At 47.0% G+C, this 274,431-nt stretch overlaps 4 protein-coding genes and 3 long non-coding RNA genes across 14 annotated transcripts; 3 read left to right on the top strand and 4 right to left on the bottom strand.

The window, feature by feature from the left end:
• Positions 1–27,701: 27,701 nt before the first annotated feature.
• LOC140846391 (uncharacterized) lies at positions 27,702–57,449 on the top strand. Its single transcript, XM_073222409.1, is given in 8 exon segments — positions 27,702–28,085; positions 28,259–28,453; positions 44,052–44,331; positions 48,126–48,288; positions 50,459–50,611; positions 53,964–54,031; positions 54,315–54,459; positions 57,331–57,449. Coding segments are annotated over 8 exon segments (1,449 nt in total). The 3' UTR covers positions 57,392–57,449.
• Positions 57,450–75,239: 17,790 nt separating this feature from the next.
• LOC140846614 (uncharacterized) lies at positions 75,240–77,258 on the bottom strand. The gene is made up of 3 exons (XR_012125915.1): positions 76,715–77,258; positions 76,332–76,390; positions 75,240–75,709 (listed from the first exon to the last, which is right to left on the bottom strand). It is a non-coding gene; the product is annotated as an uncharacterized lncRNA (long non-coding RNA).
• Positions 77,259–96,322: 19,064 nt separating this feature from the next.
• LOC140846596 (uncharacterized) lies at positions 96,323–107,472 on the top strand. Its single transcript, XR_012125837.1, has 3 exons — positions 96,323–96,398; positions 96,871–97,005; positions 107,225–107,472. It is a non-coding gene; the product is annotated as an uncharacterized lncRNA (long non-coding RNA).
• Positions 107,473–115,010: 7,538 nt separating this feature from the next.
• On the top strand, positions 115,011–164,777 carry LOC108384392 (uncharacterized). Of its 3 annotated transcripts, XR_012125836.1 has the most exons (5): positions 115,011–115,323; positions 116,780–116,871; positions 145,210–145,281; positions 153,942–154,091; positions 161,308–164,777. It is a non-coding gene; the product is annotated as an uncharacterized lncRNA (long non-coding RNA). The 3 variants fall into 3 exon arrangements; XR_012125835.1 differs by lacking the exons at positions 145,210–145,281; positions 161,308–164,777 and adding an exon at positions 155,205–155,323 and having other exon boundaries at positions 115,038–115,323; XR_012125833.1 differs by lacking the exon at positions 145,210–145,281 and having other exon boundaries at positions 115,041–115,323.
• OAS2 (2'-5'-oligoadenylate synthetase 2) lies at positions 120,885–139,270 on the bottom strand. Of its 3 annotated transcripts, none has more exons than XM_073223559.1 (11): positions 139,112–139,270; positions 137,160–137,430; positions 134,450–134,628; positions 133,259–133,494; positions 132,613–132,754; positions 129,843–130,016; positions 127,394–127,676; positions 126,040–126,227; positions 124,724–124,962; positions 123,350–123,503; positions 120,885–122,227 (listed from the first exon to the last, which is right to left on the bottom strand). In XM_073223559.1, exons 2-11 carry the CDS (start codon positions 137,242–137,244, stop codon positions 122,138–122,140), a joined length of 1,770 nt encoding a protein of 589 aa, XP_073079660.1. In that variant the 5' UTR covers positions 137,245–137,430; positions 139,112–139,270; the 3' UTR covers positions 120,885–122,137. The 3 variants fall into 3 exon arrangements, with proteins under 3 accessions (XP_073079660.1, XP_017496839.3, XP_017496841.3); XM_017641350.3 differs by having other exon boundaries at positions 138,984–139,238; XM_017641352.3 differs by having other exon boundaries at positions 120,885–123,503; positions 138,984–139,237.
• On the bottom strand, positions 146,099–155,705 carry OAS1 (2'-5'-oligoadenylate synthetase 1). The gene is given in 7 exon segments (XM_037006105.2): positions 146,099–146,538; positions 147,667–147,820; positions 148,617–148,849; positions 151,657–151,841; positions 153,795–153,849; positions 153,851–154,084; positions 155,308–155,705. Coding segments are annotated over 7 exon segments (1,071 nt in total). The 5' UTR covers positions 155,488–155,705; the 3' UTR covers positions 146,099–146,508.
• On the bottom strand, positions 159,321–250,189 carry RPH3A (rabphilin 3A). Of its 4 annotated transcripts, XM_073223562.1 has the most exons (22): positions 249,724–250,189; positions 249,471–249,591; positions 246,129–246,266; positions 216,611–216,699; positions 204,147–204,293; positions 190,662–190,791; positions 189,341–189,427; positions 188,600–188,765; positions 186,159–186,197; positions 185,907–186,059; positions 182,756–182,842; positions 181,033–181,095; positions 179,754–179,987; positions 178,467–178,546; positions 175,883–175,957; positions 174,194–174,303; positions 170,362–170,488; positions 168,214–168,270; positions 167,351–167,505; positions 164,813–164,894; positions 162,183–162,279; positions 159,321–161,366 (listed from the first exon to the last, which is right to left on the bottom strand). In XM_073223562.1, the coding sequence occupies exons 4-22, from the start codon at positions 216,679–216,681 to the stop codon at positions 161,236–161,238; spliced, it is 2,091 nt and encodes a 696-aa protein (XP_073079663.1). In that variant the 5' UTR covers positions 216,682–216,699; positions 246,129–246,266; positions 249,471–249,591; positions 249,724–250,189; the 3' UTR covers positions 159,321–161,235. The 4 variants fall into 4 exon arrangements, with proteins under 4 accessions (XP_073079663.1, XP_073079662.1, XP_073079661.1 ...); XM_073223561.1 differs by lacking the exon at positions 246,129–246,266 and having other exon boundaries at positions 249,724–250,188; XM_073223560.1 differs by lacking the exons at positions 246,129–246,266; positions 249,471–249,591; positions 249,724–250,189 and adding an exon at positions 219,857–220,041.
• Between the last annotated feature and the right edge of the window lie 24,242 nt (positions 250,190–274,431).

Here is a 274,431-nt window from a genome sequence, read left to right as displayed (position 1 = left end):
ACACTGTACATAAAATACCCTAAAGAATCTAATCCAAAACTACCAGAATATCTGAATTCAGCAGTTGCAGAATACAAAATTAGTACACAGAAATCTGTTGGATTCCTATACACTAATGATAAACTAGCAGAAAGAGAAAATCAGGAAAACAATCCCATTCACAGCTGCATCAAAAATAATCAAATGCCTAGGAATATATCTAACCAAGGAAGTGAAAAGACCTATACCCTGAAAACTACAAGACACTCTTAAGAGAAATTAAAGAGGACACTAATAAGTGGAAATTCATCCCATGCTCTTGGCTAGGAAGAATTAATATTGTCAAAATGGCCATCCTGCCTAAAGCAATATACAGATTCAATGTAATCCCTATCAAAGTACTGACAGCATTCTTCAACAAACTGGAACAAATAGTTCTAAAATTCATATGGAATCACAAAAGACCCCGCATAGCCAAATCAATCCTGAGAAGGAAGAATAAAGCAGGGGGAGGGGGAATCTCACTTCCCAACTTCAAGCTCTACTACAAAGCCACAGTAATCAAGACAATTTGGTACTGGCACAAGAACAGACCTACAGACCAGTGTAACAAAATAGAGTGCCCACAAATAAACCCAAGCATATATGGTCAATTAATATACAATAAAGGAGCCGTGGATATTCAATGGGGAAATGACAGCCTCTTCAATAACTGGTGTTGGCAAAACTGGACAGCTACATGTAAGAGAATGAAACTGGATTATTATGTGACCCCATACACAAAAGGAAACTTGAAATGGACCAAAGACCTGAATGTAAGTCATGAAACCATAAATCTCTTAGAAGAGAACATAGGCAAAAAATCTCCTGAATATAAACATGAGCAACTTCTTCCCGAGGTGATCTCCTCCAGCAAGGGAAAGAAAAGCAAAAATGAACACATGGGACTACATCAAACTAAAAAGCTTATGTACAACAAAGGACACCCTAAAGTGTCCTTTAACAGAACAAAAGGCATCCTACAGTATGGGAGAATATATTTGTAAATGACATATCCAACAAGGGGTTAACATCCAAAATATATAAAGAATTCACACGTCTCAACACCCAAAAACCAAATAACCAGATTAAAAAAGGGGCAGAGGATATGAAGAGACAATTCTCCAAAGAAGAATTTCAGACAGGGACACATGAAAAGATGCTTCACATCACTAATCATCAGGGAAATGCAAATTAAAACCACAATGAGATATCACCTCATGCCAGTAAGGATGGCCAGCATCGAAAAGGCTTAGAACAACAAATGCTGGCGAGGACGTGGAGAAAGGGGAACCCTCCTATGCTGCTGGTGGGACTGTAAGCTAGTTCAGCCATTGTGGAAAGCAATATGGAGGTTCCTCAAAAAGCTCAAAATAGAAATACCATTTGACCCAGGAATCCCACTTCTAAGAATTTACTCAAAGAATATAACTTCTCAGATTCAAAAAGGTTCAAGGGTAATTCCTTTACTGTCTAGCAGTCTAATTTAACTCACTTCATGTGCTATTACAAACACACCCTAAATGTTCTTTTTCTTCCCTCCTTTTTATTCCTCCTCCATTCTTTATATGTTCAGTATCATATTCTCTACTCTTTGTCTATCCCTTGATTGACTTTGGGGGTAGTTGATTTGATTTGCATCTGCTTAGTAATTAATTGTTCTCCTTGCTGTGGTTTTACTTCCCCTGGTGACATCTATTTAGCCTTAGGAATACTTCCATCTGTAGCAGTCCCTCCAAAATGCACCATAGAGGTGGTTTGTGGGACGTGAATTCTCTCAGCTTTTGCTTATCTGAAAATTGTTTAATCCCTTCTTCAAATTGAATGATAACCTTACCGGGTAGAGTATTCTCGGTTCAAGGCTATTCTGCTTCATTGCATTAAATATATCATGCCACTCCCTTCTGGCCTGTAAGCTTTCTGTTGAGAAGTCTGATGATAGCCTGATGGGTTTTCCTTTGTATGTGATCTTTTATCTCTCTCTCTAGCTGCTTTTAAAAGTCTGTCTTTATCCTTCATCTTTGCCATTTTAATTATTATATGTCTTGATGTTGTCTTCCTTGGGTCCCTTGTTTCGGGAGATCTGTGCACCTGCATGGCTTGAGAGACTATCTCCTTCCCTAGATTGGGGAAGTTTTCGGCAATTACCTCCTCAATAACACTTTCTATCCCTTTTTCTGTCTCTCCTTCTTCTGGTAACCCTATAATGTGAATATTGTTCCGTTTGGATTGGTCACACAGTTCTATCAATATTCTTTCATTCTTAGAGACCCTTTTTTCTCTCTGTGCCGCAGCTTCTTTGTTCTCGTCTTCTGTAATTTCTATTTCATTTACCATCTCTTCTACTACATCTAATCTGCTTTTAAATCCCTCCATTGGATATATCATTTCAGATATGGAATTTCTTAATGATTGAATCTCCATCTTAAATTTGTCCCTGAGTTCTTGTATATTTTTCTGTACTCCATGAACATGTTTATGATTTTTGTTTTGAACTCTCTTTCAGAAAGTTTGGTGAGCTCAGTTTTATTTGGTCCTTTTTCTGGGGTTTGTGAGATTTTGGTCTGAATCAGGTTCCTTTAACATTTCATAATATTCTATGAGGTGCCCTCTAGTCCCCAGAAACTCCAGTCTCTGGAGCTGCTCAGCCCCTCGAGTGAGGTTGGGGGTCATAGGGGAGCAGTGCTGGTGTGTGGGGGAGGAAAGATCTGTTTAGTGATTCCCATTTCTGGTGCCTGTCTCCAGTGTCAGAGCCGGTGGGCTGAGCACACAGGAGTAAGGCTCTGTGCTTTGCATCTCTAGCTCTTGTAGGCGGGGCGTACCTCTGGCTGGCCTGATGCCTGCACAGTGACTGCTGGTTTGCCAGCAGGTGCCATCACGCCAGGAGGAAGGCGCAGCAGGCTGCGTGTCACACTAGGGGAGCCTCAGAGCTGAGTAGGCAGCCAGGGTGATGGGGCACCTGTAGCTCCTCAAAGTTCCCGCTGGGCAGAGTGCACCCAGACAACCTTGTCTACCTATCCCTTCCCCCATGTAGCAAGGTCTGTGCAAACCCCATCCCTTCAGCAACCCTATCGCTGCTCGGAAGCCTCTCAAGTCACCTGCCTTTCCTTTTTCCTGGAGTATGCAGATGTGGATCCCCATCCTCCACAAATGGCCAGAATCTCAGTCTCTCAGGCACTCTGCCTGTCCCAGCTCCCCAATCCCACCAACCTCCAGAGCACCACACAATGTAGGTTTGTGCTCCAAAGCAGAGCTCCAGGGCTGGGTGTTCAGCAGTCATAGGCTTCCACCCCCTCCCCGCTCCAATTCTCTTTCTCCCACCATTGAGCTGGGGTGCATGAAGGGCTTGGGTCCCCCCAGATCAATGCTTTCATACGTTACCCTGTTTTGTGAGGTCTGCTCTGTTCGTGAGGTCTATATGCAGTCTGGTGCAGCCTTTTCTCCTGTTGCTGTTTTAGGGCCTGTTGTATTAACTATATTTACAGTAACTGTGGTACTGGAATATGGATAGCTATGGAGATCAACTGAATAAAGTTAAGTCTGTCCAGAAATAAACCCATGTATCTCTGACCAACTGTTCTTCAAGAGGCTGCCATGACCTTTCAGGGAGAAAACAGCAATCTCTCATAATGTGGAATCTCTCCACAACTATCTCCACAAATGGTTCTGGGACAACTGGATATCCACACACAATTAAAGTTGGGCCTTTACCTTATATCATATACATAGATTAACTCAGAATGGATTAGAAATCTAAATAGAAAAGCTGTAACTGTAAAACCCTTAGAAGAAAATATAAGGGCAAATAGTCATGACCTTGCATTTGCATGTGGTTTCTTAGATATGACATCAAAAGCACAAGCAATAAAAGAAAAAGTATATCAATCGGACTTCATAGAATGTGAAAACTTTTATGCACTATCCCAATAGGTCCCTATCAAGAAAGAGAAAAGACAACCCACAGAATAGGAGAAAATAATTGCAAATCATACATGTGGTAAGAATCTAGTATCCAGAATACATAAAGAATTCAAACAATTCACCAAAAAGAGACAATCCAATTTAAAAATGAGCAAAGGACTTGAACAGAACTTCTCCAAAGAAGTTATACAAATGGCGTACAAACATATGAAATAATGTTTAACATCTTTAGTCATTAAGGAAAGGAAAATCAAACCCACAATGAGATACCTCTTCACACCCACTAGGATGACTATAATGAAAAAGAAAAAGGAAAAAAAGTTTTGGCAGGAATGTAGAGAAGGTGGTATCTTCATACATTGCTGAAAGGAAGGCAAAATGGTGCAGTCACTACAGAAAATAATTTGGAGGTTCCTCAAAACATTAAACATAGAATTACCATATGATCTACGTCTTAGTCCATTCAGGCTGCTATAACAAAGTGCCATAGACTGGATGGCTTATAAACAACGGAATTTTATTCCTCACAGTTCTAGAGGCTGGGAAGTCCTCTTTCTGATCACGACAACTATCCTCTTTCTGTGTCCTCCTGGTGGAAGAGGCGAGAGAGCTGCCTGGGCCTCTTTTATAAGGACACTGATCCTATTCATGGAGGCTCCATCCTCCTGACCTAATCACCTCCTCCAAATACCATCACTCCCTCCCCCAAGTACCATTACATTGGGGATTAGATGTCAACATATGAATTTTGGGGGAACATAAGCAGTCAATCTATATAACACCAAGCAATTACATTCCTAGGCATATACCCAAGTTAAATAAAAATATATGTCCATACAAAACTTGTGTACAGTGTTCATATGTTGATAGGATCACTGTTTGCAACAGCCAAAAGATGGAAATAATCCAAATGTCCATCAACAGATGAACAGAAAAACAAAATGTGGTGTATCCATACAGTGGGATATTATTCAGCCATGAGAAGAAGTGAAGTACTGATACACGCCACATGGATGACTCTCAGAAATATTATGCTCTTTCAAAGAAGCCAGACACAAAAGTTACATTTGTGTAACTCCATTTCCATGAAATGTCCAGAAGAGGCAAATCCACAGAGACAGAAAGCATATTAGTTGTTGCGAGGGGCTGGGGGATGGAGAAATGTGTGGTGAGAATTTAATGGGTACAGGGTTTCCTTTTGATGAAAGAAATGTTCTAGAACTAAATAGTGGTGATGGTTTCACAACACTGTGAATGCATTAAATGCCACTGAATTGTCCACTTTAAAATGTTTAAAATGGCAAATGTTATGTGAATGTTACAACAATAAAAAAAAAGGGCCTGCTGATAGATAGAATGGGGGATGAAAGTGTAAGAGAGAAATCAAGACTTAGTTTTTTAGGGTGTTTTGAACTGGAGGGGCCTTAACCGCTCACTATGTTTCGGTTTCCACTGCATCCTTTCTCTTCCTTGACTAGGCATGCTCATTCCTACCCCAGGGGCTTTGCACCTGCTCTTTCATGTGCCTGAAATGATCTCCCAACTCCAAATTCATTCTTCAATGCTTACTCCTCCACCGTGCGCCAGACTTGGCAAGCATTTCTCATTCACACAGGGCCCTATGCTGAGCTTTCTTGGTAGAGGGCACTGAAGGGACAGTGTGGCAGAAAGAGGCTTTTCTCACTGGTTCTGGCTGCTGCACCTTTGCTTAGCGGGGCAGGTATGAGGGGTATCCTGGGTGGTGTGGGTCAGATGGTGAAATTCTCAGACGGTGAAGATTTGGGGACCCAGCAAAAGTTTCCTGCTCTGGCCTCATGGGGAGTCAAACTCATCCCAAGCTGATTTTGGGTGATGGCGCGCCTAGCGGTGAGTGGTCCAACTGCAGCGGACAGAGCCAAGCGCCCAGTTCAGAAACCTAAGCAAGCCCTGGGCCCATGCATGCCCACTGTCCTGTTGCTATATACCGAACACCATTGAGTCGTTCATCATGGAAGAAAAGCTCCAGATTTTCCAGGAAGGACGAGTATAGGTCAACTTCCCAGGCAGGTAAAAGAAAAACCTGTGCTTAAAAAAATGGCTCTTCAGAGTGTGGCGTAGGAACCGCTGCTACCTTACAGGTGCTGCTGTCAAAGGGGAGAACCACTGGGTCAGTTTCTTGGGCCCGGAGGTCAGAATCATGGCTGTCACTCACTTACTGGGTGAGCTTGGACAAAGCCCTGTCTAGGCTTGGCTTTCTTCTCTTCGACATAAAAATCCTAGAGTGGTTGGGGCAGGGGCAGTAAGATGACGTAAGCAAAGCCTAGAGCACTTAGCAGAGTGGCTGGCACATGGATGCTCCTCAGTATAGGTTATGATATATGGTTCTGCTTTTGCTATCGAGCAACCATTTTGCATTCTCTGGGCCCTAAGGGGTCTCATCTCTGTGGAGAGACTCGGGTGGTGGGATTGTGGTTGAGACTTCCCTTCCCCTTATTTCCCAGACCTGGCTAATCAGATGCTCCTTCTCTGGAATGGGAACCTCAAAGAGACAGAGCTCTTACCTGAGTGGCAGGGCCCTAACCACACTGTCTCTGCCAGGTGACTATTCCCAAGAGTCTCTCTTTCTAGCTTTCTGGAGCTGCCTTGCCTTCACCCCATTTATGAGTTCTCTGGGGTCCCTTGGAATCTGGGAGTGCCCATTACCCATCCAGTTTATTCCCTTTTGCCTAAGTTAATCAAAGATGGCTTCTGTGGCTATGGCCAAAGACCTCTGCCACTATCAAATGGAACAGAGGGGACACTGGATCTACTGCTGCAGGGAGAGGGCACATTCTGAGCTGTCCTGTCCTTCTGAAAGGAGGACTGAATAGTAGGGGGCCCTTGGGGACAGGATGCTAATCGTTAAGGTGGACTTCAAGGACTTGCAAGGCCTTGCCTCAGCACTGTCCTGCTTGCTCATGCCACTTTCAGGCCCGCTGGCCTCCTGGCTGTTTGTCCTACTCAGCGGGCACATTCTCACCTGAGGGCCTTTGCACTTGCCATTCCCATTGCGTGGAATGATCTTCCTCCAGAAATCCCCACAGCCTACACTTTTCCCTCTTTGCTCAAACGTCACTTCCTCAGTGGGGCCTCCTCAACCCCATCCTACTTCAAAACACAAACCCCACCTGTCTGGGCCTTCACTTTCTCCTTGGCCAACTTAATTTTTCTAAACAAACTTCCAACATACTATGTCATCCGATTATTTATTTTGTTGTCTACTTCCTAAGCCCCCTGAGGGCAGGCTTTTTGTCCATCTTGTGCACTTCAGTCTTCCCAGGAGAGTAAGCTGGCACTTGGTAGGTGCTCAATAAATATTTGTAAACATGAGGTGCATTCTGGGTGTGTTATAGAAAATACTGGAAAACCTGGACTGGATGACTGACGGAAGAACCAAGTGGCACTCAGAGGTCTTGGAGTGTTGAGGTTTTCTTTTACACCGGCGGGCTCAGAGGAGCCCAGAGAAGGAGGGGAGAGAGCTGGGGTGGGGGTGCTCTGCTGACTTTGCCAGCTGGAGGAAAAAAGGGGTTTACTGACCTTGAGAGCTGTGTTGAATATTTTCCTTATCAGATGGATGCAGCCAGGAACTTGGTGGAATAAGCGTTGGTCCCCAAGAGCCCATTTCCTGCTGAGTCCTGGAGATTCTGGCTGACAGGTGCCCTTTCTGTGGGCACTTCCAGTGACCTGCATGGTGGGTAGGGAGCCCCTGAAGGCCTAGCCGCTCCTGGATTGACAGCCAGGATATCTTGGAGGACTCTCAGTAGTAATGACAATGATGATGAAGATGGCAATAGCAGCAGCAGCAACGAGTCTTTGTTTAGTCCTTTACATTCAATATCCACTTAAGTTGATGTCATTTCAATGAAATTATGCTATCACACCCATTTTAAAGATGAGAAAAATGAGGTTCTGAGAGTGTCAGTGATGCCGGGATTCTTGATCACGGAGTCGAAGAATGAACTTCGCAAACAGTCGAGGAAGGAGAGCAAGGCAGAGGCTTTTGTTTAGAGAGGAAGTGAAAAGACAGAGCTCCTGGCTCAAGCCAGGAGGGGACAAGGAGTCCTCATATAGCAGCCCTGAGAGGTGGTGTATCATTCCCATTTCATGGATGAGGAAACCAAGGCCTGGGTCACCCAGCTTCTGGCAGGGTAGGAGTTTGACCTGGGCCTAGTGGCTCCCAAACTTCTGTTTTGCTCACTTCACCAGAGTGCCTTCCTTTATATGGAGCCAGCCTTGTGCCAGGTCCTCTGAGGCCCTCTGCCTGTATTTTCCATAATTTTTATGACAGGCTTGCACACTGGGCTATGTTATTCCTATCCTGGGCCGAGAGGAGGTGAACACTGCATGGTGTGGAGAGGTACAGGGGAGTAGTGAGGTGATTTGGAATGTGGCAGGGTTCAAGTTGGACAGTAAGAGGGAACCTGGGTGGGGTGGGTAGGGGGCAGGTGTGAGAAGGGAAGACAAAGCAGGCCTTGGAACCCCTGGAGTCCCCTCCTGGCTTTGCAGATCGGCCGGTATTTCCTTGCCTGACTCCTTCTGGTAATTAATCCTCCTTTTATGCTGTTTAAATATTTGCAAGTGGAGGACGGGAGGGCAGGGCTGGTTTCTGAATGGTTGTAGGGTGGGGCCGCAGGTGGGCTAGGGCAGGTGAATAGAGCTGAAGGGATCTTAGCAATTGTCCATTCATCTAATGCTCTTGAACATCCACCGTGGGCCAGCAGTGAACTGGACAGTCACTGTCATCTCAAGAGTTGGTGCCACTTGTAGAATCCCAATTATGTGCCAGATGCTGTCTCCATGGTCTCATTCAAGCCTCCCATTAATCCCCAGTGTGGCAGGGGTGCTGTTACCATCTACCCCATTTCACGGATGGGAAAACTTGTCCAGCATCATGCAGACAGTGAGAGGCCAAGGATTCAACTGCAAGTTACATTCCAGGCTCTTAACTTCTCTCAATGGCCACCTGACATCCTGTCCTTAGAGCTGATAAGCTGGGTGAAAGGAGTGAGCCTCCTGTCATTAGAGGAATGTGAGAAGATGCTGGAGGATGCCTTAGAATGGATGCTGGAGAGGGATAAAAGCCTCCTGACCAGACTGACCTGCACGGTCTCTAAGCCCTGAAAGGCCCTGTGGGATGTGGTTGGCGGAGTCACCTCTGGGCAGCCCAGGTCCCCTGACTCCTAGCTCAGTGCTGCTTTTGATCCTTAAGTGGGTGACACTGAGGAATCCCTTAGAGGTTTCTTGGCACCTCGGGATTTCAGGAGGGCTGGGGCTGGAGGCAGAGCTGTAGGTTAGACTGTCAGACACCTGGTTCAAGTCCTGGATGGCCTTGGAGCAGATAGGATAAACTCTCTGAGCCTCAGTTTGACCTTCTTTAAAATGGGGCTAGTAATGCTCTTGCAAGGATTAAATAAGGTATTTTATTTACCAAGTGTACCAAGCATCTGGCACATAGTAGGTGCTGAGTAAGCATTCTCTCTTGCTCTAAACTGGGCAATAACAAAAGCATTTTTGTTTCAAGTGACCTCCAGCTTCTGCTGTAAGACAAAGTATTTGTTAGGACAAAGGCCCCAGGTCTGAATGCTGCGACCTCTGCATGACCTTGGTGGGTTATCTAATCTCTGTGTGCCTCAGTTTTACCATCTGTACAATGGGAATAATTTGATGACCTACCTCCTTAGAGTCGTCGTGCTTACAAACAGTACCCAGAGTACAGCAAGGGCTCAAAAAAATGAGCAGTGACTTCAGCATCCTTAAACTCTGCACTAGCCCAGCCCACCTTTTCACAGATAACAGCCCCTTTAATCCTCACCACAGGACATGAGGGGCTGTGATGGGACAGGAATACAGGTCTGCGTGGCCCCAAAACTGCACCAGCCACTGCCTCGTGCTCCCTAAGTAGGGCATGATTCCTGGTCTGGAGCCTAGATAATCACACAGACTGCGAGGAGAAAGGATGCCACACTGCCACGGTCCCCAGACCACCGTGAAGTTCCTCAAATCTGTTGGCCTTCAAAGTGGACCAAATCAAAGCCTGTGTCTGGGAACCAGAGCGGGGCGAAGGTGGCTGAGCTGAATTTCAGAGGCCTTCTGGGGCTGCCTGGCTGTCTGTCCCTGCCCACAGGCATGGTCAGACCCTGGGAAGGGCCCCGCTCACAGGAGTGGGCAACAGCCTCTTTCAGGCCGTGCCCTCTTCTGCAAGGCTCTCGGTGACCTTTGGGGGAAGCTCCCACCCTGTAGGCTTTTTAATTTAAGCTTCTGGCCTTGGGCTGTCAGCTTGCTATTAAATTCTGGGGAAGTGGTCTAGCCCCCAACTGGGACCCAGCGGGGAGCGCAGGAGTGGGGGCTCACTTGTTGGGGTTGTGCTCTCCATCTGAGAACCACACCCCTGGTGCTGCATCCCCACCTCCACCTCCCCCCTGCTCCAGATTATCTCCAGGCCTGGAACCCTGGAGCCCAGCAGCTCTGGGCTCCACTCTGCAGCCGGCTTCCCCAGCTGTGTGACCTCAGGAGAGGGGTTACCCTTTCTGAGCTCCAGGACGCAAAGCTATAAACAAACCACCTTCTGTACTCTGCAGAGTTTGGACTTGAGACAATGTGTGTGTGCCATCAGGGGAAGAAACAGGTGGCTCTCCTAAACTGAGTATATGAAGGTGAGTGTATTAAAGGGGCTATTGAGCAAGGCGGTGGGAAGATGTGAGGAGACCGCAGGGAAGGATGCAGCACCCCATGGTTATTCATAGCAGGGAACCATTACCTCCCCAGCCTGAAGGGATGGCAGGGACAGGTTAGCAGAAGGGGCTAGCTATAGATGGGAGGGTCCCTGGCCAGGCCCTGTGACTGCTAAGTTTCTTCCTATAACAGCTCCTTGTCTCCTCCCCTCCCTTCCCATCCCACTCTCCCCCTCAAATCCTCCACTGCAATCTAAGCCTGCATGAGAATCACTTGGAGGGCTTGATGAACAGATGAACAGCCCAGAGTTTCTGATTCAGCAGGTCTGGGCGAGGCCTGAGAATTTGTACTTCTAACTGGTTTCCTTCTGGTGCTGGTGCTCCTGGAACACGCGTGGAGCAGCCCAGCAGAGCCACTTTCCGGGCACCTCTCTTAGCTCTAACTCCTTCGCTCATTGGACTGACCTCTTCCAGGGCAGCACTGTCTGACTCCGTCTCTGTGCTCAGCATCCGAGGGCCAATTACAGGGGCCCCCTGCCTCTGCTCCACTGAACTCACCAGCCTTTGCAGCCTTTGCGACTTGCCCCTGTGGTCTACTACCCAGACAAGTCTCTGCTGCAGCGTGGCCATCTCTGACTAGAGGTCAGCATGCAGGAGGTTTACTGGGGCGTGTTGTCAGCGTCAACACCCCAGGATGCAAAGTGAAGCAAGCAGGGCAGAGGGAGGAGCTGGGCCTACTCACTGTGTGACCTTGGGCTGGTTCCTTAATCTCCCTGATCTTCAGTCTCACCATGTGAGAAATAGATACAAAAATAGACCCTATCCTCACAGGGCTGTGAGGAGGATATAATGAGTTAATAATACAGGGAAACCTAGAATTCATTCATTTTGTTCGGCTGGCACAGAAGAAGGGCTCAGTCAGAGACATGATGATGGCAGTGATGCTGCTGGGGACAGGTGATCTGCTCTGGCTGCCATAACAAGGAACCACACACTCGGCAGCATAAACAACAGAAATTTAGTTTCTCACAGTTCTAGAGGCTGGAAGCCCAAGATCAAGGTGTCGGCAGGGCTGGTTCCTTCTGAGGGCCAGGAGCGCTAGCTCTCTTCTGGTCTCCTCCTGGGCTTGCAGATGGTCCTCTTCTACCTGAGTCTGCACATGGGCTTCCCTCAGTGACTGTCGGCTCACGTTTCCTTTTAGGGGACACTGGTCATATCACATGAGGGCCCACCCTAATGACCCCATTGGCACTTAATTGCCTCTGTGAAGTTATCTCCAAAGAGATCACATTCTAAGGTCCTAGGGGTTAAGATTTGAATGTATAGATGTGGGGTGGGGGAGACAATTCAGCCCATAGCAGTGAGGGAGGTGACAGGCTGCAGGACTGGAAAGAAGGGAGACAAGGGAAAGCAATGGAATGAATGAGGCCACGGCATCCTAGAGGGTGGGAGGCAGGCAGCTATTTGAAGTTAGAGGGATAAACTGAGACCCCAAGGGGTGGTGTATCCTGAGGGCACCTGCCAGTGGGTAGCAGAGCCAGAACCGAAAGCTGAGGGACTTCTCATGTGTCCTGAGGAAACTAACAGCTTCCTTTTGTGGATGGAGCATATGGGGCCTGGCCGTCCCTGCGCCCGCCACAGAGGGAGGTCTCTGGCTGTCAGCAAGGCCCCCATGTCAACCCCTCGTGGGGGGGCAACAGGCAGATGGCCGCCTCTGGGAAACAGGAGGATGCTGGCAGGAGGGCTCTGCCCTGCTCAGGAAGGGCTGGCCGCTGGAAGGAGCCGGGCCTGCCCTGTGCACGCAGTGCTCAGCGCACCAGCGCTTGCCCAGAGAGCTGTCCCAGACTGAGATGTCGGGGCAGGCAGTCTGGGCCGCGACTCCCTGTGAGGAAGGAGCAGTTCCCTCGGCCAGAGCTGCCAAGCAGACCCGCCTGCTGGCATCAGCCCTGCTGGAGCAGACTTGGTGAGTTAGAAAACCACTCCTGTGTGTTTCTCCGTCTCTCACACACTCACTGCACGATACTTCTGACACCAGAGGTGTGGGTTTTCTACACACCAAGTCGTTCTGTGACACCAGCTGGGTGTCCTACAATTTAACTCAGTGTTGACACTGTCTACCTGGAGGTAGCATCAGATCCCACAGGTTAAGGACCTAGTCCCACAAGACTGCCCTCCACTTCAGATGCCAATTGCAATCCCAGGTTGTCACCTACACTTCTGATGACAGGTTATATATAGGTTTCCTGCAACCCCCTTCTTGGGTTCGATAATATGCTAGAATGGCTCACAGAATGCAGGGAGACACTTAGGTTTATCAGTTCATTATAAAAGGATATGATAAAGCATACAGGTGAACATGCAGATGGAAGAGATGGGTAGGACAAGGGGCGTGGTGCTTCCGTGCCCTCTCCAAGTGTGCGCCCCTCCCAGCACGTCTGCAGTCAGCAACCTGGAACTCTCCAAACTCCATCCTTTTGGGGTTTTTATGGAGGCTTCATCATGTAGGCATGCTGTATCATCAGTTCAATCTCCAGCTCCTCACCTCTTCCTTGAAGTCATGGAAAGGGGTCCATCTGACTGTCCCTAGCTTCCAGTCATGGCTTGGTGTTTCTGGAGACCAGCCCCTATCCTTAAAATGCTATCTAGGAGCCCACGGTGAGTTTCCTCATGAGAACAAAAGATACTCCTATCACCCAGGAACTTACAAGGAAATTAGGAGCTCTGTCAGGAACCCAGTACAGAAACCAATATGTGTGTTTTCTATTATTTCTCAGTAAGCGAACTACTGCCCAAGGGCTAAATCTGACCCTCCACTTGTTTTTGTAAATAAAGCTTTATTGTAACAGCCACACACTTACATATTGCACATGGCTGTTCTTGTGCATTACAGGGGTGGAGTGGAATAGTTGAGACAGAGACTAAATGGCCAGTAAAGCCAACAATACTATCTAGACCTTTACAGAAAAATTTTGCAGACCCCTACCCTTGTACTTTGGAGTCTGAAGTCCTGTGTGCCAGGGCTGCCCCTGGAACTTCCTCTGTTCTGACTTGGAGAAATGTCTTAGTCCACTGGGGTGGCTGTAACAAAACTATCATAGACTGAGTGGCTTAAACAAACATCTAACAAACATTTATTTCTCACAGTTCTGGAGGCTGGGAGGTCCAAGATCAAGATGTTGGCAGGTTGAGTGTCTCCTAGGAACCTACTTCCTGGTTCATAGATGGCCATCCTCTCCCTGTGTCCTGTGTGGCAGAAGGGGACTCTCTGGTCTCCTTAATAAGGACACTAATCCCATTGATGATGGCTCCACCCTCATGACCTAATTTTCTCCCAAAGGCCCCACCTCCTCATACCCTGACATTGTATATTAGGATTTCAACATTTGAATTTGTGTGGGAACTTAAATATTCAGTCCATTGCAAGGGTTGTCCCTCCTGAGTCTCAGTTTCCTCCTCTGTAAATGGGGAGAGTTGATTTCTGTGTGTGGTGTAAAGTATGAGTGCAGCTTCATTCATTTGCATGTGAATATCCAGTTTTCCCAGCACCATTTGTGAAGGGATGCCTTTCCATTTATTTCTGTTGTTTTAAATTTCTCTCAGCAATATATTGAGTTTTCAGTATACCATTCTTTCACTTGGTTGGTTATGTTTATGCCTAAGTGTTTTCAATATACAAGTCTTTCACCTCCTTGGTCAAGTTTATTCTGAAGTGTTTTATTCTTTTTGATGCTATTGTAAATGAAATTTTTTAAAATTTCCTTTTTGGATTATTCATTTTTAGTGTTTATACAACTGATTTTTCTGTGTTGATTTTGTGTTTTGCCATTTTGCTGAGTTTGTTTATTAGTACTAAGTTTTTTTATGGAGCCCTTAGGGTTTTCTATAGATAAGATCATGTCATCTGTGTACAGATACTTTTACTTATTCCTTTCTGATTTGTTTTTCTTTTTATTTCCTTTTCTTGCCTAATTTATCTAATCCTTTATCTAACTAGAACTTCAAGTGCTATGTTAAATGAAAGAGTGGACATCTTTATTTTGTTCCTGATCTGAGAAGAAAAGCTTTCAGTCTTTCACTGTTGAATAAGATGGTAACTTGGGGTATTTCATATAATGATTTTTATTAGGGAGGTAATTTCCTTCTGTTTTTAATTTGGTGAGTGTTTTTATGATGAAAAGATGTTGAATTTTGTCATTATTTTTCTGCCTCAACTAAAATGATTATGTGGTGTTACTTTCTTCATTATGTTAATGTGGTATATTACATGGGTTGATTTTTTTAAAATAGGTTATCTTTTTATTATTAAGTTATAGAAATTCTTTATATATTCTAGATACAAATCCCTTATCAGATACATGATTTTCAAAAATTTTCTCTCTTCTCTGCATTGTTTTGACTTTCTTGATGGTGTCCTTTTTTTTTGCTCTTCCCCTTAATTTTTTTTTTTTAAATTTTGGTATCATTAATCTACAATTACATGAAAGACTTTATGTTTACTAGGCTCCCCCCTTCACCAAATTCCCCACACATACCCCTTCACAGTCAGTGTCCATCAGCTGCTACCATTGCCCATACTTTATCTTATTCTTGGACTACCAGAGCATTTTCTAATTTGTTTCTACCTTTATTCTCAACCTTCTTTAACCAGTGCAATGCTCCACCTTATAAGTTCCTGTCTAGAACTTTACTTTGAACATACTAACTTCTTACAAAAGCTCTACAAGATTTTGGTGGAGTCCCCAATTTTGTCTGGAATTCAGAAACTTCCAATATGACTGTAAGAGTTGCACTTACTAATGCAACTTCCATGTTTTGCAAATATCACCATCCTTGAAGCTCACCTTGTTCATTTCTACCCTAAGCTTGTCTTACAGTCATAGAATCTCAGAGGTGGAGAGTCTCTCTATGCTCTATGAACATCAGTTGTTCCACTTTAGGTTCTTGACCTTAGGGAATCTAGAGGTGACTCTTTGGGGATTAAAGCAAAACTATAAATGAGAAGAGGGAAGTGAGAGGAAGAGAGGGATCTAAGTGCAAAAATCTAAGGTCTGGTTCATGTGACAAAAGAAGAATGTGGTCCTTAGGATTTTGAGAGCAGGGCACTGGTATAAAATGAAGGCTACTGGGGAGCTGGGCTGTGGGAGAAGGCAGGGTGGAGGGAGTATGGGGTAGGTTCCAGGCAGAGAGTCTTCTAGCCAGAAGAAAGCCCACATGGGAAAATGCCTCCACCAACACAGGGTTAAAAAAAAAGTCGAGTGAGTAAGAGGGAAAAGGGATGGAAGAAAGGAGGGTGGCAGCTGCCCAAGTCTGCCATTCATCTAATGTTTTTGTTAACTAGGTCTGTTAGCATAATTCTGTTCCAGTAGAGCTTGCATGTAGGGTATGATTACAATCTGGTTTACTGTGGCAAAAAGTCCAATTATTTTATCCATTAAACCAAGAGGGATTATTTGTAACAATAATAATCTGGGTACTGCAGTTTATAATAAGCCAAGATCCATTTCTGTGCAGCTGCCACCCAACGGTTTTGGCTCTAACCCTTGGGACAGAATATGCCTGATCCCTTTTCATCTGTCAACCATTCAAATATTTGAAAACAATTATCATAGAGTGTCTGAGTCATTTCTTTTTCAGAGTAAACATTATCAGCTTGTTAACCTTTTCTCATAGAATATAATTAGAAATATCTTGCTGCTGAATTCACTCCAGCTATTTTACCAGGGCAGGGATTACTGCTTTCCTTGTGACAGATAATAATGCATCTAAAATTTCAGCCTAAAGTCACATTACTAATTTTAGTAAAGCACTCTATATGTGAAAATTAAACATAATCGCAATGAAAACTCCTCACTTGCGCTGCTTCTGGCCAATTTCTTCTCTATTCTGTTTCCATTCCTTTATTGGAAGACATTACTGAAGACTTCTCATTAATTAAATACATCTTTACTAATGATGAACCATTGTGGACTTGGCAGTGGGAATGGGAAAGGTTTATCCCTGCTGGTATCCTCTCCCATTGCTGTGTCCCAGGGGAGCTAGAGATGGCAGGATCCTGGGCCAGGATGAAGGGTGAAGTAAGCAAAATGTCTAGGGTGCAAAAATAAGGAGTTAGCCACTCTCGATTTGTGCAAGTACAGCACAAATAGTGTAGTTCAGCGCAGAGCTCCTACCCGGTCTCTGCTCCAGTTTACTGCTTTGGATAATTTGAGAACATAGATCCCGTAGGTGGGTTCAGGTGTTGATATTTTAACTGTTAAACAAATTTTTGAGTTAGTGCTTGTATATTCTGCACAACCAACCACAGAAGTATATACACTGGGCAAAATGATAGTCATTCTGTAGTATACAGTCAGGGTGAGAGGGTTCAGAATACAAGATCTCCCCATGACAGTAAGGAGGTAGAGAAGAAGCATACAAATCGGACTTTACCCCCAGTTTAGAGGCATTTATACTCAGGGGTTTCCTTTGGGCTGTGGAGCCTTATGTAATTGTCAAAGTTTTCTTTAAAATTGTACCCTGGATCCGGACTCTCCCATTGTGCAGAAACGTAGCTCAAAACATTAAATGACTTCCCAATGACCAGCAGCAAAAGAAAAGCCCTAGTAGGAAATTTGGAGAAAATAAAGAACTTTGTGATTATATAACTAAGCCTCTGACATAAAAGGAAGCTAAATCCAAAAAGGAATGGCTCTTAACAAGAGCAGTAAAACCCTTTCCAGGAACACAAAAAGGAGGAGAGCACAGACAAGGGTGGGTCGGATCCGCACGGCCTCCCTCAGGTTAGGGTGTCCCATCCAGCTCAAACCGTATCTATTTGAGGAACTCCCTATTTTAGCCTTCTCAGTGAAGTGGGACCAGGAAGATACATGAAACAAGGTTCCTAATTTAGGACTCACTCAAGTACCCATTCAATTAGGAAGAGATACTCTAAATTTTATAATACATATATAAATGCAAAACTGTCAGGAGAATTCTTACCTCTGGGGGAGAGAGCTGGGAGACATCAAAGAGGGGGGGCGCCCTTTGCAGCTTTGTTTTCAGAATTTCATTGTATACTTTCCATTTTAAATGCTATTCTTCCTGGTCATGAAAAGTTCAAAGACCACAGAATGACAAAATATAAGGAGAAAATCTATTCCATGCTTCGGGCCCCAGAGGAAACCACTGTTAACAGGTTGGTATATATCCACCCAACACTTCTGTGCTTTAAAAATGTATTATTACATATGCGTTCATCTGGGTTCTCCAATAGGAGATATAAATGTAAATTTATAAAGATATAATAAATATACATACAGAGAGAGAGAGAGAAATTGGTTTTATAAGGAATTAGTTCACATAATTACAAGCTCCAAGATCTGCAGTTGACAAGCGGAGACCTAAGGAGAGCTGATGGTGTAAGGTCCAGTCCCAAAGCTGGCAGGCTGGAGACCTAAGGAGAGATGATGTTTCAGCTTGAGCCCACAGGCAAGAAAAGACTGGTGTCCCAGCTCAAAGCCATCAGAAAGAGCAGTTTCCTCTTACTCAGCCTTTTTGTTTTAATTCAGGTCTTCAGCTGATTGGATGGGGCCCACTCTCCTGCAGGGGGGGAGGGTAATCTGTTTTACTCAGTCCACTAATTCAAATGCAAACACCCTCACAGACATACCCACAGTAATGTTTGACCAAATAACCTAGACACCCATGACCCAGTCAAGATGATGCATAAAACCATAGCATATATTTATATTATATAATAAATAGGCTTGTAGTGTTCGATCTGGCCTATAACCTGTTGCATTATGGCATTGATGTTAAGAGCTTGAGCTTCAGAGCTTGGGTTTGTTTGAGTTGTGACCTTGGTCTAAGCCATTAGATGGCTCTGAACTTGTTTCCTTATTTATAATACTGATCTTATAACGTGATATAATTTACAGAGTTGTGATGAGAATTTGATATAATGTTGCAACTAAATTGCCTAGTGGAGACTGAGACTTCCAAATGCTAGATGAAAAAACCAATCCTAATACATCATGGGTAACTTTGTATGTTAGTAACTGTGGCTCACTTTACTTTTTGATAAATGCATAGTGTTCTGTTAAAAGGGTGAATTGTATTTGACTCCTACTGATGGATATTTAGGTTATTTCTAATTGTCTAATGTTCTAAACAAAAAAAAAAGATAATCTTGCCAGCTTATTTACAGAAATTCATAAAATTAGAATGGCTGGATTAAAAATATATTACATATCTTTAATTTTTATTAATGTTGCCACATTGGTGTCCAGAAGTACTATACCAATTTATCCCTGCCACTCCCCTTCCCCACCCCCACATTTGGGAGCATGTCACTTGCCCATACCCTTTCCAAAACTAAGTATTATTAATTATTTAAATGGTCGCCCGTGTAATAGTCAAAAGAAGTCTCATGTGTTTTAATTTCCATTGCTTTTATAAATTGTAAGCTTGAGCAGTTTCACATACTTATTTCTCATCAGTCTTTCTTCTTTTGTGAATTAACTCTTCACATCTAAAACTCCTTTTCTAATGAATGCTAACATATTGTTTTCTTCTTGATATTAAGGCTTTTTATCATCCCTAATAATATAAAATCTAAAACTTATATGCCACTTAGTATATACCAGGTGCTGTTCTAAATGCTTTGTATGTACCAATTACTTTATTCCTCAGAAACATCCTCTGAAGGTGGTACTATTAGATTCCCATTTAAAGATGAAGAAACTGAGGCACATGAAAGTTAAATAACTTGCCCAAGATCTTGCAGCTATTAAGTGGACAGTTGTAGGCATTTTGGTTCTCGAGTCCATGCTCTAACCACTCTCTCTCCTGCCTTCCAACTCTTTGTCATGCATTTCTTTTCCCACTTTGTATTCATCTTTAAACTTTGTTTATGGTGTTTTTCTTCCATATAGAAATTTTACATTTTTATGTAGTCAAATTTATCCTTCTTTCTTTTTATGATTTCTTGCTGATCTTCCTTCTTAAATGATGAATAGAAGTTTCCCAGGCAAATGAGAGCCTCATCTTCCATCTTAAAACGGAAAGATAATCAGTGCAAAAGATGCATAACGGAGTGAAAGAACCGGGAATGTTCCGGAAAAAGTGAGAGCAGGTGCATGAATTCTGGGAGACTAATGAGAGAAGGTCATATGGACCTAGACCATCAAGAACCTTGTAAGTGTGGATTTTACCATGAGGGCAGTGCAAGCAGGAGACACTTAACTTACATTTTTAATATTAATAAAGGTAAAACATACTCATGTTAGAATGGTATAAAACAAAATAAAATAAATGTTTTCCATTTGCAACTCCCCATATACCCAGCATATTCCCAAGAGGTAAGCTTTTTATGTGTGTTTCAGGTTTTGGTTCTTGGTATTATCACCATAATTCTAAAGGATATACTTATAATTCTGTTTTTTTATTTAGAAGTTTTGACAACACTGGTTGACTTCAGGTTATGAAAAAAGAGTTTGGCTCATACATACTATTTTCCACCTCTTCTCCCATTGCCCTCTCCTCCTAAATACATATTAAGTATACCATATATTTATATATATATATATAGTTCATTTATATTAATTAAAATATATAAAACTCCTACTTATCTGCCATCAATTTTTAAAAAGTAACTTAGAATTCTGCATTAGGTAAGATGAGAAAAATTACCATCCCTGTTCTTTATCTCTCAGCACTTTATTTGCCTCTGATGGCTATGTCCTTAGTTTGATGTTGCTCAGAGTGATAGTATTTCCATTCTGTTCTGTGCAGTAAGTATTCCACACTTTTTCGAACACCATAGAAGAAATAAGTGGTATTATAATATTATGGTTAAATAAATATTATATTTACTGTGATCCAGGTTGTATAGTTAAAATCCTACATTAGAAATTTAGCAATACTATATTGCTAAATCAGTGCTGACCCAGAGAATATTCCAACTGTCAAGGTCAAATGGATTTTCTTGTGCTAAACTCTAACAGCTACTCAAAACCATGTCATATTTAATTTGCTTCGTATTTGGATCATACAGCTCCCCCCACCCCTAAGTATATCTAATTGCATTTATTTTTTTCTATTAAGAGAAGAAATATATACCTTTCTCATGTTAATAGATCTTCCAGCTTTGTTGTTAGTTGTTGAATGGAAATAATTTTCTTCCTGAACATATTCTTCAGACTTCCTTTTCTAATTTTAATGTGTTGCTTTCTAGGCTTGTTCCCCAACTGTCATCCTGTGATTTCCTTTCATTGTACTCATAGGTTAGTTTCATTGGTTCTTGAATCCATAGCTTCCTCTCCCTTAGATCCCATTCTAATTTTGCAGGGCTATATCAGCAAGTTAAAAATGGAAAATAATGAAAAGTACATGAAAGAACATGTTTTTAATTCATGCATTTCTTAAAGGACTCAATTTTGTATGCTTGATTGAGTTCGACTTGACATAGAATTTGGATTTCATAATCACTTCCTCCTCAGTTCTCTGTAGGCGCTGTTGCATTCTCCTCTGACATCCACTTTGTTGTTGAGATTTCTGACTCATTTGCATCCTTCATTATCCTTGATGTTCTGAAATTCAATGGGATGCATCTAGATGTGCATTTTTATGTATTCATCATACTCAGCTCTTGGAGGCATCTTTCCATCTAAAATCCAAAGGAGTCCTTTAGATCTGGGAAATAATTTTCTATTGTTTCTTTAACTATATGTGTTCCATATTCTCTGTTCTATCCCTCTGGAACTATTGTCAGCTAAACACTAGACTTCCAGGACTAATCATGACTTTTAATTTTTCTCATATTTTTCATTCACTTGCCTTTGTTCTCTTCTAGTCTTTTTTTCTTCATATTCGGTTTTTTCTTTTTGTTCAGACAGCTTTATTGAAACATAATTGACAAGTAATAAACTGCATATATTTTAAGTGTATGATTCGGTAAGTTTTGACACATGTATACACCCATGAAACTACTGCCACAATCAAGATAAGGGACATATACAGCCCCACCAAAAGCTTCCTTTTGCCCCTTTGTGATCTCTCCCTCCTGCTCCTCCCCAGACTACCTTCCCCTTTGACTCCAGGCAGGCACTCATTTAATTTCTGTCTCTATAGATTATGTCATTTGCATATGTTAGACTTTTAAATAAACGGAACTATGTAGCATATATACTTTTTCCTCTGATTTCTTTCACTTAGCAAAATTATTTTGAGATTCATCCACAATGTTATGTGTATCAACAGTTCATTTCTTTTCATTGTTAAGTAGTATTCCATTATATGAATATACCACGATTTGTTTATCTATTCAGCTATTGATGAACATTTCAGTTCTTTCAGTTTTTGGGTAAACAAAGTTGCTATGAATACTCGTGAACAAGTCTCTGCATGGACGTATGCCTTATTTTTTCCTATGTAAGTACCTAGGAGAGGAATGACTAGATTGTGTAAGTGTGTGTTGAAACTTTTATGAAACTGCCAACCTTTTTTCCAAAGTCCAGGTACCATTTCCCTCCCTTCTAATGAATGTTTTGTTTCAACAATCAATATTTTAAAATTTCAGTAAGTCTTCCTTGTTCTTGGATTTCTCACTGCCTTTTTATTCTTCCAACAGCAGCCTTTGTTTAGTGGCTCGTAATATTTTTTTTGAAACTCTCTGAGTTTCTTTTGGAATCACTGATTCAGGTGTTTACTTTGGTCCTTTCAGATGTCTAGAGATCCTTACTTGTTATTCATTTTTTAAAACTAAATGATCAGGTTGAATAATATAGATAGCTAGTGAATCAAAATATTGAGAGTTTTATTTTGGGGGTACCAAAACTGGGAGCCTTACCTCTTGCTAGACAGATGTCTAATTTCTTTAGAGTTCTCTGATTTCATACTAGGTACAAATTCCACCTCTGAAGTTAAATTGGATGAATATTTAGTACTCTTGGAATAAATTCGAGTATGTTTTGGTTCAGGGAGGCATCTGAGTGGAGAAGATAAAAGACAGGGCTTCTCATCTGGAAAAGTACATCTTTTCCTCATATAAATTGATGACAATAAGATGTAGTAGACAGAAAGTGGTAGAAGTAGCAGGTACCCTAATAGATATATCTATTATTTTTATATCATCTTTTCTATTGAAAATTAAACAAAATATTTGTGCATATTGTTTTAGGAAAGCAATTGGATTACTTAAAGAATTACTAGCAAGTATTTTTAAAATGAGATTTTGCATTTTTTAAAATTCAACGAGCATGGTCATGAAATGAAAACTTTACCACAGCAATTGAAACATTGTTTTTATAGTCTCACAATTCACTTTCAAACATTAGCACATCACATAAAGAAACTGTACTCTTACAAATCAACATCCTATAATTGATCAACGCAACCAATCTTTTTGAATCTTCAAAAGATATTACATAAGTCCTTTAATAAATTGTTCTACCTTAAAATAAAAAACACGCATAAACTTTTTTTAAGTCAGAGCATGGCATGTTATACCATGTTAAACTCTGAAACATTTCTCTTTAATTCATAACAGTATATAGTTACACAAAGAGGAATTCTATATTGGGAAAAAGTACTTGGGAAGATGAGGAGAAATACTATTCTACATCAAGAATTCTTTAGGTTTTTTTAAAGAGTTCTTTTAAGGTTCTCTTTATCATGATAATCAATGGCTGTTTTATCCATGCAGATGTACACATAAAAGTTTAAGAACTACTTATATAAAAGATCCAAGACCCCTAAGCCTAATACCATTTATTTATTCATTTAACAAAAATTTACTGAATATCTACTTTAATACAAAGAATTATATTTGATATTCTTAGATTTGATGAATGTAAGCAATAAAAGCTCTCAGTGACCTTCTCTGAATCAGACTCACACATATATAGTTATATAAACCAAGGAGATTTGAATGACTTATTGCAGCAGAAATGATTTTATTATCTAATTCAAATAATGTATTTTCTTAAGTGTACAATCCAATTTCCTTCCTACCTATTTATGTTCTTAAGGCTTTCTAAAATTTCTTCTGCTTTTAACATAGCAGGTAGCTGTGTTCACTGGTGTATGACAAATTTGTATTTAAAAGGTTTGTGCCATACTTTTTGACCTCTGAGTGACAACTGTTATATAACTGTCACTAGTCATTATCATGGGAACATCCAGCTATGAAAAAAGGTTTTAAATATGCTCAGGTACTCCTACTAGAACAAAATAATATACTTCTTTGTTGTGAATAAGGTTTAGCTACTGTAGCTTGTAACCTACTAAGCATGTACTTGTTGAACATTTTGTGATAGATCAGTTTGTATGTTTAGAAGGTCATTTACTCCTCTGCACTGACAGGCCAGGATCATACTTTGTAGTTGTCACAACCAACCACAGTATCCTGCTCTGTGAATTTAGCCAATAGCAATAACTTCCTTGATCAATAGGAAATCATAACAGAGATTATGCAGGAGCACATCCTATTTAGGGGTAAAGGAAGAGAACTGTAGGTAGTCCTTCAGTCTGCATGAAAGACTTGGAAAATATAATGGAAGGAAAGTGTAGGGTGATAATTAGTGTCTGTGCTATCTGCTCTCTTCTTTCTTTTCTTTGGTAGAGTGCAGGCTATCTCTAAAGCTTTAGGCAAGAAGCAAAACTACCATTTGAATTAAATGAATAAAAACAATTCTAGAATGCTCCATGTTTAGTTTTTCTCCTAGCTATTACTGTGCTGCCTATAGTGGGGTAGGTGACAAGTCCTGAGGAAAATAATTGCTGGAGGAAATGGAAGAGAAAAAAAAAGAATTATTGTGATTTCTCTTAAAATTATTTTTTTCTTTCCATCTCAATCTTTAACTTCACTCAGTGTGATGGATACATTTCTCACTGTACCAGCTCATCAGGTGTATGATCCACACAGGGGAAATGACTACTCTAAGGCTGTACTGCCCAATACAGTAGACACTAGCCACGTGCAGCTAGTGGCCCACTCTATTACACAGCACAAATACAGAAAGTTTTCATCATCATAGACAACTCATCTGAACAGCTCTGCTCTGAGGAAACCTCAGGGAAATGTACTGAGGGAGAGTACCCTTGTAGTCATCACTTAAATTTTCTCTGTCCAAGAATCCCCTTCTGGAACCTATCTTCCCCCCTCTCCAGTTCATCCATATAGGTCCCATGAGGGCTGCTATATTCTTCCATTATGGCCACAGAGGTTTTGTCAGAGATATGCACCTGACAGAAGCTGGGCCAATTTCAGTACATGGCCTCCTGACTGGTCTGGGCCGAGGTATCTTATTTAAGTAGAGCCGATGACACCTATCTTTTTTAGAATTTATGAACTTGGGACCCAGAAAGTTGGCAGAATCTGCAAGCTGTAAAGCCTATAATTTTTCTGGGTTCATGTTGCCTACCAAAGAGATCAAGTTAGCCTGTGTAAGCAAACAAAATGAAGCGAACATGCAGAGAGGTAGAGTCAGAAAATGTAGTGATAGAGTTCAAGTTCCCAAGTCTAGCTGATATTGATGGCAGCTTTATTTCTATACTTTCGTCTTTATAAATAATTTTCCGTTTTCCGTAAGCTAGCTAGTCCAAGTTGAGTTGCTCTCATTGGCAGAGTTACCAGAATAAATAACTAATATCATAACTGTTATCATGACAATTAGGATTCATAAAAGAAATGCAACATTAATGGTTTTTAACTAGATTTTTCATTAAATTCTTGTATCCAGCTGTATCTTCTCAGAAACTGCAACTAACAAAGCTTACAGTTTAAAAATGTCTCTCTCACAAAATGACTCAAATCTCTTGATAACATAATCTAACACCTAGTAAATTTTCCAAAATGTAATTTTTTAGTTTGTGTACTTGTTACATTTCCATTTTTATATATGCAACTATATATTGCATGGTAGCCTTTTTTCCATTCTTTTAGTGACTTTGGTCTCTTTCAATTGAAGAATTTAAATGAAATAAAGGAAGGTTCCAACTTTGAAAATCATTTATTTCTTAAAAGTACATTGGGAACTTTTGTAACTTGAAACATACTTTTCTATCAGGGTAGTATCGCTACTGATGGTGGTCGCTTATCTTGGTTGACACATAAAACTACTTAACTAATGTAGGTGAAATTACTTCTCAACTTTCCCTTAGAGTTGGTCTTTCAACATGATTCACCTTCATTGCTTTCTTTGTCCACTGATGTTTCAGCCACACCACTGGATAAGCAAGCTTTGTGGCTTTCCTGGAAGTCAACTATCATTTTAAATAATTCTATGAAATATTGAGTTGAATCTTAAAATACCAAAAACACACTTCCATTTCTGCATCACAAGAGAGGGAATCACTCTGATTGATTTTTCTTTTTTCATCTCAGCCCCTATCTCTACAACACATGATGGGTAAATTAGTTAATTGCTTAAACTATATGTTTAGAAACTACTTGGCAAATAATTACTTGATAAAGGAGAATGAAGAATTACAAACAAAGCAGTTCTTCAACATCTTCTCCTAGTGCATGAAGATGTGTAGACTAAGGGAGGTTCAGATGTATAATGTCAAGAGTAGAAACAATTTGAGTCATTAGGTAAGATGTGTAATAAAATGTAAAACATTTAAATTATAGATAATTGACACTCCCCAAAATTAAAAGTATCAAACACATAGCATACTTTAGAAATAGAGATATGTAAGAAGCTAAATCTTAATTCCAACTGGCCGCTAAGCAATCTCAGCAGCTATATGAAATGTTGGAAGGTTAAGGAAACCATGGGATATTATCCAAATTTGTTGCATAGAAATTTTCGAACTAATATTTGGAAAATACCATTTTTTGTTTGTTTTTAATTCAATGTTGATAGGGAGAATTCTGCATTCTCATGTGGGGGAAAATATGATCAGTATGGAGCAGGCTTGGCCTAAGTTTCCAGAAATGACAAATTTGGCGGTCAAGTTCACCAAGCATACACAAATTGATTTTCTGAGCAAACCGGTGATATTAACTTGGGTTGTGGAAGCTCACATAACTTGGTCATATATATAGCAACTTGTGTCATTGGTGATGAAATGATTGTAAAGGTTTTCTGGTTTTCAATATGAAATTCTTAGAAAGCTTGAACAATTGGATTACTCAAGCCAGCCAGAAACCATAAACCCTGAACAGTGGTTTCAAGTTAAAATCAATGCCTTGGAGTTGAAGACTGTTGAAGGGAGGTTGCCTGGAAAAAAATGTCTTTGGAAGTATACGTATTTTGCTGGAATGTCATAGATATCTATGTTAAACAAACACATAAACACACACACGCTTACACAGAGCTCTCCTAAAAGATAGACATTAGTATTTTCTGGGTAGAAAAGTATTTTCTTGTAGCCAGATTTGAGCACAGTGCCAGGTTTAATATTCACTTCAGTAATGGAAATGTTAACGAATGAATGTCTACTGCACCTCAACTGTGACTGAGGGAGAGATTATATAAAAGCAATGAAAGGGCTTCTGCTCTAGATTTACTGACCATCCTCACTTACATAAGTGCAAAATATTTTCTCTGTTTGTCAGTTCCCAGTATAGCTACTTTGCCCGAAGAGTTAGCATGTCCTCCACGAGGAAAAGTCACTAACTCCCTATTTCTCAATGTTTATTTTACTAAATATTTAAAACTCCAACTAAAGTTGAGAGTTGGGTAAATGGTTGAGTGGTCCGAGTGCTTCATGGAAAAATTAAGGGACCAAGTGTTGCTGCGTTCAAGGTTGCCGGTGACCATAATGCTCATAGGTCTGCAAATGTTGAAAAGCTGCATGTGACATGCTCCTCAGGCCCTCTGTCAAAACGTCTGTTTGATCTCTGCTTTTGTGTGGCCTGAAATGTGTGTTCACAATGTGTACACAAACGCCAATTCGTATTTCCAAGGGGCTATCCAAGCTCAGGGTGGTGGCAAGCCTTAACAGGAGCGAAGCTAAAGGGGGAAGTGCTCGTGTATTTGTGAGGGAGGGAGAGACAGAGAAAGAGAGAGAGGAGCTTCTGTCCTCAGGATCCCTTTCTCCTGTTTGCTCTTTGCCAGCTAGCTGTCTCTCCTCCCCACAGCGGAGATGGGAGGCGAGAGCTTGGCTGATTCAGGCAAGGCAAAGCAAACAGAACAGACCTTCCGATTACCGAATGTGACAAGTCACGCGGTGCGCATCCCTAAGCCAGTTGTCAAAGGAGGAGACCTGTCCGTGGTCCTGACCACATCCGTCCCCACGCCCCTCCTTCCCCGAGCTCGGAAGCGGCAGGCTCCCGAGGAGCGGACGGCTCCGCGGTGGTCCTGGCCCCCGGCAGCCCCAGAGGGTCGGCGCCGCCCGCACAGGGCCGGTGCATCGGCGGTCCCGGCCGCACCTGTTCGGAATCCCGGCGCGGGGCGCGGAGGGGGCGGTGGGGCGGGTGGGGACGTTGCGGCATCACGTGCCGGCAGCGGCAGCGGCGGCGGCGGCTCGGTAAGGTTCCACTCCTCCGCGGCCCGCAGGCGCGGCGCTCGGGCCCCGCCTCCGCCCCGCCCCGGTTCGCCCATCCGCGCAGCCTAGCGTCGGCGGGCCGGCCCCGCCCCCTGGCCGCAGGCCCCGCCGCGTCCTGCGCCCGCCGCCCTCGCCTTCCAATTGGTGCGGTCCAGGGCGAGCACATCGTGGCGAATGAAGTTAAGTGGAGGCCGGCGGTGTCCGCGAGGAGGGGAACGCCCATGCGGCGGGCGCTCGCGGGCGCCCGGGAGGCCACGACCCGCCTAGGGCGCTCCCCGAGGGCGGGGGCCGGGCTGGGGCGGTGCTGGGGTGCGTGCCGCGTCTCGGAGGCGTGTGGGCGGAGCGGCAGTGTAGGTCGGCTGGCTCGCGCGCGCTCGCTCCTCCCGGCCCGGAGCCAGTCGGCTTCAGCCCGGGGCCCGGCGCGGGGAGCACCTGCTCCCACTGGCATCTGTGTTAAAGTGGATTTTTTTTCCTTCCTCTGGTGGACTCTGTTTCAGCATCCTCAGTACTGTCCTCCAGCCCCACTCCAGCAGCTCTGTTGAAACCACCATGATTGGTCTACGAAATGAAAGCTATTTCCTGGCCTGGGGTTTTTACTACCACTTTACAAATGACTTTGGTCACTTTTATTTTCCCTCCAGATATTAAGTAACAAACCCAAAGTTTACAAAGATAATAGAGATGATGCTGACTTTAAACTTGAAGTCTGGCTAAATTCAGAAACCATGTTCTTTCCACAGCACTGTGCTTTCAATTAGGCACCAAAATTGGTATCATTCCTCGAATGACTTATTTAGGGACAAAACTAAAAGGTATCTAGAGATTAGTGACTGTGGTGTAAATGGGTTAAGTTGGTTGTTGGGGGGAGTATTGGCAGCATCAATGGGAAATATTTTAAGTTTCATGCTTATTATGGACATTACAGGTGTCTGCTCAAGAATTAGCTGTAACAGAGTCTATCAGGTAAAATACTCATTAATTTGAAGGCTATGACTGCTTTAATGCATGTGTTTTGGGGACAAATCTTTAGATAAGATGGAATTTAAAATATTTCTAAAGTAGCTTTGTGTTATTTGAGAAAAAGCCAATAGAACCTATAAATTGTAGTGATTTAGACTAATGGTCAAAATAAACACGGTAGAAAAATAAAGTAAATTTTAAAACTCACTCCTAGATCCATTTTAAAGGAACGAAATCTTTGGGTTTAATTCCATTTTTGTGTACTTGGGCCTGTGTTGATGGGAATACAATATCACTACATACTTCATCCTATAGATATGTGGGAAAGAACTTAAGAAAATTCAGTTCCCAAGCACAGTCTCAATTATGTGTGCATTCATACACAAACACATGTGCACACACTCACACCACATGTGTGTGCCCACACACATCCATTTCCTCTGACACCCCGTACTTAATGCCAGTTGTAGAGGATTTTGCCAGTTTACGTTATGCACCTACGTGGGTTTGCCTCAGGGAAAAGATGAGAACTTTGACTAAGCTTGTCATTTTCTCATTTCTGTGTTGCTGGGATGATTGTTTCAATAGCAATGCTGGTATTATCTCCAAGAATAGTTTTGAGAAATTGGCTTACCTAAATTATCTTTAAGGGTTAGAAAACAATTTCATAATTTTCCTTCTTTTTAAAACAATTTTAAAAAATCAATTTGTACTTTTTCACTCTATTGTAAACCAGGTGTTTTAATTATTTTATCTGACAGTTAACTATCAACCCTGAGCAACTACAATTCAACCTTTAGTATCTGTTTATTTATCTGTAATGACCTAGACCACTTTATTTCTGAGTTCTAGTCTCTTCTTATATTCTGTCATTCTTATATGGTTCTCAAGTCTTCATTATTGTTATGTCTTTGAATTATGTTTATACAAGAGTTCATTTTGAGGATGATTATTCATTTTAGTTGAATCTCTTTCTAAAGTGATTGACTGATTACTTTAAGCAATCGTTCCCCCAACTTGGTTCAGCCACAGTATAGAGGTTCTTTAAAAAATTAAAAATAGAACTACTATATGATCCAGTAAGGGTCCTGGGTATGTATCCAAAGGAAATGAAGACAGTTTGTCAAAGATGTATCTGCAGTCCTACGCATATTGTAGCATTATTCACAATAGCCAAGAAAAGGAAGCAACTTAAGGGTCCATCTGCAGATGAATGCATGAAGATGTGCTTTATATAAATAATGGAATATTATTCAGCCATGAGAAAGGAGATCCTGCCTTTGTGACACTGTGGATGGACCTTGAGGGCATTATGCTACGTGGATACATCAAACAGAGACACATATGTATGCCCTCATTGATACATGGAGTCTAAAAAAGCTGAACTCATAAAAACAGAATGGAATAGTGGTTATCAAGGTCTAGGGGTGGGGGAATTGGGGAAATATTGTTTAAGAGTAAAACCTTGCAAACATTGATAAATAAGTCCTGGAGGTCTAAAATAGAGGCCTAGTAATTATAGACAACAATACTGTATTACAAACTTACAAGTTGCTAAGAGACTAGATCTTAATAGTTCCCACCACAAAAAGGAAATGATAATTATGAGGGGTGATAGAGGTGTTAGCTAACACTATGGAAGTAATGATATTGCAGTGTAAAACATATTGAGTCAGCATGTTTTATATCTTGAACTTACACTATGTCAATTATATCTCAAAAATAAATAAGTAAATAATCATTCCCCTATATATTTGATATACATATTTGATACATACCACCATGTTTACACACTTTAAATATCTTACAATTTTATATGTCAATTTTACCTCAATAAAGCTGAAATAAAAACAACTAATCATTCCCCTTTTGCATTATAATCTGAAAATGGATGAGCTTTTAGGAGTACTACCATATCTAAGTCAAGGTTTACCTGCAGTGACTGGCCTTTTGCTTACAAATTTGATATTTCTTCTGGAGACTTCTGATGTACTTTTAGAGATTGAAAAAAAAAGCATAAAGTTTGTATAAAGTTCATGTATCTTTGACTGAAAAAGTATTTAAGCCTTTTGACTCCCGAATGTACACATTACAACATGTATATATTTAACATATAGAATGCATATTTTCTCCCTTACACACTTCCTGGACTCAGGAAGGATTGGGGACAAAAGGAATATTAATTTCATTGTCCAATAATATAATAATGTTTATTGAACGTTTTGTATTTTGTGCTTTAAAAAGGAAGTTTTTTTCTTAATTTCACTTTATTGTGTGGCATTTATTTATCCCTAAGACATCTTTGCATTTCAGTAATAATAATGATTGCTTTTATTTCTACCTGTACATCAGTGAAATCTCACATGGTTAAGATTTTTGGAACAAGTATCAAGAACAGCTGAGTACAACCTTACTTGCTTTTTCTAGCTGTGTGATTTTTTTGCATACTTTGGCAAATTTGATGAATATCAATTGACTGTAATTTTAAATAATAGTTATTGTTTGACTTAGCTTTTATTTCTGAGGTCCTTTCATTTGTTATAAATAAATTGAATAGTTTTGAAAGTGGGAATTAGCTCTCATTGTCATTTTACAGTTTTTTGAGAAAAGTTGTACAATATAGTTTTATTGTTACAGTTATTAGTGAGCTTCGTGAGAACTATGCAGTTATATTTAAGTTAAGAAGTATGGAATAAAACTGAAACAATTGATATTAAATATGGGGGAAAGTCTAGTTTTAATTACAGATTTAAAAAGCATAGCTTTGTTAGATGAATTAAGTACATAACTCCCAATTAAAAAATAAGAATTACCTTCTAAAGGATAGGCCTTCATGACCACCTAAGACACATCTCTAAATACCCTATGAAAACATCAGTGATAGTGTCAATATATGTTAGAGTTATGTTATTGTTATTACATGTTTCTTTTAATTTTCTTGAAAATCGTTTCTTCCTGTAATTTGGTAAATATTGTTCTTCTAGCCTCTGACTAGTGTCTTCTCAGTTTTAAAAATATGTAGTACAGTGTATAGTTCATTCTGGCCCTTTAACAAGTGATCTGCGGTTGCTCATTGGTAATATTCCTATTGTAAGGTCTCACTGCATTTACACTGAGGTTTGCTGAATAATAATTCTTTTGTAATCATAGCTTTAAGTTAGGTGTTTCTTCTTGCTAAGTCTATCCTCCTGATAACCACTAGTGTTGATAATGAAAAGATATTAGTTTGTAGTGTTGACAATAATCAAAATATGGCATTGTTACAACCAAGTGGTAATGTAGCTCTAACCTACTTTAGTGATAAAAATACTGTTTTCTAGTTTTTTAACTTGCTTCTCAGATGACCTCCTTTTTTTAGTGGACATCCTGGGTTTTATTTCTCATGGTAGTGCTCTAAGATATTTCTGTTCCTTATATCTTCACTGTTCATAATCTTCTATAATGAGCTAAGGTGATTATTTAATTTTTTTTTAAATTTTGCTTATCAGCTGATTTTCTGTTTTGGTATCATTAATCTACAGTTACATGAAAGACATTATGTTTACAAGGCTCCCCCCTTCACCAAGTCCCCCCCACATACCCCTTCACAGTCACTGTCCATCAGCATAGTAAAATCACTACTTGTCTTCTCTGTGTTGCACAACCCTCCCCGTGCACCCCCACACTATACATGCTAATCATAATGCCCTCTTTCTTTTTCCCTGCCCTTATGCCTCCCTTCCCACCCATCCTCCTCAGTCCCTTTCCCTTTGGTAACTGTTAGTCCATTCTTGGTTTCTGTGATTCTGCTGCTGTTTTCTTCCTTCAGTTTTCCTTTTTTCTTATACTCCACATATGAGTGAAATCATTTGGTACTTGTCTTTCTCCGCCTGGCTTATTTCACTGAGCATAATACCCTCTAGCTCCATCCATGTTGTTGCAAATGGTAGGATCTATTTTTTTCTTATGGCTGAGTAATATTCCATTGTGTATATGTACCACATCTTCTTTATCCATTCATCTACTGATGGACATTTAGGTTGCTTCCATATCTTGGAATTGTTGTAAATAGTGCAGCGATAAACATAGGGGTGCATCTGTCTTTTTCAAACTGGAGTGCTGCATTCTTAGGGTAAATTCCTAGAAGTGGAATTCCTGGGTCAAATGGTATTTCTAATTTGAGCATTCTGAGGAATCTCCATACTGCTTTCCACAATGGTTGAACTAATTTACATTCCCACCAGCAGTGTAGGAGGGTTCCCCTTTCTCCACAACCTCGCCAACATTTGTTGTTGTTTGTCTTTTGGATGGTGGCCATCCTTACTGGTGTGAGATGATATCTCATTGTGGTTTTAATTTGCATTTCTCTGATCAGAAGCAATGTGGAGCATCTTTTCATGTATCTGTTGGCCATCTGAATTTCTTCTTTAGAGAACTGTCTAATCAGCTCTTCTGCCCATTTTTTAATTGGATTATTTGCTTTTTGTTTCTTGAGGTGTGTGAGCTCTTTATATATTTTGGATGTCAACCCTTTATCGGATCTGTCATGTACAAATATATTCTCCCATACTGTAGGATACCTTTTTGTTCTATTCATGGTGTCCTCTGCTGTACGGAAGCTTTTCAGCCTGATATAGTCCCATTTGTTCATTTTTGCTTTTGTTTCCTTTGCCCGGGGAGATATGTTCAAGAAGAGGTCACTCTTTTTGTTTACGTCTAAGAGATTTTTGCCTATGTTTTTTTCTAAGAGTTTTATGGTTTCATGACTTACATTCAAGTCTTTGATCCATTTCGAATTTACTTTTGTGTATGGGGTTAGACAGTGATCCAATTTTATTCTCTTACATGTAGCTGTCCAGTTTTGCCAGCACCATCTGTTGAAGAGACGGTCATTTCCCCATTGTATGTCCATGGCCCCTCTATCAAATATTAGTTGACCATATATGTTTGGGTTAATGTTTGGAGTCTCTATTCTGTTCCACTGGTCTGTGGCTCTGTTCTTGTGCCAGTACCAAAATGTCTTGATTACTGTGGCTTTGTAGTAGAGCTTGAAGTTGGGGAGTGAGATTCCCCCCCACTTTATTCTTCCTTCTCAGGATTGCTTTGGCTATTTGGGGTCTTTGGTTTTTCCATATGAATTTTTGAACTATTTGTTCCAGTTCATTGAAGAATGCGGTTGGTAGTTTGATTGGGATTGCATCGAATCTGTATATTGCTTTGGACAGGATGGTCATTTTGACGATATTAATTCTTCCTAGCCAGGAGCATGGGATGTGTTTCCATTTGTTAATGACCTCTTTACTTTCTCTTAAGAGTGTCTTATAGTTTTCAGGGTATAGGTCTTTCACTTCCTTGGTTAGGTTTATTCCTAGGTATTTTATTCTTTTTGATGCTATTGTGAATGGAATTGTTTTCCTGATTTCTCTTTCTATTAGTTTATTGTTAGTGTATAGGAAAGCCACAGATTTCTGTGTGTTAATTTTGTATCCTGCAACTTTGCTGAATTCCGATATTAGCTCTAGTAGTTTCAGAGTGGAGTCTTTAGGGTTTTTTATGTACAATATCATGTCATCTGCAAATAGTGACAGTTTAACTTCTTCTTTACCAATCTGGATTCCTTGTATTTCTTTGTGTTGTCTGATTGCCGTGGCTAGGACCTCCAGTACTATGTTGAATAACAGTGGGGAGAGTGGGCATCCCTGTCTTGTTCCCGATCTCAGAGGAAAAGCTTTCAGCCTCTCGCTGTTCAGTATGATGTTGGCTGTGGGTTTATCATATATGGCCTTTATTATGTTGAGGTACTTGCCCTCTATACCCTTTTTGTTGAGAGTTTTTATCATGAATGGATGTTGAATTTTGTTGAATGCTTTTTCAGCATCTATGGAGATGATCATGCGGTTTTTGTCTTTCTTTTTGTTGATGTGGTGGATGATGTTGATGGATTTTCGAATGTTGTACCATCCTTGCATCCTTGGGGTGAATCCCACTTGGTCATGGTGTATGATCCTTTTGATGTATTTTTGAATTCGGTTTGCTAACATTTTGCTGAGTCTTTCTCAGCAAAGTCTTTCTTTGCATCTACGTTCATCAGGGATATTGGTCTGTAGTCTTTTTTGGTGGGTTCTTTGCCTGGTTTTGGTATTAGGGTGATGTTGGCTTCATAGAATGAGTTTGGGAGTATTCCCTCCTCTTCTATTTTTTGGAAAACTTTAAGGAGAATGGGTATTATGTCTTCTCTGTCTGATAAAATTCCGAGGTAAATCCATCTGGCCCGGGGATTTTGTTCTTGGGTAGTGTTTTGATTACCGCTTCAATTTCATTGCTGGTAATTGGTCTGTTTAGATTTTCTGTTTCTTTGTGGGTCAGTCTTGGAAGGTTGTATTTTTCCAGGAATTTGTCCATTTCTCCTAGGTTTTCCAGCTTGTTAGCATATAGGTTTTCATAGTATTCTCCAATAATTCCTTGTATTTCTGTGGGGTCCGTCATGATTTTTCCTTTCTTGTTTCTGATTCTGTTGATGTGTGTTGACTTTCTTTTTTCTCTTAATAAGTCTGGCTAGAGGCTTATCTATTTTCTTTATTTTCTCAAAGAACCAGTTCTTGGTTTCATTGATTTTTTTCTATTGTTTTATTCTCAATTTTATTTATTTCTTCTTTGATCTTTATTATGTCCCTCCGTCTGCTGACCTTAGGCCTCATTTGTTCTTCTTTTTCCAGTTTCAGTAATTGTGACATTAGACTATTCATTTGGGATTGTTCTTCCTTCTTTAAATATGCCTGGATTGCTATATACTTTCCTCTTAAGACTGCTTTTGCTGCGTCCCACAGTAGTTGGGGCTTTGTGTTGTTGTCATTTGTTTCTATGTATTGCTGGATCTCCATTTTAATTTGGTCGTTGATCAATTGACTTTTTAGGAGCATGTTGTTAAATTAAGCCTCCATGTGTTTGTGAGCCTTTTTGCTTTCTTTGTACAATTTATTTCTAGTTTTATACCTTTGTGGTCTGAAAAGTTGGTTGGTAGGATTTCAATCTTTTGGAATTTACTGAGGCTCTTTTTGTGGCCTATTCTGGAGAATGTTCCATGTGCACTTGAGAAGAATGTGTATCCTGTTGCTTTCGGATGTAGAGTTCTATAGATGTCTATTAGGTCCATCTGTTCTAGTGTGTTGTTCAGTGCCTCTGTGTCCTTACTTATTTTCTGTCTGGTGGATCTGTCCTTTGGAGTGAGTGTGTGTTGAAGTCTCCCAAAATGAATGCATTGCATTCTGTTTCCTCCTTTAATTCTGTTTGTATTTGTTTCACATATGTTGGTGCTCCTGTATTGGGTGCATATATATTTATAATGGTTATATCCTCTTGTTGTACTGAGCCCTTTATCATTATGTAATGTCCTTCTTTATCTCTTGTTACTTTCTTTGTTTTGAAGTCTATTTTGTCTGATACTAGTATTGCAACACCTGCTTTTTTCTCGCTGTTGTTTGCACGAAATAACTTTTTCCATCCCTTGACTTTTAATCTGTGCATGTCTTTGGGTTTGAGGTGAGTCTCTTGTAAGCAGCATATAGATGGGTCTTGCTTTTTTATCCATTCTATTACTCTGTGTCTTTTGATTGGTGCATTCAGTCCATTTACATTTAGGGTGATTATTGAAAAATATGTACTTATTGCCATTGCAGGCTTTAAGTTTGTGGTTACCAAAGGTTCAAGGTTAGCTTCTTTACTGTCTTACTGTCTAACTGAACTCACTTATTGATGAACACACTATCTGATTATTCTTTATTTCTCTCTCTTCTTATTCCTCCTCCTCCATTCTTCATATGTTGGGTGTTTTGTTCTGTGCTCTTTTAAGGAGTGTTCCCATCTAGAGCAGTCCCTCTAAGATACCCTGTAGAGGTGGTTTGTGGGAGGCAAATTCCCTCAACTTCTGCTTGTCTGGGAATTTTTAAATCCCTCCTTCATATTTAAGTGATAATCGTGCTGGATACAGTATTCTTGGTTCAAGGCCCTTCTGTTTCATTGCATTAAATATATCATGCCATTCTCTTCTGGCCTGTAAGGTTTCTGTTGAGAAGTCTGATGATAGCCTGATGGGTTTTCCTTTGTAGGTGACCTTTTTTTACTCTCCGGCTGCCTTTAATACTCTGTCCTTGTCTTTAATCTTTGCCATTTTAATTATTATGTGTCTTGGTGTTGCCCTCCTTGGGTCCCTTGTCATGGGAGTTCTGTGTGTTTCTGTGGTCTGAGAGGCCATTTCCTCCCCTAGTTTGGGGAAGTTCTCAGCAATTATTTCTTCAAAAACACTTTCTATCCCTTTTTCTCTCTCTTCTTCTTCTGGTACTCCTATGATGCAAATATTATTCCTTTTGGATTGGTCACACAGTTCTCTTAATATTCTTTCATTCCTGGAGATCCTTTTATCTCTCTCTGCATCAGCTTCTCTGCGTTCCTGTTCTCCATTTTCTAGTCCATTAATGGTCTTTTGCATCTCATCCATTCTGCTTTGAAGTCCTTCCAGAGATTGTTTTATTTCTGCATTCTCCTTCCTTAGTTCTTGCATATTTCTCTGCAAGTCCATCAGCATGGTTATGACTTTTGTTTAGAATTCTTTTTCAGGAAGATTGGTTAAATCTACCCCCTCCCTCCCCCAGATTCCTTCTCAAGAGAGAATGTCGAAGGTGTCTGGGTTAGCCTGGTCTGGATCAAATTTTTTTGCCTTTGCATGTTGGTAGATGAAGTGGTATGCTGTTTACTTGTCTGTCAGCTGGGAGAGCCAAGACCTTTTCCACTTGCTCCTGGCCTTTCTTTACTGGGACAACAGTGACCCCTAAGGGCTTGTGTTGTGCAATTGCACGTAGACTGGGTCTGCTTCTTGCCCAGCCACTATGGAGGAAGCTCCCTTGCTGTGGGTTTCTCCAGCCTCAGGCTGCTGCTCTTGTATGGCGGGATGCTGGAGTGGGAACAGACGGTGGGGGCTGTTTATCGCTGTGAGGGGTCTCAGAGCTGCTGCCCAGGGGTTTAGGGTGTCTAGAGATCCCCAGGATTTCCAGCTGCTGGGCTAAGTGTCCCGGAACGATTCCGTTCCGCTGTGGGGTCCCTGTCCCTTTAAGACTTTCAAAAATCAGTTGCTTTTCTTTGTCCCAGGGGCGCCGGCCACAGGGACCTGCTCACAGGTCTTACTGTCCTGTTTTCCTAGTATCCAACACCCCACGCCTGGGTGCAGATGGCTAGGGCTGGCTATTTAGCAGTCCTGCGCTCCCTCTCCCTCCCTGCTCTGACTCCTCTCCTCCTGCTGGGAGCTGGGGTGAGGGGCGCTTGGGTCCCGCCGGGCCAGGGCTTGTATCTTACCCTCTTGGCGAGGCGCTGGGTTCTTGCAGGTGTGGATGTGGTCTGGCTGTTGTCCTGTATCTTCTGGTCTCTACTTTAGGGATAGTTGTATTTGTTGTATTTTCAAAAATATATATGTTTTTGCAGGGAGACTCTCACTGTCCTACTCACGCTGCCATCTTGGCTCTGCCTACGTGGGTTGATTTTTATCTGTTGAGCCATCCTTGCATGTTAGCAATAAATCCCACTTGGTCATGGTTACAGTCCTTTTGCTATGCTGCTGAATTCTGCTTGCTCGTGTTTTGTTGACATTTTTGCATCAGTATTCCTTGGAGGTATTGGTCTGTATAGTTTTTGTGTAGTGTTTTTTCTGGCTTTGATTTCAAGGTGATGTTGGCCTCATAAAATGAGTTTGAAAGTATTCCCTTCTGTTCAATTTTTTTCTTTTAAGAGTTTGAGAAGGGTTGGTTAATTCTTAGGTGTTTGACAGAATTCTCCAGTGAAGCCATCTGTCTGGTCTTGAGCTTTTCTTGTTGGGGACATTTTAAATTACTGATTCAGTCCCCTTGCTACTTCTAAGTCTGTTCAGATTTTGGTAGATTGCATGTTTTAGGAATTTATTTTATTTAGGATATCCAATTTATTGGCTTGCAGCTGTTTATAGTATTCTCCTAAGAGCCTTTTTATTTCTATAGCATATGTTGGATTGTCTCCTACAGTTCTGATTTTAGTTAGGGTATTTCTTAGTCTAGCTGAAAATTTGTCAATTTTTCTAACTTTTTTTGGAGAACAACTCTTGGTTTTGTTGACTTTTTTCTATTGTATTTGTTTTGTTTATCTCTGCTCTGATGTTTCCTTCTTTCTGCTAGCTTTGGTTTGTTCTTAGTTTAAAAAGTTCCTTAAGGTTATAAAGTCAGATTGTTGATTTGAGATCTTTCTTCTTTTAGCATAAGCATTTCTAGCTGCATGTTTCCCTCTTAGCACTGTTTTTGTTACATCCCACTGTTTTTACTATGTTGTGTTTTCATTTTCCTCAAGATATTTGCTAATTTTTCCTGTTATTTCTTCTTTGACCCATAGGTTGATTGTTCAGAGAGTGTGTTAATTTCCACTATGCTGTTGATTTCTAGTTTTACTCCATTGTGATCAGAAAAGAAACTTTGTATGAATTTGGTCTTTTAAAATGTTATTGAGACTTGTTTTGTTTCCTAACATATGCTCTATCCTGAAGAATGTTCTGTGTACACTTGAGAGACATGTGTATTCCCCTGGTGTTGGGTGGAGGATTCTATGCAGTGTCTTGGGCCCAGGAGGTCTGTAATGCTGTAGTCCTCTGTTTCCTTGTTGATCTTCTGTCTGGTTGTTCTGTTGACTTAGCCTTTAACAAGATCCTTCTGGCCACGTTAAGATGAGCCTCTAGGAGGCAAATGCAGGGAGACAAGTGAGAGGTTACAGTGTCAATCCAAAACAGATGCGGCTCAGACCAGGGTCACTTGGACCAGAGAGGTACTGTTGGGGGCATGTCGGTTTGGAGATGCAGGGAAATCAGAGTACAAGGTGAGGAAGGAATGCATTAAAGTGAGAGTGTTAGGGAATGACAGCATAGAATAGTAAAGGAAGGTCATGAACAGCTGCTCAGCATAGGGCACCACCCCTGCTAACTCCTCAAGCCAGTGTTACCCGGCATCCATTGTCTGCTTGGATCTGCATGGTGTGAGAACTGAGTCCCTACCACCCCAGAGTTTGGGGAGCTGCAGAGCACTGGATGGAGTGAGATCATGTTCTGCAAACTTCCTACAGGTAAAGAAAGAAGACTTTCAGGCAGGCTACTGAAGAGCATGACTGTAAGCTGCAGTTCCCAGTCACCTAGGCGAAGGTCTTTTGCATGCCCAGATCTGAGCTCTCAGTAGCACCTCCCTAGTTGGGACAGAGAGAGTGAAGGTTTGAGCTGAAATCTGCAGGATTATAATGAAAAAGCAAAGTAACAAAGACACCTTCACTGGAAAAGTGCAGAGACAAGATGTTGAGGTTGAACAGTGAGAAGTTTACCTAAAGCAAAAAGGAGCTCACTGGATAAGCGGTGTGTGTGGGCTGCCCCAGAGAAGAGGCGCTCCTAAAAGGTTGGTAAAAAGTTAAAGGTACGCACTTCGACAGTGCAGGCGACCTCAGAGAGAGGAACGCCCTGTAAGGTTGAGGGTTCCCTCTTTTAAGGATTTTTCAGGAATGTGACAAAGGGCTGTGGTTGCAGACTTGGTAAGTGGTCCCAGAGTGTTAAAATGAACTTAACACAAGAAATTTACTGCTCTGATTTCTCACTGAAATATGGAAGCCTTGGTCTGGGAATTTTCAAACAAGACTGCCTGCCCTGCCCCTGAGGTGGGCTGAGTTATTGTCTGTTAGCTAAAGAGTATGTTAAGTATCTTACTTCTTACCTTCCTGGGTATTAAAAGGCAATCTTATCTTTAAGATGGAATCTTTCTTGCTTTTACTATGTTGTTTATGGCTGGGCTTGCTTGCCATATATTGCCCAGGTTGTAAATTACTTGATTAGGGGCTGGAGGAGAAAAAAACAGCATATAGGTTAAGTTAAAGAAGAAGCTGGGGTTTTTAGGAGGCTAAAGTAAATCTTAAAATGGCATGATCGAAGTGACACGATAAAGACACAGCTATGCCTAGGAACCCTCCTTTATCTGGGGAATATTCAGACATTCCAGGCCTAGGTACTCCTGGCTTTTTGAGCTTTAACTGATTAATTCATTAACTCTGTGAGTCTTTCCTGGGTTTTTTATTTTTTTGGTTAACTTTTTGAGTGTCTTTTAGTGGGCTTTCCTGGCCTTATTCTCTTTCCACCCCCTCACATCTATTTTCCTGCCCAGCAGTATTGGTGAAGGGGATGAGAAATGGACTTAGTGTATTTTGACGGCAGACCCAGTGTACTTTGCTCACTCTTTACAAGTTGGTATTTACTACGTAAAGGAGTTTTTCCAAAGTCCTACAGCTCGTAAGTGGCTGAGCTAGGATTTGAACCAAGGCCTGTCTGGCCCCAAATTCTTAGCTCTTAGTTAACCACTGTGCTGCTCTGAAAACTCTCCTGACCAGGGTGTCTGGAAACCCATTCCCCCCACCGCCCACTGCCTCCCTGATAGTTCACTATCACCCACTACTTAGCCTGAACTCATGCCCCACTGCCCCTCTTTTCCCCAGCAACATCCAGGTCTGGGTGCTTGGCAGCCTCCTCCTGTCAGGTGCTCTGACACTGGATTATAAACCAGCATCACTGTGTCCTACCTCAGGGGAGCAAAGAGGAGGGAGGCAGGTGCCTAGGAAGGGGGAGGTGTGGACAAACACTCTGAGACCGTGTGGGCCTAATGGTATGTCACAGAGGAGCTCAGCCCCTGGAGTTCGACAGACCTGAGTCTAAGCTTTGACTCTGCTGCCTACCAGCTGTGTGACTCTGGACAGGTTATACCACCTCTCTGTGCCTCTCTGTCTGCTCCCTTTGCAAATAGGGGTGGTAATGCTGCTGCTCTGTTTGCCCATGATTATGGTGGCAAAACATTTTTTTAGCTAGAGTATTCTACCAAAGCAGAAGTTGATTATGATCCTTCAAGCCATTCATTCCTGAAGCAGAACGTTATTGAGCACCTCGGATGTGCCCAAACCATCACTGCAAAGCAGGGAGACACAGTGCTTATTACCCTCATGCGGTCCACAGCCCAGCAGGGAGGACAGTGTGTGTGATGAATTCAGTATAAATCTGATGGGTGTTATAAAAGCTGCTGTTGTGTAAACCCAAGCAAGGGAATTTAACTTCCAGAGCAGGTGATGGTTCAGCCAGGACCAGAATACTGAGGTTTTAGGCAGACTCATGCATGCATGCAGCTAACACTTATTGCAGGCATAGTGTGCCAGACTCTGTGCTCAGTACATGGTTTGCTTTAACTTGTTTGGTTCACTTTGAGGCAGATGCTATTCCTATACACCTTTTATTCAATGAGAGAGTTAAGGTTCAGAGAGGAGATGTAACTTGCCTGAGAAAACACAGCTAGTAGCTAGAAGAGCCACCGTATGGCAGCTGGAGGCAGGCTGGAAAAAACCATATGTGGGTAAAATTATAATATTCCAGAATCTCTCACCTGGCTTTAGTGCATCTCCATATCAACAGGTGTTCCTCAGGGGTGGAGAAAAGTAGTTCATCTCCATATCAATGGGTAATTACCTGGGTGACTGAAGGCTTATTTGAAGGTTGGAGGGAGGTCTCGCTGGCTTCTGCCAGAGCAGAGAAGAGACAGCCCTAGGCTGCAGTTTGTAAGCAATAAATGGGTTTTAAACTTTACTTCTCCGTTTGACTGATTTCGGTTTTAGAGGTATTTTGCCCCAGGATTTGCTCTCCCCAGAGTTACACTGTAATAGCTGGAAGTCCAGCTGTGCTTCTCAGCTGTATGGCCTTGGGTGGGCCAGGTTGCCTTCCTGAACCTCAGTTTCCAATTCCATAAATGTGGTCAATTCCATGGACTTGACTAGGTAGTTTTCAGACTTAGAAATGCTGTCAAAGTCCAGGTTGGAGATTGCTGAGCTCAGAGGTCAGCTGTTGTTCACAGGAAGGGTGCTGAGTTGGGTGTGTGGGGCATGGGTGGTGTGCCAGCTCCGGGGTGGGCAGTGCCATGTGGTTTTCCAGAGAATGTGGCCAGGGATGCTCTGAGTTGAGTCTTCCTCTCTGGGAGGCAAGCAGAAGAGAATGGGAGAGGGACATCAAGAGCCTGAGACTGTCCTCGGGTGGGGGCATTGATATGCTGGCCTGGCTGAGTCCGCAGGGGCCACACGGCACCAAGGAAGGGAGCAGAGGCCCACTGAGAGGGGTGGGCTCAGGACTGTGCCCCATCGTCCCATCACAGACCCGGTGTTGTAGACCTGGGACCTGCCTCTGAGTTGATCTCTTCTGGCCTCCTCACTTCAAGGTGGGGAAAGTGAGGCCCTAGAGAGGAGAAACTCTGTGAAAAGCTCTGCAGTGACTCTGGGTGGAGTGGGGCCCAGAATCTAGCAAAGCAGCAGGGTGTTCAGGTCCCCAGAGGTTCAGCCATGAGCAGAGGCACGGCTGCCCTTTCAGCGTTGTGTCCCTGTGCCTGGCACATCAGAGTTGCTCAAGAAAGCAGAAGTGCACGCCCAGCCTGGGGACCCACACTCAGGCTGGGACTTTGTCTGCTCTGGGCCAGCTCTACTTCCTGGAGCAAGTTGCTTCACTCACTGAGCCTCTGTTTGCCAAAATAAGATCACAAGCCCAGCTGGTAGGTGTCTGAGCAGAGATGTGAACTCAGATCCACCAGATTCCAGTGCTGATTCATCTCTCTACATGTTCCTGATTGTTTTATATGTCTGTTTCATGCATTCATTCATTTAGGAAATATTAATTGAGCCCCTACTGTGCACCAGGCAGTATTCTAGTACCCATGGATAAAGCAGTGGACAAGGAAAACAAGGTCCTGCCCACTGCGGACTTATGTTCTGGAAGAGGAAAACAGACAGGAGCAGATAAACAGATGGGATGGGACTAATGTAAATACACTCAAGGAACTATAATAGGGGGTGGACAGAGCAGAGGGAGAGGGCTGCCTTAGGTATGTGTCAGGGCAGGAGCTGACATTTCGTGTGACACCTGAGAAGACACCTGCCATGCAAAAAGCCTGAAAAGTGAATCCTTTAAAATGTGAAGCGTGGTACCGTCACAGGCCTCGGGCTTCCAGAAGACGCTGCGAGGAGGGTGTGGAAGGAGAGCAGTTACCCAAATCTCGCCAGCAGCCCGAGAAGGCTGTGAAGGGGGACGCAGGTCTTTGGGACGTCTGCACCCTGGTCGTGTTTCCCTGTCCCTCTCCCGCTGTCTTTGCCTTCCAGGTGAAGCAGATCATGGAGGAGGCTGTCACGTGGAAGTTTGTCCACGAAGACAGCAGCCACATCATCTCCTTCTGTGGTGAGTCTGTGGCCCGTGGCTGTGAAAAGTGGCTTCTCTCTCTGTGGGCTGCCTTGGGGAAGTGGCATCTTTTTTTAAAAAATTAAGGTATCATTGATACACAATGTTATGAAGGTTTCACTTGAGCAGCATTGTGGTTTCAACATTCGCCCGTATTATCAGGTCCTCCTCCCCACCCCACTGCAGTCACTCTCCACCAGCGTAGTAAGATGCTATAGAGTCACTACGTGTGGGAAGTGGCATTTTTGAACAAGGGTGCTTATGTCATTTTTTTGCTTTGTAACTCCAAAGTTATTTTCAGATTCCAAGGGGACTCCCTTAGGGAATTTGAAAATATAGAAAAGTCATGAGAAGTAATTAGGAACGACATCTGCCCCCATGAAGAGGTAACCATGCTTAACTCTGGAGGGACTGCCTTCCCTTCCGTGGCCTCAGTTCACACTGACCACATCCACTTGGTCATTGGTCTTGCATCCAAGAAATGGGCTCCATGTCCTCTCTTTACTCTACCTATGGCTGCCCAGGTAAAGGAAGAGGATGGATAGGGCCTTTAAAAAATACATGGAATTAAGAGCCACTGACACATCCTGAGGAATCATGTCCAGCTCGCTCAGCAAAGGAGGCAGGCCTGGGCTCCGAGTGTGACTCGGGCTTCTCTCCTTGCAGTAGCTTTGCTCACGAGGTCCCAGAAATGACCATGCTGCCAGGTTCATACTGTACTTTGACAAGGGCTAGAGACGTGTGTTTTGTGTGTCCCCGAAGTCAGGATCCAGCATCTAAGTTTCTTTCTCCTTGAAATACTTAATTTCATCACTGGAGTGTCTGATCATGGAGGCCATGCTGTAATTCCCCCCTCGTGTCTTGACCTCACGGAGAGGCCGGAGCGAGGAGACCTGGCAAGGCAGTGAGCTTCGGTCCAGATGGCTGGGGGCACCGTCCATGGTCCTGCAACATGCTGAGCACACATTGTGACCTGGGAGCCCCCTGACATCAGTTCAGCCTCTTTGCAGTCAGGCAGACTGGGGTCAAATCCCAGCTGTGCCACTTTTTATTGAGTGACTTTGGCAAGATTTTATTTTTTTTAAGTGAGATATATGATACATGTATTTAAAAAACTTTTTATATATACTTAAGCATTTAAAAGATTTAAAATATTTTATGTATTTATAAATGTGTATATTTAAATAAACACATATGCACATATACACATACAGGCAGACCTCATTTTATTGAGACATGCTTTATTGCACTTCACAGAGTCTGTGTTTTTAAAGAATTGTTTTGTGGTAATGCTGCATTGAGCAAGTGTCAGCACCATTTTTCCGACAGCATCTGCTCTCTTTGTGTCTCTGTGTCACATTTCACTAATTCTCACAATATGTGAGACCTTTTCGTTGTTATACTTGTTATGATGATCTGTGATCAGTGATTAAGACTTGACTCACTGAAAGCTCAGATGATGGTTAGCATTTTTTAGCAACAAAATATTTTTAAATTAAGGTGTGTACACTGCTTTTTAAGGTACAATGTTATTGTACCCTTAAAAGACTGCAGTATAACCCAAACAAACTTTTACATGCCCTGGGACACCAAAACCTTCACTGGACTCACCTTATTGCAATATTCACTTTACTGTGGTGGTCTGGAACTGAACTTGCAGTATCTCCAAGGTCTGCCTATCTATATACATTTGCACACACATATGCAGACACTTCAATGTGAGTATGAGAATATATGCCCAATTTTTTTCTACTGGACATTTTTATTTGCAAATAAAATGATATGCATGTCTCCTCCAGGACTTGCTAACATACCTCCCAATTAAAGACTTAGAGGTGTACGAAGTGATAAAAATCATAATAATTCTCTAACTCCGATCAAAGTCTTTCGGCAAGAGAAATTTGATGGCACTAAATGAGGCCTGAAGGCTCTCCCTGAGGTTTCTTTAATCCCTTGTTCCTTCTTAGCCATTGTCAGAAAGAACTGGGCGATGTCTACAAAGCCTGGAGAGATAATTAACCTCTTACAGTATGAACAGATGAAAAGTACTGTATGTGTAAGCAAGAACGAGGATCTTTGAGAGAGCTGCACCCAGAATAATTTAAATCCACAGGCAGGTTAGGCAGCATGTGAACATTCATTCAAAGCCAAGTAGTCGCTAACAAAAGCAGTACCCCAAAACCTCTCAATATTCCTCTTTACACATATCATAACCTTGGCCAGGCTCTTAACCCTTGAAGTGCTGCTGTGCTCTTTTATGGAATGACCATAACTAATATACTCAGTTCTGGGGTTTTGTCCTAGGTTTTTAGGTAAGGTAAACCTTAACACTAGTCTGACACCCAGCAGGTTTCCAATGAGTAATAGCTCTTGTTACATACAGTTAACTCTTGAGCAACATGGATTTGAACTGCATGGGTCCACTTATACCTGGATGTTTTTTCAATAAATATATTGGAAACATTTTTGGAGATTTGCAGCAAGTTGAAAAAACATTTTCTTCTCTGTAGCTTGCTTTATCATAAGAATACATTATATAATACATAAACAAAATATGTGTTTACCAATTGTTAATGTTACAAGTAAGGCTTCCAGTGAACAGGAGGCTGTTAGTAGTAACGGTTTTTGGGGAGCCATAAGTTATACATGGATTTTTGACTACAGGGGGTGGGGGCAGTGCTCCTAACGCCCACATTCTTCAAGGGTCAGCTGTACTCAATTTTCCCATAAACATTGATTAGGCTCCTTTTACATACCAGAGTGAGCTCCCAGTCTGGTGTGTAAGCCGGGTAAGATACAGGTAACATTCTTAACAGAGGGCTGCCCAGAGTACCGGAAATAAGATAGGGGCTATCGGAGTGGCCCACATAGAGTCTTCTTCCCAGAGGGGAACTCTGAAGGCCAGAGAGGAAGAGTGTTTTGCCTGTGGTCACACAGCAAGTTAGTCGTAGAGCCTAGGCTACAACCTGGGCATCCTGATTGGAGGATGGCTAGGCAGGGCCTCTAGGGAAAACACAGAAATGGGAAGATTATTACTGAGTTCTCTCTTCAAATGTCCTTTATGGAAGCACAGTGTAGTTAGCACACCCTGGGCTCCGCTAACCTGGATTTGGAGCCCGGCTTCACCGCTTATTTGCCAGGCAGCCCTGGGCAATTCAGTTCACCTCTGAGAGCCTCAGTTTCCACATCTGAAAAAGGGGCATGGCTTTCCTTTCTTCCCTGGCTGTGGCAGAGATTGAATGAGACCCATAGTGCTAGCTGGCACTGGAATTACAATAGTAATGACAACGATGTGGTTCCTTACCCGGGCAAAGCTCAACAGAGCTGGGATCCAGTCGCCTCTCCCTGGTGGACGGGAGGAGTAGCTAACGTTAGTAAAGCACTCACTGTGTGGCAGGCTCTGTGCAAAGTGCTTTCCATGCTTTTTTCCTACCTCATCCTAACAGAAACCTTGTGAGATCAATGTTCTTACCACCCCTATTTTACAGTCAGGAAACTGAGGCATAGGGAGGGGCAGAAGTTGCCCACAGTTGCACAGCTGGTTAGCGGCTGGCAGAGGATGTGCACAGAGATGTTCTGTCCTCGGGCGGTGAGCTGGGTTAACCACTAAGCTCTCTTGCTGTCTTTTGAGGGGGTGGAAGGTAGAGAGGCATACATGCTTTTCCCTAGGATGCTGTCACCCGTTTTGTGATTGTGGGGCCCCCAGATCCTCAAGGCAGCCCTGTGTGACTGAGCTGGGCTGGGTGCTGGAAGCACAGGCAGAGCAGAACCTGCTGACCACTGTGTCTGTGCAGCGGCTGTGGAGGCCTGTATCCTACAAGGGCTGCGGCGGCGGGTGGCAGGTTTCCTGTGCAGCAACAAGGTTGCAGCTCTCTTCATGAAAGTGGGTAAGAGCTTCCCGCCTGCTGAGGAGTTGAGCCGCAAAGTCCAGGACCTGGAGCATCTGATCGAGAGCACGTGAGTGTGGAGTTCGGGGTGTGGGTGGGGGCACTCCCTACCCCAGAGGACAGCCCATGCCTTCCCTGAGCTTGCAGAAGCCTGTGCCTCCTCGTGTGCCCCCCTTTGTCCTTTCTCCTCCTCAAAACTGCCAGACTCTTTCCTACCCCAGGGCCTTTGCACATGCTGCACCTACCACCAGGTTCACACCCTTCATCTTCCATGGCTGGTTCCTTGGTGTCATTCAGTCCTTTGCCTAGCTAAGGGTAAATTCTAACCCTCACCCCATTTCTCTTCCGTATCGCTGTTTATATTCTCCCATGTTTTTAGCACCATCTGTAATTCATATTTTTGTTTACTGTTTATGTAATTATGCATATCTTTGTTTACTGTTTATTTGATTCTAATCTGTCTCCCTGATGACTCTAAATGCTATGAGGACTGGCAGCTATGTCTGTGTTACTCTCCATTATGTCCCCTCCATCTGGGACAGTGCCCAGCACGTGGTAAATGGCCAAGAAACAACTGTTGAATGAATAAGTGCCTACTGGGAGCCAAGCCCTGTTCTAAATGCAGGACAAATCAAAGTTTAATGAAATCAATATGGTTTCCGATTGCATGGGCCAGTAGCTCACATTGAGGCAACCACTGGAGGGGAGACGTAGCTTCACTTACTTTTCTTTGTGACTGATTTTACGTATCGGGGGGCAGCTCCTGGCCTGAGTGTGTGTGTACAGGAGTGTTTCCACTGGAGCCACCCCTGGAGTCCCAACTACACGGCCAAATCCCAGACCTGGAGCTTGGTAAGGGATGGCAGATAGGTTCCAATTCCAGTTTATTCTAGTGGCTGCCCCGGGGACTGTGTCGTGAAAAATTTTAGAGCTGATTTGGCTTCAAATGATTAGAATTCATGGGAAAGAGTGCATGGATTGATTAGCTATGTTTGTTATGGGCAGGAGAATGGAGAGAGAGGCATGCATGCCATGTGTTTGCTGTCTCTGCGTGGGAGATCACTCCACTTCACAGGATGAGAAATGGCCCTTTCTTTGCCCTGCAGGCCTTGATGGCCTAGGGCTGCTGGCCAGAACTGCACGATAGGCTGGCCTCTGGGTTTGGCATTGCAAACTCCCATTTGGAATCTGACCCCTCAGCCACCTGGTCTTCTGGTACCTTCCAATCCTTATGCTAAATTCCCAGGTGTTTGCTGATAGCTTCTTAAAGGGCTGGAATTCCATGGCCCTTCCATAATATTGGGAGTTCCTAATGCACGAGCTAGAGGTGCCCATGCCAGGTGGTAAAAGAGAGCCACTCATTCATTCATGCAATCAGTCATTCAGGAACATACTTATGAGCCCCTTGTATATGCCATACACTGTGCTGGGCCCTGGAGATACAGACATGAAAAAGGCCAATGCTTGCCACATGGTAGATTCTGAAGTATTTTATTTAAAAAGGTAGTGAATTGCTTAGTTGTGCCCTCAAGGTCACATTGGGGAGGGGAAGACAGAAAAGGGATGAGGAAGTTACAGAGGAGGCTGAGGGAGCACAGGGGACGGCCCTCCCCAGCTCTGAGTGGCCCAGGAGGGCTTCCTGAAGGGAGGGACGCCCACACAGACCTGAAGAGTGAGGAGGGGCCAGCCTGAGAGTGGGCTGGGGAGGGAAATAGGGAAGGAGGAGCTCCTGGCAAGTGCTCAGGTGGGCGCCTGGCAGCCTCGGGGACCTGCAGATGTCTCTAGCTGCATCGTGGGGGGTCCAGGGAGGAGAGGAAGGGACGGCTGCAGAGGAGAACCGCGGCAAGGTCATGGCGCACTCTGCTTGTCATGTGGAAAAGCTTGCTCCTCGAGGGCAGTGGGGAGCCCCTGAAGGAGATAATCCAAGACTCTTCTTGGCCAGCACTCCTCTCCAGCAGAGAGAGAGAGAGAGAGAGAGAGAGAAATATGGAGAGAAATGTCAGTATGAGAAGCTGAGTTGCTCATCAACAGTGTATGGAAGTGTCTTTAGCCACATCTTCACATCCACTGGGTATTACTATTTTTCAACTCTTTACTCAGAGCAATATGGGCTTTCACTGTTGTCTCAGTTGCCATTCCTTCATTTTGTTGAGAAATTGAACATTTTCCCATTTGCATAGTGGTCCTGTTGGATCTCCTCTATAGTGAGTATCTATTCTCCTCCTTGACTGGTCTTGAAGGTGAAACCAGATCCAGGGCCTCCAGGAGAATGTGCGGAAGGTGCCGAAGCTGCCCAGTCTGTCCCCACTTGCCATCAAGCACCTTTGGATCCGTACTGCCCTGTTTGAGAAGGTTCTGGACAAAATTGTGCATTACCTTGTGGAGAACAGCAGGTGAGTGGGACAGGCCAGACACCTATCTGGGCGTGCTCTACCTCCACCTGCTGACCCTCACGGGAATTACACCCTCTCACTCAAAGCCACTTGATTATGAAGTGATGAAATACAGGCCTTCTGGATGTTTGACTCTGACCTAGCTTAGCTTAGATTCTTGGGAAGATTTGGGTGTTTAATAGCAACACAGGGTCTTCATATTTGCGTTGGGATATCAGGATCTTGTAATCTTAGGGACCTTCCTTCTCCTGTGAATTAAGCCCACAGTCTATTTACCAACTATGGCCCTAAAGGAATCACTTAGTTTCTCTATGCCTCTGTTTCTTTTGGTAAATGGGATAGGGATTGCTGCCACTTTGGAGAAGAGTCAAGAAGGGGCATTAGTGAGAATAGCATTATGGAAATGAATAGTGATTTTTACATTTTCTCCCCCAGCTCAGATTAACCTGGTGTAAAGGTTTTATGAATCTTCTTGGCAACCATTTATCTATGCATGCATAAATTCATCCAATAAATACTTAATGAGTATCTACTATGTGATAGGCAGTAACATATGTTGGGGATACATTGGTCTTACCTGTCAGGTTAAAGAACTTGCATGTTATACCAAGAGCAGTGGGGCGCCATTGACAAATCCACTATCTGAGACTCCTCATGGCTAGCCCTCCCTTCCAGCCTGAGAGAGAAATATCAGAATCTCCCCATCTTTTGGTATATGAAAGTACCTATTTAACAACATCTTCACACACACTGGGGTTTATTGTCATCTTTTTTCTTTCCCATTTGCTAGGAAAATATGTATGAAAGTACAGAACAGAGAAACCGGGAGGTTCACCATTGGTATAATACAGTTAATTAAGTGACAGGCTTTATTTGGATTTCACCAATTTATATATATAATTTTTTTCTATATGGTTCTATGAAAATTTTAATACATGTATTGTTTCATAGGACCAACACCACATTCAGGATTTAGAACTGTTCCAAAGGAACCCATCACCCTGAAAAAACTCCGTGGCACTACCCTTTAGAGTCACATCTTCCTCCCAACCCTTCCTGCTATTTTAAAGTGAGCCTTTCTAAAGTTTGTGATCATGTTACTGTTGATTTTAGGAACGGATGCTGAATGGCAAAATGGAAAGTGTCTTGAAGTAGTATCTTCAGATCTGACTGCAGAATGTGGGGACTTGATGTTAAGCATATCTAGGTGATGTCAGTTCTGCTTCAGCCAATATTCTGGTTGATAGAAGATGGCCTTGGAGTAAAATGGCAATGATGTGGCCACTACTTGTAAGAATTGCCTCGTGTCAGAGTCTGCTGTTGCTCTACACGCAGGTCAGCATTCAATTCTCCCAACAATCTGGTCAGGTGAGTTCTCGCACTCTCTTCATTTTACAACTGAGGACACCAAAGCTCAGAGAGGGTAATCACCCAGCAACACACAGCGAGGGAAGAGGTTGCAGAACTGGGCTCCCACTCAGTCCCTCTGACTCTAGATCCTGTGTTCTTCACTCCCTATTGTAGGATGGGAAGAGCCAAGCTGGCTGGGTATAGCTTGCATCTACCTGCTGTGTGGTCTGCAGCAGTCTCTGACCCTCTCTGGGCCTGAGATCCCTTAGCATCAGAACTAAGTAATTTCCAACCCAAAATTCTGTTAGTATCTAGACTGTACAAGTTTTCAAAGAATTAGAAACTACACAACTCCAACAAAGGAGAACCAAAATCACCCAGCAGAAACATTGTATTCATGGGATCACATGTTGTGTGAAGAGTCAGAAGCTGGGGGGCATTTCTGAGCATGTCAGGCCAGTGTCATCCACATTAGGTATCTGGACAGGAAGGCCTGTTAATGCAGCCTTTGGGGAGACCCCACAGCTAAAAATTAACATTTTATTGGCTCAGTAACTTTAGAAGAGCAGACATGAGACAGGGACTGTGGGCTTAGAGTAGGGTGAGGGCCTCTGGGGGCTGCGGCCTAAAGACGGTTAATCCCAGTCAACAATGTAACAATGTGCAGAGAAACTCCTACCAAAACTCTGTTAAACATTAAGCAAAGTCAGAGTCACATTAGTTCTCTAGGGTAAAAATATCAAACTAGGAATATAGGCATTCTTCAGTGAAATTAGTTAAAACTAAAAAGCCAGGAGTAACTTGGCCTGGAATGTTTGAATATCCCCCAGGTAAGAGAATACCTCTGCACCGCCCATGTCTTCTTTGTATCAATTGAATCATGCCTCTGTGGGATTTGCTTTGGCGGCTGAGGGGCCCAGTTTATTTTGTTTTTACTCTACCCAGGTGTTGCTTTTCCTCCTCCATCCCTAATCAAGTGAGTAGCAATCAGGGCAATTGATTTGGCAAGCAAGCTCAGTCATAAACAAGGTAGTAAAAACAGGAAGGATTCCATCTTAAGGATAAGATTGCATTTTAAAACCCAATTGGTTATGTGGGGGGAATTTGGTGATGGTTAGAGTCTAGTAAACATAGTGTTCCTCATGTAATTGTAGATTAATGATACCAAAATAAAAAGAAATAAAAATAAAAAACCCAATTGGTTAAAAATAAATTTCTTAACATACTCTTTAACAAGCAGGCAATAACTCAGCCCACCTTGGGAGCAAGACAGACAGTCTTGACTGACATGCTCCCAGACCAAGAAGCTGCTATCCTGGGAGGAAATCAGAGCAGTAAATTTCTTGTAAACAACCGGAGGACTAATAAGAAACTGAATGTCTCTTCAAAGATAAACCTTTTGGTTCCACTTAACAGGTCTGCTTCCCTAGCAGCCCTTTGTCTCTCAACCAGGCGTAAATCCCCTAGACAACACGCCCCCCCCCCCCAACCGGTCTCATCCCCTCCAGGCACCAGGAGCTCTGTCCTCTCACTTTATTGCTGCATAAAAGCCTCTGCCTTGCTCTCCCACCTTGAGTGTTTGCAAAGTTCATTCTTTGACTCCACAAACAAGAACCCAGGCATCAATCTGAGCCTCTAAGTGACTTCCTGTCTGAAATGGAAGGTGCCTGTAGAAGCAGATGGTTAGTAGGGCCTCAGCAGCCTTCGAATTATTATTTCTGGTGCCCTCACTAAGGCTTGATCATAGGCCTGTATGAAGCACGTATGTGCCAAGCGCTGTGCTGTGCACCTTACATCTGCTCTCCCTCCCAATCCTTCCCATAGGCCTATGGGATAAATGTTTGTTATCCCTATTTACAGGTGGGGCAGCTGAGGCTCCCAGAGTTAACTGGGAGGCAGGCAGGGGATTGAGCCCTCTCTCTTCTTAACCACCACGCCACTGTCTATTGTGCGCCCTCTGTGGATCTTGATCCAAACCTACGTGTCCTTTCCTCTCTTGCAGTAAATACTATGAGAAGGAAGCGCTCCTGGTGGACCCTGTGGATGGCCCCATCCTTGCGTCTTTGCTGGGTAAATGGTTTGGTGCTCTGAGCTTCACCTGGATCTCTGTTCTTGGCTCTGGGGGTGGGGGCACCTCCTAAGGGCCATTCTCACCTCCGTCTAGCCTCCTGCATCACACCTCAGCGGTTCCCTGTCTCTTGCTCCCAGGATCTATGCTCGTCTCTCCTTAGTGGGATCCTGGAGCACCTTAGCTGGCAGGGGGCAGGGTTAGTGAAATAGGTGCCCCGTCTGGAGGTAGACGGGAGGCGGAATTGCTGTGGCCCTGGATTCCCAGCCCCCGTGTGCTCCGCAGTGGGGCCCTGCGCCCTGGAGTACACCAAGATGAAGACTGTGGATCACTTCTGGACCGACCCCTCGGCCGACGAGCTTGTCCAGAGGCACCGCATTCACAGCTCGCACCTGCGGCAGGACTCGCCACCAAGCGTCCGGCCCTCTGTGTGAGTGGGGTGAACGGTGGGCTCTTGGGGGGGCCTAAGTTCCAGACTTGCTGTGGAGGGGAAGAAGGGTGGGGGCCTTTAAGGTCGCTCCGGGCCTTGCCCTCCTCCTCCCTTCACACGGCCAGATACAGAAGAGGCATTCGAGTGGCAGCATGGATGACCAGCTGTCTCTCTCTGCCCGTGACTATGTCGAGTCCCTGCACCGGAACTCCAGGGCCACCCTGCTCTATGGCAAGAACAACCTGCTGGTCCTGCCGGTGAGAGTTCATCCTGGGCCCACCTTCCCCCGGGGGTCTGGCTCCAGGTTATGGAGGAGGGATTCCCTCTGGCTCCAGGTTGTCCATCCATCCTTCTACCCACTCACCCATCTATTATTCATTCATCTACTGACATCTCCATCTCTCCACCATATGACAGTATTTCCTTCTACCCATCCATCCATCCACATTTCCAGCCAATCAGCCAGCAATTCTCTTCCAGTCTCTACACCCAACCACTCCTCCATCTATGTATTCACCCATCATTCCTTTGTCCATCTGCCTCTATTTATATCCATCCATCCATCCATTTGTGTATTTTCCAGTCCCATCTTTACCTGTCCACCCAGTCTTCTATCCATTCATTCTTTCTTGCTATCACTTACTCATCTAGCAAACATTTATTCTGAACCTGCTAGATGCTAGATGCTTATAATATTAAGGTAAAAATCTCCACAGCTGATATTTATGGAGAGCTTCCTGTGCATCCAGCACCATGCTAAGTGCTTCTAACTGTGTTAACTCATTGAAACCTCACAATCAACATTTGTGGCAAATAGTAATATAGATGGTAACACTGAGGCTCATGCAGGGACAGTAAGGGGCAGAGTTATGATTTGAATCCGGGATGGCCAGAGTCTGTGCCATTCACCAGTCACCCTCTATGCCCCAGCATTGAGCCAGGCCCCTGGCGGGGGTGGTGAGTGGGGCACATGAAACCCCTCTCCTCATGTGATGCCTCCTTGGCCGTCTCCTCCCTGAGACCATTTGGATCAGGGTGGGGTTTGGGCTCAGCTGGGAGGAAGCAGAGGGCGGACTGTCGGCCACCCCAGCTCTGCAGTCACAGCTGTGACCGCCGGGTGACCCTGAGCAAGTTGCTTTTCCCGCTGAGCCTTAGGACCCACATCACAGTGGGCACCAGACTGTGTCCTTAGACCTGAGACGCTGTAAATGAAGATGCTCCATTTTTAAACATAGCATCAGGAAATTAAACATTATATGCAATGTTTTCTCAATGCCTGGAAATTTTATTTTACACTTTTTGAAGGGGCTTTTTGAGACCATTTGGATATATATTTTTAAATTCTGCATTACTCTTACATGCACACACAAAGGAAAATATAATTGAAATACATTAGTGAAGACAGTCCTAAAACGACACGTCAGGGTCCAATTTTCTGTATCACTTTCTGACTGAGAGTCATTGCTCTCTTTGTTTTTCCACCAAATATCATTTTCCATTCCATCAGAAGAAAGGGTCAAGAAATTACAGCCTGTGAGCCAAATGTAGCCCTCTACCTGCTTTTCTAAGTAGTAGTTTTATTGGAACACACCCCTGCCTGTTTGTTCACGCATCATGTATGGCTGCTTCCGTGCTGTGATGGCAGAGCTGAGTGGCAGCCAGTGAGCCTGTGTGGCGCGTGAAACCAAAAGTGCTCCCTGTCTGACCCTTCACAGAAGAAGTTTGCTGACCTCCGATCAGGAGCATAGGAGGTGCAGCATTTCCTCCAAGCATGTGCTCTTCATCGTTGCTTTGCAGGAAAATCTGGAGTAGTGGCCCCCCTGCAGTGGTGACTGATGGGTCAGACATCACCGTGCACTCCGTTGCTCTATTCCCAGCCTCGCTCCCTGCACAACAACTTTTCGATTCAAAGCTGAAGCACAGTCTCGTTTTTTGAAGACATTTAATATGGCACCTGCCCTCCACATGTGATATTTATAAAACTTAAAGTAACAACAATCTGAACAGCTCTGACAGAGTTTGCATGAGGTCAGGCAATGACATACGTCACAATTGTGAGATGCCACTGAGCATAAGTGCATCTCTGTTTCAGGTACATTAAAATGTGGAAAGTAAACGTGCCTCTTGGAATCGCTGAGATGCTGCCACATATCTGTTTACACATCATGTATGGCTGAGATACTGCACCTGCCTCATGGGGCTGCAGGCACGTGTGGCTCAACTGGGGCATGGGTGTGAAGCCGGGCCAAGCCTGGTACATAGGAGCTGCTCAGTGTTAGTTGTCTGTGTCCACACACTGAGGTGAATTTGGTGCAGAGGCTGCCTCCTCTGTGTGTGAGGCTTGGACACAACCCCCTCCGGCCTGCCCCACTTGGGATAAAACAGCAGTGAGAAGCTCTGCAGGCACGTTGGGAAGTCAGAGGGTCAGGCTGCTGGGTCGGGGGTGAGGCATAGGCATTTGGGGAGGGGGCTACTGGGTAATGTCTTAGGATGAGCTCAGCTGCTATTTCTTTCTCCCTTACAACAAGCCATAACGATGCCAGTTAAATGCTTTCTGTTAAGGAAAGGATTGTAAAGAACTGTCCAGCTCTGCCCGTGCAGCAGGGCATCTGGAGGTGCGGGTGTGAAAGCATTGGGGGTGGGCAGCATTCGTAGCTGGACCTATAGAACCCAACCTGGGTGGTTGGCTGCAAATGGCTTTGCCTAGCACGGCCCCCTGGAAGGCCTTGGGTTGTCCAAATGCACGCGGCCTTGGAAGGAAAGCCCCAGCCTTTTGGCTCCAGGTGTGCGTCCACGAGTCAGCTGGATGAGGGTCCATGCCCGTGGTGACTCCAGCACTATGACCAGGCCTGGGTCCTCCTCTCTCTGCAGAGGGATGACATGGAGGCTGTGCCAGGATACCTGTCCCTGCACCAGACAGCTGATGTCATGACCTTGAAGTGGACTCCCAACCAGCTGATGAATGGGTCTGTGGGGCACCTGGACTATGAGAAGAGGTAGGTCACCATGTCCCTCCTCTCCCCTTGGCACAAGGAAGTGTGTACCACCCACTTGGCCCAGCCTCCCTGCGTCTGTGTCCTCATGAGTAACTCAGTGCCCCAGGAGCCTCCGGGAACTAACCAGAAGAATCTTGAGGTATGCGAATTAGGCAGAGCCCTGGTCAAAACACCACCCAGGGAAAGAAGTCTTAACCAAAGTCTTGAAAGCCTACGAATGGCAAATATTCTCCCATCTGCTGCCACCTTTCCCATCATTCAGTAAAAAGGGAGGCAGGAGGGACTGGTTGGTGGGCGTCTTGTTCAGGGCTTGGGTCCTGGGATATCCTGGGATTTGTAAGAACCAGCAAAGGCTTTGGAGGCACGCTTCAGGGAAACACAGGGGTCGGGGATTCCCTGCTGCCCTCGCTGTGTTCTAGCACAATCAGAGAAGGCCTCAGGAAGAGCAGAGGGAAGCCACCGCGCAGGTGTGGCCAGCTTGGTCATTTCAGCTGGAGGAGTCGTGGCAGCTCGTGGGGGGCAGAGGCAATGGTTTTGCTGCTCTCAGTCCACAGCTAAACCAATTTTTCTTCTACATTTTCTTGATTTCTTAAAAAGTTTTGATTGTGTAGAACTTGTAACATAAAAACATTCAGAACGTTGGTACCCATTTCCCATCCCTAACAGCCATCCACCTACCCTTTATTCCTAGGTAATTATTCTGCAGCAGCACGGGGCATGATAGGATTTCATCTGTGAATATAGATGTGTGGACGTACATGTATGTACATCAAATAAGGGCCCTTTCCAAGGAGCATAACCAGAGCACCGTATTGTGTTCTGTTTAATGGTGTACTTCAGTGTGGGTAACACCAGGCCGTCGTGTGGGTATTGCCACTCTCTAAGCTGGTCATTTTCTGTGCAGAGCTTGTCGTCTGTCCTCAGACGGGGTCAGCGCGAGGTGGAGCTGGGGCACATAATTCGGCCCCAGCCAGACTCCAGAGTTTCTGATCAAGAAACCCTCATGGAGGGGCAGTGAGGTGCCCAGGAGATGCTCTTGGCCAGGAAGCTTATCTCAGCTTATTCATCCTAAACCTTGGTGTTGGGCACCCCCTGGCCTCCTAGCGGAGTCTGGGTCAGACAGAGCCCTGAGTCTCCTTTGGAGCGTTTATGAAACTGTAGTCTCGCGATAAACCTGTACTTACTTGTGTACCGAGTGCCTTGCTCTCCGCGCCTCAGTTCCATACAGGCAAGGAGACTGTCTTGCCCATGTCTTCTCTTCAGCACCTGCCCCAGATCATAGCACATAGTAAGAGCTCAGACAGTCTTTGTGAAACAAAGCAGGGTAATCAGGGGACCTGGATTCATTCATTCATTACCCGAGTAGCTACGGTGTGCTAGGTGCTGTGCTAGTTACAAGAGCAATAGCGATGCATGAAAGGAGAGACAGTCATTACCTTCTTAGAGCTCACACTGTATTCACACTCACTGGAAGAGACAGGAGAGGAGCAGACGGATAAACGGGTGTGTGGGGCCAGGTCCTTGCTCGGACCTCACTCCCTGGGGGACCTGGGTGGGGTACGCCACTCTCCCTCTCCGGGCCTCAATTTCCCCTTCTGTCAAGTGAGGGGGATAGACATGATCTCCTCAGAACTCAAGGGCTCCCAAAGGGTTTGTGGGGGCTCCCTAAACACTGATGAGCCTTCCGCTAAGCACCAAAGCCTGAGGACCTGTTTGTTGGTTGGACTTAAGCCCCGGGTTATGTGTGTGGGGAACTTCTGGTGCTAATGTTTTGGGAGATGCATTGGGCAAAATGATTGCCAAGCTCCCCACCTCCAGCCCAAATCACTAGGGACTCTGTGCTTGGGCGTTGTCTTTTCTGCTAAGGGGAACAGAGGTGACCAACAGCTTCAGAGGCCACCCCAGTCAGTCCACCACCACACTTGTGCCAAGGCCAGGCTCCCCTTGGGCTACTTTTTGAGAACTGTAGCTCAGGCACTTCCCTACTGTTTGGACTATTTGTGAAAAGGGACATCACAGGCACTTCAATATTTACTTCCAGCTGAATCTGAATTTCCACAGTTACTGCCGATGGGGCTGGGGACTTGTGCAGACCTGGACTCTGAACCCCTATGCAGCCTTGTTACCCTCACCTGGAACCCGGGGCTCAGTGGAAGGGGAACAACCAGGGGTCAGAAATATAGGGGTTAGCATGTGGGAAAGGGGTACAGCATCTCTCTGGGGACCAAAGGACAATGAAGATAAGGGGTGTAGTTCTTGTCTGAGGAGGTTCCAGACCTCGTTTTTCCCAGCATGCCCTCCTCCTTTTACCACCAGGGCCGTAAATCCTAAAGATAATTTCGGCCAGTGAAAAGAGTTGTGCAGAGAATACAGCTGAACAGTGAGACGGGATGCTCTCGTTTGGTGTTCCGGAAAAGCCCCTTTGAAGAAATGACGTTGGAAGAGAGAACTGAAGGGGGAGGGGAAAGTATCCCCTCATTCTGGGGCCCCAGAAGCATCAAGGGCAAAGGGTCTGGGGCAGGAAGTTGCTGGGAGGAGGAGAGTGGTGGCGAGTAGGAAGTTTGTGTGGCTGAAACATGATGAATACAGGGGAGAAGGGCAGATGAGAGCACAAGCCATTTTAGATTTTTAGGAAGACTTCGACTCTCCAAGCCTCAGTTTCCCCATCTGTGAAACAGAATGATGATACCACCTTCCTCCAGTAATGGGAAGACAAGATAATACACAGGAAGCTTTTAAGGCGGCACGTGGCACGGGGCGGAAGTAAGTGGGGTGGGTGATCTTGTTGATATTCCCGGGCCACGGGCCTCTCGGCTTTTGGTCCCTACGTGGGAGATGCATCACCTGCGTGGGTGTGCGCTCCTCAGAGCAGACCCAGACACAGCGATTCGAGTGTGAGTAGTGTGGGAGGTGGTCCCAGCTGCGCAGTGTGTTCCTAAGCAGGTTTCCTTGGTGGGCAACAGGGGCTCAGCCCCACTGGGGACCTCTGGGGTCTGTGTTGAACATGCACCTGTGTACATCAGTTAGGATGTACTTCAGTACATTTGCAAGAATCTTTGTTGCCCTATGTGGGAAAAGGAGCTTGGCAATTTTTTTGGATCCATTATTCAGCATCAGGCCCCCCGGGTGGGGAGCTGGGGTATTTATGCACTGGTGCCTCTGGATCACTGGCTGGGGACTGCTGCCGGGGTGTTGACTCCCGGCTACTTCTGGCCCATCTTGTACCCAGGTCCCGAGGGTGGGGGAAAGCCCTTGGGCAGAGATGGTGGTGCTTTGGGAAACTTTCGGAACATACAGGATTTTGGATGGGGCACTGAAAGTACCCACTGCCCTGGGATTTTGTGTCTTGTCCAAGACCTACCTCAAGATGTCTCCTCTGTGGGACGCCTTCCCCACTTGCCCTCTGGCAGCATCTGGTCCTCCTTCCGCTGGCCTCCCACAGGTACACCTCCCAGCCTAGAGCTTCAGGGCTCGATGCTGTAGTTCTCCTTGGTCTGGATCGGGCCCATGCCCTGTTCACTTCTGTGAGCACAGGGCTGCGAGAGATGGAGGAGCAGGCCAGGGGCCAGTGGCTGTAGTTCTGGGGCTGAGTGCTGGGGAGGCTGTGCATTCAGGCCCCCTTCCCCAGCTCCTAGACCCATGCTTCTCACCCCAGGATGGTCCCCGTCATCCCTCTAGGAGTTCTTCAAGGATACCCACGCCTGGGCTCCACCTGCAGAAATCCTGATTTAATCCAGCACTGCACCTCACTTTAAATATGGATCCAGTCCTTCTGGCTTTGAATGGTGGAGGCCTCTGTAATTCGTTTCCTGTGGCTGCTGGCACAGATTGCCACAAACCTGCTGGCTTAAAAACAGCAAGATTTTATTCTCTCGCGTCCGGGAGGTCAGAAGTCTGAAAGCCATTGCACTGAGCGGAAACCAAAGTGTTGGCTACTTCCAGAGGTTCTAGGGCCGAACCCACTCCCTTGCCTTCTCCGGCTTCTAAAAGCTGCTGCAGTCCAAAGTCCCTTCCTGCATCTTGAAAGCTAACAGCTTTGTATCTCAGTGTCTCTCTGCTGAGTTGTCGTACATTTTTTCCTATAAGCATATCTTTCTCTGCTTCTCTCTTAGGACACATGTAATTACATTTAGCTCCCACCTGGATAATCCATCATATCCTCCCATCTCAAGATCTTTAATTTACCTCTGCCAAGAGCCTTTTTCCATGTGTGGTAAGAAGGATCCTGCTTTCAGGAATTATGGTCTGGATATTTTGGGGAGCCATTATTCAGCAACATGCTCTTGGTCCTGAGAATAGGTCTTCTGATCCCCTAGCCTCTGCAGGCATTTCCCGACAGCTTATCTTACAGTCTTCGCAAGGCTGAGTTCATTGTTTCTGTTTTACAAATGGGGAAACTGAGGCATGGGCAGGAGGGTGATTTTTGGAAGCTGAGCCTGGATGTGAGCCTGACCTTGCAGGCTCTGGTTTCCAGTGATGTTTACCTTCTCTCTACTTGCCCTGGGGAGGAGGGTGATGTGCGGCTCGTAGAGGTGGGCAGCTCTTGCTGCCCTGCCCAGCTCCATCTGCAGGTCAGGGGACTGTGAGACTCCTGTCCTGGCCCCAGCCCTGAAACCGGAAGTGTGCTTGTTATTTTTAGGGCTTCTCTGTTCCAACCCTCCTCAGTGGGAAGGATTTCCATTTCTGCTCCTTAGGATCCTTTAGGAATAATGTCACTTCAAAGTAGTTCTTCAAAAATAGGCTTGGGGGGATTTACTGCATCTGAGAATTGCAGCTGGGCATCAGGCCTGAGGATAGGGAAGGAAAGAGAAAAGACCAGAGCCAGGTACTGTATGGGACCTTCCATGTCCATCTGGGCTCAGCATCTTTATCCCTGTTTCACAGGTGAGGAAACTGAGGCTTGAAGGGGAGAACTGACTTATGTAAGATCATGCAGCTAGCACTTGGGGCCACTATTTGAACCCAGGTCTCTCTGACTTCTTGCACTTTGAGCTGGTGTTGAATTAGGAGGCCCAGCACGCTCACTGCTTCTGCGTGGTGGGAGTTTTGTATTGATCTTTTTTGGAGGCCTTTTTGTTCTGATTTCCCCTGGCTTCGTGGTGGTGGTGGTGATGGGGGGTGGACCACATTCTTCTTCCCACCCTCGTGCTCAGTCCTTGAGCAAGCCCTGTCATCTGTATCTAAGCTCCATTGTCTCTCCATCTCCACTGTCACTCATCAGGTTAAGGTCACCCCTGTCCATCACCTGGGAGGTAGAAGCCCCTCACTGGCTCCTGGCCTCCATTCTTGCCCTTTGCAAGCTATGCTGTGAGCTTCCGGACCAGTCACAGCCTGCTAAAGTCCTGCAGTGACTGCCTGTCCCCACCCGGCAGCGTCCCCATGCTCTTCCTGCAGAGGCTCTGCCTGGCTCAGCTCCCACTACCCCACCAGATTCCCTTTTCTCCCCTAGCCTTGCCTCCCATGCCTTCTTCCTGGAATGCTCTTTCTCCAGCTGTTTCCATGGTAGGCTCCTCTTCATTCAGGTTTCAGCTCACATGTCACCTCCTCAGAGTTCCCCCCATCACTGCCAGCCTAGAGTTGCTCCCCCGACCCCTGCCTCTCATCACATTACCCTGGTTTGCTGCTTTCATAGATCTGGATGACTCTGAACTCGTCCTCTTTCATTTACTTAAAGCTCTGCCTTCCGAGCAAAGAACTCATCAGTTTGCTTTGTGGCTGTATCCCCAGTGCTTAGAGCAGTGCTTGCACACAGTGGGTGCTTAATTTATGCACATTTGTTGAGTGAATGGTCCTGGTGTGGAGGTCCAGGTTCAAGTGTGGACCTTGTCCCAGCTTCCTGGATGTCCCTGGGCAACTCACATCCTCTCTTGTACCTCAGTCTTTTTGCTGGTGTAACGAGGTGGCTTGGGATACTTGGTTTTTAAGATGGAAGATTCTGGGCTTCCAGGCTCAGGAATTCGGGGCTGGTCAGGGCTCTGCGCGGACACACTGACCCAAGGCAGGAGTGTGGGAGGAGGGCTGACCCTGAGCCACAGGAAGGGAGGTGTCTCCGGGTGGGGAAGAAACTATTTGGGATAGGTTCCCAAGGCTTAGCAAGAGTTCAGGAGCCTCCTCCCCACGCCCCCCACGAGAAAACACTCCCCCTTGTCTTAGCTGCAGTGCTGGTGCCGGCAGGGTGCGCTGGGTGAACTTCCATCCACCAGGGACCTCGGCCAACTGGGCTTGTGTTACTTTCGAGATTTGAACAAGAAAAGGTCTGTCCTTGTAAAAACACGGCTTTAGAAACCTCGTTGGGGTTTTGGGATCTGAGCAGAAGATGGCCAGGAGCTTTTCTCACTCTCTGTTAAACATTCAACTTTTTTTGCTTGATAAAATATTATAAGGGCCACATAGCAGGAAGAAGAAATATCATCCAGAAGCCCGTCACCACTGGACAAGTGCTGTGAAATTTTTGTTGGGATGTATTTGTTTTACATATAGATGGAAATTTTGTTTTACTACTTTTTTTCTTAAAACCCTGTATGTATACAGCTTTGCAGCTTCCTTTTTTTTCTCCTTACTTAACATCACGCCATTAGCTAATTTTCTCTGATCACCAGTGTTTGTAAACTTCATTGGGACAAGTGCCAAAGAATAGAAAGAATACTGTAGTCTGTTTTACCAATCCCCAGTCATTGGACATTTAGATTGTCTCCTGTTTCTTAGTCCATCTCTCCAGGCTCATCACCTGTTGCCCTCTGGCCTTGAGGTGCTGTGTACTTTTGGTTCCTCCCAGGGATCTCCTGCCCCAGGACTTTTACACATGCTGTTCCCAGTGTCTCTCCCTGTGTTGACTATCCTGATGTGCTGCTTTTAGTCTGAACACATTTGTATTGAAATCTTTCTTGGGTTTCTCTGAGTTCTGCCTGGCTCCCCCTACCCCTCACTGATGGCTGCCTGAGGGCAGGGATATTACCTGCCTGCCTCAGTTGCTGTCTGGAAGGGTCAGGAGGGGACTGTTAGTTTCATTCCTGAGTGATGAAAATGGAGCCTCCGCTTCCTTTGTGTTTCAACTCCTGAGTGTTGGGTAAATAAGTTATAGATGGGGGTAGGGAATACACTTTTTAAATTAAGTGCAAGGTGATAGCTCATTGGGGTTTTAATGTGTAATTTCCTGATAATTAGCAATGTGGAGTATCTCTTCATGTGCCTGTTGGCCATCTGAATGTCTTCTTTGGAGAAGTGTCTCTTCATATTCTCCTGTTGAGGCATGTGAATTCTTTATATATTTTGGATGTTAACCCATTGTCAGATATGTCATTTACAAATATATTTTTCCATACTGTAGGATGCCTTTTTGTGCTGCTGATGGTGTCCTTTGCTGTACAGAAGCTTTTTAGCTTGATGTAGTCCTGTGTGTTCATTTTTGCTTTTGTTTCCCTTGCCCGAGGAGGTGCATTCAGGAAAAAGTTGCTCATGTTTATATTCAGGACATTTTTACCTATGTTTTCTTCTAAGAGTTTTATGGTTTCATGACTTACATTAAGGTGGGAATGCATTTTTATTTTAGACCCCAAAGCATGAGGCAAAGATGAAAATGACCCTTGCAGACACATCATCCCATCCAGTTCCTCTGTTGACAGACTGCACACACACAGAGCCACAGAACGATGGCGGTTACCACAGAGATCCACAGATGTCTTGATAATAGTAAGAGATGCCCTTTATGGAACATTTAGTATGGGCCTACATTGTGCTGGTGCTTTTCATGCATTTGCTCATTTAATCCTCAAGACCACCCCCTGAGATATGCTAATATTATCCCTGTACTACAGATAAGGAAACTAAGGCTCAGAGAGATATTGTAATTTGCCCAGGATCGCACAATATACAAAGCCAGGCAGGATGGTTCCAGGGTCCATGCCCTTAACTGCAGGTCTGCCCTGCAACCCCCACGCCCCACATCTCTCCGTGCACACAGACACCTTACAGACCCACAGCCGTCCAGCCTGCTGGGAAGCCCCCACAGTTGGTCCCCTCTCCCTCCCACTTCCTGGACCTCACAGTTACATGGCCACCTCATTCTGTGCCCCTCCTTCACCAGTGCCAGTGTGCACAGCTCCACAGCCACCCTGCATGCCACTTGCCACCTTCACAGGTGGAGCTGACCGGCGAACCTTCATACCATTGACCATCCCACTGGCCTTGCCCCCAGGCATCCCACACACAACCTGGCTTCCCCAAATACGCATGCAGATCTCATACACCTGGAAACCTGTTCCTTACATCCGAGCATACTGTGTGCACACATGCACATGTGCATGCTGGAGGTGTGCACAAGCCAGCAGCAGCCCTGGGTCATGATAGTGGAGTTATAAGACTTGAGTTATAAAACTGTTGCCCCCCACCCAGTCCCAGTGCTCACAGGCTATGTCTGGAGTCACCAGGCACGGTGCAGCAGGTGCAGGGTGACGTCATGGCCCTGTGTGCCCCAGCCATGGACTCCTGCGTTATTCTGGATGTCAGGTCTTCCCTCCTCATCTGTGAGAAGGGCCCAGGGCTCGGTGGGTGTGCCTGCCCCTGTGCTAAGGGAAGCTGAGGCTCAGAACACACAGGCAGAGTCACAAGCCAGGACCACAGGCCTTCCCTTGCCATCTGCCGTGCTGCCTTGCTGCAGGGCTGGTCCAGGCAGCCCCTGTCACATATGCTGGCCTTGGGGACCCAGTCCTCCATATTTTTTTAATTGCCCCTCTCTTCATTCCTTCCAGTGCTGGGGAGTGTGGTTCAGCCTTTTGGCCTCTGGTATTTGACAGGATGAGTGACCTTGGACAAGGCAGTTAATCTCCTTAAGCTGGTTTCCTCCTTTCTCAAGTGGGGGAAAAAAAATAATACCTATAGTTTTAGGGCACCTGACAGGAGTCAAGGCGCTGATCTCTGTCCAGAGTTTGAGAGCTGGGGAAGCGCGTGGCAGCCTCTGTGGTTGGGGCTGTTATTTGCACCGGTGGGTGCTGTCGGGACCCAGGTTTGCCTCAGCCACTTGCACCTGCCCCCTCTCCTCCCGCTCCCTGCTTGGCCTGCCACGGAACGTCCGTGTTTTCCGATGTGGGTCTGGCAGACCCCTCCTCCTCTATAGAGCCGGCTGGGATGTGATTCATGCCTCTTGGGCTGAGTGACTGGCCTCACCCACACTAATCTCTGGAGAGGTTTTCTCTGGGGCTTAGGGATGTTGCCATCTGGGGTGAGGGTTGGGGCTGGACCTTGGACCTTGAAGCAGCTGAGAGTGGACCCTAAGGAGCTGGGTTCTTTAATGATGCCTGTGTGTGGCTCTGCCAGGGGACAGGAGACTTCACTTGCAAGGTTTCTGTTGTAGCTGCAGGCTCTGGGCTTTTAGTAGGGATCAGGGTCTCAGATTGAAGTACGTACCTACTGTGTGCTGCTACAAAGTCTTGTCTTCGTGATTACTGCCTTGGTTAAGCATTGTATGTCTCCTCTGTGATGCTCGAGTTGGCGCATCTTGCTCACAGCTGCATCCTGGCTCCAAGTAAGAGTGCCTGGCACATAGTAGGAGAGCAGTAAAAATGGCATCAATATGGAGCTAGAGGGTATTATGCTCAGTGAAATAAGCCAGGTGGACAAAGACAAGTATCAAATGATTTCACTCATCTGAGAAGCATAAGAACAAAGAAAAAAACTGAAGGAACAAAACAGCAGCAGACTCACAGAACTCGAGAATGGACTAACAGTTACGAAAGGGAAAGGGACTGGGGAGGACGGGTGGGAAGGGGAGGGATAAGGGGAAAAAAAGGGGCATTACGATTAGCAGACATAATGTAGGGGGCCATGGGGAGGGCTGTACAGCACAGAGAAGACAAGTAGTGATCCTACAGCATCTTAGTATGCTGATGCACAGTGACTGTAATGGGGTATGTTGGGGGGACTTGATGATGGGGGGAGTCTAGTAACCGTAATGTTGCTCATGTAATTGTAGATTAATGATACAAAAAAAATGGCATCAATAGATAAACAGTGCCAAGTGCTTTTACATGTATGTTCTTAGCAAATCTTTCAGCTACTTTTGTAAGTAGGTGGGATTATCAACCCATTTGACTGGGGAGGAAATGAGGCTAAGGAAGGTAAGAAACTTGCTCAAGCTCATAAGGCCGGATTTGAACTCAAGCGTGTGCAGTGAATCGCTACCTGAAGCTCTCTTTCCAGTTCAGATGCTCGCCTGCCAGGAGCTGATCTCCAAGTGGCCCACACTGCCTCCCCCTCTCCTGACCCTGAAGCCAGCAGTTCTCACCTGGATGCGCAGGATGGAGGATGCTGATGGGCGAGATGCCCGCCCCGAGCACAGGGGCCTCAGTGAGGCTCCTGGCAGGCAGGCAGTAACTCCACCCTTTCTCACTCCAGAAAGCAGATCAGAATGCAAGGAAGGCAGGGAGAAGGTGATTCTGTGAGAGCCCCAGATGCACTTTTACAGTGTGCTTAGAGCCTTACAAGATTGTCCCATCTCCAGACGCAACCATGCCACTTTCTTCTACTCTCTTCTAGCCACGCTACAGAAACTTGTGTTCTTTCAATGCCCTGAGCTCTTCTCTGACTCATGGTCTTCTCTTGGCTGGCTCCCTCTGATCCTTTTGGCCATGAGCTGAAATGTCACCTCCTCCAGGAAGCCTTCCTTGATCACCCAAACCATGTGGCCAATGACAGACCCTGTTCATTTCACTTAACCTTGTCACATGCTGCCACTTTTGTCCTGGTGCACTGGCTTATCCATTCCCTGTCTTTGCCTTCCTGACTCTAAGCTTTCTAAACAGGGACCTTGACTTTTGAGTTCATTGGCACTACCCCATCACTACATGGGGTCAAGCCATAGTGAGCCAATACATCTTTTGAGTAAATTTGGTGAAGAGTAACTTTCAAAACGTCAGCCAGTGGCAACGTTGGAACCTCACATAGTCTTGGTAGTCAGTGGGTAGCGGCCCCATTTCACAATATTTCTCCCCATTGTGTCACCACACCCTAGGGGAAAATGGGTGTTCTGAACAGGCCCATCTCTTGTGACTCAGTGATTCTAGGAAAGAGGGGTGTGTTAGGTTGGGCTTCCCCGAAGAAGAGGCAGAGCCTGAATCAGGGGTGCAAGGGCAGCCGGCTTATTTGGGTGGTGGTCGCCATTAGGGTGTGTAATGAGAGGCAGCCTCCGAGAGCACCGGGGCCCAAGTGCCGGGGCCCTTGGGGTGGCTGCAGAGCATGCGTCTGTATCCTCACACCTGCTGAGAGGATTTGGGTGGGGACTACATCTGCTGCTTCAGTGCAGGCTCTTCTGGGGTGGCTGACATGCCCAAGGTGGGGAGCGCTGGCCAGGGCGTGGCTGGGTCCAGCAAGCAGAGGGCGACTGGCAAAGGTGGACCAGAGCGCATGCTCTGAGGCTGCGGTGAGGGACAGGCTCCCTGTTCCCACCTCTGCCTGAAGTCTGGAGCTTTTTGCAAAGTTGCCACTTTCAATAAAAGGATCTCTGAATCCAGAGAGGTCACTTTCTTGGGTTCGCCTTCTGAGGAGGAATTTTATAGTAAGTAGAGCTCCAGTATACTGAGCACCTACTGTATACACTTTTCATGCCTCTCTGCCTCCTTGTGTTGAGTGAGATGCTGGTCAAAGCCTGGCCCTGCTCTTCCCTGCACATGTGCAGAAGCCCAGTGAATGGTCTGATCTGCAGGCTTCCCCCTTAACCCGGTCTCTAAATCATTAATAATAATGTTGATGAGGACAGTAACTGACACGTGGCAGCCACAGACATTGTGCTGAGCACTTCACATATGTGATCTCGTCTAATTGTCACGTGAACACATGGAGTATATTATCCTTGGTTCCATTTTATTGATGAGGAAGGCAAGGCCCAGAGAGGTGGAGTGACTCACCGAAGGTTACACAGCTTGTAGAGGTCAAGGTGGGATCGAACACCCAACTGGCTGACTCTGGAAGTCCACTCTCTGAAGGGTCAGAGAGAGGGACGCAAACAGGGCAAGGAGACCTGGGGCTCCTGGTCGTCAGTCTTGTGTGCTAGCCCCAAACACCATGTCCTCGGAGGTCATAATAGCTGGTGATTACACAGTACAAATGTAGGGTCTGGGAGAACTGAGCAGGTGGTGGTCTCCAAATTTAGGAGATTGTATAGTGTTTTCTATAACCTGGCCAGTGAAGTTGCCTTCAGGGAGGGGCTCACAGTGATGCAGCAGGGAACTGCTTTTGATGGGGTCCTTCTGTGTATCTTTTAGAGATTACAGTAAAGGACACCAGGAGCGGAGGGTGCAGCCACCCCAGCGCGCAGGCACACACCTTGTGGATACCACCTCCCCTTGCACCTGGGCTCCTGGCATGTCCTGGGTTCATCGCTGGCGTCGTTCATTTTAGACTTACATCCGGGAGTCAGAGCCTCCTCCTGGACTCCAGGCAGGTAGGTAGTCCAGAGCCTTGGTTTCTGTCCGAGGTAGGGTTCCTGAGAAGCTTAGATATGTGTGCTGGGGAAGAGATAGGGATGCACTCGCAGGAGTCGGGGATAGAGGCCTGCAGAAGGTGGCAGAGCAGGCGATGTGGTCTCAGCTGTGTTAGCTTTAGTGTGATTCCCCAGCGGTCTCTGGAGCTGCAGAGCAAGTCTTACCTTGAGGCAAGGGTAAGCAACCTTTTGTGTCCCTTATAAGTCAGTCATTGGCAATGGATGCCCTGGTTTGTGGGGGTTTCCAGGGAGAGTTGGGGATCTTGGGTCAGCCTGTTGGAAGACAGCTATCCTGGAAAAGGATGTGCCCAGGAACTGTGAGCAGACCTCTCTGGTAGTAGGTGGGGCCAGGGTTCAGACCAGGAGAGGGGATCTGGTTGTGGGGGAGGGTGCAACAGTGTCTACTGAAGATTATATGCTGGATTTGTCTCTAATTGGCTGTGTGACATTAGGTAAGCCACTTACCCTCTCTGGGTCCCAATTTTACCTTCTGGGCACCAAGGGGGTTGTACAGAATCACTACTGACCCTATCCCATTCTTATGTACCCTCAAATGACTCATTTTCTCATTCAAACATCCATTTGTTTTAGCAGTTTTTTATTATGTACCTACTATGTGCCAGGTACCTTGCTAGGCTCTGACTCTACAACAGGGAACACAACAGAAAGGGTCTCGGCGCTCTGGGAGCAAGGCAGACAAGTAAACAGGTTTAAAACAGTAGGGTAAATATCACAAAGAAGCAGAGAGTTATGGGAAACAGAGCCTATGTGGTGTGGGGATGGCAATCTAGGAAGGCTTTCTGAAGGAGGAGGCATCTAATCAGGGAGCTGTTGCTGCATTAGTGCATGTGAGTATCCACATCACTCAGAAAAAGAGAAGGTGATTGGCAAATCCCTGCAGGTCTCCTTCCCATCTGAAGGTGGGATTCTTAGAGTTTCCAACTCCTCTCATGTCAGAGCAAAATGAAGTCTCCAGAATGGGTAAGTTGGGAGCCAGGAGAAAAGCGAGAGGATTTGGCCAGAGATGACGTTCTGGGGGTGGCTAGGGGCAGATTGTGCAGGGCTATGGTGAGGGGTGTGGCTTTATTTCAGGAGTACCCGGATGCCACTGGGAATTTTAGGTTTGTTTTCTTAAGCATAACTTATGTACAGTGAAGTATACAAACCTTACATATAAACTGAATACATGGTTACATGTGTACACAGCATGTAAATGCCACCCATATCAGTTTATAGAACATTCCTAGGTCTCCTGAAAGGTTTCCTGGACCTCTCCTAATCACTAATCCCCAAAGGTCATTGCTTCAGCCACTGCAGGGTAGTTTGCCCATCTCTTGAACTTCATGTAAATACCGTAGTATGATGCTTATTTTGCCATAATGCCTGTGATATTTGAGCATGTTTTTGTGTGTCACGGTAGTCTGGTGGTTTTCCTTTGCTGTTTTTTATCCTATCCTATGAACATGCCACAATTTATTTATCCAGTCTACTACTGCTGGACAGTTAGGTGGCTTCCAGGCTATTATGCTTTAAGCTGCTATGAGCACCTGTGTACAGGCCTTTTGTGCACCTGAGCACTCGTTTCTGTTGGGTACACATCCTGCAGTAGAATTGCTGGGTCGTGGGTTAGGTGTAGATCGGCTTTAGTAGGTTCTGCCAAACAGTTTCACAAAGTATGTCGACTGAACACCAGTTCCACATCTACATCCTTGTTAGCACTTGGTAATGTCAGTCTCTGTAATGTTGGCCATTATGGTAGTTGTGGAGTAGTATCTCACTGTGATTTTAATTTGTGTTTTCCGGATGACCAATGAAGTTCAGCATCTTTTCATGTGTTTATTGATGATGTAGAGATTTTTTTCTGTGTGTGTGTGTGTGTATGGTGCCTATTGAAATCTTTTGTCTTTAAAAGCAAATTAACCAGATTTCAGATTGTCTTTTTCTAATTAATTTGGAGTTCTTTATATATTCTGGATAGAGTCCCTTGTGAAGGTTGTATATATATATAAAATTATTTCATATGTTACAAATTTTATTTATAAATGTAATGTAGGTAAAATACTACAATTTATATATATATATATTTTTTTTATTCCAGTCTGTGCCTTTCCTTTTCACTATCTTACAGTGTCATCTGATGAACAGGAGTTTTACTTAAGGGCATTTATCCCGTATTTTCTTCTAGAAGCTTTATTTCTACCTCACTGAGACATTTTTTGTTCCGTAAAATGGGGATAAAATCTCACCTGCCTCTGAGGTTGCTGAATGAAATGAATTTTTGTCTGTGAAGTGTTTTACATTCCATAAATAGAAACCACTTTGTTGTTATTCTTACTATGTAAAATTTAGGATGAAATGTTTAGATTGGCCTTTTGGAAAGGTCATGCCTGTTTCAGTGTGGGGGAGGCCAGGGAGGACACTGGTGGGGTCCTCCAGGCCTAGAGGGTGGTGGTCTGGTCTGGGGGGAGGAGGACGGCCCCAGGGAGTAGATGGAGAGAAGTGCGTGATGTGGAGAGATGCCAGTAGGATGTGGAGAGAGATGCAAGTTGCAGATTGAATAGGATTGGATGCCGCGTGTGATCTTGTAGAATTCTTCAGAGCACTTCCTGTTTTCAAAAATACTAACTCATGAATCCCTGGACGAGACCATCTTGCCAGGCCTTTCTAGCCTTTTTCCTAATCCAGGCAGGCTTGAATGGCTGTTTTCAGATGATGCTTGCCTCAAGGTCCGTTTGGCCGCTAACACCGGATTCCTATAGCTGAGAGACCCTGTCTTTATAGAGTCCTTGGGCCAAAGCAATTTCTACATCATATAAATAAGTGTACATTTGTATATGCCATATAAATATATGTCATAAATATGCAGTAAATATAAGTATATAACACATATAATACAAATACCTATAATACATATAGTAATTATATGATTATGTCGTGAATCAGGAGCTCCAAGTGCTAGTTGTAGCTCTGACTGTCTTGTGTCCTTCCTCTGGGTTAGGAAAAATCCCCCCCACTGGCCCATGTGCACGTGGGATCACCTCTTTCCCATTGTCCTGCCTTAAAATCCAAGCAGAACTGTCTCATTTCTGCACTCAGAATTTGTCATGGAGGTGCTGCGGTTTAATTATCCAGGAAGGAAACCAGTTAGGAGTTTCTTCCCATCACCCCAAGGGAGTGCTTCTGTTTGGTTGTCACCTTGACCTGAGGGGCGGGGCTGCCGCTGGTTATTAATAACTGCTGAGCAGGGGCAGAGATGCCCAGCACCCACAAGGGCTTCTGGTTGGGCTCCCCCAGCAGCAAGCCCTCAGGGAAGGATTGAGCATGCGTGGTTCTTTGGGGAGGTGACCCCAGGAAGCACTGTTGGGCGAGTGTGGAGGTGAGACAGGGAAAGCAGGGAGCTAGCACTGGGTGTGTTGTCACGACAGTGCAGAATGTCTAAGTCAGACTTTTCCCCCAGGGAGGGAGGGAGCTAGGGTATTGATATACCCCTGCCCTCTGTCTTTGGTGGAGGGCTGCCCTGGGGACACTGACTGACTGATGGCCTCTGGCATGTGCTGCCTGCTAACCGAGTGTGCTTCCCCAGCTGGAAACCATCATAAGCATCTACAGTAGGCAGCCTTCTGCCCCCAGGGTGAGTGCTGAGGATGCTGGGCAGGGCACTGAAGGTGTCTCCTTGGAAAAGACTTGGATGCTATGACAGTCATATGTTCAGAAATTCAGTCTGTTTCACTTTGTGCTTTCACTTACTTAGCACCTTTTTTAAAAACTTATTTTTAAATTGAGGTACATGCAATAAAATGCACCAAGCTTAGTATACAGCTTGATGAGTTTTGACACATGTGTATACTCTCATGTAACCGTCACCCAGATGAAGATAGCAAATGTTTTGGAAGAGACTAACATCTCAAATTAAGTGTAACATATGTGATGCATTTAAAATAAGGCTCTAGAGCATGTATTTCAGCTGGCTTCGTTGCGTTTTGCAACAAGTTAAATGAAAACCTGAGAACCATGGGTTTGTACGTTTGGGAAAGGCTTCAAAATATTATTTAGCTGCCCACTGTAGTGGTTTTAAAGTTTTTTTTTCTTTTGTGGATTTATTTACTAATTAATTTATTGATTCATTTTTGCAAACGTTATTTATATACCAGGTATCTGCAGGCATTTTAAATGGGAGCTTGAGAGGAAGCCCAAGATGTTAGACATCAGAAAACAGTGACCCTGTTCTGGTTAAGAGGGATGTGGACCAAGGGTCACCTTCGTCTTTGTCATCTTTGTCCTTTTCCTTCCCTGCAGCATGGCCACTGAGGTGGGCTCAAGGATCCCAGAATAGGGCAACATTTGTGGACCATTGATTCTAATTCAGCAGCGGTTGCCCTTGGTGACTCTCCTCCCAGGGGAAGCTGTTCAGAGCAGCCTTCATTCACAGGTGGGTGGATGAGCAGGCGGGTGGATGAGCAGGCGTGCTTGGTGGGCTGACCGTGGTCACCGCAGGGGTCTGATGCTGGCCTGTCCTAGACAGTGGAGCGCCTCCCTGTGGTCCAGTGAAACTGATGGGGACTGGTGGTGGGGTAGGCAGCTGGGCTTCCAGCTGTGTGCTGTACAGCTCTTTGGTTCGTCACCCAGAAGCAGCTGACCCATGCCCGCCCCAAAGCTTGCCAGAGTCAGTGTCATTCCTCTGATGTCGTGACTGCTTAGTGTCATGAAACTCATGGTCCCCCCATTTACTCAGTATCTTAGAAGAGTGGGGAGCAGGGCCAGAAGAATATTCCTTCATTTATTTATTCACTCAACAATTACTTATTTATATATTCAACAATTACATATTTGCCAAGCCACTGTGCTAGCTGCTGGGGACAAAGAGTGCCCTCTGGGGCTTGCTGCTGAATGGGAAAGACCGATGAGACATAAAGGATCACTCAGTATTAAATATTGCTGTGTAGCGATGATGAGTCCCACCGAGTGTCTTGTGCTGCTCTGTGGACATGGAAAAGGGATCTCGTACTAGGTTGGAGGGGCACAGAGATGTCTGTGTTTCTTAAATAAGACTGTCAATTCCCTGAATGTGGGAGATTTTTCTCGTTCATCTTTGTGCACATGGCAGGTGCCCAATGAGCATGGATCAGAGGAACAAGGGAGACTTTTATTGAGCACCTACTGTGGACTCAATACTCTTTATGCTATAATACTGAAAAGCCGAAAAGACTGAGTTTTACAAGCTGGAGGAGATGCCAGCGGATGCAGTTGGAGCTCGAGAGCTTTTGTGCTGTCTGTGCACATATTGCCAGAGCTCCGGAACTGAGGCTGTTGTCCTGTGTCTCTCTAGACCTGCCGAAATTCAGCCCGCAGAGACGAGCTTCGCCTCCCTTGCTGGCTTCCGCCACGGAAGTTTATGGACAGCCTCATTTGCCATGAGACGTGATGCCATTGGCTTTCTCAGGCTGTCGCAGAGCCCCAGCCAGGGCCTGCCAGCTCTGATAAGTGCGCTGGAGTGTCCAGGGGATGGAGGGCGCCTGTGGGTTCTGCCAGGGAATTTCCTCTGTCCTTTGAATCCTGTTACTGTCCTGTGTCTCGTGTCCAGGCTACTTATGTCTCCCAGAGCAGGTTTTACAGAGGTCATGCGGGCTGCCTAAAGGTGAACAGTCCTGATTTTGGGCAGGACCCTGGGTGTGTTGGAACCCTGCCTGAGGTCATTGCAGATGGAACTCTCCTCTTCTCTGATTCTCTAGTTCTCCGTATCTGTTTCTCCGTTCTGCCTCTAACCATGTCTAGACAGTGTTCTCTGGTTTGGGGAGAAAGAATCTGTTAGCACCATTGAGCGTGTTAGGAAGAGAAAATATCAAAATCTGTCTTCCTTTCTTTCCTGCAGGCTGCTGAGTGAGTCAGAACCGGGGGCAGCAGTATGGGGACCCCGGAAGGGAAGCAGGAGGCTTGTGTTTAGCTAAAATACCTTCTACTTTTAGTTCACCTAGAGGAGGGCAGGCTGGGGGACATTTTTCAGGGAAAGGGAACACACTGGCATGGAGGGTGGGGAAGGATCAAGAACAGCAGCTTGTCTGGCACTTTTTAGACCAGAAAGGAGTACGATATAATTTTTAAAAAGGCCGAGTTGAATGGGTTGAGGACTTGAAATCAAGTGTCAGCTGTGTGATGTAGGCAAGTTGGGTGACCTCTCTGTGCTCTTCCCCTTCCTCTCCATAATGGAGACAGGGTTAATCCCTGCCTCTTGGGGTTGGAGGATTAATGAGAGGAGGCTCCCTGCCTTGAGAGAGCAGAGCTCATAGCTGGATGACCAAGGGGCTGGTGCCTGAGCCCCTGCCCAGTGGGGTCTGATAACCCTCATGCCCACTGCACAGGGCTGTGAGGAGGAGGTGTTTGATCAGCTATAGGAAGCCCTTGCTTACCTTGAGTCCTCACTCGTGGGAGGCCATCACCATTAGCCTTTGCTCTTCTTATGGAGACTCTGAAGGCAGCCAGCATAATACAGGTAGGTGTTCAACAGAAAAGAAACAAAGGACAAAAAATAACAACAGTGGGTGGAGTGAAAAGTGAAGATTTTTTAAAATGGCATCTGGAAGGGTGGGGAGGGCAAAGGTAAGGGACAGCCCATGGGGTAGGGAGCTGAAGCCCAGGTTCTGGGGCTACTAACCAAGTCTGTGGCCCCGGGGACTCCAGCGTTGGGTAGCTGTGTGAGCCGGGGCTGGTCACTTAGCCCGTCTGTGCCTGGCACCCCACACAAGATTATCGGGAGGATCAGCTGGGATGCCTGACATGGGCAGGCTCTGACCTGGGAAAGACTTGGAGTAACAGCAGTGAAGGGAACGCAGGCAGGGTGCACTCGCCGGGCCTGGGACTGGGAGCGGTGGTGTGTGTTTGGAGTCCGACATGGGTTCGAATCCTGCCTTTTTGCCTCTTGCTCTTGAGGGACTCCAGGCCACTTCCTTGGTCTCTGAGTCGGTTTCCTTATCTGTATAGCAAAGATAATCATTTTCTACCTCAGGTGCTGGCGTTGGGCTTAGCTGAGTCGGGTGAGCGCTATAGAATGTTGGCACCCTTTCCCCACCCTTGGAGCTGGAGCAAACCTCAGAAAAACTTATCTTCTGCCCTTGCCAGGAGCTCAGAGAGGCAGAGACACTCCTAGGCCTGGCCGGTGAGGGCAGTGGAGAGTTGCTGTCCAGAACCAGTCTGTCGCTGGTGACTTTGGGAAAAAACATTCTGGTGGCAACAGGCGGGAAACCCACCATGTGATCAGAGGGTTGGAACTTTCAGTTCCATCCCCTGAGCTCCAAGAAGGGGAGAGGGCTGGAGGTTGAATCGGCCATCAGTGGCCAGTGATTTAATCGGTCATACCTGCATAATGAGGACTCCTAGAAGCCTGAAAAGATGGGGTTCAGGGAGCTTCCGGGCTGCTGAACACTGGGAGACGAGGGGAGGGTGACGTTCAGAGAGCCCGGAAGCCCCGCACCCTTTCCCCCCTCACCTTGCCCTGTGCACCTCTCCTGTCTGGCGGCTGCCGAGTGATATCCCTTCATAATGAACTGGTGGTCACCTAGTAAGTGAAACATTTCCTGAGTTCTGTGTGCTGTCCTAGCAAAGTAATCAAAGCCATGGAGAGAGTCATGGGAACCTCTGACTTATAACCAGAAGTGCAGGTAATAACGTGGGTTTGCAATTGGCCTCAAGTGGAGGGCCGTTTGGTCTGTGGGATCTGATCTGCCTCCCAGTAGACAGTGTCAGCATCGAGTTAAGTTGTAGGACACTCAGCAGGTATCAGAGAATTGCTTGGGAGGGTTGGGAAAAAGCCGCACACATTGGAATTGGTGTCAGAACTGGAGGTGCAGAGGTGACTAAGATACAGCCTGCCGGCCCAGGAGCAGGGAGCTTGGCGTGGTTGCTGGGCACATCACCGCAGCTGCCATCATTCCACACATGCTTAGAGCAGCAGTTCAGGGCTAGCGTCACACACTTGGACCCAAGGGTTCAGCTAGAGAGGCATGGTTCCCTGACCTTGTAGAACTTACCATTTGGTGGGGACACAGGCCCTGCTCAAGGAATTGGAACAAAGACTGCATGTGTGTTGGGGGGCTGGTGCACAGAGCTGTGGGGGGCATGGTCTCCTCCGGGTGAGGTGCCCAGGAGAGACTCCTGAGGAAGCTAAGCACTAGAGAATGTGTAAGGAGCTGGCAGGTGATGCTCAGCCAGGGTGGGGCATGGGTGTGCCAGGCAGAGGGAACAGTGTGTGCAAAGGGCCGGGGTGGGTGTGAGGAGCATGAGTGGTCAGCATGCTGAAGGTAGGTCCCAGGAGCCAGGCCTGTGGCAAGTGGGTGGTGGAGGATGCTGTTGCCTTCACAGGAGCAACTTTGGGGGTCGGATACATAGGGAGATGGCTCCCACCGGGCTTTACCTTGACTGTGTATGTGCAGGAGATCTCGGGCAAGTCAGTGCCTCTCTGAGCCGCAGTTTCCCCATCTGTGCCATGGAGAGATGGGGTGAGGTGGTTTAGAAAGCTTTTCCCAGCTGTGCAGCTGAGAGAGATTTCCACTTGGTCACCTGCCTCCTGTGGGTGACCAGGTCCTGGAGTATTGAGGGCTGGCCACTGGCTTTGCGACTTCCTTAGTTTCTCTGTCCCTCCACATCACTGCAGACAGCCAGGCATGCGTGTAACAGAATTTGCCCTGCTTCTGGGAAGTTAACTGGCGATGTTGCTTGTTGAGAGATGCTGAGGAACCTTGAGAAGGAGGAAATCCGCAAGTTTCAGACCTGGATCAGAACAAAGCCACATCCCCTGGCCAGGTTCAGCTTCCTCATCTGCAAAGTGGACACACGCCACCTTCTTCATCTGCTTGTTGGGGCCATTTCCTGCAAAGCCTTTAGCTTACTTCTGAAACCTGGAAGCTGCCTGTTAGCTCTTCCTCTTTCCCAGGAAGCTACCGTCATATTGAGAGTGAACAGCTCCCCGTGAACTGTCGTACATGGCCGGCGGGGGGCTCTCTCTGGCTCTGCGGTCACTTAGTGGAGGTCATGCACTCACCTGTCACTCCCAGTCCAGGTCCCTCCTCACTGCTCTCAGGCTTCTGCTCAATGTCCCCTCTGCACCGTGGGCTTCCTGACCCCTCTATCTACAGCAGAATATGTTCAAATTGAGAGAGAAGCTGCAGAGATAGGAGGGAGGTTCCTGTATACCCTTCCTCCAGCTGCCCCTCATGTTGCATCTTATAACAAAAGTAATTTGTCCAAGGGAAGAAATTAACATTGGTTTAATACTATTGAACTAAGTATCAACTAACTTTATTCCAGTGACTCCCATCCAGGGACAATTTTGACTTTCAGAGGACACTACAGTGTCTGGTGACATTCTTTGATTGTCACAACTGAAGGGATTGGGAGATGCTGCTGGCATCTTGTGGGTAGAGTCCAGGGATGCTGCTCAGGACAATGCACAGGAGAGCCCCCCTGCCCCCAAACACCATCGCAAAGGATGATCCTGCCCCAAACGTCAGCACCAAGGCTGAGAAAGCCTGTGTGATTGAGATTTCACCGAATTTTCCAGTAATGTCCTTTATCTGTTCCAGGATCCGTTCTGGGATCCCACACTGTGTTTGTCATTCTCAGTTTGATCCAGAGCAGGGCCTTGCTGACCGCCGGCTGCGTGAACGGGAGCTGGGTGCACATGTCTTTTCTGTGTGCCCGCCGGTAACATCAACACTGGCTGCACATCACTTAAAAACACCTTGTAAGAAGGGGAATAAGGGGCATTACAAGTAGCACGCATAACAGATGGGGGCACAGGGAAGGCACTATAGCAGAGAGAAGACAAGTAGTGACTGTGTAGCATCTTACTAGGCTGATGGACAGTGACTGTAATGGGGTATGTGGTGGGGACTTGGTAATAGGGGGAATCTAGTAACTGCAATGTTGCCCATGTGATTTTATATTAATGATACCAAAATAAAAAAAATTATGCTACTATGAGCATTCACGAACAAAAAAAAACCATCCTGTAAAAACATGGTGTTTAATGGCTGCTTAGTGTTCACACTTATTTTGATTTATTAGCTCTTCTCTTGTGGCTGGACACTCACTGGAGTTGCTCCCAAGAGTTCACGATATGCGCAACCTAGTGAATCTTCATTCACTTTTCAGGTTATTTCTTAAGGAAGCCTCTTAGAAGTGGGGCCCAGTGTGGAAGTGGGGCCCAGTGTGGGCTGTAGCAGGTTCGTGCGTGCAAAGTTGTCATCGGGGTGGGAGGTTGGTGGCTTCCTGTTGGTGGCCTGAGTCTTACACGTAGCTGTAGTTCTGTTCTGGAGGGAGAAACCACCTGCCCCGCCACGTCAGGCGCTGTCAGTGTCAGCGTCAGGTGGGAAGTGAGGGAGGGAGATCAAGTTGCTGTTTCAGATCATTAGTCACTGTACCTGATGGCCATGCTGGTGCTGGGGCTGTTTTGAGCCACCGAATCTCCTCTGTTGCTGAGATAACCCAGTCAGATGGTCCCGAGGCTGGTGGCCTTTTGGGGGCATTGGCAGCGAGCTGGTTGCCTGCTGTTGTCAGTCACAGCAACAGGAGCGGTAGTGTTAACGGCGATCATCAGCCACCAGCACCGTCACCTTTCCTAGGGCGCGCTCACAACATCCCGGGCCTGCGCCTCTCATCGGTGTCTCATCACATCCTCATGAGAGCCCGTGGGTAGATTGCATGACTACCCCCTTTTTTGTAGTTAGGGAAACTGAGGCCTGAGAGGTTAAGCAGCTCCCTGAGTTCTCCCGGTTGGGAATTGTCAGAGTGTGTATTTGAGCCCGTGTCTCCCTGTCAGTCATTTTAGCTACCTCAGTGAGCCTGGTCTTCTGCCTTCTCAGACGGGGGAGTGGAGGCCCGTGGGGCTGGTGACCTGGCAGCCCACAGGAAAGCTCTTTCCTCAGATCAAGCTTTGCAAGGTGGAGAAGGATAGCAGGATGTTGCCCTGGGCCATGCTGGGTACTGGGGGGAGAGAGCCCTGCCTCAGGACCCCAACTCCTCCAAAAGCAAGTCCTATCAGTGCTCCGAGCCTCAGTTTCCCGATCTGTAAGTGGGGTGGTCAGCCCCACCTTCCAAGACCCAGCTGAGGACTAGCCGAGGGGCTCACGGCAGGACCTAGAGCAGGCTTGCTCTGTGTAGGAGTTCTTTTCTGGGGGTGGGGGGGCACCTCACACCCCCGGGTGCTCCTGGCCTGAAGGGCCTGGGAGGCTGACCCACTGCTGGCCACCTTCCCCTCTTCCTCACCGCCGGCTAAGGGGCTGGCAGAGTGTCCCTTCTGTCAGCTTCTTCTGGAAGCTTCTCTGTGGCACAGGGACCAAGGCCAAGGACAGTCTCCACGCTGCGGGTTGTGGGTCCCTCGTCTGCCTCTCAGCTTCCTCACCAGGGTCTGTGGTTCCACGGCTCGCTCGCCATGGAATGATGGGGAAAACTGACAGAATCTGGACCTGAGACTGCCTATTGAATAAATCCACCCACCACCTCACAGAGACCTAGGTGTCATCTACCTAGGCTACAAGCATTCTCCAGAGGCCACGTCAGCAAGCCTCAAGCCCCCCTTTTCTCTGACACCTTCCCTCAAAGAGCCTGCCAGAGCTCTGGCTGTAAAAAGCCTCCTAACCTATTAGAGACCCTCCTTCCTTTGTTCTCCTGGCCAGGACAGAGGGGGCCCTCTCAGGGTCAGCAATAAACCTGCTTGGACTGTTGAATTCGCATCCCCTCTCTTCTTTCAAAAACCGCTTTATTTTACATCTGGGTTGGTAAGCTTCATCTGCCCCCATTCAACCCCATGACCAGTTTTTTTGTGGGGGATGGAAGAATGTCCAAATGACTAAATGGGTTTGTTTGGCTTTTCTTCCTGCCACTTGGTTACTTAGCTGTACCCCCCACTCAGCTGCCATCACCTCCAGGGATAATAACTATCATGAGGCAATGGCGTATAGTCTCCTCTTTCCCTCCCAGCCCTCCATGTGTGGCCTCCCGACTCAGCTTCCCGTCAACCCCAAGAGGTGGGTATTATTATTATTTTACAGATGCGAAAACAAACTTCAAGAGGTTGAGTGCCCACCTGATGTTAAATAGCTGCTAAGGGGTCGAGCTGGGGTTTGAACTTGGGAAGTCCGACCCCGAGGCTAATGTGCTCGGTTACTGCACACAGCCTGCCTTAGAGAGACAGGCTGGCTGTCTGCTTCACCACTGAGTCCCCAGCCCCTGGCACAGGCCTGGCACCTAATGGGTGCTCCATAGGTGTGGACCTGTGGACGCCCGACTGACTCAGGGTGTCTGAGGTGTTGTGGGGATTAAATGGCTGTGAGCTTTAGTGTAGTGCCTGGCGTCCAGCTTGCACCGGCCGGCACACAATTATAGTTCCTATTGTTATTTTTATTACTAGCTCATGAGTGTTGGATCTGTGTGCTGTCTGTTTGTGCTAAGGGTCTTGCAGTGTTGGCTTTGCAATGTCTGTGGCTGAAATAACAAGAACTGGCTATTTTGGTGCTGTTTGAGTTGGGTCTGATGTTTGGGCCACAGGACAGCAAGTGTCACGAGAGATTTGCATTTGACTCGAGCCATTGATGCCTTTTTAAGTCCAGTTGTCCCAGAGAGGAGAACAGCTGGAGTCGGGCCCTGCTGACTTTTAATCTCCCCTGAGCCCCTAGTGAAGTCTGGGGCCTTGGGCGAATCGCCTAGCCTTTCAGAAAGTCAATTTTGCCATCTGTAGACCGGGAACAATGATAGCAGCTCCCTCTTGGGGTGTCCTGGGAACTCAGTGAGGCAATGCAAACAAAGCCCGGCGCTCAGGAGGTCCTGAGGAAGTGTTAGCAGTTGATGCCAGTGTAGACACCTGAATGGCCCGCAGTAGAGCTCAGCTCCACACATATGCCAGGCCCTGTCCTGAGTGCTTGGAACACATCAGTGAATAAGATAAAGATCCCTGCCTCGGGGACTAACTCTGGTGGGGGTTCAGGCAATAAACTGTGGGCATTACACATAAGAACACCGAATAGTGTGTCAAGCGGCAGGGCGTGGAAAGAAGGGAGTGAACAGGTAAGGAGGCTCAGCAGGGCTTGATGGTTGGGGCTGGAGAGGTCCCTGAGAAGGTGGTATTTGAACAGAGACTTTGGAAGAGGGGCAGGAATAGGCCAGGGGAACTTGGAGGAAGAGGCAGCTGCCAGTGCAAAGTCCCCGAGGCCCGAGTGTGCACAGGCACTTCTGTTTAACCAGAGGAGGCCAGGGCGACTGGCGGCTACAGCATGGGTGAGGGCATGTGAGCTGGTGGTGATGTCATACAGGGCCTTGAGGACCCTTGATGGACCTTGCCTTGTGCTCTGTAGGCACCTGAGCTGGGAGTGGTGTCACTTCGAGTAGGAGGGACACAGTCTGACTCCAGCTTTGAACAGATCCCTCATCCTCTGTACAGCAAAGAGCCCCTTCTGTTGTCTGGGTGGGAGACAATGGTGGGGTCAGACTGGGGGCAGCAGAGGAATTGGGGACAAGTGCATAGATTCTGGGTCTGTTCTGAAGGTCAAGCCACAGGATTTGCTCTGGCTTGGACGTGGGGTTTTGGGGCCTGATAATTCGGAGGATGGAGCTGCTGTTGACTCCGTTAGGCAAACTGCAGCTGGGAGGGTCTTGGGGGGCAGATCTGGATTTGGCTTTGGACTTGGGGAGTTGGAAATGTCAGTTAGACATGTCACCCAGCCCCTCCACAGCCTTGCTGTCCTGTCTGTACAGTGCGAAGGCTCATTCCTGCCCTGCCTGTGTGTGAAGGTTTGTTGAGGGAGATGCCTGGATGGGACTCCTGAAGCCTTCCCCTGAGGATTAAAGCCCCAAGCCTGCCTGTGAAAGTCTTCCACCCCTTAGATGTTCCTGGCACTTCTGAGCCTCCAGGAGGAAGCCACAGAGCCCTTAAAGCGTCAGCAGGCCCTGCTGACTTCCACTGTGGGCTTTATGAGAGTTCTGTGGGACCCAGGCCAGCTCCCCTTGGCACCTACAGCTTTGGACAGTTTCTGAGTGTTTTCCCACCTGGTATGGCCCCTCCCCCAAGTCAGTCCACAGGATTCTTGACATAAAATAAGAAGAGAACCTTGTGATGCTGGTGACACCCTGGGCTTGGAAGGCCACTCCTCCCTGGTCCTGGTGGGCCTCCGCCACCTGCCCATGTGACTGGGGACTTCATGCCGACAGGCCAAAAGGAACCCTGCTGTCAGAAGGAGATCTTCCAGGCAGGTGGCCCTTGCTGCCCAAAGGAGCCATTGCTGAGTTTTGGGCATTCCAGGGTTTAGAGCTATTTAGAAGGGACATGCCAATCCCATGTCTGCCAAAGGAGTGATAAGTGCAGAGCAGAAGCTCTGGAGCAGTGGGTGTGGGGGCAAAGCATTCTGGGAGCCCAGGGTCTGGGGTGTTAACAGCTGTGTGACCTTGAGGCAATTGCTTATCCTCTCGGCCTCAGTTTCTCTGTTGGTAGAATGAAGCACTGTAGAGGATTCAACTTGAGATTTTTTTTTTTTTCTGTGTGCAATCTTCTAATTCTAGGGGGTCCAGTAAAGAGTGGAACTTCGGTGTCAAGACAGACCTGGGTTCAAATCCAGCCTTCCCTGCTGTATGACCTTGAGCAAGCGGCTTAGTGTCCCTGGGCCAGTTTTTAAATCTGGGGATGAAAAGCTCCCCATTCTCAAATGGGGATTATGTCAGCATCTGATTGTGGAGACTAGGGGAACACCTGGCACCTAGTAGGCACTAAATACATGGGCGCAGTTATCTCTTTACAGCCCTTCCCAAGGGTATTTATTATCTGAACCAATTTGGTGGAAGACCTTGGCTGGCTGTCCCAGGCCGAATGATTTCTACATCGAGACGCTAGAGGGCGCTCCTGTCCTACCAGATGGCCTCCGTCGCAGTGGCCCTCTCTAAGCGAGCAGAGGGTTACACCGCTTTGATCCCCCGAGCTTGTGTAACACTCTGCAGTGAGTCAGGTGCTCTGATTAGCCCCATTTTGCAGATGGGAACACTGAAGGATGCCTGGTCCTTCACAGCAGGGAGGCGTCAGAGGTGGGTCTCCGGGGCAGGGCTCCCCTCTGCCCCCAGGGCCCCTGTAGCCTGAGTTCTAAAGCCAGGGAAGGTGGGGGAGTCATGAGAACTGTTGCTGCCAAGCTGGGTCTGGGTGGGATGAGCCAGGCCAGCCGGACCTCTGGTTATTCCAGCTGGGAAATCCAATACTGGGAGGGGGTGTAGTGTGGAGTGTAAATAATAGGGCAAGTTTTGCTGGACTGGCAGAGAAACTGCACCCGTCTTTTTTGGTAGCAAATCTGGCTTCAGACCATTAGCAATGGAGGAAGGAAAACTTCCATGCAGGCTAATGCCTGTCCTGACACCCCCTTTTGTTACCAGGGGCAAAGAGATTTTTCAGAGCTGAAAAGGGCCTTGGATTGGGGAGTTTCATTCTGAATAAACACATGGTTTCCTTGGTTGAGGCAGAATGATGAGTAAGGAGGCAGCCTGGGCCAGCAGGGGAGCCTCACTGAACTGGGAGCCAAGGATCCCGGGGTCTGGTCCTGGCTGTGTGACTTTGTGCTGGTCACTGCTCTCTCTGAACTCTGTGTTTTCATCTTGAAAATGCAGTCATTGGCTCGTCTCAAAGTTGGCTTGCAGGGCAAGTACATTGAGGGTCTGCTGTGGGCTGTGTCCTGACCTGAGTCCTAAAGCCTGAGTAGGACGAGAGGGTATTCAGGGGGCAGGCCCAGCATGGGGCCAGGCCCAGCAGTTCTGGAAGGAGTGGGAGATTTGAGGTGTCTTTGTTTGGAGCCTGAAGGACACAATGTAACTATTTCCCCAAGAGTGAAGTAATGCATGGATAAGAACAATAAGAGATTTGGTCCGTATTGTTAGTTTAAGAAAACTGTTTTCTTAAAAAAAAATGTTCTATATAGAAATTCTGAGGTAGGGAGGGACAGCTGTTGGCAGATACGTGCTGTTTAATGTATACTCAGATTTTGTATTAAACATACACTAATGTAAGCTCATGCATGTTAATGCAACATTGTTTCCTAGTTATATACAAATGTTACGTGGTGTGCGGAACGTGGTATGCGGAAATGTTTATTTACCTTTTCCTCTGTGCCTGGGGATGTATTTGCTATCAAAATACCATAGACTGAGTGATTTAAACAAGAGAAATTTATTTTACCACAGTTCTGGAGGCTAGTCGCAAAGTCCGGGATCAAGGCGTCGGCAGGGTTTGTTTCTCCTGAGGCCTCCCTCCTTGGCCTGCAGAGGGCCCTCTTCTCTTCGTGTCCTCACATGGCCTTGTCGCTGTGTGTGTGCACCATTTATCTCTGTGTGTGTCCACCTTTCCTCTTCTTATAAGGCACCGGTCAGATGGGAGTAGGTCCCACCCTAACAGTCTCATTTTAACTTAATCACCTCTTTAAAGGCCCTATCTACAAGCATTGTCTCATTTTGAGGTCCTAGGATTAGGGCTTTAACATAGAAATTTTGGGAGACACAATTCAGCCCCTAGGAGCCAGGCATCAGGCAGAGCACTTTACATTGCTTCATTTTATCCTCACAACAGTCCTGGGAGGGAGATGGTTATTACCATCCCTGTTTTACAGATGACAAAATGAAGGCTCAGAGAGGTTAAGTCACTTGTAAAAGATCACACAGCTGATCAGCAGCAGAGGTGGGATTTGATCCTATGCTGTCTTGCTCTGGAGCCCACAATATTGTAGTTTGTGTTTATAATTGGACTTTAATCCTGGGGGTGCCTGTTTTTAATCTTTAACATTCTATTTAATTTACCAAGTATTTCCTCTTTGCCTATCTGTACTCTGCCCTGTCCTTGTTTTAGGTATGATTGGAAAAGACCCAGAGCGGGAAGGGGAGGCCCATGCCAGACCCCAGAGCTGCCCCAGCTTGCTTGGGCCCCACCCATCCTGTTGGCCGCCTTCCCGCGGGCATGAGTGGGGCTGCCTGCTCCCCGCTGTGCCCCTGGCTGCCTGTGTTTGCCTAGAGCAGCCTGGGCCCAGTGAAAGCAGCCTTTGTCCTCTAGTTCATTCCTCCTGGAGGGATGATCTAAGGCCCATCTCGAGAACAAAGCGGTGACCTGCCACATGAGTTCAGGTCTGTGCCAGTAGCCCTCAGAGTCTCCCAGGCTGAGAGGGTAGCAAGCTTGGTTCTAGGGCTACAAAGTTAGGTCAGGAAGGCAGCAAAGCCCTCCTCTGTGTACTGAATGCTGATGCCGGGGCTCCAGTGTATACAGAACTTTACACTTTATAAAGTTGCCCTATGCTTTCCAGCTTAGCAGATCCTCCTAGACTGTGCAAGATACACGGGACAGGTATCAGTTGTCACAGGAATCACTCTAAAACATAGAGGTGTACACCAACCACTGTGTATTCTGCTCATAATATTTGGTGGGTCAGGATATCAGGCAAGGTTCAGCAGGGACAACAGCTCTGTGATATTTGGGGAATCAAATGGGAGCCCTGACTGGCTGGGGGCTGGAATCAGCCAGGGCCTTCTTCCCTGACCTGTCTGAGGTCTGCAGTGACTTGGAGGCCAGGCTTCTCTGGGACTGTTGGCCAGGCACCTAAATGTGGCTGTTGTGTAGCTTGGGCCCTCTCACAACATGGTGGCTCAGGGTGCCCAGAGTGAGTGCTGTGTCCAGGAAGGCAGGTGCTGCAACACCTTGTATAATGGACGCAGCCTGGGACATCACATAGCATCACTTCTGCTGTTCTCTGTTGACTGAAGCAGTCACAAGCCCCCCAGATTCAAGGGGAGGGAACATGGACCCCACCTCTCAATTGGGGGTTTCTGGGTGTGTGTTAAAGAATGTGTAGCCATGTTGCAAAACCAGCCAGAAGTAGAAGAAAATTAGGCAACATTTTATCCAGCACTTACTGTGTGCCGGGCCCTGTGCCATGGGCTTCAGGTGGGTGAACCTGTGTGGTCCTCCCCACGGCCCCAGGAGGTGGTGGACTCAAAGCCTGTTGTTTTCCTGACTGGTGTTTGGCCTGAAAGGGCAGTGGACCCAAGAGGCATCAACAGGGCTGCTGGCAGTTTGGTGTTGAGCACGCCATTCTGAAGTTGTGGCTGATTTTTATTTTTCTTCCTCCTCTAAACTTAGAATATTTTTTGAGTTCTTGAAAATTCTCACTTAAATGTCTGATTCATCTCACTCACCAGTTCTTCCCTTTGGTCTTTATTTCAAGCAGTTTCTTTCTCTCTCTGTGCTGAGTGTCCCCCACCCCCGGAACCCCCTCTCTACTCTGCAGCTCTGTGGGAGGGGTGCAGTGCAAACTTCCCAACTGCCTGCCCCTCCCAGAGCTTTTGAGGAACCATTGGGTAGGGTGCACGGTCCTGACAGAGGAACGGGGCTGTGACTCACCCCTGTGTGTGGACGGGTTTTTCAGTTCCTCCAGGGTCAGGCCTGGGGCTCATTCATCTGCCTCCCCAGGGTCTGACATACACGATGTGCCCAATGTATGTTTGGTGAACTGTACCCATAAATGTTGAAGGAAGAATGGCTGACTGTTCAGTGCACATCTGTGTCCCCAACACATACAGGCACTCAAAATGTTCATTGTTCTGAATGAACGAAGAAATGTGTGGGTGGTGAGACCGAGCGGGGACTGTTCCATGTATCTCTATCCTCGTCACATAACACAGTGCATGACACTTGGGTGTGAAGCTGAGTGAATGTGTGAATGGGTCACTAAGGTGAGCTCGTCACCACGTGGTTGTGTCTTACTTCGCATCTCTGTCCACAGTGTTTAGCAGAGGGCCCACGAAGCAGGTGCTCAATAGTGCTTACAGAACTGAGTGAGAGAAAGAGTGCACGGAAAGAATGACTGAGTCAGTGACACTTTTCACCTTCATCTCTGTAGTTCCTGTCACAAAGTCTAACACATAGTAGGTGCTCATTAAATGTCAAACTAAATGGAAGAATGAGTGAATGAGTAAATGAATGAAAAGTGAAACTTCTCGATGGTGGGAGCATGTTTATCTGTTTCCCCAGTTCCTAGAGCTGGACTTGGCACACAGTAGGTATTCAGCTAATGTATGTTGACCTGAATACAGGAATGAACGGGGCAGTGGGTGAATAACAAGCGTTTGGATGGTAGGGCCTAATACAGGGTCCGGCATACAGCAGGTGCCTAGCAGCTGCTTCCTGCGCTGCCCTGACCTTGGCTGGAGTGCCCGTCCCTGAGAGTGGATTGAGAGGGAAGGCCGGCTGCGTATCTTGCCTGCCTGTCTTGCTTTGCCCCTGCCCTGCCCGCCAGGCCTCCCTGCAGACTTTTCCTGTTCCAGTCTGCCCACGTGGGAGGAAGTCCCCAAAGGCCTGCCCGAGAGCCGCTTCCCATATTTTCCTCATTCTAGGCTGGCCTTGAGTGGGATGGAGGCGCTGTGCCAAGACCAGCACTGTCTGGCTGTGGAGCAGTACCCCCCAGGGACCCCTCTTCCTGACCATGTTAGTGAAACTATTTTAGAGCTGGTTGAGTATCTTGTGCCGACAGAGGTCTGGGAGAATGTTCTGCCCAGAGCCAGCCCCTCCAATCTCCTTGCTCTGATGCTGAACAAGCCTGTGAACCCCCTAACAGCTGAGCTGCAGGCTCAGAGCAGAGTCAGGGCTTTAGGATCTGAGAGGTCAGGGTTCAAATCTTCCTCTGTGACTTTAAGTTGAACCTCAGTTTCTCCCATCTGTAAAATGGATATAATAAACCCTTTTCCCCGAGGCTCCCATTTTCCAATCTTCGCTAAATATCCTTGGCTTTTTCAAACTCCTCTGCTGAGGCCTCCGCTCCCAGAGATAAGACTTAAGTAGATTCCCAGCAACTGTGTTTAAAGAATTGAATGTCCCAGTTGATTTTGGGAGGCAGTGTCTCAGGCTGGGTTGCCTAGAAGCAGAGCCTGAGACAAGGATCATGTGTATGTGATTCAGTGTTGGAAAGCGTGAGTCAGCCTGATCCCTGGAGTTGGTACAGAGGCTGAACAGCACACAAAATCCATCCCACCCTGGAACAGCAGAGTATCTCTTCCTCTGTGGGTCGGGTCAAGGCCGGCTGCTGGTGGGGAGGGGTTGGTGAGCTGCAGGAGCCGGCGTCCCCGAGGGGCCCCGGCCAGCACAGGCGACCTGGGCAAGGCACCATTGGCATTTACTGTGGTCAGCAAGGCTTGACGTACTGGCTCAATTCGATGAGATCCTGGGTGTCAGTTGGCTGGGGTGAAGTATCTGAGGCTCAATAAACAGTAACTTGGTAAAAAGGAAAAGGTCTTACTTAAGAAGATGGGAGTGGATATATGGGTTTAATGGTGGTGTTCATTCCTTAAGCCCACAAGGTGCTAGGCTCTCAGAGTGGGTGCAGAGGTGTGGCCCCCACATTCCTAGCCACCAAGAAGGGGTGACACCCACGTAAATGGGTACATGGGTGGTGGTGCCATACCTGCCATGTCTCCACTCACTAGAGAGGAGATTAGATCCGTTTTTATGGGGAGAAAATTTACACAGGTGATGTCCAGACATTAAAAAGAAGCAGGTTATTTATTTTTAGTTGAAAAAGTAATGTACAGACAATGTAAACATTTACAACAGTGCAAAACAGTACTCTAAAGAAAAATTAGTCTTCCTGCCACTGCCAACCATCGTGCAATCCCCTTCCACAAACCGGTGACAGTTTTCATGCATCTCCTTTCAGAAATATTCTGTGCACACGTAAGACTGTACTGTGCATATATCTGTATCTAGCCATCTGCATGTACCTTTTAGCATGACTCAGACTTGCTGTATGCATAGTGTTCTATGCCTTGATTTTTCCTTTCTCATATTGGTGAACTCTTTCCCTTGCACACAGTAGGTCAATCTCATTCTTCCTGATGGCTTTATGTTTCTCTTTGCACTGTACTTTATTGAACCAGTCCCTCTAGGTGGACCTGTAGGTTGTTGGCAGTTTTGTGGACTGCAAACAACGCTGCAGTGAACATCTTGGTGCCTTTGTGTATTGCCTCCGCAGGAGAAATGCCTACCTGTGGACTTGCAGGGACATTTGAAGGTTGAATAAGGGTTTTTTAGGGTGCCTGAGGCTTGCAGGGATTGGGGGTGGAGTGGAGAGATATTCGGGAATCAAGAACAGCATGGATAGATACAAAAGCAGGAAGCTGAGAACAGGGTGGCCTGCTCTCAAACACAAATGCAGTCTGAGCTTTCAGGACTGATGTTTAAATGCCACATACTACCAAAGTTTTACTCCAGCTTTGAGAATCCAGGGGGTGCAGGCAGCTTTTTATAAGGGGTCCTTGCAGAGGCCTCTTCCCACTCTCTGGCCTTGGATTTGCACCTGGGCATAATGAGTTCTGGAGCCATTACCTCCATCGCCTTCTCAGTGGGCAGATGGTGACTTTTCTCTTTAGTCTCGAAGTCCTTGGCCTCACCAAATGCTTTGGCTAGTTTGGCGAGACACCCACAGTGGCAGGTTCTCTTTGCATTCTCCTGCTCTCAAATTCTGCTCCCTCTTCCAACTGGAAACGCTTCTAGGCCTCCAGCCCCAGTTGGGCTCCAGGGAAGCTGTGAGGCTTAGTTAAAATGGGTTGGCCAACCCCTGTTTCCTCTAACCCCCCGTCTTTACCCCACTTTTGTTTTTGAAAAGTTGAAATCTCTGATGTCAGTCCTTTGGAACACAGGCATTCCTTTGGGAAATCCTCATACCCGGGGAGCTTTTCTGAGGCCCCTTTGGGAGAGATGGCCACGGGCTGGGTCCCTCTTCCTCTGTAAGGTAAAAGGAATTGCTAATGATGAGTGCTTGCTGTATACCAGACACTACACAGGGCACGTTTTCTGTCCTCTCATTGGATTCACAGAGCACCTTCATCAAGCAGCATCGTTATCACCGTTTTATCACAGGCTCAGAGAGAGGTGCAGTGACTTGCCCAGGGCCACACAACAAGTGGTGGATCCACGTGATCCCGTAGGTCTGTCCTCTCTCCTCTACCATGTTCCTCCCCACTGTTCCTTGCTGGGAATTCTCTGCTGGGGATGCTCTTCCAGTGGATGTCTGTCCCACTGGACCAGAGGCTCCACGAGGGCCAGGATCTTTATCTGCCAATAATTAAAAGGGCTGGACACACCCTATAGATCAACCTGACCTCTGCCCTTGGAAGTTGTTTGGCCTTTTGTTTCAGTGAAGCTTAGCTCTACTGAGTCTGGCCTTTCTCCCTCATTGCAGTTGTCTTGAATGACATCTTCTGTGCCTCCTTTAACTTTGGGGGGAATTTTGCTTTGACAAAAGTACAATGTAGAAGCCTTACAGCCATATAGATTGTTTGCCCTCTGCATATAGAGATGCTGTACTTGTCATATGTATTATACCAACATGAACTGAACCCCCAGCCTCTGAGACTGGTATAATTTTTGCACTCAAAAGTCATATGCATACTAAAGAATTAAATAGAATAACAGTCTGTCTCATCCAGATGTAGTTGAACAACATGGGTTTGAACTGCACAGGTTCACTTATACATGGATTTTTTCAATTAATACAATACACTACAGTTAGTGGATTTTCTTTTCAGAGTAGCTGAGTTCATCCCTGTAACATCACAAGTTAGGCATTAATTCTTAACTCCTCCTACAGGAGGCTGCTGGGGTGCTAGAGACAGTCTGTATGTCCAGCTGGGTGTTGGGAGCAGATGAGTTTCTATTGACAAGAAACCATAAAGCCATGGCTAAATATCTGGGGTCCCTACAGTAGGTAAAGTAAACATTACTTGAATTCCAAAGACAATTTTTTTTTACACAAAGCAAACTTCAGGCACAGGGGCACTTTCTGATTTCTACCAAATACTTTAGAAATTCTCGCACAGGGCTCCCTGACATGGGAAACCTCAATTGTTGCTTTAGAGGACTGTTCATATTGATTTTCTGAATACTGTTTGTTCATATGGGCTGGTTCACATTTACTGAAAATATCTTCATTTTTTTTCATTTCCACCACTGTAATTGGTCTAGAGCATTATTTGAGGCCCCCTGGGGTTTGGGTGCTGCCGGAAGGGTGATGGGCAGGGACAGTGCCATCAGGTTGCCGAATGAACGTTTGGTGACAGAGGGAAGGAGGGTTTGGTGAACCTCAGCAAGGGCCCTGGGGTGGGGTCTCCAGGCTGTGACTTGGGAGGGTTCCTTGAAGAGGACATGGGACTCTGTCCCCTGCCACTGTGGGGTCTAGGGAGGGGCAAAGAGTTAGTAGAGAAGGGTTTTCAGAGCCAGTGCAGCCCCTGCCTGCAGTGAGCCAGGTGTGGCCCAGTCTGCTCAAATAGGTGCTCAAGCGTCAGCAGACAGTGGGGAACGCGAGGTCATCCATTAAATCACTAAAGCACCCACCCGCCGGGTCACTGCCCTCATTACTGTTCACTGGGGTTGGTCGCTGAGGGCCAAGCTAATTCATTACAGAGGACCATGGGGTGGGGGGGAAGGCCTGGGGTCTAAGCTGCGTGGGAGCCAAGCAGGCCCCTGGTCAGACCCTCAGGAGGCGGCTGATCTGTGAAGGTAATGGGGCAGGAGGCACAGAGACTGGATCCCGGGACCACTCAAGGGACTTCCTTTAGCAGAGCATCAGGACTTCTGGGTCCGGGATTGGGCCACATGTGTGCTTGGACCGCTGGGTCTCCACAGCAGCCTTACGGCAGGAGGATTGGGGGATGGATGGAGGGTAGCCCTTGGTTCAGGAGTCCAGGGCATGATTTCCAGGATTTGGGGGTTCTCAAGGGTCTGTGTCCCCAGGGAACCAACTACTTTGCTGCCCCAGATCTGTCATCAGCGTGTGCCTCCAGAAAAGTCACTTAAAATCTCTAAACTTCAGAGCCGTGGGCCATAGAACACCAGTCCCAGCACCTGCCTCGCACACTCCCGAGGCTGACTCGGGCATCACAGGACGTGATACCAAATCCTCTCCTCGAGCTGCTAGAAAACACCCTTCCCAAGGAAAGGCTAGAAAGTGGCCTCACCCCCTACCCTGCCCCCATAGCTGTCATGTGTCCTCTGGGGCATCCATGGCGAACTTTGGTGCTTATTCTTCCAGATACTTAAGATCTGAACATTCATGTAGCCCTTATGAAGTACAAGTCCTTTTTCTTCCAGCTCTGTCTGAATTTTCCTATGTTAAGCTCTGAAACATACTTTGGTAAGTAAACCCTATTAACCTTTACTGTCACAGAGCAGGTAGCTGAGGACAGAGGCTGAGGAGCTGTGGCTTCTAGGATGATCTGATGTGGGTCACCAGCCACCAGCCCTCCGGCTCTCCCAGTTGCTGGGCAGGTCTGAGTGTCTATATTGTCTCATCTAAGTAAAGTCACATCACCCGCAGCCCACCTGTGGGTACTGTGGTGCCCCCTCCTCCAAAGCCTAGTGTGATTCAGGAGGCACCCCTAGGCCGCAGTGTGACCTGGGCACCGATGGATGCCTTCCGACGGGCTTCTCCCACATTTTTCGTCTATTTTCCAGGATCATGGCTCAGGTTCCCCAAAAGAGTGAAAACTGAAAGGAGTTCAAGCAGGATTCACAAAAAGTCATCTGTGATCAAGAAAACCTCTGGTCATCCTGAAGCTAGTGGTTCAGCAGCATGAAAAAGGAAGGTCTGAGGACCCAGGGAGAGAGCAGGGCGATGCTGTGAGCCGGCGTGGCCCCAACAGGAGGAGGAACAGTGGGAGCCCCTTTCATAACCTCCCTGTTTGTGTTTGTGTCTTTAAAGACAGCGATACGAAGAGCTACTTCAGCACCAGTTACGAGGAAGACTATTCAGGTAGGGAACTACCTCGGGCCAGAGCCAACGGCAGCGGGGTCCCACCTGCAGCTCTGGAGACTGGGGATGGGAAGCGTGGTAGCAGAAAGGCAAAGGAAACACGTGTGGAGGAGCATTTTGTTCTTGTATTTTAAATACCCAATAGCAGAGGTACTGTGCCTTTGCGTTTTGAGAGTGCTGTGCGTATAATCAGCTTTTCTTGCTTCTTAGTTAAAGACGATCTTTCCTAGGCCAGGGCTTGTTGGCTGTGCCTCTGCAGAGCACAAAAGCCTTTGGTCCTGGGGTAGCATGTGGTGGGAACAGAGCAGGAGGCTGTGGGTTTTGTGTTCCTCTGTGGTGAGGGCACCCTGGCGGGACACAGCTCTGTCACCTGCCCTTCAGCCTGCAGGCAAGTTCTCCCATGGGCGCCAGGAGGGTGGGAAGCAGACCCTCCCCCTGCACTTGCAGCACCCAGTGGGCAGCTTCCTGTCCTCTCCTCAGGTTCCTGATCAAAAGGGTGCTCCCAGGGCTGGTGGCAGAGACAACATTTCCTCTCAGTCCCCTGCACGTGCTCCTGGATCCTTGTGTAGAAGTCACGTGGGAGTACATCCTGGGGCACGTTTCTCCACCCCTGCCCCACATTCCACCTGGTGCCTGTTTCCCTGGGACAGACGCACTCACCCTGGGGCCTACATGTCTTCAGGGATGCTAGAAGGCTGTGGGAAGGGCTGCTAGGCTGCAGCACACCTGCTCTCCTGGCCCGTTGACCTGGCCTCAGGTGCCCAGGCCCAGGACAGAGCCTGGGGCAGCAGGGCAGGGGGCCACTGCTCCTCTCAGATCCCAGTGTTCTGGCCACACAGTACCGCCCTGCCCCAGACCCCGGCCATACCCCCACTCCCGTAAGCTTCCCTCAGGCCTCCAGAGGCCCCTCTCTCCGGGTCTTTCCGGGGCCCAGCACCTGTGCCTGCGCCACCACGTTGGCTATAGGACACCTGTTGTTCACACACAGACTAGGGCTATTTGGACAAGGTCCTTTACCTCCAATCTTGTGTTTCATTTTCAAAAAATATTTGGGGTTACGAGGTTTAAATGTCCATCAAGAACCTAGGGTCATTCCAGACACAAGACAGTCACTAGATATGTGGGGTCTCCCACAGGCCCAGCACACCCTACAGGCGCTCCCCATGTAGGATGAACTGGAGAAGGTGGGGTGCATCGCGGGGTTTCCTCCAGTGTGACCTCATTCTACGGCAATATGGCCTGTGGAGGCTGACAAGGAGCAAGGAAATGAGCGCCAATCAGCAGAGGTGGGGAAGGAAGGCAGCAGGGGAGGGAAGAAGGGTGGGAGGCCACTTCAGCCCCAGAGACTCAGGGCCACAGTGACGGCCTCTTGGGGGACAGAGGGACACGGGCCTTCCTTCGTTGTCCCTTATGGAATCTGAGGGCTGGGACTGGCCTGGAGATCAGAGACCTACTCCACATGGCAGGGGCGAGGCGACTGAAGCCCGGCAGGGATGCAGAGCTGGGGACGGAGCTCAGCCTGTGGTCGGGCCTCACCCTCTCGTGAGCTGTGGGGCCCGGGTTCTCGCCTCTGGCCTGACTCTGCTTTTTCCTTCCCAAGGCCTTCCTGTCAATACCACTGAACACTATTTCGAGTATGTGGAGGACTCCGAAGAACCGATCAACAATCTACATGTAATTTCTCTCTTCTCCTTTTTTAAGGCCAAATAATATCCCGTTGTAGATATATACCACATTTTCTGTATCCATTTCTCTGTCCCTGGACACTTAGATTGTCCCCATGTTTGGCGACTGTGACTAGCGCTGCAGTGTGCGTGGGAGGGCAGGGGTCATTGTGAGATGCAGATTCCAGTGCTCTTGGGTATCTACCCAAAAGTGGAATTGCCGGATCAAATGGTAGTTTTCTTAATATTCTGAGGAATCTCCCATATTGTTCCCCATAGTGGCTGGGTCTGTTTTTACTCTGTCGGGAGTTTTAAGTACACATCAAGCTGCAAGATCTTCCTGAAGTTCATTCCCAGTCAGGTGGCTCCCGGGCAACTGATGAATGGGATGGAAAGTTTGGACTACGAGTAACTTCTCACTTGTTTTACTATGGTCTTCTGACACCATAGGAATGCTCTCTCTACTGTAATGCTTTTTCCAGGATCTTGTCTCCAGAATATGAAAAAATACATTTCTGAGAGGCTTAGGAGGTGTACTAACCGCCTCCACCTCTGGAAGAGAACAACTTGCATCTGGCAAGGCAGGAGACTATCTACCAGGAACAAATCAGTTGAAGGTACTGTATAAATTCATTGGTCTAAGCGGATTCAAGAATGATTATTCTAGTTTAGTCAGCGCCTCACCCTTAAGACAAAAATGCTAAGCTGTATGTTTTTTCCATGTGTGGATAATTTACCTGGTCAATCACTAATGCTACAACCACAGAAGTAAAAAACGCATTTACAGAGTAGGAAGGCAAGGTGGAAACTCCCCACAAAGTACACACCAGGGAAGGAATTACGGCCAATACAGCTCACCCTGACCATGACCTGAAGACTGAAGAACAGACCTCCTACACCTGGGGAAGAAGGGAAGCCCACACTGAGAAGGATAAATGGGCAGAGCTGTGATCGATCGGGACCCAAGCCCTTCTCCCATCCCAGCCACCGAGCAGGGAGGACATAAGGAATCCTGAGCATCTGGCCCTGGAGATGGGCTCCGGGAACATGAGTCCATGTTGCACTGGGCTTTGGTGATTCATAGGGCTGGACACCAGGGAGAGCTGGAGCACTCCGGGAGGCAGAGACTCTTGTTCCTTCTGGGACAGGCATGCTCCATTAACGAGGAGATTCTGTAAGCAGAAAGTCACTGAGCAGATTCAAGAGTAATGACTGTAGTTGCCCAGCAGGCTTGCACCTTGGTGGGAAGGAGTAGGCAGGGCTCCCACTCAGGGCTCTGCCCGCCGCCCACTCCCAGCCGGGCCTCTTGTGGTTGGATCTGTAGTCAGTGAGACCCCAGGGGCTTGTGGACCTCTTTCCTTAAGCTGCAGGAACACTAGCCGGGCAGACCCTCCCCCAGGTAAGTAACAGTCACTGCTCATCCTCCGTGGTGGTCAGTTGAAGAGGAAGCTAATCCTCAGGGAAACTGTCATGTGGGCAGTTGGTTTGGAATGTCCTGGCTTCTGAGGCAGTTGGGAGTCTGGCAGACTCGGGGTCATTCAGGGTGGTCACCTGACCACTGGGAGGTCACAGCAAGGCAGTTGTTAGAATCAAATGCTAGGCGGGGCAGGTAATGGGGGGAGGGATGTCTGTTTGGACCCCCTCCCCATCCATCAGGAGGTGTTCATTTGGAGGAAGGGCACTGCATTTTGGGGTCAGGAATTGAAACCTGGAGTCGGGTGTTGGATCAGAATTTGAGCCATTCTCAGGCCAGGCCCCTCCTCAGGGCACCAGCTGTCCCCCCGCGGCAGCCCTGCGATAGAAGGATGTGGGGAAGGGCGCGAGGAGAGGCTTGGTCTAGGTGCCCAGGGCATGGTCTCATGTCCAAGCGTGCAGGGCTCTCTGTCCCAGGGAACCATCTGTATCTCCTCCCTCACATCCATCACCCCTCAGTATGTGATTCTGGGCAAGTGAATCTAAATTCAGTGCCCCGAAGCATAAATATGGGTCACAGCCCCTACTCTGCCCACCGCACAGAACCAAGAAATAACAGATTCTATCCCCTGTTGAAAATTGAATACTGAAGTCATCCACTATTACTGAGGGGTCTCTTTTCAATTATTTCAGTTTGCCCCTTGTATTTTGGAGCTTTCTAGTTACGAGCAAAATGTTTACTATTATCTCTTTGAAGGTTGGACAGTTTTTTCTTTTTTTTTTTATTAAGGTATCATTGATACACAATCTTATGCTCAGGTTTCACATGAGCAATACTGTGGTTACTACATTCTTCCCTATTGTCAAGTCCCCCCCACATACCCCATTGCAGTCACTGTCCATCAGCATGGTAAGATGCTATAGTCACCACTACTTGTCTTCGCTCTGCTATACTGCCTTCCCTGTGCCACCCTATATTATGTGTGCTAATAATAATACCCCTTAATTCCGTTCTCCCTCCCTTCCCATCCACCAGCCCCTTTCTTTTGGTAACTACTAGTCCATTCTTAGGTTCTGTGAGTCTGCCACTGTTTTGTTCCTTCAGATTTTGCTTTGTTCTTATACTCCACAAATGAGTGAAGTCATTTGGTACTTGTCTTTCTCCCCCTGGCTTATTTCACTGAGCATATTATCCTCCAGCTCCATCCATGTTGTTGCAAATGGTAGGATTTGTTTCTTATGGCTGAGTAGTGTTCCATTGTGTATATGTACCACATCTTCTTTATCCATTCATCTACTGATGGTCACTTAGATTGCTTCTGTATCTTGGGTATTGTAAATAGTGCTGCAGTAAACATAGGGGTGCATATGTCTTTCTGCATCTGAGATCTTGCTTCCTTTGGGTAAATTCCTAGGAGTGGAATTCCTGGGTCAAATGGTATTTCTATTTTCAGTCTACTGTCCTGTAATGCCTGTGGCTGGGGTGACACCAATATCCTCCTGACCTGACGAAAACAGGGCAGTGTCCCTCTGTGTCTGCTGTCTGGAAGAGTGTGTACAAAATTGGCACCAGGAAATGGTATATTTTCTAAATTTAATTTCTTAAGTTCTCAGGAAACCTTGATGTAAGCTGTGGTTGGTAAGCCTTGTTCTTCAAAAGCTCATCGGGTAATAACGAAAAGAACAAACTGCTGATAGGGCCATGACTCAGCTGCATTTCCAGGGAATCAGGCTCAGTGGCAAAGGCTTCTGGGTGGGTTGCCCACCGTATGGATCTCCCTACAGCACAGTCTTGACAAATCCCTGGAGATGGAGACACTGGGGACACGAGGGGGGAGAGGCCGAGGGTGGGTGTGACCACAAAGAGGCCCGCTCAGGAGTGAGGGGGCAGGTTTTAGGGACCCATCCCTACACGGAGTCCTGGGGCTGTGAGGAAAGACTGACAGCCCGAAGGTGGCCCAGGGCACAGGTGAGCCTTCTGCCCCTCAGGCCATGCCCCAGCTTCCTGCCCCTGGGGGACCTCGCTTCTGGCCTCATGGGGCCCGCCTGAGCTGACTGGCCTCTAGAAGCCAGCACCCTCTCTGAACCTCCCTCTGCCCAGCTGGGAAACAGAGACTGGATCAAACTGCCTGTCAAACACAGGGAACCCCTCCTCCACGGCCCACCTCCCCAGCAGTAACTCCGGCAGTTACAGCATGGAGGCTGAGGGCTGCCCACAGTAGATGCCCACCCTCCTCCCAGGCCTCCTCCTGCCCCCAGAGCTGCATAACGGACACAAGAGACTTCCCCCACCAGCGGCTCTGCTCTGCTTGCTGAGAGTCCCTGCACCAGTCTGTGTGGCACTGGGCACCCTTTTGCATTCACCCTGGAACAAGTAACCCTCACCATATGCACTTCAAAGATCAGAAGGCGAGCTGCAGCAGCCAGTGCCCAGCTGGGGCTTAAGGGTTGGGCCTCCCTGAGGAAGCGTGGGAGGCTCCGGGCAGCCCCAGGTCCCCCATCAGTAAAGAGGGGACTGGACCCATTCTACACCTGGGGAACACTCGGGGTGACAGGTGCCTTTGCAGGCTGAAGAGGGCCTGATGCCGCATGCTGCCACGGGGGTGCGGTCCGCCCGGCAGAGCACACCACAAGCCCCACTGGAGGACCCCTTCCACAAGGCTGTTCGGGGCTGGGCTGTTTTCTGCAGATGCTCCTTTCCCAGGAACCCTGGGAATGCAGACCTGGGGGGAGGTGGGGGAGCAGCGCCCGCGTCCAAGATCGCCGGCCCCACGTCGCCCTCCGCCGCCTCCGCCATCGCCCCCACTTCCCGCAGCACAGAGGGAGACGGAGCTCTCCCCGCGCAGGAGGCCGCGCGGGGCGGGGAGGGGGCGTTGTGGCATCTGATCCTCAGGTTCGCGTGGCAGCCCGCGTGGCCTCTGCGGCCTGCCGGGTGGTGTCTTGAGGGCCCGGTGCTGGGTGTTGTGAGAGCGCATCCCTAGCCCGGAGGGATCTGGGCCCTTCTGCCTGCAGGGCGACCGTGGCCGGCTCGGTTTCAGAGTCTGAGAGCTCCGTGTGGAGCCCACGCTAAGCATCTGACTAGCTGGATGCCTGTTCCTTTCTGGGCCTCAGTTTCCTCATCTACACCTGAGTTTGGACAGAACTTGTCATTCACAGTTGTCCCTGTCTCTACGTAGGTGCATAGGTACCCCCGCTGCCAGGGCCCCTCAGCTTCCGTAAACCGTAGACCCTGCTGAAGGAATAACAACAATTACTTAGGAAAATAGCACCACCTTTCATGTGTTCCTGTGTCCCCTGTGTTCCCACAAAGCCACAGTCTCTTCCAGGCCTGGAGAGAGGCCACCATCCCCCCTGGCCCTAGGGGCTCAGGTCTCCGGGGACACCTCCTTGTTCAGGACCCTGCCAGGCACACTCCCTGTTCCAGGCCCTTCTCCCTGCTGTGCCCTCTGCCTGGAATGCCCTTCCACCCCCACCGGGAGCTTGTGGGTCTCCCCAGCTCTGTGCCAGATGCCAGCCTGTCCCAGGTGGAGGGCTGAAAAAAGAGTGGGGGCCTGGAAATAGCACTCCTGGGAATTTACCCAAAGAATACAACTTTTCAGATTCAAAAAGACATATGCACCCCTATGTTTACCGCAGCACTATTTACAATAGCCAAGATACGGAAGCAACCTAAGCGTCCATCAGTAGATGAATGGATAAAGAAGAGGTGGTACATATATGCAATGGAATACTGTTCAGCCATAAGAAAGAAACAAATCCTACCATTTGCATCAACACGGATGGAGCTGGAGGACATTATGCTCAGTGAAATAAACCAGGCGGAGAAAGACAAGTGCCAAATGATTTCCCTCATTTGTGGAGTAAAACAATGAAGCAGAACCGAAGTAAAAATATGGCAGCCGACTCAGAGACTCTAAGAAGGGACTAGTGGTTACCAAAGGGGAGGGGTGTGGGAGGGTGGGTGGGGAGGGACGGAGAAGGGGACTGAGGGGTATTATGTTCAGTACACGTGGTGTGGGGGATCACAGGGAGAACAGAGTAGCACAGAGAAGGCACATAGTGGATCTGTGGCATCTTGTTGTACCGATGGACAGTGACTGCACTGGGGTATGGGTGGGGACTTCATAATACGGGTAAATGTAGTAACCAGATTGTTTTTTCATGTGAAACCTTCATAAGAGTATGTATCAATCATACGTTAATAAAAATTTTTTTTTAAAAAAAGAAGAAGAGTGGGGGTCCTGGGCAGATGGCTGAGGGGAGAAGACCCCAAGGAGAGGCACAGGGCTCAGGGGGTTCCTGATAGAGCCACAAGCCCTTCTGCTACACCTGAAGTCAGCCAACCCTCGCCCAGAGAAGCCCCTGTAGATAGTGGGCTTAGGGAGGCAGGTGGGGATCTGGAGGTCTGCGTTGGAACCCCTCATCCCTCCAGCCTCACTGTGACCTTGAGCAAATTCTTGCTCCAATCTGGGCCTCAGTTTCTCCATCAGGAAAATGGAAGGGCACAGTCCTGAGCACAGAGTAGGTGCTCACAGCCACTGCCTGCATCCACCCCACTTCTTCTCACTGACAGGCTGGGGTCCCTGGAGGGAAAGCCTCCTAAGCCCCCAGCCCTTCTCTGTGGCCCAACCCTGACCCCACAGGTCAGTGCCTGCTCTGGCTTCCACCAGAAGAGAGGATTTCTCAAAGACCAGGCTGGGGCTGAGGCTTGGGGCAGCCAGCACCCCTGCCCACCAGTGCTGAGGGTCTAAACAACAGACTCAGGTCAGCGTTTGGGGTGGCCCTCAACACACCCACCGGAGGGAGGCAAAGATCCATGCATGGGCCATGCAAATACTGAGCACCAACTGTGTACCAAGTTTAGTGCTGGGCATAGGGCACAGTCCTGCCCTCCCAATGTGGCTCTTTCCATCCATGTGTTTGGCTGGCATGTCCTTATGCCTGAGTGATGACACTCAGAGGACAGATGAAGAAACAGGTTCAGAAAGCTCTTCCCTGGGGCCCAGTCCACCCTGGGGTTCACACCTGCCAGGAGGCCCTTCTGGCACCCACAAGCCACCATTGTCCTCCCTGGGGAGGCCTGGCATGGGGCTATCACTGGGCGGAGCTGCCCTTGGGTGCCCCCACTGGCCACCAGCTCTGCCCAGCCCTGAGGCCTGGGTGCACCCCACAGGGCCCTGACATGGGGTCAGGCAGCCAGTGGCTGGTGCCAGGGGCCCCTCTAGGGCAGCCCACAACCTGCCTACCCCAGCAGCCTGACTGTGGCCTTTGTTTTCCTCTGGCTGCCTGCCCACCATGGGGCTGGGCAGGCAGGAGCCAGAGGCCTACCTACCCACCTGCTGCATCCTCCTTCCACCCAAGCCACACCTACTGTGTGCTGCAGGCTGGGACCGTCCTGTGGGGGAGATCACCCCATTTCTGGTTGGGAAAACTAATGCCAGGGACAGACTTCCAACAGAACCTGGGGATGGTGGTGGAAGCTTCTCGAAGACCAACCCGGTAGGTGTGGCAGGCACAGCTGTCCGCAGAGAATGTAATGGGTCTAATACTTTAGGGCCACACACCTGACACCCATCTTCATTTGTCTCAAAGTGGTGCCTTCTCTGACGGTGTGAAAAGACCCCCCACCTCTTGGCTCCTCCCTCCTTTCCAGAAGCCCTGGCAGGAGAGAGAGCCCTCATCACCCGAGGCAGACCCCCACGCCAACCATATTGCAGCCCCATGGAGCTGGTGGTCCTCTTGGTCTGTTCAGCCCCCCGGTGGAGGGGCCTGACCACGACTTGTACTCGCTCCTTAGGACCATTGCCCCCCCCCACCGCAGCCTGGGGGTCGTTCTTCCTGGCTTCTGGAAGGGAGGTTTCTATGGAGCCTGCTGGTTGGCCTGGGTTGGGGGGTTTCCCTAGGTATGGAACGGGGGCTCATCGCCCTCCCCAGAGGTTGGCAGGACACAGGAGCTGAAGCAGCTGTACCCCTGGCTGTGCCCCAGTCCTGACCTCTTGGCTCTTGAAGCTGTAAGGCAAGGACGGGAGGGGACCCGATGGTGCTCTGTCCCTGTCCCTCCACCCCAGCTTGTCCTGGGGAGCCAGTGGCCCCGGAGAGCTGGGTGGGGACTCAGAATGACTGGAACCCCAGCGTCACGTCTGCCACTGCCTGGGCAGCAGGTAGGGACCCAGAAGGGGCTCTGAACGCATCCCACCGGACCCCGACCTCACTGGGGTGGCTCCCTGGGGCAGTGACTCGGGGATGAACGGTGGGGTGAGCCAAGTCAATGGGCAAAGGGGGACGGCACTCTGGGTGGGGGGCTGCGGGGGTATTCACAGACCTGGGAGGCCCAGGAGGCCGGAACCCTGAGGAGGAGGTGGGAGGAGCTGAGGTCAGGGTGAGGGCCTTGGCGCTGTAGGCACCGAGGAGCCATGGCAGGGATCTGAGCAGGAGAGGGACATGATCCCTGTGGCCGCCGAGCTGGGCTACTGAGGGGAAGTGTCATCATAGGGGGACGGGCTGGCGGTGGGGGCGCTGAGCCGGTGGACTGGGGTCAGATTTGTGGGACAGTTGGAAGCTCGCCCACCCGGTGTGGGTGAGGAGAAGCCCCCTGTTGCCCTGGATGTGGGGCGGTGGACAGGAGCATTGGTGGTGGGGCCCTTCTCCAAGCACCGACGTCTTAGGGCCAGTGATGGGAATGAATGGGGCCCAGGCCCACGGGGACAGAGCCAGGCCAGGCCAGGAGGAGCTGAGTGCCAGGGGTGGCAGCTGAGGGGATGGAAGGAGCCCCAAGCCCAGGCTGAGGCCCCGGCCCTGGACTGAGCTCAACCACAGCAAACCTCTGTCCCCCGGGCCACCACCAGCCCCACCCCACCTACCCTGTGCTGTCCGCCCCCAGGCTGGTGCCACCCACTGAGGGTGGCCCTTCCAACCTTGGCCAGATGCCCAAAGCTCCTGACTGAGGGCCCTTGGGGCCTGTCTGTGGGATTAATGGAATTAATTCATAAATCAAGTCATATAGAAATCAAATATACAAATACATATGACTTGATTGTTTTTCCTACAACTCTTGATGTGTGATCAAAAACAGAATGATTAAAGCCAAAACAGTTCCTACAGCTCGTGACCACCCTCACATGGTTTTGGTATCCTTGCGGAGCATCATGCCCTAGGGCTAGACTCAAGGTCAGATAATGATTGTGTGTTGATCATGTGTTGAACCCCCTACTCAAAATTCTTTAGATGTTTAAGTTCATTTGCTGAATAAATATGAGGAGCACCTTTTCGGCATTTCTCTTGTGCTGCCACGCCTCGAGTCCCCTGGCTGGCCTTTCAGATCTTCAGCATTCCGTCGCATTCCCTCCAAATCTGTGGGTCAGAGGCAGGGGGGAGCCGACACCTGTCCCACCATATATCCGGGCGGCCTGTGCAAACATGGGGTGCCTCCCCAATGGGCCCCACAAGCACTGTCCAACCACCCTGGGCACCCTGGGGCAACCCCCTTCTCCGGGCCCCCCAGCACCCTTAAGCAAGAGGCAGCAGGAGTCACCCCATTATTCAGATGGGGAGACTGAGGCCTAAGGCTGTCGGGGACCTATCCCTGGTTGGCCCACCCTTCTAAGAACCTTCGTCTGCTTCCCAGTACCTTCCAGAAGTTGGGGAAGGGCATTCTGGGCTGTCAGCACCTTGCCACACTAAGGAGTTTGGGTTTTAGTCAAGGGTGTGGGGAAAACCCAGGAAGGTGGCATGGTCTCCTTCGGGTCCTGGGGGCTGGGCCTAAAACTCTCCAGGCTGGAGTGGGTGGTCAGGAAGAGGGCACAGCAGGGGCCAAGACTGGGGGGTGGCACAGGGGATCGCAGGCCATTCCCTGGCTATGTGTTGAGGGCTGCTGATAGTGGCACGGACACCAGTCCCTGCCACCCTGTCTGGAGCCGGGCCCCTGAGCCCGACTCCGTGCAACCTCACCGGCCCGCATGTGCCCACCGTCTACAGCTATTCCTCCCCTCACCTGTGAGTTTCCAGGCCTTTGCCCTGACCATGCCCTCCTCCTGGGGCCCCCTTTCTCTCATTGTACCTGGCTATCCCCTCCTCATCTTCCTATACAGCCCTCAGCTTGGGTGCTGCCTTCTCCAGGAAGCCCCTCAGCCCTCAGAGCAGGCCAGAGCCCACCACCCATCTGATAGCTCCTCTCTTCTCACCGTTTCTGGTCACCCTCTCACACGTACCAGATAAACAGCTGTCACTGTCCCCAACCTCCTGCCAGGGCAGGGACCTCGGCTTTCTCGTCAAGTTACTCCACAAGGCATGACCCATAACCATAGGCCTTGAGCCTGGCACTGAAGTCAGGGAAGGTATGGCTGGGCTCCTGGTTCTCAGGGACAGGTTTGGGGTCTGAGAGGTGGGGGTCCAGGAGAGGAAACAGCATGAGCCCCATTCCCCGCCTCTTGGCCCAGCTTGCCTACAGAACTGGGGTAAAGCCCACATCTCGGCTGTCTAACCCTAGGCAGAGTCTGCCCCTCTTATGCCTCAGTTTCCCTTTCTGAAATTCAGAGGCTGGGCTCGATCATCTTCCAGGCCCCGACAGCTGTTGACATCTTGCTTTCCTGCATATCTCACTGGTTCTGTGAGGCCATTATGATGCCTGTTTTACAGATGGAGAAACCGAGGCACAGAGGGATACACCCATTTGACCAAAGCCACATGACTGGTCAGTGGACCCAGGCAGGGTTCTGTGCTGGGACCACCACAAGGCAGGGTGTTTTTGCCTGCTTTTTAGAAAAGGTAGGCGGATGGGGGTCACCTGGGCGCTGGCTTTGTGCCTGGCACCATGGTTTACTTGTAATGTTCAGCATCTCCTGTGACCTACCTCTAGCCTGGCGAGTGGGACACTCTGACTGGCCTCATTTCTTAGAGGAGGAAACTGAGGCCCAAAAGAGTCAGCTGTACGGGTTCCCTCCTGGCTGGTGCTTGATGTGGCTCTGCTGTGTGTTTGCAAGGAAAATAAACAGGTTGTGCAAATAGGTCATCCAAGAGGCCTAGGGAGGGAGACAGGCTCTGTTCCTCCTCTCGGGGCTGAGGGCCAGTCCGGTCTGGGTTCTCAAGTGTCTAGGCTCAGCCCTGGCTCCAATTTGTCCGTGTGAAGGCGGGAGCTTCAAATAGCTGATGGGGAGTGTGTGTGAGGCAGGATCAGTGGGCAGGAGCTCCTTGGACTCAGCTAAAAGGCTGGACTTACATCTTCCACACACCTCCTTGCACTCTCTGTGGATGGAAAAGGCACAAAGCCTGGAGCTGTGAAAGGAAAAAAATCTCCGAATTTGACTACATAAAAACTACACACTTCTGAATTCTAACAGACCTACCTATGAGGTTAGATAAGATGTGACAGCTGGAGAGAAAAATATTTGCAACATTTTAACAGATGGATTTGTATCCTTCGCATAGGAAGAGCTTCTGTAAATCAATAAAAACAACCAAACAGAAAACCAGGCAGAGAAATGAACATTCAAGAAGAAATACAAATAGCAATTGGAAAGAACAGAGAAAAAGAAGCCTAAAGTCACTCGTGACAAAAGGAAGGTAAAATCTGCAAATAAGAAGCCATGTTTTGTCCTAATACTTTGCAAAACAGTAATATTGGCCACATCCTGTGATGGTAGGTGCGGGGTGCTTATTACCATAAGGGAATTCTACATGCCTCTGAACTCTACTCCAATTCCAGTCCTCCTACTAATAAATGTACTAAAAAGCATAGTGCAAGAAGGGGTGCTTATTAGGACATGGCCTGTGGCAGCGAACACTCAGAAACAACCCGCATCTAGCAAGAGGGATGTCTAAGGGGATTCTCACATGGCTTTCCAAAGAATACTGTCCTCGCCTTACAGCAAAGGGCTTTGCATGTGCATTCTGAATGAGAAAGATGTCTGAGGTGTACTGTTGAGATTAATACAAGTTGGGGATCCACGGTGCCATTTTGGGGGTAAAGTTTTTACAAAGGAAAAAATTGTGTATCAAAAAAGAGCAGGAGGAAATGCCCTATGGGTTCAGCTATTACTCGGGATGTGGGGAGGACTTTCATTTCTTATTTTATATTTAAGAGATGGGATTAGCTGAGAGGTTGAACCTTATTTTCTGTGTGTGTATATATGTATTTTGGTATTTCTTTAACTAAAAGAAAGTTTAGTTTTCCCACTCGCGGCTGAAGCTGTGTGAGCCTGCAGAGGCACGGATGGGGTGTGTTTCCACCGGGGGTCACCACACCCCTTCCGAGATAACCCTCACTGGGCATCCCAGGAGGGGCAGGCTTCCAGCGTCCCTGGGTCCCCTCAGGGAAGCTCTGGAGAGGCCCCCCAGGTGGTCCTGTGAGTGTGATGGCACAAGGGGCCCCACGGAGAGATCAGTGTGGTCACTGTCCCACTCAGAGCTTACGTTCTCAGTTCAACGGGATTGGTGGGGACACGACCCACCGGGTCAAGGCTGGGCCCCCTGGGCTCCAGGAAGGTGCTGGGTGATGGACACAGGGACAGCCCCAAGCGCTGCCTGGGAGGGACCTGGTCATGTGGGGTCACACAGCCTCCCCCCTGAAGGTCGGCCTGTTTACCCATTTCTGTCAGGGCCAGAGTGTCAAAGCCCTGCCCTGGACCTTGTAGGCTCCCTGGCGCTTGGATTCTGGGACCTGGTCTCCCTCTGCTTTCACTGCCTGGTGTGTGTGGGGGGCAGTCTAGCCCCTCATGGCTTCTAGGTTTCCTCTCCACCCCCAACCAGCCCCCAAATGCTGGCTCCCAGGTTAGCCTGGGACTGCTCTGTGCCTCACTTATAAGATCTGTAAAATGGGCCAAGAGAAGAATAAGAAATTCACTGGCCAGCCCGTTATTCCTTCCCTACCTGTGGCATGCCGTGTCAGCAATGCAGGGGCTCAGACACCCCCAGTCAGAGCTGGGATCCAGGCAGTTCCTGGAGAGGGAAGAATCTGGAGAGGAACAAACTGGTGGCCAGAAGCAACTCGGGCCTGGTGCCCTGCAGTCGCACGGGCCTTCCCTCGCTGCTCCTCGGACATGTCTCACTCCACCTCTGGGCCTCTGCAGGGCTGGCTGCTCTGTCAGGACACCCTCTTTCCCTCACTGTTGCAGAGTTCCATAACTTGCCCTTTTGCAGCACCTGATCTGCTTGCTCAGCACCCCCCACCCCAGTTCTGCTAGGGCAGCCCCTGAGCCTGGCACACAGCTGGCCCTCCATGGATGGAGAAGACGGCAGGCTCTGTGTTGCCATAAGGAAACAGGCTCAAAGGGGAGGCCTAAGGTCCACAGAGAATGGCTTGGAAGCCTGGCCAGGCAAAGGCATTTCCTGCAGCCTGGGGGGCTGCGGGGTCCTGGGGCAGCTGGTGCGGCCGCCACAGGGCCTGGGGACTTGGTGTGTGGCAGCTGGGGCTCCTAGCTGCAGGAGAAGGGAGGGCAGGGAGGGAGGGAGGGAGGGAGGGAAGCAGGGACGCGGGTGGCAAGAGATCTCTACACCAATTCTGAAGCCACATTCATGTGGTTTCTTTTTTTTTTATTCAGGTGATGCTTTTAAAGTTCAATATGTTATTTTGATCTTTTCATTAAACATGTAGTTAACAATTTTCTTATCCTTGTTATTTTTTTATTTGGAAGGTTGTCAAACTTACAGAAAAGTTGCAGGAATGACTCATTTTGAATGAACACCTGTAAACTGTTTACTCATATTGTCACGAGACAGAGTTGAATCATCCCATCGCCACCTCTCCAGGTAATTGGACTGATAATACACAATATTAGCTCTCAGGGTTTGCGCCACCCACTTGTTCATTCAATCACATGTTTATTGAACACGTACTATATTTCAGACACCGTTCTGGGGAAATGATAGTTCTGGGAATGCAAAGAGAGTCTGGCTTTCTCTCCTAAATCTAAGCATATGCATATCCTCTGACCCATATAATTCTACTCCGAAGTGTGCACCCTGGAGGAATTCTTACCCACCTACAACAGGAGTCACATTGAAGAATATTCATAGGGGCTGTTCACAGTGGCCAAAATTGGGACTTGAAATGAAATGGGTGTGGTGCACAGCGCCCTCTGGTGGCCTATTTTGGGGCCAGTGTTTGAATGTTAGGATTTCCAGGTAAGTCATTTTTATTTATTTTTATTGTAATAAAACAACACAAAATGTATCATTTTAACTGTTTGTAAGCATGCAGTTCAGTAGTGTTAAGTTGTGCAACCAATTTCTATAACCTTTTCATCTTGCAAAACTGGATCTCTGTACCCATTAAACAGCTCTCTGTTTCCTCCTCCCCCAGCCCCGGGCAAGCACCGTTCCACTTTGTCTCTACGGTTTTGACTACTGTAGGTACTTCATGTAAATGCAATTATACAGTATTTGTCTGTTTATGACTGGGCTTTTTGTCACATAGCATAATGTCCTCAAAGTTCATCTGTGTTGTTTCATATGTCACAATTTCCTTCCTCTTTTAAGGCCAAGTAATATTCCATTTGGATGCGTGCACATTTTGTTTATCCATTCACCCTCATGAACACCTAGGTTGCCTCCACCTCTTGGCTATTGTGAATAATGCTGCTATGAACATGTGCGTGCAAATACCTCTTTGAGATACTGCTTTTAATTTTTTCCGAACATACCCCAAAGTGGAATTGCTGGGTCGTATGTGCTGTTAACGGATTTGACAAATTCATATATGGAAGTCCTAATCCCCAGTGTGACTGTATTTGGAGACATGGCTTTTAGGGGATAATTAAGGTTAAATGGGGTTGTAAGGTGGGATCCTAATCTGATAGGCCTTGTGGTCTTAAAAAAAAAAGGAAGACACAGAGCTCTCTCCCTCCTTCTCTCCCCTTCTGTCTTCATGCAGACACTGAGCACACAGCAAGAAGGCGGTCATCTTCACCAGAACCGGACCACGCTGGAGCTGCTACCCTTGCCTAGGACTTCCAGCTTCTAGAGCTGTGAGCAAATACCCGTCTGTGGTGTGAACCACCCAGTCTATGGTTTTTTATCATGGCGGTCTGCGCTGACTGATGCAGTATGGTCATCTAGCTTTAACCTTTTTGCAGAATCGCCATCCTGGTTTCTCCAGCAGCCCCACCATGTTCATTCCCACCAACAGTGCACAAGATTTCTGACTTCACTGCACTTCACACATACTTTTCTGATTTCTTGATAGGAGGCATCCTATGGGTGTTCCAGGTAACTTTTATCCTGACCATTCAGTGAGGGCTTGCTGTGTGCCCAGCACCAAGCTAAGTGCGTCACGTGCTTGCCATCATTTAACCTTCATGACAGCCTGATGCGGAAAGCATTGACATTGTCCACACTTTACAGAGGAGGAACCTGGAGGGACAAGTGACTCACTTGGTGTCTCCAGCTAGTAAAATGCATCAGGGGCCCAAACTTGGGCTGGTGTGACATTACAGCCAAGGATCTTGCCAGAAACTATATTAATCTTGGTGATGATGGTGGTAATGATGACAGCTAGTGGCTGCAGAGCATTATTCCTGTGCCAGGCACTGCCTTCTGCTCCTTATATATATTTTAATCCATTTAAGCCTCATGACCTCCCTAGGAGATCTGTGCTATTATTGTCTCAGTTTACAGATAAGGAAACCAAGTCACAGAAACTCAAGCTGCTCAAGGTCATATGACCACTAACTGGCTCAGCTAGTGTCCTCTTCCGCCTTTCTATGGGTACACATAGCTTCGAGCAAATCCTTCCCACAAAAATCCAAATTACCCCAAAGTCAACATGAGGGAGGAAGTATTTGCTATGATAAAAGCATCACCATCGTAACTCTCCTGGTGTGTACGGGAGGCTGGGCAGCCTTCAAAGGACCTTCACGGCTCAGTGACATTAATCCTCTTGCCTCTTGGTAAGGAGGTACTGGTTGTGCGTGTGAGAGGGCGTGTGCCTGACCCTAGATGACTTCAGGGCTTCCAGGAGCTGGCACTCCAATCCGGGCTCCAGAGGAAAGCCCAGGGTTTGCATCAGATAAACTTAGTTTGAACCCTGGCTCTTTTCCTCTCCCTTTAAAAATATTTAATTAATTATGCCCTTATAGAGAAATTACAAAGAGTACAATGAATTCTTATACCCTGCACCCAGATCCTTCAAATGTTACCCTGTTATCATATTTGCCTTCCCCCTCTCTTTCTCTCTCTCTCTTCAATGGATTGGATGAGGCAATGTGTTTTACTCAAATTCAACTGATTTAAATGCTAATCACATTTAAAAACATCTTCCTAGAAACATTTAGACTTGAGTGGGACCAAACATCTGGGCACCATAGCCTAGCCAAGGAAATACATAAAATTAACCACCCCAGCTATTAAGGCTTTTCCATCCTTCTGCTTTTCCATTCTAGACATGTTGGTATTTCAGCCTTAGTGTTGTCACCTCGAGGTCACGAAATGGCTGCTGAAGCTCCATTGCCATGCTGAAATCACAATCTTAGGCAACAGCGTCCAGAGCAGCAGGAGAGAAAGAAGATAAAAACGTGTTTTCCATGCCTATTCTCTTTCCAGAATCCCCTAGCAGACTTACCTTTGTGTTTAATTAGCCAGAACTAGGTCGCGTGCTCACCTCTAGACCAATCACTGGTAAGGAGGGCACAAGATGCCAGGATTGGCTTAGACCAATCAATCAAGCCTCATTCCCTGGGATTGGGTGGATGGTTTGAGGAACAAGGAAAAATGGAGGTATGCCTGCTGGGTGGGCAGCGTGCAGTGCTGGTGTGTAGTTGATTCATTTAAATGCAGAGGAGTGAACAAACGAATGATTGAACCTTGGTAGAGGCAAGAGTCTCATCAGGGAAGGCCAGTGCCACGGCATTGGCTCGGATCTCCTTAGTGCGATTGGCTTTCATGGCTTGGCCAGTGCCCGTGGTGGTTAACAGGCTTCAGGGGACCCCACCTGGTCAGGCAGACAGGCAGCCAAGCTGCAGAGAAGAAAGTGGCCGCTGCCAGCTGTGCTCCTCTCTGATGCGACAGTCTGGTTCTGTCCCATGGTCTCCCCGTCTGGGCTCTGGCCAAGCCTCTGACACCTGGCTAGCCGTCTGCTGTTCATCTGGAAGCTGAGTCTGCAGGGGGAGACCCTGGAGAACACAGCAGGAGATTTCCCCAGCATGGAGAGGGTGGAAGGAGAGAGCAGGGGGAGGTGCTCTTGACCCCTGAAGCCAGAGAGAGAGGTCAAGGGTATGCTATGAAATGGACTGAAATGTTCAGTCCTCATTTACAGGGCACTTCCCAAGCCTTTTCACCTTTAGGTCTCCCCACAGGCAAGGGAGACAGACATCCTTCTCCTCGTTATATGGATGGGGCACCAGAGGCCCATAGAGTCAGAAGAGCCCCTCCTAAAGTCACGTGTCAGCTGCTAGCGCTGCTGTGTCACGTGACTGCCACCTTGGTGACTTCGGGCAGCACAGGTTTGCTTCCTTACAGGGCTGGAGATGAGAAGCCGGAAGCCAAGGCTTGGCAGGCCTGTGTTCCTTCTGGGGGTCGTGTCGCCTTGCCTTGCCCGGGTTCTAGAGGCCCCTTCCTCCATCTCCAAGTCCCTCCCTCTTCCTCTTCCTCTTCCAAAGGCCCTTGTGATGGCACTGAGCCCACTCAGTTAATCCAGGGCCATGTCCCCCCTGCAGATCCTTAGCTCAATTCCACCTGTGGAGTCCTTTCGCCATGTAAGGCCACATGTTTACAGGTTGTGGGGGCCAGGATGGGGCCATCTTTGGGGACCATGATTCAGTCTTTCGGGTTCCCAGCTGAGGGGTGACTGAGTGACCTTCCAAGCCCCTGCACGGCCCCTTTGCCTTTCTTCTCTGTTGTTTCACTGTGGTGTGGTCACTGAAGGGTCCTGTTTGTGTCTTGCACACCTTGGTGGCAGATTTCAATGGATCCTGCATTTGCCATTTTTAGGTAAGGGATAAACTTATAAGCCGGGAGTCTGGCTCTTGGAGTTGAAATCCTGGATTCAACCCTTCCTAGCTGTGTGATCTTGGACAAGTTACTTTACTACTCTGTGCCTGTTTTCTCATCTGTAAAATGGGAATGATCTAAGAATAGATACCTGTCCCATAGGAATGGAGGACAAGCATTAAGGAATTGAATGAATGTTGGGCTCTCAAAACAATGGAGGCCCAGGGTAGAATCTCACCAGCCTACCTACCTGCCTTGAGACCTTGAGCCAAGAACGTGAATTCACTGGGTCTCAGTTTCCTTATTTGTAAAGTAGGAATAATGGTATCCAACTCAGAGGGCAGTTTTGAGGGTTTTGGATAATATGGCACTTATCTCATTTCTTGGCCCCAGAGAAGAGAGTGCTCAGCCCATTTGACATCTCTACACCTGGGCCAGACCAGAGCCTGGGGGGTCTCTTCCTTCCCTCCCTCTTCGCTCAGCCTTGATACAGCAGCTGTGGTGGCCTCAGTCTCCCAGTCTTCTAAATCAAGCTGAGCAGTGAGGGATGCATTGTCCAATAACAGGGACATTTTGACTCAGAACAGCTTTGAAATAGCAGAGCCGGGCAGTGCCCCTAGAAGGCTTGCTAATGAAGTTTCTGTCTTGGCTCTGGGCCTGTTGGGGTTGTTTGCTGCAGGAGACTTGGAGGACACAGAGCCCGAGGGGAAAGAAGGACTTGGAGCCTTTAGTGACTTGCAGGAACCGTGCAAGGGCAGCTGGAAGATAGTGTGGCTCCCTGGCATCCCACTCTGTGTGCGTCCGGAGTCTCCTCCTGTGAGGTTTCAGGTGTGAGTGAGCAAGGGGATGCTTTCTGGTTAAGGCCTGGATAGTGACCTTGAGTGAGAGAACAGCACTGAGCCTCCGTTTCCCCCTCTCTGAGCTGGAGAGGAAAGCCTCCACCTCACAGGCAAGAATCAAACAAGATTGTCAAAGAAAAGCTCCACGCCAAGCACACAGGATACTTAGTGGCCGGCAGCTTCTGTTTGCTCTTTCTTGGACAGGGTGCACAGAGCTGAGCCCAGCTTGGCCTCCGATGAATGGGGTGGGGGTGTGGTACAGTGTAGTTAGCTTCTGCGGTGTTTCTCGGGAGCCCTTGAGCAGAGTTATGAGCTAGAGGTTAGCCCGAGCTGGACCTGGTTGGGTGGGAGTGTGCGCTGTGGAGGAGGACAGTGGCGTTAGGGTGGGGACAGGTGGGTGGGTTTAGTGGCTGTGGTGAAGAAGGAGGCAAGCACTGAATCCTGTGGAGTAATTTGTGGAGGTGGGAAGGATGTCAGGTATCCAACTCAGTTGGGGATTGTGGATAAAATGAAAGTTCCTGTGGCCAGGATTCTCACCTGGCCCTGGTTGGCTGGCTCACTACACACGTGTGGGCAATGCATTGTTATTGACTTTATATAAAGAGCTCCGCCCAGTGCTCTGCATGACCTGGAGGCACGGCTGCAGGGCTACAGGAGAGCAGAGCAGAGACTGAAGTGGTGGCAGCATTGAGGACAGAGACCGAGATGGCTGCATGGGTGGAGAGGCCCAGAGGTAGAGACCAGCTTGCTGCATGCAGACTCACTGTGAGTGGACGGGATTCTAGTGATTGACCTGCCATCATGGGAGTAAAGTTGGGTGTGGCCCTTTCCCCAGGGGCATTTTACTGTCATTTCTTTGGTCACATTGAATCCATAGTGAACTTGTACGGGGCTGAAAACCATTGGCAAGACAGGGGTCTTGCATTTTCATTTTGCACATAATTCTGCAAATTACGAAGTTGGTCCTGTCTACTGCTAATGGTGCTAAGGTGACTATTCATTTGAGTCCAGGGTTTCTTTAGTTTTCCATATTTTTATGATCTTAGAGAAACAAAAGATGTCTAGATGTAAAGGCATTCACCAATGCCTTTATGAAATTAGTCTGTATTCCAACATCCCTCCAGGCCTAACACTTAGATGTGGATATGTGCTCAGACTGGGCTGTTTCTGAGTGAAAGATACAATTTTATTGGAAAAAAAGAGAAGAGAACCTGATTTTGTCTGTTTGAAAAGTTAGCAATTAACTGGAACGTAATGTATGACATGTTAAGTGATTCTTATTTTAAGTGAATTAATTGAAGTATTTTTCCAGTTCCATATATATACTATTATTTTTATTGTGGTAAAGTATGTCTGACATATGATTCACTGTTTTAACTGTTTTTAAGTGCACATGGACTCTTAACTACATGCACAGTGCTGTGTGACCATCACCTCTGTTTCTAAAACTCAGCATCATCCCAGACATAAGCACTGTACCCATTCAGCAATAATTCCATTATTTCATGTGTCTGACTTCTGTGACTTAGCATGATGTTTTAAAGGTCCATCGATGATGTGGGGTGTGTCAGCGCTTCATTCTTTTTATGCTTGAATAATATTCCATGGTGTGGAGGGACCGCAGTTTGTGTCCGTTCCTCTGTTAATGGACCCTTGGGCTGTCTTCGTCTTTTGGCTAGCATGAATAATGCTGCTATGAATATTCCTATCCAAGCATCTGTCGGAGTGCCTGTTTTCAGTTCTTTTGAGTATATGTCTAGGAGTGGAATTGCTGAGTCATATGGAAATTCTGTGTATAACTTTTTGAGGAACTGCCAGACTCTTTCCACAATGGCCACACCATTTTATGGTCCCACCAGCAACATACAAGGGCTCCAGTTTCTTGATGTGAAGATTTACCTCCGGGTTCTCAGTTCTGTTCCATTGGTCTGTCTATATGTCTTTTCTTATGTAAATGCCATACTGTTTTGATTTACTGAAGCTTTATGCCCAGTTTTGAAATCAGCAAATGTGAGTCCTCCGACTTTGTTCTTTTTTTCAAAGATTGTTTGGGCTGCCCTGGGTCCCTCGAAATTCCATATGACTTTTTCCATTCCTCTAACAAATGCCATGGGGATTTTGATGGGGATTGCACTGGATTTGTGTCTCACTTCGGGTGGCATTTCCATCTTACCAATGTTAAGTCTCCTGATCGGTGAACACAGCTCCATTTATTTTTTAGGCTGTCCTGCACAAGCGTTTTAGAAGGGAATTGTTCGGAGCAAGAAAGCCTGCAGAGCTGCCAGACCTGCATTCCTCACGTCCAAATCCCAGGTAAGTGGAAAGACTTGTTCCTTAAATATGCAGTTTAGGGTGATTGCAGAAATACCACAGTGGATTACGTCGGTAGAGTCTGTGCTGTGCCCCTAGCTGTGCGGGCAATTGAATTAGAAGAAAAAGTTGTTTTAGAGCCATTAGCCAGCTTTTCCTTCTTTATTCCCAGTGAGTAGTTAATGAACTGTACGTGGAAGTAACAGATTGCTTAAAGGTGCCTTATTGTAGGGATCATGATTCAGAATGAACCTGCCCTACTCAGTCGCGGTGGCTGGACTTTCCCGCTTCCTGCTCAGGCGCATTTCATTCTATTGCCACAAGATGGGCAGCAGAGCCAGGCTGCAGAGGGCAAAGAGCGCAGGAGCGGATCAGGCAGCCGGCGGACAAGGAGGGAGGTGGGGGGCAGAGGGCACGAGAGGGAAGGATGAGGCTGGGAGCAGGGCACACGTAGCTCTCGGGGGACAGACCCCGGCGGCCCGGACAGCTGAAACTACCTGCCACGGGTGAGTGACATGCCCAGAGTGAAATTATACATGAAATTGTTAGAAAACCAGTCTTTCCCTTTAATGGTGGGAATGGAGGAAGCAGGGGAAATAGGGAGAGCCAAGAAGAAGCCGAGAACTCTCTCTCCCCCCCTTCCCTCCTCCCAGCCCTCCCCCAGCGCACAGAGGCCTGCAGATCCCAGCAAGCCTGGGAGAGGGCCCTCCTGCTGTCCCTGAGCGCAGCCTTTGGTGACCCACCGCTGACCTAGTAAGTGAATGGCTTTCCTGAGCTCTGTGTGCCATTCTAGCAAAATTTGGAATCTGAGGAGGGAGTTGTGGAACCCGCACTTTATAACCTGTTGTTTGGAAGTACTGGGGGCCTGGACTTGGACGGGCTTTGACATGGAGGTGGGGGCAGAGCCCTTAATCTTTGGGGTCCACCCTGATTCTGGGTAGGCAGTATCAGAACTGCAATGAAATGTAGGCTGCTGGAGAATCGTTGGCATGGGCCCTCAACCCTCGCTGTGGTGCTGGGAGTTCTGGGGGGCAGGAGAATTGGTTTCCCTGCCCCATGGGGGGAGCCTTCCCTGGGCTCAGATGGGAGCAGGCACGGGATGACTGCGCTCCTGGAGGGGAGGGCTGATTTCCCAGCAGGCCCAGTCCCAGAGCGGCTTACCACCACCGTCCCTTTGTGACAGGTGCTGTCAAAACAAATTACCCAAATTCAGTGGCTTAAAACAATGCAAGTTCATTATGTCACGGGGGTGTAGGTTGGACAGCCTATAGACCAGGCTGGCTTCTCTGTGCTGCGTCCCACGAGGCCAAAATCAAGGTGCTGGCCTCACTGCGTTCCTAGTGGAGGCTCTGGGGAGGTTGTTGGCAGAGCCCAGTTTCAGCCGATTAATCGCAGTACTGAGCCCTGTGTCCTCACCAGCTGTCGGGGGTTGGGAGGGGGTGGGTGTCATTCTTAAGCCTCCAGAGGTCACTCACATTCCCTGTTCATGACAAACTGCATCAAGCCAGCAGCCCAGGCCTTCTCCTGCCTCCTCTTCTGCCAAATCTCTCCAATTTCATGTGGGAAGGGCTCGTTGCTTTTAAAGGGCTCATGTGGTAACACTGGCTCCCCCTCGATAATCCAGAATCTTCTCCTCACCTCAAGACCCTCGACTTGATCACAGCAGCAAAGTCCCTTTTGTCAGGTGGCGGATTCAAAGGCTCCAGGGGTAGGACATGGACATCTTTAGGGCTATTATTTGCCTGCCCCCTCTTGCTTTTCCAGTCTCCTGGGGGTCCAGGGACATTTTTTTTCCTCCTGCTGCCAGAGCTCACAGTGGTCGCCTGCTGTCTACCTCATTCTCCCATTGTTCTGGCCATCACCATGGCCAACCTTTGGGGAAAGGTTTTCTCCTGACCTACCCTCCTGCCCCCAAATACCTGAGCCTTTCTCCTGGTGACGACTTCCAGCTCTGTCAGCCGGAGCCTCATCCCTAAGAACACGAGAATTTCTCCCTTGCAATTCCCAGCCTGGCCCTGCAATGGAGGGATAATGGCTGGGATGTGGCACCTCTTCGAGGAACTTCACCCAAGGCATGCATGCTGGGCACCACTGGTGCTCAGATGGGACCCTTTTGTTTGGGTTAGGTTACTGGAGTCCCTTGCTGACTTCTTCCCTCCAGGTCTATACCCCACCCAGGCCAGCCCACACAGCACACCCCCAGGAGAGAATTTTTGTTGCCTTTTCCTTGTTGGGGGTTCACCCCAGGCCCTGATGCCAAGAAACAGAACCAAAAAATTGTTAAAATTTTACCACTCAGATTTGGCCAAACTCAGCTGGAGATGCCTGAGGCCAGAGCAGATGAAACCCTCCAGAACGGTGTGGGCTCCAGATAATCTCGTGATCCACAAATTCTCCCTCTTCGTGGCCTCATTTGTGGTCTGCCACTCAAGCTGTTTCCAAACTCCTCCTGCACCATGGGCCGCTTGCCCCGTGCAGCCCCACTTCTAATCATTGCTTCCTTCCTTTCCTGCAAGTGGGGACCTCGTTGCCGGGGTAACCGAGAGTTGACTATGGGCCTCGAACCTTGCCCTTTAACTCTACTTAACTGGACTCTTGCTATATTCCTCTTTTGTGGATCCTTGTGTATCTTGGATTATTTCCCTTTTGTGGTTTTAAGAACACACATTCTTCCACATTTCTGTCCTTCTTTCTCTCCTTTCTTTGATGTTCTTTTCCTATGAGGTCTGTCTGGCCTACACATTTTTTCTGGAATTTGCTAACTCAACTCCCTTTTTTCTTTGGTTTGGCAAAAAACACGTAATGAATGGTGTTGTACACTTCCTACTGCCTCCCACCAGCAGACACACTACTCCTGGGTGTCTCTTTCCTACTGGTGCTTTGATTAATCTGCAAGTTTAGGAGGTGACAGTCTGCACCCCAACTACCAGAGAGTTCTCCACCAGCACTTCCTCTAATGAGTGCATCTCTGCCTGACATTTATTCGACCAGAGGTTGCAAAATGGTGATGTTTCTAATTTGTCATCCTTTCAATATATATTAAAATAGATTTTGTAAAAAATATTTTTTCATTATCTGTTGTAGCTGTTTGTCCTGAAATAGTTTGTACAAGAAGGCCGTGTTTAGTTATTTCCTATATTGCTGTTTGTTGCCAATGTTATGAAAAAAGTGTTGGTGCCCTAATTATTTCCAATGGTGATCAAGGATCACATGTTTCTTGATCAGTGTGAACTCTTTCTTATCTCTGCTCTTAAGAAACTTACTTGTCTACTGAATGCTGAGGAGACATTGACGAAACAGACCAAAATGGTTCCTTCCTGCCTTTCTGGTGCCTTGAGTTGCTCGCTTTATTCTTACTGGTCTTAGTCCTTTATGTACATACCGCTTAGCACGTGGTTGTTAAGTTGCCCTTCATTTTTATTTAAGGGATTTAGGGCTATGTGTTCTAGCTCCTCTGGGTACACCTTCCGCCCTGTGAGGATGGGGCAGCATCTTATAGTTTCTTAACTATGTGTTTAGTGCAAGTGCAGGCATCTAGAAGGCTCTGGTACCTGGTTGTAGACTCAGTAGACGTGAACTTAGAATGGTCATTCTTTCCTTCTTCAACCTCCAGTCAGAGCTATTCCTTTACCCTTGTTCTAGACAAGAGTAGTGGTGTATTCCAGCAGAACTGCATTCCAGGCAGTAGTGGTGTCCTTCGATTCGATTCAATTCAATTCAATTCAATTCAATGAATTCAATCAATTCAGTGAATTCAATTCAATTCACTTCAGTTCAGTTCAGTTCAGTTCAGTTCAGTTCAGTTCAGTTCTGACACTGCCCGGAGTTAGTGCAGATGCCACACGTGAAAGGGCCAAGTTCCAGCGAGGCTGCCTCCCCTTCAGATGCCAGCTGCAGGTGGGGACCTCAGACTACTCATACTTCTGTCTGACTTGGCTACAAGTGCAGGGGTTCCCATGACCCCCCCTTCAGGTTCAATGATTCACTAGAATGACCCACAGAATTCAGAAAAGCACTATATGTCAATCACCATTTTATTACAAAGGATACCAAGGAAGAGCCAGATGAAGAGACCCATAGAGGGCAAGGGCTGGAGGGGCCCCAAGCACAAACACTCCCATCCCCACGGAGTTAGGATATGCCCTCTTCCCAGCACATGGGTATGTTCACCAACCAGGAAGCTCCCCAAGCCCTGCAGTCCAGAGTTTTTATTGGAGTTTTATTATAAAAGCACGATTGATTAAATCATTGGCCACGTGCTTGAACTCAATCTCTAGCCCCTTTCCCCTTGAGAGGGTGGGAAATGGGGCTGAAAGTTTCACCCCTCTAATCAAGGGCTTGGCATTTCTGGCATGGCCAATTCCTCCCTTAAACTACCTAAGGGCCCAAACCTCACTGGCATAAATGCAAGGTGGTTGGAGGGGCTGCTTATGAATACAAAAGGTTTCCCTATCAGGAATTTCCAAGGGTTTTTGGAGCTGTGGGCCGTGAACTGGGGATAAAAACCAGATACATTCTTTATTATATGACTGTTGGCATATGCATCAGTAATAAAACTCAGTAGACATGTAAGTAGATATATCAGTAGACATATAAGTAGAGGTTAAAACCTTAGACATTCGAGTATCTCTGAAGCTAATGCCAGAGGATAAAACCTTTAGACTTGGCAAAAAGACATTCATGTGTGGGGGAAAAAAGGTAGGCTCAGATGGAAAAGACAACAGGCTAATATAAATACCAGGAAACAGTTATAATCCAAGAATTTGAAGGTCTAAGGAGAGGTTGGGTCACGACTGGTTTAGGAGACCTTCAGGTCTGCAGAGGCAGACGGGCTTCTGCATATGGGGAGAAACAGACAGGGTGTGGGTGGGCCAGCGGAGTGTGAGAGTGAGGCCCTGGAGTCATGTGAGCCCCGGGGCCGGTAAAGGGCTTCACTTTGGGAGTCTAGAGAGATCTCTCTTCTGCGCCTTGAAGGAAAGGGAAGGAGCTCATTGGAAAAATACTGAGTGACCACAGACATACAGAGTACATAAGGCTGCATGAGAGCAGATATTTTTGATAAGGTAGGTCACTCGGAGAGCAACAGTTCAGCAAGGAGAGACTTTTGGAAGGACTCGGTGGTCTTCATTTCAAGAGGAGCCGAAGAAGGAAGGAAGGAAGGAGTGGTGGGGATGGTCAAGAGAAGGCCATATCTGGGTCACTCTTGTGCAGTGAACTGATTCTTTAAAAGCAACTGCAAGATAACCGTTAGCGGTTTCTTCTAGCATTATTATTCCAGGGTTCTACAAATTCTGAATGAGAACATCTCTTGGGTAATAGGATACATCCCAGCTCCACAACTTCCTGGTGTCTGCACTGTCTAGAAAGAAAGAAATATGTGTGCAAGCATAAACAGTTGAAGCTAAGCAGGAGAAACTATTGGTTAAAAAGAATCAGGAGAAAAATAATGTATCTGAAAGGGTAACCATTACCAGGGACACATTTTTGGTACTTGTTGGTAATGGAGATTTTGATAACTAAAACTGAGTCTGGAGTGGGCGGGGTGTCCTCGAGAGCAGGGTCTCAGTCAGGGATGATTTTGCTCCCAGTGGGTCAGAGGCAATGCCTTGAGATATTTCTGACTGTCACTACTGGGTGGCCTCTCGTGGGAAGAGCCTTGGGACTTGGTCAAACATCCTCTAACGCAGGGTACAGCCTCCACAGCAAAGAATTATCTGGCCAGAATGTCAATAGCTGCCGAGGCTGAGAAACTGTGCTTAGAAAGAACTTGTTGGGGGAGCCAAGCCCACCTGGTGGCAGGTATTGTGATAGGAGGTGGAGGTTTGGACAGGTGTGGCAGATGTTCTTGGTTGGCCAACCTACCTCCCATCTACTCATCCTCACCTGCCTCTCTGGAGCCACTCTGAAGTTACAGGTAGCCGCCACATGACCATTCTGGGCGATGAAATGTAAGTGAATTGCTGGAGGAGGCTGCTAAGAGGAGCCCCTGGGGAGGTATCTTCCCCGTTCTCTTCTTCCTGCCTTGACCATGAACCCACCACCTGGAGGTACAATGCTGTGCGGACTAAAATCAACAACTAAAGAAGACAGAGCCAGAAAGAGCTGGGGATGACTGTGTCCCTGGGGACATTTGGCAATGTCTAGAGAAATTGGTTGTCATGCTGGGGGTGCTCCTGGCCTCTGGTGGGCCTGCCCTGCCCAGGAGAGCCCCAACTAAAGGAACTATCCACCCTGAATGTCAGTAGTGCTTCGGTGGGAGCAACGGTGGGAGAAAGCACGAGGGAGCTATTGCGTGGGTCCTGGATTGCCTGCCTTGGGATGTCTGGTAATGGAAAGAAAAAGCAGTTGTTTAAGCTGCTGAGCGGGGCTATCTGTGATTTGCAGCTGAGTGAATTCTAAATTGCTACAGTGGGAGGAGCACTTTGATTTAAGCCTGGCATGGGGCCAACTCCAGATGGCACTTCCTTTAGATTATTCTTACTGGCACTTTCCATGCTTGAACAGGTTCTCCAGTCCCATCTTTGAAGCACAGAGAGGACATCCATTCGGTAGCTTCTTTTGCTAGAAGATGCCAACACCAACGGTCCCCTCCACCCACGTCACCAGTAGGTTCGGCTGGGTCCAAGATCACAGGCCTAAATGAGGGTTAGAGGCATTAAAGAGACACTTTTTCAGACACCGGGGGTCCATTCTACCCTCAGCAATAAAGCAGTATCCTTGAAATAAGCCAGGCAGAGAAAGACAAGTACCAAACGATTTCACTCCTATGTGGACTATAAGAACAAAGCAAAAGCTGAAGGAACAAAACAGCAGCAGACTCACAGGACCCAAGAGTGGACTAACAGTTGGGGAAAGGAACTGGGGAGGGTGGGTGGGAAGGGAGGGATAAGGGGGAAAAAGGGGCATTACAATTAGCATGCATAATGTGGGGGGGTGCACGGGGAAAGCAGTACAACACAGAGAAGACAAGTAGTGATTCTATAGCATTTTACTACGCTGATGCACAGTGACTGACTAATGGGGTATGTGGTGGGAACTTGATAATAGGGGGGAATGTAGTAACCACAGTGTTGCTCATGTGAAACCTGAGCATAAGATTGTATATCTATGATACCTAATAAAAAAAAAGCAAGTGAATAGTATAAAAAAATGTTTTGTAAGCTATTTTATATATGTATATAAAATAGTTATATAATATATGTAAGAGTTATATATAACTATTGTACATATGAATGCAAAATATAAACATCTCCATTCAGACCAACTGAAATATGATATGTAATTTAACCCACTCTAATGTCAAGCAGGCCACCCCCATGGGAGGCAACCCACTTCTCCCTCTTCCTCCTCAAGCCTCCTTTCGTCTCCTCTTCTTTTGTGTCCCTTGCTTCTGCCCCCTGCTGGTGGTGCTGAGCAGGTGCACTAAGATTCCTCGCCCTCCTTGGAGGCTACACAGGCTTGGCGGGATGCAGGCCTGAGAGGGCAGAGAAAACCTGACCTGATAGAAAACCCTGTAGGATATCAGCCGTGAATGCTGGCATCGTTTCTCAGGGACACGCTTCCAACCTGCGTGTCTCGTGGGCCTGCTAATGAATCCGTGCTTTCCCTTGCGACAGAGAAAGATGAAGGCAAGTCACGGACCTGGTATCTGCGTCCTCTTCTTCTAGATGGTATTGTCTCCTGCTTCCCAAGGATGGTGGCACTGGAGGCCATGGGGGACTGCTGGGTACTGCCCACCTCCCAAAAAGGTTCCCATGAGAATAATGAATCACGACCCCAGAGAAGTGAAGCCGGGTTGTTGGAATTATGTTGGAGGGAAGCAGATGGAGAAAAGGAGGGGCTGGGTGGGAGGCACCTGGTTTTCTGGATCTGGGTCAGTAGGAAGTTCCTCATTGTCTCATCTTCCAAGTTGTAATTGACCGTCCAGAAGATGCAGAGCTGCTGGTATTTTGTGATCAATTCCAGGACCGTACGGAAACCTTCAGCGGTGTTAAAATTCGTGGTGCCACTGCCCTGCTCCCAGGCATAGATGGTGAGCAGCTCCAGGGCATACTTTGGGGGTAGATTCCCCTTCTGCTTTAATTTCTTTTCACACTGAAGGGAGAGTGGGAACATCAGACAATACTGGTTAGAGGAGGGAGGCACCACCAGCCCCCTGAGAGCTGCAGAGATGGCGCATTCCTGACTGTGAGTGCTGCAGCAGGACCACTGGCCCACGAGGTGCCATGCTGGTGGGGCTGGTTGGCTGGCGGAGGTCTGAGCAATGCATGTCTGCAGGGACTCAATCAGCAGCTTGTACGAGGCACATGCAGGTTTCTAGGAAGCCATATATGACTTCCTAGAGTTATACTATAGCCACCATTTAACAAAAATCCACCATGTGCTAATTGTGGGGCTGTTTACCTATGCCATTTCTAATCCTCTGCAACCCTATAAGCTGGCATGGATGGCTGTCTTAGATGAAGATGGAGGCTTGGGGAGTGAAGTGGCTTCTCAAGGTCACATGGTAGCACTGAGCCCTGCAGTGCTCAGGGGCTGAGTGTCAAGCCATTTCTCTGATTTTCTGGGATGGAAACCACAGGCTCAGCCTCCAGCTCAGGCTTCAGGGAGCTGGACACAGAAAGGAGACCACTTAGGAAAGAACTGGTATTGTGCCAGATGTTTGCTGCCGTGAAAATATGCAGAAACTATCCTGTGTATAAGACAGTTGATGGAAGCAAACAGATCTAGAAAATGCAGTCCCTGGTCTCACCTGTAGCCTTGACCTGCCTTCCCAGAGATGCATCTGTGTCTGTTAATTAGGGACACTGAGCAGCAGGTGAGCCATGCTGGTGATTTACAGGCATGCAAACCCCAGCTCTGTCTGTCCCTTGTAGGCAGGATAGCTTGAATTCCTGCAGACTCACCGGGTGTCAGAGCAAATGCAAAATAAACCACATGCAGCAGCTTGGATGGTAGGAGGTGCTCTATGCCTGACCCAGCCTCATGGGGTTAGTGATGGGAAACCTACAGACACTTGGGATTAAGGAGTGGGCAGATGCCCTAGAGTGACTCAGCCGCCAGCATGGGAGAACATGGGTACACAGAGTCCTTGACTTGCCAGTTTAATGGTGACAGTTAATGGTCACTGGTAACACAGTAACCAGAGGGCTGGAATAAGGCCTGTCATACCTGTCTGTACCAGTGCTTCACCAGGCGAATTAAATCCTTCAGTTTCGTGGGCCGGGAAATAACAAAGTTGCGCTGCAGCTCCGTGAAGCAGGTAGAAAATTCTCCCCCCAGGGCATCTGAGGAGCTGTACAGATCGATGAGCTCAGAATAGACACTGGGGCTGGGGGCAGTGTGGGAATTCTTGTGGCCTAGCATGGGGAGATATTTACGTTACACCTTAATATGTATAGACAGTAAGGTTTTGAAACATCTTTGACAAATAATTAATCCTGGGAGATTACTTTAAACTCTATTAGTGTGTTTGGATTGCCAGTGTCTAAGATATTGGGAGCATCTCCAGAGTAATGAGATATTTTTTTAAAATTGTATGGTCTAGATGAGTATAGGTGGTATTATTTAAGTATTATCTAGATTTGCACTGTCCCATATGGTAGCCACCAGCCAAAGTGGCTTTTTGCACTCAAATTAATAAAGGGAAATAAAATAAAAAATTCAGTCACACGACCACATTTCAAACTCTCAATAGGTAACAGAGCAGAGAAATAGAATATTCCCATGACCACAGAAAGACCTGTAATGCTGATTGGGAATTTGCTAATTATGGCAGGCTAAATCCAGCCCACTTCTCGTTTTTGTAAGTGAAGTTGTTGGAACACTGCCCTGCCTGTTAAGGTATTGTCTCTGCTGCTTTCTACAGTGACAGGGTTGAAGAGTTGTAACAGATGTCATATAGTCCTCAAAGAAGAAAGCATTTGTTATTTGCCTTTTACCAAAAAAAAACTTAGCCAACCCCCAATCTATACTGTTATTTTCTTTCTAGAGATGCTAAGAACCATTCAGAGGGAAGGTACCAGAGTCTCCTTGATTTGGATTTGGGAAATGCCTGCACTAGCCCTGGTTTCTCTTAATATACCATTATGTATCTGTCACTCATGAACTGAATTTCTAAAGGAGATTTCTGCCTAAGAGTGAAGGTGAATGCCCAGATTTCCTGTCCTTGTGTCAGAATTCTCCCCACAGTCTGCTCTTTACTTTCCTTCACTGGGGACTGAAGGCATTTTATTTGTAAGTGTGTATAGAACTCCTGTGTACCCCATTCTTTGATAAATATGGTGAATGATACCATGGGAATGTAAGATATGTATGGGTCCTGGGCATCCTCGGAATACATAAATGTGGAATGAGGATGAACATGTATGCAGGTGTAAGGCGTTGCTGCCATGATTAATGCCACCTGCTGGGGACACTGGACCCACAGCCCATTACTAAGTCACTTGGCTTCCCCTCCCACCCTCCCACCACCACTCTCGAATCTGTCTCCCTCCTCCAGATGCTAAGGCCTCGGGGGTCTTACCTAACACATTAAAGGCAGGCAGGACATCAAAGTCAATGCTTTCGTTGAGTACTTTGGATTTCAGTGAGAAGCTCAGCACCCTGGGAGCCTTCCATTTTGAAATCTCAAACTTCACTTCCAAATCCAGCTTCTGCTGACAGGCTTGCAGCTGTTTATGTATTTCTCTGATGACTCTGGATCTCTCATTTTTTTGGGAGGTGTAGCTATTCAGCCAGTCTGGGAACACGACAAGGTCGGCGTCCGAGCCGTTCTTCAGAGCTGTGCCCTTGGCGGTTGACCCTCCCTAGTGAGGTGAGGCAAGCTGAGATACAGTATTTTCTAGACCACGATCCCGACCCCCGTCAGCTGGCACGCATTGGGCTGATTAATGACATACTTCCAAGTTAGGGTCCAGTTAGGGCTGCATCCCAAGTCAAACCAACAAAATCATATGGACCCAAAGGTGGTTATCTCACGCCCCTGATGGGCTTGTTTACACACAAGTTGTTGTAACTGAGTTGTTACTGAGGTGTTAGTTACAGATTACCCACTTCTCAAGCCAAATTCTTACACATTTCTCCTAAAGAGTACTGAGCTTTGTTTGAGTCCTGGGGACCTGAAATGAATCAAAGTGGATGCAATCACGTTGGACATTCTCATCTATTCCATGATTCGTCCATTCCCTCTTGCAGTCCAGGGATCACTGGATGATAGTCTAGGTATTCATAGTTAGGTATGTCAGATTCATAGTTGGATAGCTGGGTATTCATGCTTAGGTACAGGGGTCGGCGAACTTTCTGAAAAGGGTCAGGTGGTAAACATTTTAGCCTTTGTGGGCTGTGTATGTTTCTGCCAGGTCTGCTTCTCCACGTCTTCCCTTCTTCTTGTTCCTCCCTCTTCCCCTTCTCCAACTCCGTAAAAATGTCAAAACCATTCATAGCTCGCTGGCCCTGGTTGGGCAACTCCTGCATGAGGCAGCCTATGCAGGATTCAGACTCATTCTGTTTCTTTTGGGGAGCTCTGCCTGTAGGCTGAGCTCCTTGGCTAATGGGTTTCTTTGGGGGCTAGCGGGGGGGAGCCAGCTGCCACCAGAGGACCGTCCTAATGCCACAGTGTGCTGGGCTTTGCTCTGAGCACCAACCCTCACACCTGTTGTCCTGGTTGTCCCCAGAAGGCTCATCTGATTTCTGTAGAGCAAATGTTTATTTTACCCATAGTAGTAAATGCCTGGCTACATAGGCTTGGGGCGAGGGGAGGGTGTTCTGTGTCCTATATACAGGTGCTCAGTTAATCCCCATCCCAGCCCCCTCTAGTCACACAGCTGGCCTGCTGGCCTGGCCTTCACTGGCTCCTCCCCGGCCACACACCCCTCCTCACATTCCCCGGGGGGGGGCGCCTTTCCAGTCCCCCCAGCAGACAACCCTTTCCAGCTTGCAACCAACTTCAGGAGATAAAAAGCAACCTGTTTTCCGCCAAGGGTTCTCTTCCCATTTTCTTCTTCAGTGTGTCATCATACCTTTTCTTATTTATTTACTATCATTAATGGGGGTCTTAGGAAGGAAACGGGAGGTCTGACAATTCTAACATTGACCATGAATTTGCCTTGTTTTCAGTCCAGTTAATCTCAGTGGGACTTTGCTCAACACCCATGGGATATTGGTACTGGTTCCCATACCACCTTAGTGTTGCGTGCACACACACACACACACACACACACACACACCCCTGTCCAAGTGTTTTACACACACACACACACACACACACACACACACACACACACACCCTGTCCTAGCGCACAAGTCAGCATTTTCCTCCCTGCCTCCTTGTGACCAGGGGCACACAGTGATCTGGAGGGGGGCCAACAGATGAAGGGCAGTGTGTCAGTCTCTGACATTTGAGCCGTGGACAAGAACGGCCAAAGCTGCTGGATCTCTAGCTTGGTTGGCAGGACGAATCAGGCTCTGGTCATTGAAGCAAGAAAGAGGTCACTTTGTGGTTCAGTATACACAGAGCTTAGAATCTGCAGTCATTTGAATGGTGGCTCCCGAAAGATATGTCTGCTGGGAACGTGTGAATGGGAACTTATTTGGAAAAGGGGTCCGTGTAGAGGTAACTGAGTTAGGGGTCTGTGGGTCCTAAATCCAAAGACGGTTGTTCTCAGAAGAGAAGAGAAAGGGAGGAGACACAGAGGATGGGCAGACAGAGGCAGAGGTCTGAGTGGTGCAGCCACAAGCCCAGACCCAGCCAGGACGCCAGCAGCCCTCGGAAGGGAGCGCACAACCGGAAGTTGCTAATGTACTGGCGTGGGCGGGGCCCGGGCTCCCAGCACTGAGCACCTGCGTCCTCCTCGCCCATCTCCCGCCTCCCTCCTGCTTTGCCCCAGGCCTCTGGTGGGACACAGCCTGGCAGAGCTCCCCAGCTTCTTAGCTCCCTGCCAGTAATACCCCTCAAGGGGAGGGCCAGCACTCACCTGGACAATCTTCTGAATCTTCGTAGTCGAATGTTGAAAGCAATTATGTTGAAGGAACGTACGGATGATTTTAACAGCCCTCTCGATCTGCTCTAGGAAGATTTTGTTGGGCTGGAGAAAGTCCTTGATGAACTTATCCAGAAGATGGCCAGGGGTGGTGTAGAGCGGTGCTGGCTGTGGAGGGGGACGCGCCTGCTGTGAGCAGCCGGGCCGTGTTCCCTTCTGGTCTGGGCCCTCCACCCCACCCCCCACCACTCCCTCCTGTCCTCCAGTCCTCCTGCTGGCCGTTGCCACCTTCACTTCTTGCATTCAGATCCCCAGAGCATACCTGAAAATTGTGGGAGCAGACCCCCACAAACAAAACCTCTCCCGGTTGCTCCTTGCCCCCCAAGACAGATGTGACCCTTCTCTGGCTGGGTTTATGATGGCCCCAGATCCAACCTGCTGGCTGATTTCTACTTCCAGCTATGGCAGCATCTACTATTGACCAGCGCTCTTCAGCTTCTCCAGCTTCCCTGGCCCTTATTTTCCCCTTTACTGCAGGCTGCGGATTTCGGATGATCACACTCCTTTCCCAGGTTCTATCAGCCTTTCTTAACCACACTGTGCCTGGGTGCACTGGTTTCCCAGGGCCTCTGTAGCAAATTACAACCATGGTTTGGAGACCGGAAGTCTGAAATCACGGCGGCAGCAGGGCTGTGCTCCCTATGAAGGCTCCACGGGGGAGGCTTCCTGTGCCTTCCTGCTCCCAGTGGCTCGAGCAGCCCTTGGCCTCCCAATGCTTGTGGCTCCGTCCCTCCCATCACTGCCACGTTGTCACATGGCCTTCTCCGTGTGTGTCTGTCTCCATGCGTCTTTTTAAAAGGACACCAGTTACTGCGTTCAGGGCCCGTGCTAACCCAGGATGACCAACCTCATTGTGACTAAGTGGCACCTACCAAGACCCTATGTCTAAAGAAGGTCACATTCTGAGCATCCTAGTGGACATGAGTTTGGGGACACTAGTCAATCCTCTACACCAGGGTTGTGAGGATGCTGGAGAGAGGGCTGCCTGGGATCAGCGTGGAGGTGCTGTGTGTTCAGTCAGAAAGGACAGTTCTCTGCTCTCTAATCATTTGGGACCATGGAGGGTGGGACCTGTTCCCTTCCCTGCACATGTGGTCCTGTCTGGGAAGAAACCATACTCTGATTTCTAAATGGGGTGTGACACACGCCCAGACATACAGTTCTCTACCCTTCAGGAGCAAAGCTCAGATGGTGGGGGCTGCCCATGTACCACAGGCCATGACCCCCCTCCTGAGACTCTGCTCAGCTCCCTGCCACCTGCTCAGAGGTGACCTCCCCTGCAGGCCTGTCTACAGAGGCCGTATGCTTGCTGCTGTGGTGGGTAGACAGGGACACACTCACCCCTTCAAATGCCCACATCCGAAGCCCTGGAACCTGTGAATGCATTCCCTTGTATGGAAGTGGGACTTTGCTGATGTGATCAAATTAAGGATTGGGAGATGGGGGATCATCCTGGACAGCCCGGGTGGATCCAGCGCCGTCCTAAGGGTCTTCCTGGACTCAGAACCTGCCCGCCCCACAGGCCTCTTCACTTCCAGGCCCAGGAATTTGATAGCTCATTTACAGCCTCACTGCATCCCAGGTCTTTGCTCAATCGGCCCTCAGATTTCAGTGTAATTGAAATGTATATCCCTACCTCCCGTAATCTAGATATGCATTAGTCCTGTGTCTGTGAAATGTGGAATTTGGTTAACATGTCTGGCCTCAGATGGTGCATTGGCTACACACACCCCTCCCTACCATGACCCTCAGAAAAGTCACGTCGGTCCCCATGTCTAGCCTGAGAATCTGTCCTACTCGGGCTGTGCTCTGATGAGCCCTGGGAGTAGCGCAGGCCGCGTCAGCCGACTTGCTTTCCCTCTGGCAGATGTGGAGGGAAGGCCAGTGCATCTGTCTCACAGCCAGCCCCTTGCTCCAGATTCCAGCCCCACTTGTCATTCCTGCCCAACACACCTGCTTGAATGGAGCTCAGAGCGGTCCTGGCATCTGCGGGGCTGACTGCCACCCATTTCCCTTGCACTCTGCTCCGTTTTATATGCCACCACCTCTTGCCGGCTCTCTCTCTTGCAGAAACGAATCGAATTCTCATCTGCTGGTGGCACCCCACCCCCAACCTTTCTCTTTGTTTAATTTTGCACTTCACCATCACTTTAATGGAAGGCGAGGCTTCTGATGGCATGTTATGGGTAGAATTGTGTACCCCTAAAAGATATGTTCAAGTCCCTAGCTCCAGTGAATGTGATCTTATTTGGACATAGGGTCTTTGTGCCATAATCAAGTTAAGATGAGGGCATTAGGGTAGGTCCTAATCCAATGTGACTGGTATCCTTATAAGAGGACAGAGACAGACACTCATGGAGGGAAGACATTGTGAAGACTCAGGAAAGAAGGTCATGTGACAACAGAGGCAGAGATTAGGATGACGCTGCTGCAAGCCAAGGACTGCTGGCCACCACCAGAGGCTGGAAGAGGCAAGGGGGGCTCCTCCCCCAGAGAGAGTCTTCAGAGGGAGCACAGCCCGCCAGCACCTTGATCTTGGACTTATAGCCACCAGACCTGTGAGAAAATCCCCTTGTGTTGCTTTAGGCCATCAGTGCTTGGCACTTTGTCGCGGCCATCCCAGGGAAACAGTACACAGTGTACCCTGGCTTCCAGAGGCCCACCCTGCAGCATGCCTAGAGCTATATTTGGAAAGCTCTCTCACCAGAACATTCCAGGATAGTCCGGGTGACTCATTCAGACCAGAGGAAGACAACCAGATTCGAGCTTCTTCTTTTAGCAGTTGCCAGCACATCTTATCTTTGCTCACATTATTGGTTGGGTCTGCTGGATCCAGGATTACTGGCCTATAACATCCCATTAGATTTAAAAAAAATCATTTGACCTGCTTGTGGGAGAAGAAATCAGTTTGAGGGAAAGGCCTGGACTGGGCATTTGGTAACTTGGATTCTAAGTCCTGAGGTTCCTCTCGATTGCTGAAGGGCTTTGCTGAAGACACCTAGCTACTCTGGTCCTCTGTTCTTGGCTTTACAGAGATACTCCATTCATAACATAATAAAATGATCTCCTCTTCCTGCCAACCCCTTCATCTCTCTTAGCCCCATCCTTCTATAAGGGGAATCATCTCCCAAGTGTCTGTTTAGCAGACAAAATGTCATGACCTTTGGTATGTGAAGCACACTGGCCAGGATTCCCTCTTTCAGGCAGTCCTCCCCTCGCCTCCCACCCACTGCCACTGGCATTCTTTTGGCACATCCTTGGCTGGCAAGGACAGGCTGAACCTTATTCTATGGGAGGGCAGCCTGGCTTGCAGATGAACAGGTAAAGAGGGGAGCATGGCAAGTTCATACCTCGATGATCGGAGCTGGCTCAGCAGGATGTTCCGGATGGTCACATTCTCGAAGTTGTAGTTGATGACCCAATAGACACACAGCTGCTCCTGCTGCAGGATTAGCCCCAGAACAGTCCGGATGCCTTCAACTATATCAAAGTCTTCTGTTCTGCAACCCTGTTCCCAGGCGTAGACTGTAAGCAGCTCCAGAGCATACACAGGTGGCAGAGGTGCATATTTCAGCTTTTCCTGGCACTGTAGAAGAAAGGGGCAATGGTGAACTTGGGAACCCAGGTCCTCCCATGCCAAGAGTCTGAAATCAAGAAACCAGAAGTCTATAGGAAGTCACTGCCCTTCCAGCAGTGACTAATATGATATAATGCCTAAAATTCAATGGACTGACACTATCAAGTGTTGACAAAGATGTAGAGCACCTGAAACTATAATACATTGCTGATGGGAGTGCAAGTAAGTACAACATTTGGGAAAGCTATTAGAAGTATTTGCCAAAGTTAAAAAAAATATATATATATATATATAGATAATCTAAATATTTAATATATATCTATATTTATAAAATATAAACATTTTATACATACTTTATATATTACATGCACATATATATATACAAATATGTCGTGTGTAGGTATATGCACATATACATACATGTTCATATTCATACACCTCATAAGCTAGCAGTTCTACTTGTGCATATTTACCCAAGAGAAATGAGTGCTTAAATTCACAAAAAGGCATGTAGGGGAATATCTGTAGTAACCTCATTCATAATAACCCCACTTTGGAAAAGACCCAAATGTCCTTTGACAGAATAGATAAATGCATAGTGTATTAACACAATTACAAAACAGTGAAAACCCAGGCCCCAGCACAATGACACGCACAAATCTCTCAGACATAATGTTGGGCAAAAGAAGGCAGATGATTCCACTGACAAGTTCAAAAACAAGCCAAGCTAATTTGCGGTGACAAATGTTTGATAGTGGTTTGCTTGGGGGGAGTATTAACTGGGAGGGGACTTGAGGCAGTGACTAGGGTGAAGGAATGTGTCCAGTTTTGATCTGAATGTTGCTTAAAGGGATATAAAAATGTACTGAGCTGTATACATAACATAGTTTTACTTTACTAGATGTAAATAATCTCAGTAGGAAGGAAATGGATGATAGCACTAGATAAACAATTTGAAAGTTACCTGTTCATACCAGTACTTTACCAAGAGGATCAAATCCTTCAGTTTTCTGGGGTGGTTTTTAAAAAACTTCTGCTGGAGTTCTGTGAAGCAGACGGAGAACTCACCGGGGTTAGAGTGTGTCTGATCCAAGGCTCTTTTGAGCTCTAAATAGGTCCAGGTGCTGGGCTTGTCGCTCAAGCCTGTTGTGAAACAGAATTTCCGGTATTCATGTAATCTGGTCTCAGAGAGTCAACAATGAGGGTCCAGTGTGGTTTGATAGCACACATCAATTGCTTAATGTTTAAGGGGACTGGGGTATGTAATAAAAGCTACGAGCTGGCTTCCCTTGCTAGATAATAACCTGAAGTCTAAAATGACTGTCGAGAAAATGGGATGGTGCTGACCTAAGACCAGATCAGCAGAACCAAATGGAGGGACAGGAAGCACAATCATAAATAATAAAAGGGGGAGTTCCAAATTAGTAGGGAAAGGACAGCTTCTTTAAAACATGGTGTTGGCACAGTTGGCACAGAGCTGGAAGAAAATAAAGTTTCTATATCACATGCAATATATTCTGCTATTACGGAGCCCATCCAGTGAACGTTCTATTTCAGAGAATCAAGGGTACAAGTACTCTGAGGAGGCGGGCCAGGTAAAGCAGGGCCCTGGAGGCTGGAGATGGAGGTTATGGGCAGGCACATGCTCCACAGAGCTGGACCCTGTGTGATGGGGTGAGGCAGGGCAGTGGTTCCCAAACTGGGTTGCCTAGCAGAATCCTGCTGCACAGCTAAGCTGGGACCACCCATGCCAGTGCACATGGTGGGCTTGGCAGGAGATCTGATACCTAAGTGGAGAGAGTTCAGGCCTCTGTATTTTTTTCTAAGTTTCCTGGGTGATTCTGATACCCACTGGAGTTTGAGAAACAATCCCTGATGTGAGGCAAGGAAGTAAATGCAGCAGGAGAGATGTCAACAGGTCACAGAATTTAATGAAAGGGTTTCCATTCTTGCTGGCTGAGCACCTCCGTGTACAAACTTGACACGTGGCTGGCTTGTGCTTTTCATTCACCCAGACATGCATTTACTGACCTCCTACCATGAGTGGGTGTGGTTCTGGGCACAGAGCATGAAAGGAGGTTGAGGGAAAGAGCTTCCATCCTTGTCAACGACTGTAACAGTATAGCTGACATCTGTGAGTGCTTCCTCTAGTGCAGGCACAGCTTAAGCCCGTCATGTGCAGTGGAATATGCAAGCCTCACAAAACTCTGATGTGGTCAGTGCAATCAGCTGCTAATTTACACACCAGAAAGTCTATAGAAGAGTGGTGTTTTGAATCAAAGACCGTGGGGAGAGAGCAGTGGTGGTACAGAGCTGTGGGAAGAGACGTAGAGTGGAAGGAAATTGGCCTGGAGCTGGCATGGAGAGTACACCAGATTAGTTGGGCTAATGTTTTGTAAAGAAAGTAAGTTCAGAATTCCCCAGTGGGTTACTACTTTTCTCAGGAAGCAACCATTAGTGTGTCCTTCTAGAAAGGGATGTTAGTTTAGAATGTATAGCTCTTCCACCATCTGGTGGCAGCTTCTGGATACCACGTGCAAAGAGCGTGTTTCTGGTTCTTACACTGTCCTTGCGCGATGGGGTGAACCAGCAGAGGGCACTCTGGCCTGGTCCCCAACTACCTTGCTCTGAACAAGAGGAGAGAATGTAGGATTTCCTGAGAATCCTGAGTCACACTGTGTCTCATCACCTTGACTCCAGCCCTTGTTTGAAGCAGGGACATAGATACTCTCAACCCTTATTGTCCAGAAGGCTCTGCAAGCTAGCTGTTACAAGTCTGATCTTATAGTTGACAAAAGTGGTTAAGTAATGGGACCAGGATAAGAACTCTGGGCTGCCTACCTTCCAAACTGGCAGATTTTTCTCTGAACTAGGTCACCTTTCTGTGAGTGCGAGTCATCAAGGTACGCGTGTGTCTCCACCTTAGAGGCCTCCTGGCCTGGGGCTCAGAAGACCTGGGCTCTCATTCTAGTTCTGCCCAGTAACTGGCTACGTGACCCTGAGGACATTCCTTTCCTTTCGTGTTTGTTCAATAAGGGGTTGAATTTCAGCTCTGTCATTTACATTTGTGATTATACATGTACCTGTGCTTGAGACTCATCTGTAACTATGCTGAGTCTCATCCATCCATCCAATCATCCATCCATTCACCCCACTGGTCACCCATGAAAAGTCCTTGCCTTGATATTGACCTGGTCAGAAGGCGAACTCCCCATGCTTGCACCAGCTGACCTCCCCCAGATGTTTGCCCCATCTTCTTCCTCTAACCAACATTTATTCGAGTCTAAATCCCCAAGTGGGGCCCATAGACCAGAAGCAGCATCACGGAGCTGGTGAGAAATACAAAACCCTGGGCCCCGCCCCGGATCTCCTAAATCAGAGCCTGCATTTGAACAAGGTTCCCTGGTGATCTGTGCGCACATCATAGTTGGAGAAGCTCTGCTTTAGACTCCAGGGTCCAGAACATTTTCTCTGGAGTCAGTCAGGGGAGGGTAGAAGAGTTCTAGAGGTGAGAGCAAGCCCTGGGTAGGAAGGAACCCCCACTTTGGAAAGCACCAGGGCTATCTGCCCGTCTCAGCATAGGGGACCCACATAGCTGTCTGCCACCCCTTTGGCTTTGCTCTCTCCACACGCCTCCCCAGACCTGAACGCCCCGCACCCCCAGGAGCACTCACCCAGAGCATTGAAGGCAGGCAGCACCTTGAAAGTGATGCTCTGCCTCTTTGTGGACAGCTGGATGGTGAGCGTACCACTGACCATCTGGACCTCCACCTGGGCTGCCAACTCCGTTGTGAGCTGCCAGACTCTCAGCACGTCCCGGATTTTGTGGAGGATTTCAGATGGGCTTTTTGTCTGATCCTGGAATTGCTCAAAGTCACTGGCGAAGACAACGAGGGTACCATCGGAGTTGCCCCTTAAGACCGTTTTCCTGCCATAGGAGCCACCCTGCCAACAACAGAGAAGCAGATGTGAGACCCTGGAATATTTGGGGTCACAGGGTACCTCAGGAGGCAGTAGTATTTGTCAACTCAAGCAAGAGACACAATTGTCATCATAGCCTTAAACTTGAGTGGCAGGCGTCCATTTGTCCACCCCAAAACTGAATCAGGATGTGCATAGCAGTTGTCTTCCTAATAGCCCCAAACTGGAGGTAACTCAGATGACCATCAGCAATCGAATGGACGGATATGTGTATTCGCACAATGGTACACTATACAGCAGCGAAATGCCTGCTCACGACAACGTAAGTTTCATAAGCAGGATGGGCCAAGGAAGCCACACACTGAAGCCACACAGTGCGTGATTTCATTAAACCTGTCTGGTTTACTGGAGGCTTTCTCAGTTTTAGCACGGGAAGGTCCAGGTCCCAGAAAACCCCTCAATCCTAGACAAACAGGGATGGTTGATCACCCTACATTTATGCAAATTTTAAAAACCAGCAAAACAAATCTTCTGTTAGAAGTCAGGAGAGTAGTTGAGGGTTGGGGTAGTGACTGGACAGGGGGCCTGGGGGCTCTTAGGGGCTGGAAATGTTTCAGTTCTCTATCTGGATGTAGGTTGCGCATGTATGTTTGTGGCAATCCATCAGGCTGTGTGATTAGATCCCTGCACCGTTATTTTTGTATGTTTTATTTTCATGAGAAAAAAGTTAACAATAGCAGAGGCAGGATGGCACAGTGGTTAAGGGCATGTCTTCCCATCCTTACCCGAGCTAAAATCCCAGCTCTGGTGCCAGCTGTGAAACAACTTCCCCATGCCTCAGTTTCCTCATCTGGGCCCCCACAGGGAGATCTGGAGTGCCCAGGCACCTCTGCTGCTGAGGCTAGTGCGTGTGTGTAGGGCAGCAGTCAGAGCACTGTGGCCTTGGCTGGAGACCATGAGGGTGGAGAGGGGGATCCCTAACCCCTCCTGACCCTAGGGTCCTGGCACGCTCCCAGGGCCCATTCCTCTCCAAAGGCCCAGAATCTTCAGCATCAGCCCTGGGATTTGTGCCCATAGCATGAAACATTTCTACCTGATGAGAGCCACTCCCTCTTGCTGTTGAGAAACCACAGAGCAGCCTTTGGGTGGTTTCATTAAACTCACCCAACCTCAGCATTGCTCTGCAATATGGGAAGGACAGAAACAATCGCAGTGAGTGATCACAGCTAGTTTTTGAACACTAACTATGTACCAGCCCCTGGACTAAGAACATTACATAGTTAAGCCTCATAACACTTTGAGATGGGTAGTACTCCTCTCACATTTTATGGATTCAGAGACTGAAGCACAGAGGGGTCAAACAACCTGCCTCAGGTCACACAGCAGTAAGGGGCAGAGCTGGCTTCCCAGCCTGTGCTTCTAAACCTTACACCATCTCATCATCTTGAGTGTGGCGAGGCAAAATGATGCGCCCAGGGCCTGACACACAGTAGGTGCTCAGCATTAAGTCACTCTGCCTTCCGGGAGCTGTGGAGCCTCCTGGCTCCCAGAAGTCCTGACCCCAGCCCTGTACTCACTTTAGCCACACTTATGACCAGGGGGAACTGCTCAGCTTCCTGCAGGACAGCACAGATGGTGTTCACGGTCTTGTCGATCTTGTTCTGACAATCTTCAAAGGGTCTCAGGGAGTTCTGGACAAACTCACCCAGTTTCTGAGGAGGCACTGAATACAGACGGGACTCCCAGTTGCCCATGGCTTCTGCTGGCTGCTGAGGTGACAGCTAATGGCAGGGCGGGAGGCAGAGGAGAACGCGCAGCTCTCACGTGGGGAGCCTGAAAACAAAACTCACATGCGGAGAGAGACAGGAAATCGAAACTCACAGAGCATTGCCAGCTGGCTTCCTTGGCTTGGAGTTGTGCCCAGCCCTGCAATTCTGGTCCTTAGCCTTCCAGCTGCTCCTGGGAGGGCGTGAGCTTCTCACGATTCAAGACACAGCCCTGGAGCCTGATTCTGAGGGCTTGGCACATGCTCGGTGCATATCCTTGAGCACATCGTCTGCTGCCCAGCATGGCCTTGATTTCCCCATCTGTAAGACGAAGATAAGAATAGTACCTTTCTCGTAGGGTTCACATGGGGATAAAATAATACCTGCAAAGTGCTCAGAGCAGGACCCTCATTGAGCAGGTAACATTTTACAGGGGACGCGGGTCAGCTTCCCAGGCTCTTTCCCTTTTGCCCTGTACCCAGTGGCCTGGAGCTCAGAGTCAATGAAAGCAGTGAGGAAAAAGAGACCCAGAGAGGGGATTGGCTTGCTCAGGGACACACAGCAAGGCACGGGCTGAACTGGGCTCGGATTTTAGTTCTGTCACTGGGCAAACAGGTGCTGGAATGGTCAGCAAGTGGGGGCTTCTGGTGCTCAGCTCCACAGCTCATGTGACACCTGCAGGACCTCACCCAGCATTTACTCCACCCAACGTGGCCAGAAAATAGGCCCAGGAGTGCACGGGCCAGAGGAAAGGCAGAGGTGCATTTCCTGCATCCAGAGCTGTTGGAAACAAAACTCTCAGAAGGCTCCTACCGACTGCCTCTATCTAGCATAATAAATAATACAGACGGCAAACCCCTCTAAGGTGTGGGAAGAACAGGGCCCTTCTCTGCTGTTATAATTACTGTCGTATGTCAACATGGCTGGGCCATGGTACCCAGATATTTGGTCATATGTCTATCTACATCTTTTTAGATGGGACTGACATTTAAATCGGGAAACTTGCATAAAGCAGAATAGTTCCCATAGCGTAGGTGGGCCTCATCCAATCAGTTGAAGGCCTCAATAGCAAAAAGACTGACCTCCTCTGAGGAAGAGAGAATTCCATCACCAGATGCCTTCAAACTCTACTGCACCATCAACTCCTCCCTGGCCACTAGTGTGCCAGCCTACCCTGCAGATTTTGGACTGGGTAGCCTCCAGAAGAGCATCAACCAATTCCTTAGCATGCATCTCTGCCTAGGTCTGGATTGAGGTCTGTACACCCTATGTGTTCTCTTTCTCCAAAGTATCTTGACTATTACCTGCCCCTTCAGGGTCTTCTTTGCCCTTATCTGACTTTTTCCTGCAGTACCTAGAGGCCGGCTAGGCAGGGGTCATGAGGCTCCTTTTCTAGATGAGAACATGGAGGCTCAAGAGACGTGGAAAGATTCGCCCAAGGTCACACAGCTTGTCAGTTGTTTGGCTAGGTTCCAGCTCTGCACTACCTGAGTCCAGAGTCCATGCTTCACTTATTATTTTTTAGACATTTATTTTGAGATAATTTGAAGCACTGAGAAAATTTGCAAGATGAATACAAAGAAATCCCTTATATCCTTCCTTCCGAATAGTTCACCACATCTGCCTGTGTCTCGCTATACCTATATCTTACCTGCATTGTTGCTGAGCCATTAGGAAGCATGTTGAAGGTAGTGTGAGCTTTCCCTCTTTTTTAAAAAAGACTTGTTTCTTATAGCAGTTTTAGGTTCATAGCAAAATTGAACAGGCCCAAAGATTTCCCATTTATCCCACCCCCTCACTATCAACGCCGTCCCCCCAGAGGCAGACATTTGTTACAACTGATGAACCTGCTGAGATATGTCATCACCCAGACCTCTTTATTCCTAAATACTTCCTTACTTGTCTCCTAAGAACATGGCTATCTTATTACATAAACACAGCGCAATGATCCGATTCAAAATTTTGACACTGATGAAATGCTATCATTTCTTAGAGCACATATACTATATTCTTATATTCAAATTTTACCAGTTATTCTAATGCTGTTCTTCATAGCGCCTATCCCATCTAGGACTCATCCCCCATCTAGGACCATGTTCACATTTAGTCGTCACATGCCACAGGCAGGTTCCCTGGGAAGCCACTGGAAATGGGATGGTGACCTTTGGAGGGCAAGTTCCCTGTGTCCTAACATTTATCCTTGAGGGATTTTGATGGTGCAGACTGGGAGCAGGTCTCTGGTTTCTGGCCCAGCTAGTCAGCCCTGAGGGACACCATGTTTTATGACCAGCTTCCTGACTCTTGTTGGGTCAGGCCCTCCGGGCTGCCCCCGACCCTGCTGCTCACTAGGAGAGCTGTGGTCCCGTGAGGAGTGCGCGTTGTCTTGTGACAGCTGCTGTTTCTGTGTCCACTGTCCCCAGCGCCAATAGGGAGCCTGTGACGGCGTCTCCCACGGGGCAAGGCCACCCAAGCTTCTGAGTGGGGGTGGGTCTTCTCTCTGGTCTAGTCCTTATGCCCTCAGTAAAGGTGTCTTCTCGGCTTTTCTGGCTTATACAGTGTCTCTGCCTGAGCAAACCCACTTCCCTGACCTTTGAACCCATCTTCCACACCTCCTGTGGCAACCCTTGTGTTCTGAGCACACTCATCAGAGGCTCTCACTTTTCCCATTTTCCCAGGGGCTTTCTCATAGCAAGTTCCCATTGGGGATGGGAATGGGGTCCTGAATTCCAGGAGGGGACTTCCAAATCAGTAAACTACTCGTCTCTCTTAGGCTCCTGGCCAAGCACCCTGGGTCCACTCACACACATGCCCCCTGGCCTGCACGGCCACGTGCTGGCTGGGCTTTCCACCTGTCTGGGGTACCGGCCCACCCTGCTCTAAGAATAGTCAAGCATTTAACAAGTAGTAGCTATTAGGACTAATACATGGGTACCACAGGGTGGATATACTAGGCATGAGGGTGTGGCTGTCTTCCAGGACCTCATAACCCTGGATAAACTCAGGAGAGCTATCTCCCAGGGCATCATGATCAATAATAATAAAAAATAGAAATAAGAAGAGCAAACACATACAGCCCTAGCATGTACCAGGCTCTAAGTCCATTACATGTGAAAGGGACAGAGGGGAGAGACGAAAGAAAAGAGGTTGCGAACTCAATAGTCCAAGCAGGTTTATTGCTGAACCTGAGAGGGCCCCCTCTGTCCTGGCCAGCAGAACAAAGGAAAAGGGTCTCTAACACATCAAGAGGCTTTTTATGGCCAGGGTTTTTGGCAGGCTCTTTGAGGGGGTGGGTGAGGGGTAAGGTGGGCTTGTGGCTTGCTGACGTGTCCTCTGGAGGATGCTTGTAGCCTAGGGAAGATGACGTCTCTCTGAGATGGTGGGTGGGCATATTCAAAAGGCGGTACTCAGGTCTGGATTCTATCAACATGTACTAACATATTACGGTCTTTCCAGCAACTCTATAAGAGAGATTACCATGGTTCCATTATTATCCTCATTTTATAGATGCAGACACAGGGGTATATTATTATATTAAATCACGCATGGGTATATTATGAAGGAGAATGCAAAAATCACATTAATGTTTTCAAGATAAAATGCAAGATTTTGCAGAATTCTGGCGGTGTCCCTGCTGCCAGGCACATGTCCATTTGCCTTCTCCTTTGGGGTATAAAAGGAAGAGCTGAGTAGCTCTGCTCTAGGTGGTGGCTGAAGGAAATTCTCCCCGGTGGCTTGAGTGAGGGCCAAGCATCTTGGCACCAGGACCACAGACCCAGAAGGAGCTGGTCCCGCTTGGCCCCTCTGGGTCAAATCTAGTCAAGATACTGAAGCCCAGAGAGGGCTGCCTGGGCCTCACAGCAAGCTGGTAGCAGGGCTAGAACTGGGAGCCCTGTCTTACCCCTAATGATCTTGTCCTCAGCCCTGGAATGGGGCAGGCACCCCCTCACCCAGGGCATCAGAGGCGGCATCAGGTTAACATCCAGCCAGTTTTCAAGGCTTGTGGATACCAGTCTCAGGTGTAGGACCCCAGGTGTGTCCTGCTCGGGAAACTCAAGGCTCAGACTGGGGCTGGGTTCCGCCCCCAGGATTCCAGCAGGGCCTCGTCCTGTTGAGGATCTCTGCACAGCAAGCCCCCTGCTGCTCCTCATGGCTCTTGAAGCGGTGGAGGAAGGCGACAAGTCCGTTATCACAGCCACCCCTCAGAGCTGTGCCCCCGCCAGAGGAGCCTCCCTGTGAGGAAAGGAAGAACCCAGAATTCTGCCCTCTCCGATTCCAGCACCCTCACGGGCTGGAAGGGAACGTGAGTGAGGCGAGTGGGCTGGGTGGAGGCTATGGCCACAGCTCCCAGTGCTCGAGGTCGTGCAGGAATTCAAGCCCAGGCAAGCCAGGTTTGAGTTGTCAAGGAGAGCACATTTTAATATGTAAATGTATGATTTCTAAATATTGGCAACTAACTTAAAAAAAAGGTAAAACCGCTGGTGACACCACTGCCGGGGCCCCTGTGGGGGCTCAGGGTGGCCCCCAGGGCGCCCGCGCGACCCTCGCGAGTCTGCAGGCGGCCCGGCGCGGCGTCGCAGGTGCGGTGCGTGTCCGGAGGCCCCGGGAGAGACCCAGGGGGCTCCGAGCAGCGTTCGCAGCGCCGGTCCGGGTCCGGGTCCGGCGCGGGACGTGGGCGAGGCCGCCCCCCAGCCCTCCGGCTTCCCGACCCCCCCGCAATGGGCCCCCTGGCCGCATTCAGGTTCGTTTCTCTCCCGCCACCCCGGGCTCTCAGGCCCGCTTCCCGGCCCCCTTGCCAGGTGCGCCGCTCTCCCGGGGCCTCGGCGACCCCAGCACCCCGGCTGGCCGCCCGTTGCCCCCAGCCCCGATGAACTGAGCATACCGGGACACAACGCCTCTACACTGGCGGGTCCGCGGAACACACGCAGTGGCCCCGGGTAATGTACCCTGAGCCTTTAAGAAACATGGCGCGACTTGAGTGAAAAAATAGTAGGAGCGCTAACTGATTGTCACGGAGGAGACTTACATCGACAGAGAACCACTAGCTCGCTCTCCGGCCAAGGGCTGCGTTCTAAACCCGCCAGCAGAGCGGAGCACGTGCAAACGCTTGGCCGTAACTGCTTTACTAACCTCCTCTCATTGAAGCCTCCCAGCGATGAGGCTCCTATCGTCACCCCCATTTGATAGATGAGGAAATTAAGGCACAGAGAATGAGGCTTCTTGTCCAGGGTCACTGAGCTGCAGTTTTCAGGCTGGATTCAAACCCAGTACAAGCTGTCACCGCTGCCGGCTGTTTCTGCAGGGCCAGCACTTCCTAGGTGATTTTACAATTCAGTCAAAATTCCATTGGCTAAAAACATCAAACACATCATTCTAAAGTCTGTAAGAATCGAGCCTATTTTTTTAAGAGGAGAAATGAGAGGAAAATCAGTTGAGAATGCCACCTCACACACTGTCACAAATGAAAACATTTCAAAGCTACAAGCGTTGGACTCCTTTGCGACTGGCACCAAAGGCGGCTGATGCTAAGCTGCCGAGTGGAGGCTTGAGGGTCTGTGGTAGTCCACTGCTGTTTCTGTCTTCTTGCATGTCCTCTCCCTTTTTGGCTGCTTCCCTGCTCCTCCCATACCCAGGTGACCAGAATGTGCACATGTGCTCTTTCCCAGGCCTGGCCTATGCCACAGTGCATCATCCCCTCCTCCCTGTTCACTCAAAAACTCATTAGTCTTCTGTCCCATCGGCTCAGGGATCCAGCATTTCTCTGCCTTGGAGTATATTTCAGGTAACAATCTTAAGAGCATCATGAAGTTGGCCTTAACCAAAAGGAAATGGGTGGGGTCAGGGGGTGAACTTCAGAGGTCGCGGTGGACCCAGTTTATATTTGAGTAGTGAATGCCACCTCATTGGGGGGTATTCAAGTATAGGACGAAGACTATTTTGTAGGTCAGATGTTGTAGAGGGGATTCAAGCCACATGCCTTCAGCCATAAAGCCGTGATTTTCATGCTCACCTATTAATCCATCATCTTCCTGATTCACAGATCATATTAGAAATCTTCCCTTTGAGATGAGGGACTGAACACATTCAAGATCAAACTGAAATGACAGCCACGGTATGTTGAAAGCATCGTGCAATGCAACAGATTGGAAATTGAGAAAGAGTGCCATTAAGGGAGCAGAACATTTGAGGAATTTTTAAAAGGTAGCAGCAAAGTCACGACTGGATTAGACAGTGGATTGATCATACGCATATGCCTTCAACTCTCACCTTCAACTCTAGAAATAACAGGAAAGAGATGTTTTTTTAATGCAATAATGCTGTTGGATCCCAAGTAGAGGTACCTTTGGTGAACTGGAGACCAGGAGACCCCAGAAAGAGATAGGGGATTGGATGGAGGAGGAAATTACAGCCCAGAACACAGTAAGAAGCTGATACCTATGCAAGATGGAAAGGGCTTGGAGGGGCTTCTGGGAGGGCTGTGGCCTGTGGGCATGAAGGGAAGTGTGTGTGTGTCGGGGGGTATCTGGAATCGCTCACCCAGGGCCTCAAAGGTGGCAGTGAGTGAAAATTCAGCATGAAGCTGGGCACTCCGGGGTTCCGAAACTTCACACCACACCTCCGTCTGGGACAGTCTCCTAGCTGTGTCCTAATCTCCTCCGTGAACTTCACCCGCATCAGCAAATAATCAGCATTATTTATAAAACTGAAAAATGGAAGAGTCCTAAACTACCCAACATTAAAATGTTCCACACAAATGTCAGCTCCACAAGGTGGGAATTTTTGTCTGCTTTGTTCCCTGCTGTGTTCCTAGTGCCCAGAATAGTGCTTGGCACACAGCCTGTGCTCAATAAATATTCCTAGTTGAATCAGTACACACACATTGTACGCAGGTATACTTCATGGCTATTGAAGTTAATAAACACGATGAGTGGTATATGCCATTATTTTTATTGTTATTGATAGCACATTAAACCATAATCCTCCCACTGGGAATACAGAAGAAGTCAGGGTTGCGATGCCATGCTTGCATCTAAATCTCCCCTGCTTTCTCCCAGAGATCAGTCAGAGACAGGCTGGGGTGGAGTCCGGGCTGCGAGGAGAAGCCACCTATGATAGGAGAGGGTGTGCAGAACACTGGGAAGGGGGGATCTAGGTTGGACACTAAGTCACTGCCAGCCTTGGGGCAGTCCTCTGCCCTCTCTGGATCAAGGGACCCCACCCCTGGAAATGAGGGGCTGGCTCTGGTTTCTCTGGAGCCCTTTCCCCCAGGATGCCGTGGCATTCAGAGGATGGCACAAGTCCTGTTGTTTTCCTCCTGGGGAGTAGACGCTGTCCATACTCATGATATGGAGCAGAGGTTGTCTTTGGGCTGAAAGGGTAAAGCACATGGTTACATTAGAGAGCTGATCCTCCAACCTTGGCACTGAGTGTCAGTGAGCATTTATGGTGGATACTGTGACATGCCACCTGAATTTCTCTTGAGAAAGGACAAGCAAATCCCAGTAACCAGCAGACAGACTTCAGGGTCAGCCCCTTTAGGGATGCCTTGGCTGCAGAGAGCCCCTGATTCAAGACCATGCCCCTTCCTGAGTTGCCCACCTTCAGCGGCTGGTCCATGCGGGGGAATAAAGGCCTGAGCAGCTCAGACTCCTGCAGGACAACTCCACAGGCCCCCGAAGTGCCAGGCTACCCCAAGGAAGGGTTGGGGGAGACTGTCATCTGGCTGGGAGACTGTCATCTGGCTGTAGCCCAGCCGGACTCCTCTCTGCACCCACCCCTGCTTCCTTCTCCTGCCCCCTCAAGGTGTTGGTTCAGTGGTTCCCCTTGAAATATCCTGTATACTAAACTCCATCTCAGTTTGCTGTCAGGACACCCCCCTGTGACATCATCCATCCCCTGGCATGAGGAAAGACCCCTACTCCAAGCGTGGAGAGATCCAGGTTCAGGTCCTTCTGCCCCTGCTGAGCTGTGTGACGTGCTCACATCACTCAGCTGCTCTGAGCCTCTGTCTGTCAGATGGGAAGTGGAGGAATGCAAGGCAGGCTGGTGAGCATGGAATGAGTGAGGGTGCCGGACTCTGCGGAGCCCGAATCCCGGCTCTACCGCCCCCTGGCTGAATGTCCCTGAGGAGGTGACTTCCCCTCTCTGAGCTTCCTTTCCTCATCTGTGAGTCAGGAGTAGAAAACATCTGAGCAAATATTCAGTATTACTTATTATTATTCTTGGTGGAATGAGCCATCAGAAGCTGTTGAAAGAGTTGCCTCTGGCCAAGGCAACAATAATTAAAGAGTGACTCTGGGCCAGGGAAGTGCCAATTCCAGAAACCCCCTGAATGGGGCCAAAATGACTGTACAACATGGAGGATGGCTTGGAACTACACAGATATGAGTGACCTCTGGCAAGAGGCAATTTCTTTGGGAAGAATGGCTTCCAGCTCCATGCCCCGTGCTGTGGGGTGGGGGGCAGAGGAGGACACGGAGCAGGCAGAAGGTCTCACCTGCACGTCCCAGGAGCCCACTGAAGACCCATCCCATTTCTTAAAGCAGGGATAACTCAGCCAGGCTCTGGCCTTTTGTGCCAGCCGCGGCCAGCTGTTTGGTTCTCCACCAGCCACATTTCCTGTAGGGTCAGCCGGGTTCAGAATTATAGGCCTAGAGAGTAATGTTTAGAAAGGTGAGGAATTAGGGTGTGTTTGGCGAGTCTAGAGAGAAAAACCCGCCTGGTGCAGGCTGGGATTCAGGGCAGGAGGAAGAGCCCAGGAGGGTGCTGTTCTCTGGGGTGTGTCCTGAGAGCCCCCCACCTCATGGCATGCAGTGAACACAAGGGGTAAGGGACTTGCACTGGGACCTGATGGAACTGGGTTCGAATCTCACCTTCTGGCCTGTATTAGTGGTGTGCCCATGGGCAGATGCTTGGCTTCTCTAAGCCTCAGTTTCCTCATTTATAAAATGGGGACAGAAGAACATGCCTGTCTCAAGGATATGGTATGAGGATCGAGACAAAGCGTGTGATGTGCTCAGCATAGTATGGAACATAGTAAAGGATCCATACATGTCGATTATAATGATAATACTTTTTCCTATTATGTTAGGATGTGTCTTATAGCAGCTTTTCGTCCCTGGGAGCAGCTAGTAGTGCTGTAGCTGCTATTACTTTAGTTCACATGTCAGCTGGTCCACTCATTCTGTTAAGGTGTGGACAAGCTTCTTACCTCTCTGGACCTCAGTTTACACATCTGTAAAGTGGTTAGCCTAGTGCCTACCTCCCAGGGTTGGAGATTGTTGTTCAGGTGGGATGGCAGTAGTTAGGTGCTCAACACAATGATTGACAACTGAAGATGATCAATAATCAGTGAGGAGCCCTCTCACTTCCTCCATCTCCAAGGTGCCACAGCTGTATTCAGGGGCCCGGTTATGTGGGGAGCTCACCCATGTAGGTGAAGAGTACCTGGGTTTCCCAAGCTGTGCCATCACGTAGCGTTTAATAAAAGGGTCTTCCAAGGTGTAATACTTTGTCCAGTAGATGCAAAGCTGCTGGTAGTTCAGGACTAGTTTCAACACGGTCAGAAATCCCTGTGCGGTGATGAATTCTGTGTCCATGCTTCCTTTCTCCCAAGCGTAGATTGTCAGGAGCTCCAGGGCATACTGAGGCGGCAGTGGCTTCCCAAGCTCCTTTTTACACTGAGAAGAGGAAAAACAATCAGAAAAGTGGGCTTGTCTGGCTTTTGTGTAAAACACATTTTCCACAGGCCAAATCCAGCCCACCACCTGTTTTTGTAAATAAAATTTTCTTGGAGCAAAGCCACACCCATTCATTTATGTACAGTCTGAGGCTGCTTCCAGGCTGTGAAGACAGAGTTGAATAGTTGTGACAGAGACCATGTGGGCCACAAAGACTAAAATATTCACTACCTATGCCTTCCTGGAAAAAGTTCCCTAACTCCTGGCTGAGAGCACGGGTTCTGGATTCTGACTCATGTGGGTTTGAATCCTAGCTCCACCACTGTCCAATTCTGGGAAGACTCTTAGAGCGTCATTTTCTCATCTGCCACGTGAGTGGTAAAAATAGCACCAACCTCATAAGAACACTTGAAAATTAACTGAGAGGAAGGACTTGTAGTGTTTCTAAGAGGCAGCCAAAATTTCTCTGGAGTAAACCATATAATCCAAAGCCTCAAATTATTTCACTAATAATTTTCAGATACAATGACCAGCACATAGATAACCAGGCACACAGGGAAATAAGACACCAAGAGTATGACCAGCAAAAAAATGAGAAAATAGCAATAAATCCACAAAACTTTAAATATCAAAGGATCAAATATAGACTTTAAAGTAGCTAGGAGCATTATGTTCAAAGAAATAAAAGATGAGCTTGAAGTAGCAGGGAATTAGAAGCCATAGAAAGTAACACATCATATTTGAAAGGAATAAAATAGAAATAGACAAAATAGACAAAAATGGCAGTAACTGTAATCAATAACCCAACAGCAAATTAGAGATGGTTAGGGGAAATTTAATGAATTGGAGAACGTATCAGAACAGACTATTCAGAATAAAGCATGGAGAGACAAAAAGGTGGAAAATATAGAAGAGGGTATAAAGATAAGGAGGGTATAATATACATTTAATTGGAGTTCCAAGAGTTGAGGGGAGGGAGACAGAGAGATGATATTTTAGGAGAATATTTTAGACAATATTTAGGAGAGAGAATATTTAGACAGTGTTCTCTCTCTTTAGGGAGAAACAACTCTGAGAGTTTCCAAAACTGATGAAAGATACCCATTCATAGGTTCAGGAATTCCAATAAAGAACCCAATGAACCCCAAGCAGGACAAATAAAAGGGAATCATCACTAAGCCACGTCAGATTGAAACTAAACAAAATCAAAGACAAAGAGAAAAATGGAAATGCAGCCAGAGGAATGAGACACATCACCTACAAAGGAGCCACAGAGACTGTCAACTGACTTCTCACTAGTGACACTAGACGATGGAGTGCTATGTTTGATGTACTGATAAGACCACCTGCCCAACAAAAATACCCTTTATAAATGAGGGTAAAATCAAGACTTTCTCAGAGGAACAAAAACTAATAGTTCACTGTGAGAAGACCATCACCAAAAGGACATACTTCAGGAAGAAGGAAAGTGATCCCAGACAGACAGTTAGAGATGCAGGAAAGAACTGAGAGTGATGAGAATGGTAAATATGTGGGTGGATTGAACAAACACTGGCTATGTAAAACAATCATCATGCTGTGAGGGACATGAAAATCTAGAGACTTAAAATACACAACGAAAAGTAGCATGTAAGTTAGCGGCCCATGGTGCTGGTGTGTGGTGTTAAAGTATGGTAAGGTGCCTGTGTTGTTTTAGAGGCTAGAAGGAAGAAAGAAAGGAAGGCGTGGAGGGAGGAAGGAAGGAAGGAAGGGACAATCCTTTGCTGCACAGGACTGTCTCATTGTAAAACAACCAGGGTTGTGCTTGTCAAGAACCACATTTGTTAAGTTAAAAAATGCTCAGCCTCCTTGGTCAAAATTCCTGGAACAGCAAGTCCAACAAATAAATGGTCATCTTGCTTTGCCTATAGGGTCGTTTCTAAAGTAGGCAGGTTATCCTTAATTATTTTCTTTTACTTATCCATTCATCCAAAAATATATAGAATGCTTATTGTATATTAGGCAAACTCCTGAGTCAGAAGACCCAAACCCACATTTTCGTTCTGTCCTTATTAGCACCAAGAGCCATCTGACTCTTAGTTTCTCTTTCTGTAAAATGGCTTTAATAATAATGCCTACCCTTCGTCAGCTCACAGACGTGCCATGAAAGTAAAATATAAGACATTTAAAGGTCAACAGAAATGCAAATCACATTCACAAAAGATTAAATACAATGAACCTGGTTCAAGCTAAGCACAGAGTACATGTTAGCCTATATTATGTGCCAGGCACTGTTCCTGGTTCTGGGGATAGGGCAGTGAGTGAAACGTCCACATTCCTCTTTCATGTACATTTTTAGTGGGCATACAGACCTAAACAAGGCCAGGAGGCCTCGTGGAGGAACAATGAGGAGGGCAGCATGGGCCTGGGGGAGGGGCGGGGGGCAGAGATGGGGGTGCAGAGAGGCAGGTTCAGGAGAGATCCCGTGAGTCCCCCACACCACGTGGACCAGGATGAGGGTGTGGGAGGTGGTGACACTGATGAATCAGAGATACATTCTACATGCCGGGCCAGCCTCATTTGCTGACTGGGCGGGGGAGTGAAGGGTCTAAAAGAGTCAAGAAAGACCCATGGTTTGGGCCAGGGAACCTGGAAGGGTGGGGTTACCATTCCCTGAGCTGGGACAGACCAGGACGGGGAGGTACCTTGGGTCCACTGGCACCTGTCCCAGGCCTTGCCCCTCCCACCTCCTGTCCTTCCTCCCCCCCTTCCCTTGCCCCTCCCCTCCCCACGCCTCTCTCTCCTCCGTCTGGCTGGGAGGGCCATACCTCTTGGTACCAGCGCTTGACCAGGCGGACGAGACTCTTCACCTTGGTGGGACGCTGCTTGAGGAAGGCTCGCTGCAGCTCCGTGAAGCAGGTGGAGAACTCACCTCCTCTCCCCAGGCGTTGGCTCTCTTGCATGAGCCGGACGTAGATTTGGGGGTCAGGTCTGTAGTCGCTGGTCAACTGACCTGTTTGGGAAGAATATGTAGCTGGCAGATGTCAGCTCTTCTCTGAGGTTCTTCCAGCTGCTCTGGGGAGACAGCTCCCTGGCCATGTGGGTTGCAGCCGAAGCGGCAGCAGCCTACAGCCAGGGGCCCTGCGGCCCGTCTCTGCTGCCATCACCCTGCCCACGCCATCATCACTCTCCTGGACCAAGGCAGCAGCCTCTTTGCTAGTTCCTCCACTGCCCATTCTCAACACAGCACCCAGAGAGGCCTTTCAAAATCTGAACACACCACTTCTTGCTTCCCAGGACATCTAGAGTAAAGAGTGCCCACGGAGGCCTGTGTGGTCAGCGGCAGTCTGTCTCCTGCCTCCTCTCTCGCCTTGCCTGCTGCCTCGCTGCCCTCTCCACCTACTCCCCTGGTCTTTTTTCTGTTCCTCAAATATGCTAAGCTCATCCCTGTCTCAGGGCCTTTGCACTCTCTGTTTCCTTTTCCTGGAATCCCCATATCTTCCCCTGGTTGGCTCCTTCTCATCCTAGGGCCTTAGCTCAGATGTCACCTCCTCAGAGGGCTCTCCCTTGTCACCCTGTCTAAAAAAGCCCTCTACCCCCATGATGCCCTGTTCAGCTTTTGTCTCAGCCAGTGTCATGTATCTTGTTTGTATGTTTACTGTCAGGCTCCTAGAGAAAGATTCCTTGTTTGGCTCATTTATGGCCATAGAGCAGTGCCTGGCACACAGTAGGTGCTCAGTAGATAATCTGTGCCTATGGTTTTGACTGGATGTCTCTGTCCAGTCTTGTCTCTTTTCCAATTTTTTTCCCACACTAGTTGGGGCCACATTCTAATACACAAATCTGACCATGGTAGTTTCCCTCCTGAAACCCTTTCAAGCTTCCTGTGTGTGCAGGAGAGATTCAGTACCAAGGCTACAAGTGTCTGCAGGACCAGCTCCTGGCTCCTGTCCCAGCATTTCCTCCTTGCCCTCTCCCCTCCACTCATCCTCAGCATTTCTTTTGATTTCCCAACCTACCCTGACCTCTTCTCACTTCTGGGCTTTGGCCTGTGCTGTTCCCTCTGCCTGGCATGTCCTTCCTCTCCCTCTCTTATTTTTTTGGTAACCATCATATCCCAGGACAAGGCAGGACGTGGCAACAAGGAGACATTCCCAAACGTTCTCATTTCTGGTGCTTTTGGGGTTTCAGCATTTTCTTCACAGGACCCCTGGACCCAAAGTAACCCCTAACAGTTCCATTTAAGTCCATACAACTTAATAGTAGTAGTTTCTGTGCTGTCTGACAGATGTCGCTGTTTCCCCCCAAAATTTAAAATCTGAGCTGTTTCCTGCGCCGCTGTGAACTGGTTCACAGTGTTTGTCCTGGGGTGCCCTGCTTCACAGCTGGGGAACTCACATTTTTAAACTCCTAGTATCTGCCAGCCTCTGTGTAAGTGTAATGTACATGATAATTTAATACGTAAAATGATAGTACGGCATAGGTAGTGAGGTTTTAGTTCCTAATGGGGGAATGGAGCCTCGGAGAGACGCTTCCCATCCAAATGTTCCAGCAGATTATCTATAGATATCACAACCGTCAGTGTAAGCTTGATGAGGTTTCCTCATGTTTTGGATAAATGATGAAATTATCATACTGACTTTAAGCCAGATCTATGCTGCCTCATTTTTAAAAAAATAAAATTCACATACTTTGCCACAAGTAGAATTAGCAAGCCCGGCAGGTGTTGTATAAGGAACGTCTTGCCCCCAAATTTTGCCAATATGCTGTTTAATGTCACTCCCATGGCTGATTATGACCTTACTTATCTTGCCTCAAGAGAGATGCTAATCTCCTCATTGTGAAGGGATGTCCTACTTTGGTAAGACTCTCAAACTGTGGGAAATTTGTGCTCAGAAATGTGGAGAGAGAAAGAAGCCCTGTCATAGGACGAAGGCAGGAACCCCATGTGTCTGCGAATACTCACCCAGGACATCAAAGGCAGGCAGGATGTCAAACTCCACCCCCTCCTGGATACGGGGGGGACCTGAGCATGAAGCTCAGTGCACGGGGCTTCTCCCATCGCGGATTCTGGACCTCAAACAGCACATCAAACTTTTTCTCTCGTTGACAGGCTTCCAGCTGTCTCCTAATTTCCCTGACGAACTCTCCTCGGTGCTGAAGCTGCTCCTGAAAACTTGTAGGGGGGCTGAGAAAGACGACGAGGTCGGCATCAGATCGGCCTCTGAGGGACGTGCCTTTGCCTTAGGAGCCACCCTAAAATGTGAGGAGAGTACAAATTAACATTGATTGGGAAGAGCCTCCTAAGTAAAATGACAAGAGCAATCACTAACATTCTGGGTGCTAGCCACTGTTCTGAGGGTGTGACCAGTCTTAACTCCTGTAATGTTCACAAGGACTGTATGACTTAGGTACTGTTATTATTAGTTTCCACTTTTTAGGTGGAGAAATAGATGCCCTGAGAGATTATGTAACAGCCCAATCACACAGGCGGTAGGTGGCAGAATGCAGTTCAAACCCTGGCTGCCTTGTTCTAGAGTCTGTGTTTTTTCCTTCCTGTCCTTTACTATCTTATCTGATTATATGCTGGTAGACTTAGTTTGCCCAGCCCTATAAGGTATTGGGAGTCACGGATGCGGAAATTGAGGTACAGATAGGTTAAGTGATTTGTTCAAAGTTTCACAGCCATTAGATGCTCTCTGCTTTAAAAACTAATACTATTAACCAGCTCACAGTAGTACAGAAATGATGAGTCAGTCCCCAGGCTGGCCATGAATTAACAATCATGTACTAGAGTTGTGTCTCAGTTTCCCTGTCTCTGAAATGGACACGGCCTAGGACAGTGGTTCACAAACTTTACCCAGGGCATTTATTTAAAAATTACAGATGTAAGTGAAATAAGCCAGGTGGAGAAAGACAAATACCATATGATTTCACTTATTTGTGGAATCTAAAAACAAAACAAAACCTGATGAACACAATGGCAGTAGACTCACAGACACTGAGAAGTGACTGGTGGTTACCAGGGAGGGGCTGGGGTAGGTGGATGGGGATGCGGAGCCAGGTATAGGGGCACAAAACTTCTCAATCATAATAGAAGTTGGTCGCAGGGATGGTAGTGCAGCATGGGGAATACAGCCAATGATTCTGTAACATCCTCCTATGTTGACAGATAGTAACTGCACTAGTGGGGGTGAGGATTAAATAATATGGGTAACTGTTGAATCGCTGTGTTGTGTACTTGACACCAATATAAGATTGTGTATCAATGATACTCTAATAAAAAGAAATTACAGATGAGATTACAGATTGCAGATTCTCACCCAAGAATCTATTGTCACAAGCTGCGATTATATTTTTGGTTTGGATACATCAGACACCAGCAGCCCCAGAGAGCTCACCTGTTTGTCCTCTGTCTGTCTCCGTGGGAGCTTGCCCGCCCAGCCACCCGTTCCCCAGGCAGGCAGGCCCGGACTCACCTTCACAACTTTCGACACCCGGACAGAGTGCGCAGCACTTTGGAAACACCTCTCCTTCAGGAAACTGGAGATGATGTCAATGGCTTGGTTCACCTGCACGCGGAAATGCATGTCTGGCAGGAGCTGGTCTTCGATATATTTGTCCAGATGTGTGGCTGGGATGTCTCTGAGCTGCCCCATGATGCCCGGGGCAGGGACAAGAGAGCCAGTGGCTGTTAACGGGCTTCAGGAAGCGGTCAGCTTCTCTCCCTTCGGCTGCCTCAGCCTGGCTGCTCTCAGTTTCGTTTCCTGGGAAGGGAGGAGCTTAGCTAATGGCACATTGATTCCTGAACTGTATCTGCTCCCCCTGATCGCCCCTCCCTCCACTCCCTGGAAACTCCTCTGGTCCTTTAATGAGCTAGCACGTCAGGCCCTTCTCCAGACTGCACTCTGGAATGGTGCTTTTAGCCCCTGTTAGCACCTCGCCCAAGAAAAATCATAGTTAAAAACAGATTTTTGGTGTCCTTCTTCATCTGCTGTTGTTGCTGACAAATTGTTTCATAATGCCCTGTGATCCTCGCAGCAGTACAAGCACAGTGCAAAGAGAAAAGGGAGCCCGAGAAATCAGGAAGCATAAAGAGCACCATGATCCTGAAACTCAAAGACTACCCCTGTGCACATTTCGGTGTACATCTTCCCAGGTATTTCCACAAGCACACACACAAACACTGTTCTCTTTTCTTTTTTAAAAAAAATGACATCATAGTGTATTGTTTTTCCTTTTGATTAATAGACTTTATTTCTTATGGCAGTTGTATGTTTACGGAAAACTTGAACAGAAGGCAAGAGTTCCCAGGTACCCCCTCTCCTTCCACCCAGGGTTTCCCCTGCCCATGTTTGTTACAGTTGAATCGATACAGAAATGTTATTAACTAAAGTTCATGGTCTACATTAAGGTTCATTCTGCATTGTGCATTCCGTGGGTTTGCCAAACGCATCAGTCATGTGTCCATCATGATACGATCAGGCAGAACAGTTTCACTTCCTCAAAAATCTCCTTGTTCCACCTGTTCAACCCTCCCTGTTTAGATCTTCCTTCTTTTCTAATATTATGTGTTCAATGCTAACAAATTCCCTCCATGTGCACTGCCCTCACTGCATTCCACAAACTTTAATTCATTATTTTTTCATTTAGAGCATAATATTTTTAAATTTCTCTTGAAACTTCTTTGATCCTTGTATAACTTACAAGTGTGTTTTTTGATCTCCGAATATGTTGGAATTTTCCAGATAGCTTTCTTTCATTGGTTTCTTATTTAATTCCATTGCGGTAGAGAGCATACTCTGCATGATATCTGTTCTTTGGAATTTGTTAGGGCCCAGAATGTGGTCTGTCTTGGTGAATGTCCCATGTGAGCTTGAAAAGAATGTATATTCTTGGATGAAGGAGTCTATAAATGCCAATGAACTAACTTTCTTAGCCTTTTCCTTAGCCAGCTCTATTAATTGACACTCCCCACTCCTGTATATCCTGTGACTGAAGCCAAAGGCAAAAGGGAACCGTGAAGCATGTGAGGGTCCACAGGACACTCTGCTCACCATTCGACTGTCTGTAAATCAAAGATCTGGTTGGCTCCCAAGTGCCTTTTTGGCAATTGTGCTTGTTAATGAAATACATGTTTTTTACTAACTATATATAAGGAGATCCAAAAATAAATACAAATGACATCTGTCCTTAGAAAACCAATGTTTTCAACCAACATGAATTCTTTGGGAAAAGGCAGTAAAGGCAAATTTCATAAAACGTTGCATGGAATTAGATAAGAGTGAGGCAACTGTAAAAGACTAAGGAAATATTGGAAAAATCCAGAATTATGCCCTCATGCTCTTGCAGATGGCTTTATGTTGTTGCTCCCTTTAAAGAAACAGGAACAGGAAACTGAAGACAGCTCACCCTTGTGTGTTTTACACAAGGTAGTAATGCAAGGTTCTGGTCGGGGGGCCTACTCTCAGTAAAAAGGACTAGCTAGGTCTTTACTGGACAACTGGGAAATTAAGGCACATGTGTGGGCCCTGGCAACCAAGTTGGAGAATCATGATACTCTGATGCCCTGCCTACGGAATTGAAGACCCACAAGGGGGAAGTGATTTGCTCAAGGTCACACCACAAATTTTGGCCAGAGTCAAGCAAAATACACCTCTTGCGTGCGTGCATGGCAGTGTGTTTCTTTGGTGCTCGGAAGTGTTACTTAACCTTCTTAGGCCAATGCCCCTAGCAAATCTGATTGAACCAAGGAGGAACCACCCCAGGGGGTTTCGGAGCACTGAGAGGCGTAAGCCATGTGCCAAGTTTGCCCTCCTTTTACCAGGAACTACCAGCCCCTTGAACTTCCCTTTTCCCGAGCCTCATCTTTGTCAGTCCTGATGGAAGACCAGACCTTGGCAACTTGCTCTCTCCTCTTTCAAGTATTTACTATTATTATTGTCATCCCCATGGTCCAGATGAGGAAACTGAGACTCAAGGAGGTTAGATTCCACTGCTGGAAATCGATGGTCAGGATTTGAATGCCGGACTGAATGATTGAAAAGCTGGTGTGCTGTTTCAGTCTGGTGCTTTCTGCCACACCATGTTGCCTCTTGCAAAGTGTTTTATTTCAGTGTGACAAAAAAGGTAATTAGCCAAGGCAGGTGTACTGATATTTATGAAAATTTTGCTCAGATATATTCATCTCATCTTCTTTGGCATGTCCCCATGCCTGGGGAAGGAGATCAACCATTTTAGAGATGGAAATTAGGTTTCTTTTCGACTCTCCACGACTGACGGGTGGTGGCTGCCTAGAATGCTGTGTTGAGGATTCAGAGGTTACTAGTAGGCTCTAGCTTTCCTTTATCAATAGGAAAGATGCCGTATTGATTAGTGATGTCTTCTACAAGCACAGGGCAAGAAAGAGGTACGAAGTGTCTCCTGTCATTCCTGGGCAGCCTAAATTGGCACCTCTCTCCACCTGGTGGCAGCTGGCTAAAGTATAGGAAATATAGGTGGACTGGAGGGCAGTGATTTGCAGTCATGATGGAGGTGGGAAGCATAAGACATCCACCAGGAAATATTTTCAAATATACACCTTGTCGCCAGGGCACAGCGGAATCTGGGAGAGGGGGAAGATGTTGGGATGGGAGGGACGGCGGTGTGCTTCCGGGAAGAGCATGGGTCATTTGAAAATCAAATCTTCCCAGGGAATTCTTTGAGGACTTCTGCCCCAAAACTGAGACCCACCTTTTTGGGAACAAGAAGAGAAAATCGTCTCCAACTTGACCTGGAAGGGAAGGTTCTGTTGGGTGGAATGGACAGCTCCTTCTGGGAAGTCGCTGACATTCCTGATAAATTGCTTAAACACTTTTGGGATAAATTATATTAACGTAATCCTTCTGGAAAGTTAGTTACTCAGCTCACTTTCAAGACTGTTCAGAATCTCAAGTTAGCATCATGTGTAAAGGCTCATTGTGAGGTGGAAGGTGCTAGAATACCAAGGTGGTGTTTGATGATCTGTGTTATTATTGGTCAGTATGTTAAGAGCACAGGGGTCCAATGATCTGGCTCCTTTCCTGGCACTGGTGCCCTGAGATGCTGGGTGTGCCATTCCCTTCTCTAGGCTTTGGGTTATTCATGTCAGACAAGTGGGTTGACTGAACTAGGCCCTGGCTCTTGGCTAGTGTCTCTTTCAGCCCTGATATTACCTGATTACACAACCACTTGGGGCTTTCCCCTGGGGTAGGTGGGAGATAATGGTGCTACTTCCCCATTGGGTGACTGCCAGCAAAAAGCATTCTTGTAAGAGGGTGTGGGGTCAGCCAAATTGCCTTGAGCCCACCTGCCCAAGATGAAATCCACTAGAAAACAAACTCCACATGGGCAGAGACCACATCTGCTTGTCCGCTGCTGTGTCCCTGGGGCTGGAACATAGTAGGTGCTCATTAAATACTGGCTATCCAAGTAGCGGCATGTACCCTGATGGAGAGAAAGAACTTCCAGAAACCAGAAAGGAAAAACCCAGGCCACCAGTTTTCCTGGATATTCCTACTTTATTTTTGGCTACATCAGCACAAAGAAAGGAAATGGGTGGTTCTGCATGCACCAGAGGGTGTGTGTGTATTCTAGGCAGGGAGGTGGTTACACTGGTCGGGGGAGGGCGTGCCCGGACAGAGCAAAAGCTCACTGTGCTGATTCTAGCGCCAATACCAGCGTTAGGCATGGGCAACATAGCCAGCATGCTTTCTCCCAAGGGCAAGCCGGGGAAAGGCAATGGGCTGAGAGGGGGCACCAAGGGGACCGACAGGGAAGGAGAGGGTTGGGAGGGAAGACGGCAGCCAGGAAGCTGTCAGCCATCTTGGGAAGGTGAAGAGCTTGATGTTGGTTATCCAAGGCAAGAAATTGGTGTCTTCCACTGAATTGTACAGGGAGCTGGGGGTGGAAGGAGAACATTAAAAGGCATGTGTTTGGAGGAAGTGAGAGTTTTAGTGTCCATTGGATGACTTCCGTAGGTAAGGGTGGACTGTTGGGTAAGAAGAGGTGATGTTTGTGGCAGTGGGGGAAAGACCATGGAAACTGGGAAAAATCAGTTTCTCGTGGGGCGCTGAAGATTGCCTGTCACTCTTTAAAGTATTAGACCCACAATGGTTATTTCATTCTCCCGACAAACTTGGTGAAGAGAGTGCAAGAGACAGGAAGACAAGAGAGACTGAGACCAAGGTACAGACAAAGAGAGACAGAGAGGTTCTAGGCAGTTCAGAGCGAGGGACAGGATGCGAATGGGTCGGAGAGCCAGGGAGCGGGTGGTTTGCTCATTTAACTAAGAGCAGAGGGAGGACAATGGCTGGAGCTTTGGAGAGGCCCCCCGGGGCCCGGAACTCTGGTGTCTAATGTTGTCTGTGCGCTTGGGGAGGCCAGGGGCTGAGAAAGCCCCTCTATGTGCCTCAGGGTGCTGCTGTGCCCTTTGGGCAGTGCCAGCTGCTGGCCTGGGGCTGAGCCACCTGGCTCATCTGGCAAAGAAGTGGGTGGTTTTAGGCGGGGTGGGCCTAAGTAGAACTTCAGGGTTCTGCCTGTGTCTGTCAAGCTGGTGAAACGAGAAGAGGAGGAGGGGCTGCATTAAGATATTTTTTGCTTTTGCTGCTTTACCCCTTAGAGAGAGAGGAGGGGAAGGGGAGAGAGTTGGGAGAAGAGGGAAGAGGAGAGAAGGGAGAAAGGGCGAGCTGGACATGGTGCAAAGGAGAGCGAGAGGGAAGAGGGGTCGTAGGGAATGGGTGCTAATCTGTGCAAGGAGGCAAACAGGGGCTTCCTGATGGGGTACCGAGTCCCTCTGTGTGTCCTTCGTGTCCATTCCTTGATGCGTTTGGAGCAGGGAGGGTGTGTTCCTAGCCTCTGAGGAGTTTAACCCCAGGGGTCTGTGTTCCTGGCCATGGGGGTATGTCACGGGGACTGCGGGAGCCTGGGGGCACTAGTTCTGCCCCAGAGCTCACTAGTCCTCACAGCCTTGCCTGGGGCAGCTGAAAACTGAGGACATGTGCAGACGTGATGCAGGAAACGCTAGTTGGTCCATGTGTGTTCAAGGCCAGGAGTGTCTAAGAACAGTCCCAAACGGTGAAGAACCTTTGTAACGTGCCCAAACCCAGAGTCTGTTCAGTTAACGGCCTCCTTGTAAAATGTGCCCATCCCCCAGCCCTCCTGCTCCATCCTGGAGGGGCCAGAGGGGCCGCATCCTCAGGCCTGGCAGCATTGCCAAGGGAGGAGGTCTTTGGTGGCAGTGCCCATGGGCGGGGGCACCGCAAAGGCAGGCTCAGGAAGGGCTGGGTGGGGAGGCCGGGAGAAGAGAGACCAGAGTGTGACGGGCAGCTGGGGCAGGCTAGGGGTGACTGGGCATGGGTGGGGCAGGGGCTGGGGGCCTGGCCACCATCCTAATCGCTTGACACGTGATTCTCATTCTGTAGCTGGTGCCAGCGCTCGATCTTCTTGTCCTTGTTTTTCAGACACTCGTACCAGTGTTTCAAGCGCTCTCCCTTGGCTGAGATCCCCAGCTGGCAGCCTCCTGGGGGACAAGATGGGAAGATAGGGGCAGATGGGCAGAGTGGAGGGATGCATGGGACTTGCATTTTGGACCGAAATGTCTATTTGGGGAAAACCTGCCACCAAGCAGACCCCCCTCCACCAAGCAGATCCATTTCTCTATGGACAATTACTGGCATGATGTTATGAGTACTACTGGCCTTCTCTGCCTACAGACCATGTACCCAAGAACCTGCAAGGACCCCCTATGATGGCATCAAGTCATTCCTAAATCATCTGTTTTCTAGGACGTTCTACAAATCACCACCCTACTCCCTGATAATTCTCTGCTACTACTTCTGGGTTCTCATTGCCTATTTCCAGAGTCAGTTTTGTCACCCGAGCAACCCTCCCTCCACACCTTTGCTCCCACTATGTCTGCTGCCTGGGGTTCCCTGCCTGCTCCATTTTTAGTGACTGTTCTTCCTTACCATTTGGAGGGGGCTGCGAAAATCAGAACCTTCATCCTGGACTTGCCAATAGATTAAGGAGATAGCCATTGCACCCTGTTGTCCACAGAGGCCACAGACCCCAATCTGCTGTGATTTAACTATTCCGCTGGAGGTGATTTATTCAGTAAATAACCAATTGTGATTGACTTCCTGGCTTGGTGAGCTCTTTCATCTAAAGGCATCTGCAGGTGAGACCCAAATCAGGCCCATGGGGCCCAACTTAGCCTTTAGACAATGTGGCTACACGCAGGAAAGGCCCCCTCTCAGCTCTGTACAGCTCCAGATAAGGCTCTCGTCTCCTGGGAGGACAGAAGATGGGGTTTTCTCTGGGAGCTGGGAACACTCACCAATGTAATCGTTGGACTTGCCGATGTCATAGTCCCAGACTGAGATGTCCAGGGACTTCTTCGCCAGGTCACTGTGTTTGATATCGTAGAAAAACTCCTGGATGCAGCAGGTGAAGACATGTGAATGAGAGGGTGCTCTGGACCCCCAGCATCGGGGACTGAGACTGAGCCCTAGGGGCTCGCGAGCGGAAGGATGCAAGAGGGCCTTGCCACTCTGCACCTGGCAACCTCCGTTCGGCAAACACTTTATTATAAAGTCCCCCCAGCCTGTCATTCTCTCTTCAAGGACTCTCTGATACTGGGGAGGCTGCCAGGGTTTTTCTAAGAGAACTGGTCCTGGTCAAGTTTGCTTGAAGGCAAATGGCCATGAACTCGGTCTTTCCATTCTGGTAGCTTCTAAAGTGGGTCTACCCCTCTCCCCATCATTTACAGATGAAGGGTCATTGAGGGGACTGAGACTGATGTGACGGTTAAGTGCTTATGTTTCCAGACAATCTGATTTCTTACATAACTTTTCTACTTAATTATAAAATTCATTCATGCTCATCATTAAAGCAAATAAGAAAAAACCCCAAAACTTGTAATTTAACTATAAGAAAACCACTGTCAACCTTCTCCATGTGCGACCACATTGATATTTTTTAATTTTAATATGAATATTAATTTGAACATTATTTGAAATATTTGATTATGTGAAATATAATATGAATATACCTTTTTATGGCTATCTTTTCCATTTTATAACATATAGTAAAAACCAACTTAACATGTTAGCAAATATTTTTCTATATCACCATTTTAATGGCTTCATTTAATAGCTGTGTGACTATACTATAACCTACTGCCCAACAGTTGAGTATTTACGTTGTTTCCCATTTTTCCACTGTTATAATGATATGATAAAAGGCATCCTTGTAGGTAAATCATTGTGCACATCCACTATGATGTTTTCAGGATAAATTTCAAGCAGTGTTTTTCTGAGTTTGTAAAATTTTAAGAGGGGGAACAGTGGGTGTAAACTGTGGTGCCGTTTGTGTGTCATAAGCTGGCCACACATTTATTTGCTTTGTGTGTACATAAATCCTGGAAATAGACAATATTCTGGCTTCAGAAGGGAAGAAGGCTGGGGAGGGTGGAGCGTTTTGACTTCGGTACTTTCAGAATTTTCAAGTATGTGGCTGTATCACCTGTTCCTAAAATAAATGGAATTCAAATTTAAAAAACTGAAGGTTTTTGACAAACTTCCCTTCAGAAGTTGAATCAATTTGCTCTCTCACCGACAGTGTGTTCATTTCCTCACCAGCATTGGCTACCACAATTTTACAATATTTGTGTGCCAGTCTGTAATGAGATACGGTGTATGGTTCTGATTCATATTTTCATTATTGCTCATGAGTTTATTAGCTATTTGGATTTCTTATTTTGTGACTTGTTCAGATTCCAGGAGATGGGGCGGCAGGACAGTAGTAATTGGTTCCTTACTCAAAGTTCATGAGTCAGAGTTGGGAAATCGGGGTCCAGATGAAAGAGGGACCCAGAAACAGGACAGGCAGACCTACTGGCCAGTGACTGTTCTGGGCTCAGTTTACACATAACATTCCCCCTATATGCACATATGGGTGCATGCCCTTTGAAAATGAAACACTACAAAGCTGACTGTATTGTAGCTTTCCTTTCCTACTGTACAACATTTGGTAAAAACCAGTGCTAGCTGACTCTGCCCAAACATTCACCAGATATTTCTGGATCCTTACTAGCTGACAGGTTTGTTCAAATAATTGAAATCCATGGTCAGCACAAGATGGAAGGCTGCAAAAACCCTATAAGCATAGAGGGAGCAGATCTTCAGGGGTTAACGCTTACACTGACTCTTAAGGGATAACTAGGAGTTTGCCAGAGAGGAAAAGAGAGGGGAAAGTCCAGGGAAGGGGAGAAACAGGTGCAGAGGCGAGAGATGTGCCAGGCACCTGCATGGAGTTTAGTGTGACTGGAGCGCGACATGGGACAGGGGTGGGTTATGAGTCTGAAAGGGCCTGATTGTCATGCTAAGAAGTCAGGGAGCCGTTGGGTTGGACAAAAGGGTGAAAAATTCAGATTTGTGTTTTAGAAAGCTCACACTTATGTGGAGGATGGACCAAACCCAGGAAGGGAGTCAGCCTGAGTCCACTGCAACTGTCCAGTCATGAAATGCCTGACGAATAACAGTGAGAACAGAGGAAGGAGTCCACTCAGTGGGTATCTAGGTAGTGGCTTTAGCAAGACTCCCTGCACTGGATGGACCTGCAGAGTGGGAGACAGGGAGAGGGCTGTGACCGCTGGGTAGATCGTGCCCCATGTATTTCCTCAGATTTCAGTATTATTGACTATTAGAACTGGTAATGATATTGGAAATGACTTAATTCAATCTCTCTCCAAATGCATAGATTGTGACATTCTTAAACTATGGTGTTTTGTTTTAGGCTTGATACCCTCTGGTGACAAGGAACTCATTACCTGTCCTTTAGATAATTCAAGCTGACCCATGAGAGAAAGCTCTTTCTGATGAGCTTCACAGCATTCTAGCAGGAAATTCGTACCTCTCTCACATAAAGGAAATACCCCAGAGCACGACACAAATGGGGCAGTCTTACCTCATTAAACTCAGGATTCAAAGTTTTCTTCTTAATTTGAGTCTTTTGTTTGGCTTTCTTTCCCATGTCTGGTTTCAGCCACCTGAGAGAAACATGAAAGGCTATTACGGATGAAGTTAAATGAATAAGAACAGCTCCTTGATGACCCCCATGTGGGCATGATGACTGGCACATAGTAGGTGCTAATAAAACATTTTCTGGCCAAATAAATAAAATGGGCTAAAAACTCCTAAGAGTTGGAACATTTGGGATCTGAGTCAAATTGCCACTAGCTGTGCGACTTTGACCAACATGAGTATAACTATGGCGTGCCTCACTCTTCCAATCTGCAAAGAGGGCAAACATTTCTTCCTCATCCACAGAACTGCTTTTGAGGATAATTTTAAGGAAGGGGCCCAATAGGGAATTGGGAGGTACCAAGTGCTGAGAAAAGAGAAAGGGAAATTTTGACTTACAAAATCTTTATTTGATCTTAAACTGATTAATGGTTTCCTGTTTCCTTCTCCATCACATCCGCCAGGGCAGCTTTTAGGTTGGCAACCACAATAACTCTACTTCTGGAGAGATTGGGTGGGTGGGAGAAGGTGTGGTGGGGAGAATTATTTAAGAAAAACCATTTGCACGTGGCTGGGATTTGATGCAGTGCAGGACAGCAGCCCATGAGCTGATTTCTCCAGTGGACCGTATGAGAAAACAAAACCAAATTGCTCCTAGAAATCACACTCATCCCTGACATGTGTGTTCTTCTGTTCACTAACTCCTCATTTACAGAAAAGCTGAAACAAAGCCCAGACTGGCCTGATTTTTAGTCATGACCTTAAGAGAAGCATTGCTTTCTATTAGAAGTGGTAGTGGAGGGAGGGAGTGTCTCACAGGCTGCAGAGAAGATTACTAACACTCTTTGCCATGAGTAAGCATAATGATGGTAGTTATTTATAACCATAATGGCAAGTATTTATTGAGCACTTACTGTGCATGAGACTCCATGACATAGCACCTCCCAGATCTCCAACTGCAGGGGTGAAATTGACTGACAGGCTGCCGGGCTCTGAATGCACCACTATGTTCTCACCTGCCCATGCTCCCCATGGGCCGCTCTCAGCCATCCTGAGCCAGCAGAGACAGTGTGCAGCACAATTTCTGGGACACGCATGGCTCCTTTGACGCTCTATTTCATCCTCAAGGATTCCCCAACGCCCCGCCTTCAACTTCCTCAGAACTCACCACAACCTAAGACCCCTGCGCCCTAACCGCCCGCCCTCCTGCTCTCCTCCAGGGGGGTCAGACCTGCTCCAAGGCCTGCTGTCCCTGCGGTTCGCCTCAGGCTCCCTTCCAATTTTGCTTCACAGGCATTCTCCCCAACAAAGCTTTCGTATATCTCATCTAGTCATTGTGTCTGATTGGAACTAATGACCAATCTTACTCTTCCCACTTTACAGATGAGGACACTGAAGCCCAGAGATGTTAAGGCACAAACCCAAGGTCACACAGCTAGAGAATACTGATGACAGTTGGATTTGAGATCCAAACCTAAGCACAATTCTAATTGTTTTTTATATGATAGCTCATGTGAGCCTTATGCCCATTTTTGGAAATGAGTGGAACTATGGTCACAGTTTTACCAATGAGGAATCTAAGGCTCAGAGGGGTTAAATAACTTGCTTATAGTGATACAGCTGGAAGGTGGAAGAGATGGACATTGGGCTCCGGGTCTGCTTCAGTGGTGGCCACAAAAATGTGCCTGGTGGGCCTCCAGCTACAGGAGCAGAGCCGACCAAGGCCCCAGCTGCTGTGGGTGGGAATCCGTGCCATGCTGGTACCAAGGTCATGCTCCCAGATGACGACTGGATGTGGCAGGCCTACTATGGCAGGCCCACTCCTAGGAAACATGGGACCTGTCTGATGGCCACTTTTGGCCAGAGGACTCCCTGATGGGTTTGCTGACCTTGTGTCCAGGGTGCTTCCACCCCCACCCCTCAGGGCCAGACTTGGGTTGTGGTCTCTCAGCTCCCCCACTTCCCCAGCTTTCTCCCTACTTTCCCTCACACAGGCATTTCCCCAATAAAACCCTTGTCTCTTTAAAATCTTCTCACAGTCTCCAGAATAATATAAAACAAAGTCTTTCTTGTTCACCATGATGAGATTACTGGAATAACCCCAAGGTCTAAGGCCTTTGCACATCTCCAGGCTGAATCTGGAAACAGCTACCTGGGTGGTGGGGCTCTGGACTGCTGAATGGGGTGTATTGCTGATTCCAGGGGGCTACAAATGGGGCTATTGCAATCTTGCTGACCATCTTTCTCCAACAGGAGAGGACAGAGCCACAGAACTCATGAGCAAGTGATATACCAGTCTGTCTGAGACGCCACACTCCCCTCTAGCCAATTCTGGGCATTGTCTCACTGTGTGACCTTGGGCAGGTTTGTTCCCCTCTGGACCTCAGTGTGCAATGATCTTGGGGAGGCTCTCTGGTTCTCCCTTTGCAAGGATCTAGAACCCCCTCTAGGGCCCACTCACAGTCCCAAGGCATTGACTCACAGCTTGACAAATGGATCTGAGTAGCCATTGGCATCCATGGCAGCCAAGTGAACGCAGCGTATGATGCCCACGATGAGGCCTCCCTGCTGTGTGCTGTACATGAGGGATACCAGGATCTTGCCACGTTCCTCTATGTCACCAATACGCTCCACCTGCTGCAGTAGGAGAAGAGGGTGTGTGGGCCTAGGAATAGGAGGGGGCCAGGCAATGTGGCAAGCCCTAAGGAGGAGCCTATGGCTAGTGCAATCAGCACCATGAACAGCAGATTCCTCCCACCCAACCCCCAAGCTCCTGCTCCCTGGAGGAGCAAATAGTGAAAACCAAGGGCACCAGTCCAAGGCAGATGGGGACCATGGATTTAATCTGACTTAGACATGGATTGGGCCCAGACTCTGGTCATAGGCTGAGCTTGACCCTGGTCCCAGCCTGACTCTGAGCTCAGACGCCCCTGACCCAACCAGTGTTCTCACAACTACAGTCCCTGGGGTCACACAAGAGACCTGGACCAAGGGCAGGGATGTGCAGCCCAACTCCAGCCTCTGCCAGACACACAGCTCAAAGAGTCTGCTCTCCTTCCCCATGGAGGCAGCATGGCACTGCTGTGCTCCTGCAGAACTGCCAGCAGAGCTTCTGCCAGCAAGGCTGAGAAATCAGGGTGTCTCCCAGGTGGCAGAGTGGGGATGAGGCTTCCCCCACTCAGCGGGGAAGAGAAGAGTGCCCACCTGTTCCCATGTTCTAATCCGCGGGCAAGAGCACCTCATGGTGAACCACTGGTGGTTTGGGGAGAAGGAGTGGGGATGTAGCCAGGGAGGGAGAGGACAGGGAGATGCCAGACTCGGACTCTGATGCCCACTCATGCTCACCTCCTCCTCGTAAAGGGCCATGCCTCGGGCTGACCCGGTGGTCCCGGCACGCTTCATCTTAGAGGAAGGAAACAGAAAGGGAAGATAACAATGTTGCCTGTTGGGCTCAGCTCCCCACACCAGAACCCCTTCACCCCTCATTAGTATCCATAGCCATGAGGGCAGGTTTCTCAAGCATCTTCTCTAGCTTTCTCCCTTTTAGCTAACAGGTATATGATGCTCGCCATTTGGCAGATCTTGTTAACGCTCAGCAACCTATGATGAGGGTATATTGCTGTCCCCATTTCACAGGTGAGGACACTGTGGGTCAGAACGGTTAAGCCACTTGCCCAAGGTCGCACACCAGTAAGTGGCAGAGTACTGTCTACACAAAACACATAAGACTTCATCTCTGGTTGAAGAGGCACAGGGGTCTTGGGGTCTGGCCCACCAGGTGCTTCTTCCCCCATGGTTCCTAAGGTCCTGCTGTAAATACAATGTGAAAACCACTGGTTAAATCCAGCCTCCCCACTTTAGAGATGAGGAAAACTGGGGTCTACAGGGGATAGCACAGTACTCACAAGACCCCTATACCTGGGGTGGCACATGGGGGGAGTTGATGGTGTGAGGGGTAAGGGCAAAGAGCAAACAACAACAGTACAGTCAGCAGAGTCCTGTGGCCACTGCGGGTTTCTGACTGTCCTGCCACCTCTGTGCTTCAGGGCTTGGCTGCGTCTGTCGCAGCACGATGCGCGAGCTCAGGAGCTGACAACCCAGGTGGGGACCTGGCCAATGTCCTGACCAACTGGACAATTGAGTGAGGGAAGGAACGGGAAGCTTGAAGAACCAGCTTTTACCAGGCAAACACCCAGAGGAAGTGCTTTATCCTAGGACTGTCTTTAATGGTGTATTTGGAGCCTGGCGCGCAGTGCCAATTCCTCCTTGCAATTTTCCTTGTTGTGTCTTGTTCCTTTGTCTGTGCTATAAAAATATGGTGTGGTACACAGATTTTCCGTCATCATGCCGACCATCTGGTGGGAGGATGCTGTGGGGTTTCCCCTGTCCCCCATCTTCCTGGTGGGAAGCTGGCCTGCTGCCCGGGGGAGTGGCCGCACTGGTGGTTACAGGAGAGCTGGACTCTGGCAGGTGCCCAAGAGCACAGCCACTGACTTGTGGTATGACCTGGGCAACAATTCCCTCCTTTAGGCCCAAGGTGGCCCAAAAGTAGGAAAGGAGAGGTTGGATTATCTCTAAGCAGATTGCTGGGTCCCACCCTATTGCACTAAGTTAGAATCTCCAAGGAGATCCCCACACATCTTAGTTTGTAAACCTCTGGTTTTGAAGTTTCCAGGTGATTCTAAGGTGCAGTGCAACTGGAGAACCTTTGGTTCTTGTTCTTTCTCAAAAGGCACGTGCCACATCTAACAATAATGGCTTTAATGCTTTATGTGTGTCCTCTCATTGTCAGTCCTGAAAAGACCTTCTGAGGTTGGAACTATGTTATCCCATTTTATGGATGAAAGCACTGAGGCCCAGAGAAGTTAAGTAATCTGACTCAGGATACACTGTAAGTGCTACAGCCTGGGATTCAAACCCAGGGAGACTGGCTCCAGAGCCCATACTCTTAATCACAGTACTATTCCTCCTCATGTATAGCTCCATGTGCTTTATGATTTCATGACGGACAGTCAAGGGTAAGACAGTATCATTTCCTATAACAACAGTTAATTTATGAGTGCTGATTATGTACCAGTCTCTGTCGTGATTATGTCTTTCACACAACACCCCCTCCATGACGCAGGTACTATTATAATGCCCATTTTATAGACATGAAAACCTGAGGCTCAGAACAGTTTTCAAATCCAGAGAGTGGGGAAGTGGCAAAGCTGGACTTTGAACGCACACTGTCACACCATACCGCTCTTCCCCATTTACTGAAGAGGACTCCGATGTTCAGAGAAGTGATGCTAACACAGGGTGGAAACTGGCAGAGCCAGGATACAACCCTGATGCTCTGACCTGAAATCGTCACCCTCCTCTCAACAGCTGCCACAGCCCCTCTACTGTCAGGCACCCTGCAGATCTACCACCCCAGTTACAGACCCTAAGGAAGGGAGCACCCCTCCAGATTCTTCTCCCCAGTCAAACCCTTGGGGCAAAGGCACTCACGGGGATCACCCGCTCCAGACAGATATTGAAATTCTTCCTCTGGTTGGGCTTCAATTTCTTAAGGGAGAATCTGGTCTCACCAATAAACTCGTTATGGCCAAATTTGTCCTCATCACAGACAGAGATCCTGTGATTGAAATAGGGGTGGGGAGAGAAAGAAGAGCCTATTACTGAGCTTCAGTTATGGACCAAGAGTCATGATTGATGCTGGCAAGGAATGGGTAATGTGCATAGGAATATTTCAATTTCCTATTCAGTGAGCACTAGGCCAGGTACTTTTATTTCCTCTATCGCAGTATAACTTATAAGCACAAATCTTACATTTATAGTTTGCTGAATATTTGCACATACATATACCCATGTAACCACCACCACCCCGATCAAGATATGGAACATTCTGATTCCCAGAAGACCCTCAGAACCCTCCCAGTTACACCTCCCCAGAAAATAATCACTACTTTGGCCTCTGGCAAGAGTAAGTATCTTGTTTTTGACCTTCATATAAATAAAATCAGATGGCATGCACCCCTTTATGTTTGGCTTCTTTTGCTCAACATTATGTCTGTGAGATCCATCCATGTCTATAGTAATTTGTCCCTTTTATTGCTGTATAGTATTCCATTGTATAAATATGCCACAATAATTCTGCTGCCGAGGGGCATTTGGTTTGGCACTATCTCTAGTTTTGACCTATTGTGAATGAAGCTGCAGGGGGACATCCCTGTTTCTGTCTTTTCATGCGCACATGTACATATTTCTCTTGGGCATCTTACTAGGCATACAACTGCTGAGTTTTGGACTACACTTAATTTTACCTTTGCTATAAGTTTTCAGCTTTCCAAACTGATTCCACCAATTCCTCTCCTACTCACAGTCTCTACAGGTTCTGGCTGCTCTTCATTCTGACTTTCATTTTGGCAATTTTTAATTTTAGCCTTTCTGAGTGGCAATAGTATCTCATTGTTGTTTTCATTTACATTTTCCTGGTGATTAATCAGGCTCAGCTCCTTTTCAGATACTTTATGGCCAGTTGAGCATCATCTTCTGCAAAATTAGGTTAGAAACTGAGCTGACCTCTTTTCATTTAATTTTTCATCCTCCAAAACATCTGGGTTTCTGACTTTGGAGAGAAGACTGGGACCAAGAGAGTCTGAATCATTTTTCTCTAGTAAGAGGCTAGGGAACCAGGATCTCAATCTAGGTCTCCCTGAATCCTAGAATACTATATAGTCTTTTGTTATTCACCCTGTATACATTGAGTAGAACAGAGACACAGAAAGGACAGGTCATGAGGAAGGTCCTCCAAGGAGGCCAAAAGGACCAGTCAAGGTGTGATAGTTCATCCTGGCATATATTAAGTGGAAGAAAGGACTTGTTCTCCCAAAGCATGGGAGGCAAATCTGGGGGACAGGCAGGAGCTCATGGCATCTCATTCCTTTGGCATCAACATTTGTTGAACAACTTTCAAAGTTCTGAAGGTCCAGAACACCCCATGGCTGAGCCCCTTTATATACAACTAGAGAAAAGAGTTGTCTCTTCTCAGCTGGTGGGGGTGTAACCAGTACCATCCTCCTGTAGGGCAATGTGTGTCCCAAGACCTAAGAATAATCACCATTTTTGACCTAAGAATGCCACTTCTGGGAAGTTATCTCCAAGACATAAGAAGATAAGTGAACAGAATTTAACCAGAATGATGTTTATCCCAGTATTGTTTATAATTGTGAAACAATTTAAATTTAAGTAGTTTATCAGAAATAACATAACTACTCTATCATGGGGGGACTACTTAAGAAAATTATGAAATAGCCATAAAAATGTAACTGTATGTATGAGAAATAGTGTTGCAATCAGCCATCAGGGAATTGCAAAACCACACTGCACCACCACCACACACCCACCAGAACAGACAATATGAACAAGTGTTGATGAGGATGTGGAGGGACTAGAACTCTTATACATTGTTGGCAGGAGTATAAATCAGTACAACCCTTTGGGAAACTGGCAGTCTCTACTAAAGATGAACATACACATATACTATGACTGAGCCCCAACATTCCTAGTGTGTACCTGTGCTTCAAGACACAACCACAAGAATGTTGCTAGAAGCACTACTGGAACACCCCCAAACTGAAAACTAACCAAATGACCACTAAGAGTAGAATGGGTGAATAAAACTGTGGTATAGTCACACAATAGAATACCAAACAGTGATGACAGTGAACAACCTACAACTACACACAATAAATGGGATGAATAACACAGATACAATATTAGATAAAAGAAGACAGACACAAGAGTCGTGCTGTACGATTTCATTTATATAAAGTACAACACCAGACTAAATTAATTTGTCCTGTTAGAAGTTAGGACAGTGAATATCCTGAGGGGAGGGGCCTTACTAGATGGAGGGGCATCGGTGGGGGGCTTCTGTGGTCTGAGAATGTTCTGTTCTCCAATTCCAGTGTGCTCAACAGTGTGAAAATCCATCCATCTGCTCATCAATTTATCCCTTTTCATGTGTGCATTTTTCTAAATGGATGTTACACTGCAATGCAAATGTTTACTTAAAATAATATTGCAGCTGGTGGGAATGTACTTGGAACAGCCCATTTGAAAAGCACTTTGTGTGACTTGTAAAATTTAAAAAAAAACACCACCAACAAAGTATCCTATGATCCAGCAAATGGTCCTCTTTGATTTCTGCCCTGAGGAAAAGCCCCTACATAAGGCAAGGAAGCATGAAGGACGCTTGCTGCAACTTCGTGGTAAGAAAACTGGAAACAACCTAAATGTCCATCCACAGGGAAATGGCTGAATAGATTGGTAAGACATTTATATAACATTTAGAAACATGTCAAACAATGCCATATATCGTTTATAGATGCATAATTACATAACTAAAGTATAAGACATGCTTGGGAATGATACCCATAAAGCTCAGTATGGCGTTTAGCCCTGGGAAGGGGAGGAGGCAGGGGGGATGGAATACCCAAAAGGAGCTACAACTTGCATCTGTAGCACCTTATTCTTTAGAAAAAAAATAGAGCTGAAGCACAAACAGGAAAATATTGAGTTTTATTTTTAAAAACCTGAGTAATGAGTTCATGGTTATTTGTTTTATTATGTTCTGTACTTTTCTGTATATTTATAACAATCATAAGACATTTTAAAAAAATCTATGATGGATCCATTCTGTGGAATACTCTGAAGTCCTTAAATATTAGCTAGATATTTCTCATGGCTGTAACGCCAAGACATATTGTTAAGAAAGAAGGCAAGATCCAGATACATGCAGCCTAGTTGTTCCTACATTGTAAACAACAGGATAACTATTTATCCACTCACAGAAGGAGGAAGCAGGCCCAGGCTGAGGGAGGGGACAGACATTTAAAAGGAGATTTGCCTCCGCTATAGTTTTTTGCAAGAAGAATGCATTCATTTATTACTTATGTAATTAAAAATGCATTTAATACTGCATTATAGAAAAATATGAAATGGTATCAATATACTGCTAAGGAAGACAGGCTAATTAATAGGATGGTTCATTTTTGTAAACCCTCAATTTATAAGAAAGGTTTGCACATATACACACACAGACACACACAAATACAATAAATACAAAAAACCCAGATGTCCAGACACCAAGCTGTTAAGAGTCTTAGTTATCAGCATTTCCAAGAGTTTCTACCGGAAATAACATATTGTTTTTTTGTAGAATTGAAAAAGAAAGAAAATACTACACAGAGCTGTTTGAAAGAGCGGCCCCTGGGAGCCACCCGTGCCTCGGTATGCCCCGCCTTGGTGCCTCTCCGCCCACCCACCCAGCAGGTACCTGAGGGTCTTCCTCTGCATGTCCTCATCCGTGATACCGTGGTAGACCAGAGTCTCATTCCAGACAGGGTTCCGGGTGTTCCGCAGGGTTTTTGTACGAAGCTTGTTGGCCTACAGCCCAGAGAGATGGACAGACACCTGCCTCAGGAGGGAGCCAACCCTGCAGCTACATTCCTGGGGCTCTTTTGGGTTGGATGGGTGGGTGACTGAGGAGTCCCCTCCCCTGAAGAGCTTCTAGCAGCTCAGTTGCTCCGAAATGCATGTTCTCAGCGAGTGGGGGGCAGGCATCCTCTAGGTGATGGCTACAGCTGTCACCAGTGCTGGTCGCTGGGCCACCCCTCCCTCCATGCACTGGGCTCTCTCTTTGAACTTTTGTTAGATTAGAAAATAGAGACATCTTCCTTTGAGGAAAAAATATCATTTATAAGCCAGGAAGGCAGAAATAAGAGTCAGCCATGCCTAGGCAATGAAGGAACAATCTCTAGGGATACTGGGACAGCTCCTTTCGCTTCGCCAAATAGCATTATCCATGCTTGAAATTCCTTAGAGGGGGCGAAGAAAATATCTTCGCCTTTGTTCTTTCATTTTTCTCTAAGAGAACGGCTAGAAAGGCAGCATACCCAGAAGAGGTGGCCAGGTGACAAATCTTATTCATACTAACATGTAAATGACTCCCTGGATTCTTTGGCAATGCAAGTTTGGACTTAGGAGTGAGCAAAGGAGAAAGTCTAAAGGAGAAACGAACATCACTAAGGAGTTCGAAGGAGAGTGGCCAAACACTTCACAGTTTGGCCAAAGCCAGGGGAGGTGCTCTTTCCTTGATGCAAAGAGTGAAAGAGAGAGAGAGAGAGAGAGAGAGAGAGAGAGAGAGAGAAAGAGTGTGTGTGTGTGTGTGTGTGTGTGTGTGTGTGTGTGTGTGTGTGTGTGTGTGTGTGTGTGTGTGTGTGTGTGTGTGTGTGTGTGTGTGTGTGTGTGTGTGTGTGTGTGTGTCCCCTCTTTTGTCTTATGGGGCATTTGATACTTGCAGGGATTTTTAACAGGCATTTTCCTAAGATCATGTGGCCAAGAGGTCTTGTGGTCTTCTTTGTTTTTAAGACATCTGTGCCAAATTAACACAATAAAACAAAAAATAAAATCCTGGAAGGCACACTTCCATTTTCAGTCATGTGCTCTGCATGGGATAATCCAGAGAGAATTACCCCACTTTCCCTCCACAGAGGAAAGTATGATCAGTAGGTGAGCAGGAAGGGGGTACATTTTTGCTCAGTAGTAGAACATTATCTCAGGTACTTAGCCCTAAAATCTGGAGAGGGTTAGACATTTCTATTGAGAGATGAGGAACCCTTGGTTGGGGCATAAAATGGGTAGGTGGAGGTGGGCCAGGGTCAGCACTGGGGAGCCAATGAAGATATTTGAGCAGGTGAAGGGCATAATCAATGCATCTGTTTCTCTCTTGACCTTTGGCTGCTCCCTGGATCCCAAGTTTCTGGGTCAGAGAAGTGGGCAGAGCCACGGCCCCTGAAGGACAATGACGGCTGGCCTCCCCCTGACCCCTTGTAAGGACTTCACCATCAGGGAGGATGTGGGAACTGAGGGCAGATAGGGCCATCTTAGGCTCTGAGCTGGGAACCTTGGGTGCCTGCCAGGGCTCATGCGTCCATCCTGCTGAGAGGCCCTGGCCATATGGTACCTTGCTGGCTCCCGGCAAGAGGTGCAGCTTAACATAAGGATCGGCCAAGCCGTTGGAATCCATGGGCTTCAGTCCCTGCAAAAGAAAAGGCAAAAGCTGTGGTGTGAGAACCTTGGGAGGGCCAGGTGCTCAGCTGTCGTAAGCAATGGCCACGGCCCCTGGCACTTGTCCTGCCCATCAGTCCACCCTGCATGCTTCCTCTTCCAAGGAGAGGGAAGGGAAATACAGTATCTGGGAAAGAGCTCTGGAATCAGGCAGACAAGGTTGAAAGCCTGGCCACGCACTTCCTGCTATGTGACCTTTGGCAAGTTTCTTCACCTCTCTGAGCCTCATTTTCCTTACCTGTCAAACAGGATGAGAACAGTACCTGCTTCGTGGAGTGGTAAGACGTAAACACAGCTTCACCTGTAAAGTGCTGGGCACTGGGCCTGGCACACGGTAAGTCTAACCCTTCAAGGCTGGACTGTCACTACTAGGATGTGGGAAGCTGTCTCAGAATAGGAAGGATGGGAGAACAGGAGGGGCTAGGGAAAGGAGGCCTGATTCTAGCCCTGGCTCCTGCACTGTGTCTGAGACCATATGGTGGGGATCACAATCTCTGCCTGGCCTGCCTCATGGGGCTGGGATGGGGCTCAAATGAAGCACTGGTGGGGAAGGGAGTCTGTCAGGGACAGGAATTAAGCTGGGCTTACTAATATGAACAACTCCCAAATTCCAAGGGCTCAGATATACTCTGTCCATCCCTCTGTGCCCAGGCTCAGGTAGGTGTCCCAGTGTCCCACCTCTGGGCTCCCACTGTCCCCTGCCACCCCAATAACCCAAATCCTGTTTATCATGTCCCATGATCTCCGTGAACCTCAGTCTCTTTATCTGTTCAATGGGGCAGCTTGCAGCCTGCATCCCGGGGTTCTTGGAGGGTCAGATGGGATCTCACCTGTGAAGGGTGCTCTGGCCCAGGTCAGGGTGAGCATGGTTCACTAGTACTAGGTGGGGAGGAGGCCACAGTGGGGCACAAGGGAGAAGCCGGCAGGGTAGCTCATGGGGAAGAGCACAGTTCAAATTGTAGGCAAGTCATTTAGTCTCTCTGTGCCTCAGTTTTCCCTCAGTAAAATAGGAATAATAATAGAACTGTGCAAATTGGCAGGCATGGTGTATTAAAATTTGAATCACACTGTCTTTGTTTGGGGGCTGCTCACTTGAATTTACCGGAATTACTAGCACCCTCTAACATCTCACACCCAACCCACACTTCTCACCACCATCACCAGCCTAGCCTGTGGGCATCTGAGTTTCTGGAGCCCTGTCTCAAAGGGGCTGTACTGATGTGGCTCCCCCCATATCTGGAGCTGGAAGAGGGGACTGCGAGTGAATGGTTATGGACAGAAAGAGAGAGACTGTTACCTCTGGACTCAAATCCAGCTCAAAACCTACCAGCTGTGACCTCAGGCTTTCACTCTCTGGGCCTCAGGTTTCCCATCTGCACAATGGGGCCAATAATGTTCCTCACCTCAGAGGTCCCTATGAAGATGAAATAAGATGCACTTCGCTTCCTGTGTCACTGGGGTGGTGGTGAATGCACCTAAGTGCTTGCCACTGTGGCTGATACATCATAGGGCTCAATAAATGCTTGCTTGCTGATGAAATAACCTGAGTGTGTTGACCTAGGAGTCATGTTAAGCATTTCGTACCTCATTTATCATCCAAACAGGGATGTTTTTGTGAGTGAAAGGGGAGCTTTTAAGTATCATAGTGAGGCAACAGGCATAGCTGGGGACCATCGTACACAAACTAGCCCATGTCTTGCACTTAATACTCACAGTCATCCCTATTGACAAGGCTCCATTACTATCTCCAGTTTACAAATGGACATACTGAGGCACAGAGAGGTTCAGTAACTTCCCTCAGTCACACAGCTAGGAGCAGGGGAGCTGGTATTTGACCCCAGGACCCCTGGTTCCGCAGCCTTGCTTGTTCTTCTACATGGACCAGACTTGGAGTGGGGGGAAATCCTGCTCAGTTACTTTCTGAGATTTGCACTCATATCATCCAGCTTTTCTCAGGGTCTGGAGTTCAGTCAGCTCCCTTCCCCTGAGCCTGCTGCGTGGAGATGCTCTTCCATCCTGGTTTGCCTTTCCCACCCCCTCGCAGGCCCACATGATGGTCTTTGTATCTGCAACAATGGCCCCCGACTCAGGCCGCTGCTCCAACTTGACAGCCACATAAACAGAAGAAGCCGTTCGATGGGCATGTCAGCTGTCACGTCGGGCTGTCATTGCCTCCCGGCGGCACCTCTGCGGTCCCCTCCAGTGGCTGTAGATGGGGCTGGGCAGATCTGGGCTCTGCTCTTGAAGCCTGGCTGCCTCTACTCCTGGGTGGCAGCCACAGTTAAATGAAACCCCTCTGGGATCATCGCTGGAGGAAGAACACCCCCAAAGGAATTGGCCATAGCTAATCCCTGCCCTCTGTCATCTCCGTCATTGTCACAGATAGATAAGGCAATGACAGGAGACAGGCTTGGTAACTCATACCCTCCCCAAGTCCCCCAGAAATGCCAGAGCACCCTGAGTGGGGCCCCCTCACCCACCTTGGCCTTTATGATGGTGCAGTGCAGAGAGCTGTTGTCCTGCTCATAGAGAAGGCTGAACTCCAGGGCACCAAGGGTGGCTGAAGGGGGCAGAGGCAGGCACCAAGAGAACATTCATTCAGTTATTCAACAAACATTTCATGTGCCCTTAATCTGTGCCAGTCTGGCCAGGCATTGGGCTTACAGAGGAGAGGAATGCTCAGGGCCTGCTCTGGATACCCCATCCCGGTAGACCCTCTTCTACTTGGGAGCCTTCAGCACATCTGGGATCAGTTAATCATTTGTTCAGTTGCTCAGTTAACTGTCTTATTCATGGCTATGTCCACACTGGGCACAATGCAGGGCACACAGTCAGTGCTCACTTACTTGCTGAGGGAATACACGAGTAATAGCATTTGCTGTTGCCTCTGCCTGGAATGCTCTCCCTCTAGATCCTCACATGGCTGGCACCTTTCTCATTATCCATATTGCAGATTAGATGCCACCTCCTCAGAGAAGCCCTCTCTGATCACTGCATCTAAAGCAGCCATCTTCATGGTTATTCACCCTATTTTATTTTCTTCATGGTGCTCTATCTCTATTTGAAATGAACGCAGTTCAATGATAACTGTGTCTCTCTACTAGAATGTTAGTTTCATTAGATCAGCCATCTTGCCTGCCATTTTTTTGCCCCGGTACCCTAACGTTTAGAATAGTCTGGAGGTACCTAGTAGGTGCTCAATATAAACCTGTTCAGTATAGAGATGAGGGAGGCGAATAGAGTTGAAAATGGAGGCAGGCTTGTTAGGAATTGCCAGGACAGATCACAACTGGGGCAGACACAGGCTGGGAGGGTTCATCCAGGCTTGGCAGGTCCCGGAAAAGATGTGTAAGGCAGAAAGTGGGAGCGGGGGTCACTGTTCTGGGTGAAGGACCAGGATGTGGAAAGGCAGAAAAGTAGGATGGCCACAGAGTAGAACTGCTGTGATAATTCTGTGGAACCGCCAAGCTAAACCAAGTGAATGCAGCTGAACTGTACTCTTCAATGATTTAAATAGTAACTTTGAGGTTATGTGTATTTAAAAAAAATATATATATATATATATTACAAATTCTTTAGAAAGCTGATGTCATTTTGTGAACTTAGTAGCACAAAGTTTTCTTTATAACTTGGTTAATATGTTTATTAGATTTGGCATCTAGGGGGACAGGGGGTGTACAAGGCTATCCCTGGAGCCATTCCTGTTTCCCCGGGAGTGACCCTTGAGGCAACTTTTCCCAGACACCCCTCCGTGAAGTGCCACCTACTTGCTTCATCCGAATCATAGCTGTTGGCTTCCTCTTCCTCCTCCTCTGGAGGTGGGGGCTGGCGGGCGGGGACCCCAGCAGGCTGGGGAGCAGCAGACGCCTGGGAATAGGAGCCTGGAGGGTGGCCCGTGCGGTTCTCCCTGGCTCCTACTGCTGAGTAGCCAACTCCCCCCATTCTGTCCTCCCGTGGTGGGGCAGAAGCCCCTGCATAGCCAGGATCACTGGGAGCCACCTCTGCAGGGGACATGGAGAGAGGCACCTGTGTCTTAATAGTAGCAGCATCAGCTGCTACAGTATTACTATGTGCGAGACCACCCACTATATACCAGGCATTCAGTAAGCCTTGCACCAGAATCACCCAGAGCCCTTCAATGAAGGATCACCACTTCCAGGCGACAGGGCTGTCATATCATGCTGTCATGTTCAGTGGTTCTTGGAATGTTGCCTTTGTTAAAGCCACCTAGGGAAGGGTGCAAAAATGCAGGTTCCTGGGCACCACCCAGAATCAGTAGACAATGCAGTGGGGCCTTGGAATCTGTTTTATGACAAGTCCCATGAGCTGACTCAGATGCAGGCAGAACACAACTCATGGTGGTACTTATCAGTGGTCTTGGCTCTGCAGCCAGACAGCCTTGGTTTGGATCTCTGCTCTGTGAGCTGGGGCAAGTTACTTAATGTGTCTGAGCCTCAGTTTCCTCCTCTATAAATGGGAATTATAATACCTGAAGGTGCTCAAATAGGAGTAGCTATTATTTTTAACATTACCTAATATACATGTACAGCCTTAGAACAGTGCCTGGTGCATTAGAGAACAACAAATAAGCTGTTGCTGTGGCAATTGATGATGATGGCAATGCACATGTAACATATATAATCATCACTGTCCCTCAGGGTGGTCATAATATATTCCAGGCCATGTGCTACAGTTTTATATGTGTTAGTTTGTTTAATCCTCCCACAACTCTGTGAAGTAGGTCGTAGTATTATCCCCATTTTAGAGATAAGGAAACTGAGGCTCAGGCAGGTTAAGTAACTTGTCCAGGGCCACACAGCCAGGATATGAAGGAGCAGTGGTGTGAATCCAGACAATGTGTGCTCTTATCCATTTCATGTGAGGCCATTTTCTGTCTATCTAATTTTAGTATAGACCATCTGAAGTTGTGGGATGAGAGGGGCCCCTTTGAGCTCATCAGCTAGGTTTCTGGGTGTGGAGTGGGCAGAGGTCTGGCAGTGTGGGGGCTGAAGTGGGAGAGATGGTAGGCATTGGAAGGATACTTGCCTGGTCTCTGATCTGGAAGGCGACCTGCTGGCCCAGGACTCGGTCTGCTGCCTCCTGAGGGTCCTAAGTGGGGAAAAGAGAGAAAGAGGATGGAGCAGAGATGATTGCCCTGGGCCGCCCTTTTTCATGGGTGTGGACACAGGACTGAGGCAGTAGGTGATGTGCAGGGGTATCCAGGGCTGCAGGAATCGTTCCACTGGGAGATTCTGGAGTCAGAAAGTCCTGGGTTCAAGCCCCAATCCTCCCTTCCTCAACTCCCTCTTCTGTAAATGGGGCTGGTGATACCGGCTTTTCAATGTTCTCTGGCTTTTGTGAGGCTGGCAGATGAATGGAGTGAGAATCATGTGCAAGATGGCAGGCAAGCTTACGCTTTGAGTTTGCCTTGAGTTACCATTGCTACAGTGGCATTAGTGATCCAGGTGGACTCTTTACAACTACATTTCCCAAAGTGTGGGATGCAAGGGAGAGTCACAGGGATGGGGCATGACATTACATTCAGTGACACAGAGAGAAAGTCATTCCTGTTTCTATTGCCTGTCATTTCTGATTCTGTCATGGAGAAAGTCTCACCTAGATGCTACTCTGTCTTTAACACCTCTCTAACCATTGCAAATTTCCCTTTTGAACAAAAGAGAACTCAGAACCCTCAGCAGGCCAGAGTACTGAGATTTCATTGCACTGTTTTCTTTTCATTATGTTTTATAATTACCCTCTATAATGGGTTGCATTGTGCTCCCTAAAAGATGTAGATACCCCAACCTCACAGTACCTGTTAATGTGACCTTATTTAGAAATAGGGTCTTTACAGATGATCAAGTTAAGATGACGTCATTAGGGTGGACTCTAGTCCAGTATGACTGTGTCCTTACAGAAAAGGGAAATGTGGACCCAGGAGAGACCTGCCTAGAAGACAATGTGAAGACATAGGAAGCATGCCATCTATGAGCTAAGGAAAGCCTGAGGCCACCAGCAGCTAGGAGAGAGGCATGGAACAGATTCTTCTCACAGCCTTCAGACAGAACCACCGTGCTGACACCTAGGTTTTAGACTTCTGGCCCAGAACTGTAAGACAATGGATTTCTGGTTTTTTTTAAGCCACCCAGTGCTACTGTGTTATAGCAGCCCTAGCCAACTAATACACTCTTCTTTATGGCATGAACACTCATTTCCCACATATGCCAATATAGGTTTCTTTGAAAGTAACAAATTTTTAACTGTACCAACTAGGCATTATTTCTATTGTTTTGCACAGTCCATATTTATTTAGATTTTTGCAAATCATTAATCTCCCTGCTTACCATTTCTTGCTGAATCTCACACTACTCTTCTGGGAACACTGCCTTTTTATAAGGCCAATGTCCTTTAAATTTCCTTGAAAGAGAGTGTGTAATAGCAAGTTCTCTCAGTTATGTTTTTAAAGTGAGTCAACTCGAAGAAAGATATTAAGGAAATAAAGGGTAGGTGGTTGCTGCGTGTGACTGACAATCCCTGCAGGTGGAAACACTCAAGAGCGAAGCACTGTGGCTTCTTCTATTTAGCTGGGTAAGATGCTCCCCCACCCCCCAACCGCTGCCCAGCTTCCCATTCTAAGGGTCATAGAAGACCTTAGGGTTTGGCGGTGGCTGCAGCCTTGCAGAAAGCCCAGTGGGCTCTCTGAGCAAGGCTGGGAGTTATTGGGGTCCCAGCTGAGTGATGCCTAAGCAGGCAGATGGGTGACAGGTACCTGGCTGCCCAGGCTGAGGAGGTGCTGGGCTCTGCATGGAGGCAGGGGCAGGTCTGGAGGCCTGGACAGTGTTGGCCCGTCTCAAACCTGCAGGGGAAAGGAGAAGAAACAGCCTGTCAGGTGTGTGCGTGTGCGCACACACACACACGCACACACACACACACACACACACACATTCAGTGGAAACAGGAAAGCTTGGGACCCATCTCGGGTAACGTCTTTGGATTTGATTTGAATTGAATGCAGCCCCTGACACTCTCAGATCTCTCAGACCCCTTTATCCTTCCCCAGAGGGTGGTCACTCTAATACTCAGACCTCCAGGGCAAGTTGCAGCAGTGACATGGGTGTTGAAAAAGCGGTTTCTGTGATGTTGCTTTCACTCACACGATCTAGCTTCTCTGGGCCTCAGCCTCTTTGTCTGTTAAATGGGGATGATAGTACCTACCTCATAGGTTGTGGTAGAGATAGAATGATATGGTGCATGCAAAGTGCTCAGAACAGTGTTTGGCACGTAGTAAACCCTAAACACTGTTATTATTATTGGAAGAATCTGGTCTCTGTCTTCACATGGACCTAGCATTATATCCCAGACTTTTCTTTAAAAAGCTGTGCAGTGCTCATTAGAGCTGTGTGTCAGTACTCCCGGACCTCAGAGAATGGTGCAATTAACTCAGCCCAAGGTTGAGCAAGTAAGTGCTAGAAGCTTCATAAATAAGGGGAACATTTATAATGACTTTCTGGGGATAGGGGATCCAAATGAGGTTTAGGAATGTCACATGACTGTCTTTTCCCTCAGAAGGCAAAATCATACATGGGTTAAAAGCACAGGCTTTGATTAACAAAAATTAACTCAAAATAAATCAGAGATAAGAGACCTAAACACAAGAGTTAAAACTATAAAATTTTTCGTCAAAAACAGGGAAAATGTCATGACATTGGCTTTGGCAATGATTTTTTGGGATATGAGCTGAAAGTACAGAAAACAAAAGAAAAATCAGGTAAATTGAACTTGATCAGAATTTAAAATGTTTCTGCATCAAATGACAATGTTGATACTGTCAACAGAGTGAAAAAGGAACCAACGGAATGAAAATACCTGCAAATTATATATCTGATTAGGGATTATTATCCAGATTATATAAAGAACTCCTGTTAACTCAATAATAAAACCACAAACAACCCAATTAAAAAGTGGGCTAAAGAACAAACATTTCTCCAAAGAGAAGATATATGAATGGCCAATAAGCACATGAAAAGATGCTCAATATCACTGATCATTAGGGAAATGCCCATGGAAACCAGAATGAGATGTCCCCGCCCAGCCATCAGGATGGCTAGGTTATATATGGTACGTGTATATCATATACAGGAAATAACAAGTGTTGGTGAAGACGTGGAGAAACCGGAACCCTCACGTATTGCCACTGAGAATGTTAAAATGGTGAGGCTGTTGTGAAAAACACTATGGTGGTTCCTCAGAAAATTCAGCACAGTCTGACCATATACTCTAGCCATTGCACTCCTTCAGTGTATGGGACTCCTTAGCACAGCCCCGAAGAACTGAAAGCAGGAACTGAAATAAACATTTATATACCAATGTTCATAGCAACATTATTCCCACAAGCCAAAAGGTGGAAACAACCCAAGTGTCCATCAGCAGATGAATGGATAAACAAAATGGGGTCTAAGCAGACAATGGAATATTATTGTCTTAAAAAGGAATGAAATTCAGATACATGCGACAACATGAATGAGCCTTGAAAGCAGTATGCTAAGTGAAATAAGCCGGTCACAAAAGGCCACATATTATGATTCTGTTTATACAAAGTGTCTAGAATAAGCAAGTGTACAGAGACAAGATAGATTCGCGGTTGCCAGGGACTGGGCAGGGGGGAAGTTGAAGGTATTGTTTAATGCGTACGAAGTTTCAGTTTGGGATTAAATAGTTCTGGAGATGGATGGTGGTGATGGGTTCATGACAATGTGACTAAACTGTACACTTTAAAGTAGTTAAAACTGTCCATTTCATATTAGGTACATTTTATTACAATAAAGATTTTAAAAAGCATTGTCAATAAAAACTTCACCTCTGGAAGAGAAAAAACAAAAAGCACAGGCTTTGATGTTGGGCAGATGTGAGTTTAATTTCCATTTTAGCCAATTACCAGCTGTGTGACCTAGGGCTAATAGCATCACTTCTCTGAGCTCAGTTTCTCTGTCTGTTAAATGGGAATTATAAGTCTTCACATCTGGATTTGGGGTTGTGACAAAGATTAAATGAGATGACATATGTGAACAGCTTGGGACAGCATCTGACACATAGTAAGCACTCAGTAAATATTCTCTGATGTTGCAGATCTATGAAATTAATCTTTCTCTGGGAATCTGAATCATAGAGTCATTAGGGGGTCTAGGTAGCAGATTAGCACAAAGGATGTGCCCAGCTCTCTTGTCAAGAAGAGGAGCTAAGGAGCTAAGCTACAAACCCACTATTCAGGAAGAACAGGCCAGAGGTCAGCACGGGACCTAAGTACTCAGCCCATCTAACTTTAGACCTGGTCTCATTCCTTCATTACAAAAGAAATGAAGCTGTTCTGAGTCTCACACAAGGGACTAAAGGACATGATCTCCCCAAGCTAGTAGATATTTCTTTCAAAGCCCAGGAATCAAGGATTCCCACCAGTGAGTGAGGCCAGAGGTGCCAGAACCCCAGGAGGCACGAGCAGCTGCTGGCGATGGCCCGGCCATGCTGACAACTCCATGTCATGGACAGCAGAGGCCACCTGCCACGGCAAGAAAGAACTTGGGTGGATCTATGAGAGGAAAGCATCCTGACTTTGCGCAAAGCCAAGGGGTGTTTCACCCCAGAGTTTTTTGGGGGAGGAGGGAAAAAAAATCCATGTTTTTCTTATTTATGGCACTCTAGCAAGGAAAGGATATAACCAAAATTATGGATGTCTAAATTCAGAATTGTTCCTGAATCCTGTCTTTCCTCTCCCTTACACTAGAACCAGCATCTAGAACAGAACACAACACACAGTAGGTACTCAATAAGTACTGGATAAATAAATGAATAAAAACACGGTCCTCCACATCCCTTTTGATTCTCCTCATCCAGGAAGTCTGCCTGAGTTTGCCCATCTCTCCTACCTGCTGGGCTCCGACTGGAGTCTCCGGCGGCCACACTGTGACCCTGGTCCCAGCTCTCTGGGTCCCGGCTAGATGAGCTCGCCTGCACCTCGCTGGCCCTGCGCACAGGGGGCCCATAACTTCCTCGCCCGGAAGTAGAGGCCAGGTCAGGGCCTGGAAGGAAAAGCATGGATTGAACAGAGAAAAGGCAATGGAGGAGTGGGGCAAAAGCATTCCTGTCCCAAAGTAGAAGACAGAGTCGGCAGAACACACCTGTCTTCGAACCTGGGCCCCTCTTGTCTTCAGTGTCACCTGAAAAGAGAAAGAAATTATGGGGAGTGCTTGTTTTATGATTTCCGGAGAGCCATTATTAAGGACTCACAAAGGGAACCATCCACCATCCCAAGAACTTTTTTTCATTTAAAAGTCTCCCCTCCCAATCTCCCATTTGATGTAGCTCCCATGAACTATTTCACATTATTTCCTTTGCATGCATAAACACATATGAGCACACATAGGCTTAAAGAAGAACTAACTGGCGTCACTGGCTATATACCATTCTAGAATGTGCTTTGTTCACTCGACTTGATTTTCCCAAGGATTCATGCTGCAACCTCAAGTCCTTTGCACATGGTAGTCCCAAATATTTTGCAAGCCTTCTCTACCACTTTTGTGAGGCTTCTGCCCAAATATCATCTCATCAGGCAGCCCTTCCCTGGCCATTCTATCTCACACTGAGCCTCCTGTCACTATCTACCCACTTTCCTGGCTTCATTTTTGCTTCCAGGCAGGTATATTCTACTTGCTATTATACCATATTTGCATTTGCTGTTTCTTGAGCACCTGTTTCCCCCACTAGAATTTTAGCTGCAAAAGGGCAGGGATTTTGTCTGTTCTTGGTTAAAAGAATATTGAAAGTGTATATCATGGCATAATTCCAAATCTATAATATACGTTTATATCATTCAAATTTAAAAGATGCTCGGTATTGTATGGAGTGGATATATCCTAATCCATTCAACAATTCCTTTATTAATGAACATGTAGGCTTTTCCAGTGTTGTTGGTACCATACATAATAATGCAATGAATGTACATTTATCTTTTATGTTGGTACTTTTATTGCTATTAATACATTCCCAGAGAGGGATGGCTGGATCAAATGGTATATATACTTCAAATTTTAATAAATTCTACCAGGGACTTTCCAAAAGGTTGGAAGTGACTTAGAGTCCTATGAACAGTTGATAGAGTACCTGTTGCCCCACACATTCATGAGCACTGGGTGACTTATTTAAATCAATAATAATTATTTGTAATTATTAAAAATAATTTGGTAATTATTATTACCAGCACCACTAATTTTTTAAGTCTCAGTGTACAATGCTGGTGATGTTACTTCTTCCTAGTGAGGTGAATGGGTGTCACATCCACCATATTTCAGAGTTATTTGTTTTGTCTAGAGTTTACCTGGTAAGCTCATTCATACCATTATGTGCATATGTGTATGTATCTGTGTATAAGTGGTGAGATTGGCCTACATTTACAAAGTGCTCCATTCTGCAAAGCACTTCGCATGTGGTATCTCATTTCATCTTCAGACTAAAACCCAATGAGTTATCAACTCCATTTTATAGATGGGGCAAGAGTCTCCAAAAGGATAGGTGACTTGCCCAAGCAAGGGCTGGAATTCAAATTCAGGTCTTCCTGACCTCAGATGTCCGAGGTCTTGACAGTTATGCTATGCTAGCTTCGCAGTCTAGAGGGAGTAATGGGAAATGAGAAAGAAGGATGCTCTAGTGGTGGAAACTGGGGGCCTCTAGGGCATGTAGGGTGTATTGAGAATTTGGTGATTCTCCACAAGGAATAGAAATTGCTCTTGCCTTGTCAGGAAGAAAGCATTTGTTGAGTGCCTTTTCAGTGCCAGCCACTGTACTGGAATCTTGAGAAGTAATCTTATAGGAAACATAGCTGGGCACTTCCATTTTTGAAACCTTCTACTATAACCTTCCTTTCAGAAGCACTGCCTGCACACAACTCCGGAATTGTCATGCAGACCAGATTTTATCACACAGTGTTAATTGAAATTGTTGCAAGGGCTTTATCTGGTCAGAGCTTATGGTCTCATTCAATTACAATGTTTTTATTGTGGTTGTTTTTTTTTTTCCTTTTTACTATTTGGCCTCTTCCTTTTTATCATTCTTTTAATAACTAATAATAACACTTGGATAATAGTGATAATATCCATAGGAGTGGTAATTTTCCTTTACTAACTTCTTGTCTGTTCATCTTTTACCTTTAATTAGTCCAATTTCAGATTTGCAGTTGGTGGTGGATAGAAGAAATATCAGGGGCAAGGAAGGCCTCCTCAGCAAGCCCCAAATCCCCCCAGGCTCCGGAGAGTATATTGGTGATGGGAGTCTCTCCATTTCTAATTTTAATTTCCACCTCTCTTGTACCTCTGAATGCTCCAGCAGGGACGGATGACAACAAAGGCTTTTGGCTGCCAGGCGCTGCTGGAGGGTTCTCTGTGCTACGTTCCTGATAATTATTTATGGTGAGCTGTGAAGAGGACATAGGCATCCTAGACCCAACCCCAGAGCCTGGCTGTCCACCAGCTGGGTAGAAACAGACAGGAGGACAGGACACCCTCTAGGTGACAAGTTAGCCAGGATCTGTCCTTGGTACTGAAAGGAAATGTCATTTTTGTCCTACCTCCAGTTGGAGCCCGGGCAGCATGCTTGGGCTCCGGGGTGGGCTGCTCAGGGACAGTGGACTCACTGACCGGCTGCTGGGTCTTGGGCTTCCTTATAGGCATAGGCTGGGGGAGGACCTGTTTGGGGAAGCCCTTGAAGAACCATGCTCCAGAACGCTTCCATACCTGGGGCAGGAGAGGGAGAGGATGAAGACACAGCAGCCAAGCACTATTGCTCTTGCCTTTGTGAATGCCAGTTTTTAACTTTGCTCCCTGCTGTCTGTGCACTAACACAATAGCCAGCACACATTTCTCACCAGTATGCAACTTTTCACAATTCCTATTTGATGCACACAATGTCCGTGATGCTCAAGAAGAGGGTCTGAATATACCCATTTTCTTGATGAAGAAAGTTGACTATCAGGAAGGTTATAAACTGGAATAAGGTTACACAGCTGGCAAGTGGAAGGAAAAGACTGGATATGAAGTGTAAGATACCACTTCTTAGATGTGGTGTGCTCCATACTGCTAAGCAGAGAAAAATCCCATAAGTGGGAGGGGAGAAAAAAATACATTCAAACATCTGGGGACTGTTCTTGTGTGCACAGCTGAGCTGGTTCCTTTCATACCAACCCTTAAGACCCATGCCTGACCAGGTTCCCCAGATCTCAACTGCCACCCTGTTTTAGTTCCAACAAAGAAGGGGGAGATAGACAAAGAAAGGAGGGTGCTCCAGAAGCCAATGGGACCAATCCACTCACCTCTCTTTGCTCAATGCAGATTTTGCAGAGCCACACAGAATGAGGACGATTGTTGGAGGTCTCCACCCCACACTTGGTGCAGACATTCTGGGGACAAAACATAGCCAGTGCACGCTCAGATATGCTAGACCCTGAGCTGCCAGTGATCAGGGAAGCAGCCAGGAAGGATAGCAATAGAGCCCTATTTCCTTTTGGTGGATGTAAGGATATTGAACTCTCTTTTTCTTACCCCCTCCCATGATCAAGGCTGGTTAGAAGTTCCAATCTGAATCTTAATTTCCAACAACAAGAACTGGAGTCATTCTCAAGCACTAGATAAAGGAATTTTCCAAGAGTCCCTGTGGGCTCTGAGTTTTCAGGAGATCACTGACATGATTTTTCAAGAGGAAAGGCCATATACTTATTTTGTTTATGAATTTGTTTCTTCTTTCTTTCCCAAAGGAACATGAGACATTCTAGACTATGGCTACAGGTTCCACTCTTCAAGGAGAAGGAAGTTACCTGAGTAAATGCCATGACAATGTGATAAAACATATACTTTTGGCTAAGTTTCCTGGCAGCCAAGACAAATAAGAAGATCTTATAGGTCACAAGATTCTCACTTTCTGGTTGGCTGCAGCAGACAAGCATTTTGCAATAGATAAACCTTCTTTGTTACTCCATTCTGAGTGCTAAATGAGACCCCAAGCAGGAGATGCCACGTGACATTCTGGATGTCTCCATTGGTTTGCTCCCCTGAAATCCTTTCCTGGGAATCAGGCAGACCCAAGGACAGTTGTATCTATGTCTTAGAATTGGCAGGTGCAGACAGCTTGAACAGAGGGTGCAGAGTGGAGAAAGCACAGGCAGACAACCCTTCAAGAATGGATAACCAAGAAGCCCAGTGGTTCTAACTTGGCTGGAGGGGCTTTCTAAGACGTGTGTACCATAACCCAGAGTCGTTGGTTAAGCTTCCATGCACACACATGTGTAAAGAGGTGCCCAGCATGCTCTTTAGCTTGACACATTACAGCTAAGCCACAACCAGGACACTTGCAGGCTCAACCATAGCGCATGTCCTGCCTAAGTCTCCCAAGTTCATCCTGGATGGAGCTGAGCTCCAAGGGAACAGAAGGATCAGAATGACTTCCAGGAGAGAAACAAGATCAGGGTTGCCTTGGAAGACAGCTGGCATGGGAGCATCCCAGAGGCAATCATATTCTGGCAACTAGTGTTCAGGAGCCAAGCTCCATCCCCAAGACCCAGGGCCTCCCAAGCTGGAGCTCAGACCTAGCCCCTCTGCATGTGATGAGCAGGGAAGCAGAGAAGAGGGTGACGATACCTTCTTACAGTCCTCACACACCACGCAGGCAGAGGCCAGCATCCCCAGCTGCTCTCCACACAGTATGCAGCGGTTCACCCCGTCCCCGGCCACATTCTTCTTCATGTTCTCCAGACGGTCCACCAGGCGCCTGGAAGCAGAGACAGAGTGATGACCTTAAAGAACCAGGGAGCCCTGGACTCTCCCACGGTGTCAGGCCGATGGGCTTAACCTTCTCCGAATCCTGGCCTCTTGAGTATCTGATGATGACTGTGGGACCCTTCCTCAGAAAAAGGCCCATGAATATGAAGTTCCAATGTATTCTCAGAACACCAGAGAATCCAAATCCTGCATCTCCCACCTTTTCTATCGATTCCAGATTTAGAACCTTGTCTAGTCTTTGCCATCTCATGTGACTTCCTCTGCAGAAACTGCCTTCTGAGCTCCACATCTGTGTATTGACTTGTCTACACCCTGTCTTCACTTGGATGTCTTCACGGCCATCTCAAACTTGTGCTTTCAGCTGAACTCTTCATCTTGGCTGCTCTCCAGTCCCATCCCTAGCATAGCTACTCCCATTCTCAGAAAATGACAAGACTGTCAGCTAACCTACTCTAACCAGAAAGCTGGGGGTCTTCCTTGACCACCTGCTCTTCTGATAATGATCCAACCAAAAGCTATGGCATCTACCTCCCTAACATTTCTGGAATCCACCCATTTGTCTCCATTACATGAATCTCACCCATCTCCCCTCGATGACTGTAGTAATCTCTTAATTGTCTTTCTTAATACAAGCCATGGCCTTCTATAGTCTGCTCTCCCCACCACAGCCATAGTGATGATACTAAAACATAAATCTGATCATGTCACTCCCTCTTCACTTTAAAACCTTCAGCTGGTTCCCATTCCATGGCGCTTCCTTGACCCTCTGTGGCCTGGCCTCAGGTGAAACCGGTAACCTCTTTCCCCCTGGTCTTCCTTTTGATACTCTAGTTAGTGGCTCTCTAAGTGTGATTGCCAGGCCCTCTGCGTCAGTGTCACCTGGGAACTTGTGAGAAATGCACATTCTTGGGCTCCACTCAGAGCAACTGAATCAGAGACTATGGGGTTGGAGCCCAGAAATCTGTTGCAACAAGCCTTCTAGAGGATTCTGATGCACACTCGAGATGAGAACCACTATGCTGGTCACATTGGTCTTTGAGTTCCAGTTGTCCTGCCTCAGTACTTTTGCACTTCTGTTCCTTAATGCCTGAAATACAGCCCTCCTCCATAGCTGTGATCCCCCCACCCTCTCTCTCTCTCTCTCATGCACACACACACACACACACACACACACACACACACACACACACACTTTTACACTTTTCCTGCCTAGAATTCCCCTTAAACTTCAGATTGTAGTTGAAATATCACTTTCTCTTAGAAGCCCTCTTTGACCACCCTTTTTATTTACTCTCATAGCAATGCTGTACTTCTTCACAACATTAGTCTCTCTGTAATTGTGAGATTATCTACATTAAATAACTAATTAATTGTGAGTGCATCTCTAGCTGCTCCTCTGGACTATGGGCTTCCTTGGGCCAGGGACCTTGTCTGTTATGTTCCTGCTCTGTTCCCAGGACCAGAACAGTGCCCACATGATGGCTGAATCACTGAATGAATGAGGGCAGCCTATTTCCCACATTTTTATCCAACAAAAGCAAGCTGGGTTGAGTATCAAGTAATGTATGATCACAGCTTATACTTATATAGCATTTATATGCCTGGCATGCTATGAAGTTTTTTGCCCCCCAACCCTAGGAAGTAGGCAGTTATACCATTTTACAGGTGAGGAAAGTGAGGCACAGGGAAGTTAAGTGACTTGCCCAATGTCACACAGCTAGGAAGTGGCAGAGCCAAAACTAGAACCCAAGTTTCATGTGCATTACACTGCTGCTTCTCTAACTTAATGTGCACACCCGGGCATCTTGTCAGAATGCAGATTCTGAAGCACCAGGTCTGGGGTAGGGCCTGAGATGCTGCATTTCTAGAAAGCTTCCACCTGGTGCTGCTGGTCCCCAGGTGTACTCTAAATAGCAAGGCTACCTAACAATATAACCTGTAGGCATCCTTGTGATCTCAGGTAGGTTTGGGACACTTCTCACCAGCTTAAAGTAAGTCATCTCCTTGCTTTTACAAGACCTATTGTTCCCATTCCAGCCACAGTCACTTCACACAGACGGCTCTGGACCCCGCCCGCCCCTCCATAAGCAGGTCCCAGCTGTGGACACGGCAGGTGTGAGAACCGCTGGGATGGGGCTTGGGCATCGCAGGCCCCAGGAGGCCCCAGGCAGCCCTGCCTGGCAGCCATCTGATGCTACTCCCCCTCTAGGACCCCTCGCCTTTGCCATTCTCTCAAAGTGCTCTGACTGGCAATGTTGTAAATAACAACTTCTCCCTTTGTGTTCCATTTAACAGAGCCGCTCTGCCCAAGAAACAGCGAAAAGCAGCCTGTAGGTTTGGGAGCCTCCGCAGTGACCCGGGTCAGGCAGAGCCGCTCAGGGAGGCAGATGCACAGAGTCAAAGGCTACACGCTCCTCCTTTCCTCATCTTCCTCTTCCTGCACCCCTTCCTCCCTGTTCCTCTAGAAACTGATTTTATAGGATGATGGCGGGTGGGAGCAGTAACCCGGAGTGAGCCCCATCTAAGGTCTCAGAACACCTAGAATAACAATAGCCGATGTTTACTGGGCACTTACCACATGCCAGGGGCACAGATCAGCACTCACGTGGATTTCCTGAATTCCTTCCAGCCGCACCTAAGCTAAGGACTATCCTTGTCCCCATTCCGCAAATAGTTAAGATGGAGACACAGAGAGGTTAAGTGATTTACCCAAGTCGCACAGCTGGGAGGTGGAGAATTCTAGATGCTGAAAGGCCCATTAACATGCATTGTACTGGGAGCGTGTCATTAGCTTCTATCAGTGGCAGCAAATGGCATGGAAAAACAACAGATGTAGATCATTATTTGGATGTCTCAGCTCAGGGACCCTTGTTATTTGTGAATTCAGAACAGACCAATAAAGGGAGAAGCATGTGGGGTGAAGATGGGCAGACCTCCCTTCTCTGTTTGAAGATCAGGAATGAACAGAGGGTTTCCTGCAGTCCATCCGTCGGGACACCCTCTCGGTTGCCCCAAATACTAGAGACTCAACACGGAGGGCCCCACCAGCCAAAGAGTATAAACTTGGAAATAAAACTTCACAGGAAGCTAAGTCAATATTATGTCATGGAAGACAAGGAGCCATGGTGATAAAACAATTCAGCTTCTTCACCCCATATGCCTCATGGAAGATTCTCACAACTCACAATGTATGTCAATCACTCAGAGAGCATTGAAAAGAAGTACACAATGCATGGGGCCCCAGCTTCTCAGCTATGGATCTGGGGAAGCCCAGATGCCAACATCGCAGACCATGGCCCTGCTGAGAGCCCCTGCATGGAGGGATGGTCCCCAAATGCATGGTGTCTCCAAATCACCTACAGAGAGTGTTTGACATTCAGACAATGATTCTACGGGGCTGGGGCTGGGCAGGGGAATCTGCATTTTGAAGTGGCTCGACTGTGTGATCCTGATGCTGGTGAATTCTTGGCTACACTTTGAGAAATGCTATCGTCAGGAAGGAAGCAGGAGGGCAAATCACATGGGAAAATGTTCTCCTTGTTGCGTTCAGTAGGGGAAAAGAACCCAGGATGGACAATTGTGATCAGGGTATGACTTTGGGTTTAGAACATGCTCATTTGAACATATTCACTGGACAAAAAAAAAAAAATTAGAAAGGAAACACACCAAAATACTCATAGTGATTATCACTGGGTAGTGGGAATATAAGCAACTGTTATTTTCTTCTTTAACACTTCTCCACCTCCCTCCTCAAGGGAGCTGGACTCCTTTACCATTTCTTAACTTTAGCATGTCTAGCTTTATATCAGGAGAAAAAGTGCATTTTTGAAGATAAAGAACAGGTAAGCCAAGGGTTAAAAGATGCAGGTTTGATTCCTACCTTTTATTCAGTCAATGACCTTGTAGCGCCTCTGCTCTGAGTCCCCTTTCCCCAGACTATAATGTGAGAGGTTAGATGAGATGCACCTCACGCTTCCCCTCCTGGCCAACATTCAGGGATTCTCAGACCCCGAGGCTGAAACAGAAGATGTCCCTGGTGTTCTGAAATGGAAGGTTCCTCACTGCCTAAGAGAGGACCTGTCTCCTTTGGCAGCCTGTTTGTTTGCCTGTCTAATGTCTCCACATTAACTGCCCAATTAGCTGGACGCTCTAAGTGGCTGTCACTCTCTACTTATGTTTTTACATGCCTGATTAACTTTATGACTACTGCTCACACCTCACATCCAGGAAACATCCATCACCAGGCTGCGCGCTCAAGGGGAGCCTTTGGTTACCCAGTGAAGTTGGGTGGGCACCTTCCATTTCCCAGGATGCTCCCAGAGGCACCAGAAAGGGTACATCCCCTCTGGGCAGCGACCAATGACCTACGGAAGTGGTGGGAAGTGGATTCTCAGCTTGGTCTGACCTTGCCCTTCAAATGGGTGCAGATGGGCTACTCCAAATGTTTATGGAGCACCTACCACACGTCAAGCAGACAGTGAGAACCCAACAGGGAACAAACCAGAAGCCGTTTCCAGCCTCAGGGAGTGGCCTCTAGCAAGGAACTCAGATACTTTAAATAACCACGCAGATCATCGTGATTACACTCAGCCTCAGCACTCCGAAGAACAGTTTTGGGCAGCTAGGAGAATGCACAAGAGGGGACATAAATGGTCAAGATGGGGCCTCAGAGAAAGTGACCATTGAGTTGAGACCTGATGATAAAGAGGAGCTGACCCAGTAAAGAGGATGAGGAAACACCCTGGAAGAAGAGGAAACAGCATGTACAAAGGACCTGAGAGGCACTCAGCATAGCTGGTGGGTTAGATGGTGGGAGACAAGCCTAGGGAAGTAGGCAGGGGCCATCCCATGCAGGTCTTGAGTCTAAGAATGATGGCACAGCATCAAAGGGCTTTATGTAGAAGGCATTCAACTTGCCGTCTTTTGAGACATAAGAACAAAGCCCTTGGAACGCTCAGAGCAGTGAGAGGTTCAGGCACTGCAGTGGTTCCTGAATGTGACAGACTTTGCCTACACATGGGTTTGGACCAGGTTCCTTGAAACTACAAGATTTTCCCAAATGGGCCTAACTTAGTAGTGATAAAAGAGCACCCTAACAGGAGGGCTATGAAATGCCAACTGGCTCTCTTTCTACCTGCTTCACATCCGAATCAGACTTCAGCCTCCTCTCCAGAGCAAGGTTTAGGCAACTCCTCTCTGCCTGGCTCTGGATGTCCAAGAAGTCTAGTTCTGGACTCTGTGAGATCCCAGTCGTCTTCTCCAGGTGCTCCCTCTCAGTCAGGAAAGTGTGGACTCTTTATGTGTATGTGCACACGTACATGCATATGCATACACACACACACACACACTCACACTTTCAATATTTATCAATTTAGATGGTTACAATGCAAGGGTTTGGGTGTGGAAGGGCTTGCCTGGGTCCTTATCTGGACTTTGCTACTTCTTGGCTCTGTGACCCCAAGAAACTTACTTAACCTTTCTGAGCCTCCATTTTTCATTAGGGAGAACAAAGTCCTTACTTCTTAGGATTATTGCAAAGATAAAATTAGAGTGTAAAATGCCCAGAACCTGGTAACTACTCAATAATGGCTGCTGCTCATTATTTCTTCAGGAAATTTGTGGCTTTTATAACTCCCTGTATTCACACTTTTCCTATGTAGCCAAGGTGCTATAATCTGCGCATGAAATGCATCTTTCTAAAGCTTTTCAAGGAGCTGTAGTGACTAGGGATTGACAAGGCTCATGTGCCCATCTCTAAATACATACACACAGATGGCACATGGACCCACATATGAACACTTGCCCACAGGCACACCGGTAGAGGCATATGTGCATTTGTCCCTGTGAACAAGGGCACACACATGCACACACACATGCACATGCATGTGGTCAGTACCTACATGCAGAACACATCTCCAAAAGCCTAGCTGTGCATTCACCATCCTTGTAGAGAGCCCAGTTCCCATTGGCTGACTTCCGCAGACAAGGTTATAAGCTAAACAGAGGACTGACAATGCTTGTTTGTTAAGCTCAGCCTCCTTCCAGAAGTCTAAATGGGCCACTGAAACATTCAGGCAACCACTGATCTTTCAGACGGGTATTGCTGCAGGGTCTCAACGCTGAAGAGGAGGCTAATGGAGGTACAACTGCGCGAGGAGGTAGGCTTAATGTGGCATGCTGCAGAGCCGAGGAAGACGCCCCACCTGTCAAGGTGTGATGGGTTTATGTGCAGTTCCTGAAACCAGGAGGCAATGGCGAAAAGCTGGGATGGCACCACTGAATGGGATGGGGCCTGAGCAACTAACTGCCTTTAGAGCAGCCGTTGACCATGATTACACAACATTCACAAACATGCGGCACAGTGAGAGGGGATGCCACGCTGTCTCTCCATCTCCCTCCTTCTCTCCCACGTGCGCACAAGCCATCAATTCCAGAATCATGCTGTTTCCCCTTACCCTAATTGCCAAGTGTGGGATATTACCATCAAGTTTATTAGACTTGGCATTTTCTGAAGTCAAAATCATGCCATCTGCTGTGGACGGGGACATGGCTGCTCTGATGGAAGCTTGCCTGGGACCCCAATGCCAGGGCCTCTCAGCAACCTGTCCTTAAACGACTGAGCTGCTCTGCTGTGAAGCCATTCAGCTGGCAGGTGGGGTGTGCATTTCAGACTCATTAATTCTCACTATTGTTTATTACTGTCACCATCCAGGGAGCTGTGGATTTATTCTCTCTCCTTGATGGATTGGTGGATGGGATTCCTGCCTGGGCCTCAGCACTTTGGGGAGGGGGTCACCCCAGCTCAGACTTGGAGCCAAGACAGAAAGAGAGCTAGAGGACTCAGCCAAGCTTAAGTGTGTAGTCAATCCCAGGCAAGGTTCTGGGTCATTATAAACCCAGCAATAGTAATAGTTTCCACAAGCTGTGGCAAGTACTTTATATGCATTGTTTTCATTGAGCCATCTACAACCTGCGAGATCAGTTCTATTACTCACTCCCATTTTACAGATGGGGAAACTGAGGCACACAAAGGGAAGTCACTTACCCAAGGGCACAGAGCCTGCAAGTGGCAGAGATGGGATTGGAGGCTAAGTCTAGCTGCCCATGCTGTCACCTGCTTTAGGAGAATGGAGTCTATTACATCTCAGTGCTTATGGTTAGGGCTCTTTTTAACCCCTCCACCTGCCCTTCCCTGGCATAGAAAGTACAGCTGAGAGAATGTGGTGCTGGGGCCCAGGGTGGGGCAGTGCGAGGGTCGCTGCAGTGGAGAGGAACAACTGTCCCGTGGAAGGAGGAAGTGTGTGAGACTGAGCCCAGGGACCTGAGTTACCCTGTAAATTACTGACTTCCCTAAACCCCTGAAGCCATTTGTCAGTTGGCTTCCCTGGCCGCACCCCAAAAGGCAATAGGATAAAGTGCACACAGATTCCAGTTTAAAGTCTCTTCTGGCCATGTAAAGGCTTGTGTGCCCCTGGGCGAGGGTTTTAACCTCAGAGAGCTTCAGTTTCCTCAGCTGTAAAGCAGAGACAATAGTCTGTCTCTTTGCAAAGACATTATGAGGATTAAGGGAAATACAATGTATTTGAAAGCTCCTTGGCAGTGCTTGGCAATAAAGACTTGCCTCTCTCTAAATATAGAATAGCAGAATAAGACTTTAACTATGGAGCCAGCCAGCCTAGGTTCGTAATCCCAATTCTATCTCTTGTTAACCTGGGCAAGTGGCTAAACCTCTCTGTGCCTCAGTTTCCTCACCTGTAAAATGGGAATGATAATAATGTGGCCTAACACGTAGGGCTGCTGTGAAGTTACACAAATGAGTCTATGTAAAGCTCTGAGTGCAGTGTCAGCACGTGGTGCTTTGTTAGAGTGGCCTGTTGTTACTGTTTCCCATCAGGTGGGCATGTGCAGGAAAATCCTCAAGTCTGCTTCTTCTCCCTTTTGTGAACCCCCTGACACAAGGGCTAGTGCAGTGGTTCTCAGCAGGGGGTGACCTGGCCCTTCAGGACCCGTGTACCAAGTCTGGAGATATTTTGGGGTGTTACAGCTAGGTGGGGGAGGAGGGGGTCACTGCAGGCATCTAAAGGGTGGGAACCAGAGATGCTGCTCAAAACTGCAATGCCCAGGACAGCTCCCACCTTAAAGACTTATCTGTGTCCAAATGTAGATAGTGCTGAGGTTGAAAAACCCTGGACTGGAGGGACCTGGGGACCACTTGGTCCAACTCCCCATTTTACAGATGAGATCTGGGAGTCCAAGAGGTTGATGCGATTCAGGGAGAGGCTTAGGGTTTAGGGTTCATCCAATGTTCATTCATTCATTCATTCTCTTTTATGCCAGGCACTGGGATACTTAAGCAATTAAGAAGACTTCCACATTGATCTTATACAAACAGATTCTGTCAAAGTATTCAGGCTTAGGACATTAGAAAGCACCGATCCAATCCCTGGATACTACTCAGAAGTTCTTAACATCAGGGGGTTCAGAGTCCCCTCAAACCTGATGAAATCTATGTATATTTCCTCTCAAAAAATCCACACAGATACATGCATAAATGTGTCTGTAATATAAAGATGCCACAACCCTCCTGAATTCTTCCCATAGAACACCTAGGACTCTAGGTCATAAAAATGGTGGTGGTTGGGGGTGGGGGGCCCTCCTTTAGAGAGAGGAGAGTGACCAGGCTTATTGTCAGCCTGTCAAACCACAGGAAAGATGACCACCTAATTAAATGTGACAAGTTCCAAGTATTATTACTTACTTCTCCCTCTGTCCACATTTTGGAAAAATTCTGTGCCAAAAATAGAGGGGATGGTGGAACTGGGATGGGGAGGTGATAGGAATCCAGCAGATTCTGACAACAGGTCTTCCTGTGTCTTTCTAACATCTCCTCCATCACAGTATCTGGACACCAAGGTTAATGACAAATCCTAATTACTTTTTTGGGCCCATCTGTTTAGGGAAGTTGACTTTGAATGGAAGCCACCCCACTGCCTGGCCCTTCGCAGGCAGGATATGTGAGCCAATGCCTTTGAGAGGCTCTGGACAGAAAGAAATATAAGGATGCAGAGGGACCTACCACTGGAAAAAAAACAAAACAAAGCCCCAAACCACAAACTTTCCAGGAAAATGTTTAATTCCTGACTTAATACAGTCTAAACATCCTGTGGACACCCCATGGGCATCTGTCCAACTCTCAGAGGCCCTTTTCACACTCAGGAGAAGCACTCAACAGCTATGTTTGTAGAACCTGGCACCTCTGGCCACAGCTGATTGGACAAGAGGTAGGTGCTCGAGGTGAGCTGAACCAATCAGTTCCTTCCCTGCGAGTCTGGAATTAGGACTAAGAGGAGCTGTAAAACCAGGGAGGTATAGCATGGGAGTATTTTCAGACACATGGGAAAGGGAGCATGAGCCTAGGCTGTGTTTCCGCCCTTGGATCCCTTGAGATACTCTGAATCTTTATATTAAATTCCCTTTTTTGAGTAATATGGTAGAATCTCCAAAGATGGCCTCCATTAACACCTTCATTCCCTGGTGGGGTAAATCCTTCTTCCACAAGGAGAAGGGGCCCATTTCCCAAGAAAGAGTGGTGGAGGGATGCCCTACCAGTTTAAGACCTAGCTATTAAGAACCCTGGAAACTTCCACCTTCGCTCTCTTGAGAGCCAGCCGCCATGTAAAGGAGCTCAGGCCAAACTTCTGAATAAAGAAAGAGCCCACGGAGAGGGCTACAAAGAGAAACTGTGGCACAGCCATGGGAGTGGAGCCTTCCTGGCCCTTCCAGTCCAGCCCAGCCAACAGATGAATGACACTGAGGGTGCTCCCCCCGCCCATGCCACCTGGAGCAGAAAACCTGCCCAGCAGAGCCCTGCCTGAGTTTTCAACCCGCAGAATGATGAAAAATAATATACTGATTGTTGCTTTGAGTCACGTGGCTCTGGGGATTTGTTATGCAGCAAGAGATAACCAAAACAAAACTCACTGGAATTGATCTCCTTTCTTGCAGGCAGAGTGTCCTAATAATAGAAAGTCTGTAGCCATCAGGGCATGCAAAATAGACTCTGAGATCCCACTTAGTGCTTGAATAAGGAATGTTGTGGGTGGGTGGGGGGAGAGGCTGTTTAATGAGTTTCCCTTTTGGCCGTTGTCTTTCCCTGTGGGGATGCTGAGAAGAGCAGAGCTGGGTTGTGTGGCCAAGAGGTGATGAAGGTCTAGGCAACTCCTTGGCCAGCAGCAAAGAGGCTCCAGGGAGGGCAGCAGCTCTGGGCTGCTGCACGGCCTGTGGCTCCAGAGAGGCAATGCTTCCTGGGGAGGCCTGTGGGCAATTCTCCCCAGAACTCTTAGTGTGCACCCCAGTTCAGGCAGCTTTGGAAGTTCAAACAGGTTAATGCAATCTGGAAGAAAGCCCTGGGTCAGCCCAGAAGGGGCTCCAGCTTCTAGCTCCCTTAATGTCCCCTCCAAAGATGAGCTTTAAAAATTTCCATGTTCTGCAGGGTCTAAGAGGGACCAGGTCTTCAGCAAAGACACCTGATAGTTAACCGTAAAATTCTAGAGTGGCCAGTGGGAGAGTGTGTGTGCGGGTGTAGTACCTCAGCTATATGTGGCCTTTGCAAGTGATTTGACCTCTCTAAGCTTATTTCCTCACCTGCAAAATGGGGACAATATAAACACCTACTTGATAGGGTTCAGAAAAGCAGGAAGTGTGGGTAGAATGGGAATGAGGGCACATTTTAGCACAAAGGACACAAACAGCGTTGAGTTGGGCTCTGGCGAGGGTACTGGAGAACGCAGGCCACTGGAAGGGCTCCAGGAAACGCAGCCAGAGTGCCCGGGGCTGCCCTCCTCACTCTGGCAGAAGGCACACCATCTCAGCAGAGGGACGCTCTGTCACCACGGGCTTGGCCCAGCTTCCCCGGAGGCCTCTGAAGTCTTCTTCAGGGACGTCAGGGGCTGCTGGAGTTCCAGGGCTTGCCAAATAGCAGTCTTGGGGGCATAATTCTAGAACATAGGCTTTGGCTAGTGTCAAAAACAGATTTCTCAGCAAATTCATAGTTAAATGATTGCCACCACTTATTGAGCGCGCACTCTGTGCCAGGCACCATGATAATCCTTTGCATGCTAATTAAACACTCGTTGAGAAGTATGTGCTAATATACTGTCCTCATTTTGCAGATGAGGAAACTGGGACACAAAGAGGTAAAGTGGTTGACCTAAGATCACATGGACGGTAAACGGCAAAGCTGGAATCTGAATCTGGTCTCCCCAACTCTGGAGCCCCAGTGATTAAGCACTAAGCTATCCTACCATATCACCAGGTTAGCTGAGGCTATATGACAAGACATGGAAGACAAGGCAGGGGTCCCATCTATCCTGTTTCTAGAATATTCAAGATGGAATCTGCTCAGTCCACAGGGACACCCTGAACTGTACCTGCAGAGACAGCCCAGAGGCTACATTTGTACCACATGGCCAGCACCCTAGGCCACCGTTCATTGGATGACAGATAGCACCTGACATAAACCAGTCAGTCAGAGTGCCTTCCCTGGGAATTTGGATCCTGGACTAGAAAATTCTAAACTCTCCGCCTCTTGGCCGCAAGAGCTATAGAAAGAAATTGGGGGCAGCATCATCTGCCATGTTCACTCATTCACTCAATAAATAACTTACTGCACACCTACTGTCTACCAGGCTCTGGGGATTCAGTGGGGAATAAAGCAGGCAAAAATCTCTACTCTCAGAATCTTATAATCTAACAGGGACAGAAATACACTGGTAAAACTAAATACATAAACTATAAAATATGTTATCTGGTGGTGAGTGTTGTGCTGGAAAGAGGCTGAGAGGGGAGCTCTTGCTTCCAGGTGTTTACCTCCGACATCCATCTCCTCCTTCCCACATGGCTGAGGCCCGTTGTTGGGTGAAGTGAAAACAGACACGCACACAGGCACGTGCAAGACCTCCAGCCTGGACAAGCCCACTCCTGACAGAGCTTTATAAAAGCAAAATTAAAGAAGCAACCTCCCGAGAAAGCTGACGGAGGGCCTCCTAAGTAGCTGCCACGGGCCGTGGTGGGCATCTGTTGCTTGTCAGTGGCAGCCCTCCCGTCCCCAGCCAGCCTGGAGTAAAATTATTTACACGGGCTCAAATCAAAGGCATCCACTTCCTGCGTGTTCATAACATCATTTTCCCCCCAAAGCCCTCGTTAACCCCTAGGTGAGTGTGTGAGTGGGGAGCTAAACTGGCACCTCGTTGTCTAAATCCCTTGTAAGCCCTTGGCAAAGGCTGGCCCTGGCAGAAGGGTGGGGAGGGGCTTCCTGGCAACCCCTCCCATTTCCCATCTGATGCCCCAGTATTGGAGGATCCCCCCTCCCCCCGGCAGCCGAAGTTTCCACCCACAGACACACAACACAGTCGCCCCAGTTCCAGCTCCTCCCTGATCACCTGCGTGCGCCCCTCCTCCCTTCCCAAGTCCACCCCCACCCCTCCCTCTCTCTCCAGCACTGTCCTCACTGATTTTGTCACTCTCAGACACAGCTACACATCTTCCTTATAGCCCTTGCCTCTCTTCTCACATACATTTTTTAAGGCTCTGCCCACAAACCCCACTTTTTTCCCATCTTCTTACTGTTTACTAAACATGAAGTATTCCCAGGGCCTGGGCCAGGAACCTTACGTACATCGTTCCCCTTCCTACCTACAACCCTGGGGGCCAATTACTGTTGTTTCCCCCTGCTGCGAGTGAGCCAGCAGAGGGTCAGACAGGCAGAGCTGCGTGCCCAAGCCAGGAGCACACGGTAAGGTAAGCGGGCGGCCAGGATGGATCCCCAGGTTCTTCAAGTCCATGGCCACCAGGTTAATTTCCATTGTCTCCCTCTTTGGGGATTGATTTTTCCAATTGTCTTATTTACTTTCTTTCACATACTGTCCCTTAGACATCCTCTCTCCTTCTCCCTCGGCTATACATTCTGGCATCAACATAGCCAGTGTCTCTGGAACATATTTCTACGCAGGTGAGATTGGCTAAGACACCTGAGCCCACTGCCCCCTGCCAAGCCTCCAGCGACAAGCCCCCATCTCCCTGTGAGCAGACTCCCCTCTCCCAGCCTCAGTTCCCCTCCCCAGCCAGCCCCTGCCCACTCTCATTCTTTCTTTTTCCCGTCTTCCTGCTCGCCCACTGCATGGCATGCAACAAGGATTCCACTTCTGCCTGGGTGGGTGGCCTGGCGTGTCACAGATGACGGACCCCAGAGGTAGCCCTGCCCCATGCCAGCTCCCACCGTGTGCAGCACAGCCTCCTGGCCCCCACGCCTTGGCGCTCTCCGAATGCATGGAGTGCAACCCTCACCCAATTCGTTCCTGCTCCATCTCTTCCATTTTCTCAGCCCGAGCGATCACCCTGTTGATGATTTCCTTCTCCTCATCCGTCAGCTCTTCCTGCTTTCTCTGTCTGTCGGGCTGACCACTGGGATGGATGGGCCAGCCTGCCTGGAGCCTGAAAGGTAATTTGGGAAGGCGTGAGGCTGGAGAGAAAAGCCAGGAGGCTCTGGGGAGTGCGAGCTAGGCCCCAGGCCCTGGACTCTGGTAAACCTCGACTCTCATCTCTTCTGGGAGACTCTCCAGCTGGGAGACTCTGGGCCAAAGAACCACCTCTCGGCCTCTCAGTTTGCCCATCTGTGCAACAGGACACACATACTTCCCTCACAGGGCTCTGATGAGTTTATTTTTGTCAAGTGGCTGGCTCATGGTAGGCGCTGTGAGCTGCATTTGCAGAAAGCTCATGGAAACCCGGAGGGTAGTGGCGTTCTCAGGAAAAGGATCCAAAACAGTCACTGCCTATGGTTGGAATGGAAACAATTCTGGGACGGTGGTTGGAAGCCCTGGGTCCCAGGTTAATGCCAGACCCGGCCTGGCCCAGGTGTTTTGCTTGGGCTACAGATTTCTTAAAAAATGAATGTTAACTCATTGCCAACTAGGTTCATAAAAATCTCTTGATGTCACAGAAATACCCAGATTCCTAGCCTCAAAAGCTATTGTAGCATTTTGAGTTTCATCCTGTGGTCTTCTTGGCTTTTCTTGCTTTAAAAGCACATGTGCCTCACCTGGGTGGATGCAGGGTTAAACACTACTAGAAATTCTTGTCCCTGTTGGGGGAAAAAAAATCAGTAACTAGGAATCCTCAGGAGCCAGCACCCCATTAGCTGCCAGCTTCTATTACTTCCACTGCTCTAATCATGTCAGCAGGCATGAAATTGCCTTTTGACACTCAAAGTTGGAAATTAAAAGCCCGATCTTCCTCCCTCCCCCGCCTCCCCTTCCATCCTCCCAATTTAGAGGAGTTCAAAGCAGAGGGAAGCAGATGTCTGGGGGCCATGCGGGTGTGACCCGCCGGGGGAAGTGCTGGTGGAAACACACCTCTCCTTGGGGCAGGGGCCTCTGCCTGATGCTGCTCAGACCCTCCCACAGCTTCTCACTGATTTAGAATCAAACTCAGAACTAGATAGGGGGGGTGGTTGCACAGCATTGTGAATATGCTAAGTGCTATTGTGCACTTTAAAAATAAACAAAATAGATAAGCCTCTAGCCCAACTTATTAAGAGAAAAAGAGAGTCAACACAAATCAACATAATCAGAAATGAGAATGGAAAAGTCATGCCAGCTTCTATTACTTCCACTGCTCTAATCATGTCAGCAGGCATGAAATTGCCTTTTGACACTCAAAGTTGGAAATTAAAAGCCCGATCTTCCTCCCTCCCCCGCCTCCCCTTCCATCCTCCCAATTTAGAGAAGGAGTTCAAAGCAGAGGGAAGCAGATGTCTGGGGGCCATGCGGGTGTGGCCAGCCGGGGGAAGTGCTGGTGGAAACACACCTCTCCTTGGGGCAGGGGCCTCTGCCTGATGCTGCTCAGACCCTCCCACAGCTTCTCACTGATTTAGAATCAAACTCAGAACTAGATAGGGGGGGTGGTTGCACAGCATTGTGAATATGCTAAGTGCTATTGTGCACTTTAAAATGTACCTTAATGAAAATAACCCAGTCTTCCTGCCCATCTGTAAAGTCCCACCTGTTCCTGACCTGCCTCTCAATCTTTATTGGCCCCAACCCCCACCCTGACTGGGGGTGGGGGGTTCTCCCTTATCACTAGCCCTGGCCTCCCTGCTTAGTCTGAAACATGAAAACCTTATCTATGCCTCAGGGCCTTTGCACTTGTTGTTCCCCCAACAGGAGCACTTCTTTCCCCAGATCTTCCCATGGCTGGCTTCTCATCATTCAGATCTCGGCTTAAATGTCAACTCCTCAGAGAGGGCTTCCCTGACCTCCCTTGTCCAGGTTTGCTTTCTTCATTGCACCTGCCACTAGTTGAAAAAATCTTTAAAAAAAATTTTGTAGTTTACCTGTTTATTCCATTTCTTGCCCCCACCAGAATGTAGGTTCCAGGAGGGCTGGAGCCCCGTTTGTGTCACTATTGTGTCAATGGTATTTAGAATAATATCTGACAATGAGCCCAGAAAGGTTTTGAATAAAACATGGTCCCTTGTGGCCAAAAGGGATGTTAAATGTCTAATTATAAGTGTGAGCCATGGAAAGGCTGAAGCAATGGCAGTTTCTTAGTCTAGGGGACCAAGGAGCATTCTCTGACATCATTCTGGGGTCCTGATGGTTTACAGTGATACTGGCAAAGCTTAAATATGGAATTCTTTGTTTGCTCCATCACCTCCCAAAATCCCGGGAAGGGCCTCAGTAATGACCATGTAATCTCAAAAAGTTACAAAATCAAGATATTTTTGTCTTCTTTATCTTGAAGAGGGCCCCCTGAATTGCATAAGCTCCAGGCCCCACAAAGCTGGGGCTGGCCCCTGCTGAGACCTCAAAGATGAGCTGCAGTGAGTAAGGGGAAGGCAGAGGAAGACACTGGGCCTGCCACAGGGAATGAATGGTCTTTGCAAAGGAGAGAGAAGGAAGGGTGCCTGAGGAAGTAAAAGAAGAGCAATATGGCAGCCAGCCTGTAAGATGGTCCCCTAGGAGCCCTGTCTCCTGGGAGTCACACCCTCCCCACCGAATCCTGACTGGTCCCGTGTCACCAACTAAATACAGTGGAAGTGGCAATGTGTGGCTTCCAAAGGCTAGGTCATAAAAGGCATCACAGCTTCCATCTTGGTCTCTTGGATCATTCACTCTAGGGAAGCCAGACGCCATGTCATGAGGACACTCAAACATCCCTGTGGAGGGGCCCATGTGGAAGGGAACCAAGGCCCCCAGCCAACAACCAGCACCAATTTGGCAGCTGTGCAAACTTCCAGCCCTCATCAGATCCTCTGATCACTGCAACCCCAGCTGACATATGACTACAATGGCATGAGAAGCTGTACCAGAACCATCTAGCCCAAGCCACTCTCAAATTCCTACCAACAGAAATTGTGAGATGTAATGAGTGGTTGCTGTTGTTTAAGCCGCTAAATTTGAGGTGATTTGTTCAGCAGCATTAGATAACTGCAAAAACCAGCCCAGCTGGAAGATAAAGACAAGGTGGCATAAAGCCCCATCTGCATACAAGGGTCTGCATACATTTTCTATTCATAATACTGCATAACAAATTATTACAAACATATGGGCTTAAAACAACACACATTTATTATCTCACAGTTTCCATGTCAGGAGTCCAGGCTTGGCATCTCACAAAGCTGCAGTCAGGTGTCAGCTGGGCTGTGTTCTCATTTGGAGGTTTGACTGGCGAAGAATCAGCTTCCAGGAAAATTTGGGTTTTGGCAGAATTCATTTCCTAACAACTGGGTCAGGCCTTGGCTTTTGCTTGGCAAGAGGCCACACCCAGGTCCTGGAGGCAACCTGCCATCCCTAACCAAGTGGGGCCCTCCAGCTTCAGCCTGTGGGCTGCTTCCTTCATCATCCATGCCAGGTGAATCTCTCATTCCTGTTGACTGAGACAGAGTCTTATGTAACATAATGTAATTACAAGGGTGACATCCCATCCCCTTTGCCATACTCTATAGATTAGAAACACATCCCAGGTCCTGGCCACACTCAAGGTGAGGGGATTGCCTAAAAGCATGAACACCAAGAGGTGGGGACCACTGGGGATCACCTGAAAGTCTGTCTGCCACAGCCTCCCTAGCAGGGGTCCTTCTAGCCTTGCTTGAATGCTCCCCATGATGGAGACCTCACTCTCTGATAAGGCATCTGTGCCGTTCTGCTGGGAAGCTCTTCCTTATGCTGATATCCCTCAGCATGATGTTTCTTCCCATTACTGTTAAAGGCTACACTGGACTCTAGCATAATGAAGACCATCCATCCTTCCCAAAGAGCCGTATTCGTGGGAACTCTGGTTTCCATGGAAATGGATGTCTTGACTATCCCTATTCTTCTTTCCTTCAAGCCCACTTTTCCTCCTTCATTCTCTCCCATTTATTTCCTGCAAAGCAGCTCAGTGACCAAAGCACAGGTGAGATGCTGGTTGGACTTTGTACCCAGTGGAGACCCATCTAAGGGCATGTTCCTGCAGCTCACAATCTGACCGTGGGCTCAGGCAGCTGTGGGATAGCCCTAAAGCCAATGCCTCTCCCTGAACCTGTAACTCACTGGGGTCAGTGTGCACAGGAAACAGGTGCTGGGAGACATGCATGGCTCCAGACACACAAGAAGGGATGGGAACCCCAAGAGGGCCTGCCCAGGGTAATTGCCTCCATCTGCAAACAAGCAGAAGGCCTGCTGGAGGCTGCCGGCATCTCTCCAGACCCTTCCCCCTCCTCTGCTCCAAAACACACAGTTGACAAACAGCTCATCCAGTGTTTGAAAATGTCACCGATTGGTCTCAGTGGGGGCTCACAAGCCTCCTGTGGGTTTTCGTGTTTTAATTCCAAAAGCAAGCAGAGGGAAATGAGATGGTTTTTTAAACTAAAGCCTTTGCTCTCAAGGGAGAGAAGGGGCCTCTCTGGGCCTACCCTGGGGTAGGGATCATTGTGAGCATAGGGGCCTCAAGATTTCTCCTGTGACAGGATGGTGGCTCCCTTACCAAGGGGCTCTAGGCACAGGGTTCCAGCTCTGCATCCTTAAGACCAGAGTCCAGTATTGGGATCTTGTCAAAGACCAAAGCCATCTGATACACTCGGAGCATGGTATCCAATCCAGAAAGTACCCAGAGTGCCTACTGCACACCAGCCTGAGCCCTCCTTGACTTGGCAGAGTTCAAGATTAGGATCCTGGGGCTGCAGCTTATATGCAGGGCATGCTGGGGCTCTGCACCACTCTCAGTGTCAGTTTCTGGATCTATTAAGTGGGAATGATTTCATGTCTGTTTCCCGATGGACAACTATTCCAGACCCTCAGACACTGCCTGAGAAGAGACCCCTGGCTTACTGGCTGAGAAGGTCAGGGCAAAAAAGGCTGGCCTGTCCCCACTCTTATTCACATACTTAAGGTAATGCTTCCTGGAGAAACACTGAAGGCCACCTACCTCCTATCCCCCCATACTGTCTAAGCCACTGGTTTCAAACTGCTCCACAGTTCTGTGGAGGGATCTCAAGGGCTGCAGGGGACTGGGGGATAGAGGAGCAGAGAGGGCAGGCAGGGCCTCCATCCTCGCTTCAGCCAGATGGCAATGCTGGATTCCCAACACTAGCAAAGCAAGGATACCAGTAAAGAAAAGAAGAAGAAAAAAAATGTTTTTAAAGAATTTAATATTTGGTATTTAATAAAAACATGAAATGTGGTTTATTGCATTGTAGACGTCAATACTTCACCCTTCTAAATATCCATGCCCTCTGCCATGTGAATTTGAAATGGCTCTCACCAGAGTCAAAGTCTTTTTTTCCTACCCCGTGAATCCTGCCTGGACTTAGGACTTGCTTTGGCCTGTAAAATGCAGGGGAGTGACGTTATGCTAGTCCCAAGGCTAAGCCTACAAAGGCCTTATGTGCTTCTGCTTTCCCTCATATCTCTGCCATGATCATGATACAAGCCCAGGACAGGCTGTTGGAGGATGAGAGGCACATGGAGCAGATCTGAGTCATTCCAGCTACGGTCAGTCTAGACCAGCCAACCCTCTGATGCATGAGCTAGTGCAGCCAAGATCAGCAGAGCCACCAGCCAAGTCCAAATTCCTGAGAATAAATGATTATTGTTCTATGCCACTGAGTTTTAAGATGGTTTGTTACACAGCAAAAGCTAACTGATGCAATATCCATTATGGCAACAACAACAAAAAAGTGAATTCGTTAGGCTCCCTACATTTATTTTATACTTTGGTATTATTTTAACTTATAGTTGCATTAAGTTCACCATGATAAGTTCAATGCTTTCAGCTACTAAAAGTCTTTATCCAGCTCCACTCTTATCTGTCTTATATATTTATTTCTGAATAAAATATTACATAGAGAAAGCGTTTTCACTGCTAACAAAGAGTCTAAAGATCACTGCAGTTGACTGGCGTGCTTTCCAGATGCCTGACACTCAGGAAAAGGAAATTGCTGAGAAACATATGTGGGGGGAGTATGGTCAGAGACTCGAGAAACCAGAATTCTGGATATACTTCATCTGGTACCTGAATATACTTGCTTAGGTGCATCTAGAAAGGGTCTGAACAAACTCTCTCAACACAGTCAGTACCAGTGGCCCTCAACATGAAAGGAAATTAGTCCTGACCCCACGTAGAAGTCCTCACAGTTATTGCTCCCTAAAATGCTGAGCAAGGGCAGACACCCACCTCCTTTTGGCTCCCCACCTTGGTTCTTCATTTCATGCACACAACAGTCACATAACAAATACCCACCAGATGTCTCCATTAATAAAATATAACTTCCAAAAGGAGTGGGAGGATGGAAGTGCTGTCAGGGCATGAAGGCTTCGAAGGACTAAACAGCAGTGGTGTGTGGAAAATTAATCCTTTTTCTTTCCTTTCTTCTCCACTCCCACCCCCTTCCCTCAGGATGCCCATGCAGACATAGGCAGGTGTCAGCAGGAAGTCTGTTTGCAGCTCAATGAATGAGATTTTAATGAATCCCCTAAAGAAAGGATGGGGAAGGAGGGGCAGGCAGCCACCCCACAGAACATTTTACACATGCCCTATTAGCATAAAGGCCCTTTTGGGTGAAATTTACCCTTACCAGACTAAAGGGGGTGCAGAAGGGATGCTGTGTTCCCCAACTCCCTTCAGAATGCTGAGGGGATCTCAGGCCCCTGCTAGCCTTTCAAGCCAGACTGAGTTCCATTGAGTTCTTCTAAAATGCTGTGTTTTCTCTCATACTTGGACTTTTGCACATGCTGTTCCCCTACCTGGAATTTCTCTGTCTTCTTCTTGCTCCTCCTTCACCTGTTCTCAGCTTACACATCACTTCTTCCAAGAAGTCTGGGCTAGGTGCCTCTCCGTGTGCCCCCATGGCCCACTGTGATTCTGCTACAGTAGCCCCTTGAAAACTGGAGTGTGTTGGTAACCCTACTGGACACACCCTCATACTTTGATTATCCCTGCATCCCTGGTGCTTGGCACCGTGCTTGATACCTGGTAGGCACTTTGTATTTTCTAATGAAGCAGGGGAGTGAGAGAAGGAGGAGGGGGGAAGGGTGGGAGGGGATGAAAGAGAGAGTGGGGAGGATGAACATATCGCTGCCTTGCAACTTTTCAGCATTCAGGAAGCCTTCAAGAGCCTTGGGACTCTCTGGAATCATGAACTTCTCTCTTGTGATGTTCATATTTATAATCTAACAATGCCTAGGCATCCATCCCTGGCATGTCTGAATAATATACTCATGCTATTCATAACAAGTAGATCTTGTCTGGCCAGAGTCTTACCAGCCGACAACAGAGATTATAGAACATTCAAATGATCTTTAGCAATGAGCTCATTCAAAGCCCCCATCTGAGCTAGAGCCAGGAGAATAATTTCCCCACGTCACCTAGTTAAGTACTAGCGTTAAGAAAACCTTGACAGGATTCTGAGCTGGACGATATGGTCATTAGGGACCAAAAAAGCTGAACAAATTATGCAAGCACTATATATATATATATATATATATATATATATATATATATATATACACACACACACATACATGCACATACAATGTGCGTGAGCATATACGTACAGGGGTAAGGCAACGTTGTGATTCATACCCTCCTCTGACTTTGCTTAGTGCTTTTACAGTTTACAAAGCTTTCCTGTTCATCTCATTTGATCTTATTACCACCTGGTGACGGAGGAAGTGTAGGGTTATTGCACCCATTTTACAAAGGCGATGGCCAGGGCCCAAGGAGGTAAAGGGCATTGCCCAAGGCCACACTGACACTGAGTATCAGAACAGGACGCTGACTAGCGTCTTATACCACCCGACCCAGCACTCTGCTTGTGGCTCTGTGATAGCTTCCCCATGATGGAGGGTAAAAACGGACTTTTCAGAGTTTCTGAATGTGCACACACAACCGAAGCTCATCTGCTCTGCAGCCTGACTGTCCATTTGTTGGACCCAGCATCCAATCTGTCATGCATATTTAGGAAATTAATCCAATTTAAAAGCCAAAAGTAGTGAGCAAAGACAGGGCTTCTGAGTCAAAGGCATTTCAATGGGAAATGAGGCTGACCTCCCATGAGGGGACAGAGACCGTATGTACAGCACATAACTTCCCAAAGCTCTCTGTTGATTATCATCTTTTATTAATGAAAGAAGTTTTATCAGTTACCATTTTCTATCTCTAAGAACACTGTGCTCCGGTGAAATGCTGCAGAAACGGGGGCACAGAGTGGTCAATACAACTTGCTGGAATCCCACAAACTGCTAACAAGAATTAAATTGGGGGCTCTCCTAAGGAACACTTACCTCCTTTCATTCAAGATTTCTTTTCATTTCATAGTTTTTCTCAAGAGGGGTGTGTGTTTTTTTTAATAACCTGGATTTTTTTACATGTAAAATTACCAGTTCCTCTTTTAACTCTTTAGGGGCAAGCCATTTTGATCAGAAAAGAAATAAAATTCAGTTCATAGAAAAATGAAGTATCATAAAATACTCACTGTTCTTTATCACTGAAGGAAGCAAAAGCAGGAAGAGAAAGAAAAAATGAAAAAGCTTAGAAAAGAAATCTCGTAACAATACCAACACTATCTGATGCAACAACGACACAGTTTAAACTACAATGACCTAATTCCTTTTTTTTTCAGTCATTATTACTTTATTTTAACACAACTAAAACAAGGCTGCTGAGATATAAGGTTGTAAAATCCATAACTTTAATTAGCTTGGTTAGATGATAGTTGAGTTTATCAATTAGCTGAGCTCATTATTTCTGTATTTGGATAATAGGTTTGGTACTAAAGAGAAATCACTTAATGGTAACATGGCCAACATCATTCTTGTTGTTTTGAACACTGGGAGGAAAGGAGCACACTGAGGTTAGGGTGATGAACCCTGAACAGTAATTGGATGATCCTAAAGTAGCACTTGCTGTGGCCCAGTTGGGGGAAGCAGTTTCTGCCATTTTAGAAAGGGGACCAGCATCACCATTTACAAGGTGTGCAATCATAGGCATGTCATGTCCTCTCTTTATGCCTCAGTTTCCACCTCTGACCTCTGATACTTTCTAGTTTGCAGACTTGAAAGCTATAGAGAAACATCAACTTTCAGAGACCAGTATTTCTCCCACGTATCTCAACATAGAGAGTCGAACCACTGCCCTCCCCATGCAAGAAGCAGATACATTTTCACTTCTTCCAAACAATCACAATTGTGTTTCAAACACCATCATTAGATTCAAGGAGGCTGAGAAAGGAAGGCATTTGAAACATCACAAAAGCAGGAAGTGTATCTGGCTAGACAGCAGTTAATTAAAACTAGATTTCTTAATTTACTGGAGAAAGACATCAGAAGCGTCTACATTAGCACATCACCACTGCAGCAGACTAGATAGCATGTGTGATGACTGTAATTCATCCACTAGCATTTATGGGAAATAATTTTAATATCTGAAGAAAATGCAGTAGCAATCAAGCCAGCCGGATGCATTCAGAAGGCCAAGATGTTTCACAGCAGTCCAGGAGCACTTTAATGAAACTGCACCCAGACTGTTTGAACAATTCTAATTTAATTGTAAGGTAAATTGTTTGGCTTCATATTGACTAAAGTAAACTGTGATGGATGGGATTTTAATTAACTGACATTTCTTAAATAAAATAAATATTTTGCTTCATTCACCCCCCAGGCAACTGTTTATCTTTACAGAGACCCAAATTTGGCTGATGGACTATTCTCCACAAAGTAAGTTTGGCTTTAAGAGGACGTCATGGGAAGGGCTTGACAAACTAGAATTCCTGTTTGAAAAGGAAACTGAAAGAGTTCAATAGCGTCTTCAAAACAGAGATGAAAAGAACTGGAGGAGGTTTTAGGTAGAAGCAGCAAAAGCTTCAGAGAATGTAGACAGACCAAATATTCAGAGAGCCCTTTCACCAAAGTACAATTAGGCCCAAGATAAATTAGAGCAAACTTCCTTAATGCAGTTCTGGGATTGCTAGAAAGTAAGGGAATTCTCCAACCTGCTTCACCTTTCCAAACAAATAAACAAAATAGATTTCATCAAAAGAAAAACTTTCCTCTTCAAAAGATTCTGTTATGAAAAAGAAAAGGCAAGTCATAGATCAAGAGAAAGTATTTGCAAAATGTATATCCAGCAAAGGAGTTTTATGTACAATTTATGAAAAAATAAAACTTGTGAAACTTAGTGACAAGAAGATAAGTAACCTGATTTTACAATGGATGAGAGATTTGAGCAGACACTTCAACAAAGAGGTTATATGAATGGCAAAATTACATAAGATGTTCAACATCATTAGTCATTAGGGAAATGCAAATTAAAACCACAATGAGATTCTACTACGCACACAGGAGAATGGTTAAAATGGAAAAAGCTGATCTTATCAGATGCTGGTGAGAAGGCAGAGAAGCTGGAATGCTCATACATTTTCCATGCAAATTTTAAATGTTACAACCTATTTGGAAAACAGTTCCTTAAAAAGTCATACACCTGCCATGTGACCGACACATTCTGCTCCTAGGTAATCACCCAAGAGAAATCAAGGCGTGTCTACACGAAGTTTTATTTGTACTAGCCCAAAATTGGAAATAACCCAAATGTCCATGGATAGATGAATACATAAACAATTGGTGGTATATCCATACAATGAAATAGTCTTCAGCAATCAAAAGAAAAAAAATCTATTGATATGAAAAAAAATACAGATGGATCATGAATGAATTATGCTGAGTTAAATAAGAGATATCTCCCCCTCTCCAAAAAAGTACACACTGTATGATTCCATTTATACAAAATTCTAAAAAATGCGAACCAATTTATAGCTACAGAAAGATTAGCAATTACCTAGGGATTGATGGGGAAGCAGAAGGAAGGGGGACAAGGAAGCTTTTAGGATGGATGGATTTGTTCATTACCTTGGTTGCTGTGATAGTTTGCATGTATATGTGTGTGTTTTAAATTATCAAATTCTACTTTAAATGTGCACTGTTGGAGGTATATTAATCGAACCTTTATAAGGCTTTTTTTTTCCCAAAAAGAAAGCCTAGCAAATTGAATCCCACACAGGGAGCTGTGAGCAGTAAGCCAGTGCAAATAGCACTGTCTTCCAGAGCCTGACCTTGAGCTCCTAACAAGGTGTCGAAGCTGCATCTGAGATGTCCCACCCCACACTGAGCCAGGACCCTCAAGGGGAGCTAAAATCATCTTGGATGATCACACTGACTCCTGGCAGAACCAAATGCAAATCTCTTTGAAGAAAGATATCCTCTTTTCTTCAGGTTTCTCACAAATTTAGTTCACAAGAAAAAATTACCAGGTGTTCAAAGAAACACATCATGATGAGTGATCAAACCCGTAGGACTGCTAAACAACAGACTTAGACTGTCAAGGACTTTAGGCAGTGGTGTGCTGGCAAATGTTTAATAATCGACTATTTGGAGAAAAAGCCCCACTGTGGCTGATTTTGTGTGCCAATATGATGTCACAGAATGCAGAACTGGCAAGAACTGCACCTTTATATAGTATTTCACCACGCAGGTCTGATGACCTATATATAACATAGAGAATAACAAAATGTAGTAAAATAATTAAAAAGTGATTTTGAGTATTTATATCCTTTGTGTTAAATATAATTTAAGTGTAAAACTATGTAACTTAATTTTTAATAATGGCTGTGTTTAGCTGGCTGGCAAAATTCCTGAAAATTTAACATCTCTCTCAGGAGCCACTACAGTACAGATCCAGCACACCACTGACTCAGGGATAAACGTTCCAGGATACAGAAGTGACGTTACTTTTATGTGAAATTTCCCAATTTTTAAATGATCAGGTCAAGATTTAAAAAAAATAGGGAACCCACTTACGCAAGTCAGAGTCAGCTGGTAGCCTGCCAGTTTGCAACTTCTGATCTAGTTTAGCCTCTTTATTAGACTGAGAGAAAACCCAAGGCCCAGAGAGGGGAAGGGATTTGCCTGTGATCACACAGCAAATTAGCTCAGATCTAGACCCCAAACCAAGTCTGATTTTAACCACCATTCCTCCAGCTACCTCTACTTTGGAGCATGGAGCTCAGAATTTAATCTTGCTATTCCAACCTTGCAGTGTAGTAAAATAGCATTTTAGGAGAAGTTTCTGTAACAAAACTCCCACTGGGGTCCTTTTTCCCCAATCCAGGAAAGGAAATTCTATTTCTGGCCCTGCAATTCCTTTCCTCCTTGAAGTGTAGGACAATCATGACCTCAATGATCCCAACACATCATTTCCAAGAAGACCCAGTGACTTACTTTGATTGAAGGGGTCGGTCACTGGGACACACCCAACGGCTAGAGCTGGTGCTGAATACAGTGTCAGTCATGGCAGAAAGCCGGTGCTCCTGGAAAACAGTGACCCAGAGAGGACAGTTATTATTTCTCAAGTCTCTATTCCATGCCAAGTAGACCAGGGGGTACAGAGAAGAAAGGGAATTTCACTCAGCTCCCCCACTTTCCAGACTGGCAACTTCAGAACCCAAAGGGAAAGTTTGTGCTGGGAAAATTCACAGCCCCTTGCCTTGTGGCAGAAATGGATCAGAGCAGAGAGCTCCCTCCCTTTAAGCCACTTTCACCTCATTCGCGCCACTTTCACCTCATTCGCTGACTCAAGGCCACAGCAGGGGAAAAGTCATAGAGTTCTTAATTCCAATACAAGGTCTTTCTACTGGAGGATGTCATCTGACTCATGTACCCATCAACTTGACCTTGGTCAGGCCAAAACACTTATGTCTCAGAGTTTTGAGGTCCCAAATCCTGGAATCATCCCTGATTTTTTAAAAAAAATACTCTGCACCCAAGCCATCAGAAAATCATATTGGCTTGATCTTCATAACAGATCCAGAAACTGCCCACTGTTCTTTTCTGCCTGGATTGCTAGTACGCCGAGCCAACCCACTACTAACCCCACATGCTTAGTACAGGAGCCTCCTCATTGGTCCCCCTGCTTCTGTCCTTGGCGCACCTCAGTTCATGCCCCACACAGCGGCCAGGAAGATCTTCGCCAACATAAACCGTAGCTTGTAAAAACAATACCACCGCGGTGAACCGGTTAGCATTATAACCCATCAATTCCACTAAGTATCTACCCACTCAAGAGAAATGAAAACATATGTTCACACAAAACCTTGTATGCAAATGTTCACAAATGCCCCCAAAGTAGAAACAACTCAATATTCACCCACTGGTGAATGGACAGATGAAATGTGGTCTAGCTCTGCAACAGACTGTTACTCCACCATAAAAGAAATGAAGTCCTGAGACATGCCGCAAAGGATGAACCTTGAGGGAAAGAAGCCAGTCACAACAGGCCTTGTATTATATGGTTCCATTTATAAGAAATGTCCAGATAGGCAAATCCTCAGAGACCCAGAGTAGATTAGTGGTTGCCGGCATCAGGGGGAGGGTGGGGGAGACTGGGAGATGATGGCTAAAGGGTTCGGGGTTTCTTTTAGGTGTGATGAGAATCCTAAGATTGATTGTGGTGATGATTGCCCAACTCTGTGAACACACTGAAAGCCACTGTATCATCCATTTAAATGGGTGAATGGTATGATATGTGGGTTATATCTCAAAGTTGGGAAAAATGACACTGCCACTTTGGGAAGCTGTTTGGCTGGTCTCTTAAAGGTAAATGTTCATCTGCCACATGGCTCAAGAGTCTCCCTCTTAGGTATACACCCAAGGGGAAGGTGTTCATGCTCTAAGACATGTGCAAGAACATTCATAGCATCTTTACTCATAATAACCAAAAACTAGAAACAATCCAAATGCCTGTCAAAAGAGTAGATAAATAAATTGTGGCCTATTCACAAATAATTGTGGTCTATTCTAATTCACAAACAAATCGTGGTCTATATTCCATATACTGGTCAGAAGAACAAACTCCTGATGTACACAACAACGTGGATGAATCTCATAGACATTACGTCTAGTGAAAGAAGCCAAGAACAAAAGAGATTATGCTTTTTGATGGTATTGACATGAAAGAACAGAGCTATATGATGGTGACAGAAATCAGAGCAAATCCATCGCTGACTTTGGAGAGGCCGGAGGGGGCCTCTGTCAGGTGAGAATGTTCTGTACCTTGAGCCGGATGGTCATTAAACAGGGATGCACATCTGCAAAAGCCACCAAGCTGAACACTTCAGATCAGTGCCCTTTATGTCCTTCCCTTCACTCCAAATAAAGTAAATCAGCTCGTGTCACTCACTCTTTTGCTCAAAAGTATTCAAGGGCTCCCTATTGCTCCTAGAAAAAAATCTAAACTCCTTAGCGCGAGCTTGGTTTCTTGTGATCTCCTTCTCTCTCACTCCTCATGCCCCCTACTCAGCTCCGCACACCCCAGGCTCACTCCCACTTGCTCCTCCCTCTGCCTGCAAATATTTGCTTGGCTCACTCTCTTCCTTTGTTTAGGGCTATTGTTACCTCCTCAAAGAGTCCTCCCTGATTGCTCAATTTAAAACACCTCCTTCTCCATCTCCTCCACTCTGGTTCCCTTTACTCTGATTTCTTTTTCTCCACAGCTCTTATCCCTTCCCAAATTTATCATGTCTTATATTTATTTGTCTAGTGTTTGCATCTCCCTGCAAAGATGTAGGCTCCTTGGAGGACTTCTGTTTGTTCTCTGCTTAATCTCCAACACCTAGTGCAGCACCTGGCATGGAGAAGGCACTTAATACATACTTGTTGAGTGCATGAATGAGTTTCTCCATCAACACTATGTCCAGGTGAATTTACCCAGGCTGATCTCCTCTCTGAACCTCTCCTTCCATCTCCCCTAGGTCTAGCCAAAGAGTAAGGGGAAAGAGACCATGGAGATTACACTTACTGTATTAAAAAAAAAAACTTTGGAAGGTGGATCACTGTGTCCAGTGGGTCTTAATTTCCCTGAAGGTCTTGTTACAACACAGCCTTGTTTTCTGGGAAGTGGAACAGATGAGAAGTTGGGAGGTGAACAGGGAGAGAAATCTTTCCTATGCTGCAGCCTGAAGAATTATTAAATCTTCGGGTGGGTGAAGCTGGAGGAGAGGAGGCCCAATGCTTGGACATCAGGGAGAGAAGCCCCTTTACAGTAAAGTCATTGCTTCTCCCCTGTGGTTAACATAATCTTCCCAGATTATTATCACCATTTCATCGTTACCACTTTGAACACAGAAAGAAAAGAGAGATGGCTTCCAGTGCAAAGGAAATCTGCCAAAAACCTTAATGTCACGTTATCACCTGTGCTAAGAGCTGAGTGAGGAGCCCTGGGTCCCCCCTGGGCCCCCTGCCCCATGAGTGCCGAGAGCCTCAGTCCCTGGTAATCAGCTTCCTCAGCTGCCCCTGGTCCGCCCGGAGAGCAGTCATTTGAATGTCTGGCCTCCTGCTTTTCGTTTGAGATGAACGGCCCTTTGGGGGATTCCAGCGGGCAGGGAGGGCTGAAGTAAGGGTCCACAGCCCCCTCCCAAGAACTTTGATCAATAAATTCTGTTGCCCCCAAGGAAGAACCTGGCTACCCACCTTCTCCGGCATTCAGTCATGCACACCGGGAGTTCATTTCCTGTTAAAATTCCACCTGCAAAGTCCAAACTCACTGGCTGATGGCCCCATGGAAACAGTGCAGCTACAACCCTCCCAGCCAGAAGCCACCCTGCACAGCACTGGTGACCTCCGCTTTGCTGCCAGGGCTGTCAGATCTCCCGGCACCTCTGGTCAACTGGCCTGGCCCAGAAGAGGGAAATGCAAAGAAAGGAGGTCATGTGGCCACAGGCAGACCCGGCTGGGGGCGGAGATACAGGGGGGGTCGGGGAGAGGGGTAATAACAGACTTCATGCATAAAGTATCTCTGCAAAGAATGCACAAGAAGCTGGTAACATCGCCTGCCTCTGGGGAGGGGGCCTGGGTGGCTGAGACTGAGCAAGGAAGGAGAATTTTCACAATATACCCCTTTGTATTGACAGCCAGGTATCATGTTAGTTATTCAAAAATAAACAAACCCTCTTTTTATTGAAGTATAGTTGATATACAATCTTATATTGGTCTCAAGTATACAACACAGTGGTTCAACAGTTACCCATATTATTAAATCCTCACCCCCACTAGTGCAGTTGCTATCTGTAAACATAGGAAGATGTTACAGAGTAATCAGCTATATTCCCCGTGCTGTACTACCACCCCCGTGACCAACTTAAATTATGATTGAGAATTTTTGTGCTCCTTTTTCCCCCCTCACCATACCCACTCACCCACCCCAATCACCAGACACTTGGTAACCACCAGTCACTTCTCGGTGTCTGAGTCTCCTGCTATTGAATATTTTTTAAATACAATTTAAAAATAACAAAGTGCTTCAATGGCTGTCTGTTGCACGTAAGAGTTAAATCCCCTCTGTGTCCTCAAAGAACTGTCTGCCACTCTCACTGTATCTCCAACTTTGCTCCAGTCACAGTGGCTTTCCTAGTCACCAAGCTTTTGCCTCTGCTCTTCCCTCTGCCTTGACAGCATCTTCTTCTCACTGTCAATGGCTGATTCCTTCTCATGCTCTGCTGGTCTTGGCTCAAATGTCACCTCCTCCAGGAAGCCTTCCCTGACTACTCTGAGTTACTTCCTTTTACCCATCCTGTTTTTACTCTCACTACATCCTATTTGTCCTTTAAAATACTTATCATGACTTGCAACTGTTATTTTTATTTCATTTGCTGTTTGTCTCTCTACCTATTCTGTAAGAGCCATGAGAGTAGAGTCCAGGTATGTGTTTATTCAACAGTTGCATGCAGAGCCAGCTTCATGCAGTAGCCCAGGGCCCCAGGCATAAAAAGACCTCATGCTTAGAAGGGCCCTACACTTGGCTTAATGCTCTGCTATCTTCATCTTGAAATCATTAATAATATTTGAACAAAGGGCCCTGTATTTTCACTTTGCAACCAGTCCTAAGTATGATATATAGTAGGTGCTCAATAAATTTTCACACAAGCCATAGAACTCAGTGGATGCAGTGGGCACTCAATAAATAAATCTGCAGGTAAATGGCAGAGCTGCGCCTTGTTCCAGATCTACCTGCCTCCACAGCTTGGTGCTAATCCTTAATGCCACCTGCATCTTAAACTGCCACCAAAACCCTGGCCCAAGCCCAGAAAAGCCAGATCCTAGAGCCCTGCCTTTCTTTCTCTTTGCATTTTGTTCTGGCTTCTGTTACTTCTGTTACTTCTCCCCTGGCTTCTGTTACTGTTGTTTGCTAAGGGATTGGGCCTCCATTCCCCCAAATCTGCAAGGTCTTCTGCTAGTTTTAGTTGAACTGAAAAAACAGCTCTTAAAGCCCATTTAGCTTCAGAGCTATAGTAGGTGTCCAAGCATGACTGGGTGGGACCGGGCTGGCCAGGGGCTGTATAAGCCACTTCAGGGCTCCGTAGGAACCCATGTGAGCTGCAGCTGTCGGCATGGACTTCAAGGCCACGGTCAGTCTCTCAGCCCCAGGGTCTTAGAATTAACCCAGATGCTTTGTAAGAGAACCTGCAGCCACGAGCTTGGACAGCGCCCAGTCAGTGCCATCTCTCTGCCTCTTCTCCTGTCCCTCCCCTTTTCCTCAGAGTCCAGCCTACCACCGCTCAATTAGGAACCTGGAAAAACTCACTCAAACTATCTCCTGGGATGAAATGCAACTTACACTAAGGGCCTTAAGTGGGGGTGGTGTTGCGGGTCAGGGGGTGGGCTCCATGAACAGGATCCTGGCTGAACATATGTTTTGTTTGGCCCATGCAGTATCCTTTAAAATCCTTGAAATCAAGCCAGAATTTTTAAAGCCACAGGATTTAATTAAAAATACAGTCTGCCAGCTTCTCTTGAGAAATAAGAAGAATCAAAAAATATTTACAGAAACATTTATTACTATGTGCTAGACACTGTTTCAGGCACTGGGAAAACAGCATGAAAACAGACAAACCCTCATAGAGCTTATCTTCCAGTGGGCAAGACAGACAATAACCCAACAGTAAGGCAAATGTAAAATGTGTCAGCTGGTGATGAGCACTTTAGAGAAAAATACAACTGGGAGGGGGGATGGGTGATTGAGAGGAAGTTTGATTTTAAATAGGTGGTTGGAGGAGGTCCCACTGAGAGATGATACTGGAGCAAAGACTTGAAGGTGGTAATGGACTGAGCTGTGTCCACACCTGAGACAGAGCATTCCAGGCAGAGGGAAAAGCAAGTGCAAAGGCTCTGGGGCAGGCTGGTGCTTGGTAAGTCAGAGAAATGGCAAGAAGGGTAGAGTGACTGGAGTGGAGTGAGCAAGGGGGAGATGGGTGGGGGCTAAAGAACAGTAGTTGGGGTGAGGGGGTATCAGATTATGAGGACCATTTAGGCATCCACTCTGAGTGATGCAGGGGCCATGTAAGTGTTTTGAGAAGTGAGATGACTATGTTCCATCTTGTCTCAACCATGCGTCCATCTTTGATTATTTGCCAGGCTCTTAGGGTTCCTATAAACCCTTGCTGAGGCAAGGACACTGGGCCTGAAGAGAGAAAGGTGGTGGTCTCTTGCCTTGCCCACCAACCTCGAGGGAACTGAGTGGCTCTCCGCTTGCCTGCCCACCTTGCCATTCCAGCCTCCCCTCTCAGAGCCCAACGTCCCTTACCATCCAGCTACACCCAGAGGGTGCAGGCTGCTGTTTGCTTCTCTCAGTTCCTGAAGCTAGCCGGGACACCTCCAGCTTTCCCTGAACCTAACCAAGCTGGAACGGCAGGGCCTTGGCTCCTTCCACACTGAGCTGGTTGGTGCCCAAGACAAGGACAGAGACAGGCCCGAGACATGCTTGAGACAAAGGCACCTTCATGCTCCTGCTCTTGAAACAAAGCCAGCTGTCTCCTTCACATGGTTCTCCCATCACCATAGAGCAATAACAGCCAATTCTTGCCATGAACCCTCAAAGAATCCCCTGGGACAGTCCCCATTTTACAGAGTTTAAAGGAAGGCACAGAGCTCACCCCCACTGCTTTGCAACTTCAGCAGGTGGCAGAGAGCATGCTGTGGGGGCCACGGTTGTCCAAGCTGCTGCAGTCACCCCATCATAAATCAGCCAGTCCCAGCCAAATTCCAAGTTGACCACAGGCATGAACAGGCCCAGCCAAGGTCATCCAAGTCTGGCCTAGACCAGAAGAGCCACCCAGCTGAACTCAACCCAACTGCTGACGTACACAACTGTGAGATAAATAAGTGGTTGTTCTAAGCCAGTAATCTGTGGGGTGCTTCGTTATGCAGCAAAAGTTGACTAATAGAGCAGCCCATTATTATAGGTCAATTGCTGGCTTTGGACTCAGAGTCCTGGGATCCAACCGTAGATCCCCTATTCATTTCATTTTCTCTGACTCCGGTGAGTCACTTAGTCTTTCTGGCCTTCAGTTTTTGCATGTGTAAAATGAGGATGCAAAAACTCCTATCTTTGTCATGCCTACCTTGCAGAGTTGTTGGAAAGAGCTGATGAGTTAACAGATGCACAGGAACCTTACAATCTAAAATGCTTTTCAAGTACAAGTACAGTCAGTCCTTGACTTAGTGAAGGTTTGACTTACAATTTGACTTTACAATGGTGCAAAAGTGACATGCATTCAGTAGAAGCTGTGCTTTGAATTTTGAATTTGGATCTTTTCCTGGGCTAGCAGTATGTGGTATGACCTTCTCCTGTGATGCTAGGCAAGGTAGTGAACTGTAGCCCCCAGTCAGCCATGCAACAGTGAGGGTCAAAAATTGATACACAGAAAATCAATCTGTTTTACTTTTAGTACAGTATTCGATACATTGCATGAGCTGTGCAAAACTTTATTAAAAAACAGGCTTTGTGTTACATGCTGTGGCCCAACTATAGGCTCATGTAGGTGTTCTGAGCACGTTTCAGGTAGGCTATAATGTTTTGTAGGTTAGTTGTATTGAATGCCTTTTCATCTTACAATATTTTCAATTTACAATGGGTTTATTGGGATGTAACACCATCGAAGCTGAAGAAGATATGTATTAGGCAAGGGGATTACTGCTAATGCTATTGAGGATGGGGCTGGAGAACAAAGGTCTAAATTTCAGGTGTTTGTTTAGGCCTGAGTGAGACATTGCAGTGGATACCTGGAATTGAGTTTGCTTTCTTGATTGTCTGGCATATATCTTCCCTTTTTTGGGTATCAGCACCCTAATTTTGCTTTGGGGAAACCATTCTTCTCTCAGGATCAGTCTGGGTGACTCAGGTGGGACTCACCCAAACTGGTCCCTCAAGGTCAGCCAATCGCCATTGCTGGCCAATTAGTGTGCTATACCCCATGGGCTAACGGGATTGGTTCAGGGACAGCCCATGACCTAATCTGAACCAATGAAGGCCTGCCCTAAGACTGTTGCTGGAGCTATCTGGAAAGAGGCATTTTCTTTCAACTGAGATTGTTAAGCTGGTAAAACAGAAGCCAGCTGCTGTCACTGGTCACTTGTGCCACCACATGGGGAAGGACTGCCAAAGGACAAAAGTAATGCCAAGAGATGGAGAGAGACCGACACCTGATGGTGCTGCATAATGCTGGATCCAGCCATGCCTGAATCTATCCAGGCCTTTTTGGCTATGATAAGCCAGTGTGTTCTTTCTTTTTCCCTCCTCAAGTCAAGTCTGAATTGAATTTTTGCCATCCCAATCCTCCTAACTCTCTCTGTGTGTCTTCATAGACCAGCCACCTTGGAGCAAACAGGGATGTCAAAGGCAGCCAGAATTAGCTGAGGCCTGGGGAGAAATGTATCAGCCTTCAACCACCCTCCCTGGCTTCAGAGGCATTGCCACCCAAGCTCAGGCCTTGCAGGAGGACAGGAAACATTTGTAAAGCATCCTCACCAAGGCCTGCTGAGACCCACACTGACAATTAAAATCTAGTGACAATAAACAGCACTAATTAAAAGCAAAACTAAGTACTTAATAAGACAAATGAGGTGGTGGTATTAAAAGTCAGGATGAGAGAGCAAGCATTAATTAAAAACAAAGACTAATTTCTTCCTTCCTCTGAAAATGTTCTGTATGTGTGTCTGGAAAGGTTTAGATTTGTTAATGTACAAAATGCCATGGGAACAGATTATAGGATTGGTTCTGCCTGGGTGTGGGGGGTGGGGAGGGTCTTTCCAGAGGAGGGAAACTGGGGCTGGGCCCTGAAGGATAAGCCAGAGTGTGCAAGACATAAAGGAGGCAGGAAAGGATGAGGGACTGACTGAGTGAGCAAAGTCTCAGAGGCTTCGATGGATGCGGAATGTTTTAAGGAATGGAGCAATTCATGGGATTGGAGTCAGGGTGATTAGAGTGCAGGGAGGAATGGAAAACAGGCCTGAAAAGAAATAGTGGGCCCTACGGATGAACCCACTTCTGTGGGCCAACAATGGTAGTGTGCAGTGTCTCCAACACTCTACCCAGACAAGCCCTGCTTCCATTTAAAGATCAGAGGCAAAGACCACATGCTCTTAGCAGGCAGTTCAGCAGTCTGACTAGGATATGGGTTTGGGGGCCAAGTCCATTCTGCCATTTATGAGCCTGACAAGTGTATTCACTTTCCTGAACCTCAGTTTCCTCCTCTGTAGAGTGGGAACAATAACAGGACCCATCTCAAGAAGTTTATGTTGCTATAAATACTCATCATCACAGTTACGTTTTCCTAAGGAGATGGGAGCCCAGCCTTAGCACTAAACGGAAGTGGTTCAGGCTTTCCCCTATGTGATAGGATTGCCCTTCCCTCTCCCTGGGAAGCTGGGAGTGGCCACATGACCTGTTGTGGCCAATAGAAGTTTCCAGGTGGAAACTCTAAAGCCAGTGCATACTTTATAGCACATTCCCCTTTTCCTGTCTTGATAATCATGGGTGCATGAAGATGGTGTCCCACTCAGGGTGGGTCCCTGTGTGAGAACAAATGCAGAGCAGAGACACTGTTGGGAAAATGGAAGTTCTTATGGCCAGAATCCTCACCTGATCCTAATCTACATGGTGGTGTAATCAGCCTTCTGCATAGACTAATGCTTACACACACCTTGGTGATAAGCCAATATTGCCTGTGTTGCTATATAAAGAGCTCCACCCAGTGCTTGGGGTAGAGCAGTGGTTGGAGGCGAAGGCAGAGCCTGCAGCAGAGGCAGAGATGGAGATGGGCTTGCTGCATGCCAACTTGCCAGAGGCAGATGTGATTCTAGCACTCAACGTGCCACCGTGAGAATAAAGCTTGGTATAAACCCTTTTAACCCCACAACATTCTGTTATCATTTTTCAGTCTCATTGAATTCAGAGGGAACTTGCCTGGAGCTGAGAACCCCTTCCGGCCTGGAGCTACACATGCCCTGCCAACCCACCATATCCAGGTGGCATGACTGAGAGACAAATCTGTTGTTTCAGCCACTGAAGCTTTAGGGACTGTTTGTTATTGCAGCACAATCTAGCCCATACTGTCTGTGCTTCCTGTGGTCCAGGACTGCACTAAGTATTTCACATCCAACATCTCATTTGATCTGCAAGATCCTAGAAAAGAGGATCTTTTATTAACCAGTTTTACAGACCAGGAAACTGAAACCAGAGAAGTAAAATCATTTGTTCCAGGACACACAGCCAATAAGTCACAGAGGGGTATGCATTTGAAATCAGTCCACAGAGATAAACACATGGCACACACTGAAGGCTGGGCAAAGCATCCAGAATTGATTTTCCCAGGGATAATGTTTCTTACTGGACAGGGGTACCCTATACTTGTCCTTCCTCTCCTGGGCTATGAATCTCTCTGAGACCTGAGTCTACAAAGGCAAATACTGAACTATGAAACATAAAGGCAGGCGCTGTTAACAGAACACTCTTCAGGGCTCCCTTAGAGTCCAGCAAATTACCCAATTCCTTGAAAAAGTGTTTTGTTGTATTGTTAACTGAGCTTATCTCTGCTCCACCTACATTGCAGTGAATAAGGAAAAGAAGAAGCTCAAGATTGATTTCTGCATTTGCGCACACATGCACAGACACACGAGGCCCCACACAGGAAAATGTGATTAGATAGGCCTGCATAGTAAAACAAGTCATTTAGCTTAATGGCGTGTGGCTGCCACTCAGGGTCCATTGCAATGAAACTCATTCTGATTAAAACTCACCTGGAACTGATTTATCTGTAGCCCTAAATCTCATCATGCCACAGAGACCACACATCCTGGCATCCTCTGCCTGAGGGGTGAAGTACTCAGAGTAGAGAGGGCATTCATGCCTTTAAAATGGCAGCAGCCCCATCCAGCCATCTGAGGAGCATTTTACATATCACAGATGAGAGACTAGTATTCCCATTTACAGATGAGGAAACTGAGGCCCTGGTTTGTCAAGGTCACACTGGTAACAGGCAGAATATCCAAGGACTAAGACTGGGTCTTATATAAATGAGCCTTCTGACCAGCCTGCTCTACTGATTGTTGATGCAAATCATATAATGTTTGGTTAACACATTACTTTTCTATTTTTATATGGCAGAGAGAGTTGCAGAGTGGCAGCCTTATATGGTCTAACCTAATAAAAATAGCTTTGCTGACCTGTATCTGTTTGACCTCAAATCTCGTGTTTTTACTTCTATTCTGATTAAAATTATTAAGCAAAGCAAAGAAAAATAACTTTGCTGGCAATTTTCTATTCACTCCTCCAGATCCATCCATTCTGCTCTGAGCCCTGGGAAGCTGACTTGTGTGGACGGTATCAACGACTCCCTTGCCCTCTAGCGCATGTGAGGCACCAGCAAAGGATTGGAGGGAAGGAAAAGAGAGAGGCTGGGGTGTTTGTCTCCTGGGCCCCTCCTGCTGGTCACCAGGGGCTGGCTGCGGCCTCTGCTGGTGATGGCTCCTCCTACTGGATGCTGGGGTGCTGCAGCATCTGAGTTTGCTCTGACATGCTGGTTTGCTTACGTCTGTAAATAGTTGTTCATGAGAGTCTCCCCATTTACTCCTTTGAGTGTGCCAACAGTTTTTGAGTGCTGTGTGCCAGACACTGTTCTGGGTACTTATCTCACCTAACCCTCACAATGACCCACTGATGATGATTATTTCACTTTCACAGGTAGGGCACCTGGAGCACAGAGAGGTTAGGTAACTTCTCTCGGGTCACATGGCTAGTAAATGTGGAATCCCAGCAGCATGGCTCCAGAGTCTGTGCTGTTGGCCAGCACACTCAGCTGCTCTGAGGGTCTGCCCTTAGCAAAGCTAAGATAGCATAGAAATTAACAGCACCAGCCTTCACATGGATGATTTCCATATACTACTTCATCTTTAACACACTCTTTGTGGTAGGCTCTGAAGTTATTCTTATTCCTGAGACTCAGAAGGGTGCATTAACTTGCCCAAGGTCACCTGTCAGGAATGGTAGAGTCAGTGAAGTTATAAACATGGGTGTGTCTCCTTTTATTACCAACACCTTTGACCCCTACACCAGACAACCACTCTTATAACACAGCTGCCTGGTCGGGCCTGACATCAACAAGTAAAAGGTGCAGTAATGGAGAGTCTGGCTTAAGATGGAGAATAGCTTTCTAACCATCAGAGGTATCAAAAGGGGGTGGATACTTTGAAAGGAAGTGAGCTCCCCATGACTGGAGGCAACCAAACACAAACAGCAAAACTACTTTTGGGCTGGTGTGAAGAGGACAATATGCTCTTTAGAAATGGCATTTTCCTGCACTTGGAGAGGAATGGCTTAAGCCCACAGGCTCTCCCCTCTACATGTGGGCAGAACTCCTCACACTGATTCCGTGATTGGCCCGACTCTCTTATCAAGCAGGCAGAGCCAGTTTCTGATTATAAGATAGAAAGATTAAATGCTCTTCCCTGGAAAAAATGCACATTTCTGCTTCATCTTTGTGAAAAAGAGGCAATTAGGGCCGCAGGAAAGGCTCTACCTCTCTTTTTGCCTTGCAACAGTACACACACACACACACACACACACACACACACACCCCTCATTTTCACACACAGTACAAATGAGAGAATTTCCGATCAAGAGCTCAGGCTTTGGAGTCACATGCACCTGGGTTCAACCCCAGCTGGAGTCAAGCTGGAAGAGCCGGGGCAAATGACACCTCAGAGCCTCAATTTCCTCATCTGTAAAATGGAGGCTGTAACAGAACTGCTTTATAGGGTGCTGGAGAGGTTGGGGTGGAAAAGAGTCATAAAGAGGATCCTCCCCCGTGCCGGCACAGGGCAGACCCTCACTAGAGTATCCGTCCAGGATCCCCAGCCCGCAAAACAGTATGGGTGCAGAGCCTCTGGCCAGGAAGGGCACTTCTTGCCCCACACAGTCCAGCCAGGGCCACCTCCCTGGGATATGGATTCTAAGAAATCTGAGACCACTTCAGAAAGAATGAAAAGCTTCTTAGTTCCATGAATAATAGATCTTGAAGACCTGCCTCCCTCCGATGCCCCCTCCTACCCAGGCCCTCCTGGCGCCAGGTGGGGGAAGGTAATAGAAAAATTAATCTGGCCAGTGTTGGCTGGAGAACGTGAATGAACCACAAAGTTCCTGTCCCTCTCCCCATGTCCCCATGGAAACAGGCATCAGAACACCAAGGACAGTGGGCACTCTGCAATTGACAGAGCCTTGGTCTTCTCAGTGGCCTACAGGCATGGTTAAGGCTCCACCACCAGAGGCAGAGGAGTGCAGGGGTGGGAGGGGCTGAGAGCCAGGGTTCCAACCCCAGCTCCACCTCTTTCTAGCTGTATGATGTTAGGACAGTTGCTTAACCTCTCTGTGCCCTCATATGGGAAACAAGAGATGATAATAATAGTGGTAATAGGGACTTTGAAGGACTTTATGAGTTAATACTTATAAAGTGCTTAGAACAGTGCCTGGCACAGGGTTAGGACTAAATAAAGAGGAGTGGTTACCGTTGTCATACCTCCAGGCTATAAAGACTGATAATAACAGCTGTACCAGCATTTGTCATCTACTGTGTACCACGGTCCACACTAGGTGATTTAAATACATTGCCTCATCTAACACAAAGAGATACCACTGAGTCCATTTCACAAACAGAAAAATTGAGGTTTATAAAGGTTAACTGGCTTTCCCCAAGACTGAATCAGAGCCATTAAGTAGTAGGTTGGGAGTTAAGTGCAATTTGACTCTAAATCTCCCCTATCCATTGTCTTCCTCCTCCCTGTTCTTCATCATTGAACCCTAATAACTAAAGAGCACTCACTGTGTTCCAGGCACAGTGCTAAGTGCTTTACATATGTTGGTACTTACCTTAGTGTTATGTAATTTAATTCCCAACTCAATCATTAGCCCCAGTTTATACCAGGAAACTGAGGCAGGGAGAGGTTAGGTACTGGCCCAAGTCACCAGCTAAACAGATGGCAAAGCCAGTCAGTATTCAAACCCCAGATGTCAGAGTCCATTTTTACATATACCATACATATGCTATGTACATACACACACATGCATGCATGATGCTTCCAAGCCACATCAAATAAAGTCACCATCCATCCACTGACTTCAAGACCTTCTGGAGAGACATCACATCAAAATGACAGCTGAAGCTGGTCTGGCGTCTGAAAACGACTCACTCTCATAGGTGAGGCATTTGTATTGCATGAGGGGCAGACATGGACACACACACCCTTTTGACATCCAGCTTTCTAGGAACTCACATGAGCTGTCTGAAGTATATGAAGCCAACAACAGAAATGTGGAACACAGGCCAGGATTCTGTTTGTACTGGCCAGCAGAGCGGGCTGTTAAATTGATGTCCCTCGGCAAGCATGCTTTACACGTTGTACCGTCTCTTCTACACTAACTCTGGGCTTAGCAGGTGACTTTCTTTGGCCAATGGAAAGTCAGTAAATACGGCACAACAGAGTTGAGGTCAGCCGCATCAGCACACTATGGGCTGAGACTTGGAAAGAAACGGTGGTTCCCTAAAGAAACTTAGAGTCATGGTACCAGGAGGAGGAAGAACAGAAGTCCACTCCTCACCCCACTGGAACTTTTAGTCCAGTGGAGGAAGGATGGTTTCTGTGAGTCATGGTAGGCCAAGCCCTGAGATTCTGAATTCCAAGTATATTGGTGAGGTTCTACCAGCTGGAAAAAGCCTGCCAGATAGTGAGGCCAACCTGAAAGAAAGCAAAACTAAGATGATCAGAACTCAGTCCTAATGCTATTCCTGAGCCACTGGATACAGACATGTCTCAGCCAGCTTGTGGAGTCTTTTATCACATGAGCCAATAAATGTCCCTTTGTATTACTTATATTAGTTGGAGCTAGTTTATAGTCAGTGTAATCCTGACTGATACACACAGACACACAGAGTCGATTCTCATTGTTTGCAGATTCCATATTTGGGATTTGCCTACTCACTAAAATTTATTTCTAACCCCAAAAGCAATGCTCACAGCATTTCCACGGTCATTGGCTGACACACACAGAGCAGCCAGAAAAAGTTGAGTTGCCCCACATACGTGTGACCAGCTGAAATCCAGTGGGTGATACCCTGCCTTCTCCTGTCAGCTTTCATATGGAAGTAAGTCTCTTTTTTGAGGTCGTTTAGTGCCATGGCCTTTGCATTTTTGTTGGTGATTTCACTGCTCTGAATGGCCCCTGAGCACAGTGCCAAAGGGCTTTCTGGTGTTCTTAAGGGCAAGAAAGTTGTAATATGCCTTATAGAGAAAATACGTTTGATAAGCTTGTTACGGCATGAGGTAAGGTGCTGTTCGCCATGAGTTCAATGTCAGTCGGTCAACAATATGTATTGTTATGGATGGAATGCTTGTGTCCCCCCCAAATTCCTATGTTGAAACTTTACCCCCACGATATGATGGTATCAGCAGATGGGGCCTTTGACTGGGATTAGATGAGGTCATGTGAGTGGGACCCTCATGGTGGGATCGGCGCCCTTGTCAGAGTGACAACAGAGTTCGCCTCTTCTGGCTGCCACGTACAGACACGATGAGAAGTCAGCAGTCTGGAACTCAGAAGAGAGCCGTTGCCAGAGCCCCACCATGCCAGCACCCTGATCTCAGGCTTCCAGCCTCCAGCAGTGTAAGAAATAAATATCTGTTGTTTATAAGCCACCCAGTCTAAGGTAGTTTGGTATAGTAGCTAGAACAGACTAAGACATATACTAAATCAGATGTCTTTAAACAGAAACACATAAAACAAGAATATGGGTTTGTCAATAAAGTACAACTAGAGACTCACAGGAAACTGACCTGTATTGCCTCTAGCAGCGATGATTCAGAATTTGCTAATTCAGTGATGGTGAGTTTATAGAACATAACTACTGCAAATGATGAGAATCAACTCTCTCCTTTTCTCACTTGCTTTCTCTCTATCTATCTATCTATATATATATATATGCACACACATACACACATACAAAATAGAATTTTATATACATAACATGTATGATATATACCTTATGTATATTCCATTGTTATTACAATATATTTTATATATATATGTAATACTAATCAGTAAATGCTCCTACCTGCCCACTTCCCTTCTTACAATGAGGACCATTAAGTAGAACAAATGCTTAAGAGTTTGGTCTGTTTTCTATTTTATTTTTCAGACGGTGGCAGATACAAGGGGCAGATAATGAGATAATTGACACAAAGAGGCAATCTGGGCGGAGCAATGCCAAGCATCTACAGAGTCTTGTCATTTACGGCTTGTTTCCTGCCCAACTTCTCCCACAAGGAACCGAAAGTGCATTTCAAATTCTGTTTCTCCACCATCACCTTTCTGGGGCACAAGGTGAAGCGGAAGAACGGAAGCCGGCCAAAAGCGAATGTACTGGCTTGGGGATTCACCAGGGATGGGAAACTTAGAGGAAGCATCTAGCACACTAGCCTTTCTGGAGTCTGATCAGATAATGAACCAGGGCTGGTAGCAAATGGGTTTCTAAGTATATTTTCAGCCTCTGGCGTCTGCAGAGCACGCTCAGAGGCAAAAGGCTTGCAGCGAGTCGGGGGTGGGTGTGAGTGGGTCCACTCGGGCCGGGCTGCTGGCTCAGTTTCTGCAATGAAATAGGTCACTGATGAGGGCTGACCTGAGGGAGTACGAATATCCTCACCTTTCAAAGCTGAGACCAAGTGAAGATTGAGTTCCCTTGGCCCTGAGGAAAGAAGGGAAAGCTTAAAGGTCATTTCTCTCTAAAAGATGAGTGGAGGCTTTCCAACTACTTCGGAGATTTTGTTCTGGTTTTGCATGGCCAGGAGCCATGTGAAAGTTGAGAGCAGAAGCTAAAGTGTCCCCAACAAGCCTTTGTGGGACCTGGGGACATAGAAGCCTGGAGTGGAAAACCAAGCTCTGGGAATGTAGAACTGAAGCCCACAGGAAGCACCGTGTTGAGGGTCTGAATTTGGAGGCAAGAGGGGGAGGAGGTGACGCTTGGCTCCTTCAACAGCCACTTCACCTGGCACTTCCACAATACCTCCAGAACCTCTCCTCCATAATTACTTCTCCTATGAAGCCGACCTGTAATTAGCTTCGGGCTGTAAAGTAGCTAGATCCGTCCAACTCTGACCCTTGCTAGCCTGGGACCTTAGGCAAGCTCTGCACTTCACTTTCCTTGTCTGGAAAATGGGGGTTATAATCGTATCTTCTCCTCAGGGCTGATGGAAGGATTGGAAGAAATGAGGCATGTAGAGCTCCTGGCATGGTGCTGGCCCACATTAAATGCTTGGTAACTGAGAATTCTCATTTAGAAATCATTCTAGTAGGAAATCCTCGTGGGCAATCACAGCCTGAAAGTTTGAATTTATAACCATCTCTAGCGTTTTCTGCCTTCAGCTCCTTGTGTCAACCTTTCCCCTCCCAGCTATGATAATCTCTGAACAGAGAAGCCTCAGTATGCTTTTAAATTCATGGATGGTGAGTGAGTCGGTGGCCTGAGTTCCCCAAGATGACAGAAAGGGGCATCCAGGCAACCAGAAGGAAGTGGGTAAGATCTGCCAGTAGGCCTGACCCTCCCAGAGACCCTCCTGTTCCCTGACGGCTGCATAGCACTCTGACACCTTGTGGGTAAAACTGTAACATTTCCAGAATATCTCCCCTGGCTTTACTGCATTTGCATATCCTCATGGGTGGAGAGAAGTTCGTCTCCCCATCAATGGGTAATTACCTGGGCAACTGAGGGTGTGTCTGAACCTGAGAATTTATAGAGAGGGTCTGGCTTGCTTCTTCAGGAGCAGAGGAGAGAGATGGCCCTGGACTGCAGTTTGTAAGCAATAAACGGATTTTAAAGTTTATTTCTCCCTTCGACTGATTTCGGTTTAGAGATATTTTGTCCTGGGATTTCCTCTCCCCGGACTTACACACCCTACAAAGGTTTCACAAGAGCATCTCTTTAGCTCCATCATTTCCTTGCAAGTCACATAAGATGGGAGGGTGAAGGCCCACTTTGCAGATGCCGAAAATGATGACACACGGGGTGACGTGCCTCAGCAAAGGCACGCCGGTGGTAAGCAGACGGCTGCCTTGGAACAAAGGGCCACATCCCCGCCTGTGCCCTGGAACCATGGCAGGGGCGGATCCGACGCAAACCCACTAAGGAAGGTCCTCATGGTGGCACCCATGTCATACTTTTTGGAAGTCCTGGTGATTGTAATGTGCAGCTGAGGAGGAGAATCCCCAGTTAGAACCATGTGCCCCAGTCCACACTCTTTTCAGTTTCCTTTCCTCCTGTCAGTGCATCTTGAACTTGAATGTGCATCAGAGCCACCAGGAGGGCTCAGGTAAGCAGACTGGTGCCCACTTCCCAGCTCCAGGGTTTCTGAGTCAGGAGGTCTGGTACACAGCCCAAGAGTCTGCACATCCAGAGAAGTTCCAGGTGACCCTGATTGCGCTGATATGGGGAACACACACTGAGAACCACTGCTTTATGCGATGCTGGAAAAACGGAACCCAGGAGACCAATTTCCTGGTTCCCGGTTTCCTATCTGCTGGCATCATTCTCTTGCCCTGAGTCAGAGCAAATCACTGGGGTGTGCGGTTCAATGTTACCAGAAATCAAGGAAGGCCAGGGGGAGGCTGAGAGCTTTTGGACTTTTCTTTCTCTTGTTTCTCTCCTTTTAAAAGTAATCCACCACCTAAGAGGCTGTCCCTGAGCATTTGCTGCTTGCTCCGCACAGGGCCCAAAGCCTTCGCCTGCATTGCAGGTCTTCTTAAATATTGAATAACTCTGCTGCTCCGCCAGCTGCCGCGGCCAGCGCCGAGACAATGTGGATATTGACCAAGTCTTAATGTGATTAAGTTTAAAAGATGGGACTGCTGAGCTGGTTTTATAAAAGGCCTTCACTTTCTTCCCCATCATCACAATCTCTGCTGCCTCAACACCTTCCCTGTCCCTCCCTGGCCCCTCTTAGGATTTGGGGATTGTTTCCCTTTTGCTGTTTTTGCTGTTTAATGAGTTAGAGCAGCCTGGGGAGTGGCTCAGGTTTTGAACAAGAGCAAGAAGCATTAGACTGACCCTGTCACCATTCATCCAACAAAAACTTACTGAGCACCTACTGTGTGCTAGATGCTGTGGGATACAGTGCACTAAGCAAACAGTGGTAAATAAAACAAATATTCCTGTCCTGGTGCAGCTGACATATGCAGGGAGATACTACACAATGAGCAAAACAAATATGTGATACAGTAAGATGGTGTGTCACACGGTGCTAAGTGTGAGGGAGAAATATGAAACAGAGGAGGAGAAGGTAAGATTTGGGACTGTGGGTGCAATTTTAATACGATGATCAGAGAGGCTTCCCTGGGAAGGTGATGTTGAAAAAAGACTAAAAGAGGCACAGCAGTGGGCAGAGGGTGGGAAGGATTAACAGGACCCTTTCTCAAATGTTGAGGTCTGAGATTTCATCATCGCCATCATCACCATCAGAATAAAATTAACTAGTGTTTCTTGAGCACCTCTTATGGGCCATGCCTGTTCCAAGCAAAGACTATGTATACTGACCTGTTAAATTCTCAAGACAACCCAGTGAGGTAGAGGCTATTGTTATCCCCATTTTCCAGATGAGGAAACTGAGGCATCTGGAGGTGGTAATTTGCTCAAGGTCACACAGCAGCTGGGATTTAAACCCTGGTAGGCTGGCAATTCTCTGTACTTCCTCCCCACTCCTCCTCCAGCTCTCACCATGCACACATACAGGGGGTTCACTGGAGAACAGAGTACCTCCCTTGTTGGTGTCCCCTGACCTCCTCCTTTCCGGGGATTTGGGGCTGTAAAGAGAGTGAGGCCTGGGGGCCTGGGTCAGTACACAAAGCTCTTTCTGGGTCAGTTTAGAGTACTTGTCAAATCTCCTTATGTGAATCCTGTGCTGCAGCTAGGGAGGCCTTTCCAAAACAGATCAGACTAAGTCATCCTTTCGCTTGTGAAAACAGAATTGCTCTCAGAATAAAGACAAGTTGCCATACCATGGCCCCCTAGGTACCACCAACCCCATCTTACACTGGGCTTCCCTTTGTGTTCCAGCCATGCCACCTTTCTCTCAGGTCCTTGAATGCCACCCCAGGGCCTTTGCACATGCTGTTCTCACTGCCGTGAATATTCTTTTCTCCTCTCTTTACCTGGCTAACTCCTATTCACCCTTCAGTGCTTGAGTCACATATCACTCCCTCAGGGAAGGCCTTCCAGATTAGTCAGGTTTCTTTACGATTTACTCTCATAGATCTGTGTTCTGCTCTTTAGAACTCTTGTCTCAGGTTCTAATTATATATCCATATGCATGATTACTGATTCATGTCTCCCTCCTTGAAAGGAAGTACAAGATCCAAATTGTTTTCTGCTATATTCTAGCACTGACATGGTGCCTGGCAAATACCATAAATAACCAACTAGAAGATAAGGATCTCCCAAGCAAATATTCCTCAGAAAACAGAAATGCACCTTCTATCCAAGTCCTTAAAATGCTTTCCACACTGTCCAATGTCTCTCATCGTATCTCTCAATTTACATCATCTTGAATAACAAAATGGTTTAAGTAAATTCTTTGAAACTTTTCACTCATCAGACAACTCCAAACAGTATCTCTTCCTCTTCCCATTCTTCAACAAAAGGTATTTGTAGTAGATGACTTTTATTAAAGTCATAAGACTTTCCTTATTTTTCTGGTTTGTTCACTATTTTTACATATGGGTCAGTGGCAGAAAAAAGATAGTTTTATGGATTGATTGATTATTTTACATAATATGTGATTTTAAGTATGTATGTAATACACTGAATGAATCAAATATTATACATGGACATTATAAATATCATAATAAATATTATACATTTGGCCCTCTCATCTACAACCATATAGGTTTTTGTTTCCTTTCTTCTAGTTCCTAACAGGTTATTTATTTAAGTCAGTCTAGTAAAACGTTGTACGGGAGGCAGAGGAATTGATCATTGTCTTGGGGAATTGGAAATTGAAGGTCCACCTTGGATTTGGGGTTATCTGACCTACATGGCAGTAGATGGTCAATAAATACTTATCAACTGAATGTCTTAGTAATTGTATGTTGGTTGAGGGGGCCCAAAATCACACGGCAGAGGAGATCTGGCATTCACTTCTGAATTATCCCCCTAATAAAAACTAACTTGGACTTTAGTCTCATGCAGTTACTTCTTAATGTGCTTTTAATTTTTAAGGATCAAGCCCTGTCTTAGGAATTTTATTTCTGCAGTTTGGCTCCAAAAGGCAAAATGATCAGGAGAAGCAGGGGTCAGATCCAAGTTAGCATCAGGGAAGGCGAACATGTTAACCGAACCTGTCCAGTGATGCACAGGAGGCCTCTGCGGGTGCTGCGCCCCCCACACCAGAGGCCCACTGCACAGGGCATGCTGCAGATTCATCCACCCTCAAGAGCAGAATTCTTCCCAGAACAACCCAGGGGACTGGCTGCAACCAAGGAAGCTCCTTACACTGCAGATTCCGGGGCACACCCCAAACCTTCTGAATGAGAATTTCCAGGGATGGCCCTTAAGAATCTGCATTAAAAAAATATCCCCATGAGATTCTTGCACACACTAAAATTTGATAATCCCTGAAGTTGTCTGGACACAATTAGCTCCCAGACATTTGGATTTCTCACGTGGGTAAAATTCCCTTCCCAGCTGAAGGGGCGTCCCTTGAACTGTCAACTTGTTTTGTTTGGCTGTTATTTTTACCTGCCAAGGAAGGGAACTAAAAATAAAAATAAAAAAAGAAAGAAAGAAACTATCACCAACTATTTCCAATGTTTCATTTTAAAGGATATATTTGAATAGTAAGTGAACAGAAAAGACATAATGTCAGGCTAAAGGAAAATCTGTCTTAGGGGAATCGAGTTGGCAATATTTTGCCCATCTGTAAATGCCTGATTTTCCTCCTTCCACCAGGGCTGGTGACCTTTGTTACAGACCAGGTCTGATTTTGGGAACCACTTGCATAAGTGGCCTTTGAGAGCCTTCCAAAATTAGGAAGATCCAAAGATCTGAGAACAAGTTGGTATTGGCAGCTAAGAAATAACAACAGTGGTGGTGATTACAGTGTCCTGGAACTCTGCCTGTATGAACCCATTTGATCCTTAGGAGAACCTACAAAATATGTAGTATGAACAGCACCCTCATTTTACAGTTGGAAAAGCTCAGTACTGGAAGCTTTGGTAACTGGCCAAATCTGCGCAGCTAGAAAGAGGTGAAGCGGAGATTTGACCCAAGAAGTCTTGCACTCCCAGTGCTCAGCCCCCAGCTGCTGTGCTATACTCCCGACACGTCAGTGCCTGGCACACACACACCCTGGGCTTGAACCAAACACCTGATGGGGCTAAAGAGCAGAGACCCTAGAGGTTTGCCGATGGCACATGCAGGGGAGTGGGGACAGAAACTGGGGAGGAGGGTCCCCACTTCCCAAAAAGTATAAGAAGTTGCTTACAGAACCCTGTTTGTTTACCCTGGAGCTCCCCAACTCCCCCGTGGGGCAGCAGCCACCTGCTGGGGGCCCACCCTGTGGGGAGAGTACATTGCAGGGGGGCCAGGGGTTCTGTGGCTCAGAGAAGGTATGGCATCTTCCGGCACCCACCTGGAAGTGCTCACAGCTCCAGAAGCTGGGGCCCATCAGGAAGGATCCTGAGGCCACCAAATCAATAGTTTGCTTTTTTCCAGCCTGTCTGCGACTGTCATTTTGTCACTTTATGTCAGATTTACGCTTTTGTCATTGGCCTGGTGGACCTGTTATGTTTTGGAGCTCTGTGGTCTGGCCATTGCCATCCCTGAAAAATAAACCTTTTTCTGGTCCCTTTTCCTTGTGACCTTTGGGAAATTGGTTCACCTCTACGGGGCTTCCTTCCTTCATTTATAAATGGAAGTAGTAATTCCAACTCTCCCCTTCAGAAGGTTATTGTGAAACAACATTGGCTCTAGAAGTAATTTTAAAAAAAATTAAGTCCTATACGGTAATAAACAGCCAACATGTATACATCATACCATGTACTGGGTGCCTGTGTACGCATTAACTCATGTAATCCTCACAACTCCTACAAGGGAGGTGCTGTTCTAATTCCCATCTTACAGGTGAGTAAACTGAAGCCAGAGAGGCCAAGTAACTTGCCCAAGGTCACCAGCTGGCAATGAGCCCAGCCAGAATTCCAAGGAGGTCTGGAGGCAGCAGCTGTGCCTCTAACCACTGAGCATGCTGCCTCCTTCTGATTAGCACGGCCCAGTCCTTTACTTGAATGGCATTCATGCTTTAGATCCAAGCCAGGGGTTGCTGAAGACCAGAGAATCCATTTCTGTGGAGATTCATATTTTAAAAAGATAATCTAAGTTGCTTGATCTTTACAAAACAGTTCTCAACAATAAGTGAAGCAGTGATTATCATCTCATTTTCTGAGCAGAAGAATGACACCCTGGGAGATTCATTTCCTTGCCATGAAAATTCAGTATTTGGCTTTCATGTCCAAAAGGTCCAGGTTTGAGTCCCTGATCTACCCTTTACTGACAGCGAGCATTCGGGAAACTGGGACTTCCCTGTCTATCGCCTCAGAGTCCTGGTCTGCAAAATGGGCATAATGTCTACCTCTCAGGGTTTTGTGAGGTTTCAAAGAGATCACTCAAGTAATTACAGCGCAGGGTCTATAGCTCCCAGAACTGTTCTGGGACTCGGTGGACAAGCCTCTGGTTCATTCACCTCCCGTATGAAACCACAACCCCGGATACAGCTACTGTGCAGCATGGCTGGACTTGAACCCAGCTGGAGGGACACTTAGCTCAGTGGTCTTTCTAGCAGGAGTGTGATGAAATGCTGAAAGCAGGTGGGAAGCCCCAGGGCACTGGAGTGGAAATCTGAGGCCACACTTGCAGTCTGTGTCACCCAGAAATCAGAGCCCCATGGCGCCCCAGTGGGGACAAGGCTCCCATTCCAAACCTGCTGCCATGACAACAGAGGGAGGCTTCTCCAGGGCTTGAGGCTGCTCCACCCCGGGGCCTTGGAGCGCCCCTGGGGGCCTTTCTGGGTGTTTGAGGACCCCCACTACCAGCTTCTGTAGCATTTCCCTCTGATTGTGTGCAGGGCCACGATGAGCCTTTCTGCTGCCACCAGACTATTTCCAGAGGCTACAACAGTGTTAGAGGAGGAACCCAGGCCCTGGGGAACACGTGGTTTGAGTGGCTGACTCGGGAACAGAACCAGGGTCTCTCCACATAGATGGGGAAATGACCTCTCAACGGGGTGGGCATTGTCTCAACTCAGCCATGAAACTTCTCGCCAACACATATACACACAGCAGGTAGATTCAACAGAACATGGAAGGGATAAAAACACTGATTTATTCATCCCCCTGCTCACAGGGTGCCATTTAAAAATGAGTTTTATTACATAAAGCATGTCATGCATCAGCTCATTTCACTCTCAACAACCTTACAAAATGAGTACTATTATTTTCCTCATTTTACAGAGGAAGAAACTGAGTTTCAGAGAGGCAAAGTCACTTTGCTGCAGCCACACAGCCAGTGGTTATTACAGTTCTGATTCAAACCCAGATCCACCTGGCTCAGACCCCACGGACTTGACCACTGACTCCCTCTGCATCCCCTTAGGGCCTATCATCATGAGCTGACACTCAGTGTTTGTTAAGCAAGCAATCAAAAGCTAAACAATCAAACATCTGCCTGAACCTCCCAAGTGACTATTAAATGTCTATTAAAATGAGTCTTTGTGTCCTGAGAGAACCCCGGCTAGCCAGTGCGGGGAAAGTCCCAGGAATGTTCCAGGTAGCTGGAGGGAAACTAACATGATTTAAGAAAATGGGCTAAATACGGGGGATTTAAGCTTTGGAGTACAGCAACAATTAGGGGCAAAGGATTAGACATGCACCTTCCAATATGGAAGGATCTTAAAAACATGGTGCTGAGTGGAAAAGGTAAGAAACAATGAGATGGAAGGCAGCATCCCTTTATATAAATTAAACCCACATGTTTTGAAGGTGCATATACAAACAGAAGAGATGCCCATTGAACGGAACAGAGGGTTGTCTATGAGGAGAGGAGGTGGGGTATGGGGATAAAAGAGAATAAATAATGAGAAGTTGAGAATTAGGCTTGCAAGGATCAATGACAGTCATGTGCTAGGAAATGAAAAAGAATAACTCAGCTCTCGGGGCCTTGTGCCAAAGCAAAAATTCTGTGCTAATCTACCAAGCAGATGAGTTCTCTGTGGAAAACTGAGAAGCTACAAATGAGGCTCACATTATCAGCCTCCTCCTCACATTATCAGAAGCACAATCGGAAGCAAAGCCCCCTCCTGGTCACCACCATGTGAGCACTGTTTATTTCTCCCTGGGGATTGCTCCCCAAAGTACTTAGGCCCTGCTCAGAAGAAGACACGTGCAGAACCCCCTGCAGATAATACACAGACTGCCCTGGCCAGAAATCCCTTCCAAGGGACAAAAGAGGAAAAAAAATTCTAAACGAACAGCAGCAGTCCCTTTCTGAGAGCAAAGGAAGTGTGGTCTGCGCGTTGCATGTTCCCGCTCCAGGGGCTGCCCCTGGAGTGGGTGTGCTTGTGTCCCTTGGCGCATGCCCAGTGCTGATGTTTCCCACCGGCCAGGGCCAGCTGGCTCTGTAAAACACAGGCAGGTCTCTAAGGATCAGAGGAAAATCTGTGAACACCAGAAGCTCATGTCTTCCATCCTGTTCAATAGCCTTTCCCATCCCCATGCCCACAAATGCCCAATCTGCAAACCTCTGGGAGAAAGACTTGGCCAGACACCCCAGCCTGACCTGGCGGCAGCAGTCACTCCAGTGGCTTTGTTGTCTTCGCCAAGTTCCGATACCCTTCTTAACGCTGGCAGCTTAGTTCCACCATGGCTCATGGGAGAAAAATCCCCAAACTGCTGCCCTTTCCTTTGGGCTGAGGGGGCTGGCACAGTTTAGCCAGCACAGAAGGGGCATTTGCAGGTTTCCTTGAAAGGCCCCCTCACTCAGCACACCCTGTTGGTATTGCCTCTTGACCACCGGCCTCTGGTTGGAGCCAAGGGGCTGCCAAACCACTGCCAGGAACATGTGCTGGCCCCTGGGAGTGGGCCAGGCCTGGCTCCTCCCTCACTCCCACACAGGATCCATCAGTAAGACCTGTCTGCACTGCTGCAGGGTACACTCCACATCTGGCCGTCTGCTTGACCTACCTCTGTGTGCCTGGGAGGTCCTCATGCTCCAGACCCAGGACACCAGGGCTGCGAAGGGCTTCAGAGACCACTGTGTCCCTCCTGAGTAGGAGGGCAGCAACTCACCCAGAGAGCCACAGCCCTGGCCTTTTGAAAGCTCTGCAAAATGCCAAGCATTTGACTTCGAGGTAAGGTGGCCAACTCATCCTGGGGTTGCCCAAGCCTTTCCCATTTTAACACCCCAAGTCCTGCATGTCAAGAGCCCTTCAGTCCCAGGTAAGCCAGGACAGTTGGTCACCCAACTTGGAGACCTCACTTGAGTCTCAGGGACTCACAAATGCCTTCCCTTCACAAGCCACTGTGGCATGTCTGCATGGATGAGATTCAAGGTGAGATGAGGAAGCCGGAGCTAAGGGAGGAAGACAGAGAGTGGGAGAAAAGGAAAGAGGAGGCTGGTGGCAGGGAGACAGGAGAGGCGGACAAAGAAAGGGAATTTTAGAAGGGTAGGGCAGATGAGGGAGGGCTTGGGGCTGGAGAGGGGCAGAGACTTAGAGACACAGGGCTCAGTGACAGAGGAAAAAGCAGACAGGTATGGGGGACAGGGACAGGGGCAAGGAGGGAGGCGGGACAGGCTGTGGGACGGAATGGACCACACAGATACTTTTTGTCAGCATCCCCCAGGGAAGGCTTCCCAGTGCACTTAGAGAAGCCATCCCTTCCAAGCAGCCACAGAATGCCATCCCGCCATCGATGGCTGGCACCGAAACCTGCTTATATAATCTCTATTCTCCACTGAAAGCTGCTTCCATTCACAACTTACTGCTTGTCACTGTGTAGGTGCATTAAAGAGGGAAAGAAGGAAAGAAAGAAAAATGAAAGAAAAAGCAGCTGAATGAACTCAGATTACATTGAGAGATGATGTTTTTCCCTTGGCTTTCCGAATAGATCCTGCACAAACCACACATCATGATGCTGTCAGATGAGTTTTCTCCTGCTGATTAATTGCAGAGAGGTGGGCAAAAACCCCAGCTTCCTGAGGCATGTTATCTTACTCACTAACTAGATTACTAGAGCAGAGTCTGACACAGCTCCATTACAATGAGATTTAAGCGTGCATTATGTCATTAAAACTAATGACAGCAAGACAATTACTTCGAGGAAAGCACGGTGACATTGCATACAGCAGCCTGGTGTCTTGGCACTGCTGGTTCCCACATTTTGCCGGCCCAAATGGGTAGCTGAGTTGGACTAAGAAGAACCATCTCTGTTCCCTCCAGCCCCAAAGGCCTGGCCAGGCTGAAGGGCTGATCATTGCCTCCTTGCCACTGAGCCATCTGATAACCTAAGCCCGTTGGTCCTGCCTGAGAAAGAAGCGGCTCCTGGCCTGGAGCCAACCCTGCTGGGTCCTGCTTGCCCTTCTATAGGAAACTGAGGGATTCAGATGCAGAAATGGTGGGGTACGTGCTATAAGGCAACAGGCCTGATTCTTATCCTGCAGACCACTTGGAGGAGGATGGGCAGCGGAGGGAACCTTGGCAAAAAGCCTGAGGCTTACAGCACACCTAGAACTGTTAAAACTAACACCTGTAAAAGTGTTATGCATTTCAAAAAAGCTCTTTTACCTATAACAGTGGAGGCTTGTGAAAACACAGGTCCCAGGGCCCTGCCCTCAGCGTTCCTTTTGGAGCAGGTCTGGGGTGCAACAAGAATTTGCCTTGAGTTTTCTTGGGTATCAAGGGCTTTTTCACTTGTGAATACAGCAACATTTGCCTTTCTCTGTTTTTGTCCTCTCTTTTACCTGCAAGCTTAGTATGTGCAGACTCCACTACCCACTTCCAAAAAGCTCTCCCCACACTTTCCAGAAGGGACCTGCCAACTCCTTCTCACTAAAGTGTAAATGGCTAATAAGGCTGGATGCATTATCCCACCCTAAAGTATCTGCTCTTTGCCCAAGAGCAAAACTTTAAGACAAAGAATGAAACCCAAATGATGGAATTTAAGGTATTAGTGGGCTGCATGAAAACACCCCAAAAATAAACCCTCTTTGTACCATCCCCCAAGAGGTCACATTTTGTAGGCAGCCACTTGTGTTTTCTAAATCCCAAAAGGAATTGTTGTCACCAATTTATTCCCAATACCCACCCCCACTCCCAAACAGGTATGCCATAAGCTCTCAATAAATGTGTGACACATGAATAAATGTCCATGAGCACTCTGGCAGGAGGAGAGGCTTGCTCTTTGCCTGTAGCAGATCCGAGATGAAAACTAAGTCCACCCAAACTCTTTACCAATGACTCATCAAAACCAACAAACACTAAGTGCCTCCTGCATGCAGACTTCTGGCCGGAACCCAGACCACATGCACCTCCCCAGATTGACCTGTCCACTAGTCAACCAACTGAGGTTTCATTCATTCCCTGAGTCATTCATTCATGCCATTCATTGCAGAGCCCAGACTCCAAAAATGGCCCGTAAGGATCTTGCCTGGTAGCACAGGAGCACCATGGCAGGGAAAGCTCCCAGGAAAAACCCACAGGTTCAGAGCTGGTGAGTTGGGATGATTCAGCAAATCCTCCCAAGGATTTAGAGAAACAAAATATTCAGGGTAGTCAGTAGGATTTCTCCTCCTGGGCCTTTCCTCTAGGGGTTGCCCACTACACTCACTGTGGCCCCTCTCCTCAGAGCCTCACAGGCTTTAGGAAAGGAAGTCATTATGCCCAGTGCACAGATGAAGAAACTGAGAACCTCAAGCAACTGAACAAAAACTACAGAGGGAGTAAGTGGAGCTGGAAGTCCCCCATCGCCAAGCCGTGTCTCCTCTCTCCCAGGCCCCGGAGCTGTACAGCTGGCCCGGAGGCCTTGCCTTCCTCTACCTCACCCCACTCTTGCTCCAGTCAGGGTGATCACACTGTTCCCATCACAAGCATCTTCCCCATCGCTGACATTTATTGGATACTTACTCCGGGCCAGGCTCAATCAACACTAAGCACTTTGCAAGCATTAACCCTTAAAATTCTCACAATTCTTCTATTATCCTCACTTTACAGATGGAAAATTGAAACCCAGAGAGGTGAAGTGACACAACTACAAAGTGCCAGAACCCAAGATCTAAACCTGAGAGATCTATTTCCAGAACCCACACTTTTAGCCACCATGCCATATTACCTTGATATACTTAATGAGGAAACAGCCTCAGAGGGGTGAAAGGTCTTGCCTGAAGTCACACAGCAAGGAAGCATTGGAGTCAGAATTTGAACTCAGGTCTGGCTCTCCCAGAGTCCCACACTGCAGCTCCTCAAATAACTGGTTAAGGAGACAAATGGGTGGGGAATAGGAAGGAAGGGGGCTATTTCTGTGGTGCCTCCTTCGATCTCCCAGCACGTCAAGGATCTCCATCCTGGGTGGCAGCTGAATAATTTAAGTTCATCGGCTCCAGCCTACCACTACTGGGTCTCAGATTTATATTTATCCTAGGTTACAGCCACAGTGCTTAAAGAAATATACCACACTGTTTGCTTCTCATCACTTTCACATCAACTCCTGATTTGTCTGCATTTAAGACCAGCTCCCCACCCAAAGGGGATACAGAGCAGAAGACAGGTCCATGTGTCATGGTGTTTTTATTAGAAAGTAACAAACTCTCTATAACCCACAGAGAAAGAAAGATAAAGAGTAAATACCACATCCTACAAATAAACCCCAAGAGCAGCCAGAGTGCAGAGTGCACAGCCATGGACAGGCAGCCAGGATGTGCAGGGGCCGTAAGAAAAGGGAAGAGGCAGAGCGAACTGGTGGGACTGGCTTTTGGGGCCACTCTTTTGGAATTGCAGAATCTCTGATCACTTGCTGGTCTCTGAGCCACCAGCAAGAAGGGAAATGCCCACCGCTATGCTTCCAGACCACAGCACAGGCTGAAGAGGCATTGATGAATGCTCCCCTACTCCTGCATCCTGGGGGCCATGGGGCCTGCCAGAGCCAGGAACGAGGGGAAGATGCCTTGTCTTCATGATGGTAGATTCGTATGTTGCTGTGACATTACTTACTGTGTGGTCTTGGGCAATTTGCCTTCCCTCTCTGGGCCACCTAAAGGGGTCAAACTAGATCAGAGGTTCTGAACTTAAGGTGCTCAATTGGGCATTAGAGAGGGTCCATGAACCCCTGATAGTGTGTTTGTGTGCATATGCATCTTTTCATAGCGGAGGTTCTCAGAAGGCTCCTTGCTGCCACCCCCGGGGTAAGTCTCTATAGGGCTTTCAAGTGTTGCAAAGTCTGTACATGTATGTATCTAAAGCCACAAATAAAGTAGATTCCTCTCTAGCTGAGCACAGGATTCTAGGAACTTAGCAAAGTTCTCACAAGAGAACCCCATTCTGTTCCACCCCAAATAGGACCTACTCAACACACGATAAATTCCCAAATGCAGTGCTAACCTTTCCTAGAACATGCATGCACATGCACACCTATCGCAAAGACACAGAACCTCAGAGCTGGAAGGGACCTTGGAGTCTCCTAGACCACTCATTCATTGCACATATGGGGAAACTGAGGCCCAAAAAGGGGAGGCACAGCTGGAGATGGAATCCAGGTTTCCTCATCCAAGTCCAAAGCTCTTTCCAGAAGCTTCTGTTTCACTCTTCCTGGTGCACCACAATGCACCATTTCAAATGTGATGGAGAGGAGGAAGGGCAGCCTTTTGGATCTTGGCCACCCCTGAGGAAGCGAGGCTGGGAAGCAGTGAGGAGATGTTTAAAAAGCACCCACATGTGAACAACCCAGCCCCAGCTACTTCTGCCAGGCTGGCATGCACTACATGGCTGAGACAGTTGTTAAAATATTAAAATACTCCCCTACTGTTGCACTGAGGACCCCATGTTTCCCTTGATACAGGAGTTTCCCCTGAACTTCCCCATAATCCAGTGATTAAAGGGTTAACATTCAGCACAGCAGGGGACTCCTAAGATCCCCCACTCCAGAGTCCCAGATATGGTCCAATTTGACCAATTTGTGCCAAAGCTCAAATATTTTTAAATATCACCCATGGCCAGATCTTGTGGCTCTTGATTTGAGCCAAATTTCCTTGCATTCATCATTTACACTTGAGACTTCCCAGGCAGAAAACTAAGGCAACTTCCTCCTCAAGGTCACCCAACAAGGGAAGCCTGGGATTTTGAGGACCAAATCATTGGCACTAACCACAGAGCAGCCCTCCCCTTCTGATTCACATGCTCTGCCTCAGCAGGCACATGCCCCAGGATTTTGGCGTCCCCACTTGGCTCTGGGGTTGGAGAAAATGACTGAGTGGGCCCTGCTTACATTTCAGGCTCTCCAGTCTCTGGGGCTGATGTTTCATTCCTCCCACCTCCAAGAACAAGAATCTAAAGAGAAATCCTTTGGGGCGCAGGAGCCTGAAGTGGCCCCTAAGATAATAGTGAAGATGCTAAAAATAAGGATATTCATTTCCAGAAAGGTAGATGCAATCAAGCAGCAAACAAAGAGAATCTCCTTTTGATGGGTCATAGATCAGCAGCAAAGGCATTTTAAAATTAAATGTGAGCTTTTGGATTCAGTTACAAGGGACACTTACTTCCCTCTCACTAACAGGTTGGTTCAGGATCCCATCAGGATCTCAGATAAAGAAACTAGAGCAGGCTACGGTTTGCCCTGGAACAGATGGGAAACTGGAGCCTGGAGCCCTTCCCCAGAATCTGGACAAACCCTGTTCCATTCCTTCCCTACTCTGAGATGCAAGGGTGGAGTGCCTACTGGCTGGTGAGGATGCACCCCTAGCCCCATGCAATCACTTACAGGTTACACCACCTGTGAAAATAAAACATCATCTGCTCAGCAGGCAGCTCGCTGCTCCCTTGTGACCTGCCTGACCACTCATGCCAAGCAAAGTGTGGTCCTTTCATGGCTCCCAGGTCTCCCATCTCAGGAAGCTTTGAACAGTCAAGCTTGCAAAAACCACCACAATTTAACTATTCAGCCGTTCCTGGAAAACAGTACAATCTGAGCCTTGTCCTATGCAAACCTCATCTGGTGTGCCTAGGTGACTCTACACAAAAGTTAACCTTCCAATCTCAGGAGACCCTCTCCCAGCTAGCACCAATGTACCCACCCACTAGGTCAGAACACCCAAAGAACCTCCTTGCCAGGCTGACCAGCCACACAATGGGTTAATTTACTCAGAGAACTGCTGGCTACTTTCAACAGCCTCTACTGCAAAGGAGAGGGCAAATTGGGCAGAAGGCACAATTCTTATCACATTGCCTAAAACATGAGCATATTTTCCCCCCTCCCTGGGCACTGAGCCAAAATCTCTTTTGGCTTTAGGGTGCCGCTTAGGCAGTCAAACACTGCAGAATGTGGGCAAATAAACGTGATCATTCCTCAACATCCCTCCCCTCCCACCTACCCTCAATCCCACCGGTTCATGTACACACCTCATCACAACTAGAATTCCAATACCCCTAGCCCATTTGCACAATTGAGAAGAATATTACTTACCACCACACCAGAGGATTGCAGGGGGAATGGGTGAGCCAAATTCTTGCCAACTCCTCCCTTCCCTGCTGGGTGGGAAGATGCTAACTCCGGATGACTTGGTTTGAAAGCTCAGTGGAGATGCCTGAAAGAAAATTGTTCATTTGACTCTCCTACCATTCCCAGAGTAAAAGATCCAGCATGCGTGTGCACACACACACACAGACACACACACTACCCCTAAATCATATAGGAACAAGACTAAAAGAAATACCACCTCCAGAAGAGGAAAGAACTCAGACCAGTCAATAGACAAGGCAAAGACAGAGGCTCCCTCAGCCTGTCCTCCACATGGATGAAGGTTTTCACTCTGTGAGTCCTCTCTCTTCCCCTGTTCCTCTCTTTCTCTCCGTCGTCCGCGTAGGCAACTCCGGGCTGCTGGCAGTAGGCGAATCAATTGCTTCCCCAGAGCCCGATCAGCGGCTGCTGTCACCACTGCTGCAAAACCCTCTGTGAGCAAGGGAGGGGGCAGCAGATTCCCGGCGCAGGGGGTACCAAGCCTGCCTTCCACTCGTGATTTTCGTGTGAGGTGCCTGGAGAAAGAGAGACTGGAGGCCGGCGCGGGGAGAGGTTGGGCGCACCAGAGATCCCCGCTGTTGGAAACGGCAAGCCGGAGATTGGCGATCAGCACCGCGGACAGCGCTAAGATGCGGGGAGGAGGGGATGGGCGGGAAGCGAACCCTCAGGCAGCGAAGTTAAGTTATTGGATGGTTAGAGTAGAGTGGGGGAAGTCCAGGGGAGAGAAGGGGAGAGACTTCTCGGCATCACACGGTGAAGTCAGTGACAGCCTGCCTACCACACACTTGTTCTAATATCAACACTCGAGCAAAGGAGTGGTAACTGCACACCCCTTACCCTCACATGCCCCCGGACACTCCCTGCTCATGTCTGCTCAGAGAAGAGTTTGACCCCAGTGTGCGAGCCTTCGAATAACTTTTCCCCTAACAACATCAGCCCAGCAAACCTGTCCTCACCCACATTGCTGCAGATTTCTGACTTATACCTCAGGCGCCTCAGGTTTCAGGGTAAGAAAGATAAGATGCTGAGGCTTAGGAAATGGAAATTCCAAAGGGCAGGATGGTTTTGTTGAATAAGCACTTGACAGGTTTCTGGGAACCAGGTATGGCCGGCCTACGACCTTGGAAAAGTCATGTAATGTTTGCAAGTCCCATCTGTACAATGAGAATATGACTACTCAATTCTCCTGTGATAAGAAGCAAGAGATCAAAAAGCAACAATAAGAACACCCAAGTGTGGGCTGCTATGATCCCATGATCCATAACCTGTCCTACGATACAAATGTGTTGACAGAAGGAGAAAGGAATTGACAGTCAACCCAGGATGGTACGTGTTAGCCTCACCTTTCAGCATTTGTTATGAGCAAGATGAAGCTGGGAGATTATAGGTCTAAGTCAGACAATTGACCCTTGGCCAAAGACCATCCCTCAAAGATCCAGACTGGCCTTATGAAGTGCAATCACTGTATGGACAATACGCATCACTAAAGGAAATAACGTCTGAAGTGAAATAACTTCAGAAAATAACTTCACTAAAAGAGGAAATATACAAAGAGAAATTGATACCCATGGCTTCCAGGGCTCCAGATCTCAAGGGTCCTATTTCTGCTTACTGTGGGGAAAGGACAGGAAAGCTCAGACCAAGATCTGCTTAGAACTCTCCACAAAGAGGGGAACCCTCTGTACTGGGACCCTAGTCTAAAGTGTCCCACTCAGATGGCCCAGGGTGAGCTACCACTTTTGTCCCTTAATTCTCCCCTTGAAAAGCAGACATAAAATGTGAGGATCTTAGAGATCATTTAGAGCTTCACTTTAGATCATGATCATGATGGTGATGGCGGTGGTGGTCTTGGTAGTGATGACGGTGATGGTCGTGGTGGTAATTATGGCAGCTATCATTTATTGAGAACTGATCATAGGCTAACCATTATGTTAGGAACTTCACATGTATCATCTCCCTGAATCCTCACCAGGACCCTTTGAGGCTACTATTATTATCCTCATTTTGCAGATGAGGAAACTGAGACTCAAGAAATTAAGTCCTTTGTATAAGGTTACACAGTAAATGGCACAGGATTCAAACCCAGGGTTGTGTGATTCCAAAGCCTATGCTTCAGAATGTCTCTCTCTGAGTCAAGTTTAAATGCATTCTATCATTTTTTGGCAGGATGTTTTTGAATCTTTCCTGCAAAGACTCTATGCCACAAGTTCAATCCCCCAACTTTATACATCGAGAAACTGGGGACAGAGATGGGCAGTGACTTCCCTATAGCCAAAGAGCTAGGAAGTGGCAGAGCTGAGTCTGGAACTCAGGCCTTTCAGATGCCAGGCTTGTGTTCTAGTGCTTAGAACAGTGTCAGGCACATAGTAGTCCCTCCGTAAGGTCCTGAAGAGTTCAGGTGTTCAAGGAGCCCAGAGGGGGGCTAAAGTCACACAGGATGCTAGTGGCAGAATCAGAACCCAAGTAGTTCTCAGGTCTTTTGGCTTACAGTCCCAAGGAATGTGCACTCTGCCTCACAGCTTCCCTGGACATTAGGCATATGTTCTGGAAAGGTCTGTCATGAATTCAGATCTCCCTCAGGGGATGAAAATAGCTACCACCTGCTAAATGCCTAGACATCTATATGAGGTGGGTGCTATTACTGTCTCATTTTCAGATAAGAAGACCGAGTCTCTCCCAGGCAGATGAAGTGAAGTCCTGCAGCTCACACAGCCAGGGAGTGGCAGAGGCCGGGTGCAAATCCTGAGTCTGTCAGACTCTAAGGCCTGTATTTTACCACCCTGATAATTTTTTCCCAAAACAGGGTCCCTAGAGATCCCCGTGGGAGTGAAAAGGAGGCATGAGTTGCACCCACCCCAACCCTGGTTTAACTAGAGCAGTTGGGCTTTTCACTGTTTTGAATACTGGGCATCTGTCCAGGACTTCAGTGAAACAGGGCTTTGCATCAAAAATTTAAAATGATAATTTGGTTGAACCCAGAGCTCTGCACCCTCCTGGCTGATCATGCCATCTAGGAACCAGACTTGCCTTCTCAGAGGATTTTGCCGCCACCCTCCCCACCTCCCTGGTCAGCATCTCCAAACCCTCTTCTGTCCTGAGAGGTCTTCAGAACTCTCCATTCAGAGGACCAGCTGCTGCTGTGAGCTCTGACAGCTCTGCGGCAAGGAGATGCCTCGAAGCCAGACACCTCAAAGCTGAGCCCACCCATGCCCTGATCCTCACAGAGATGGAGCATTGCAAAGGGATTTCTCAGGGCTCTGGATCTAGCAAGCTGCCCTGGTCCGTTTTTGTTCCGTATAGACAGCCCGTTAAGACTCTTCATCTTCCCCATGGAGGGTGGGCAGTGACAGTGGTGGGAACAAGTAAACAACAAAAGCTGCCCATTGTGTTCTAGGTGATTCATGTGCACAGTATTGTTACTTCATCCTCACAAAATGTGTTAATATGGTAAGAGTTTTATTTCCATTTTACAGATGAGAAAACTGAGACTCAGATGCCTATAGTAACTAGCCTGAGGCCATTTAGTTCATAAGTGGTGGGGTTGGGATTTGGGCCAAGACCCTCTGAGTTTAGAATGATTATGCTATCTGGCATCCCTAATTATAATTTATTTTTGGTGCTTATTATTCCCCAGTTATTCATGACCTATAACAGTGCAATGAAGTTGTGTTACATTATTGGCCCAGTTTAGAGATGAAGAAATTAGACATGGAGAGGTGACTTGTCCAAAGTAACACAGCAAGGAAGAGTCGGGAGGGCAGGGTGAAGATTCAACAGTTGGTTTCAGGGCCCCTTGTGCTCTCCTGTCTTCTAGGAGATGGGTACTGAGATAGCCTAGGAAGAATGCTTCCATTTCACTTGGCAAGTGGGGCAGAATAATGGCCCCCAAAGATGTTCACACCCTAATTTCTAGAAGTGGTGAATATGTTACCTCACATGGCATATGGCACTTTTACAGATGTGATTAGGCTAAGGGTCTTGAGATGCACAGATTACTCCGAGTTATCTGGGTGGGCCCAGTGTGATCACATGATTCCTTGTAAGGGAAAAAGGAGGCAGGAGGGTCAGACAGGAGAGGTGATGATGGTGTATAGGACTGGGGTAAGTGGGGTGAAGATGCTGGGATGCTGGCCATGAGGATGGAGGAAGGAACTGCGAGGCAAGGAGTGTGGGCACCTCTAGAAGCTGGAAAAGGCAAGGGAAGGGATTCTCCCGGAGAGCCTCCAGGAAGAACACAGCCCTGCCGATGCCTTGATTTTAGGATTTCTGACCTCCAGACCCGTAAGTTACTAAGTCTGTGTGGTTTTAAGCCACTAAGTTTGTTGTTATTTGTTACTGCAGCAAGAGGAAACCAATACTGCCGGTTGGGCAGAGGACCCTACCATGACAAGCCCACAGCCAGTCGGCCTTAGGAATCAAGACCGAGCTTCCTCTTGGCCAGAGCACCCAATGCTTCAACCATACCACAGCCTGCTCTGAACAGTACAGTGTGTGTGCACGTGTGTGCGTGCATGCACATACCTGCACACATGTGCACACAGAAGGAGGCTCTACAAGAAAGGACTCGTGTGTAAAGCTTTAGCCCCACCACCAGGCTGTCACCGGATGGCATGGCCAGGGTACGCCATGCTTTACTCACTCCCTCCTTCTCTTCTAAGAGCCTTGAGGGAAACGCGATCATCAGGAACACAAAAGGGAAGAGATGTCACAGGACAGCTTTCCAGGAGCACAACTCATCACAAGAGATCAAAAACAGAACAAGAAGGGAGCAGAGAGAATGGAGAGCAAGAGAAAAAGAGCAAAAAAGAGAGATTTCCAGAGAATTGCCTGAGATTGGCCTATGTGCCCTGACAGATCCCTTCCCACCAGGAAAGGAGCAAGCCCATTAGCCCCCTTAGGAGAAAATGGGATAATTGCAAAGAAGACTCTGCAGGATTTGGCAAGTCAAGCTTTGAACCAAGTCAACAAGTATTATTTATTAATCAGGCAAAGCAGTTAACAGGCAAGGTACTGCTAGGGGAAAAGAATTTAGACTTCCCTTCTGGTGCTCTGACCTTGATTCTTGGCTCCCCCACTCACCAGCTGTGTGACCTGGGGTGTGTCACTTACATGCTGTGAGCTTCAGTTTACCCAGCTGTAAAATGGGACCACAACACCTCCCCACCTACCTACCAATGTGGCCTGGACGTTCCATTGAGCTAATGGATGTGAACCAGGGTCTTATACTCTAAATATCAAATAGCAGCTATTTATTAAACACCTATCGTGTGCTGGGTGCTTAACTAGATGCCTTTCTTCCTCGAGGAGCCTAGTTAAGTATCAGCCCCAAATCACCACAGGTGCTGCAGGAAGGAGCCTTGGCAGAGATAGTCTAATGAAATGGCTAAAAGGCCAGGCTTTAGGGCAAGGCTGCCTAGGTGCCAGTCCAGTTCTGCCACATACAAATGGTGAGGCCTGGAGGAAGTTACTAAACTTCTCTGTGCCTCAGTGTCTCCATCTGTAAAGTGGGAGATAATAACAGTACCTCTTCATGTGGCTCTCATTGGAATCACATTAGGCAGTATACATGGAAGCACTTAGAACAGTGCCTGGCACATAGAAAGCCCTATGTGCATTATCTTTATTTATAATCGTTGCTATCATGATATTATTATTATTATTGGAGAGGTGTTTTCCAAAGGGTGATACGGGTTGTGCTAAGATGATGTTAGGTGGTCTATGAATACATATTTTTTAAGGTTTATATATTACTTGTTTATTTCAAAGTGCATTCAAATACATTGTATTTCCATTCCCAGGAATGACATGGTTTTCTTCTATGCAAATATACCTGCATTGCTATAATGTAGGGCAAAAATCAGTTCTATTTTCTCATTTATTTCCGGCTCCTCAGTAGCATTATCTGCCCTGAAATCAGCCCTCTAGGTGTGCTGGATTCACGCAACCCCACATCCCTTAGCAACTGCATCTCTCAGGGGGTGGATCCCCAGTTATTCCAATAAATCCAGAAGCACAATCTTATGCCAAGAAAACCAAGGAAGCATGCAGGATCTCCCCTCGCCTAGGTCCCCTCCAAAATCTACTTCTGGTCTAGGATAAATACTAACAGTTACACAAAGACATGTGAAGATACGTGTATGTCCCTCTTCTGAGCTCTTACAATATGGCCTAACCCTCTCCCTGGGTCCGGCCTGCGGTATAGCCGGTTCTGCCATCAGACTGGATGTTCTAGGAACACAGCTCAGTCTTGTGTACTTCTGGATTTTCAGGGCCCCAACAAATTAGATGTTTGGTCAATGCTGGATATGTGAATTATTTTTAGAAGCTTTGATGCTTGTATCTTTTAAATTATAATCTCTGGAAGGGGACACCTGACCATCCAAGATAATAGGCTTAGTCATCATAAAGGGGATAGGCCTGAGGCTCATGGGATCCCGCCAGGAGCTCCATGTCACCCAGATGCTGCAATCTTTGAATAATTAGACCAGGTCCAGATCATCATCCCAGATGATCGACGCCAGAATTCCTGGTCACAGGAAAGCTGAGCAAGCTGGGAGGGGTCGGGAAACCTGCCTGAGGAGTGTGGTGGGAACTGGATGAATTTGGACAAGTGGAGAGAAAAGGGTAGAGAGAGGAAAAGCAGCTTGAGAATGAAGCTCAGATGTCCTGACACTTGCCAAGCAGTAAGGGCAGAGGGGCTGACATTGGCTGGAAGTATCGCCATTTTCTAAAGGAGCTTTCAGCTCCGAATGGAAAGGAATGAATCCACAATGGAGGGGTCCCAGGCACTGTGACTGTAGGTGGGGTGGTCAGGAGAGGAGAGCTGGTTCCTGGTAGGCCTTTCAAAGCTGCCTCCAAGAGACCCTCTCAAACCTCCTGTCGGCTTCTCCCTGGAACTGAATAAACCAGATTCCTCAATTCTGCTGGGGACAGATACCTGTCAACCGCTCTCAATCATTAACTAGTGTTGGAGAGAGGACAGAGGGAAAGCTGGCTCCTCATACCCTGGTTTAGATACTCACCAGGCACCCAGGAGAATGACTGGGAAGGAGTCATCTTCAAGTCTTCCATGCTCTGACCGTGTGACCCTGGGCAAGTCACTTCACTTCTGTGAGCCTTAGCAATCTCATTTATGAAATGGGGGTAATGTTAATACCCACATTACTAGTTTGCGGGGATGATTCAGTGAGATAAAATATGTAAAGGACTTGGTAGATCTGTAAAGTGCCTGGCACTTGCTAAGTGCTCAACACATTAGTTATTATTATTATTATTCAGTTTTTTACCATTACCCTCTACCAGATGCTGGGAACACTGAAATGAGTAAGACTCCAGCCTCCAAGCTGCGGGCCAACAGGAGAGATAGAAGCACTATAAAAGACAAGCACTATAAAAGAGCCATGAGAAGCCTACTATAGACAGGACTCTGATTTCTGTTATGTGTGTGGGATGGGGAGAGGTTGCTCAAGGTTACCGCATGGGAAACCAGGGATGCAGGAGGTGGCAGGAGGCAGGCCATGCGTCAGCCCCTCAGGACCCTGAGCATCACTCCATCCTGACTCCCATACTTGCTCCAGCATCTGGGAAGAATCCTTCCTCCAAGGAGATTTCTCGACATCACACTTATATAATCTTAACATGACATGACAGATAAGCAGCAGGCTTGAAAAAGGAAGAGGCTAGCTCTCTCCCCAAGTCCTGTTTGGCCAAGTAGGCAAGATAGAGAAAGGTACTGAGGAAACAGCAAGTGGCCATCCTCCAGGCAGCAGACTAGCAGTCAGATTAGCCAGTAGGTGGCAAGGTGAACCGGCCCAGCCTTCCTAGAGGGCGATCCTGCACTCTGTGTCCCAAGCCTCACAAATTACATACACCTACCACTGACCTGAGAGACTCTCTCCAAGAATTTCACCTAAGGAAATAATTAGATGTGTGTACAAAGATTATTATCATGGCATTGCTTATAATAATGACAAATTGGAAACCACCGAAATGTCCAACAATAGGATCATATAAATCATGACATATTCCATACCAGAAAAGGTGAAGCAGCACCACACCATGATAGCCTTGGTGTAACCCTGAAAAGGTATAATCTCCTTATTAAAAACCCCCACAAAATGGCACATACAGATTGACCCCATTAATAAATATGGACCCTAGGAAGAGAGAAATGCTGGAAAGGCCTTTCTACATGTACTTTCTATTCTTCCTTCAAGGCCCTGGACAGTCATTCATTTATTCATTGAACAAATATATGCTGAGGACTGGCTTATGTGCCAGATACTAGGGATATAGAAGGATGTAAAAGTGATACCATCTCTGCTTTTGCCAAGCTTGGAAACTCAAAGATCATTTCCTTCAGGGAGACCTTTCTGATTACAACAGTCCGGACTGAAGTTCCTCTTCTCGGATCCTTGATAGTCCCCACCACTGCTGCCCAGAATTTATGAAGGATGGTAATAGCAACTTTCCAAGACCTCAACTAAGCAACCCTAGAAAGTAAATCCAAGGATTGATCTCCACTTCTCGGATGAGAAGACTGAGGCTCAGAGAGAATAAGATATTTGTTCAAACTCACACATTAGCAAGTTACCAAGCAGGGACACAGTCTGCATCTGCCTGACATCAGAGTCCATGTTCCTAAGCACTGTGTTTGTCAAACAAACACTGAAGAGCCTCCCTGGGCAGCAGATCACCAGTCTGCTTTCCCAGAAGCCTTTTCCAGCTCCTCCTGACATGGGTGGACCCTGCTTTCCTGCCTCCATTGCACTTATTTTGGCCTCCGTAACAGCCTGTCTCCTTCCACTGTGATCCCCAATGTGGGAGAAGGATATAGCTGGTCACCCTAAATTAGTTATCATAAATGGAATATGTCAATAGTGAATGAGATTCTGTAAGGAGCCACTAGTCTTCCAAATGCTGCTCTCTTTGAACAAGTTTAGAAAGACCTGGATTAGATCATCATCTTAGAAGATCAATGCCAGAGTTGCTGGCTACATCCAGATATCAGTTAATTGAGGACAAGGGGCCACATCTGTCTTATGTACCTACTTAGTGTCTGGCAAAGAAAATTTGCCATAAATATTTGATGAATGAGTGAATGAATGAATGACTAAAGGGGCACCATTTTTGTAGGCATTTATTTCCTGAATAAAATGTTCTTCCTCTAGGCTGACTGCTTATAGTTCACCGGGCTTTCTACCATCGTCACCACACTTGGGAAACTGCAAAGAAATTGAGCAAAAAGCAATTCAGGACACCCATTCACACAGAGCCCCTTTCATGGACCTGGACTACACGGAAGAGGAGGCTTGGAGAATAGATGGGGAGTGACAGTTTCGGGGAAGGTCAGCTGTAAATCTGCTGCCCCAGAGCTGATGCTTCTAAAGCTGCTGCCACATGGCACATTCCTGCTCACTCAGATGGCAAACCCAGAAACCTTGTGCCAGCCCTTTCTAGCACAGGAAGTGAAGAGAGAGAAAGCCCCAGGGGATGCAAGTCCTGCTACATTTGAAAATGCCTACCGGCTTTTCAGGGGAACCAGATAAGTTCCAGAGGGTACCTTTCAGATGAATTTATATGTCAATCTCAACCTTGAGAATCAAAGCACAAAATTCTTTCTCTTCATTGACCTACCCTGATATTCCCATAATTCACTGCAGCGAAAGGGAACAGAGGTTCTGAGTCTCTCTATCCTCCCCTGTAAAATGGGAGTAAGAGTTAGTTAGCTACCTTCCTAGATGCTTATAAGGATCAAAGGAGATTGAAGCACAGGAAAGGAACCCACGTAGAGCTTAGAAAACAGTAAGCGTTCAGCAAATGCCTACTAGGTGTGAAGGTAATAAAAATCACCATTAAAATGCCAGTGTTATCTGGAAGAAATACCCTATTCCCATCCAGTAAGATTATATTTATCAGCTTAAACGCCCTCAAGAGATTTGAAAGAATGGGTGCAGGACAGGTAAGTTTGGAAAGAAGAAGAAAAAACCAGGTGTTATGAGGTGTTTTCTCAGAGGTTGGGCCAAGGGCCCAAGGCGAGAGATACTATGATGGTGCTGGATACAGCTGGATACACAGAAGGGAGACGAGACGGTGCAGATGAGGAAGGAGAAAAGTAACATTTGAAAGAGAAGTTTTGTGAATTTCACTGGAGACCTCAGAGGATGGTAGGGAAACACGAGATGTGGCATCAGAAGACATGGGACATCATCAGTGATATTTGGTGGTAAGAAACTGGAACCGTTCAGAGACGGACCTCTTGGGGCCCAGTGACCAGCCTCCCAGCCACCATCAAGACTCGGCTGGGCAGCTGCGATTGCCTCCACTGCACGATGTACCTCTTACAGGGCTTTCTCTGCACACAGCCAAAGGTGTAGCCTCAAAATCAAACCAGGACATGTCATCCTCTTGAAATCCCCTCTGATATCTCCCCACTGCACTTTTAAAAAACTACCTTTCACCTGGCCTACAGCCCTTCATCACCTGGCTCCCCTCCTACCCCATGCCTCTCTGTCTTCATCTCCCCTTTCTCACTATGCTCAGCCTTAGGTCTTTGTTCTGTTTATCAAACATTCAAGCTTCTTCCCACCTCAGGGCCTTTGCACCAGCCATTCCTCTTCCTGGACTATACTTCCTCCTGTTCTTGGCACAGTGGGGTTCTTTCTTGTCATTCAGGTCCCAGCTTAAGTCATTTTCTTAGAGAGGCCTTCTCTGATCACCTCCATCTCATTGTCTATTTTAGTTTTCTGCATAACACTTATCAACAGCTAATGGTTTACTGTTAATTTAGATGAATAGATAGATAGGTGATAGAAAGATAGATGATAGATAGATGGATAGATAGATAGATATAGATAGATAGATAGATAGATAGATAGATAGATAGATAGATAGATAGATGAATGATAGACATAGGTAGATGGACAGATAGATAGACAATATAAATAGATGGAAGGAAGGAAGGAAGGAAGGGAGAAATAGATAGATGATGATAGATAGAGTCTGTTCCTCTTTTTACAACAAAAGTTCCATGAGTCAGACACCTAATAGTCTGTCACAGCTATATTCCCAGAACCTAGAATAGTATCTAATATATATAATAGGTGCTCCATAACAATTTGTTGGGTGGAGGGGTGTGTGGATGGATGGACAGATGTATCCAAGGATAAGTTGTGCAATTTAGCCAGACCTTATATGATTTGGAAGAGGTACAGCATAAGCCAAATTCTTTCCCTGTCTTTGAGTGGTCCCAGGGTATTTCTTTCCTTTGCTTCTCTGTCTCTTGTCTCTCACTCTCTTTTTAAATAACCTTTTTATTTTGCAATGATTTCCATTTTACAGAAAAGCTGAGCCCCTGTATTCCCTTCACCCATCTTCCCCTAACGTTAACATCTTACATTACCATAATAAATTTGTCAAAACTGAGAAATTAACATGGGTACAATACTATTAACTGACTTCACTTGGATTTCACTAATGTCTTTTTTCGGTTGTTTGAGACTCTGACATTGCATTTAGTCATCAAGTCTCCTAATTCTCTCCCATCTGAGGCAGTTTCTCAGTCTTTCCTTGTTTTATGACCTTGACACTTCTGAAGAGTACTGATCAGGTATTTTGTAGAATGTCCTGCAATTTGCGCTTGTCTGATGATTCTCATGATTAGGTTGGAGGTATGGAGTTTGGGGAAGAATCCCACAAAGGTCAAGAATCTCATCACATCAGGGGGTGTACGATATCACCATGACTACATCTCTTCTTCAGCCACTTTCCTTGGACTTGCATATGGCCCTGGCCTTCTTGGCCCTGCATTTCTATGCCTCTGCCATCTGCCCACAGACTCTGCGGCTTTGGGTTTCTCCCATCAGCCGTGTTCCTGGGGCTGGGCGGGGGACAGGGGCAGGGTCACACAGCAGGGACAGAGAAGAGAAACAGAGGGCTGGCAGGTCCTTCCAGGAGGCTATGCCTGTTTCCTAGGACTGCCATAACAAATTACCACCAACTGGGTGGCTCAAACAGACGTATTCCCTCATAGTCTGGAGGCTACAAGTCCAAAATCAATGTGCTGACAGTGCCACGCTCTCTTGAAGGCTGTGGGGAGGAGTTTGTTCCATGCCTCGCTCCTCCCTCTGGAGTGGCCGACGATCCGTGGCTTTCCCGGGCTTGTGGCTGCATCACACTCTGATCTCGGCCTCCATCATCACGTGGGCTTCTTCCTTCTGTCTCTTCTGTCTGTATCTTCATCTCTTTTTATAAGGACACAAGTTATATTGGATTTAGGGCCCACCTTAATCTGGTATGACCTCACCTTAAACCTAACTAACTATATTTGCTAAGACCCCATCTCTAAATAAAGTTCCATTCTGAGGTTCTGATTGGAAGTGAGTTTGATGAGATGCTATTCAACCTAATGCAGAGGGAGTAGGAGAGGCAGGGAGGCACTGGTCAGGACCTGAGTCCCAGCTCTTCACTGTCTAAAGGAGCAGCCTTGAACAAATCATTACCTCTCCTGCCTCATATTCCCCATCTGTAAAATGGGACAAGGTGATGATATTATTATATCACAGGGATCAACTAAGCTAAAAGCTATTACAGCACCTTTCAATCTATAATATACTTTATAAATATGAATATTATTAGTGGCAGCCAAGAGAATGTGCCTGATAGACCTCCAGCTACATGAAGCTTAACCGAATGAGGGCCCCAGCTACTGTCTCTCAAATCCATTGGTGCAAATGAGGCCATGCTTCCATAGGCTGCTCCCAGGACATAACTGAGAGCAACGGGGATACAAAACCAGGCCTGATCCAGGGAGACACAGGGGCCCTCAGACAGAGACTGGCTGGAGGACTCCTGACACGGTGCCAAAACTTGCCTGGACTGCACAGGACTCCAGGATGCTCCCAGCCCAACCTTCCTTCCCTCTCCTCGTCGCTCAGGGTATGCCGGCCCTCCAAACCTTCCGGGCTCCCTGCCTACTTTCTCCAACAGGTGTTTCCCCTAATTAAATCTTTGCACATTTAATCTCTTCTTAGTATCTGCTTCCTGGATGACTTGGACTCGCACATTATCCCAGAAATCAACTGTTACCTTTGCCTGATCAGCACACATTTCCCTGCTCCCGATTGCCCTTCAAGTAAATCCCTCCCTCCCCCTGCCCCATAGTCGGTTCATGAGAGCTGATGCTGATGCCTCCCCCCTACTCTGAGGGCTGGCACACATCCAGGCGTGACCAGTCCACCTACTAGATTGGCCAAAATGGCCAATGTTTGGTACAGAGAAGGGCATGTGACCTGCTACAAACCAATGAGAGCCCTATCTCACACTTTGCTGGTGACCCTAGGAAGGTGGTATACATTTTACATAGGAGTGGCTAAGCTGGTGGACTGTAAGCCTGGAGCTGCTGAAGAGTATCTTTACCACCCCCAGCCCCCAACCAAGCCTGTGACTGAAATTTTTGCAAAAGAAGAGAGAGCAATGTGAGAAACGGATTGCTGATGTCATTATTAGAGCACCTGGATCCGGCCATGGGTGAAGCTCCTACAACTTGTCCATAATGTAAGGCAATAAACTCCCCCCACCCCACCCCACCCCACCCCCTTTTTTTTTATCCTATTTGAGTTGAGTGTTCCAACTAAAAAAATTAAATGTATAATTTTCCTGACACCATTCTTCAAAATGAGGGCCAGGAGATGAGATTGTGGCTTCTCGAGAGAACTACAAAGTCAAGTATCAAGGATGGACAAAATGGATTCCTTTAATTCTATGTGTGAGCTACTTTCACAGTGTCAGGAGGATTAAAGAGAAGAAAGCAACAACCAAAGAAGCATCAGTGGAGCCAGTTTGGCTCTAGGCTGCTTTTTAAAGAAAGCCTCTCCACAATTAGGATTTCCAAATATAATCCCTCCCTCATCCGACAGATCTCAGTACCTAGACAGCTACTTCTAAAAATAAAAGAAAGAAAATCTGTCTGTTTTCTGATGAATCACAAACACATTTCATCTCTGGCTCTTCTTCGGTTTGGGGATGGAACTCAAAAGAAGGTGTTTCCCTTCCTTTAAAAAATTAAAATTCATGGGGATTTCTATCAGTAAATTCTTGCTCTTGTCTCTACGTGTAGATTCTTTCTGCAAATGCTGGTGCCTCCCATTTGGAAGGAGGCTTATGTTAGGCTCATAATATCAACCAGTGTTGTGGTTTATACTACATGGTGAAAAGTATCTTGGCCGTTCTTTGCTTGGCAATAGACAAGAGCCCCAGTAAAGCTAAGACTCAATGATCCTTTTTCTCTTAGCTCTGTGTAAGAGCACCCAGCCTGAAAGAGCTTCCAGCCTGCGGTGGCTGAGTAAGCAGGACTACAGAAATATAGCAAAATTGCAGCCTATGAGGCATTTCTAACTTGAGGCTGAATCTCATTCCTTTGGAAATATAAATAAGTAATAATCCATTAATGTTTAGCTGCTGGCATCATTAATTAACATGAGGAGACCAAACTTCACCAGGCAATTAATTTCCCTTTCCTGAGTAAATGCAGATGGCAAAAAGAAGGTGTCTTCTACCAAAGACCCCTCTGCCCCTGTTTTAGATGTGTCTCCATTCTTGGCATGACTTTGATGTCAAAAAGCAAAGGCACCTATGTGTTCTTTAAATAGATCTTCGCCTTGGCTGCCTTGACAGCTAATGGCCAAAGGATGCTAACACACAGTGGCATCTGTGTTCACAAAATCAAGGAAGTTTTTCATCAACTGTCTTGCTCCTTTATTAAGAGGAAAAGCAACCAGGCATGCAGGAGCAGAGCTAAGTAGGGGATTTGAACCTTTCAACTGCATTGAGCAGATGCCCGGGGGTGAGGAGGACTCAAATCAATAATAATAATAACAGTATTAATGGCCACAACAACACAGCTGTAATGGCTATTTGCTGAGCACCTCCTACAAACCTGGCTCAAAACCACCACTACATATGTATGAATTCACTGAATTCTCACAATTAACTCTAAGAAGTAGGTGCTAATATTATCTCTGCATAAAAAGATGAGTGTGAGAGATTGGTTGCAGAAATGGCCCTAATTCTTCCTTTTCCTGCACCCACAGGCCTTGCAATGTGACATCATATTGCAATGTTGATTATGCAGCTCTGTCTGTCAAGAGATGGAGTCAATTTCTCCACCTTTTGAATTAGGCCTGTGTCTTGCTTTGACCAACAGAATGCCAAAATCCTGGACTTTAAGGGACCTTGCAACTTGTACTTCTGCTGTTGAATTCCTGCCCAATAATAAGTCCAAACTAGCTACTGGAAGGTGAGAGGCCACATGAGATAGAACTAAGCCCAGTCAAGGCTATCCTTGACCAGTAAGCTCCCAGAGACTAATAGCCTATTATAACCAAACTCTAAAAGCTTAGCCAAGCTCTGCCCAGATCAGCATTTCTGCCCAGGCAACCCATAGACTAGCGAGTAGTTATAAATGTTATTGTTATGGGCCACTGGGGTTTTGTGGTTTCTTTTTATATAACTTTATTGTAGAAATAGATATCTGATACAATGAGGAAACTAAGTCACAGAGAGATTAAAGGGACTTCCTACCAAATTTCTTAGCACATAGTAGATATTCAACAAATAAAGTTAAATGAGTGAATAAATGAATAAATGACTTGGAAACCAAACCCAGGTCTAACACCAGAGCCCAAGTGTTTGACAGTAGGCTAGACCACAATGTACATTTCTATCCTAAGCTTGCTTGGGATAGAAAACCGGCCAGCACAGTACTCTACTCAATAAATGCTCTTTGGCTTCTTTTCTCTGCTACCCTTGATTCCCCCAACCCATTTAATTCCATCCCTGCTCTATTATAACACCCCTAGAGAAAAGGGGAAATGTAAGTAGTGCAAAAAGATGTGTTTGACATAATTATAATCCAGCCCTGGAAAAAGAAAGGTTTCAATTCAACCTTTCTATATTTTTATGTGTTAGGTATAGCTGAGTTCTGCTCATCCCCATCTTTGATCTCTATCTTTTAACTTAAACTTTTAAGTTTAGACCCTTTATATTTATTATGATTACCGATATTTGAATTCCACTCTACCATCTTCTTTGGTACTTTCTGTTTACTCTGCTTTTTGCATGGTCCTTCTCTGCCTGTACTGTCTTCTATTTCCCGCACTGCTAAAGTGTGCTTTCTTTCTATTCCTTCAGTGGTTATCTTCCATTTCTTAACATGCATATGTGCCTTAATCTAAAATTAATCATTTGCCTACCTTCCTATAAGACATTGTTTCAGAATAATTCAACTCTCCTCCTTCTTTATCGCTTACACATCTGCTTTCCTCTCCCACAAACTAGTCACCCCTGTACCCCCAGAGCCTCACATAGCCCCTGAAACACTGTACATGCACAATAAATCATACTGGATGAATGGATACTAATCATTTGCTTATTATCACACTTTAAACATATTCTTTGTTCTTTTTATAATGGTATATTCCCCAAAGGATTTTCACACTCACCAACCCAAACCCTGCAGGGTAAGCGGTGGAGATGTACAATCAGGATACAAGGCTGAGAAATTCAGTGCCTTGGAAGATAACAGACCAGAAAGAGGAAGCTTCAGAGGGTGAACCCAGATCTCTGGACTCTCAACCCCATACTCCCAGACGTCTCCAGGATATTGCGACTGGACAAGGTTAGTATTTTCTCTTTATAAGTATTTTATTCACATTTAATCATCACAACACTTCATATGCTAGTAACAGTCTGATGCCTGAGAGAGTTCCTGGTTCATTCCAAACTCTTTGCCCTTATTAAAAAATTTTTAATCCAAAGTATCGGTTTATTCTACCTTTATCTCTGTCTACACATATGTCTATATAGCTCTCTCTAGAGATAGAGATAGATAGATAGAGAGATTTTTTCACAACGTGGCTGATTGCTTTGTCAGGACATGCTTTGTATACATCACCTCTGCATCCTTTGCCTCCCTGGTGCCGTTCTTTGCAAAGAACACTTGTTGCCTGGTTTTCCTTCCCAGCAGCCTCAGTCCTCCCCACCCCTGCCTCTCCCATTACTGGGGCCTCATGGCGACGTGGGCAACAAAATTATTCTTCCCACCAACACCAGAAAGTGAAGGAAGATTCTGTGGAATGCTCAATCTCAACTTTAATTTAAGAACACAAACACACAAACTCTATCCTCTGCAAAGTTTCAGTCTTTCTCTTTGAGGAATTAAAACATTTCAAAGTAGCAAATGAAAACTCCTTTAATCTCTCCATTCAGTTATGTTCCATCAGCCTATAGATTTCCTTTTTCAAAAAAGATGACAGTGCTGAAAGTGAGAAAAAATAAATAAGCTCAATTTGTACTTGCGATCAGAATTTCAAAGCTGGGGTCAGGCCACATAACGGAAAGAAGAAGGAGATCTTTTTCATACCAGGGAACCAATTCCACTGCCATTACATTTTACTTCTTGCTTTTGCAAAGCCCCATCCCTCAACAAAAGGTCTTATCCTCTCATTTAAATTTCTGTGCAAGTCTAGGAGAACACTGTCCCCAGTGACAATACTAATAAGAGCTAATAATCATTGAGCACTTACGTGCTGATCACTAATCTATGTACTTGACATTGTGTATAACACATTCAGTGCCCACACAACTCTAGGTAGTGGGCAGCATGATTAGCCCTCGTTTACAGATGAGGAAATTGAGGCACAGAGAGGGGGCACACCTAGGGGGTGGAAGAGGCAAGACTGAAGTTCAGGGACTCTGGCTGTAGTACTCATGCTCTTAATGACTCCACTCCATGGCCTCCCAAGGCCAGACCACCACTGTCCCCTGAGATAAGCCACTGTCCTGGGTCTTCTTGTGTCTCTCCTCCTCATCTGCCCTGCTCTGTGTGGACGGAGCATCAGGGAGGCTGGCCTGATAGACTGCACCACTGGTCAACCTTGTCCTTTGGGTTCAGCCAATGGGAGGCCCTGCCAGAAGATTAGAGGATGGGAAGAAAGAGGTTGGGGTATTTATTCCCATGTCCCCTTGCCGTGGGGTCGCCATGGGTTGCCCAAGGCCCTTGGCCAAATGCCACACAACCCCTGTCAAGTGGCCCTCTCCACAACTTTCTCTCTTGAGGCTCAGGTGACTTTCCCTTCTCCCTCTCCCCTTAATACTTGGAGGTGGTAAAATTCTCCTGCTGCTTCAAGTCTCCAGGTTGCTGCATAATCTTTGGCAGGTTTCCTAAACCCTGCCTACATCTTTGTCAATAGTCTTTCCATGCAGATTTCCTGGTCTGCATGCCACTGTTCCTGCAGCCCCCCGGCTGGTTCGCCCGCCTAGGACAATACATCAGCACTTCCTCAGACTATCACTTCACAGACAGCAAGAGCCTCTGGCACCAAAGGGAGAAAGATTATTTAGTACCCTTAGGAAACGGTCACTGGTCCATCAGTACCTCTCCTGATACTAAGTGAGAACATCTATAAATCATTCTTTCTAGAAATATCTATGGAGTGCCTTCTCAATATTAGACACTACACTGGGGATCCACCTATGGCTGGGACCCCTGGGGTTCCTGCCCTTATGGAGGGAGCATAAACATCAGAGGGAGACTCAGGTCATATGCGAAATGCAGGAGAACTAGAATAACATTGCAATTTCAGAGAGTGAAGATTCTGAGGCAGGAGGGACTTAAAGCAAAGGTGATCGAGACAAGTTGTTCCGGTACAGTGATTGCCATTGTTTCTGCCCCCCAAGCCCCGCCCCCAGCGCCAGCAGCCAGGCTTTCCATCAGGGATGGCACCAGCCATCGGGGAACTCAGAAAAGTGGGGAAGAACATTTGCTTTATTGCAGTGAGTGGAAAGGTGCTCCTAGCATTTAGTGTCTGGGGCCAAGGATTCTTAATGACCTGAAATGTACAGGGCAGTCCCTCACCATGAGGACTGGTCTGTCCTCAATGGTAAACAGCTCCCACTTTGGGAAACAAAGTCATCAGCAGTATCTCCTGGAGGCCCTCGGGGGAGAAGGCCGTCTATACCAGCTCACATCTGACAGATGACATGAGGCTGGGGAACAGAGGCAGGGGACTGAAGGGATTTGCATCAGAACATTTTTCTCAGAGGACAGGATGAGAGATGCAAGGGAAACGGGAAAGGCAAGAAAGGATGATTGATGGAATTTTGTTTTTTTCAATTTTAGAGTAGGTGTTGAAAGTAAGCAAGACCATTCTAAAAAGTAGCTGCCATCACTGTATAGCAATGTTTTTCAGGCTCTTTAGACCAAGACCCACAGGAAGAGCTACACTTTCCATCGCAGCCCAGTTCATATACACACATGTACATAGATATGTGACTGAAGCAAAAGTTTGACAAGACAATGCTCACCCTTACCATCCAGTCCTCTGATACATTCTGTTCTATGCTTATTTATACCTGTTAAATTGACTTGGCAACTTACTGAATAGATGTCACTTCCTAGTTTGAAAAACAGTGTTGGAGATGTAACTAGAAGAGTGTGTTTTAAAGATAAAAAATGGAAATACATTATGCTGATGAGCTTGTGGGGAAATGAGCACTCCCATATACTGTTAGAACAAGAATTAATGCAATTCCATTAGAGGACCATTTGGCAGTTCTTATCAATATTTTAAAGGCATATCCCATTTCTGGGAATGTCTTACATTTATTCACATATGTGCCCAAATATGGAGGTAAAAGAATATTCAGTGCAGCATTGTTTATAGTGACATAAGATTAAAAACAATATAAATGCCCACTAAGAAGGCACTGGTAAAATGAATTATGAGACATCCTTATTATAGAATTCTAAGCAACCATGAAAATAAATGAGGCAAGTTTACATGAACTGAAATGGAACAAGGTCCAAGATGCATTATATAGTTGAAAAAGCAAGGGCAATATGCTGATAATTGTTAAGCTGAATGGTGAGAACAGAGGGATTTATCATACTATTCTCTCTACTTCTATATTTGAATCTTTCCATAGTTAAATTAAAAAGATAAGTGTCCACTCACATTCAATATGCTACCATTTGTGTTTAAGGCAATTTGCTCTAGCAGACAAGAGGGTATAAAAGAGACTAGAAATAGTTTGTGTCTCTGGAAAAAGAACTAGAGAATAGATATGGGAGGGAAGATTTTAACCTTATATCATTTCCACCCTTTTAATTTGTAACCACATGTAGCTTTTAACTATGTGTGAATGTATAACTAAAAATAAGATAGAAATAGAACTGGGTTACCAACCTCAACAAGGATAAACACCATTCTACCTGAAATCAAAAGAATCAAAATTATACCTGGAAAATAACAAACCCATTCATGAAAAAGAATGTGCTCCTGACTTGGACCCCCAACTCCCACCACACAACTATCTCTAGGGGTTTCCTAAGCAATTGAGTAAAAAATGGAACTGTGCTCAATTATGTTTTTCTATCAAATTGCTGTTTCTTTGAATTGACACAGAACAAAGACTGGGCCACAGGGGACCTCAATTATACCCAGGTTATGTTGGGAATGATTTAAACTTTCATATGTTTAAGGAAACCAAGTTCACTTTAAGAATGACAGACTATAATACAACCATTCCATTTCTCTGTCTACCTGAGAAAGGAGGCCTGAATAGGGATGTTTGTGACAGCCAGTTTGTAATAGGGAAATATTGAAAACAGCCTAAAGATTCATCATTAAGAAAATGGCTAAATAAGTAATGACACATCTGTATCACAGAATATTGTTATAAAACCAAATGTTTGTATCCCCCACTATCCATATATTGGAGACATAACCTGCAATGTGATGGTATTTGGAGGTGGGACCTTTGGGAAGTGATTAGGTTTAGATGAAGTCATGAGGGTGAGGCCCTCATGATGGGATTAGCGGCCTTATAACAAGAGGAAGAGACACAGAGCTGCTCTCACTCTCTCTCTCTCTCTCTCTTTTTCTCTCTCTCTATGCCATGTGAGGACATAAGAGAAGACAGCCATCTATGAGCTAGGAAGAGGGCCTTGCCTGAAACCAAATCAGCCAGCACCTTGTGCTTGGGTTTCCAGCCTCCAGAACTGTGAAAAATAAATGTCTGTTGTTTAAGCAACTCAGTCTGTGGCATTTTGTTATGGCAGCCCAAGCAGACAGAAATACCATGAAGTGATTGAAATATCTAAAAACATGTATGTACTGACCTGGAAAGAACTCCAAGACATAATGTCAGGCAGAAAAAGCAAACTGTGGTTACAATATTATAGTATTGTACATTTATATAAAACACATTCATGTAACAGTACTATATATTATAATACACAAATGCATAGAAAATTATCGGGAAATATAAATGAGCAACTGACAGACTATTTCAGCAGCATGTGACAGTCATGGTCAAACAGGATGTCAACTTTGTAAATTTCAGTTTTTTATAAAAATGTATTTCTGTGCTATTTGTTTAATTAAAAATTATTTCAGAATGTACCCCCTCTAAAGTGTTTGGAAAGAATAGCCTGACCCCAGGCCACATGGTCACTACTTTGAGCTTTTTCTAGAAGCCAAGTTCTAAAATTGGCCTCCCAATATATGAGTTCTTCCCACTACCATATTGTTCTCCACCTTAATTTTGGAACCAACAAAAATTACGTTCTCCTGCTCAAGAGAGAATGCACCAGGATTCACATCCCACCAGAAGCCACCTAGGAGATAATGTTCTTATGCATGAAACGTAACATAGTTAGGTCTCAACAAGGTTAGCTAAGACAGTTAATTTCAAAGTCTTCCAACTGACAGCAACACACAGATTGATTTCTGCATCATTTTAGGAAACTAATTTCATTTCAGTGAAGAATTCAGTAGGGAGTTCTGATGTCTTTTAAAGAAGAAGAGGGTTCACTTCAAAGTGAGATAAAACTATTTTCTAGAACAACTTTGTAATTATACCAGAAGGATGATATTTACTTGTAAAACCAGCACCCAGCAGGGATGAGATGGGAGGAAGAAAAGAAACAGGCCTCAAAGAGATGCCAGGTCAAAATTTGCAAAAGACATCCATGAGAGGAAAATAAAAAAATTAAAGATCTCAGCAAGTTTGTTATAAATTATAGTAAGAGCTAACATTTATTTATTCAGTCAAATAATAGTGAGTACTGACTGTGCCAGGCACTGTTCTAGGCACTGAGGATATAGCAGTGAACAAGACACAAAAATCCTGCCCTCAGAGAGCTGACACCCTGGCAATAAATGTATAGGGAGGCAAATAGCAGGTATCGGAGTAGGCAGTTTCTATTTATCTGTAAATTTTAATATTTTATAAAAATGTAATTCTATGCTACTTGTATAACTAAAAATTATTTCAGAATATACACCCTCTATCAGGGAGAATAGCCTGATCCCAGGCCACATGGTCAGTATGTTGAGCTACGTCTAGAATCCAAGTTCCAAAATCAGCCTGTCAATAATAAGTTCTTGAGAACTGAGTGGTCAGGGAATGTCTCACTGAAAAGGTAACATACAAGTGAAACCTGAAGGAAGTAAAAGAACAAACCCAGCATATATATAAGGGAAGTTTGTTCCAGGCAGATGGAATGGCAAGTGCAAAGGTCCTGAGGTAGGGATATACTGGGTGTAAGTTAAGGAGCAGCAAAAGACTAACAGAGTTGAAGCAGAGTGAGCAAGGGAAGGATCCCAGGAGATAAAATGAGAGAGGAAATCAGGAGCCATATGATGTAGGACCCTGTAGGCCGTTGTAATGACTTGGGCTATTGCTCGAGATAGGAGCCATAGAAGAGTTTAGAGAGCAGGAGTGACATGAACACACATGCCACTGAGTGCTCTGACGGGGAGCAAGGGGAGAGGTGGAAAGACCAGTTAGGAGGCCACTGCAATAATCCAGGGGAAAGGTGGTGCATTGAGAATGTACTGTGAGCTGAGGACTTGACATATGTATCTTTTATTTTTATTTGTTTCAATTGAAACAATCCACATACCGCAGAATTCACCATTTAAAAGTGTACAATTCAGTTGTTTTTAACATATTGACAGAGTTGTGCAACCACTAACACTATGTAATTCCCAAGGATTTTCATCACCCCAAAAAGAAACCCAGTGCCCAACACTATCACTCCCCATTTCCCATCACCCAGCCCCTGGAAACCACCTGTCTCTGTGGATTTGCCTATTCTGGAAATTTCATATAAATGGAATCACATCACATGGCCTTTCATCTCTGACTTTTTTCATTCAGCATCACGTTTTCAAGGTTCCTCCATGTTGTAGTGTATGTCAGTGTTTCACTCCTTTTTTATGGCTGAAGTGTATTACAATTTCTTATTAACTGCCCCCCACACACACAAAAGCCCCATGAGGAAGCCACTATCATTATCACACCTAGTCTTCCTAGAAGGAAATTGCAGCCCAGAGAGGTCAAGTAACTTGCCCAAGGACAGACCAGTGGGTGGCAGAGCTGGGATTGAACTCAGAAGTGTGACTCCAGGGCTCACCCACGTGGCCTCTTAGTTAACTGCCTTACTGAATGAAGGCATCAGAAATGACCTCAGCCAGGCACCACCTCAAACTGGGGAAACAGAAGCTGTGATTTCATACAGAGATGGGCAGAACTGTGACCCTAACTCAGATGTCATGACATCAGTCGGGGTCCTTCTAGCATCTCTTTGCTACTTGGTGGGGCCTTCTCACTCTGGATGGAGTCAAATTGACATAAAATTGCTAAGTGGCAAAGTCACCTTAGGTGGGACAGGCTCTATGAGCCACAGTCTGAAACACTGAGCTTCCCCACATGGCTTGTCAATGTTCTGCTCTGTGAGGCAGAGCAGGAAGCTGTGGGTCTTCACTTGCTCACTTCTACCCTTGCTGTGGGCAGAAATGATCTCATGAGCTGCACGTAACTTCTCAGAGCCAAAATTGGGGGAAGTGGCCTTTCTTCTGAAAAACTTGAATTTGGGCATAAAAGAACACTAACACAGACAGTTAAAACATCACACTCTCTTCCCTACAGCTTTCAAGATGAAAATCTCTTGACTCCCCATAGGTAAGCTCCTCCCTGACCAGCTGGCACCATGCAGACCAGCAGCCGGGATGTTTGATGAATTCCAGCAAACACAGTCTCCAGAAAGGGGTGACTGCTCTCTCTCAAAGCAGCAGCTGAAAAATTCCTCTCAAAGAAAACCAAACTCCCTTTGTGGATCAGACAACTCTACAGAGAAAACATGCTCTTAATGGTTTGAGGGTTCCAAATGAAACCCTTAATAGTTCGGTATCAGTCAGACAGTCCCAGCCAGGAAAACAGACACCACTCCAAGTATTTCAGATGAAATTTAATGCAGGAAATTAAATGGGGGATGGTAAAGTCAGAAGCTAAGGGGGGATGTCAAGACCATCCAGAGATCAGCCAGAGTAAAAAGCCACAATTGTCCCAGTTCTGGATAGACAGAGGGAGGAGGAGGTAATACTAGAGCCCAGGGACCAGGGCCACAAGGCAAAAGCTGAAATTATAGGGGGATCCTGCCCAGGTCTCCCATGGGCTGTCCCCAGGCAGAAGTTAGGGAGCCCAAGAAACGCAGCCTAAAGGGCTCCCTACTCCCCATGCTAACAGAACAGGGAAGGGAGAGCAATGAATCTGGGGGCAAACTGGCCCCACTTTTTCATGAGTGTGACTCCTCCCCTACACTCCCACTACCTTTTCCCCACACCACAGAATAGACTGCAGGGGGTGTGTTTGATTTTATTTTGGAGAAGGTAGACAGGAGTAGATCTTGAAATCCGCCCATTGCCCACCCTCCACATTCCCTCGTTCTCTTAGAACACAGATGCACCCACTGCTCTCTGTTGATGCAAATTATGTCTGTCCTTCAAAGTCCCCTGAAATCCCCCCTGCTGTGGTAAGCCTTCCTTGAACACCCAGACTGGAC

The sequence above is a fragment of the Manis javanica genome, chromosome 15 (genome assembly GCF_040802235.1).
Source record: "Manis javanica isolate MJ-LG chromosome 15, MJ_LKY, whole genome shotgun sequence".
Lineage (NCBI taxonomy): Eukaryota > Metazoa > Chordata > Mammalia > Pholidota > Manidae > Manis > Manis javanica.
This window is presented reverse-complemented; position numbering and strand designations above follow the sequence as displayed.

Bases quoted from the DNA above. Each gene is read 5' to 3' on its own strand.
- OAS2 (XM_017641350.3), bottom strand. From the start codon at position 139,160: ATGGGCAACTGGGAGTCCCGTCTGTATTCAGTGCCTCCTCAGAAACTG. The intron at 137,431-138,983 runs GTGAGTACAGGG...TGTTGTTGGCAG, and splicing joins TGGTCATAAGTGTGGCTAAA to GGTGGCTCCTATGGCAGGAA. The intron at 124,963-126,039 runs GTATGACAGGCC...CTCTCCCTTCAG, and splicing joins TGAAGCACTGGTACAGACAG to TGTGAAAAGAAATTAAAGCA.
- RPH3A (XM_073223560.1), bottom strand. The intron at 182,843-185,906 runs GTAGGAGAGATG...TTTCCCCTGCAG, and splicing joins CTCCAGTCGGAGCCCAGCAG to GTTTGAGACGGGCCAACACT. The intron at 179,988-181,032 runs GCAAGTATCCTT...TGTCCCCTGCAG, and splicing joins CCTTCCAGATCAGAGACCAG to AGGTGGCTCCCAGTGATCCT.